This window comes from Pan paniscus, chromosome 10, assembly GCF_029289425.2.
Source record: "Pan paniscus chromosome 10, NHGRI_mPanPan1-v2.0_pri, whole genome shotgun sequence".
Classification (NCBI taxonomy): domain Eukaryota; kingdom Metazoa; phylum Chordata; class Mammalia; order Primates; family Hominidae; genus Pan; species Pan paniscus.
Window position 1 is genome coordinate 74,433,550 of NC_073259.2, and position 260,581 is coordinate 74,694,130.

The 260,581-nt window shown below is 38.5% G+C and overlaps 1 protein-coding gene across 5 annotated transcripts; it reads left to right on the top strand.

The window, feature by feature from the left end:
- Nucleotides 1–950: 950 nt before the first annotated feature.
- Nucleotides 951–185,095, top strand: ST8SIA1 (ST8 alpha-N-acetyl-neuraminide alpha-2,8-sialyltransferase 1). 5 transcript variants are annotated; one of them, XM_055095863.1, is made up of 8 exons: nucleotides 1,092–1,366; nucleotides 21,423–21,534; nucleotides 22,094–22,256; nucleotides 23,816–23,902; nucleotides 90,895–91,039; nucleotides 122,798–122,907; nucleotides 129,083–129,175; nucleotides 176,433–185,095. In XM_055095863.1, exons 4-8 carry the CDS (start codon nucleotides 23,844–23,846, stop codon nucleotides 176,917–176,919), a joined length of 894 nt encoding a protein of 297 aa, XP_054951838.1. In that variant the 5' UTR covers nucleotides 1,092–1,366; nucleotides 21,423–21,534; nucleotides 22,094–22,256; nucleotides 23,816–23,843; the 3' UTR covers nucleotides 176,920–185,095. The 5 variants fall into 5 exon arrangements, with proteins under 5 accessions (XP_054951839.1, XP_054951838.1, XP_034792071.1 ...); XM_055095864.2 differs by lacking the exon at nucleotides 22,094–22,256 and having other exon boundaries at nucleotides 951–1,366; XM_003828889.7 differs by lacking the exons at nucleotides 1,092–1,366; nucleotides 21,423–21,534; nucleotides 22,094–22,256; nucleotides 23,816–23,902 and adding an exon at nucleotides 43,179–44,502.
- Nucleotides 185,096–260,581: the final 75,486 nt, after the last annotated feature.

Genomic DNA, 260,581 nt, shown 5'->3' on the forward strand with positions numbered 1-260,581 from the left:
TATTAATTTCATCCCTTGGATATATCTCTCTCCTTTTATGAAAGAATGCAAAAAAGGAACAACCAAACCTCAGCTTCTTTCCTAAACAATTCAGAAGCCACAGAAGCTGTGGCCTCCAGCCAAGGTCTCAAATGATCCTAAGGCATGTTATTTTTTTTCCATTGCTTAAAATGTTGGTGACATCTAGGTATGATGCCAGATTGCTTCTATCATAGTTAATCAAGACCATCTCTACCTACACAGATTTATGTCTGAAATAGGAAAGTAAGTTATTTAACACTTAGTTGCTTTGTCTCAGTGACATTTTTTAATTTAGTAAAATAGACCTCCCTGCAAATAGTGAGCCTTATAAATGTCTCAAAGACATTTAATCCAAATAAAATTCTATTTTACTTGGCATAGATAATACAGAGGCAGAGCTTTTAAAAATAAATGTTTTGTACGGTTTGGCAATGAAAGTTTTATGAATCTATTGAATATCTAGTTCAACTAGAGAAACATTTTTAAGGCCCTGTCTTTAAACACAGATTTTTCTTTGAATGTAATTTGTTTGTATAAATTTCAGTGATTCAGGCCAGGATTGTCACTAAGAAGAAAGATTTTGGTATGCATTTTAACAGCATTAGTTAAAAATAAGAATTTATGAACCAGTATTGGCACTAAACTATTTTTTTATAATTAGCCCTTTTCTATAACTTTCACATATACAACATGTATTTTTCATTTAATATTTTAAAGTGGAGAGGCTATTTTTTCATGGTAGGAGGAAGTATGCCTTTTTGATCCAGATTGTCTGGTGTGACCTGATGCATTTTCCTCCCCCTCCAGCATGTAGACACCTTGGGGAAGGCTCAGGCATGGCGGGCTGCAGGTCCCAAGCCCTGCCCCGCGGGGAGGCAGCTAAGGCCCGGTGAGAAATCGAGCGCAGCGCCGGTGAGCCGGCACTGCTGGGGGACCCGGAGCACCCTCCGCAGCTGCTGGCCAGGGTGCTAAGCCCCTCACTGCCTGGGGGGCCGGCGGGGCCCGCGGGCCACTCCGAGGGCGGGGCCCGCCAAGCCCACGCCCACCCGGAACTCTAGCTGGCCCGCAAGCGCCGCGCGCAGCCGCGGTTCCCAGCCGTGCCTCTCCTTCCACGCCTCCCCGCAGGCTGAGGGAGCCGGCTCCGGCCTCGGCCATCCCAGGAAGGGGCTCCCACAGTGCAGCGGCGGGCTGAAGGGCTCCTCAAGCGCAGCCAGAGTGGGCGCCGAGGCCGAGGGGGCGCCGAGGCCGAGGAGGCGCCTAGAGCGAGCGAGGGCTGCCAGGGCTGCCAGCATGCTGTCACCTCTCACAAGGATGCTGAGGACCAGTTTGAGCCATCGTATGTCAGGTACTCAGAAGAGTGTGTGGTGTACAGTAAGCATTCCAGCAAATGTCAACCATCCCCACGTCTTTGTCACCATCCCCGTGAAGGTCTCTATGTCTCCTTTATTCTAAATGTTATCTCAGTCTGATTTGTTGAGTGTTTTTAATCAGAACTCAATGATATATCTTAGGTTTTATTTTCAACCCTGTACATTTTTTTTTTGTATTTATGACATGAGTTAACAGAATGCTTTAGTAAAAGTAACTTTATATTTCTGTCACAGTTTGTTGAAGTCAAGGATAAATTTTGAAAGCTTTTCGCTAGTTTCCGTTCTGATTTTCAGGATTGGATATATAACATGTTAAAAAAGTAACAGCCCTGCCTATCATAGGGAATAGGGAGAATGGTTTCAGTGCTAAGAGAGTAATATATAATAATGCTACCCATCTTCCATTTATTATGCCACGTTCTTTAAAAATGTTACCTCATTCAATCCTCATAGCAACCCTATAGGGCAGGTTCTATTGTTATTATCATTTATAAATGAATAAACAGTCAGAGAATGGTTCAACACATTTAATATTTGCCTAAGATGATACCACTATTAAGTGGTAGAACCACAGAAATTAAACCCAGTTAGTCTGGTTCTCAAATATGGACTCTTAAACATGAGTTTTGATGCAGGGGGAGAAGGATTTTATAATGGAGCAATGTGGTCTTCTCTGACCAAGGCGTTCTCTCTGTGGGCTTGCTTTTTTCTTATGACATTATAATTAGAGTGACCTAAATCAGGGGCAGACACCAAATGATACTGTTGTAGGAAAAAAACGGGCTGTTGTCACATGACTAGGAAAGATTAGGCTCGTGGACACACAGAAGGGCGAGGAGTGGAATTTATTGGGTGAAAGGAAAAAAAAAATCAGCAAAGCGAGAGGCGTTCCTCTTAACAGGCCTTCATCTCAGATTGAATCCCAGGGACAGGAGAGGCCGGGATCCTCCCCGCTGCAAACAACGCGAACTTCCCGAGGTCCCGCCCCGTCCCCCCACTGTGCAGGCTGGTGGGAGATTCTTCCAGAACCCGTTTTTACTTGGCTGTCTCTATATTTTGTAAAACTTGTAGTTTTACAGAGGACTTTATCCCCTTACTTTTATTTGTATGTCAAGTAATGTCTGTTTAATCTTTAATCTAGGTATTTCCAAATATTCACAAACTCCTTATGCAACTATAAATAAAAACTTATTAATGTAGCCAATTAAAATTTTGAAATATTTAAACATAGATTTTATTCTTAATATTTCTATAAGTCCAATAGAGTGAATTTTTTTGTTGTTGTAAAGACTCTTAAATATGTCCATAAATGTACCCATAGAAATTTTTTAAAATAAAAAAATTGTAAATGCACATAAAGCAACACAATGATTAATTTTTTCTTCATTATACTTAACCAACACTGGTTTCTAAAGTATTGATAGGATGCCTCAAAAGTTAACCTTATCTTTTGACTCTTACAGAGGAAATTGGAACTTGCAAACTAAAGTTTTCTGCTTCACTCTCATTTATCCCCCATTTGAATGCTTTTGTCAGAGTGACAAAAGCATTTTAATACTTTTTTAGTTTTAAAGAAGACATCAATAATTTTATTGGATTTATTTTATATTATAAATTATCTATCCACTTACCAGGGTGAACTTGTTTTGTACTTCTAGTGCCTTTTAGAGATGAACAATATTACTTGAGCCTAAGGATCCATTTAAGGGTAAATTCAGTTTACTATTATGTTATTAATGTACTATAATGCCAGGTAAAGAAGTAGTAATTATCCAAGTATTTGCAAGTATAATTATGCTGGTATTTCATGCTTAAAGCTTGTTTCCTTTTTTTCTCTCGCTTTTTGGTATTATTTTTTAAGTTTCACAAGAATATTATTATTTCCCTTGTGAAGGGAGGAAGTGAAAACGTTAGAACTGTGGAAGTTTCCACTCTGAAAGAGACAGTGTTCCTCTTCAGAGTTTATGTGGCTACATAAACCAGGGTTCTGCAGCTTGAGTCAGAAACAAGTTCCCAATGCTCAGTATTACTGAAGACATTATTCAAGGTCTCCAGTGAGTCTGCTAATTAATCTGGGTGGTCTCTTAACCAACCAAACATGCTTACCTGAAAACTCCAAACATCCCTAATTACAAAAACTACCAGAAACCCCAAACGACTACTTGGTTTAAAAATAGATACAGATAAAGAGGTAGATGTTGAAATATATATATATAGATCAGTGTTTCCCAACCTTGGCACTACTGATATTTTGAATTAATTAATTCTTTGTTGTGGAAGATCGTCCTGTGTGTTGTAGAATTAAGCAGCATTCCCGGCCTCCACCTATTAGATGCCAGTAGCATCCTTCCCCCAGTAATCATGGCCAAAAATGTCTCTGGACATTGCCAAACCTTGAGAACAACATCTCCTTGGTTGAAAATCACTGACACGCATGTCATAATTCAAATATATGCTGTGGTATGGAGAATCAGACCTAAGCAGAAACTTTTAAAAATGCTTCCCTGACCTTGATATTGCTGATGGAGAGGGAGGAGAGGGGTCCCCTTTTCAACACAAAGCTGAAGGCCTTGAGAGAGACCAAAATGGCACCAAGTGTAGTAGAAAGCAGAAAAGCAGACTGCGCTCAGATTTGCAGACAGGTTGTTCTCTGGTTGTTTGGGATGGATAGGGATTGCGAACTTTTAGAGAGAGGTTCCAGAGAACTGCATATATAAACCTTTTATGTTAAATGCTTACATCAGCAGCATGAGGTGAGTGTACTTTTGTGGAAACTTTATGGTAGTCTTTATCTAGCTTATAAATTGATTTCAATGTTGTTTGCAACTTAACATTTATGGAGAAAGTAGTTTTTCTACATTTGAAGGACGTGAGAACCAGCATCAGAGATACTCTTAAAAGGACATTTAGATAATTTCATTTTCTGAGATAGACAGTGATATTTTATAAGCTAGAACTAAGGAGAAATAATTGGCAATATTTTTGTAATAAGGGAGACTTTTAGTAATTTGTCTCATTGTGTGAGAAACTTAATTTAACTTACCAAAACAAAGTAACACATAGTTCCCAATTGACTTCAGTTTTGCTTTATAGTTACAACCATGAAAAATTATTCCGCATAACAAAGATATAAAAATTTCATACACTCTCTATTTTTTCATATTTTATTCCCCATTTATCTTGTCTTCCCTTTCTAATCCTGTCTCTCCTCTCTGTTTACACTGTATTCTTCTCTTTTACCCTGCCTTGTACTTTCATTTTTTCCTCTGTCTAGTCCCTTGCAGTTGGTTTTCTCTTCTCTTTGTAGTTTATCAAACAGCCTGCAATGGTCTTACCAAGCTTCTACATAGAGGACAGAATTGGCACAATGTTTTTGCTCTGCAACCTGAAAATTTTTAATCTTCACATAATTTTATTTGTGGATCTATATAGAAAGGGTTTGTACTAGAGAATGATTTCATGCAGAATTAAACTTTATATGGTGGAGACTACTGATTATCCATAAAAGTCTGTTTTCCACTTACGCTATACTCATAGAATTGTGGCTAGATATAAGGCAAAAGCACACTGGGTTGATAAAAACTACATGGAGAGAGAATCTAACAAGATTAAAATTTAATTTATTTAGAAATGTATGTCTGATTATATTTTAATTTTATATATAGTAAAATTTACTATTTAGTGTACCATTCTTTGAATTGTGAAACATGCATAGAGTCATAGGATCACCACCACCCAATCAAGATACATAAGAGTTTCATCATGAAAAGAACATTTCTCAATATCCCTTTGGCATCAGATCACTCTCCAGTCCCAACCTCTGACAACCACTGATCTATCCTCTCTCCCTGTAGTTCTGCCTTTTCCAAAATATTGTATAATTGGAATCATACAGCATGTAGCCTATGGTTTTTTTCACCTAACATGATGTATTTGAGATTTATTTTTGCTTGGTATCAAGTTGGGTATTTTTAAAAATTGCTGAATCATATTCCTTTTTATGGATGGACCAGAGTTTGTTTATCATCCACAAGCTAAAGAGCGTTTGTGCTGTTTCCAGTTTCTGGCAGTTTATAAATTAAGCTGCTATAAACATCTATGTACAGGTTTTTGTGTGAATATAAATTTGTATTTGTCTTTGATAAATAACTGGGAATGGAATTGCTGAGTCATATAGTAATTAATGTGTAGCTATATGAGAAACTGTCAAACTGTTGTCTTAAGTAGCTGTGCCATTTTGCATTTCCATCAGTCATGTGTGAGAGTTTTAGCTGTTTTGCATCCTTACCAGCATCTGGTATTGTTAATGGCTTTTAGTAAATGAATAAGTAAATAAATGAATAAATAAAGCTATTCTAATAGGTGTTTAGTGATAACTTCCTGTAGTTTTAAATAATTATTCGTAATGAATAATGATAATGTGCATTTGTTCATGTGCTTATTTTCCATTTGTATAATTATTTTGCTAAACTGTCTTAAAATCTTTTGCCTATTTTTTAAACTGTTTTTAATTGTCTTACTGCTGAGTTTTGAGACTTCTTTACTTTTTTTTAACCTTTTTTTCTTATTATACTTAAAGTTCTGGGATACATGTGCAGAACATGCAGGTTTGTTACACAGGTATATACGTGCCATGGTGGTTTGCTGCACCCATCAACCTGTCATCTACATTAGGTATTTCTCCTAAAGCTATCCCTCCCCTAGCCCCCTCACCCCCCGACAGGCCCCGGTGTGTGATGTTCCCCTCCCTGTGTCCATGTGTTCTCATTGTGCAAGTCCCACTTATGAGTGAGAACATGCGATGTTTGGTTTTCTGCTCCTGTGTTAGTTTGCTGATAATGATGGTTGCCAGTTTCATCCATGTCCCTGCAAAAAACATGTACTCATCTTTTTTATGCTGCATAGTATTCCATGGTGTGTATGTGCCACCTTTTCTTTATCCAGTCTATCACTGATGGACATTTGGGTTGGTTCCAAGTCTTTGCTATTGTGAACAGTGCTGCAGTAAACATAACGTGTGTGCATGTGTCTTTATAGTAGAATGATTTATAATCCTTTGGGTATATACCCAGAAATGTGATTGCCGGGTCAAATGGTATTTCTGGATCTAGATCCTTGAGGAATCGCCATGCTGTCTTCCACAATGGTTGAACTAATTTACACTCCCACCAACAGTGTAAAAGCGTTTCTATTTCTCCACATTCTCTTCAGCATCTGTTTTTTCCTGACTTTTTTATGTCACCATTAAAACTGGCGTGAGATGGTATCTCATTGTGGTTTTGATTTGCATTTCTCTAATGACCAGTGATGATGAGCTTTTTTTCATATGTTTGTTGGCCGCATAAATGTCTTCTTTTGAGAAGTGTCTGTTCATATCCTTTGCACACTTTTTGATGGGGTTGTTTGTTTTTTCTTGTAAGTTGTTTAAGTTCTTTGTAGATTCTGGATATTAGCCCTTTGTCAGATGGATAGATTGCAAAAATTTTCCCATTCTGTAGGTTGTCTGTTCACTCTGATGGTAGCTTCTTTTGCTGAGCAGAAGCTCTTTAGTTGAATTAGATCCCATTTATTAATTTTAGCTTTTGTTGCCCATGCTTTTGGTGTTTTAGTCATGAAATCTTTGCCCATGCCTATGTCCTGAATGGTATTGCCTAGTTTTACTTCTAGGGTTTGTATGGTTTTAGGTCTTATGTTTAAGTCTTTAATTCACCTTGAGTTAATTTTTGTGTAAGGTGTAAGGAAGGGGTCTAGTTTCAGTTTTCTGCATAAGGCTAGCCAGTTTTCCCAACACCATTTATTAAATAGGGAATCCTTTCCCTATTGCTTGTTTTTGTCAGGTTTATCAAAGATCAGATGGTTGTAGATGTGTAGCATTATTTCTGAGGCCTCTGTTCTGTTCCATTGGTCTATATATCTGTTTTGGTAATAATACCATGCTGTTTTGGTTACTGTAGCCTTGTAGTATAATTTGAAGTCAGGTAGCATGATGCCTCCAGCTTTGTTCCTTTTGCTTAGGGTTGTCTTGGCTATACGGGCTCTTTTTGGGTTCCATATGAAATTTAAAGTCGTTTTTTCCTAACTCTGTGAAGAAAGTCAATGGTAGCTTGATGGGGATAGCATTGAATCCATAAATTACTTTAGGCAGTATGGCCATTTTCACGATATTGATTCTTCCTGTCCATGATCATGGAATGTTTTTGCATTTGTTTGTGTCCTCTCTTATTTCCTTGAGCAGTGGTTTGTAATTCTCCTTGAAGAGGTCTTTCACATCCCTTGTAAGTTGGATTCCTAAGTATTTATTTCTCTTTGAAGCAATTGTGAGTGGGAGTTCACTCATGATATGGCTCTCTGTTTGTCTGTTATTGGTGTATAGGAATGCTTGTGATTTTTCCACATTGATTTTGTATCCTGAGACTGCTGAAGTTGCTTATCAGCTTAAGGAGATTTTGGGCTGAGATGATGGGGTTTTCTAAATATACAATCATGTCATCTGCAAACAGGGACAATTTGATTTCCTTTTTCCTAATTGAATACCCTTTATTTCTTTCTCCTGCCTGATTGCCCTGGCCAGAACTTCCAACACTATGTTGAATAGGAGTGGTGAGAGAGGGCATCCTTGTCTTGTGCCAGTTTTCAAAGGGAATGCTTCCAGCTTTTGCCCATTCAGTATGATACTGGCTGTGGGTTTGTCATAAATAACTCTTATTATTTTGAGATATGTTCCATCAGTACCTAGTTTATTGAGAGTTTTTAGCATGAAAGGCTGTTGAATTTTGTCAAAGGCCTTTTCTGCATCTATTGAGATAATCATGTGGTTTTTGTCATTGGTTTTGTTTATATGATGGATTACGTTTATTGATTTGTGTATGTTGAACGAGCCTTGCATCCCAGGGATGAAGCCAAATTGATTGTGGTGGATAAGCTTTTTGATGTGCTGCTGGATTCGGTTTGCCAGTATTTTACTGTGGGTTTTTGCATCCCTGTTCATCTGGGATATTGGCCTGAAATTTTCTTTTTTTGTTGTGTCTCTGCCAGATGTTGGTATTAGGATGATGCTGGCCTCATAAAATGAGTTTATGGAGGGGTTCTCTTTTTCTATTGTCTGGAATAGTTTCAGAAGGAATGGTACCAGCTCCTCTTTGTACCTCTGGTAGAATTCAGCTGTGAATCCATCTGGTCCTGGGCTTTTTTTTCGTTGGTAGGCTGCCTCAATTTCAGAACTTGTTATTGGTCTTTTCAGGGATTCAACTTCTTCCTGGTTTAGTCTTGGGAGGGTGTATGTGTCTAGCAATTTATCCATTTCTTCTAGATTTTCTAGTTTATTTGCGTAAAGGTGTTTATAGTATTCTCTGATGATAGTTTGTATTTCTGTGGGATCAGTGGTGATATGCCGTTTATCAGTTTTTATTGCATCTATTTGATTCTTCTCTCTTTTCTTCTTTATTAGTCTGGCTAGTGGTCTATGTATTTTGTTGATCTTTTCAAAAATCCAGCTCCTGGATTCATTGATTTTTTGAAGGGTTTTTCGTGTCTCTTATCTACTTCATTTCTGCTCTGATCTTAGTTATTTCTTGTCTTCTGCTAGCTTTCGAATGTGTTTGCTCTTGCTTCTCTAGTTCTTTTAATTGTGATGTTAGGAAGTCGATTTTAGATCTTTCCTGCTTTCTCCTGTGGGCAGTTAGTGCTATCAATTTCCCCCTAAACACTGCTTTAGCCGTGTCCCAGAGATTCTGGTATGTTGTGTCTTTGTTCTCACTGGCTTCAAAGAACATCTTTATTTCTGCCTTCATTTCGTTATGTACCCAGTAGTCATTCAGGAGCAGGTTGTTCAGTTTCCATGTAGTTGTCTAGTTTTGAGTGAGTTTCTTAATCTTGAGTTCTAATTTGATTGCACTGTGGTCTGAGAGGCTGTTTGCTATGATTTCTGTTCTTTTGCATTTGCTGAGGAGTGTTTTACTTCAATTATGGGGTCAATTTTATAATTAGTGCAATGTGGTATTGAGAAGAATGTATATTCTGTTGATTTGGGGTGAAGAGTTCTGAAGATGTCTATTAGGTCTGCTTGGTCCAGAGCTAAGTTCAAGTCCTGAAAATTTTCTCTCTTGTTGATCTGTCTAATATGGACAGTGGGGTGTTAAGGTCTTTCACTATTATTGTGTGGGAGTCTAAGTTTCTTTGTAGGTTTCTAAGAACTTGCTTTATGAATCTGGGTGTTCCTGTATTGGGTGCCTATATATTTAGGATAGTTAGCTCTTCTTGTTGAATTGATCCCTTTAGCATTAGGTAATGCCCTTCTTTGTCTGTTTTGATCTTTGTTGGTTTAAAGTCTGTTTTATCAGAGACTAGGATTGCAACCCCCGCTTTTTTTTTCTTTCCATTTGCTCAGTAAATATTCCTTCATCTCTTTATTTTGAGCCTATGTGTGTCTTTGTATGTGAGATGGGTCTCCTGAATACAGCACACCGATGGGTCTTGACTCTATCCAATTTTCCAGTCTGTGTCTTTTAATTGGGGAATTTAGCCCATTTATATTTAAGGTTAATATTATTATGAGTGAATTTGATCTTGTCATTATGATGCTAGCTGCTAATTTTGCCCGTTAGTTGATTCAGTTTCTTCATAGTGTCGATGGTCTTTACAATTTGGTATGTTTTTGTAGTGGCTGGTACCAGTTTTTCCTTTCCATATTTAGTGCTTCCTTCAGGAGCTCTTGTAAGACAGGCCTGATGGTGACAAAATCTCTCTGCATTTGCTTGTCTGTAAAGGATTTTATTTCTCCTTCACCTATGAAGCTTAGTTTGGCTGGATATGAAATTCCGGGTTGAAAATTCTTTTATTTAAAAATGTTGAATATTGACCCCCACTCTCTTCTGGCTTGTAAGGTTTCTGCAGAGAGATCTACTGTTAGTCTGATGGGCTTCCTTCTGTGGGTAACCCGACCTTTCTCTCTGGCTGCCCTTAACATTTTTTTCTTCATTTCAACCTTGGTGAATCTGATAATTATGTGTCTTGGGGTGGCTCTTCTTGAGGCGTACCTTTGTGGTGTTCTTTGTATTTCCTGAATTTGAATGTTCGCCTGTCTTGCTAAGCTGGGCAAGTTTTCCTGGGTGATATCCTGAAGAGTACTTTCTAACTTGGTTCCATCCTGCCCGTCACTTTCAGGTACACCAATCAAATGTAGGTTTGGTCTTTTCACATAGTCCCATATTTCTTGGAGGCTTTGTTCGTTCCTTTTCGTTCTTTTTTCTCTAATCTTGTCTTCATGCTTGATTTCATTAAGTTGATCTTCAATCTCTGGTATCCTTTCTTTTGCTTGATTGATTCAGCTATTGATATTTGTGTATGCTTCACAAAGTTCTGGTGCTGTGTTTTTCAGCTCCATCAGGTCATTTATATTCTTCCCTGAACTGGTTATTCTAGTTGGCAGTTCCTCTAGCCTTTTTTTCAAGATTCTTAGCTTCCTCGCATTGGGTTAGAACACGCTCCTTTAGCTTGAAGGAGTTTGTTGTTACCCACCTTCTGAAGCCTACTGCTGTCAGTTTGTCAGATTCATTCTCTGTCCAGCTTTGTTCTGTTCTCTTGCTGGCAAGGACTTGTGATCCTTTGGAGGAGAAGTGGTGTTCTGCTTTTTGGAATTTTCAGCCTTTTTGCGCTGGTTTTTCCTCATCTTCTTGAATTTATCTACCTTTGGTCTTTGATGTTGGTGAGCTTCAGATATGGTTTCTGTGTGGACATCCTTTTTGTTGATGTTGATGCTATTCCTTTCTGTTGGTTAGTTTTCCTTCTAACAGTCAGGCCCCTCAGCTGCAGGTCTGCTGGAGTTACTAGAGGTTCACTCCAGACCCTGTTTGCCTGGGTATCACCAGCAGAGGCTGCAGAACAGCAATGATTGCTGCCTGTTCCTTCCTCTGGAAGCTTTGTCCCAGAGGGTCACCCACCAGATGCCAGCTGGGGCTCTCTAGTATGAGGTGTCTGTCAACCCCTGCTGGGAGATGTCTCCCAGTCAGGAGGCATGGGGGTCAGGGACCCACTTGAGGAAGCAATCTGTCCCTTAGCAGAGCTCGAGCACTGTGCTGGGGAGACCCACTGCTCTCTTCAGAGCTGGGAGGTAGGAATGTTTAAGTCTGCTGAAGCTGTGCCCACAGCCGCCCCTTCCCCCAGGTGCTCTGTCCTGGGGAGATGGTAGTTTTATCTATAGGCCCCTGACTAGGGCTGCTGCCTTACTTTCAGAGATACCCTGCCCAGAGAGGAGAAATCTAGAGAGGCAGTTTGGCTACAGTGGCTTTATGGAGCTTCAGTGGGCTCCACCCAGTCTGAACTTCTTGGTGGCTTTGTTTACGCTGTGAGGGGAAAACCACCTACTCAAGCATCAGTAATGGTGGACACCCCTCCCCCCACCAAGCTCGAGTGTCCCAGGTCAACTTCAGACTGCTGTGCTTGCAGTGAGAATTTCAAGCCTGTGGATCTTAGCTTGCTGTGCTCTGTGGGCATGGGATCCACTGTGCTAGACCACTTGGCTCCCTGGCTTCAGCTCCCTTTCCAGGGGAGTGAGTGGTTTTGTCTAGTTGGCATTCCAGGCACCTCTGGGGTATGAAAAAAAAACTCCTGCAGCTAGCTTGATGTCTGCCCAAACAGCCACCCAGTTTTGTGCTTGAAACCCAGGGCCCTGGGGGCGTAGGCACCCGAGGGAATCTCCTGGTCTGCGGGTTGTGAAGATCATGGGAAAAGTGTAGTATCTGGGCCAGAATGCACCGTTCCTCATGGCACAGTCCCTCATGGCTTCCCTTGGCTAGGGGAGGGAGTTCTCCAACCCCTTGTGCTTCCTGGATGAGGCAATGCCTCACCCTGCTTTGGCTTGCCCTCTGTGGGCTGCAACCACTGTCTAACCAGTCCTAATGAGATGAGCCGGATACCTCAGTTGGAAATGCAGAAATCACCCACCTTCTGCATTGATCTCACTGGGAGCTGCAGACTGGAGCTGTTCCTATTTGGCTGTCTTGCCTGTGACCCTTCTTTACTCTTTATACAAGCCCTTTGTCAGTAATAAAATTTGTTGTAAACATTTTTTTCTCAGTTTGTGGCTTTCAGTTCATTTTGAAAGTGTTTTTCAGAGGCTGAAATAATTTAATTTTGCTGGTATTGATTTCATCAACTTTTTAAAAAAATGGCTTGTGCTTTTTATATCATATCCAAGGAATCTTTGCCTAACTCAAGGTCACAAAAATTTTCTCCTTTGTTTTCATCCTAAAGTTGTATGCTATTATATTTTACATTTAGGCTTATGATCCATTTGAGTTAACACCATTTGTTGAAATGACTATTTTTGCTCCATTAAACTTCCATTGTGTCTTTGTAAAAAAAATCATTGCCTATATTTTTGTGAATCTATTTATGGGTTCCCTATTCTGCATCATTATTATATTTGTCCTTTCACCAACACCACACAGTTTTCACTATGTAGCTTTATTTTTGGTCTTGAAATTATGTAATTATAATATGAATCCTCCAACTTTGTTCTTCTTTTTCAAGATTGTTTTGGCTATTCTAGGTCCTTTGCCTTTCCATACAAATTTTAGAATAAGTTTGCTAATATCTCTACAAAGTCCTGCTGGGATTTTGTTTAGAATTGCCTTAAATCTATAGATAAATTTTGAGACAAGTGGCACTCAACAATATTGATTAACACAATCTGTGGTCACATTATCTCTTCATTTGTTTTGGTCTCTTTGGCTTTTTTCATCAGTGACTAATATTTCTGAGCATACTTATCTTGCACATATCTTGTTAAATGTGTACATATTTCATTTATTTGTATTTCTGATGCTATTTTAAATGGTGCTACCCACCCCCCACCCAATTTTGGTTTCCACTTGTTTGTTGCTAGAATATAGAAATACAACTAATTTTTATATATTGACCTTGTATCTTGGAACCTTGCTAAATTCATTTATTAGTTTTAGGAGCGTCTTGTTAGATTACTTTAGACTTTCTGTGTAGATGGTCATTTATCTGTAAATAGAGATAATTTTATTTGCTCCTGTCCAATCTGTAGGCCATTTATTCTTTTCTTGCTTTATTGCAGTGGCTAGGACTATCAATATGATATTAAATAGGAGAGGTGAAAACAGACATCCTTGCCTCATCAATGATCTTAGGGGAAAGCCTTACATCTTTAATTGTTAACTATAATGTAGTATATAGGTTATTTTGTTTGTTTGCTTGTTTTTTGTTTCTTTGTAGCTGCCCATTATCAGGGGCAAAGCATTTATTCTTTTATCATTAAGTCTGATGTAGAATGTAGAGATTTTTTAGATGTCCTTGATTAGGCTAATGAAATTTATATTCCTAGTCTATATCAGCGGCTATTAAATTTTATAACGTGCTTTTTTGCATCTATTGAGATGATTATGTAATATTTTCTGTTGATATTGTAAACCATATTGATTGATATTTTAATGTTGAATCAGCTTTGAATTACTGGGAAAATCCCACTTGGTCATGATATATTATCTTTTTAACATATTGCACATGCTGCAAGATTCTATCAGCTAATATTTTGTTGAAAATCTTTGTGTCCATATTTATGAATATTTTTCTATAGTTTTTATTTCTTGCTATATCTATGTCTGGTTTGGGTATTGGGTTATGCTGGTCTCATAAAATGAATTGAGGAATGTTTTCTTCTCTTATATTTTCTGGAAAGACATTGTATAGAGTTTATATTATTTCTTTGAAAGTACACCAGAATTTTTCAGTCAAATACTCTGGGAATCGACTTTTCTTGTGGAAACGTTTGTATGTAAAAACTTAATATTTCTTTAATGGAGATATGATTATTTTGTCTATTTCTTTATCAAATTTATCAGTGAATCTTGGTAGTTTCTGTTATTCAAACAATTATTCTATTTTATCTACATTTTTATATTTGTGGGCATTGAGTACTTGATAGTCTTTTATTAACTTTTCTTTTGGTTGGCTTGTTTTTTTTTTTTTTTTTTTTTGAGATGGAGTCTTGGTCTGTCTCCCAGGCTGGAGTGCAGTGATGTGATCTCGGCTCACTGCAGGCTCCGCCTCCCGGGTTCACACCATTCTCCTGCCTCAGCCTCCTGATTTGCTGGGACTACAGGCGCCCACCACCACACCCATCTAATTTTTTGTATATTTTAAGTAGAGGCAGGGTTTCACCATGTTAGCCAGGATGGTCTCGATTTCCCGACCTCGTGATTTGCCCGCCTCTGCCTCCCAAAGTGATGGGATTACAGGCGTAAGCCACTGCGCCCAGCCTGATTTTTTACATGATGTATTTTATATCATTTTTGGCTTTTTGGCTATCTAGCATGTGTGTGCACCTGTGTGTGTGTTCTAAGGATTGCAATATACCTACTTAACTTTAACAGTCTTCTTTGAGTTAATATTTTGCCATTTCAAGGAAAGCGTAGAAATCTACCCTTTAACTTTTCCTTTTCTGTTACAGTTGTCACATGTTTTACATCTACATAAACTGAAAACCTGCATCAAGAAATGTTACAATTTTTCTTTTTGATGGCTATGTATAAAGAACTTAGGAAGAGAAAAACAATTTTTAAAATATTTACCCAGATACAGACCTACTTATGTTGTTCTTCCTTCCTTCCTGAAGTTCCAGAGATCTCTGGTATCATTTTTCTTAAGCTGGGAAAATGTCTTTTACCATTTGTTTTAGAGCAAGTCTACTGGCAACAAATTCTCTTAGGAACCCTTCATTTGAGAATATGTTTATTTTGTCATTATTCCTGAAGGATATTTTCACTGGACATAGAATTGCGAGTTGACAGTTATTTATTTATTTATTTTTGGTACTTTGAAGATGTTGTCCCACAGTTTTCCGGCCTCCCTAGTTTCTGATGAGAAATCCACAGTCATTCACATTGTTCCTCCCTTATATGTAAAGTGGCATTTTTAATGGCTGCTTTCATGGCTTTTCTTAACCTCTGATTTTTAGCATTTTATTCTCACATGTCTGGGTTTGGTTTTCCTTGGGTTTCCCTGTGTGGAGTGTGCCAAACTACTTAAATCTGTAGATTTATGCCTTTCCTCAAATCTGGGAAGTTTCAGTGTTATTTCTTCTGATATATTTCCCTTTACTAATTGTTTCTCCTCTTCCTCCGTGATGCTAATGGTACGAATATTAGACCATTTAATATTGTCTCACATGTTCCTAAAGCTCTCTTAATTTTATTTTTAATCTCTTTTTCACTTTGTTTTTCAGATTGAATAATCCCTTAACCAGTGGTCCCCAACCTTTTTGGCACCAGGGACCAGCTTCATGGAAGCCAATTTTTCCATGCAAGGGGTGGGTGGGGGATGATTCAAGGGCATTACATTTATTGTGCACTTTATTTCTATTATTACTATATTTTAATATATAATGAAATAATTATACAACTCACCATAATGTAAAATTAGTGGGAGCCCTGAGCTTGTTTTGCTGAAACTAGATGGTCTCATCTGGAGGTGCTAGGACACAGTGACACATCATCAGGCATTAGATTCTCATAAGGAATGTGAAGCCTAGATCCCTCGCATGCTCAGTTCACAATAAGGTTTGCATTCCTGTGAGAATCTAATGCCCTTGCTGGTCTGACAGGAGGCGGAGCTCAGGCGGTAATGCTCGCTCATCCTCAGCTCACCTCCTGTTGTGCAGCCTGGTTCCTAACAGACCACCAGTCTGTGGCCCGGGGCTGGGGACTCCTGCCTTAACCTATCTTCTAATTGTGTCTTCCCTTTTCACCTCCATTCTGCTATTGAACCCATCCACTGATATTTTTATTCCCAATATTGTATTTTTCAATTGTAAGGTTTTGATATCATTTGTTTTTAGTTTCTATTTCTAGCTGAAAGCTTTTATCTTTTGATGCATTTTAAGAATTTTCACCTTTGCCTCACAGGATAGTTATAATGGCTGCTGTAATGTATTTTTCTGATAATTCCAATATCTAAGTCATCTCAGGGTTGTCATCTCTTGATTGTCTTTGCCCTTGGTAATTGAGCACATTTTCGTAGATTTTGATATTTTGAGTAATTTTAGATTGCATACTGAACATTTTGAATATTATGTCATGTTAAAATTTTCTGGAGTCCTGTTAAATTTTCTGGAGTCCTGTTAAAATTTTCTGGAGAAAGTTGATTATTCTGTTTTAAAAGACAATTCAGCTTTCTCTGGTTATAGGATAAGATGAAATAGACAAACTTCTTCCTAGTTCTCCCACCAATTACAGTTAAAAATCCTAAACATTATTTATGAAGCAAACACAGAAGACTTTTGAAGGTAGAGAGATGACAGGCGAGAGACCTGGGACTTGTAGAAACTTTAGCAGAGTTTCTTGTTTCTGTTTTGTTATTGTTGCTATTGATTTACATACCTTGGACTGGGCACTGGAGAAGGGGGCAGTCTGGAAATACCAATGGGCATAGGCCAAAAAATCCCAAAGAAAAGCAATTCTCTCTAGCTAAGGGACCATGAAAGTGGCCGTCTAGAAAGAATGAAATATTTTAGACACTAACTACCCTAATGCAATCATTACAACCCAGAGTAAACTGGCTACATCCCCTTCAGCAAAGGCTGAGTGAGGAAACTGGACTTCCACCCTCATCTGGCTGTAACGAACCCCTTCCTTCCCCTGTGCTGTCAGTAGAGACCACAGCGCGAGCTTGGACTTCCATCCCCATCTAGCAGTAATGAAAAGGTTCCTCTTTTCTCCTCTCCCACACTGGCCTGGTGTCAGAAAAAAATTGTTTGACCAGAAGATTTAAGTAAGTCCTAGAGTCTCACAGCAACACCTGAAATGTCCGGAATACAATAAAAATCACTCATTTTAAGAATCAGAAAATTCTTAACATGAATGAGAAAAGAAAATTAACCAATGCCAACGTTGAGTTGATAGAGATGTTGGAACTATCCAAAAGGAAATTTAAAGCAGTCATCATAAAAACATTTCAATAAGCAATTACAAACATGCTTGAAACAAATGGAAAAAATAGTGTTAAAGAAATACAAAATATAAATAAGGGCGTATTTTTCTGTCCCCTGTCAAGAAAAAGAGGGTTTCTTTTGGAGTTTTTATCTGTGCCTGCTGTGCACTGGGCAAACTTAGATCAAAGTGGGGTGATAAAAGAGGGGAAAAATTAGAAAATTCACTGCTATACTGGTTATTCTTAAGGCTTTGATGTCTCTTCCCACGCTGTCTCCTACTTTTAGAGGTCTCAGGTAGTTGCTCAGTTGCTTTTTGTACCTTGTCCAGAGTTGTAATCAGGTTATAGTAGACTTAATCCTTCCTGGCCAGCATGGAAACATGACAACATTTTGAAGCCAGGGTGGTTGCCTGCCCATCCTAGGTTTGAAGTAGCAGAAGATCTGTGGCAGATTAGCAGGGACAAATATTACTGATGGAGATTGAATGATAAAGCATTGACCTTTGAAGAGTTGGCAAAATGCACTGGGGAGAGAAAATGAGGAAGAAATAGCCAGAAGTACTGGTTACAACAGACTGCTTTAGTGAACATTAAATAACTGATGGGGCTGGAGGAGAGAGGTGGGGGAAGCCAGACCCCTTGAAGTTGAAGCCAGTAAAAAAAAAAAAAGAAAGAAAAACCAGAAAGATGTGTCAACTTTGCACATTGCCAGGTTGCACCTTGTTATTAGTTGGGAGGAAGAAAAATTACTTTAGCCCAGGTGATCACTCTACCTAAAGGGTCTTGGCAAATTTGTCCCATTTTTATCCCAGACTGGATGAACTTAAATCCACTGATGCAGATGGGAAGTGGAAGAATGTGTTAGACCAGGGTTCTGGGTTTACTCCACCTGTTAAATAAAGCAAAGAAGATTGACTTGAATTCCACTGGGGGATCCAAGACTACATGTTATGTCTAAACAGAACAGCCTTGGGTTGATGCAATTATTGGATTCTGGTGAACAATAAACCATAACATCTGCTATATAGTGGGAGGAAAATATCAGGAAACCAAAAATGAGCCTTTTAGGGGCATAGCGATGTTGTCATGGTAAGTCCTAGGGTTATGGTGAAGCCACTGTTTAAAAAGTGAAAAAGAAACAAAACAACAACAAAAACCCAAGACACAAAACATGCATCTGAGTGCATAGTTGGAATAAGTGTCATTGTGAATGGAAGGCTTTGCTGTTGCTGGGACTTCTTCTACCCTTTGCCTGATTTTAATTGAGTATGTTAATTAGGAAATCTTAGAATTGTCCAAACTCTCCTCCATAGTGAATATTAAGCAATACCCAAATCCCAGAAGGATAACAAGAAATTTCCAGCTTTAATTTAAATATATAATAGAGTGGTTTAATCCTATAGTAAGAATGTAGATTGGTGTAGCCTCTATGGATAAACAGTATGGAGATTCCTAAAGAAATTAAAAGTAGAACAACCATATGACCCAGCAATCCCTCTTCTGGTTACATGCCCAAAAGAGATGAAATCACCAACTCATAAAGATATCTGCATTCTTATGTTTATTACAGCATTATTCACAATGCCCATGATAGAGAAACAGTGTGTCTGCTGATGAGCAAATGGATAAAGATAATCTGATATATATGTATCTCAGATATATTTTAAGGCAGAACAGTATTGTATCTCATATATATATATCTCATATACATATATCTCATATATATATCTCATCTACATATATCTCATATATATCTCAACTACATATATCTCATATATATCTCATATATATCTCATCTACATATATCTCATATATATCTCATCTACATATATCTCATATATATCTCATGTACATATATCTCATATATATCTCATATACATATATCTCATATATATATCTCATCTACATATATCTCATATATCTCATCTACATATATCTCATATATCTCATATATATATCTCATCTACATATATCATATATATATCTCATCTACATATATCTCATATATATCTCATATATATCTCATACATATATCTCATATATATCTCATATATATCTCATATATATCTCATATATATCATATATCTCATCTACATATCTCATATATATCTCATCTACATATATCTCATATAGATATCTCATCTACATATATCTCATATATATCTCATCTACATGTATCTCATATATATATCATCTACATGTATCTCATATATATCTCATCTACATATATCTCATATATATCTCATCTACATAGGGATATCTCATATATATCTCATCTACATATATCATATATATCTCATCTACATATATCTCATATATATATCTCATCTACATATATCTCATATATCATTTATGTATATCTCATATATATCTCATCTACATATATCTCATATATATATCTCATCTACATATATCTCATATATATATCTCATCTACATATATCTCATATATATATCTCATCTACATATATCTCATATATATCTCATCTACATATCTCATATATATCTCATCTACATATATCATATATATCTCATCTACATATATCTCATATATCTCATCTACATATATCTCATCTACATATATCATATATATCTCATATATCTCATCTACATATGTCATATATATCTCATCTACATATATCTCATATATATCTCATCTACATATATCTCATATATATCATTTATGTATATCTCATATATATCTCATCTACATATATATCTCATCTACATATATCTCATATATATCTCATCTACCTATATCTCATATATATATCTCATCTACATATATCTCATATATATCTCATATATATCTCATCTACATATCTCATATATATCTCATCTACATATATCTCATATATATCTCATCTACATATATCTCATATATATCATTTATGAATATCTCATATATATATCTCATCTACATATATCTCATATATATATCTCATCTACATATATCTCATATATATCTCATCTACATGTATCTCATATATATATCATCTACATATATCTCATATATATCTCATCTACATATATCTCATATATATCTCATCTACATATATCTCATATATATATCTCATCTACATATATCTCATATATATCTCATCTACATATATCATATGTATATCTCATCTACATATATCTCATCTATATCTCATCTACATATATCTCATATATATATCTCATCTACATATATCTCATATATATCTCATATACATATATCTCATATATATATCTCATCTATATATATCTCATATATATATCTCATCTATATATATCTCATATATATATCTCATCTACATATATCTCATATATATATCTCATATATATATGAGATACAATACTGCTCTGCCTTAAAAAAGGAGATCCTGCCATTTGTCACAACATGGACGGACCTGGAGGACATTATGCTAAGTGAGATAAGCCAGACACAGAAAGAAATGTATTTAATGATCTCACTTACATATGGAATCTTTTAAAAAAATGTCAAATACATAGAGACAGAGAATAAAACAGTGGTTACTGGGGTGGGGGGATGTGAAGGAAATGGGGTGATAAAGGTCAAAGGATACAAAGTAGCAGATATGTAGGATGAACAAGTCTAGAGATCTAATGTACATGAGGACTGCAGTTAATGAAATTATATCGTATTCGGGATTTCATTAAATAAGCACATTTTAGCTGCTCTTGCCACAAAAAGAAAGTGACCATGTGAGATGATAGATATATTAATCTGCTTCACTACAGTAACTATTTTACTATTTAAATGTATCCAATAACATCATATTGTAAACCTCAAATATACACAATAGCATTTATTTTAAAAATAATAAAAATTAAAATTAAAATATAGTAGAACGATACTAATTTCCAACAGCTTGCTTTACAACCGTCCTCTCTTGCTTGTGGGAAGAAAAATGGGTGACTCCTGTAAAGTAACTTGTTTATTGTGGCTTAAACCAAGCAGCTCCATTGATAACCCCCATCATGTCAGACATGGGTGAACCTGTTTAGGAAACCAATAGGGTAATATGACTGGGATGCTATGAAAGTCATGGTGTTTTTTTTTTCTTTTCTGTCCTAGTCTTAGAAGAAATCAGGCAAAATGTCCCTTTTCAGGGGAATGATTGATATACACTCACCATTCTCTGCTACAAGTAGTTGAATTCTCCAGTATATTTTGACGAGTTGGTGAGGTAAGGTTTAGACTTAATCACAGTTAAATGCAAGTTGATATATGCATTAAGGATAACAGGAAAGTTTCCCTGTCAGAGCGGGAAGCCTAGGAGGATCTGAGAACAGTACTGGCATCTATGAGTAGTTGAAGATGGCTAATCTGTGTGGTTAAAATACAGCTCAATCAGTTAAACACTTGAGCGTGGCTTGGAGTGAAGGCCGCAAGAGACAGTCCACTGAAGGCAGAGAATAAATGAATGTGTTTGCTAGACTCTGCTAATAAGAAGGAGACACAAAAATCTGTGGGGCATTTTGGGCTTGGGGGATACCACTCGCTGTTCCTGGGCATCTTGCTAGCTAAAATACATCGAGTGACAAGAAAGAAAAGTATGAATTTGAAAGATATCCCAAAACAAAAACAGGCTTTGAAGACTTACAGAGAGCTGTAACCCAAAACAGCACTATTTGGGTTGGCCTACTGTACAAATTATTTTGGAGGTTTTTACTATCTAGATAGATAACGTGCAGATTGTAGTCTCTTGCCAAAGTTGTTAACACTGTTCTCCTTGCTCTAAGCAGTGACTGCTGGAAGAATATTGAATTTGAAGATACTTGATGTCAAGACAAGATATGGCCCCTTTCAAAGACAATTACTGCCCTTTTACTGGGCTTTAGTGGAGATTGTTCCCACCACTCAGGGATTTCAAATAATTCTGAGATCTAAAGTACCTTGATGTCATAGGTAATGTCAGATTCATTCCGATAAGGAAGGAGCAGCTCAACAGAGCTCAGTGTTAAAATAGAAATGATATATTTATAGGAACGCTGCACTTGCTATGGCCCTGAAGACATTGTATCCATAAATATATTGCTACTTTGCTCTTAGGACCAACAACAGGAGCCCCCAAAACTGCCAGCTGTTGGTGCTGAGTGGTTTTAATCATAGGTTTCTCTCCTTGTTAAAGTAAAGTGAGTTTCCTGGTTTACTGATGGAAGCCCTCAAATCAAGGATGCATTGCAGTCTAGATGTTTGCCCCCATTTGATCAGTAGGTCGTAAAACCTACTGAAGAAGCAAGGGTAACTTGAGCAACACTCAAAATTGAGGGCAGTATACCCATAGAACAGTAAGAGCTTGGACTTGCCAAGGCCTTGATGCATAGTCAGGCAACACATTCTCCCTCCCTCCTTCTCTGCCTCCCTCCCTTCTTCCTTCCTTCCTAGATTGTAATTATGAAATCCCTGTAGGAACTTCAAGGATGAATTAAAATGGCCTATGCATATGCCAACCAGAAAAGTGCAGTTGGTGGCTCAGAGGAGGACTGAGATGTAGAGGCTGTCTTGTCCAGCCTCTGGAAATAGCTACTTAGGTACATAAGCCGAGCAGCATTTCAAGTTATGAAATGTTGGATGGAAAAATGATATATTTATTTGCCTCTCATTGAAGCTGGTAATAAGGTGAATGTCAAGAACAAAAGAATCATCTAAAGATCTAAAGATGGCTTTAGGTAAGATTCCCTGAGTTTAGGAGCTGGCATTTAGCTAGGAAATGAATACCTAGGACCCTCACTAGTAGTCCCAGCTGGCTTCAGATGGGTCCTCCTGGAGTAGACATGTAATCTGCTTTGGTCTCCTCTTACTTAGTCACCCAAGCAATGGCTAAGAATGCCATTTAAGGTATGCAGCACCAAGTTTGGTCCCTCAAACCACATTTCACTGGACTAAGGTATGCGTTTAGCTGCTGGCAATGTAAAAAACTGAACTAAAAAAATAATAATGCATGGACCGGTATCCCTGATCACACACAGTGTAACAGTTTGGATAAGAACTGGGATGAGCAATTAGAATACCTATTAATAAACCTAAGGGGTGATGAGGCATGAAAAGATTGCTGACTCACTTGGGTGAACATGTGTTTCATCCAAGTATATAGGCAGCAAAGGGGAGGAACACCTTTGGACAAGTTTTTGGAATGTGGCATTGGGAAAAAAAGGAATAGGGTTCGATGCCATCACAGCGATTCTGTATTCCTCCTTTCCCACAAAATTTTTTGGTTTTCCTGTATCCAAATGTCTTGGGTATGGGTTGCCCTTGTGTGTGTGGAAGAGAGAGACAGTATTCAGGACATTTTTAAAATTACTCCAAATTTGACTCAGTGTATTCTTAGCACACAGTGAGCTGGATAGTGAGTTTCTGTCGTATGGCTAACTGAGGCCTGACCATATGTGTACTTTATTGTTTAGTAATAGAAGTCCCATTATCCCTAACATTTTTTGTAAACACTACTCTTCTTTCTTGGACAGGGACAAAAGAGGAACCTCTGGCAAGGCTATGCCTGCTACCTGCCTTATGATTGGGCAGAAACTCCCACCCATGGAAGCTGAAACTAGGTAATAAGTGGAAACAAGTGGAAATTGTGGGAGATGGGAATGGGATATTTAACTGGTAACAATGCTAGGAAAGGGAACCATCATTCTTTTCTTGAGACAATATCTCATGGCAGGAAAATAATATTTTTAGCTGTCTCAGATGTGGTGTGGAATCATGGCCAATGCTAGGCAAAGCCCCCGGATTTGTTTTTCCCTGAGAAAAAAGATTGTATTGAATCCATACTATGAGATTCACTCAAATAATGCACTTGGGAAGTTTAGAGAAAATAGGTTAATTAGCATCCCTTGATGACTCTTGAATATGAGCAGGTTGCATTTGCCATTTAGGTTGTGTTTTGTTGGTTGTGTTTATTGTATTTATTCTTTTGTAGTTTTTAGAGAAAATTTTCTTTGAACTGGAGGATACATTGTGATTTTGGCATCTGTAGCTGATACTCTGCATTGCCATGAACCAAGATGACAGCCTGTTAAGGCAACTGTGCATGATGAGAGCTGACTTGCGCATTGCTGCCTGCCTTGTACGTCAGGGTCTACTTTGCTCATTTGACAATACCAGATGTGAATACAGACAGAGTGCTAGACAAGCTCATCTTGATAGGATTGGGCTTGTGCTCCAGATAGTGAATATTGGCTTGATATGCTTATCATATATCACAGATAATTCATCCCTGGGACTTCAAAAAGGATAATTATGGAAATGTTATGACTTACTCAGAACTGTATCTAAGAGTTGCATAGGCTCAAATAACACAATTCTTGAATTTCACCCACACCACAAATACACAGTGGCAACATTTGTTGTCCCTTAACCAGTACTGGCTGCAATGTGCTAAAAGGGGCTTGTGGGTCTTAGTAATTGAGCTTGGTATGTGGAGACAAGTGGAGATAACAGTCCTTTTGAAGCTTCGCCATTGTGATAGACCTGTTAAGTCAGATAACGACAACTAGAAGGACAGCCATGGGCTTGACAGTTGGTCTGGAAAGATGATAAAGAAATATGCTAATGGATATTGCCCATTACCAAACTGATTGAGAATTAGGCTTGCTAACATCTTTGGATGACATGAGCCTTGGCATATTGCTTACAATAGAATGTGATATACTTGCAGGGAAGTGCCAAGGTATAATGAAGCATCAGGCTGGAAGGATACATTTGGGGGTGGGGAACTATGGCAAGCCTAAACTATGGCGAGGTGTCACTAGTCACTAGATGCCTTTATATCAGTTTCATCACACTCACAGTGGCACAAATTAAAAAGGCATTTATATTCTGTGTGGTACAAATTGGTTGGCTTTTGACAAATTAAGGATCATGGTTTATTATTCAGAATGACAGGCCCTCACTCCAAACTTTCTGAATCAGAATCTGAATTTTAACCAGATTCCCCAGGTGAATCATATGCACATCAAAGTTTGAGAAACACTAAAATAGGCTTTATCTGTCCTTCTCGTAATGCAGGATTGCCTCTATTTCTGTCAGTAGAGCTGAAGGAATAATTAGGGACTTTATCTGGTTTTGATATTGTCAAATATACTATATTGTATAAAAGAGATTTTCCAAAAGCCAATTGTCTTAGTCCATTTGCATTGTTATAAAAGAATACCTGAGACTGGGTGATTTATAAAGAAAAAAGGTTTATTTGATTCATGGCTTACAGGCTGTACAAGAAGCATGGCACCAGCAGTTGATTCTTGTGAGGCTTGAGGCTGCTTCCACTCAAGGTGGAAGGTGAAAGGAAGCCAACTGTGTGGAGATCACATGGTGAGAGAGAGGAGTGACAGAGAGAGAGAGAGAGAGAGAGAAGAAGAAGAAGAAGAAGGAGGAGAAGGCCATGCTCTTTTTTAACAATCAGTTCTCCAGACAATGAATATTGGCTGGAGAATATTACCCATATATATGTGGGCATATATGTATAATAATAGAATTATGTATATGTATAATATAATATGTAATTATATACATATATTATTATAGATAATGTATAATTATATACATATACTATTATACATCTATAATAGAAATCTATAACTGGAGGAATCTTCAAGATTATCAACTATAATTCTCTGATTTTAGAAGAGAGAAAATGTAGCACAGAAAGATTAGGTGGCTTTGTAATCCACCATGGGTAGAATTTGGTATAGTGTATATATTGACATTTAGAAAAAAAGGAATATATCATGCCAGAGGGAGTGGGCATTTAGTCTCCACTGGGTCTCATAAAACAGATGACCTTACAAAGTATACAGTGAATTTATTTGAACATGGTCCCCATAATAAAACACCCTAGGTCACTGTTATGATTTGAATATGTGTCTACTCTAAAGTTCATGTTGAAATTTAATCCCCAATGTGGCAGTATAAAGATGTGGAGCCTTTAAGAGGTGATCGGATCATGAGGAATCTGCCCTGCTGAATGGGTTAATTCACTAACAGATTAATGGGTTACTGGCTTAATGGGTTATCATGGGAGTGGGACTGGTGGCTTTATAAGAAGAGGAAGAGAAACCTGAGCCAGCACGCTCACTCCCTCACCATGTGATACCCTGATCCACCTTGGGAAGAGTCTCCACCAACAAGAAGTCCCTCACCAAGGTGGCATCTTAACCTTAGACTTCTCAGCCCTTACAACTGTAAGAAATAAATTTATTTACTATATAGATTGCCCAGTTTCTGGTATTCTGTTATAAGAAAATGGACTAGGACAGCAACTGAAACAAGATTCAATACAAATTTTCTTCTGGATATTTTTACTGATAGGAGAAAAGATATTTGGGTATGGAGAAGGAGGGAATTTCTTTGCATTTTTGGGAAGATAGACTTCTTTTGATAATTTTTTCATGTTCCATGGGCACTTTGTATAACATAAAAAGCCTGATTTATATGCTAGCAGGAGTTATCGGTAAGTGTAGTCACTGAATACAGCTTTATCTCCATTAACACAGAAAAGACTGGCTGGTGCTAGAAAGAATGGAGACAATATGCTTTGTGTGAACTGGGACTCTGTCTGACTTGTCATAGCTGTATCTTTACCCCTACGGTAGTGACTTGGCTTAAAATAGTGGCTTTTTATTTGTATGTGATTGGTGTCTACTCTTGAGTAGCTTAAAATAAAATTGAGATATCAAATCATGTAATTCCAATATGCTGGTAAGAAAACAAAATTAAAATTCAAACCATATTGCAATAGTTTTTGATGCACTGCTAAAAGAGGTTTATAAACAACTGGCATAAAATCACAAGGGGAGAGATGATCAGGACCTGGAAAGTTGCAGGAAAAAACAAACATTCATGAAAAGAATGTGATATTGAAAATGGTTCAGATCTGAATAAGCAGAGAAAGTGGAACAGAATTTCAAATGAAGGAACTTACATGCATGAAGTAAGTCCAAGAAAGCTGAGATGAAGTATAGAATGACTCAGATGGAGGCAACTGGGTGTATGAGGATATAAGGCTGAGAATAAGGGTTGTTGAGATTGTGGTTCATCGTGCCTGCTAGGCTATGGATTTTGACACGTATTTGTAGGCAACTGGTGGTTCTTGTTGAAGTGCAGGATGGCGTGATTAAAGGTGTCTTAGAAAGATAAATATGTCAGTGGTACACAAGAGGGATGAGTTAAAGAACTGCTGGGAAAGATAATGTTAGGAGATAAAAGAAAAACCAGAAGCAGAATTGGAATGGTAGCAAATGGACTAGAAAGGGAAGATTGTCTTCTAAAAACATAACAAAGAAAGAATTGGAAGAACTTAGCAGCACTGATCAGCTGGGAGACATTCACCAATGCTTTATTCTTTCTACCCATAACCTAGGGACCTAGGATTTTCTTAAGGTTAAGACAAATATTTATCATACATAAAATTAATCAATAATATATTCTTTTCCATGTAAAAAGGTCAACACACTTTCATTAAGTAATTTCTGAATGTATGTAGGAAGAATAATACCCTAAGCCAGCAGTCCCCAACCTTTTTAGGATGGATGGTTTCAGGGTGACATTGTTCTACCTCAGATATCAGGCATTGGATTCTCATAAGAAACACGCAACCTAGATCCCTTGCATGCGCAGTTCACAATAGGGCTCGTGCTCCTGTGAGAATCTAACGCAACAGCTCATCTGACAGGAGGCGGAGCTCAGGCAGTAATGCTCACTGCCTGGTGCTGACCTTCTGCTGTGCTGCCGGGTTGCTAACAGGCCATGCATGAACTGGTACTGGTCCACAACCTGGGGGTTGGGGAACCCTGAAGCCCTTTCAGTTCTGTTGCTTAGGGTTACTCCATAAGGAAGCTACCCATTTATAAAAAAGTTTTCTCAAGATATTTCTAGGTAGACCTTAAAAAAGAATAAAATGATGTAAGTTGTTTGACCTCTATATGCCTCAATTGCTCCTTTCAAAAATAGGGATAACAATAAATAGTACATCCTAGGGTTTCATGAGGATTGAATGAGTTTATACAGGTGAAGTGTCAACTTAGTGTCTCAGTAAGTGTTAGCTCCCTCTCCTCCTTCTCTTCTTCCTCTTGTCTTATTTTTAATGTATCTGAAATAGCCTTTTCTGAAGTACTAGAACAATTGCTGTATACTAAAATGGTTGTTTTCTCCTCAAACTATAGTTTGCTAAAAGTAGTTTTGAAATGATTAAATATCAGTACACAAAATTGTCCTTTGATATTCCAACCAGACTCTGACCTTGGATCACCTAAAAAAATGGACCATATGGAAGGAAATATATTTTTTCTTTATACACCATTGATCATGTCTTCTGCCACTCAGTACTCCCTTGCCTTCTATGACACCATACTCTCTGGATTTTCTTTCCCTCTTGGGCCAATTCTTTTCTAACTCTTTTACACACTTATTCTTTTCCATGGGTCCACCTTTATGTTGGGTATTTATAGCTCAATATTAGGTAGTCTTCTTTCCGCCCTGTGTTTTCCTCCACTAACTCAACAATTTTATCAATGTCATTATCTACAGATGTGTCATTTCCAAATATATATCATACCCAAACCTCTTCTCTGAGTTCCAGGTACAAATACTTCCCTGCCTAGAAGATATATCTACCTGGATGCCTCAAAGGTACCTCAAATTCACATGTCCAAAACCAAACTCAAGTCCTGAGACCCAACTTGCTCCCCTTCTGGTGTTTGCTGTCTTTAAGAATAGCATCTTTTATTATTTTGCCAGAAATCTATGAATTACTCTCAACACCTACGTTTCCCTCATGTCTGTTTTCAAATTTGTCTTCAACTCCCATCAATTTTATTTCCTAAATGATTCTCTAATCCACCCTCTTTTCTTCATCTCTACTGCAAACATCTCAGACTCTAAATGATCTCCCTGAATATACTTTGGCTCTCTTCCTGCTTGTTTTTTTCTATTTAAAGTTTATATTTTTTGTTTCACAAAATGAATAAAAGCACATATTTTAAAAAGCCATGTAGTACTATGAGAACTACTAGGCTTTGAATAGTAAATAAATAGACAAATAAACAAACAAACAAATAGTACTACCTGCCCCATCCCTAATTCCCTATTCCTTTTTAGCTGTTTTAGTTATTTCTTTATCCTATCCTTTTTAGCTGTTTTAGTTATTTCTTTAGGCCGTTACTTCAAATTTTGAAATAATGTTCTTATGTTGCCTTTCCTAGATCTTTTTAAAAAATGTGATCTATTATATTGTTTCTAAGGAAGATAGAATTTTGTTGTCTTATACCCTCATATTAACCTACTCTCACCCAATATTATCATATCACATTTTTTGTTAAATTAGTATTTATTGTTTATGTTATTAAGATTATGGATTAAATATATTGAAATGTTTCTTTTCTTTTACAACTTTTTGTTTTATCTGGAGTTAATTATTGCTTTGTTTTTACATTGGCTTAGTTAGTACATAGAAACCTAGCTAACACAGTGTTCATTCTAAACACACTCAAACTTACCAGGTGGTCTCTCAGCTTAATTTTTTCTTCTGGGAGAACTTCTTTCTCAGGGTCTCTATTTTTCTACTTCAAAAAAGATTGCTTGCTCTTTTTCCTCTGCTTTTCCTTGGCTTCTTTTTCAGCCCTCTCTGGTTTTAACTGAGCATTCTATATGACTCCATTTAATCTTTTCTCTTAGTTTCTCTTCCTGAAAACTTGGTGATGAAACAGGAGAGTTCCCTTATTCTCCTCACAGGACATGCAACAGGTGTATGGCTTGCTCCTTTGGTGACCCCGCTACTCAGACTCCTAGGGGGAGCATGCAGATGGGCAGATGCAGAGGCTGTGGGGAGCACTTTTGGTCTTTTGCCCCATGACAGCATCTAGGGATGGGTATCTGCGACTCCCGAAGCCCAAGTGGGCATGTGTTACAGTGTGCTTTTTCAGCTTTGCTGTCTGCAGACGGCTTGTGTTAATCAGCTCAATAGACCCTCTGCCTTATCAGTTATATGATATGAGATTGCAATATATATTTTTTGAGTTTTTTCAACTCTTATTTTCAACATATATTGTTAACTCTTCTAAGTCTAACTTCAAATAACACTATACATCTTCAAGTGTAGTACAGGTATCTTTGATAACAGAGTATTTCCAATTCCTCCCTCCTGATTCTTATGATATTGCTATCATTCACTTCGCTTATCTGTATGCTATGATCATTCTATACGTTGTTATTACTATCACTCTTAAAAATTATTTTTAGTTGAATTAAAAATAAGAAAAATAAAACATTTTATTATGCTGTAATTAATTTAATTTAATTTAATTTTTTGAGACAGGCTCTTGCTCTGTCACCCAGGCTAGAGTTCAATGGCATGATGATGGCTCACTGCAGCCTTGACCTCCTGGGCTCAAGCAATTCTCCTGCCTTAGTCTCCTGAGTAGCTGGGACTACAGGCACATGCCACGAGGCCCAGCCAATTTTTAAAAAATTTTTAGTAGAGATGAGGTCTCATTATGTTGCTCAGGCTTGTCTTGAACTCCTGAGCTCAAGCAATTCTCTCACACTGGCCTCCTAAAGTGCTGGGATTACAGGCATGAGCCACTGAACCTGGCTTGTACCTCAATGTATTCCTTCTCTAATGCTCTTTCTTTTTTTATGCAGCTTGGAGTTTCTCACCTGTATCGCTTCTTTCTTTCTGAAGAACTTTTTTCAATATTTTTTTCAGGGTCAATCTGTTGGTGATGAATCAGTTCAGTTTTTGTTGAAGAAAGTATTTATTTATTTATTTTAGTGTTAGAGTGAAATTTATTATTTTGACTACTGCTTCTCAGTTTAAGAGTCTGGATATGAAGTATGTTTTGATGAGTTTCTTGCAGGATAAAATGAAAGTTAGATATCCTAGCAAACATTATTTTCATTAACTCAGAACCAAATTCGATCCATTTATTACATAATTTAAAAAATTACTAATGGCTCTTGTTCTATATAATTATTCCACCTCTTTTTGAATTCTGTTTTCTTAGGAAACTTTATTATTACTTTCAAATGTGATAGCATTCACTACATTCTCAACCTTGAATTATAATCTCTTCCACATGTATGTTCAAATTTAGTTTCTCATTTGTATTACTATATCTTTGAATTTTCTCTCAGTTCGGATTTTTTCTCTCTGACATTGAAGGACTTTAAAAATATCTATTTCAGTGTTATTTCATACAACAAGGTCTTTGATTTATGCATTAATTATTTTTATTTATTTATTTATTTTAATTTTATTATTATTATACTTTAAGTTTTAGGGTACATGTGCACAACATGCAGGTTTGTTACATATGTATACATGTGCCATGTTGGTGTGCTGCACCCATTAACCCGTCATTTACATTAGGTATATCTCCTAATGCTATCCCTCCCCGCACCCCACAACAGGCCCCAGAGTGTGATGTTCCCCTTCCTGTGTCCATGTGTTCTCATTGTTCAACTCCCACCTATGAGTGAGAACATGCGGTGTTTGGTTTTCTTGTCCTTGCGATAGTTTGCTGAGAATGATGGTTTCCAGTTTCATCCATGTCCCTACAAAGGACATGAACTCATCATTTTTTATGGCTGCATAGTATTCCATGGTGTATATGTGCCACATTTTCTTAATCCAGTCTATCATTGTTGGACATTTGGGTTGGTTCCAAGTCTTTGCTATTGTGAATAGTGCTGCTATAAACATACGTGTGCATGTGTCTTTATAGCAGCACGATTTATAATCCTTTGGGTATATACCCAGTAATGGGATTGCTGGGTCAAATGGTATTTCTAGTTCTAGATCCCTGAGGAATCACCAGACTGACTTCCACAATGGTTGAACTAGTTTACATTCCCACCAACAGTGTAAAAGTGTTCCTATTTCTCCACATCCTCTCCAGCACCTGTTGTTTCCTGACTTTTGAATGATCGCCATTCTAACTGGTGTGAGATGGTATCTCATTGTGGTTTTGATTTGCATTTCTCTGATGGCCAGTGATGATGAGCATTTTTTCATGTGTTTTTTGGCTGCATAAATGTCTTCTTTTGAGAAGTGTCTGTTCATATCCTTCACCCACTTTTTGATGGGGTTGTTTGTTTTTTGCTTGTAAATTTGTTTGAGTTCTTTGTAGATTCTGGATATTAGCCCTTTGTCAGATGAGTAGCTTGCAAACATTTTTTCCCATTCTGTAGGTTGCCTGTTCACTCTGATGGTAGTTTCTTTTGCTGTGCAGAAGCTCTTTAGTTCAATTAGATCCCATTTGTCAATTTTGGCTTTTGTTGCCATTGCTTTTGGTGTTTTAGACATGAAGTCCTTGCCCATGCCTATGTCCTGAATGGTATTGCCTAGATTTTCTTCTAGGGTTTTTATGGTTTTAGGTCTAACATTTAAGTCTTTAATCCATCTTGAATTAATTTTTGTATAAGGTGTAAGGAAGGGATCCAGTTTCAGCTTTCTACATATGGCTAGCCAGTTTTCCCAGCACCATTTATTAAATAGGGAATCCTTTCCCCATTTCTTGTTTTTGTCAGGTTTGTCAAAGATCAGATAGTTGTAGATATGTGGCATTATTTCTGAGGGCTCTGTTCTGTTCCATTGGTCTATATCTCTGTTTTGGTACCAGTACCATGCTGTTTTGGTTACTGTAGCCTTGTAGTATAGTTTGAAGTCAGGTAGCTTGATGCCTCCAGCTTTGTTCTTTTGGCTTAGAATTGACCTGGAGAAGCGGGCTCTTTTTTGGTTCCATATGAGCTTTAAAGTAGTTTTTTTCCAATTCTGTGAAGAAAGTCATTGGTAGCTTGATGGGGATGGCATTGAATCTATAAATTACCTTGGGCAGTATGGCCATTTTCACGATATTGATTCTTCCTACCCATGAGCATGGAATGTTCTTCCATTTGTTTGTATCCTGTTTTATTTCATTGAGCAGTGGTTTGTAGTTCTCCTTGAAGAGTTCCTTCACATCCTTTGTAAGTTGGATTCTTAGGTATTTTATTCTCTTTGAAGCAATTCTGAATGGGAGTTCACTCATGATTTGCCTCTCTGTTTGTCTGTTATTGGTGTATAAGAATGCTTGTGATTTTTGTACATTGATTTTGTATCCTGAGACTTTGCTGAAGTTGCTTATCAGCTTGAGGAGATTTTGGGCTGAGACGATGGGGTTTTCTAGATATACAATCATGTCATCTGCAAACAGGGACAATTTGACTTCCTCTTTTCCTAATTGAATACCCTTTATTTCCTTCTCCTGCCTGATTGCCCTGGCCAGAACTTCCAACACTATGTTGAATAGGAGTGGTGAGAGAGGGCATCCCTGTCTTGTGCCAGTTTTCAAAGGTAATGCTTCCAGTTTTTGTCCATTCAGTATGATATTGGCTGTGGGTTTGTCACAGATAGCTCTTATTATTTTGAGATACATCCCATCAATACCTAATTTATTGAGAGTTTTTAGCATGAAGAGTTGTTGAATTTTGTCAAAGGCCTTTTCTGCATCTATTGAGATAATCTTGTGGTTTTTGTCTTTGGTTCTATTTATATGCAAATCATTTATTGATTTGCTTATGTTGAACCAGCCTTGCATCCCAGGGATGAAGCCCACTTGATCATGGTGGATAAGCTTTTTGATGTGCTGCTGGATTCGGTTTGCCAGTATTTTATTGAGGATTTTTGCATCGATGTTCATCAAGGATATTGGTCTAAAATTCTCTTTTTTTGTTGTGTCTTTGCCAGGCTTTGGTATCAGGATGATGCTGGCCTCATAAAATGAGTTAGGGAGGATTCCTTCTTTTTCTATTGATTGGAATAGTTACAGAAGGAATGGTACCAGCTCCTCTTTGTACCTCTGGTAGAATTCAGCTGTGAATCCATCTGGTCCTGGACTTTTTTTGGTTGGTAAGCTATTGATTATTGCCTCAATTTCAGAGCCTGTTATTGGTGTATTCAGAGATTCAACTTCTTCCTGGTTTAGTCTTGGGAGGATGTATGTGTCGAGGAATTTATCCATTTCTTCTAGATTTTCTAGTTTATTTTCATAGAGGTGTTTGTAGTATTCCCTGATCGTAGTTTGTATTTCTGTGGGATCAGTGGTGATATCCCCTTTATCATTTTTTATTGGGTCTATTTGATTCTTCTCTCTTTTCTTCTTTATTAGTCTTGCTAGTGGTCTATCAATTTTGTTGATCTTTTGGAAAAACCAGCTCCTGGATTCATTAAGTTTTTGAAGGGTTTTTTGTGTCTCTATTTCCTTCAGTTCTGCTCGGATCTTAGTTATTTCTTGCCTTCTGCTAGCTTTTGAATGTGTTTGCTCTTGCTTTTCTAGTTCTTTTAAGTGTGATGTTAGGGTGTCAATTTTAGATCTTTCCTGCTTTCTCTTGTGGGCATTTAGTGCTATAAATTTCCCTCTACACACTGCTTTGAATGTGTCCCAGAGATTCTGGTATGTTGTGTCTTTGTTCTCATTGGTTTCAAAGAACATCTGTATTTCTGCCTTCATTTCATTATGTACCCAGTAGTCATTCAGGAGCAGGTTGTTCAGTTTCCATGCAGTTGAGTGGTTTTGAGTGAGTTTCTTAATCCTGAGTTCTAGTTTGATTGCACTGTGGTCTGAGAGACAGTTTGTTATAATTTCTGTTCTTTTACATTTGCTGAGGGGTGCTTTACTTCCAACTATGTGGTCAATTTTGGAGTAGGTGTGGTGTGGTGCTGAAAAGAATGTATATTCTGTTGATTTGGGGTCTATAATAGTCATAGGTCTACCTAATAGACCTTTGTCTATTAGGTCTGCTTGGTGCAGAGCTGAGTTCAATTCCTGGGTATCCTTGTTAACTTTCTGTCTTGTTGATCTGTCTAATGTTGACAGTGGGGTGTTAAAGTCTCCTACTATTATTGTGTGGGAGTCTAAGTCTCTTTGTAGGTCACTAAGGACTTGCTTTATGAATCTGTGTGCTCCTGTATTGGGTGCATATATATTTAGGATAGTTAGCTCTTCTTGTTGAATTGATCCCTTTACCATTATGTAATGGCCTTCTTTGTCTCTTTTGATCTTTGTTGGTTTAAAGGTTGTCTTATCAGAGACTAGGATTGCAACCCCTGCCTTTTTTTGTTTTCCATTTGTTTGGTAGATCTTCCTCCATCCCTTTATTTTGAGCCTATGTGTGTCTCTGCACGTGAAATGGGTTTCCTGAATACAGCACACTGATGGGTCTTGGCTCTTTATCCAGTTTGCCAGTCTGTGTCTTTTAATTGGAGCATTTAGCCCATTTACATTTAAAGTTAATATTGTTATGTGTGAATTTGATCCTGTCATTATGATGTTAGCTGGTTGTTTAGCTCGTTAGTTGAGGCAGTTTCTTCCTAGCCTTGATGGTCTTTACAATTTGGCATGTTTTTGCAGTGGCTGCTACTGGTTGTTCCTTTCCATGTTTAGTGCCTCCTTCAGGAGCTCTTTTAGGGCAGGCTTGGTGATGACAGAATCTCTCAGCATTTACTTGTCTGTAAAATATTTTATTTCTCCTTCACTTATGAAGCTTAGTTTGGCTGGATATGAAATTCTGGGTTGAAAATTCTTCTCTTTAAGAATGTTAAATATTGGTCCCCACTCTCTTCTGGCTTGTAAAGTTTCTGCTGAGAGATCAGCTGTTCATCTGATGGGCTTCCCTTTGTGGGTAACCCGACCTTTCTCTCCAGCTGCCTTTAACTTTTCCTTCATTTCAACTTTGGTGAATCTGACAATTATGTGTCTTGGAGTTGCTCTTCTCGAGGAGTATCTTTGTGGCGGTCTCTGTATTTCCTGAATTTGAATGTTGGCCTCTCTTGCTAGATTGGGGAAGTTCTCCTGGATAATATCCTGCAGAGTGTTTTCCAACTTGGTTCCATTCTCCCCGTCACTTTCAGGTACACCAATCAGACGTAGATTTGGTCTTTTCACATAGTCCCATATTTCTTGGAGGCTTTGTTCGTTTCTTTTTATTCTTTCTTCTCTAAACTTCCCTTCTCGCTTCATTTCATTCATTTCGTCTTCCATCACTGATACCCTTTCTTCCAGTTGATCGCATCAGCTACTGAGGCTTCTGCATTCATCACATAGCTCTCATGCCTTGGTTTTCAGCTCCATCAGGTCCTTTAAGGACCTCTCTGCATTCGTTATTCTAGTTATCCATTCGTCTAATTTTTTTCAAAGCTTTTAACTTCATTGCCATTGGTTCGAATTTCCTCCTGTAGCTCGGAGTAGTTTGATTGTCTGAAGCCTTCTTCTCTCAACTCGTCAAAGTCATTCTCCGTCCAGCTTTGTTCCGTTGCTGGTGAGGAGCTGCGTTCCTCAGTTGGAAATGCAGAAATCACCTGAAGAAAGTATTTATTTATCTTTCACTTTTGAAAGACAATCTCACTCAATTTAGAATCTTAGGTTGTGATTTTTCCCCTCACAGTTTAAGTATTTCACTCCATTATCTGCTTACTTGTATGGTTTTTGTTGAAAAGTCAGTTGTAATTCTTAACTTTTTCCTCCATGGGTAAGGTGTTTTTTTCCACTCTGGCTTCTTTCAAGATTTTTTTCTTTGTATTTGGTTTTATGTAGTTTGAATATGATATACCCATGTATTTTTTTGTGTGTGATTTATCATGCTTGGTGTTCTCTGAGGTTCCTGAATTTGTGGTTTGGTGTCTGTCATTACTTTTGGAAAATTCTCAGCTGTTATCCCTTTGGATATTTCTTCTGTTCCTTTTTCTTTCTTTTTTTCCCCTGGTATTCCAATTACTTTTATGTTACACCCTTTGAAATTGTCCTGTGGTTCAGCTTGGCAAATTTTTATTGTCTTCAGGCTTACTGATTCTCTCCCCAGCCAGATATAATCACTGATGAGCCCATTAAAGGCATTCTTCATTTCTGTTATAGTGGGTTTGATTTCTAGCATTTTTGTTTGATTCTTTCTTAGAGTTTCCATGTCTCTGCTTACATCAGCCATCTGTTCTTGCATGTTGTCTACTTTTTTATTAAAGCCTTTAACATCTTAATCATAGTGATTTTAAATTCTCTGTCCAATAATTCCAACATGTATGCCTTATGTTTTGTGTGGTGACTGGTTCTGATGCTTGTTTTGTCTCTTCAGAATTTTTTTCTTGCCTTGTAATTATTTGTTGAAAGGCAGATATGATGTATTGGGTAATACAAGCAAAGGTAAACAGGCCTTCAAGTGTGAACTTTTATGTTAATTTGGCTAAGATTTGGGCTGTGTTTAATGTTTGCTATAGCTGTGAGTATCAGTCTTCAAATTTCTCCAATGTTCTAGTTTTTGTTTCTCCTGTCTGGGCTTGTCTAAGTACTTCTCCTCAGAGAGAATCTGTGTCTTGTATCTTTTTTCAGCTGTAATCCGTTGATACTACATCAGAGCCATACTGGTGTGGTGATAAGGTGTGGGAGATGAGAAATGTTCTATAATCTTATTATTACATTTTAGTGTTTAGTGGCCCTGTGTCCTTGGACAATGAACTTTGCAAGTGTTTCTTAGCTTTATTTTCCCAGCTTAGGAGAGATAGAAAGCCTAGAGGGGATTGGAGTGGAAGAAATGCCCTTCCCTGAGATGAGATAATGATATGGTAAGGTTTTCTGCCCTGAAGAGTAGGGCTTTGTTGTAGATAATCTTCTGGGTATATTTCACAGTGGTTACTCTTCTCTACCCATGTAAAACCTTAAGATGATCTTTCTCAGTTTCTCTTCCTGAAAACCTGATGATGAAACAGGAGAGTTCCCTTATTCTCCTCACAGGACATGCAACAGGGGTGTGGCTTGCTCCTTCGGTGGCCCTGCTACTCAAACTCCTAGGGGGAGCATGCAGATGGGCAGGTGCAGAGGCTGTGTGGAGCACTTTTGGGCTTTGGCCCCATGGCAGCATCTAGGGATGGGTGTCTGCGACTCCCGAAGCCCAAGTGGGCATGTGTTACAGTGTGCTTTTTCAGCTTTGCTGTCTGCAGACAGCTTGTGTTAATCAGCTCAATAGACCCTCTGCCTTATTGCAAGGGCAGAGGGCCAGTGTGACAGCTTTCTGTATCCTGAGCTCTTGCCCAGTGTGTTGGAAAAATCGGATCACATGTGGGCTGGAAGGATCAGTGCAAAGTTTTATTGAGTGGTGGGGGTGGCTTTCAGCAAGATGGATGGGGAGCTGGAAGAGGGGGATGGAGTGGAAATGTGGTCTTCCTCAAGAGTTGGGCTGCCCAGCTGCCAGACTCTTCTCTAACCGCCCCAGGCCGAACTCCTCTTGGCATCCAGATGTCCCTGCTCTTCTCTCTTTCTCTGCCATGTCGTTCTGTCATTGCTGGTCTGCCGGTCTGCTGGTGTCTGCTGGTGTGTTCTGCTTCGCTCAACCTTCAGCTGCTTGCGTCTGTGCCTGCTAAGACCTTAGGTTTATATGGGAACAGGATGGGGGGCATGGTAGGCCAGAGCGGTCTTGGAAAATGCAACATTTGGGCACGAAAACAGGAGTGCCTGTTCTCACTTAGGTCTGTGGGCACAGGCCTGAGGGTGGAGCCATCTCCAGGGACACTGTCCTTTTTTACCCAATACTTCCCTGGCCCCCATCCTGTGTCAGTGAGATTCTTGGAGGTAAAACTCATAAAAAGTGTGGAGGCCCACCTGACTATGATCTCCAGGAGTTCCTGATTGTGATCCCCAGGAGTTTCTCCCTTTCACTCTAGTCCACACTCAGCCTCCAGCAATTCCACTATGCCAATTCCAAATGACCACTGAAGCGTTCCTACCAGTTTATGGCTTCAACATCTTCTGCTCCAGATAAACATACCTCAACTCTGGCTCTGGATTTGTCCATTTCTCCATTTTGGAGGAGGGGGGAATTGCCTTGTAACTTTAGTTCTTTGTTGAGCCCAAGTAAAGTTGTTGATTTTCAGCTTTCTTGCTTTAAATAAATCTAATCCCAACATAATTTCCAATCTTTTGCTTGCATTTTCTTCTTTAAACTTCCATTATTTTCTGTTTCTTATTTTCTAAAATTTCAGTGTTATATACCTTTGGTGTAGGTTTAAAAAATTCATTTTATTGAGTCCTTAATGAACCCTTAAATTTTAGGATTCTTTTTAGTATGTCTTTGAAAATCTTCTGCTTTTTGTTTCTTGTTGTTTGGATATTTATTTTTTCTTTGAGCCTATAATTTATTATCTTATTTACCGTCTTTTATATTTTTGGCCTACTTTCTGGGATATTTCCTCAACTTTGTAATTCAACTTTTCTATGAATTCTGTTATATATTTTGTTACCATATTTTAAGTTTCAAAGGACTTTATTTTTAGTCATCTGAACATTCCTTTTGTTCTTGCTTCATTGGATTGTGTCTCAGTCCATGTGAGAATATTAATTATGGTTTTTATTGAAGATTTCTTATGTTTCCTGCATTATCATTTTTTCCTAGAGTTGATTTCTGTGTGTGATTATTTGCTTGTTTTGTCTCTACTTTCATGTTGGAGACTCTCTTCAAATGTCTAGGGATCCTTGACTCTCCCCTCATATTTAAGAAGGAGGCCTGAAAAAGAGGCCACGAAACTCGGTGTAGGCAGAGCTTATCCACTAATGGGTCTCACTAGAGGGAGTTAGACAGGGATTTGGCCATTCGATTGGAGATATCTTAAACATATCAGAATCTGTAGGTCTTCTCTTTTGTGCTGGTCAGTCTCTAGAGATTTAACCTCCTGTTTTAAGCCAGGTTGGGGAATAAGATCTAGATGTTTCAACTGCTCCTTTTTAAAGATTTCCAACAAACCTCTTAGTTTGTTTCATTCATTACCTCCATCTCCAGAGGTCCTAGGTACCTTCGTTTCTGAGCCTTTCAAGAACTCTCTAGTACAAATTAGCTTGATTCTTGTTGGCTTCTCTCTATGCTCCTCAATTTTCTGTGCACGTGGACACACACACACACACACACACACACACACACACACACACACACACAGAGTTACTTGAAGGCCCAGACCTTTCTCTCTCCTGATAAGTCAGTTAACACTTGTTTAATTGCTTTCCTGCTTGTGAACTTTTTGACATCCTTTGTCTGCTTTTGTATTCCTTCTTTTTTTCTTGTTCTTCTGAATCTTTTTCTCTTTTACTCCTTTACTCTTCTTTTAGTGAGGTCACAATAGGGAGTGGAGATAAATAAATGCATTTATTCAGATAAACTATATTTATAACCTTTCTCAATCTACAACCTTATTTACCATGGTGTTGTAATTGGTTGTGAAACAGGCATCATTTTATGCTTTTGACTGGCCATTCCAAGCCATTCTGACAAGAAGAACTTGAGCAGAGACTGAAGATTGACCTTTTACAATTTTATGTCAAATCACTGACAATTCTGTTTAATCTGGACTCCTGCCTTTACATTTTTCTACTACACATTTATAGAGTTTTAAAAGTTGTTTAGTCCCTGAGGAAATCCTGTTTGTGTCCGCTAAGCATACTCAGATGCAGAAGTATAAAAGAATACCTAAGCTACTTACTATAAGTCATACAAACAAGATGGCTAAATATCAATTAAAATATTTTATTTAAAACATTAAAACTTGGGGGTTCATACTTTTCCTTAAACAGTGATGCCTTGGCAATAGACTGAATAAGTTTGAGGATCTCATTATAAAACCAAGCAACAATTATTTGTTGAAGTGCCCGAGTTGATACCTGGAGGAACATGAAGAAAATGTGAAATATTGTTCTTGCTCTTCTCCTAGACACTTAGCCATGCCCTGTGGAGTCCTAATTTGATCAAAAGCACAGGCTTTTCATTTGATACATAAAACTCCCCTTCCTGCCTAGTTGGTGAGACATAGTTATGTATGAAAAATACTAGCAATACAAGACAACACAACACAACACAACACAACACAACTAAGTGTTTAATCATCAGTCAGAGCCAGCAAATACTATGACATCAGAACAGGAGGTCAAAGAGAGTAGAAGCAGATACCACAAATATTTATTGAGTTCTCATAAAGTCTGTGTTTTAGGTGTCCTGGGAACACATTATTGAATGAGAACTTTCTAGATAACTTGGCTTGGTCTTGAATAATGCACTGGATTTATACATGGGGAGAAAAAAAAAACCAAAAACAAACACACATCACATGAGCGGATCACAACACTGTGACAGAACTGAGACCTGTGTGTGATATGGTTTGGCTCTGTGTCCCCACCCAAATCTTATCTTGAATTGTAATCTCCGTAACCCCCCTGTGTCCAGGGTGGGACCTGGTGGGAGGTGATTGGATCGTGGGGGCTGTTTCCCCCAGGCTGTTCTCATGATAGTGAGTTCTCACGAGATCTGATGGTTTTATAAGTGTTTGACAGTTCATCCTACACACACATTCTCCCTCTTGCCTGCCACCAAGTAAGACATGCCACTTTGCCTTCCACCAGGATTGTAAGTTTCCTGAGGCCTCCTCAGCCATGTGGAACTGTGAGTCAATTAAACCTCTTTCCTTTACAAATTACCCAGTCTCAGTGGTATTCTTTATAGTAATGTGAGAACGGACCAATGTAGTGTGACTTGGAAGGGTGAGAGCGATGACCTGATTAGATTTGGTGCTCATGTTAAGAAAAAGTAGGGAATAAGTTTGGATTGTTGGGTGGGCAAAAGCCCACCAAGGTAAGAGAATTCTTAGTTTGCAGAAGAAAGAAAAACAGCACATTGTGTCACACAGATCTTTTGATATAAAGCATGACTTTAATGCATTCTTATGATATTAAATAGGGAAACATTTACATAGCCCCTTCATAACTGTAATATGCCTTAGTTTTGTTTGTCAGTTTATTTCTTTGTTATTTACTCTACAAATACCCCTTGAACTTGAGGAAGAAAAATGGGAATGGTTTGTGTTTTACTTAAATTATAAGATCAAAGATGGCAGATGATTTATCCAAAGCCCAGGCAAGTAGGAAAAGCCCCCCCTTCCCTTCCCCTTTTCCAGGATAGAAGAGAGTTGGCTGGTTACTTTGCAGGACTTAAGATGATCTTCATTTTAAAGAATCTGTATCAGCCTCCACTGTGGTAAGATGTGACTGGGATTTCAAGGTTTCCCCTGTCTCTACTGATTTACCTAAGTAGGACAGAGATTTCTGGGGCATGCCTGCCGGTGGAGGGCAGTAGGTCACTCAACTAAGAGCACAGTATTGTTGAGAAAATGACACTAAAGTGGTCATCTGGGATGCTACTTCGCTTTTCGAAAATTAACTTTGCATCAACTTCTCAAGTTCCACCTCTCAGTGGAGACGGATGCTAGACAAAGATACCAGGCACCGCAGCCTGGTCGGCTGAACAAATGGAGTTATAGCCTTAGATTTTGTTTTCGTGATGACTAAGCTGACCAGGTTTCTTCTTTGTCCTTGCACACTTTATGCTTGACGAGATGCTTAAGCAAATAGAATAGGCGACCGCTAGGAGGTACCCGAGCTATGCGTCGGCCGCCGGGGCGAGCAGAAATGGCTAACAGCGACTCTCTCGGCTCGGTGGGTCAAGGCGGGTGGCGCTTTTCCAAGGTCGGGGTTGCGATAAGCTTATCGCTTATCACAAGCAAGAGGGGCAAGAAGGACGTCTAAGAACCAACGGTCCTTTAATCTAAAAGGCCGCGCGCCTCCAAGGCAATGTGACATCTTGAGGTCTAGTGTTTGGGCACCAGCTGCCTGCACATCTGGATGCAGCACTGCCTTTCCTTTCAGGGAGGAGGCGAGGCGGAGGACCCCGGAGTGCACGCACCTCCTCGTGCGCGCGCTCGCTTGCGCCCGTGAACGTGTGTGTGTGTGTGTGTGTGTGTGTGTGTGTGTGCGCGCGCGCGCGCGCACACACACACGGGCCGCGGCTCCGGGACCGGCTAATGGGGGTGGGGGCCCAGGAAGGAATAAATCTCCGCCAGCCTCCTCGCGCCTGGCTGCGGGTTAATATCCAACCAGTTAGAGAAAGACTAGGGTGACGGCAGCAGGGTGACAGCCTGGGCACACCGGCCGCTTGTCGAAGGATCAGGATATTAGCCAGTCTCCGCCACACTCAGGGACTGATATATTTCTATTGGCGGGGGGCTGTTGTTTTTTATTGTCTGCCGTTATCTCCAAAGAACAAGGGTACGAGTGAGGGGTGCGCGCTCTGGGCGAGTGTCGCGGCTTGGATCGGGTCGAAGGAGGCAATTTTGCGGGTGGGGGAGGGAGGGGGAGACCTTGATTTCCACCAATCCCCGGGCGTTTGTCTGCGAAGTCCGGGGCGCAGCGGAAGGCTGCGGCGCGCCGCTGAATTAACTGATGAGAGCGGGTTCTTTTCTTCTCCGGGAGGGGTGGAGAGCGAGGGTCCCGGCGGGCGAGGCGGAGGAGCCCGGGGCAGGATAGCGGTCCCGGGCCGTCGTGGAAATTTCCAAGGACTTGGTGCGGCGCAGAGAGCGCGTCTCGGGGCGGGTGAAGGGGGGGGGGGGGTTGCCTGGCGGCGCAGCAGCGCGGGAGGCGGCGAAGGGCGCAGGAGCATCGCTCGGAGGGGACAAGGGGACGCCACGGGCCAAATGTCTGGGAGGGAGCCGAGCCTTCTCCCGGACCCTCGCCGAGGGCGACCGTGATGCTGCAGAACCGGCGGGAGCGACTCGCCGCCGCCGCTCTCTGCGCACTCGGAGACCCCAGCGCCCGCCTTCTGCAGGGGAAGCGACCATGGCCATAGATCGTGACTTCACCCCCAGCCACTTCCCCTAGAAAGAAATTCTTGGAAAAGTTGCATTTGAAAAAATCCTTGCGCTGACCTTTGGGGCCGACGGGGCCGAAGAAGCGTGCGTGCGCTTGCAAGTAAGAGAACCAAAGGTGTGTGTGCATGGGGGGCTGGCGGTGGGGGACCCTCCGCTGCCACTTCGCCTAGCTTTGTGCTGAGGCCCCGGCCCCCGCCCCTGGGACGCCGGGGCTGCGATGAGCCCCTGCGGGCGGGCCCGGCGACAAACGTCCAGAGGGGCCATGGCTGTACTGGCGTGGAAGTTCCCGCGGACCCGGCTGCCCATGGGAGCCAGTGCCCTCTGTGTCGTGGTCCTCTGTTGGCTCTACATCTTCCCCGTCTACCGGCTGCCCAACGAGAAAGAGATCGTGCAGGGGGTGCTGCAACAGGGCACGGCGTGGAGGAGGAACCAGACCGCGGCCAGAGCGTTCAGGTACTCCTGCCCTCGCGGCTCCTCCCCTCTAGCGTCCTTTCCTCCCCGAGTGCAGAGGACAGGGTCACCGGCGAGGACCGCCTTGCACCGCCTCGCAGAGGCATCCCTTTCATCCGCTCTTCCATGTCCTTTCCCTCCATTTGTGCCATTCCCAACCTGGAGACTTTAGTCAGGGTTCCTTCCCCACCCCTGATCCCCAGAGATGTGCAGACACCTGCTTTGCGCATGTAAAGACTCGACGCATTTCTTCCCAAAGCGGAGTTTTATTTAACAATTTACGGATAAACAAAACAGAGGGAAGGAGAACCCAGGATAACTTAGTCTCTTGCACTTAATGAGAATTTACCTCTTGGGCTCTGCAGACATTTGAAGCTGTAGGGAACAAGAAGCAGGTAAAAGGCATCTCCCCGAGGTGGAGTGCACAGTCGGTAACATAAGTTCCCAACGTCGGAGTGATGGGCAGTAGAAACATGGACGGATCCCGCAGCTTTGCGCAGTGTGCCCACAGCAAGTGCATAGTACTGACTGACATCCTACTAAGAGACGATACTGTGCAATTTTTGTGTTGAAATCTCGAACAGCTTTCTAGTATTATTATCTCATCTTGTTGACCACAAATTGATTCTTTAGAAGGATGAGTAACTTCCCCAAGGTCATTACTTTTGACCTGTGGGTGCTGGATTTTTCATCACTTAAAGCTCCAAAGCTCCCAGCTCTTTTTATTGGCTTAGGCTGTGGATGCCTCTGGAAGATGGGAGATGTACTTTAAGTAGGCACCTGAAGTCAGAAAACAAACAAAATCCCCAAGCCAGGTTGGAAATCAGAACTCTGAGGATCGCTCAGAGGTTGTAGATCCGCTTCCTTTCTGGGAATTTTAGATTAAATGTCTAAAAATAAGTTACGGCAGCAGGGGTTGTGTAGTTAGATTGGAGGGAAGGCAGAGCTGCTTCCCCTTCCTCTCCACCTCCCCAGGCATGTTGAGGGAACACACGGGTGCTTCCACCACTGCGAGGTGCCCCTTTCACCTTTAGTCTCTGGGGCTGAAGATGCTGCTGTTGGCTTCTTCCTGTGATTGTAGTGGTCTGGGTGGTTGGAAATGATCTCCTCTGCTCTGTAGAGGATCTTTCTAATCAGTGCAAGGGCAGGTGAGTTCTAATGTAAACATTTTTCACTGCAGTTATTTACAAATATTCAGGAGCATCTATACATTTTAAAAAACTTTTTAAACATATGGTTTCCATCTCCTTCTCAGGCCTCCTCCTGGAAAGAGGATTAAAAAGATAACAGAGCCAATTTGTTTAGAGGAAGGCAACTGCATTCTCCTTGGAAGGGAGGACTTTCCTTCTCCCTTTTTAGAACTCTATCATCATTGAATTTAAAAATAACCTCACTCTTCCTAAAAGTATCTAAGGGTTAATTTTTTCTTTCCTTCACAGTATTGATTGTGGGACTCAAAAGCAGGCAAAAGGCATCACATCCAGCAATTATTTTCCCTAAAGACAGAAAGCACTTTCATTTCAAGTGATCTAAGGAAATGAGTTAAGAACTTCCCATTGGTTTGCAATGAAAGAGTCCATTTTTTTAATATAGGAGGAGGAATAATGAAGCCCTCTTAGAGGATAGATTTCTTGTTGGAGGACACAATCAAGTGGAAAATGCTTCAAATTCTGAGACACACAGGCTGATAGTTTCTGAGACACATTTGTTCCTTGCTTTCTGTAGCCTGGAGTAATTTTCAGTGTGTTTGGCTGTTATTTGGTCTGGTCTCTATGTGCAGAGAATTATTTATTAAAATCCACACACTATGAAAACTACCTAAACACATATCCCTCAAAGTTAGTGGCTGTAAAAGCATGTAAAAGGCACCATTGCTTATTGAAATAAGTTTGAGCTTCAGAGTAGAATTCTGAATTTCTACACTGAGTATGCCGTGACTAGATAAACAGCAGAGAATCTTTGGCAAGTTACTATATTTTTTGAGTCCTGGCTTTCTTGTTTATCTACATTGCAGAGTTGTTAGAAGGTTTACATTTTTAATAAAAACTGATGCCAAGTATCTGGTACATTGTGTACCCAGAAAATGGTTGCCTTATAATTGTTATAAATTATATTTCTGGTATATGTTACAACTTAAATAAGGAAATCTGGGCAGCCCATGAGAATTTGGAATGTTTCTCCTGCCAGATTTACAGGTAAACGTTATTGGTCCCTACCCCTCTCCCCAGCCATGTACACTTAACGCTAATGAACAGGGACAAGACATTTTGAAAGGTAGGAGAAGTTTCATGGTTTGAGTTAATTATTTTTTACCTGCACATTTAATGTTCTTTAACATTTGGATTGTCAGTATATGGCAGTAGTGTTTATTTGTTAAATATTAGACCGGTCAGTCAGAAGCCATTATCATGTTAAGGAGACACAACTTTGACAAACAAGCATCTGTTTTTCTCCAGTCTGAAACATCTTCTGCATAAATACAGATATATGCACACAAATGCACAAGGTGCACTTATATGTTGAGATATAGGTGCATTTATTCACAAATCATGGAATGGTGTCATATATGTATAAAAATATAGATGTGTATACATACATAAATACAAACATTTGCAATCAGTCAATTAACCAATATTTCATGAGTGACTACTCTACATCAGATATGTGTTAGGCCCTGGGGGATAGCAGTGAATAGGATGGATAGATTGCCTCCTCTAAGAGCTTACCTCCTAGTAGAGGATGATTGACACACAAATAAATACAATGACTTAACATACGGTTAAATTCTGTGAAGAGAAAAGAGAGTGTTTCACTATGTTTATAAACACCAAAATTTAAGATTTTATTTTGCCCTCTGTGCTTCCATTTACTTTTGTAATTTTCTTCTTCTAGCTCAGTACTTGATATGTACTGAATTCTCAGAGAAGAACCTTGTCAAACTGCGTAGGAGAGGGCAGGAAGAAAGTAAGAAAGCTGTAAGAGTTTTGAATAGAACAGGAAGTTTTCCTAATGTTTATGTGGTGATAGAAAGATAAGGGAATCAATAGATCCTATTATAGAAACTTTCTTAATTCTTGTTGCTTTTGATTAAGTGATACTGTGGGAAATGCCAAACCAAAGCAGTGTTTGTTTCTTCCATCAGATCCTCAGAAATGAACCTGAATTCAGAATTTATGTGCGAGGCTTTATTCGTGGCACCTGACATGGTAACAATAATAGTAACAATTAAGCTAACAAGTTATTAGGTGCTTATTATCTGCCTGACACTATGCTAGTATGTATTGTCTCATTTAATCCTCATAAGAATCTTGTATAAATTGATATATCATTATCCACATTTATGAAAATGAACATGCCCTGGTCTTCAAGGGAGTTGCTATAATCCCATGGAAAAGACAGATAATGTATATAATTAACTAACTGGAAATAGGGCCATCAAAGACAGGAAACATAGCAGAGTGAAAACCTTATGGATTTGGGAGCTGTCAGAACATGGTTGGAATTCTGGCTGTATCCCTTTCTAGTTGTGCAATCATTGGTAAGTCCAATCTCAGAGCTTCAGTTCCTCCATTTGTAAATTGGGGCTTGTAAGAATGTCTTACAAGTTTGTGGTGAAAATTACATGATAGCATATAGACAGCACCTGGAATGATGCTTGCCACATACCTCTGTTTAATACGTGATTGTTATAACAATAGAAACACCAGTGAAGTGCTGGGGACGTTCCCAGAACATGACATTTAATTCTACTGAAGGGAGGGAAATCGGGTTTCAGAGAGGAGGTGGTGTTTGGAGTAAGCCTCCAAGGATGGTAGGGTGGCATAGTGGTAACAGGTGAGGATAGAAGTATATGCCAGGCAGAGAGAACAGCAGAGATCAAGGTGGAGAGATTTGGAAGTGCCTGATGTGTTTACTGTATGGAAAGTTATTAAGTCACCCATGGAGACCACCATAGAAAAGTGGGCTGGGTGGTAAGACGAAGCCAGGAGTCTTTGAATGTATTTAAGGTGTGACTCATTAGAAATGGACAAACATCAAGGATTTAATGGTACTGGCTGCATGTTAGCTATCAGCAGAGGTGGCACATCACTGTTACCAGTGGGTTTGGGAAGTAGAATAGAGGTTAATACAGTGAAGTGGTTGTTTTGAAAATTCTGTCGACTCATTGGGAGGTAACCGTTACTCTAAGCAGTCAAGTCCTTTCTTTTTCAAAATTCTGAACAAACGACTATTTTCAGCAGTTCCACCTTTATGTGGCCTCTTTATTTCCCTATTTTTGAATCCAGGGATGTTAAAAGCTCAATTTCCATAATTGTCCTGGTGGCAGGAAAAGGGCATTGGGAGTGGAGGGGAGGAGCATAGGTGCAGCCATCTGTACAGGTAAAATGTAAGTTTAGTGTTTGTAAGTTGGTGGTTTATGGAATTCACTTTGAAAAGGTAGTTTGGGAAAAAGAGGGTTTAGTAAGTTTTGGTGCTCAAGAAAATATGCTACAGTTATGTTGCAAATTTACAAATGTGGAAAAAAATCTCATCAGCAATAATCACAATAGCAAAAATCAATCACTAACCCTCATTGGATACGTAAAATATACCAGGCCTAGTTCTTAGCACTTATATATGTTTTTTTTTTACCCCAAAGCAACCTTATAAAGTAGGTTTGTGTATGTTCCTTGTTTTATAGATGAGGATATGGAGGTTTAGACAGATCCATGAACAAAATGATGGAGTTTGATTTCCAACCTGGAGCTATTTAATTCTAAACCTCATGCTTGTTCCCTGCTCATTTGGGATAAATGAAGCAGTGCTGTATACATCTCTCTCATGATTTGGCTCTGATTACTTCTCCAATGTCATTTTCATCAGTTTTTCTTTTTATTCTTCGCTAATATTGGAATAATTAAAAATAGGCCAGGCTATATTGGTTTTGCTCGAGCCACCCACTCCACCTGGAATGACTTGACTTGAAGGCCACATCTTCCTGCCTTTTACCTGGCCAGTTCCCTCTCATCTCTTGACAGTGCATTATAGTGGTTAAGAGCAAAGGTTCTGAAGTCAGCTGTGTTCAAATTCTGATTCCATCACTTGCTGTGTTCTTGAGCAAATCAGCCTTCATTGCTCATTTCTCTATCCGTAAAATGGGGCTTCTTATAGGACTGTTGTAAGAATTAGATTAGATAATGTGTTTAAAATGTTTAGAACTATTTCCAGTATATAATTAATGCTCAGTCCTTGTTAGTTCTCCTCAAGGTGGCTTCCCTTACTCCTTCTTCCCTTCCCAGGCTGTGCTTAGAACTCCTCCTCTCTGTTTTCTTTATACCATGCACATATGATTGTAATCCTTTCAGTTATTCAAAATACCTACTACTCTGTGTCTACCACTATTACTGTAGGATAGGAGATGCTGGGTCTGTAGCTGTGAACTGAATAAAATTTTTGCTTTCTTGGAATTTATAGGATAATGATGAGAGACAGAAAATAAACAGAGAAATATACAAATAACTGGTAGCGACAGGTGCATTAGTGATGATGTATTAAAAATATGAGTGCACTTGCCTGCCTTCCCTGCTAAATTTTAAGTTTCTCACAGACAGGAACTGTGCCTCATTCTTAGTTGCATTCCCAGAGCCCAGCATGGTCCCTGGCACACTAAATTTTGCTTAGATATCATGTGAATGAATGTTTAGGAAGGTGTGGAACCAGATAGCCACCCAATTGGTCAACAAATATTTAATGAGACCTACTGTGTGTCCAGCACTCTGGCAGTGTAGCAGATCAGAGGAGTAAGCATCCTTTGTATTCTCAAAGAGCTCTTACTCTAGAGCAGAGGTTCTTAATTTCAACCCTCCTGACATTTTAGGCTGCATACTGCTTTGTTGTGGAGTGCTGTCCGGTACATTGTAGAATGTTCAGCAGCATCCCTGGCCTCTGTCCACTAAATGAGACAACCAAATATGTCTCCAGACTTGGCAAAATACCTCCTGGGGTGAAAATTGCCCCTGACTGAGAACCATTGATTTGCAGAAACAAAACCTGCCCTATCGACAGGATTTAAGAAACCTTGAAAGTATGTGTAATTAAGAACTAAATTTGGAAACTACAATATAAATGCTTTGACTGTTTAGAGAAAGGAGGTGTCTCTGGGCTCAAGTTGTTGGAGAAGGCCTCCTGGAAGACGCCTGAATGAACTGTACTTGATAGACAGGTCTTGGTTAGGGAAGGGTCAGGAGAGGGGAGGCGTTTTAGGATATTTATATAAGCAACCGTCTCTGTTGAAAGTAATGTAACAGCTGTTTAAGATTTTCATTAATGTTCCCCTTAATCCCTGGTGAGAGGGGTCCATGCTCTGTGCCCTATACTTTAAGGGGCCACATCCTTCTTTTTCTCTGGTTTCACCCTTTCTCAATGAGGCAGGGTGTTAATGGGATCTTTCTAGACTCTGGAATTTCCTGCCCAAATGACCCAACTCTACTTCCGCAGCCTGCCTGCCTGCGTGGGGCATTTTCCCCAATCTTCTTCCTGAGAGTGGCTTGCCCCCCTGTTATGTACAATCCTAGGCCACACATCAGAGGGGGCAAGGAACGGCTAAGGGACAGCTCTTTGAGGGAGACATTGTGGAAGGATCTTTGATTTGGGGCTGTGGGGCCCACATATGCAGGTGGTATAGGCTTGCCCTGTGTCCCCAGATTGCAGGACCAAACTTCCTGGAGTTTCAGGAGTCTAAATTTGAATCTGGCATTCCAGATTGTTATGCAGATTTGTTTGTCCAGGGAGGAGAATAGAACATGTTTTATCGGTTTGTTGGTTTGATGATAACTTCTCAATATTAGATACAGTTGTACTTTTGTTCTCTGCCTTGCAAATGGAGGTGGTTGGAGAGTTTTTGGTCTGTACTGTATAATCAATACTCGAGTGAAAAATTATAGTGGGTTTTTTGTAACTTGGGAGTCTATCAGTCTTCTTTGAGAGCAAAGTGTTTTAGGAAACTAGTTGGATCAATTGAATAATTATGTAAGTTAGTATAGAATGTGGTCAGTTAGTCTTTTGACAAAGTTGTGAGTCATCTTGGAAATAATGATACTATGTATCATTAATGCACTCTTCATGATGGATTTGATAGATTTCTGGTAAAATAATCTATTTTAGCTTCTCATTCTGACCTGGCTCTATCAGGAGCTGTGTGACCTTGGGCAAGTTACTTAACATCTCTGTACCTTTGTTGCATCATCTGAAAAATGAGTATAATGTGCTAATCTACTTCATAGGTTTGTGATGATAATTAAATCAGATAAAGAATGTAGACTCCATAACCATCCTCACTTGGCTGGGTGGGATGATAGGAAGTTTGTTCCCACCTGGAAAATGTCTGGACTTTGGAGTCCCAGAGATAAGGATCTAATCCTGGTTCTGTCATTTATCAACTTTGTGACATTGAAAAATTTACTTGGTCTTGCTGAGCCTTAGCCGCAGGTGGCAATAGTTACCTTGAGAGGATTAGTTGCTGGATAAGTGCTAATTATTAGTCCATAATGAGGAGAAAATCCATGTCTTTGGACAAATTCTGTGCCTATTAATTGTACTTTCAGTAAAAGAATATCTGACAATGAAATGTGACCTTGTGACACACGCTCTTTTTTCACAGAGTTAGTGCTGAGGGTGCTGTACTATGGCCGGCAAAATTTTATGGAAGACAGCAGAGCCCAGCAATAAATCAACTGATTTCAATCATTCATTCAACCACATTTGCTGAATGTCTACCATGTACCAGTTAGGTGCTGGCAATACAGTGATGAATACAAGAACGTGGTCCCTGATTTGTTAATCTAATTAACAAATTTTATAATCTAATTAACAGCAGTTCTCCGATATCTGTGGTTTTGTTTTCCATGGCTTCAGTTGTCTATGGTTAATTTGGTCCAAAAATATTAAATGGAAATTCCAGAAATAAACAATTAATAAGTTTTAAATTGTGCTCTGTTTTGAGTAGTGTGATGAGATTTCACTTTGTCCCACTATGTCTTGCCTGGGATGCGAATCTTCCCTTTGTTCAGCGTCTCCACACTGTTGACACTTGCTGCCCATGAGTCACTTAATATCCATCTTGGTCATGGGATCACCGTGCTTGTGTTCAAGGAACATCGATTTTATTTTACCAGTGGCCCCAAAATGCAAGAGTGATGATGCAGGTATACTGTTATAATTGTTCTATTTTATTATTAGTTATTATTGTTCATCTCTTACTGTGCCTAATTTATAAATCAAATTTTATCATAGGCATGTATGTATAGGAAAAAATAGGAAAAAACGGTATATAGGGCTTGGTACCATCTGAAGTTTCAGACATCCACTGGGGGTCTTGGAATGTATCCTCCACAGATAAGAGGAGATTCCTAGTTTCATTCCTTAAATCAGTAAGAAACCAAGTAACATGGGGTTCCAAGGCTTACAGTTTGACTGTTTTGGATAATGATAATGAGTTTTGAAGGAATCGATTTTTATCCCTTTCTGTTGAACTGTCTTCTAGCTGTGGCATTGCATGAGAGGGAAGCAGCCAAGACCGTAAGAGCTGTGTCGCTCTAGTTAGGTGCCAGGAGGAAGTGGAAATGAATTCAGAGCCACACATTCTCCATTTTTCAGATCTTAAACACAGAAGACACTATCAGAGATTTCCAGGTGACCACAATGAGAAAAGGGCCTTTCGTCCCACTACATCTTGCCTGGGATGCAAAATCTTTAGTTTGTTTCCATTATTGATAAAATAAACATATATAGTACATGATTTTATGTCCCCCATGTTCATTTAAACAATTTATAGTGTTTATTATTTGTCTGATTTTGGAAAGAATACATATTTACTATAGAAAACTTTTAAATGTAGTAAAAAAGAAGAAAAAGCCTGCTGAAATTCCCTCACTCGGAAGTACTCATTGTAAACAGTCTGTTTTGTGTATGTTTGTTTGTGTGTATTACTAAATTGTATGTATTTTGTATATTTAATTTTATATCCTCTTTTATTCACTCAAAATTATACCTTTAGTATTTTCTCATATAATTAAATAACTTTTAATTTACAAACTTGTGAAAAAATAGCTTTATAATTTTTTATTTTGGAAAAATAATTATTTATTGTCCAAGTATTACCATAAAAATACTTTAAAAAAAGATTATGCTGCTGACAAATTTAAGTTAGACTTTTTTCTTTAATGATTTCTTCATATGTAGTTGTTGTATAGCTCAGCATAGGAAATTAAAAAGCCTCTTTAAAGATCTGTACTTTCTCAAGGTTGATATTTAAAGGATAAAAGCAACACTATTTTCATTTGTAAAAGTAACTGACATTTAACAAACATCGCTAATATTTTGGTTTATATTCTTCTGGATCATTCAATGCCAATGTGTGTATAAATGAAACAAAAATATAATGAATTCAACAGTACATTGCAAATATTTTTCTAGTAATAGTATATGCAGTCTACATCATCTCTTCTAATGGCTGTAAGATTTTCCATTGTTAGGATAGATACAAATTTATTTAATTAATATACTGTTATTGGATATTTATGTTGTAATTTCTCACTTTTATGAATAAAGATGTGGTGACCATCCTTTTGTATACATCTTAAACACTTACCTGCTTATAAATTTCTAGAATTAATGTTTTCACACTTTTTAGTTTGAAGCGCCAGTTCTTTTTTTAAAATCTTTTTAAAATTTTTGTTCCTTGAGTTTATTAACTTAAAACGAATGCTACTACAAACATTTCTTCCATGCCACTAAACTTTAGCCCAGACATACATTTTAACGCTTGCATAATTTTCTGTCATATGAATATCATTAAATGTATTTAACCAATGATATTTGTTGGAAATTTAGTTTATCTACTATTTTTATGATCATGAATAACACTGTCATTTGATGACTTTAAGTTGACTTAATTCTATATTGGTTTTTTCTTTCTTTTTTTTTCAACTTGTATTTTAAGTTCAGGGGTACATGTGCAGTATATGCAGGTTTGTTTCACAGGTAAACATGTGCCGTAGTGGTTTACTCCACAGATCATCCCATTACCCAGGTATTAAGCCCAGCATTCGTTAGCTATCCTTCCTGATGCTCTTTCTTCCCTCACCCCAACCCTGACAGGTGTGTTGTTGTTCCCCCCAATGTGTCCATGTGTTCTCATCGATCAGCTCTCACTTATAAGTGAGAACATACAGTGTTTGGTTTTCTGTTCCTGGGTTACTTTGCTGAGAATAATGGTTTCCGACTCCATCCATGTCCCTGCAAAGGACACCATCTCATTCCTTTTTATGGCTGCATAGTATTACATGGTGTATATGTACCACATTTTCTTTATCCAGTCTATCACTGATGGGCATTTAGGTTGATTCCATGACTTTGCTATTGTGAATAGTGCTTCAGTGAACATATGTGTGCATATATCTTTATAATAGAATGATTTATATTTCTTTGGGTATATACCCAGTAATGGGATTACTGGGTCAAATGGTATTTCTGCCTCTAGGTCTTTGAGGAATTGTCACACTGTCTTCCACAATGGTTGAACTAGTTTACATTCCCTCCATCAGTAAACACCAGTTCTTATATCTGGCATCTTTGATTGTTCATAGAAAATCTTTGGCTTTGGCTAAGTGCAGATTTGGGGTGTTCCCTCTTTCAGTGTGCAAAGTGATTGCATAAATATATATACTATGATTGTTAGATTAAATGATAAAATTTCCCTTAGGTGGATTTACAATAGGTCAGGCAATGAAAAAAGATCCCCATACAACTGGATATGTACAGTGGCAGGTAAACCCTTCATTTGGGATTGCAGAGACCCAGCTATGAGGAATTTATGTAGTGCAATGGTACATGTGCTTTTGTTTTTCATGGTTATCAGCTCCATTACAGTACAGCTGATAATTAGCATGATGTTTTATCTCCATTTAAAAAGCAATAGCTTTCTTTCTTCTAGGACTTAAGCAATTAAATAAAACTGTGATTTAAAAAGGAAAATGAACTTTTACTTCATGGTAAGGTAGAGATTTCAAGGAAAAAGAAAAGTGTCCTAGATAAAATAGAAATACTATGTTTCACAACTCTAATTTTAAGAGTCATTTTCCTATTTACTAAAATTAAACGTCTTCAGCATGAATCTGCAGCAGATCATACCCACCTGGTGAAGGGTGGAGGTGTCATAAAAAGGCACAAAAATTCCATGATGATATTTTGTTGGGTCAGTGTTTTGGTGGTGAAGTGTTGGTGACTGTGACAACATTGCTCGATATCATCTGTATTGTGTCCTTCTACTCCCTTGCACTTGTGTGAAATGGCTCCACATACTGTTGCTTTGGTGCTTTGGGGCTAGAAATGAAGTCTTGTTGATATATGTCTGTCTCAAGTCCCTGGTCACAGCCTTACTAAATGTCTAATGAGTATTGGATGAATAAAAACATCAGATTGTCTGAAAGGCTGGTAGACAGCTGTCTGCATACCTTTTAGGGACAGTTTCATTTATTGTCTATTATTAAGACTCTAGGCTCTAAATATTCACTGCTAATTCATGTATTCACTCCTTCATTCCTTTATTCAACAAATATATATTCGATGCCTTCTATGTGCCAGGCACAATGCTAATTACTGAGAACAGAGCGATAGGCCAGGAGGACGCGGGCCTTCCCCCGTACAGCAAACAAGCACACAGCACACAATGGGAAAGGAGCAGCAACATTCTCCAGTCTCTCCACTTCTTTATATGGGAGGAAAAACAAACACAGGTTTGCCTTAGCTTTCAGAACTTAGCTGTGTCTGCCTGTATTTGATTCAGTCCATAAAGGGCTCAAATCTCCACTTTGGTCCATTCAGTGTGGTGCCTGAATCGTGATTGCGATGGCAGAGGTCTCCATCTAGTTCAGTGGTATGATATCTTTGGACTCTTGCTAACCTATGCAACATGTGAAATGCTGGAGAGGAAAAGCACTTTAAAACCTTGCTGAAAGATACATGAGCCCATGGGGGAACACAAAGCTCAATTACTGGTAGAATCAAAGAGACAGAGGCAGGCTGGCTTGGAAGGGGATTGCTCACTTTGTAAGCAACTGTTCTCAACTCAACCTGCCACCCTGCAGTAGCAAAGAAGAGGAAGTGGAGGGGCCGGCAGCAAGACTCTGGTGAGCTGAGTCAGTAGGCAGTGAGCTGAGTCTCAATTTGGGGTAAAAACACAGTCACTTTATTGTTTCCTAATAACTGCTCCAACTATGGCATGTGAAATCTACCTCCTGACCTCCACCCCGCACCCCAGTTAGCTGACTCTAATGGGTCTCTGAACAACTTGGCCAGGTTTTATTAATTTTTTATTCACTTTGATTCTTGGGACAGTCTCACTCTGGTATTTAGCTCAGTTTTGTTTATTTTAAAGCACAATGAAAATTCTGGCGTCTACCACCTCCTCCTGCTCAGGCTCTAGAACCTCTAGGCGCTTGCGGCAGAAGGCAAGAAGAGCAATCGCTGAGGTGGAGCCCACTCCACCCTCCTCTAGGAGCTGCTGCTTCAGTTTGGGCAGGGAGGAGGGGAATATTCATAGTCCCTTTCTCTGTTGGGGGTGGCTGCTTCCGCGTGAACCCTGCCTGGCTGCCCAGCCTTCTAATGGCAAAGTGTTCTGGTTCTTTCACCTGGCGGGCAGCCCTCTTAGGTGGGGTCCTGATAAACACTCCATCCACAGGGAGATCCCCTATCCTTGCCACGCCAAAGGGCTCTTTCTCTCCCACCCCTCTCAGCCTCACCATCTATCTTTCCATCTCCCTTTCCGCTTTCTCCATGGTTCAGGGACAGCCAGAGAAAACATCCAGGAGTGCAGTGCCTGGTGTGTCTAGTGCCTGGTGTGTCTGGTGCCTGGTGTGTCTGGTGTCTGGTTGATTCTGCAGACTCTTCCTTTTCTTTTCTTTCTCTTTCTCTTTCTTTCTTCCTTTCTTTCCTTTCTTCTCTCTTTCCTTCTCCTTTCTTTCTTTCTCTTTCTTTCTTTCTTTCTTTTTTTCTTCTCTCTCTCTTTCTTTTCTTTTCTTTTTTTTGGGTCTTTCTCTGCACCCAGGCTGGAGTGCAGTGGTGCAATCATAGCTCACTGCAGCCCTGCTGGGCTCAAGCAAACCTCCTGACTCAGCCTCCCAAGTACCTGGGACTGTAGGCCCAGCAAATTTTTAATTTTTATCTTTGTAGAGAAGGGATCTCCCTATGTTGCCCGGGCTGGTCTCGAACTCCTGGGCTCAAGCGATCCTCCCGCCTCGGCCTCACAAAGTGCTGGGATTACAGGCGTAAGCCACCGCTCCCGGCTTCACTTCTTTACAGGTGATTTGTTTGGAGATTCCTCTACCCCTCTTCTGTGTTGGCAGGGAGGGAAAGCCCTTGTCTCCCCTCTCCGTGGGGGTGGAAAGGCTGTGGCCTCACCACAAAAGCATGCCACTCCCAAGGCAGCTCCTTCCCTAGTATAAATCAGCTGGGTGGTGCCAGGACTGGTCCTCTTAGAAAACCTGTGGAGTGGTAAACATAAAAGATGGGGTACTTAGCCTATTTTGGCCTCAGGGTGGAGCCTTGACTGTAATTCCCAGATAAGAGGGAAAAATCCTCACACTTTGTTATACTTATTCCCCGGATAAGTCTTTGAACCTTCATGAAGCTTAGTTATTGTACACCAGCTAAGTTCCTTTTCTTTCTTTAAATAGATGCATTATAGATGTACATAGCTTTGGGGTACATGTGATAATTTAATACATTCATATAATTTGTAAAGATCCAATCTGTTGTGTACTGTTTCTTAAAGGATCTCTGCAGGTCTATGTCATATGGAAATGCTCAACTGAGTCCATTCTGTTTCCTCTTAAGCAAGAAATCAAGGTTTCCCATTACAAATGAGATGCCCAAGCCCCTCACCTCCTTTTTATGGGGCTTACCATGAATGTCTTGAACTGTTTCTTCACCATTTAGAATCACTCTTCACTGCCTTTTTAAAAATTTCCTTTTCTTCTTGCTTAGGAAACTCGTGGTCAGATCAACACACCTCCTAGCTAAGCAGACTCCAAATGGGGAATGATGAATGATGCCCCTCTGGCTAGGTACCCCCAACTTTGATTCTCTTGGGGCCTCCCTCTTCTTCAGGGGAGGGAAGAATCCCCATTCTCAATAGGTTTTTCTTGCTCCCAATTTTCCCTTCATGTTCGCCAAGGTGAAGGGCAATTATAGTGGGGGCGCTGGATTGCCAGTCAGACTCTTCCCCCAGCCCTGCTGAGGGCCATATGTCCAGGGGCTCTCCCAACTCATGCAGCATACTCAGAAGCTGCATCTCCAGCCTTGGACTGAAACTATAATTCTGGCATAAAATCCCACTGAGCATTCTGTTACAAAAGGAAAGAACCAATAAAGAAGCCAGAAGATTGCTCCTCGTGTATCAGGTGTCAAGGTTTATAACTTATAAGTAGTCCAAAAAATTCCCTTTGGACTTTTAAAACAGAGATGCAATATGGAAAATTAAGTTCAGATTTAATGAACATTTATTGAGTACCAACTGTATGCAAGCACAGTGCTAGATGCTTTAATGCAGATTTTATCAGTCAATTTAACCCTAGATCAGCTCCATTTTTGAGACAATAATGATAGTATTTTCAGTAATAGAGTTGCTATTTATTTATTTTGTGTCTGCCATATGCCAGGCACTATTTTCAGCACTCTACACAGTCTTATCATTTAACATTCGCAAATGCAAAATGAAGAAGATATTATTATACTTATTTTACAAAGAAACAGGCTGTGAACAATTATTTACCTAAGGGCAGTTAGGCAGTCAGTAATGCCCAGAGCTAGCATTTAATGAATGCTTACTATGCGTCAGCTCCTCTTTTAAGGATGTTTGTGGATGTTAAGATCATCATTTTCTTGATGGAGAAACTGAGCCACAAAGAGCTTAAGGACCTTGGTTAGGGTTACATAGTTAGAAAATGGTCTGTCTGGCTCTGGGACTCACAAACTTCCTTACTGTGCTGAACCTTTGCGGTAAGATCCACATTTGTATTCAGGGCTTCAAGTCAAAGCCTGATAGTCCCTTATATTGCAGTGTCTTACTGCAAAGGAATGAATCGCAAATGATAAAATTTCATTTTGTATAGGTGAATTAACACTTTATTCTATTTTGCTATTGTTAAAATCAAAGGCTGTTTGTATCACCCATTCCTCAAGAGCCGTACAAATAAAGCAGTGAGGAAGGAGGATGTCTCTTTTTTTCCTCTCTCTGCCTGACATCTCTGATTCATCCCAGTGGCTTAGCTTGAGAAGGAGGCAGGGAAAAGAGGGGGAAGGAGGATGTCTCTTTTTTTCCTTTTTCTGCCTAACATCTCTGATTCATCCCAGTGGCTTAGCTTTAGGAGTCTTTGCTCTCTTAACTATCTAGCTCTCACAGCCCACTTGCTTAATTCCCCCTTTTATCTGTAAGAGGTGGAAGCCTAGAAAAGATGCCAGCCATACTATAGTCAGGGAGACTATGGCCTGTACAACTGAGAAACAGGAGTGGAGCAATGAATCGTGTGGAGACTTCTGCACACCCAAAAAGGGAAGTGATTCTTTCATTTCTCCCCATTGCTGAAATCTCCATGGACTTTCCTTTCGGCTACAGTCACTGTCTCTGAAGTGGAATCTATGTGATAATGTTTTGAGTTATTGAGAGAGAATCCAATGTGTATTTTTTTTATTAAAATAATTCACTTGTTGCCTTATGCAAGTGTATTAATCAAACATGAAAGTCTTATCAGTTTCATTTCTTAGAGATAAATAATGTTAACATTTTGATGTCTATTCTTCCAGATGTTTTCCTATTTAGAGTATAATTCATTATTTAAACTGGGATACCTGAGATAAAATGCCATAATTATGCCGGGACAACAGGCACAAACTAAGACTATTTCCAACAAACTGAGATATATAATCTCCTTACTGTGTATGAATTTTTACAGCTGTGTCTACAGAAATATCTAGATACACTCAACATGTGTTATACATGGTGGTGCACAACCTCTAAGATGGCTCCCAGTGATCCCCACTCCTGGTATTCATGCCCTTGTGTCATCTGTCTCCGAGTGGAGGCTGCGTTTAGTGACTCACTACTAGAATAGAATAGGATACTATGGAAGAGATGGCACGCCACTTCAGAGATTAGGTTATGAAAAGACCATGGCTTCCACTTTGAGTGCCCTCGTTCTCTCCCTATGGGATCACTCGCTCTGGGGAAAACCAGCTGCCATGCTATGAGGCCACTCAGGCAGTCTATGGAGAGACCCTTGTGCGAAAAAACTGCAGTTCTGGTTGATAGCCATTGAGGAACTGAGGCCACCAACAACCACGTAAGTGAACTAGGAAGCGTATCCTTTCGCTTCCGATGACCGCAGCCCCAGCAGACAGCTTGACTACAACTTCATGAGAGACCTTGAGCTAGAGCCCTGCAGCTGAGATATTCCTGGCTCTCATAAACTGTGTGAGAAAGTAAGTCTTGGCTGTTTTAAGCTGCTAAGTTTGTGGTAATTTGTTATATCATAATAGATAACCCATCCACATTTATTAAATAAAAAAATCAAATCACGTAATAAATTGTTTTTAACAATATCCTCTTTCCCACCCACAACGTCTATCAGTAGATACCCCACTTAGTATGTGTAGGACAAAGCAATACTGTTTTATTTTTTAAGATAGATAAAATGTAAAATGATTTTAGAGTTGACCATAATGTTTCTCCTTTCCTTTTTTTTAAATAAAAAAAATGCCTTAAAAATCCTTGGAAACATGTTTTTTGCTCCTGCAATTATCTCCACAGAGTAGCTTCTTAAAGGAAAGATTTCTGGGTCATGAGACAGCACATTTAGATTTACACTGATATTTATGAATTGTTTTCCAATTGAAGTCATCTGTTTTGTGACCAAGAGTGTATGAGAAAGCCTGTTTTTTTTCCAATACTGAATGTTATCAACTTTAAACAATTTTGCCAATATATAGGTGAAAAATTATAATTGTATTGATGAGTGAGACTCAGCTCTCTTTTACCTGCGAGGGGCACATTCATGTCTCTTAGCCACTTTCTTCTTGGGTGGTTCATCTTTTCTTTTTTGATACTAAGTGTTCTTTATTTGTTAAGGGAATGTAGTAGACATTTTTGTCACATCTGTTGCAAATATTTTTCTCAATTTGTCTTATGAGTGCTTACGTTTATGTTTGAATTTTTTTTCCATAACGACTTTAAAAATTATCAGGCAATCAACCTCATCAGTTTTTTCTTTTATAGCTTTTGAGCCTTCGAGTCATGAATCGTGCAGCCCAAAACATTTTCATCTGGTATTTTTATGATTTAACTTTTTGCATCTAAATTTGAGATCTATCTGTGATTTGTTTTAGTATAGTGAGGTAGAGATCCAACTTTTTCCACAAGATGTTACTGAAACAAAAACAAAAACAAAAATTCACCTCTCCCCACTAATTTGTAATGCCAAGTCCATCCATTCTAGATAATCCAATATGTGTGGGTCTACTTCAGAAGTCCCACTTTTCTTCCATAGTTGTGTCTCACTTGTTCTTTTCTAAAGCCATACCATAGCTTTATAGTACATTTTAATATATGCTGGGCCAATCACTGTTTCTTTGTCAGAATTTTCTGTGCTATTGTGTCATATTTTTCTCTCAGATACAATTAAGATTGTTTTGCAAGTTCAAATGATTCTTGTTGAGATTTTTTATTTGAATTTCACTCATTTATATGTTATTATTAAGAACTGAAAACTTCTCGTTTAAGAATATTTACTCGTATATTTAATTCTTATTTTATTTTCCTAAACAGAGTATTTAGGTTTTTTAGAATTCTATCTTTTTTAAATATTTAATTTAATTTTATTTTAAGTTCTGGGCTACATGTACAGGATGTGCAGGTTTGTTACATAGGTAAACATGTGCCATAGTGGTTTGCTGTACCTATCAACCCATCATCTAAGTTTTAAGCCACTCAGGCATTAGCTGTTTATCCCGATGGATTTTTGACTCTAAGAACAATGATTTCACCATACAGCATTGTCTGTCTGTGAGGGGAATTTTTTATTTTTATTTTTTTACATTAAGGGGTTTGTGAATGTGAATTTATTTGCTTGCCCTAACTACTCTTATCTCTTCTAGATTGTTCAGAGGTATTTAGTTACCTCATTACTTCAAGGTTTGCTGCTGCATATTCTCCTCTTGCCCTTCACTATAGGTTCTCGGTTTGAAAGGAAACACAGCTCACTGTGAGATGCTTAAATCAAAAGAATCCGGTTTCTGGAAATGTCATTATTTTAGGAGGGAGCACGGGAGGTAGAGAAGGAAAATAGTTTAGATTCTTGTGGGGAAATGGAAAGCAAGAGGAAAAATAGATGTTCTGCTCAGAAAGGAAACTTCTCTAGGTTTTAAAAATCAGTACGTGTTAATTTTGCTATATTTTCTCTAGCAGTGGGATTACTGCATGAATCTTACTGGGAGAAAGAACGGTTGCTCTAAACCAAGTCCTCTGTCAGTGAAGCACAGGTCTGTGATGGGTGGTTGGGATGGGGATGAATAAGGAGTAGGAAAAATGACAGAAATAGACGCTTCTTATTTGCAAGTGATAGAATTTACAACTCTGTTTAGCACTTTTTTTTTTTAAATTCAACGAGTCATTATTGAGTTTCTACTATGAGGACAGCTTCAAGGGAGAATATAAAGAAAGTGTAAGGCATAGTCTCTGATCTCCAGGTAATTGTAACTAGTGGGTCAGACAATTAAATGCTGGTACTTGGTAGCAGAGAGGAGTGCTGAACTTAATCCTGAGGGTGAGTGGGATTTGAATTGGCAGAGAAACAGTCATGCATATTCTGAGCCTGAGAAAAATCTGAGAAATGGTTTTTGGTTGAGAGTTAGCTGAATGGTTGGTTTGAGCAGCATTATGTGAGTGGGAGAAATGAAAGAAAACCTTGGGCAGTTAGGATGAGCTTCAGTTGGAGTTTGAGAGTTATCGTCAGCTCTGGAGTATGTAAGTAACATGGTAACTGTGATTAGGAGCATGAATCTGGGAGAAGTACGCCTGGAGCCAGGGATGTGAGTTAAGAAACAGTCATGCCGAGAGCCCAGTCTAGAGTGCAAACAATGGGAATGGCATAGAATGGGCAGATCTAACAGACACAACAGAAAATCCTCCAGAATAAGGAAATGATTTTGTAAAGTTCGTGGAAGAGAAGGAAGACACACAATTCAATACTGGACAGGTTTGACACTACTTGGGTCCTCTTGCTCTATATCATGGAATCTGGACCAGAGTTGATTTTTCTTCTGCTAATTGAGCCAGTTATTCCATTTTTTTCTTTAAATTTTTCTTTAAATTGTTAGATAGGATTCTTGTTGTGTTCCTGTAGGTTTTATCAGTTATGCACTGAATTGTCTTCAAGTGATCCTCCCAGTAGATGCTCTGGTGACTGAAAAGTTAAAGCTATCACCATGATGGCATACGTTGAGGAGGAGGTTAAACACTGTGTTAGGAGGCATACTGGCTGGCTTTCTTCTCTCTGGGTTAACATATTTTGGCCTTGTGGGATAATCATGTTTGAGAGTTCTTTGATGGCTAAAAATGTACCATGAAGGGTAGTACTAGTGAGCATGGAGGAAGGAGGGGGAGAGTGCAGGGTTTCATGTAGCCATGTTGTCAGTTTCTCTGTCCTGTCCCATTTTGCAGCAGCTGTTTGTACATGTGGTGGGATTAAGCTAGCAGGAGTCTGGATGGATGGGGAAAACAGCCTCCTTGACATCCTTAATTGCCTCCTTTATCCCTCCTCAGACAAAGCAACTCACGGTTTTAAGGACCACAAAATGCTTATTCCAAATGCACCCCTTACCCTACAACAAACCCAAACATAGACACACCTACATGGAACAAATGCAACCAAAATATTTTTTAAAGAGATAGACATTTTAAAGAATGAAAATTTCTACATTTGCATTATGAGCAAATACCAGGGCATAAGTTGAACATATCTGCTGGTGTCAGGTATCTGGACACTGATTGGTCAGTCCATATGGCCTGGGGCACCTTCCTGCTGGCAACACATGCTCTTGGCTCCATAGACATTCCTGGCATGTTCCAGATATAGCAGTACCTGTGTGAAAGTTAAAATCATTAGCGTAAAAATTGGTAAATTGGCTTTATGCATAAATTCATCAATATGAGTGCAATTAAGTGTACATTCCAGTGATTCTTTTTTGTTGTTGAACATCGAGGATATCCAGCTTAGTTGTCTAGATTCACTGAAATAGGTGACATTTGTGGACAAATGTTTATCCAGGCCCTTTGGCACAGGCTAGAATCCTCTTGCTTCTCATTTTGAGTGTATTTGGCCATTATCCCATTTTCTATGCCTCATGGTTTCTGTGTGGAGATAACTCCTCCAACATTTGTTCTGTTCCTTTCCTATTTCCTTCATTGGCAAAACTCAAGTGTGTTTATTTGGTAGCTTGACTGCGCTGAGCTTTCTTCCCCTTTTATCTTACCTATTTTTACTGTTGTTGAAAAAAATGAACTTAAATAATACTACTGCTGCTAATGCCTAAGTGGTTGAGAAATGTGACAGTTTCCATGCAAAGGGGTTTATATGTATGAGCTTTATTAGTTCTCTCTATTAATGTATGAGGGAGGTACTATTTAATTTCTATTGTGCAGTTGCGAAAACTAAGGCTTAGAGAGGCTGTGGAACATACTCAAGGTCTCATATGTAGTAGGAGATAGGGCCAGAATTCACATTCGGTATGGCCTGCCTCCATGAGCTCGGACTCTACCAGCGCATTTATAGATGATTCATATTTAAACTGTAAATTATACAGATACGTCTCAAATTTAAAAGTTATTCCAAAATTATAGCATAAAATATCAATGTAAATTATCATCTCTGTATACCAAAGGGTTAGACCAGTAATTCACAAGAAATGAAAGTTTTTTGCTAAGCTAACTAAAAGTTCTGATTAAAACTTTTAGAAGACTTCAGCATTGAAAAGAATATGGTATACTCAGTTTAGTAAAGTTTTGCTTGTGTCCATCGGGACCACTTTAATGCTTTTAGGAATTTAAATACCAAATTATTTTTACAAATTTATTGGTTTTTTTTTTTCATTTCCTTGACGCCCCTACTTGGTTGGCACACCAAATACAAACAATCTGCTTTTGGTTAATCCAGCAATGACTAATTTATATTTACCAACAAGAGCAATAGCAATTGAAAATCGTAGCCAAGTCCCCATAACACTAATGATGCACTGAAAAAACATGTCTTTTCCGACAATTGTGGGAATTTCCAAACCGTGCATGTGTCTGTGCACAAAGGAAGCATTGTTCTATTGCCAACTGCTGCTCAGCAGCCAGGCTTCTTTGGAGAATGTTGAATGAGAATCCTTGGTAAACTCTCACATGTGGCAGTTCTGGTGTTTGAATACTGAATTTTAATAACTCTTAAAATTAACTTAGTAGATTGCTACTAGGTGGTCCTCCATCACAAATAAAAATCAAAGTCTGGGGAAAGATGTGCCATTCATTTATTAGAACCTAAGAAGTGTCTTTTGGTTTTCTTCACTTCATGTCCTATTCTAGGACCCTGGTAGGCAGTGTCCCGGCCAAAGGTGATCCAGGAGAAAGAGCCAGGAGGGGAGATTTTAACAGCTGGTTAGTTTATACGTTTATTTAGAGGAGAGGGAGGGTTTTATTCATGTTAACCCTCTACCTTTGGGGCAACACACTAGAATTTATGGGGAACATCATCAGCTCATCTCAGTTGTGGTTTATGTACCCACAAAGCTTGGTAGGTTGGGTGCTTATCAGCATCAACATTTTAGAAAGGAGCACCAGAGAAAAAGTGTAGGGGACTTGCCCACTGACTAATTCCTCAATTTTGACAGTCACCTTCATCCTTTTTGACTATGGGATGAAGCCTAAATTTCCTAGCCAGCCATTTAAAGTCCTTTGCAATGGAGGTCTTGCCTACTTTATGCAATTAATCTCCTACATAAACTATTATTGTTTATTTGCTTGCTGTGTGTACTCTGCTGATTGATCGTGCCAAGTACTAGTGATTCTGTTGATGCATCATGCACAGTTTCCCAAATTTAGGATTTAATGGGCTAGAGAATTGCCAAATAAATAAAAACATGAATAGTGTTGATGATTTTGTATTACAGCAATAAGGAAATTATAAAATACCACCATTTCATTGAAGCCTTTATATGTTAACATTTTAAAAAGTAGAAAGGACATCATCTCAGAATAAAGACCACTAATTAAAATAAACTATGAAAACCTCACACATTGCCTATATTTTCCTCATTTTGCCAGAGACAATTGAAGAAATAGCTGTGGACTGGCACTGGCCTGTGGTGTTTGGCAATGATGTCGCTTAGCCTTTTGCTTGTCTGAATAAATCCTTCTAGTCCTTCGATTCTCAGTTTACACCTTGACCTTAGAAATTCTTCTATCCCCCTCTACCTGCTGTCTTGCACCCCACCCACCCTTCCAATTATCTCTCTAGGTGGCAGTCTGTGTGTCCTCTTCCAAGTACTGATAAGATGTGCTGGGATAATTTGCTGCTGTCTCTTGCCACAAGACCATGAGATTCTTGTGGACAGAAACTGCATCTTATTCACCTTCATTCCCAAAGTTTAGCACGTAGTCTTTGACACACACTCAGTGCATAATAAGTAGTAGGTGAATGAATGAATGAGTGATTACCTGGATGCCCTGCCTGTTCTTTGTGTTTTGCATGTCTTCTGTGACCTGCAGTTTTGAGCACATGGGATTTATTGAAACAAACACTAATATTCATTAAATTGAATTAATTTATGGGTTTTGACCTCATCAGTTCTTCTATTTTTCTTTGCTGAAGAAAACTAATTATGTTCTCCATTATCAGAGCGTCTGGGAACAGTCTGCAGCTGCTGTCTGAAACACTTACAGGGTCTATAATGCGTGTCTCAGCTCTTCTGGTCAGCTTGTGTTTTTCTTTAGTCAATTCATTTTGGGTTGCCATGTTGATTTATCATATTTTTATTTATTTTTATGGGAAAAGGAATGTACGATATTGTAAGACGTGCTATCTAGTGAGTGTAGAGAAAAGTCAGCATTTTTTGTAGTCTGATTTTTCTAAATCCACCGAGGCGTATATGCTTTGCTTTTATGTTGTTATTGTTTCTTTTTTAAAAACCACACTTGTATTTGCCTTAAACATTTTTTGAAATCAAAACAACATATCCAGAAAGCATAGATGCAGCTTCTCTTAAGATTCAGTGGTGATCTGAGCTGTCTCATTTGGGGACATATGGTCTCTAGGCAATTGAGTTACTGTATTGAGCATTTTCCCAGCTCACAAGATGACTGTGATGAGTTATTGCACTGACTCTTGCTCAGTCACAGGGGGAACCTGCCCCTTTGTCTTTCGCACAGACAGGCCCCTTATAGACACAAGGTTGTGCAGCCACTAGAGACCTGGGCTTCAGCTGGGCTTGGATCTATGCCTTGAAAGAAACAGATCTTCTTTTTGAAACTCTCTTGCCTTCCTTCTCCTAGTGTTGTATTCTTTTGTTAATGAAAATAACCCATATTCATAGAGTCAGAATAACAATTATTGATGGGCACTTCCTATGTACTAGGTATTTTATACACCTTATTTATAAGCCTTTCATTTGTAATCAGCTAATTTTGTCCTTATTTTATAAATGAGAAAACTGAAGACCAGAGAGTTGTATTTGACCGATGCCATAGAGCAGTAAGTGGTAGCATCAAAGCTGTGTAATCTCCAAGCCTCTGTTTTTTCCATCACATCAGTCTGGCTTCCTTCTTTTATAACCTGGATCACAGCTGTGTCATTTTGTGCAGCTGCTTAACTCTTGTAAAGATAAATAAAAGTACCTAATTCATAGGACTGTTTTGAGAATGAAATGAAGGTAATATATATGAAAGGACATGGCATGGCATCTGTGCATAGTAAGAACGAAATATATTTTTTAAATTTCTTCTTCTTTTTCCTGTAGGCCCTCCTTTCTTCACTGATCCAGACCTACCTTTCTACTGCCAACTAAAGAATGATGAGGTTCAAAAATTTGGAAAGGAGAGCTTTATTTCTCATAAAGTGTTGCAGCCTGAAAGTGGCCATTCTGCTAGGCTTGGAAGCATAGCCTCCCACCAGAAGCCAGAAACAGATACTTTGAGAGAGGGGCAAAGGGATCAAGAATTTATACTGAGCAGAGTGGCCAAATCTACATATTCAATAAGCTACAGAAAGACTCATGAATATTAATGAAAGGAGAAACGTGTACATGTACAATTGAGCTTCATGCCCCTTCTTGGGTCTCATGTGCAAAAAGCAGTGGTGTTAGCATGATCTGAGGGTGGAGTGTTTGGCCCTCTGATGTCAAAAGGTGAAGCAGAGGACACAAAGACCCTTACTGTGCATTCTCCATAGACTGGCCAAAAGCACTCTGTAGTCGGTGGTGTCTCATCAGGCAAAAAGGAGGGGCAGCGTCAGATGGATGTTGGACATCAGTGGTGGAGTTCTTTGAAAGGGCCGGTTTCTCTTTAGTCTTTAGGGAAGAAAAGCTAACGGTAGTTAGCGAGGGAGGAGGTCTAGCAAGGTGTGTCCGACTTCCTATCCCTCGTCATGGCCAAGAACTTAGTTTTCAAGATTATCTTGGGGTCCCCTTCGCCAGGAGAGTGTCCATTCAGTTGCTTGGGGGACTTAGGATTTCATTTTTAGTTTACAATACTTTAGACATCTCCTGATGGTCCATCCTAGGTCTGTTCTCTTTTGTATCTCTTTTAGAGATATTAGTTTTCTTGGGATGGATATAAGGAATGTGGCTGTGATTCAATCCTTCATTATGATTAGAATCATAAATGCTGAGGATCAAGGTGTAAGCCTTGGGACAATCATATTTAGGTGATGGGAGGAAAAAGTGCTGTTTTATCAGGGGAGAGAGAAAAAGCACTTAGAGAGGAGTTGATGATATGTAGGATGTGAGACTGCCGTGGATATCAGGGAAGGGAGACTTATAAGAAGGAGAAATTTGGTCAACTGTGTCAAATGCTTCAGGGATCAGGATGAGTAATGAGGAAAGGCCATTTGATTTGATTTGATCATTCAGATATCTTTAAAGACCTTTAAGAGGGCAGTTTCAGTAGAGGTAATGGACTGGAGGAAAGTAATAAGGATGGTGAGGAAATAGAGGCGGTAATTATTTTGAGATATTTGGTTTGTCAAAATCAGAGAGATTTTATCATATCTTGAAGAGATGTCATATTTGAAAGAATTTTTCTTTAATTTAGTTGAGAAATAAGTATTTTTATGGGCAAAAATTAAAGATCTAGTTAAGAAGGAGATTTTGAAGATGTCAGAGAGCAGAGATAATTGATAGGTAAGTGTGTACCGATTTTGAAGAAAGGCTGAGAATCTAATGTCAAGATCACACTGAGAAAACTGTTAATAGTATTTTTCTTTGTATGGTTATGTTCTTTTTTAACTTTTAATTTCTTCTTTGTTATCTTTTATATCTTCTAGATTTTCTATAACAAGCATCTATAACTTTCAAATTTTTAATAGCTCTTAAAAGTTAAGCAGATTTAAAATGATAAAACATGTTCATGACACTAAGAAACTATAAAAACATATAAGATGAAAATTATAACTTCCCACATGCCCTAATATTTTATTTCCATTTCTTTAAAGCAACCACCATCAAAAATTTACTTGGTAATCTGGGTGTGGTGGCACATGCCTGTAGTCCCAGTTACTCAGGAGGCTGAGGCGGGAGTATCACTTGAGCCCAGGAATTTGAGACAAGCCTGGGCAACATATTGTGACCTCTCATCTCAAAATAAATTTTTTTTTCTTGGTAGCCCTTCAGTAATTTTTTATACACATATGTTTTAAAATCAGAAAACAGTATTGAAAACTCATTAGTAAAGAAGTTAAGCTTGAAAAGGATAATACCACCTGGCTTATGATTTTCTGATCCCTCTTGAAAGACTAATAACATGAGAAGAGAAGAATGTAAATAGGCATAAACTTGTAAGAATGAAGATAGTGGAAGAGAAGAAAATAGCAGACAAAAGGCATCAACAAAATATTAGGAGGTGAAAAACAGATGGCCTAGTGATATCTGATTAGGAGAGTACAGAAATCTACAACTTCAGTACTCACAACACGGGAAGCAGTAAAAGGAAGTCAGTTCTGTTGCAAATTCAGTGCTGATGTCACTAAAACCAGGAAGATGGGCTGGAAGTGTGTCTGCTCTCCCCCTACCCACAGGTGCAAGGAGTTGCCCTTTCCCATCTGTTAGAAGACTGGAGATGAAACAGGGAGGCACTGGACTTGGGACATTAGCTGAAGACAGGAAAGGTCGTATCCTGAAGAGAGAGACCTCGGACCATCTTATCACCCGGCTGGCAGAATGTTAGCAACTAGGCTTAAACCATACCAAGATATTGGAGGGTTTCTTTCTGGGGAGATTGACTAGGCCAAGAGAAAAGACTGCTGTTATGTGGAGACTGACATTTGTGAAATGGCTGAGTCCCCGTGGATCAACCTATGATGAAGCCCAGCGCTTGGTAGTTACCACCCAAGCATAAAGATCTTTCAGTCAGCTGTGTACTGCCTCATTCTCAAATGTAAATGGGCAGCTATGGATCAGTAAATATTTCTAGAAAGCCGCTCACATAAAAAAACAGAGACCAAACAAAGCATTAGAAAAAACACAGAAAACAGACAAGCAGGAGGCAGAAGAATACACAACAAATGATATAGTTATGATCCTTCCAAAGAAAATATACTGCTTTCACAAAGGGTAGGAATCTATGCAAATAGAACCTTTTGAAGCCAAGAAAGAATTTTTGTTCTTAAAAAATGTGATAGTAGAAATTAAAACATCAACAAATGGATTAGCAAAATAATGTTTAGGAAATCACTCCTGAAAGGACAGAAAGGAAAAAAAGTGATAAAAATGTGAGAAGTATGGATAATAGGAGTTCCAGGGAGAGAAATATAAAAGAGAGGGCAGAAGTTATTAAAGAAACAATAAAAGGCTGTTTCCAGAGCTGAAGGACCTGTTTTCTGGTTGCAAGGGAACACCAAGTGTCCAGCACAATGAATATAAAAAGACATATCCAAGGCATATTAGTGACATTTCAGAATCCTTAAGTTAACATCTTACAAACATTTAAAGAAGAAAAATCATTATAATAAAATGGTTACTTCTAAGAATGATGTCAGATTACTGAATAGAAACACTGAAAGTCAGAAAACAATGAATAATGCCTTCAAAATCTAAGGGAAATTATTTCTAAACATTCTGGAATTTTGTTACCCAGCCAAACTAGGTAGTGGTTTCAACATCCAAAGCCTCAAAAATTGTACTTTGCTTGTACCCTTTCTCAAGAAAGAAATAGATTGTAAGCTATTCCAAAATGAGGGCATACTAAAAAAAAGAAAGAAAGAATAAGGTGTGAACCCTGAATATGTGAGACAGGTCTCAGTTAACTTAGAAAGTTGATTTTGCCAAGATTGAGGACGTGCCCATGACACAGCCTCAGGAGGTCCTGACGACATGTGCCCAAGGTGGTCAGAGCACAGCTTGGTTTTATACATTTTAGGGAGACATAAGACATCAATCATCATATGTAAGATGTACATTGGTTCCATCCAGAAAGGCAGGAGAACTCAAGCAGGGAAGGGGCTTCCAGGTCACAGGTAGGTGAAAGACAGTGAAAAGGATATGACCTAACTGATTCCATCTTGCTTCTAACCTCCAAGCTGTCTTTGTTCATTCCTGGACTTTCGGAGGAACTTAGTTTATAGTTTAGTTTTGAAACAAAGATGATGATAGTCCTTTCCCAAAACAAACCTTCTTACTGCCTGTGGACTAGACTGCCCAAAACCACAAGATTAGAAGTTATGGTAATTTTACTAAATAATTCAAGATGTAGCTATTTTCATTAAACCAATATTAATGTCTTATTTATTAAAAATTACCCAAGCAAAGATCATTCTGTTTTGGGCTGGGTTTATAGTTAGGTAACCCCAATGCCAAATTTTGACACCTTATAGAATTTGCCAGGGATAAGTATGAGATTGCTTGGTCAATAAATGCAAACAAAAAGATATGCTTGGCTGGGCATGGTGGCTCACGCCTGTAATCCCAGCACTTTGGGAGGCCGAGGCAGGTGGGTCACCTGAGGTCAGGAGATCGAGGACAGCCTGACCAACATGGTGAAACCCCGTCTGTATAAAAATACAAAAATTATCTGGGCATAGTAGTGGGCGCCTGTGATCCCAGCTACTTGGGAGGCTGAGGCAGGAGAATAGCTTGAAGCCGGGAAGTGGAGGTTGCAGTGAGCCGAGAGCACGCCATTGCACTCCAGCCTGGGAGACAGAGCAAAACTCCATCTCAAAAAAAAAAAAAAAAAATTATGCTGGAAATTCTTAAGACAATTCTAATATTACTGTACCTGTAATTTTAAAGCTAGCTTATTTATTAAAGATTCTACTTAAGTCATGTACACTTGAAAAAGCATTTGACTAGTCTTTCCTTTTTTCTGATAAAATGTTTGATTTAAGCACTTTTATTTTTCTTTAAGCCCATTCATTAGAGCTCTTTTATATATTTTTAGCAGTGAAACATTGTGTACACAGCACATAAATAAAGAGATATATTAGGCATACCGATAGAAGTACATTTATAGATTCCTAAGACCTCTTCTTTTGTGTTTTTCCTGTCTTAGACTTGCAAACTCTTGATAATCTGTTTCATCACTCTGGCAGTTGTCAGCTAAATAGCCCTAAATCTGCATATTGAAGGAAACAACTCTTAGTGAAAAATCAGATAGCAAAATTTACATCTCAAGGTACTGAAAGAAAAAGTCTGGTAGAGCTGGAGGGAGATTAAAGATGGATGTCAAGCACAAAATTATACAAATCTACCATAGGACTGTAAGAGGAGACCAGTTTTATTTAGATAGGGACTACTTGTCTTTTAACTGGATCTGAGCTCTGGGCAGAGCCCACATTGAATCCTGGGTCTCCAAAAAAGGAGAATTATTATGAGGCTAGACCATGTGATGCTTTTACAGTGCACTTTAAAAAAGGTTTTTTTAAACAAAGACTTTTCTGAGTGTCTAAACTACACTCTCCCTAAAAACCCGAGAGTAGCCTCTGTTGCAATAATTATTTTAGTCAATAAATCAGATAACAAAATACAAAAGCAAATAGTTTAAGAGTTGAGATGAACTGGTCTGTTTATGCTCTTGGGATTCCATAAGGAAAAACCGGTTTCTCCCCCAAAGGGAGTCTGGCACTTTCTCTGTTTTCTTTAAGGCTGTTATAAACTATTTTAGGTTCCTCATTCAGCAGAGGGTGCAAGAGAAAGGAGAGACAGAAGAAGTAAATGAAGAAAACAGAATTCAGTCAACTGAGAAGAAAAAAACTTTTGCTCAAAAAAAAAAAAAAAAAAGAAAAAGAAAAAGACAAGGTCCTAGGAGAAAAAAAAGGCCAACATGAAGGCCTTTTAAATACAAACACATAGACACACATGCATACATTTTTGGATGTTAGCTTGTAATTAAGCTGACTTTTAACCATTGAGCTCCTTAAAAAAAAATCTTTTTAAATCTTATGACCGTAGTTCAGCTGGAACAAATTGCTGCTATTTTAGAAGTACCAAGTATCAAACCAGAAAGGGCTTGATTTAGGAAACAAACCCAGGCTATTGTGGTGGAAAAAAAGATGGCAGAACCCTTAGCTATGGAACAGCAGCGTGAGGCGACAGCCATTGCTCTTTTGGTTGGCCTGACTAGCAGAAAGGTGGCCTTGTTATGTAAATAAAGCCTTTTAAGTAGCAAAAATGAAAGTCTTTCCTGTTTTTTGCTGTTCATTTTTCTCCCTGTACCACACCACTTTTGTGTGTGTGTGTGTGTGTGTGTGTGTGTGTGTGTGTGTGTGGGGCAGGGTGGTGGTAGTGGTGGGGGGGCGGATTTAGCCACTTCAGAGGCCTTTTCCCCCATAATTTGGAACTTTCCTTCTAATTTGATTAAGTCGGATGGAGTTGATCAAACCCAATGGGAAAAAGACGGAAACAACCTCAAAAACAGAAACAAACAACAAAAACAACAACAACAAAAAAGTTAAGCAAAACAAACAAAAAACAGTTAAGCAAAACAAAACAAACAGTTAAGCAAAACAACTTATACAACTATTGAGCATTCTAATGATAAGGAGCAATTAAAACCAGCTGGTTGTTAATCTTAACTTTAGCCAAAAACAAACCCCGATTCAGTTACTTACCTAGGAATGGGTCTCAGGCTGAAGACTGCTCTCTACCATCCTAGAAGCAGGAAAAATCTCAAATTCATCTTCCCTGTTGGAAGAGAGTTCAGACTTCATAAAATAGTTACCTCTGCCTTCCATTGCCATGGAAGCAGGAAACCTGCCTTCCCTGTGTGGGAAGCAAGCCAAATTCCAAAAAAAAAAAAAGGAGTTGTATGGCAATATAAACTTCAGATCTTGACCAAATTTTGGGAGATCAGGGATTCTCTGGAGGGGGCTCTTTCAGGCTTCAGCAAATTGTCCTAATGGCCTGAGCCTTAAAGATACCTCTAGCTGGTACCAAGCACCAATAGAAGATTTGGCAAAGGTCAGAGGCACCTCCACTTAGAATCTCTTTGTGGTTACCAAAATGTGAACCCTGAATATCTGAGACAGGTTTCATTTAATTCAGAAAGTTTATTTTGTCAAAGTTGAGCACGTGTGTCCATGACACAGCCTCAGGAATTCCTGACAACATGTGCCCAAGGTGGTTGGGGCACAGCTTGGTTTTATACACATTTTAGGGAGATATAAGACATCCATTGATATATGTAAGATGTACATTGGTTCCATCAAGAAAGGTGGGACAGCTCAAGCAGGGAGGGGGCTTCAGGTCACAGGTAGGTGAGAGACAAATGGTTGCACCCTTTTTGAGTTCTGATTAGCCTTTCCAAGGGTGTCAATCAGACATGCATTTATCTCAGTGAGGGGAGGGATGACTTTGAATAGAATGGGAGGCAGCTTTGCCCTAAGCAATTCCCAGCTTGACTTTTCCCTTTAGCTTAGTAATTTTTAGGGCCCCAGGATTTATTTTCCTTTGACATTTTCCCCCTTTTCTTTTCTAAAATTTTTGGAGAAAACATTTTACAAGAAAATTAGCCTTTGGTCTCAGGTTTTATCTGATCTCTCATGTCTGGGATGGTTTATTCCTATATAGGTAGGTCCCGAGTTATTAGGAAAGCTCATTTTTAGCAGGTTGAGAAGTCTCATGCTCTATGAAGAGAAAATAGGGGAGGAAGGGAGAAAAACAATAACAAAAGAATAATCCTGGAAAATTGGTATAGGCCACATCACTCTGAAGTCCATACATCAGTAGGCAGGTATGAAAGTGGCTTATGTGTGTAAATAGGTTGCCGTTATTTTCTTCTGAAGTTTATTTAAGTTGTCTAAATTCAGTTAGCAGGGCTTTAAGAAAGCAAAGGTTAGTTTTTAGTGATTTCAAATTAGGAAAATTGGGGGGAAAAAGGAAAAGAAAGAAGAAAAAAATTGAAAACATTGTTTTTGGATACTTGCAGCCAGGAAAAATTAGAATTCAGTCTAAACTTAGAAAATAATAAAAATTGAAAAACCTTAGGCAAAACTGGAATCTAACATCAGGTGTACTATAGTTTTTGAAACATAATTTTTCTGTCTCCAGTTTCCTATTTTTACTAAAGACAAATCATGGTAGGACTGATTTGCTTTATTATATTGCCCAGATTATTTGTATAAAGTACAGCAAGAATAATTATCTTTCACATAGGCTTTTTATATTGGCTTTGATGGAACTTTGTTCCATAAAAGGAATCTCAGATAAGATTTTTTTAAAGCTGAGCCCAGCCATGGATTTGTACCATCAAATACCTATGAGTTGGATGAATTACTCTCTTCTTGAGGTTCCAAGGTATTAAAAGGTTGGGGCTCCTGAGCCTGCCAGAAAGTGACATTCTTTGCTTACCACAGGTCAGGAACCCTGTACAGGAACTGCGTAGACAAGGTATGAGGCCAGCTTTCCCAAAAGGCTTTTATTGGCTTTCTAAGCCAACTTCGATTCCTTAAAGGAAAGCACACCATGCCAGTCAAAGCCGTGGTAAAATAACCAGTTTCTCCAACTGTGTCCTGTTACAAATGAAAACATATTCTTATTGAACTTATGCAAATAACTATATTGCCATAAGTTAAGAATATTCACAAATAGTTTCTGAATTCTGGAGAAATCAGGTGGAGAGAAATAAATATGCTCCAAATTTTATTTATAGGAGTATACTTAATTGTTAAAAGCTGTCAATAGCTCAAAAAAAAAGTTTCCTTTACTCTGAAAAACAAAACAAAGGATCAGCAACATTTTAAGCAAAAAGTCAAAAATATTACTCCAGTCTTCTATTAGTTTAGTCTGTGCAGTTAATACCTATTCTGCTTGATATTCATAAACATTTCAGCTCTCCATGAGTCCTGAAAGTTTTACCACTATTCTGATGTCACAATCTCCAGAGTTATCAGACACCTTCATTCATGAGCACTTGTTAGAGTTTTACAGCTGATTATAAAACCACTTTCTAAAGAGGATCAAAACAAGACAATAATTGTCCATGGATGACAAAAAGTTTTAGGGCAGCGATAGTCAAAGACACAATTGACAAAGAAATTTATTACCTCTGTGGCACACAATAATTTATTATAACAATTATAATTATTACTGAAAATGTACACTAAGTCATATCAGAATGATAGGAGTGTCTCATAATTTTGGAACACATACCAATAACATATTTATACAAATACAACCCAAAGAAAACCAAACACCATTTCAGATTTGACGATGCTTCCTATATAATTTTTATACCAAATACGTCAAATATGTCAACTTTGGACTTTAGGAAGCCTAACATCTTAAAGGATTAATTAAGTCAGAAAAAGACAAAATTTATAATTTGATTTTGAGAAGTTTGTCAAATATCAAAGGTTAAGACATTTGCTATCACAAAATTGGATCCCAAGTCATTGTAAAATAAGTCATTCACTTAAACAAAATGATAACTCAAGGATTTCAAAAAAAGGCAAAAACCTTCAGTCTTCGAGAGAGGAGACTTAGTTTTCCAAACAATAAGCCCTAATAAAAACAGCACGAAGCCAATGAAACTTGTTTTTCAAAATTTTATAAACAATCTATAAAATTGTAATCTTGACCATGAGATATAACTTCAATAATCCTTTTATAACCTTTCTAAATTTTATTAAAGAGTCAGTTAATGCTTCAAGAAAACCTTGCTAATCTGATACAGGGGCCCATATGTTGGTCTTGCATTAGTGTGCCTTTGACATTAATGGTTAATTTACTGAGGAATTGAACTTATTTCATCTCTCAATATTGGCCTTACAATCTCACATACCCACCTCTTCTGCAATAGTCCCTGGACCTTGAGGAGTTGAATAGCTTTAATTTCTGGCCTTGTGTCTCAGGAATGCAGTTTATTTTGGATTGGCATTTTATAGTGGGCCTGGAGATGAGGCTTTAATTGCTTTCAGTTTTTAAGATTTAGCAGGACTTGGTGTCCTTTTTAGACCCAGGAGTCAAAGCCCTGTAACTCAATTTCACGAGGACTTTAAAAGCACATAAAGATACACAGATGTAATAACCTTAATTAAAAATAATTCTTTTAAATCTTAGTTTTATTTCTAAGCAAACCAAAACTTAATAATAATGGCATAGGAATAATTTTGATAAAACGTAAAATCTGTTAGGCCTGTTACCAAAAGGCAAAAGAAAAGACTTTCTGTAGTGCACAGAATATATTATGTTGGAAGAAATCATTTCCTTCAGACCTTTAAGAAAACATTGTTAGCATCAGGCCACAACAAACAGAACTTGAGGGGAAAAACCTTATATGAGCTGAAAATGAGTTGAAGGAGAGTGTCAGTATTTTGTGGCTTTTAAAAGGGGAGAGAAAACTGAAAATGGCCAGATGCAATAAAAGTTGAACTTTGGGTTAAAAAAATTAAAATCTCCTATAATTTGTTAAGAGTAAGTCAATCCCTTAAGAAAATTTTATTGTTCTAATCAATTTTTTAGTGTATTAGTGTTCTTTTACATCAAACCCAATCTCTAGAAAGACCATTATAATTTCCCTTTAATTATAGACAACTTGATCATATAAAAATTTTTTTAATAGATCATCTTATTGGATTTATACTCTATACATTTTTTAATACAGCCTCTTATTGGACTTACACAGACTATTCACGACATGCTTGGACTTTCTGGTTTGTCCTGAACATCCCTCTTTCATAAACAACCAGACCTTTTATTCTAAGACTAAATTTACTATATAAGATTGCTTCTCATATAAAATGATTTCTCTTTAAGCTTTCTTACCAGAAAATACCTCTTTATTTCTATAACTTTCTTTATATCTGTCTTATTTCCTGGTTCTTTTTACCTTGTTTTATATACAACAGTTAAATAAGCTTTGAATTAGACAAAAATTGTTCACCTCTTTAAAAAGGACACTTTTTTTAGAAAGAATGTTTTCCTACAATATATTTTTATTGGAAAATACCCAAATAATGAAATATCTATTATTTAATCTAATATACCTTCAGATTCTAAATTATGACAAGTTTGTCTACAAGTATTTATCCCATTACATTTACCTCATTATCTTCTCAGCAAACTAAAAAAAATACTCCATTTCGTTTCTCATTTTCCTTCCCTTTTGCCAGTTGTCGCTTCTTTATTCACTCCTTGTCAAATGATTCATTCCATCTACATTTGTAATATCCTTTATTTTCTCAATGCTTCCAAGTTTAAAAAAAAATCTCTACTTTTGTTTTTGTTTCTAAGCCTATGCTTCTCCTTAACTGTTGCTTTCAAGTCTCTCAATACCTTTGCACTTTTCTATCAAGATGGCCAGTGATATTCACAAAACAATATTAAGTACAAATGCAGTGAACACAGCAACAAGTTGAGGGATAATGGGTGGATGAGGTGGCAGTGCCTGCCTGACTGTTTTCACAATATGTTGGTGAGGAGCTGAGTTGACCCACTGGAAGTAGAAAATAGCTTTGTTTATGTCTATGATCATTTATAGGGCTGATGTTTAAAAAGAATTACCTTTATGTGATATAAATAGCTTACTTCCTCATGATTTGACTTGATATAGAGAAAGAATATTGAGAGTAGGAAAAAACCATGCACAAACTCCACTCAACAACAATCAACACAGACTTCTGTGACCAAATGTGTGGGGATTTCTCCCTACCAATAAGAAAGCAATTGATTCTGTGGTGGGCCCAGCTGGGTGTCTTCCAATTCAATTTCAACACTGTCTACCTAGAGATAGAGTCATATCCCACAGGATGAGGGTTTAGTCCCTGAGACTGCCCCCGACTTTAGATGCCAGTGACAAGCCCCAGGTTGTTTTACCAGTGCATCTGACTGACTGGCTATAAATTGGGGATTCCACAACCTCTTCCTTGGGTTCAATTAATTTGCTAGAGCAGTTCACGGAACTCAGGGAAACACATTTACTGTTTATTATACAGGATATTATGAAGGATGCAGATGAAGAGATGCATGCAGTGAGATATGGAGGAAGGGGTGCAGAATTTCCATGCCCTCATGAGGCACATCACCCTTCAGGAACCTCCAGGTGTTCAGCTATACAGAAGCTATTCAAATCCTGCCAATTTGGGTTTTTATGGAGGCTCCATTATGTAGGCATGATTGATTAAACCATTAGCCACTGGTGATCAACTTAAACTTCAGCCACCCTTTCCTCCCCACAGTTTGGGGAATGTGGCTTAAAGTTCTAATCCTGTAATCCCGCTTTGGCCTTTTAAATGATCAGCCCCCATCCTGAATCTACCTAGGGGTCTCTAGCCACCAGTCAACTCATTAGCATACAAAAAGACATCATTTTTGAGTTTCCGAGGATTTTAAGACTTGTATGCCAGGAAACGGGGTCAAAGAGCAAATTTATATTTCATAATTTCACAAATATAAAGATTCTAGCTCCCAGAATAAGATTCAGCTAGCACGTTCCTTAATGGAAACTGGATGACAGTCAGTTAAAGGTTGTTGACAACCTGAAATGCTGATATTCTGTGCTGAGTAAAGAGAGACTCATATGTTTTAGACAAGCAGGTGGCACAGTTAATACTCTGTAAAGAAAGTTGGGAATCTTTGACTTGTGTTTACACAGAATTCCATTCTGTGAAAATGGTTCATAGCACAAAGCCAAAGTTTTTCTCAGAAAATAATTTTGAATCTTACTCAAAGAAATACCAGAAGTGTATGCCATGAATCATGAAAGAGACAATTAGGATCTGGAAAAATTTCAGGACAGACGCTACTGTCCAGTCCTGTATCTAGTAGGCAGTGCAGCTGGGATGAGTCCATGGAGCTGACTCCAGGGTCTTACCCTCTGAAATATGTCACTTCCCTTATCATCTTAATGTTTCCTGGTTCAGTTCCCTGACTTAAAAAATCTGTATAATTCAGAAATTTATAATGCTGTTTCTGTATCTTTTTTCTCTTCCTTTAATTTGCTTTGCCTTTCAAAAACTTCTCCCCATCTTTCACAGACATAATCTCAGATCTAGGTGTCATTACAACAAGAAAGAAAAAGTGTTTCTGAATGGAGTTCTTATATCTATTATATAATGTCTGGCCTCCCCAGTGCTATTCAGGAGCACCGTGGGCCATGATTGGATAAAGACATCCCCGATGCATCCCACCCTGCTGTGTAAACACGTATATTCGAGAAATGGTTCAATTATATGTCACTGCCTGCAGTTTGGAGCATCTGCTACTTGCGCACATGTCTAAAAGCCCAGTGGAGTATAGGTGTTCATGTGGTGACTGGTACTTGTGATCTGGACCGTATTTTCAGCTGTTCTTACGATGACTGCCCAACTACTGCCTCTCTCTGAGTGGATGGACCTGCCCACCCCTATGCTCCTGCTCAAGCCTCCAGAAGTGAATTCATTGCATCTCTCCAAACATATGTTTTAAACTTCAGACCACTGAAACACACTCTCCAGATGTGATAGATACCCACTTCCCTGTTTTTCTGTGATGCCATTAGCAGACGAACAGAATTTTATTCATAAAGATATGAATTCATGTATAACAGAAATATTTTCTTGGGTGGGTTTTCTCATATCTAAGCATGGTGTTAAATGATTATGAGGGGAATCAAAATTGAAGAGTCTAATAGAGGGATACCTTGCTGTGGATAGGACAGAGATAAGAGTGAGAGAGGGTGGGCTTGACGGGGCTGGTTAGAGAAAATGTTAGAAATATGTCCAGGAGAGAAACAGGCATCCACTGGAAGATTTTATGAAGTTTCTGCTGTGCAGTGGCCCCACACCCTCCATTGCAACTTCTAGTCAAATTCAAATGTCTTGCTGTGCTTTTGGAGTTGGATTTATTCTTGAGGATCTGTAAGGGAGGGCAGATTCTTCTCCTTTTCACTTAGAGTAAGTGCCGCATGCACCCAACCCTGTGTGAGCCTCTCCCCCAACACACCAGTCCGTCCCATGCTCACTTTATTCTAGATTCGCTGGTTTCCTTGATGGCCTTTCAGCATACCAGGCATGCTCCTCTTTAAGGCCTCTGCACTTGTTCTTTGCTCTATCTGGAATGATTTTGAAGGACAGCAGATTATGCCCCCCAAAACATACCACTATCACACGGGGATGACTTCAAGCTAAAGACACTTGAAGAACAGCAGATGTGAGAAGGACATTCTTATCTTCCCTTTTTCTTCCTGAAGGCAGGAGATTAAAAACTCCCAGGTGAAAGCTGCCCTCCATATGCTAGGAAGAAAGAAACATTCTTTGATGGGGAGTCATAGCCAAGAGAATTCTGTACAAGCAGACTTCGTTAAAATAAATCGTCTTCCTTTAGCCTTGCCATAGTTTAGTTACTTTTCCACAAATGGGTCTCTTTGTTCAGCCTTATACAAAATCAAGTAGGTTCTTTTTGTTGGTTGATTCTGAAACAGGGTCTCACTTTGTTGCCCAGGCTGGAGTGCAGTAGTGTGATCATGGCTTACTGCAACCTTGAACTCCTGGGCTCAAGCAGTCCTCCAAACAGCTTCCCAAGTAGCTGGAACCACAGGCATGCATCGCCACATCAGGCTAATTAAAAATTTTTTTTGTAGAAACAGGGTTTCACCATGTTGCCCAGGCTGGTCTCAAACTCCTGGGCTCAAGCTGTCTTCCCGCCTTGGCCTCCTAAAGTGCTGGGATTACAGGTGTGAACCACAGTGCCTGGCCTGCATGTAGGTTTTGCCATGTCTTTGAGTCCTACTTTTCTTATGAGGGCTCCCATATCCTGTAAAACTTACATTAAATAAATTTTAAAACTTTTCTCCTGTTAATCTATCATGTATCAATTTAATTCTCAGACCCAGCCAGGACCCTACGAGGAGACAGAGAGTTTTGACTCCACTATACTCTTCTTTCAGATATTCACATGGCTTTCTTCTTCACCTCCTTCAGGTCTTTACTCAAATATCACCTGGTGAGGACTGACTTAGCCACCCTGTTAAAAATTGCATCTTTCCCAATTCACCCAAGTAAATTATTTATTTTGTTTTCCTGATTTCTCCATTAGAATTAGGAGGCAAGGTGTCCCCCTCTACCTCTGCCCCTGGTTTATTCACTGCCTTATCCTCAGTGCCTAGAAGAGCACTAGGCACATAGAAGCTGCTCAGCAAATGTTTGTTGATTGACTGAATGAGTGAGGTCTGAATGGGTCCAGTCACTTCCAGCTACTAAAATAACAAATAAGTGGTTCTCAAAAGATAATAGTAGAAGCTTTCTAGCTGTATAGATCAGTAAGCCTGAGTAGGAAGACTGAAAATAAGTATTCATTGAAATCCTTCCTAGAAACATTGATATTCTTTAATCCACATAATTTTGTGTACTTGTTCAATAAATTATAAAACAAATATGTATTAGAAAAAACAAATCCTCCTTAAAATATTTATATTTCAAAAGTTCCTTCTTTCAATTTTCTCTGCCCTTACTAGAGAAACACAAATTACACATGGCACTAATCTGCCTTTCTTTGGAACACATTTCCTTTATCATGCAGTCATTTCAAATGTGAAAAATAAAATACTGCTAAATACAAGATTACTTTCTGGCTTAAGTAGTGGATAAGAGTTGTTTTTCTCTGTGTTTGTAGTTCTGGCAAATTGTCCAGAAGATTAATCTTTGAAAAGACTTTTTATTATATCTGTAGAAAACATTACTTTGAAGCAATAATCTAATGAAAGTACTTCTCCTTCATACAATTTAAGAGATTTTGATAGAAAAATAAGACGAATACAAATCTCTACTCTATATGGAGTGTGTATTTCGGCCTATTAGGTCAATGATGTAAGCTACTGCAGGGAACCAATACAGTTGCCCCAATACCTGGGGCAAAGGTATTGTCTTTGCCCCAGAGGCAGTATTATCACCACTTGCCTCCATTCCCCATCCATGAGCAAGACCCTGCTGCTTGATTCTCAAAACATAACATTAGAATCTTTCTAGCTACATAGACCAGTAGGTATAAACAGGTTTATTTTCAGAACCGCTTAGTTTTTAGAATAAGAAACTTCTCTGATTTCTATGTAGGCTACTAGGTTCTTCACTTAAAGAAAAGCCCTCTTTTGTTAGATGCTTAACTTTTCAGCTTCTACTCTTTATATGGTGAACGTACAACTTATTATTCAAAAAGGGACATGTTTGAGAATAGAAGGAGTAACTATTAAAAATTATGGCCAGAAAAAATTTATAAACTGATATTGTGTGAAGCAAACAAAGTTGTATTGTCTCTAACTATTAAGAAGGAGAATGAAATTACTTACTGAGGCTATACAATGTGCTAAGTGATTTATATCTTTTACCTCAATTTCAAAACCATCCTCTAATAGAGGCTTGGGAACATTTTCAGTCATGAATCAGGCTCTGTGACATTAACCCAAGGAGTCAACAATATTGTAGTCTAAAAGAAATTTTAGGAACTCAGCTCAGGACACTTTACAATAAGGACTATTGATTTAGCTGTCTGCAGGAAATGCATTAGATACACATTTTGGCTGAAAGCCAAATGTTAAAATCAATAATTGACAAGTCAGATATCACTAGAATAGGAAGAACTTTGGGGAGACAAGATTAAATTTGAAACCTTACCAAACATTTTCAAAGTCAACATTTGGATGTTTGACAATATAGTGAAGGAAAAATAATTTCTCAGCACCATCCACTGGTGGATTATTCCTGTAGTCTCTGTGCTGCGTGTCTGCAGTCCTACAGACATGCCTACTTTAACCAGACTAACATTTAGCACACAGTGGCAGGAAATGGGATTCACTGCTCAGCAAATACTCCAAATCCTGGATCTTCTACTACTGAAAATGTTTGCCAGTCTAAAGCAATTATTTTGACAAGTGTTTGTTTCTTAGTCTCGAAACAGACAACACAGAAGAAAACTATAAGGAATTGACTTCTTAAATTTGAATTTTGATTGTGGAAGCAAAATGCACATTGCAATTCTCTGCTTTCTCTAACACTGCCTTTTTTCTTCCTATTTGTTATTGATTCATTCATTCAGATTTATTCATTTATTTTAATTATGGCTTTTAGATTCAGAGGGTACACGTGCAGGTTTGGATATATTGTGCGATGCTGAGGTTTGGGGTACAAATGATTCAATTATTCAGGTAGTGAGCATAGTACCCAATAGGTCGTTTTTCAGTTCTTTTCTCCCATTCTCTCTCCCGCTGCTAGTGCTCCCCAATGTGTATTGTTCTCATCTTTATGTCCCTGTGTACCCAGTGTTTAGCTTCCACTTATAAGTGAGAACATGCAGTATTTGTTTTCTGTTCATCCATTAACTCACCTGGGATAATGGCCTCCAGCTGCATCCATGTTGCAAAGGACATGATTTCGTCCTTTTTTATGGCTGCATAATATTCCATTCATATATATGCCACATTTTGTTTATCCAATCCACTGTTGATGAGCATCTAGGTTTTCAATAAATATTTATTAAGCACCTTTATAATGTCTCAGTCAGCATTTCAGGAAATGGGGATACAACAGTGAACAGAAGATAGAAGTCTCTGCCTTTATGGAGTTTATATTCTGGGCCTTAGGGATGTAGACAATAAACAAGACTATAAATTAAATATATAGCATATAAATAGTTTTAAGTGCTAGAGAGAAGAATAAAGCAGGGAAGAGGGATATGAGGAATTCTCTATTGTGATTGGATCAAAGATGATTTCTCATGATATTATTTTTGGAGTATTTATTCCTCATGGAACTTTTTGAGGGCAGATTTAACATTTAACTTTCAGTTCTTCATAACAAGATGTGAAGAGTTCCAATTTAGCATTTTTTTTCCTTGAAAATCTCATTGTCTAAATGGAATTAAATAACTGAAAATTAAATATAGTTCTTCAAGGTTATTTTGTCTAATGTTTTGAGTGTCAGTATGTAAAATAATTCTATGAAGACCTGACTTATTTAATCTCAACTCTGTTATCCTGCTTTATATTATTTAAAATTTTATAAATATTCGTTGGCAGAATAATTATGTGGTATTTTTCCTAAGGTTATATTCCAGACACGCTCTGACTTAATATTTCCTTTAACTGACAATTTACTCTCCTAGGTAGTAAATAATTCCTCATAATTTTTTTGTACATAAAACTAACAGCTTTCATAATAAATTTATTATTGCAGCATTTTCTTCTTGCAATATTAAATATTCACTTACACTTCACCTGACTGATAGAATTTCAACATAGAAAGCACATAAAGAGATTGTCACTGTTTACCCCTATATTGCGTATAAGAATTTTAGATTGCATACTCGGTTACAAACAGTAAACTCTGATGACACTCCCTGTTTGTGCTGCTCACATTGATACCCTGATTAGATATGAAGGGGACATGCAAGATCAAATGATCATTTGTCACATGCATGTTCAGGGATGCCAGCACTGGCATTGATTTGGATGTTTGTATATCTGACTATTTAACCTTCCAAAAGCTAAGTCTAAATAGCTACAGTGTAACAGTAGATTTTGGCCAGATACTGAAACTGAGGTAAATTCTTGCCCACCCCTCCTGTCTCAAATTCAGTCATCTCTTGGAAGGGACACAAAAGTATCAGTCATTGGAGTGGCAGCCTCCCAACCTTCTTCCTGCCTGGTGACCAAAGTGTTGAACATGGCATCTGAAAGCGTCATAACAAGGTTCACTCTGATCCTAGGCATAATTAATTGAGTGGTTGGATTTTCATCCTTATTTGCCTGTTAAGTGTCCTCAGTATCTGTCTTCCTAGTCGGTAGGCACAGTCAACAGATGAGGGCTTCTCGGCTTAATTGATCTTATGAATTCCATTAGGAGGGATAAGAACCTGAGTGATGTTCTAGCAAGTGGCTCCCAGGCTTCGTAAGTATTTACCTTTATGTTGCAGTTATAGCGTCATTAGCTACAACTATTACTGAAGCTTGAATTCAAATAAAAAGCAATTAGATGTAATTCCAGTACTCAACTCACACGCAACTGAAACTTAATGATCTGGCAATTTGAACATGAATATGAAAAAGGAATTCCTTTAGCTTTTTTGATCCTCTGATTTTATTGTCTGCCACCAAAGAAAAGCAAATAATACACAGCATCAGCGCAAAGCATGAAAAAGGAGATAGGAGCCAAATTCGCTAAAAATTCTAAAAACTGGTCTATAGCTGTGCTCCAGAATTACCTGAAGGTTAGACGGACGTGAAGTCCATTATTTAATCTGACAATTTCCTAGACATCAAAAACAACAGGCTGCAAATCTCAGATCAGGAAACCCTTCCTGCAACCCTGGATATGACTTAATGTCCTCCTTTTTCCAAACAACCACAGACGTCTGTGCACATCTCTGCTGTGACTTTGGTCACATCTCCCTGCATACACAGGAAGTCACTTGCTTGTTGGTGCCCCTTTTCTTGATTATGTTTTCAGAAGGAAGATCTGGTTTTAAATTCAATTTTATATCCCAAGAACCTAGCACAGCTTTAGGTAAGAACTCAGTAAAAATCACTACTACTACTTCTAATATGACTACTACTATTAGTACTGCAGCTGATAGTACTACAGTACTAGTACTATTCCTGTTTTTGCTGCTGCTGCCATATCCAGTGTAGCTGGTGAGCTAATGAGGACCCCACTCAGGCACATGGGATATGCATACACATTTCCACATTATGGTTTCTTTTTAGCCACCCTCCAGAGATGGTTATGGCAGAGGGAAGATGTGGAGGCATTCTGGATGAAGGGAAAAGTTTAAGAGTTTATGACAGAAAAACCACTCATATTGCAAATAGTAGTATGATCGCTGTGAATTTGCTATACCTCTTGGATTTAAAAATATTTCTACACATGAGAAACTTTGTATTTTCTATGGCGTATTTGTTTTCCCCCACTAAAGGTATGAGTGCCCTAGCATGGTGATGCTGTAGGAGGAGATATGAATTTGATTCAACATAATCTAATACATATTTTATCAATAATTAAGAAAACATTTGCTAACCTAATGAACTTAAACAAGTCTCTGGGTCTCAGCGTCAGTTTCACTATCCATAAATTCAGAATAATGTAACCTGTCTTCTTAGGCTATTTTGAGGATGCAAAGAGGAAACAAATATGAAAGCGATTTGCAAGTTGCCAGGTACTAGGCAACGTAAGGTGCTATATGGCTGTGACAAATTTTCCTTCTGAACCTCCTGTAGCACTTTGTACGGAATGGCAAGTTCAGCTTGGTTGGAGGCCAGAGCCATGGTCTTGTTGGAAATAAGTACCTGATGTGAGGTACAAAGACCTGGAAGCAAAGCCCTGCCCCACCATTTCACTAGTTACGTGACCTGAGATAAATTACTTGAGAAAAGAATATTAAAGTCATCCAGCTCATGGGTTACTGTGAGAATTCAGTAGAAAAATACCTATGAAGGCACCTGGTGTACTGCAGGCAGTTGGCCAGTGTTTACACAGCATTTTTTTTAGGGCAGAGAAAGATACAAATGAATCAAAATGGTTCTGAGCAGGTAGCCCGCAAAGAGGAGAAAGCTTGGACTCTGCGGACCTGGCTTCCTGTTCTGCCCTGTGTGGCCTGAGCAAGTCCTGGAACCGCTCTAAGCCTGTTTCCTCAGATGAGAATTGGGAGGAATAATGATGATAATAATAATAATAACCATACCCTTAATTATCTCTTAGGGTTGCTCTGAGGACTAAAAAATATAAGATATCAGCAGACATGGGATAGGAACTAAAAATTTAGCCTATCCTCCCCCCAAATTTAGCATCATGCTAGTGATAATTCTCCTTATTTTTAAAGATAGTCTTAAACCATGTCCAGGTGTTTTATGTTGACTCAATAAGAGCCTAGGATGCGCTTTTGACAAAATGTTTGCAGTCCAGTATAAAACTTTACCTTAGCCAGGCGTGGTGGCACATGCCTGTTATCCCAACCATTTGAGAGGCTGAGGCAGGAGGATCGCTTGAGCCCAGGAGTTTGAGGTTGCAGTGACTGCATTCCAGCCTGGGCAATAGAGTGAGACCCTGTTTCAAAAAACAAGGACAACAACAACAACAAACAACAAAGAAAACCTTTACCATCTCTGGAAGCCACCTTTTGGGTGGCAAAACACCAATAAAAATGAATGAGGGTGGAGAAGAAGAGGAAAGAGAAGCAGCTGATGAGAAACGGAGGGCCAGCGTAGGAGCAAGAAGAGACACTCGGTCTAGCAACTTTGATAAGATGAAAGCTTTCTTCCCGAGCTCTTCTCCCCTTGTCTGCCTTGAGCCCTTCTCTTCTGTCCTTCTTTCCACTGAAACCTTCATGAAGGCAAAGCCAACGAAGATCTCAGAGAGTGCAAGGGGAGGCACAGTGTGGCGGGAAGAACACCTCCCCCGCAGGCAGAGGAAGCCTGCCCACACCGCGGGGCTCCTGCAGCTGCAGCCTTACTGACTAGGCTGATTCCTGGCAACAATGAGCTGGGACGGTGTGACAATAAGAAGGAGAACACCTACCACTTATTGAACTTTCACTGTGTGCTCTACCAGTACGTTCCCAGTGAACTCTCAACGAAAGTCTCATAGGGCAGTTCTGCAGCCCCTTCTCTTTGCCCAGTCATGGAGTTAGTAAGCTGCAGAGGCAGGACTTGAAGTCAAGTCTCCCACTCCACCGTCCCCTTTCAGCTAAAGATGTCTGAGCAAGCATTTCTGGGTGAGGTCATTCAGAAGTGGTTTATGCCAGCAATTTGTTTTATTCATCTTCCTAGAGGAGGAAGTGGTGAATAAGCTCTTTTACTCATGAGTAAGTGGAATTTATTTCTGACAGATTGTTAATTGGAGGGTCGTATAAAGATTTCCCCATAGAACAAACATAGCTTAGACTTGAGGGGCTAGCTGGGGAGTAGACTGCAAGCCAGCCCAGAAGGGTGAGGTTACCCCAGTGATGCTGGTGCTTCAGACACTGAGGTTGCTGGGAGAAACTTCTGTCAAAGTCATAGAGCTCATCACGGTGTCAAACACTTCTGAGAGGCCAAAGTGAGAACCAAAAAGGCCCATGAGATTCAGCAGTGAGAAGGTAGGTTGCTCTCCAGTGTCTGAGATCACATCATTCATTTCATTCTATTTCTACTCAAAAGATTTTCAAGGGATTGTTCTCTATCTTGTCACCAGTTTTGGGGAGTGCACTCTCTTTAGGGTCACTCTGTGTATTCCCTTGCCATACAGCTTGCTGGAAGTCTCTTTTCACTGAATTTAACCACCTGATTGTTAATGAAGATAGAGATGCACCTCTGCTGTAGCTGAATAGCTCAACAGTCTCCAAAGTTAGCTATCCAAGTCTTTTCTGGACCTGGATGTTCGAATCAATCATCTGCAATTGTAATGGTTATTTTTATCTTTTGACATATCTCACCTGAATCTGAATACAATCTAATGAATCTGATGTATTTTTCTTAAACTTTTTTTTTTTTTTGCTGTGAAATAGTCTAGTCACGCATTTTGGTGGCTAGAAGAGTGAATTAATAGTAGTCTAATCACCCTGGAGATGCTATGCTTCTGTGAGCTGGCACTGAGGTAAGGCGGCACATCTCTGTGGGAATGACAAGTGAATGAATCTGCTCCTCATTTAACCTGCTGTTCTTTTCTCTCTCTCTGTTTTCTCTCCTAGGAAACAAATGGAAGACTGCTGCGACCCTGCCCATCTCTTTGCTATGACTAAAATGAATTCCCCTATGGGGAAGAGCATGTGGTATGATGGGGAGTTTTTATACTCATTCACCATTGACAATTCAACTTATTCTCTCTTCCCACAGGTTAGTATAGAGTTGGTTGCCTTCAGTATGGTTTCTTAAATTTCTTGCTGTCATGGAAAAGGGATAATTGAGTTTGCCTTACTCATCAGATTGACTTTTTGTTTTCTTTCTTCTCTCTTTAAATGTTTTTCTTTATATCTGTCATCTGTGTGTGTGAATAAATCACAGTGTTTTGATGCAAGGGTGGAAGCAGGATGTTACAGAGTTACAGTTTTCCTAGCCTTTCTGATTTGAGTCCTATGAGACTGAAGGAAGCAAGAAATGAATGATCAGGGACTTGTGGAATTCTAGTGTTCTGAGGTTGGCTGTGGAATGACCATGAGGATTTGTGTGATACTGCAATGTTTTCTTAGGACTGATGTTGCTCAGGGAGTGGGGACCATATGGTGAGAAGTTTGCTTCTTAGAGCTCTTGAATGTTAACCCTGTGGTTAGATTACCACTGTGAAATGGAGGAGTGGTGGATATGGAGAGGAATAATTCAACTTGACCACTTTTGAAGTGGTCTAAATCAAGCTTTGCTTACTTAATATTTCTTCTTGGTTTTCTGGGCATTGAAATAAAATGTTTTTCTAATATACATGTAGGCAGCAAGAGGGGGGAAAAGGGAAATTTTATTTTAGGGAACCCTAGTTTTGGGGAGGGGAGATCTTAGGCAAAATTGCAATTAGGGAAAAATTCAGAAATGAATCATGGCCTCCCCAAGACATCTTTTAGCCACCCTTGGTTTGCTCAGATGATTGTACAGAAAGAGAATTTTTGAGCCTTAGAAAGTGGGACTGAATCTTTCATGTGTCTCTGTTAATAGCCCATGAGACTTTAAAGGAGGAATCCCACAAAGCTGAGGCACAGGTTCTACCAGATCCAAAGTCACACTCTCTATAAAACAGCCATGCTGACTAGCTCATCCTTAGATATTTTAGTCTAGTTTGATGGTTTTAAAATGCAGTGATAAGGTTTTTCTTTTAATTTTTGAAATAAGAAGTAGAAGCTTTAGTTTATTGCCAGCATCTACATGTTTTCTCTCTTCATCTGCCCTTGGGAGGCTTCCAAGTGTCAAAGGAAATAACTAAGAGCTATGATATATGGAACTGAATTTTGTCTCCATCTCTTACTAACTAAATTCCTTGGATGATTACCTAAGTCGTCTGAGATTTAGCTGTCTTGTCTCTATGATGGGTAGAGCAGCACTTGCCCTATTTACCTTACAGAGCTGTGGAAAAGATCAACTTAGATAATGCATGGAAATGTCCTTTTTTTTTTTTTTTTTTTTTGACAGAGTCTCACTCACTCTGTTGCCTGGGCTTGAGTGCAGTAGCATGATCTTGGGTCACTGCAGCCTCCACCTTTCAGGTTCAAGCAGTTCTCCTGCCTCAGCCTCCTGAGTAGCTGGGATCACAGACATGTGCCACCATACCCAGCTGTTTTGTATTTTTAGTAGAGACCATGTTTCACCATGCTGGCCAGGCTGGTCTCGAACTCCAGACCTCAAGTGATCTGCCCACCTCGGCCTCCCAAAGTGCTGGGATTACAGGCGTGAGCCACCGCGCCCGACTGTAAAACATAATAAATGTACTTTATAAATACAAAGCATTATATGTTTGGTATTAATGTGCTGATTCATACTTAGTATCTTGAGGCTGAGGCATGAAAAGTAGAATTGTATTGGTGAGGGTTTAGGCAAGGTACAGAAATCTCTTTAGGTACTTTTAGCGGAAAGATATTTCATATAGGGAATTTGGCATTTAAAAAAATCATTGGAAGAATGGAGAAATGGGAGCCAAAGGGTGGTTCCTAGAATTACTGAGTTCAAGAACCTACTACTGTAACTGTGGTCTAGGGACTGGGAAGCCCCAACTTGGCATTGCTGTTAGCGTGGCCACAACTGCTTCTGTTAGAAATAGGGGAAAGAAGATGAGTTCCAATTCTCCTCCTCATTTCAAATCTTCCTCAAATGCTTCTAATGGAGAAATGATTTGCATGCAGAACACTAGTTGCGAAGAAGTCCAGGAAAGGCAGTTTTTAACTGTCATGCTTCAGCAGGAAGCTGGAAAGAGAGTGGTACAGAGGTTAAGCAAGCCAATCCACAGGATATTCTATGTATGAAAACTGCTACCAACTAGTTGTGGCATGAGGAAGAGATAAGGAAGCAATCTCCTTTAACAGCTCCTCACATAGAAACATTTTAAATGAAATCCAAAGTAGCTTTTTTTATAGATGAGGACTTTTAGTTTTACCAAATGAATTCTAACTTTGTATTAGAAAATAGATTTAAAAGGATGATTAAAGAAATATAAACTAGCCTCCTATATTATCTATCGGTTGCAGCAATAGGGTTATAAGAAACATTTACTTTGTAAAGTCTGTGCAAATGAATTCTGTGCCTCTTTGTGCCAGTTGCAAGACCAAGGAAACATCCTTGAATAATAAAGGAAGAATACTTTTTTCTTGGGAATCAGAAGTCATTACATCATTGTGTATGGGCACAGCCATTGCAAAAGGCAGAACCAATTCAATGAGTAGATTTTTTTTAATTGCATATGTATGTATTTTCCTGCTAAGAATCTGAAATGACTAATTAATTCATAGAAATCTTGGTAAACCAGTTTGCATCACTGGAAAAAATGGTATTTTCCCTCTGCTCTCATCCATTATTATTTCTTAGCAAAATGTTTCTAGTTTGTTATCAGCCAAAAAGGGTTGCCAGTTAATTGATACGCTTCATTTATGTTCCCAGTGGGAAGAAAATAGCGTGTGCAGGTGAGGTAGAAATGCAGGTGAGTGGGCCAGGCTCAGCGTTTTCAGCATGAACAAAGCTTCACTCCTTTCCCAGAGTTTCAGTGAAATAATGCTAAGTCACTCATTTCTAACTTCGATTCCATGTCTGTACCTTTACACTTGCCCCTTAAATACTCCGTATATGTTAGCCATCATTATCAATGTTATTCGTTTGCCTACTTCTGTTTTTTTTGTCGTTGGTACAAAGATGCAGTGTAAGAAGGGAGATGCTCTGGTACATTAGGGAATAGCAACAGGTCCTATAATGGCTGGGGCAGTGTATCCTCAGGAGGTAACTATTGAAATGTCTGTGAATTGAGATGCCACATCAAACTCCTTTTAGTTAGTTAGTTCTATGCTATTTGAACCTTCCACAACTTTCTGTAACTTTCTGTTCAAATTTATTCAATTCTGCCACATAATGCGGTGTACATAACTTCATATCTCCATATGACAGTGTTCTGTGTTCTAAAAATCCTTATCTGCTATCTCAGTACCATCTTGTGAGCTCTTGAGAACAAGAGGGTTTTCCCTTTTGTGCCCACTGCAGTGCTTCCCACTCAGTATAAATAGTCATTCCCAACCACTCATGTCTGTCAAAGGCATTCCTGTCTGTGTCTCACTTGGGCTGGACCCCTGCAGTGCCCTTGCTTGAACTATAGGAAACCAAGCAGGAAATTCAGAGGTAGCTGTTTCCAAAGGGCTCTATAAATGTATTTTGGTGAAATATTTGTTGAATATTATTAGGCATGAAGGGCAGAATTTTTAACCTTCACACAGGATTTTTAAAACATGTGATGTATGTGTGTGTGTTTGTATTTGGGGAGGACGGTGTGATGGTATCAGCCTTCCCACTTTGAGAATAGCTGCTCCCAATCCCCTGGGTTGGGACCAGCTCTTTCCTGCTTAGCCAGGAACTGCCCCTTTTAAGCCTGCATGGTCCAGTGTTTACAGGCATTATTGAATGAACCCTATTTTGGCCTAAGATATCTTGCCAAGGAAGGACACAAATTTCCATGGAAATGAGTGAGGCAGTAGCAGGAATGTTAGAAACCACAACTGTGCTGATACAATCTGAAAAATATTTCCTTTTGGTATTATAAAAACACGGTTGGCTGTCCATTCTCTTACATTGTGATATAAATTACATTTCTCCTCAGCACGTTCACCCAGGGCCATATGTAAAGCATCACAAAACATCCTTAATGCACCCCACATAGACACTCATTTCCAGCTTCCTAGGTTGGCCGTAGGCTCCTGTCATGTTCCACTGAGCCTGGACCTGCAGCGTTCTTGGCCTGTGGGAAACCCAGCAGGATATTTTGGAGTAGTTTGTCAAAATAGGCTTGTTAAAATGAAAATACACATTTTTTTTCCTTCACAGTAGTGTGCTTAATAGAATTCTCTGAGCTCCCGGATATCCCTGAGTTTCACAGCAATTTTTTTTTCTTTTAATAAAATTTGGACTATACTACATAATCTACAGAATTTGGTAGTTTTTTCCACTTATTCATATTATTGTAATCATTTCCCATGACATATATCTTTTTGGCTGGAAGGAAACTAAGGGGTCTAATGTCTGGTGGGGATGGATCTTTGCTGGACTTTTGTTAGGTTCTATTGTTAGGCTTCCATCTGGCTGCTTTACAACAGAAACCTGATGGGGGGCAGAACCAAATAATTGCTTATTTATCTCAAGCAATAAAGAATTAGAGGGTAGGTAGTTTAGGACTCAGTGATGGCTACATAGTGTGCCATCAAGCTCCCAGACCCCTGTCTTCCTACTCAAACCTCCTTAGCTGATGGCCAAGGAACTTCGCAGTTTCGGTTCAGGATCCCAGCAAAAAGAGGGAGTAAACAGAAGAGGAAAGCTGGACAGATTCCTGCTCATGTATCATTAATCAGGACTGAGTCACATGGGCATGTCTAACTGCAAGAAAGCCCGGGAAGTTCAGTTTTCCAGCTTTAGGCAAATGCCTTGCGTTTGTCAACTATACGGGCTGCCTCAGTTTCTTCACATGTTATCTCGCTCAGCCCTTACAGCGACTCTGTGTGGCTGTTATTATTGTCTCCATTTCATGGATGAAGCTAAGACTGAGAGGGGTTAAATACCTTATTGAGGGTCCCAGAGCTGGTAGGTGGAAGGGCTGGGATGTGAAACCTGGCCTGTCTGATTTCAAAGGTGTTAGTGTTTACTCTATGGTTTATTTCCTTAGAAGACATGGGTTCTAGTGGGTTAGTTCATTCTTATCACTCAGTCACCTTGAAACTGTTTTAAGGTTTTTCACTTCTAAGAATACCTTTATAAGAAATGGAGAAATTTCATTTTTTAAATTTATTTTTATTTTATTTTATTTTGAGACAGGGTCTTGCTCTGTTTGATAAACTAAAAGTGCAGTGGCACGATCATGGCTCACTGCAAGCCTCCACCTCCTGGGCTCAAGTGATCCTCCCACCTCCACCTCCCAAGTAGCTGGGATTACAGGCATGTGCTACCACACCCGGCTAATCTTTGTTTTTTTTTTTTTTTTTTTTTTTTTGTAGAGACAAGGTTTTGTTATGTTGACCAGGCTGGTCTAGGAATGCTGGGCTCAACTATTCCACCCATCTTGGCCTCCTAAAATGCTGAAATTGCAGGCGTGAACCACTACACCTGGCCAAGAAATTTCTTTTGCAGCTTTTTGGGAGAAAAAGTAGAGTGTAGCTATACAGGATATGGAATCCTATACAACACCATAGTTTCCCATACAATACTCTAGTCTCTTTTTGGTTTTGAGCTCTCCGGTATCCCCTGTTGAAAGGAGAAATAAGAGCATTTACATTATTTTGAGTTTTATAAAGGGGAAACCTTGCATTGCTTCTTTGTTATAGGAATCTAGAACATGGTTCCACTACTATTGAATAATTAAGGTAATTGGCCCTGCCATTCTTGGCCTAATGCTAACACTAGAGTACTGTTTAGGGTATGCAGTCTAAAAATCTGGATCCTAAGCCTGGCCTTTCTATGATGATGCTTATGATCCCAGACAAGTCATGGAACCATTCTCAGCATGAATTTTATAATTTGCACATTGGGACAAATAATACCTGGTCTTTATATTTTCAGTATCATTATTATGAGTAACAAAGTTAAAATGAGATAATGGGTTTAAAAGTGCTTTGTAATGAATGCACCATAAAAACATATGATAATATTATTACTGTTATTTTCTCTCAAAGTGTTTATGGACTTTAGCATTGCCTTGGCATTTGGGTAATGCCAGGAATCCATGAAGCAAAACAAAAACTAAAACACCACTAAAAAAAGGGGTGAAATCAATTTTACAGGACAGTGAAAAGAAATAAAGATGTTGAAGCTGAGATTTCAGAAAACATAAAGTAGTAACAGAGAATGTTACAGTCTTTGTTTCATTATATTTGGATAATAATTACAGTAAAGTAAAAGAGCAAGGTGAAATAAATCATTAACTTCCAGTGAATTAAGATTGTGATCTGAACAATGAATTGATATCCACTGTTCTTCAAATTGCTCTGTAACTGAGAAGAGCAGGAAAATGAATCATCACTGGATGTCCAAATATCTGTTATCTTCATAGGGAAAGGAAAACAATTGATTAGAAGTGAGGTAGTGCAATGGAGTTGCTCAGAAGACTAGCTGACGGGAACTTTAAGATGTCTTGTTTTTCAAATTTAGAAATAATTGAAAATTAAGACCTTTCTTTAATGAAAATTTGCAGGTTGTCTATGGTTGAGAACAAAATGAAAAATAAAGGAATGCTCTATCTTGCCATGGTGTAGATCTTTCTAAATTACTTGACAATGTGTGAAATTTCATACAAAGACCGATTATGGCTCAGGATTCTAGCTTCCTGGGAATAATTGAAAAGAATTCATGACACCAATTACCACTGAGTCACATCTCATCCCCTAGGCCTGACGGGAGTGATAGCTTTTCTTAGGAGGTGTTACTGTTCCATATAACATTTTCTTCTTAGGTGTGGTGACATGACAGGGTGTTTCCCTGCAGGAGAACCTGGTATACCTTTATTTTTTTTTCTTTGATTAGTTTCTTAATCTTGGTTGCTCTTACAAAGGTCCAAGTGTAGAAAGGAATTTGCATCCGATTTTAATTTAGTTTTGAGCATTTGTTTGGATACTAGGAAGCCTCTGTTTCATTTCTATTAATATGCTCATTTGTACTTTTAAACTCTATTAGGAGTCGCTTAAATGCATAGACATATTTGATTAACTTATAGAGAGGTATCATTTCAACCCTGAATTTTCTCTGGCTTAATTAATTTGGTCAAATAATCAAGAGGTATGACTATGCACAGAGAACGTTTTCAGAGTGTTTGTCTATGTTCAGATCAATTCACTATCTTCCTTCTAATTCACTGTCTTCCTTCCATTGATGGCCAAACATTCTTAGATCACAGGTGAGCTAGCACAACATTTTTTAATCACTTATGGCCTGACTAGCTCTACCCTGTTATCTTCAGTGTTCAGAACTTCTGAGTAGATTGAAGAGACCGACCCTGAAGCTTGACTTGCCCAACTCAATGGGGAAAGGGGTTGGCTAGGGATAGGATAGGGAGTGAACATAGCTTTGGGGGCTAAAAGGAAGTCCAGCCAGTAGCCAGAAAGGGGTATTGCAGTTCTTACTGTGGAACACTGTTGGCAATAACCAGAAGATAATAAGGAGTAACATGATGTGCTGCTAGTATGCAGGATGCAGAGATGAAAATGGGGTGGATGGGGCTATACCCAGAGATCCGGTTAAAACAATTGACTTCAAGTTCCCAGTCTCTACGCTGGAGGTTTTGACAACTGGCAGCTTCCAAGGGTACTGGTCAGAAGAAGCCAGAGCCTCTGACTTCTAGAGGTTTGGGAACTGATCATTTATCACAGCAGGAACACAAGTGAACCAGGTGAGCGTCCTAGCACTGGGGCCAAAATTAGGGACTGTTTTTGTAAGCAAGGCTGAAGCACAGTTACTGAAACTTGGTATGGGCTGGGAGGCAGGGACCTGGAAGGGCAACCTGGGGTTATGTTTTGAAATTAAGTCATAAACCAAGTTACTAGAGCCATACCTCAAAGCCAGGGCCAGAACACAAGTGTAACTTGGTAGTGATTCCCATAGCTTCAGGTGACCATCCCCAATCATTCCCCTAAAGGCCAAGATTGACCCACATTGCTCAGGGCTCAGTCTGAACCCCAGCTGTAGGTTCAGGTGTATATAGAGATTGAGAAGTAGGCTGGATAAATGAGTAGAATTTTTCCGACAAAAACATTTAGGTTCTTACTGTCTTCAATGTCTAGCTCTGTGGAGGCTGACAATACAGAGCGAGCAAAAACTAAGTGTAAGGAGAGGATTTGGGAAAATTGTTAGGTAATTAAGAAATTATATTAGCAGTTTGTCAGAAAAATAGGTAAGTGGATAAGTGTGGTGAGAAAATTTAGGATAGATGGGCATGGGTCAACATCTGCTGATTGTAAAGGAAACAAAAGTGCTTTTTGAGGGTAAGACAACATTTTATACTCTGAAAATTATTATGCATAGGTTTTTTTTCTTGCTAAGTTTTATTTTTCCTGTCTATTCAGACTCTATTCTTGAGATTTCAGAATTTTAACTCTTTGCTAAGAAAAAGAAAATAAGTGCTGAGAGAAATGCAATTGTAAATTAATTTGATAATCACTTCACCTGGGGTGTCTGCAGTTAATGAAGCACTGGCTAACAGCCCCATATACAATATGTATCATCTGATTATTTTGTTTACATTTTTCTGTTTCTAGAGTTCAATCCACTCTGATTTTATATACATCTTGGGTCTAATATACTATTCAGAGTATAGTATATTCACAAAGTATGGTTAATTCTGTAGCCATAATTTATAAATTTCCTGATTGTCTTTTCTTGTTATACTCTTACATAGTCTTTGACTATGACACCCAAGGTCAGTAAGAACTGAAGTTGCTACAGTTTGTAGGTGCTTCCAGATGCCTGACATGGAGATTGTTTGAGGATATTTTAAAATCCAAAAAAGTTCAGTGATATTTCTGGACTCAAGAAAAAAACACAGTATTTCTATACAAACTATAAAATTTAAGGTAAATCAAAAATCTACAAAATAACATCAAGGTTAGAATTAAATTTAAAGCAAGGATTTGATGCATAGAAGATTGCCTTACACATTGATTGGACTTGTCACCTAAATAAATATGCCCTGCTGCCAGCACAACTATGCTTTCCTGAAATTTTCATGATTCTATGTAAGTAAAATAAGTGTTCAACCACTCATTCATGAAGTACTTATTGAGCAACTACTGCTGTGTGGTAGGGACTGTGCTAGTTCCTGGGGAAATAATAGTGAGTAAAAATAGATCCGGTTCTGCACCTATTGGATACTGTCCTCAATGTTCCATAGGTTCCTTACCTTTTACATGCTCACAATTCTGTCCCTTTCTCTTGCTTCTTTTCTTCTATTCCTGATCTCAGGTAATGACACTATCATCTACTCAGTCACTTGAGCTGGACACCAGGGTCTTATGTTTGAATTTCACTGTCCAAATCCAAGTTTATTTCATAAATATTTCCTGAATCAATCCCCTCTTTTCTTACCTCACTGCCACTGGGTTAAGTCAAGGTTTATCATCTATTATCTATACTAATTCAAGAACTTTCAAAAAAGTTTCACAGACAGACGCGGTGGCTCATGCCTGTAATCCCAGCACTTTAGGAGACTGAGGCAGGCAGATCATTTGAGGTCTGGAGTTTGAGACCAGCCTGGCCAACATGATGACACCCTGTCTCTACTAAAAATACAAAAATTAGCTGGGCATAGTGGCAGGCACCTGTAATCCCTGCTATTCAGGAGGCTGGGGCAGGAGAATTGCTTGAACCCAGGAGGCAGAGGTTGCAGTGAGCCAAAATCACACCACTGCACTCCAGCCTGGGCAAGAGTGAGACTCCATCTCAAAAAAAAAAAAAAAAAGTTCACTATTATGAATTTGCCTTCCTGTGACATCCTCCACCCTCTGCCAATTTTGTTGTTATAAAATGTAAACTGGTGTGCGTGACATCTCTTAACTCACTCTTCACTACTTGCCATGCAGATGAGCAAGTGGCTAAACGGCAGACTAAGTCAGCTGGAGCAGCATTCACGGAGAAAACTCATGAAGGACAAGGAGCAGCTAGTAGATATGCTGTTGCGTTTTATTATTAAAAATAAGGAAATTCTACCCTCTAAGAAAGGGAACCTGAAACTACACTGGGCTTTGTAGTTCTGTAATTAGGGATGCACCAACCATTCCCCTGGGGTGATTGAGAGACTGAGATATAACATACTTACTAAGATAGGGCAGAACCCTGGCTTTGGCCTCTTTTATCAACTTAGTGTTTGTAGGGAATGGAAAGCCAGTGTAGCTATGATGGGTGACTCAGGTACAAGTCTTGCAGATACAGTTGAATGACATAGATGGCCAGAAACGGTGGCCTTTTTTTTTTCCATTTTATTTTATTTTGTCATGTGTTCAACAGCATCTCTTTTTCTCTCTCTCTCCCCTCTTCCTGGCAGGTCACAGACATAAATTAAAAATAAAATCTACAAGAAAAATAATTTATAAAAGCACTCCCAAGCTCACACCTTCTATCCCTACTGCTCAGTTAGGAACACCCCAACTGAGAATCAGTGCTTTCCCCCCTCCACTTCACTCCTGCTTGTCTGGGGAAGACAGTACTCCAGAGTCGGGCAGGGGTGGGGGTGGCAGTGGCAAACAGTTAAAAATAAAGACATTGTGGTCCTGGAACCATCTGGCCACCTTGGCACTTCCATGACTGCCTCCCCCAGGCAGCCCTCCAGGAGCTTGTGCTAAGCTGGGGCTGTGGAGAAGCTGCCCATGGCTGAGAGCTTGCGTGTTTGGGGGGTGCTCTCAGCCCCTGTCACTTGCACTTCTCCATCTTCTAGAAAGAAACCCAAAAAAGAAAGCAGACGACAACCTCGGGACAGAGGAGAAAAATCTCGAGTGTTCACACAGTTAGTTACATGGAGTCTTTATGGCAAAGAGGACTTTTAGCTGCTTTGAATATTAGGACATCTCCTTTTTACTCAATACAAGCATTCTAGACTCTACAAGTGAAACAGGGCACAAGCCCTAAAAAAATCAAAGCGCATGAAATTCTAAGAGGACTAGTTTTTTTGTTGTTTCTGGGTTGTGTAATGTTTTGTGTTTTCCCAGTGACAAGCCCAGTCCTTGGTAGGCAGAGGCCCGAGGGAAAGATCACTCCCCAGTGTTGTGCTGAATCCTGCCTGGAGGCTGCTGCGCTAGATCCTCCCTCCATATCATTCCCCTGACTCACAGCAGTACTGGAATAGGAAGGCTGCAGGCCCAGTTCCCGGAGCACTGCCAGCACCTCACCCCAGCTACAGAAGAGCTCAGGCAGTGGGTGAGGGATGGGGAACACAAACGGGATTTATTGCATCAGCTTATAGTTGCAGAAGAGCTAGTCTCTTCCTTGGCTTGCTGAGAGTAGTGGGAATCCAAGCCTTGCTACTGATCAGGATTGAGGGCCTTGGGTGCTGAGCCCCATCTGGTTTCCATGCAGCTCTACAGGAGGCCACATCTTTTTCCTGTTGACAGGGGATCAATCTTGAGCAGGTTCATCCTTCCTGGTTACAACCTGTATGATAAAATTCAAATCCCTTAGAGTGTCACACAAGGTCTTCACGATATGAACTCTCTGAGAATGTCAGCTAATATAAGCTTACCAATTGCCATCCATCTGCTTCCTCCAGCTCCTCATTGCTTTTTTTTTTTGAGACGGATTCTCACTCTGTCATCCAGGCTGGAGTGCAGTGGTGTGACCTCTGCTCACTGCAACCTCTGCCCCCAGGGCTCAAGTGATTCTCCTGCCTCAGCCTCCGAGTAGCTGGGACTACAGGTGTGCACCACCATGCCTGGCTAATTTTTGTATTTCTCATAGAGATGGGGTTTCACCATGTTGGCCAGGCTGGTCTTGAACTCCTGACCTCAAGTGATACACCCCCCCTTGGCCTCTCAAATTGCTGGGATTACAGGCGTGAGCCACCATGCCCAGCCCCAGCCCCTCATTACTTTTTACTTTTACTAAGTGACTTGCATTTCCCAGAACAATTCGTTTTTTTGTTTTGTCTTCACATTTGTACATGTTATTCCTTCTGCCCAAACTACCCTTCCTATCCTTATCTGATGAATTCTTGTTTATTTTTCAAGATCCAGCCAAAGCATCATTTCTGCAAACCTTCCCAGTTCCCTCTCCCAAGTCTCAACCACCCGGCAATGTTGATTAAAAATCTATTTTCTCCCCCCCAAATTTGTATATATCTCTCTTAATACAATTGAATAACAATTATTGTATAACAATTCAATAACTGAATTGTCAACATTGTTATTGAATAACAATTACTGGCTCACATGCTTTCTGCTGACCACACTGTGAGCCCTTTGAAGGCAGCACATAGACAGGGTCTGGCACATAACATAGCAGGTGGTAAATTTAAAATGTGCTGAATGAATGATGAAATGGATGGCTGCTTTTCCCAAAACCTTTGCACCCACATGGCATCAAGTTACGTCAACCTAGGTCAATCCAGGCAACAGCGATGGAAGAAGGAAAGGTCCTGGATGCTCATGATAGAGCGTGGCGTGTGTGATGGTGTGTGGACAGTCACCCTCTAAGTGTGCAGGACTTCATCCTAATCTTGAAATAACAAGATTGTACATTTTAAAAGCAAGCCACAATATTGGTTCTGGGCATGTAATTATTTTGTTTTTATTTCTTTTCGCTATTCTTATTCTCTTTTAAGACATATATTATTCTTAAGAAATTGTTATTGGATGGAGCTGATGGACCTTTTGATACTTGTGAAGATAATTTCTTTTTCTCACATCCACTTCTTATTTTCTCTCATTGTCTTTACCATCTCATTTCAAATGACAATGGCCTCTTGCCTAGAATTCTGCAAAAGTTATCTTCTGGGCTTTTTGTATCTAATCTGGCCTCTTCTCCAGTTCATTACCACATTGTAGCTTGAGTTAGCTTTTTAAAATGCAAATCAGATCATGCCATTATTTTGCTTAAAACCCTTGATTGTCTTCCCATTGATTTTTAGGATAAAGATAAACCCCTTAAGGCCTGATCTCTTCCTGTGGCTCCAGCATCAATTTCCACAATGTTGCTTCTCATCCTCATACCTTGCTTTACTGGCCTTCTTTCATATCCTCACAAACACTGTGCTGTCTTCTGTAGAGGTTTTCCACATGCTATCCATTTTCCTGGAAGACTGTTGCCTCCTCTTACCTAATTAACTTACATTGATCCCTTACATCTTGTTTGAGAACCATTTCCTGGGGAGGAGGGGGCTGGTCCCCAGAGCACCAGGTACCTTTCATTTGCAACTTCATATTCAATTCTATAAGTATTTGATGGAAGTTGCCTTCTCTCACCAGCTGGAAACCTCTCCAGGGATAGTGTTTAATTCTGGATGATAGGGAGTTATGTATCTCAGTTTGTAGCATAGTGCTTGAGACATGGTAGAGATTCAATAAATTTTAGTGGAATGATGAATGAATGAATGAGTTCAGCTGCTTAGTTTTGGTGGATACAATCACCAAGTGTATCCTGGTGTACCTAGAGCCTATGTTTTGGTATAAATATAAAGAGACTTGGAGTTCATTAATAGAGAGTGGAGGGGAAAATCCTCACATTGGAAGCAGTCAACATAATGATGAGGGATTTTTTTGCTCGTTAGCTCAGCTAGGTCTGTGTTCTTGTCTCATGACCAGGAAGAAGTAGGCACACAGAAATTTGAAGAGTGAGCAAGGCAGGGAGTTTCATTGAAGGATGAAACAGCTTTTAGCAGGGATGGTCCCCCTACCCAAAGGCAGTAAAGTTCTCAATATGGCTGAGCCTGGGGCTCTTTATGGGCTCAGAATAGGTAGTTTGTATTGATTGATTTGTGACTATGCAAAAAGGTCAAAGCAAAGATGCCACTCAAAGGTGGACATGACGGTGTAGAAAGCCAATTAGGAAAGTGTGGGTATATGAAAAATAGGTGAACGGTGGGGATCAATCAGAGGAAAGTGTGCCAAACGGGCAGGTGGGGTCTCAATCCAGTCCGAGGATTTAACTTGTAGCTTGGCTTTCAGGCTTTAAACTGTCTGCAACTTGGAGGTGGGGTTTCTCCAGGACCTGCCCATATCTAGGCATTTGTCTGCCTCCTGTCATTATCGGTAAGAAACCTCAGAATAACTGTCCCAGACTGAAGCCTTTAAGGCTAACTGTGAAGGTAGTCAAACAGGGTGACCCCGAGCCCTTTTGTTACCATGTCACCCTTGTGTCATTAGATAATACAAGTCTCAGATGTTGCAATGAAATCAATCTTAAAGGACACCATAATGGAGAAATTGCTGCTGTTTTTGAAGATGTAAAAATCACAGTCAGAGATGTCAGCTCAGTCAGTCTCTGCCTTCTCCCCAACCAGAACTAAATGGCAGAGTGCAGTGACAGAGCAAAAAGCTGAACTGGTTCCGAGGTCTCTTCCCTGCCAGGAGCTGGCATCTCCAGACTCTCGGCTCTTATGTTGGAGCCTTGGTGCTCTTCAGTCTTTTAGCCATCAAATATTCTTGTACCAATTTTCCCACAAAGCGAATGACTGGGATTTGTATTTTAAAACCACAGCTATTATAATACCAGTATCTTTGAAATTGACATACTGTCTCCCTGTTAGTTTTCAATTTATCTTGGCCCAGCTGCTGGAGGAAAATACTTTTCAGTCTTTGTAGCGCCGTGGAGCCAATATGTTTAGGAAACAAGCCAGTCAATATAGTTCCCAAACAACCTCTTGCCAGAGACAGTAATAATTTTTTAACCCCTTGAACTCTAAACAAGAAAATGGTTTCATCCAGATTATGAACACTAAACCTTGGTTGGTGTGGGCAGTTTGAACAATCATCCTTCGAGTTGAAAACTTTTTGACTGTCCTTGGAATTAGTAAAGGACATACATTAAGTAATCCCCTAGGACTGCTTTTTCAGCTTGTAATTACATTTCAAGGAAATGGCCCTGGAAAACAAGTAGCAAAGTGCTCTCTGCAATATTTGAAAGTAAGACCATAGCAGGTCAAAAATTATAAAGTAAATTATAGTCATTCACTTAAAACGTTCACTTAAGGCATTTTGTAATTTCATTGGTGACCTTTTATTGCATCATGAAAAAATAGGGGCAAGAAAGGATTTAGAAGATAAAGATTTGGGCTTAGGAAAATAAGCATTCAGTGGTAAGGATTTATAAGATGTAAGATAGATTAAGTAAGGGCCAGGAAACCTTTGGGGAAAAAGGCAAAGTGTTATCATATGAATAAAAATAATGGTAATAAAATGTCATAGATTATGTCATGTCTTTAAAAAGAGAGTACCTGAAGGAAATTTAAATTTCATGTTTTAGGTTATGTCATACCATGGGGATCTTGATATGTAGAAATTTCCTTTCACTTTTGCAGATGGTTGAGAGATCTAAGAACAGTGGAGGGATGCAGAGAACAAGGAGACAGGAAAGGCTGATGTAGGACACAGAACATCAGAATGACTACTTGGAGCAGGGAAGCCACCAGAGCAATGTGATGATTGGCGCTCTCGTATTTTACAGCTATTAGTAGGTCATATTGACTGAATGATTTCTAAGTTCCAGACCTGGCACTTTTTATAATTATCATTTTATTTAATTCTTTCAATAACTGTAGAGGTAATTTCTTATGTTTCCCTTCACCCCATTTTATAGATGAGGAAGCTGAGGCTAAGAAAGGTTCAGTACCCATCACAAAGTACATTGGAAGTGGCAGAATCCTCTGATGCTGTAATTGTGTAAATAACCATTTTATTCTCCATGACCTGGGCACTTAGAAGATGACTGAGGAATGATTTAGATATGTTATGTATATTCATATAGAGTTTATATATGCTATCGTTCCATCTGTCTGTGAAGTTTTCCTCAATTAAGTTGTGCTTGAGAAGCATTGAGGATTAAATTGGCCAACTCCGAACTTTCTGTTGCCAGTGCTTCCTGTGGGCTTGGCATTCTGTTTAGTACACTTATAAGAAAGTCATTCCAGCCTTGAAACTCATCCTGTTAATGCAGATGTTTTCTTACTGAGTCAGTTAATGGATATGTGAGCCAAAAGGTTCATCAAAGCCACTGCTGATGAAACAACCAAAGCTTCATTTTCTTGAGGCTCCTATTGGAAAGAAAAAGGAAATCTATGTGCCTGTGGGAACTGCAGACGTAAACTACCTACCTCATGTAAAAGGCTGCCACAATTGCAAGTGACATGGTAGGTGCAAGTATGGCCAAATACATAGGAAAAAAGGCACAATGAACTTTTTAGTGTATTTCCATTTACTAATTATGAATCTGTGACCACCTGTACAAATAAAGCAATTAACGTCAACTGTTTACGACTCCTACAAAAGTTTCTTCTTTTAAAATTTCAATTTTCTTTTTGTTCCTATTTTTAAAATTTGTGTAAATTTATGGGGTACAAGTATAATTTTGTTCCATGGATATACTGCATAGCAGTGAAGTCAGGGCTTTTAGTGTATCCATCACCAGAATCACATACAGCGTCCTTATTAAATAATTTCTCATTATCCAGCCCCCTTTCACCCCTTTACCTTTCTGAGTCTCCATTGTCTATCATTCCACACTCTAGGTTCACGTAAAAGTTTCTTATTTGAAATAGATTTAGAGGAAAAATTATATTGAACGTATTTTTGTTTTAATTCAGTATTTTAATTTTAAATTGGAAATAATTAGTAAGTTAATTTAAATAAATAAACTCAATTCCCCAAAATGTGACACTTTAAGGAAAGTGCATAGGAAACATTAATGAAACTCAAATGTATTAGAGAAAACCTACCAAAAAGTAGGTTGGTTATATTTTCTCAATTTGATTCAATTTTGTGGCTACACTCTACAACTATAGTTTGTTGAAGACTAACTATGTGCTAGACTCTTTGCTAAATGTTTTGCATGCATTATCTGATAATCCCAACATATGATGCTGATATTATTGTCTCCATTTTACATGTAGAAATTGAGGCTGAGCCAAAAGTGTCCTGCCTGGAATTTCCTAGTTAGACACTGGTTCCATGCTGTGATTCCAAGTCAAGATTCAAACTGAGGCCTGTTGAAGCTAACATCTACAAATTTAGCCCTTTAAACTGCCTTGCATTTCCTTTCAAATTAGGTAATATGCTACAAAATGATTACAACCTAATGAAGTCTCTCTCCTGATATGTCTGAAATACCTATAATAGTGTATAAGGAGATTCCCATTTTGTTTTCCTTGGAAATGGATGGACACTTACTCAGTTGCTAATTTCTGTAATGTGGTCCAAATTGTTTAAACCTAACAATTCCATATTTAAGGATTTATCTTAAAGAATTAACTATACAACTGCTCCAGGCTATATGTATCAGATAAGTAACAGCAGGAGGACCTCTATATGGAATGGGTTAGTGATGGTGAACTTGTTAAAAGAGGGTTCTGTCTCTTCAAGACCTCTTTTATGTGAGGTGTTTTACATACAATTAAGCAAACTTTATTGTCCATGTAAAAGAAGAGAATACAGTGGGCTGATACTCCCATTTCTCAGCTACTTTCTTAGCTCTGCCACAATTCAAAGATGTTTATAACAGTATTGTTTATCATAGTGAAAAAGTGGGAATAACCTAAGATATTCAACATTAAGGGATTGGTTAAATTATGAATCACCTCTACAGTTAAATACCATGTTGATATTACAATCATGAAAGGAAGGTATCCATAATATCTTGTTAAATAAACATACACATTACAATAGTATTGTATGATCCCATCTGATCTGATCCCGTTTTGGTTAGAAAACAAGCCATTTAGGATGGGAAGTCCACCCAACAGAGGGCTGAGAAATCACTGCAGGTAATATACAAATATTACTTAATGTTATTTTGAAAAGAAGCAAGGGAGACTTTTAGAAACTTTTGAACTTCTCTTTGTCAGTTAGAATCCTGAATTTTTTACTAACTGCTTTATATAAAAAAAAAAAAACCCTGTATTTCATTTAAATCTGGCACAGAGAAAAGAGTCTTTCCCAATCGTTGGCTAAAATTCCCTAAAGCATGTATTTTCCTACTGTGTCTTTTGGAATAATTTAAGATATGCACTCTTCTCTAACTGCCTACTCTTGGAATAAATTTATTTATTAAGTCTGCTAGGGCCCTGCCTGGGTCTATAGTAGGATATGCAAATTGGCTAGCAGTTAAGACAAATCTGGCCTTCAAATTTTGGCTTTACTTTAAAAAAGAAATCGTTTGAACTATATGCCAACTTTTAAAAACGAGGAGCTTTTACATTAACACCTGGATTTTTAGTATCACTTGAAAAAAAAATCAGAATATCTGGCAGTCCTGGCTTCTATGCCCATGAGTAGGGCATGAGCAGCTCCTTATCCTGTTGCTTTGGTGATATGGTTTTGGTTTGGCTGTGTCCCCACCCAGCTCCCGTCTTGAATTGTAGTTCCCGTAATCCCCACATGTAAGGGAGGGACCAGGTGGAATGTAATTTAATCATGGGGGCGGTTACCCTCATGCTGTTCTCATGATAGTGAGTGAGTTCTCACGATAGTGAGTGAGTTCTCACGAGATCTGATGGGTTTATAACGGGCTTCCCCCCTCCCCTCAACTTCGCTCTGCACTTCTCCTCGCTGCTGCCACGTGAGAAAGGATGTGTTTGCTTCCCCTTCTGCCGTGATTGTTTCCTGAGGCCTCCCCCGCCATGCTGAACTGTGAGTCAGTTAAACCTCTTTCTTTATAAATTACCCACTCTCAGGTATGTCTTTATTAGTAGTGTGAAAACAGACTAATACATTTGGCCATGTGCCCTTTGTTTGCCACAGTCTCTAGCACTTCCTGTTGCCTTCCTTCCACTCGTTTATGTTACCTGCTTGAATTGTGTAGGCATTTCATTTTGCACCTCTGGTGTGCTAGACTTTAAAATAATCTAAAAAGCTCATCTGTGGATCATTTAGCAATTTCCTTAACCTTTCTGTCAGTGGTCTGAAAAAGGGAACAGGTTTGCTCCATTTGCTTAGATAGATTCTTGGCATTTCTCCAGAAAGTCTGGGGCTGGATTAAATCAATTAATTAATGAAAACATCTGTATACCTATGTGGTAGGCTCTGGAGACACTAAGAGTTACAAAGACGTGGTTTATACCCTTGAGGGGCTTATTCGCTGTTGTGGAAGACGGGTGTACACAACAGTAGCTAGTCAAGTGTTACCCAGTGCTAAGGGCCTAGAATGTCTGCTTAGTGAGACGGACGGTAAGTGCAGTAGGTGTTTCTGTGGGAATGGGCAGGATGTGCATGCCAATCCTGGAAGATGACATAGGTCAGGGAAAGTTCTAGGGAAGGAAGACCTCAGGTCATATCTGAGAGTTGGCAGATCAGGTGGATCACAAACATCACTGTGCAGGTGAATTGTATCGTGTAGGGCAACTTCAGATTCCTAGCTCTACCCAGAGATCCTATTTCTAGAGGGCTGAAGTAGACCAAGAATATGCATCTTTAATATGAATTCCATGTGTCTCTGAAATATGTGAGTTACACTGTGAAAAAAGGGTAGACGATAAGCCAAGCAGGTCAGGAGAAATAAGTAAAGGTAGGAATGTGTGAAGGTAATTTACAGGCTGCAAAACTAAGCTGATTGGATGCTTGTATGCGGAGTCCTGAGAGATAATTAAGGCAGGAATACTGGGAAGAGAAGGATGCTCTGGAAATCACTTATTTTCCTTTTTATCAGTAAGAAAGGATGGCAGATACATTTTATTAAATTGGGGAAATAAAGCATCAGCAGCAGCCAGTTATTCCCAAAAGGAATATTCTCTGCTTGGCTTATTTATCTTTTAATGGAATAAAATAGTTATATATGAGACAGTCAATCATGGACATGCTTTTTTTAAAATGAAAATAATAGTTAATTCGCAGGCAATTGATCCTGGTGCTGATAGTTCAGGTGCCTAATCAGTTAAATTGGATTAACAGTTTAGCAGTCTGCTGCATTACTTACTAAGTAATTGCACACTATTTATAGTTGAAAACAAAATGGATGCCCTAATTGATACCACCTTTTAGTGTAGCAAATACTGAACTGAAGCTCACAGTTTCTGACCCAGCATCTCATACAGTGACTGGTATATGGTTAGTTGGCACTCAATAAATACTTGCCAAATGTTCTTAACTGAAACTTGCTTGGTATTTGTAGTTCTTCATTTCCGAAAAAATGGAGTTGGATTTTATTCATGGTTTTCTACACCATCAAATTCCTTGGGGTGTCTAAGTGTCACTTCCAGAAATAGAGAGACCAAGAAATTGGGGAAGGGTGTCCACTTTACCTCGTCTTCTCTTTTGTGTATATGTAGGGGTGTGTGTGTGTGTGTGTGTATATATATATATATATATATATACTTTTGTGTATATGTGTGGGTGTGAGTATGTGTACACACATTTTTTCAAGAGACAGGGTATCACTCGGTCACCCAGGCTGCAATGCAGTGGCACAATCATAGCTCACTGCAGCCTTCAACTCCTAGGTTCAACAGATCCTCCCACCTCAGCCTCCCAAGTAGCTGGGACTACACGTCCATGCCATGATGCTAGGCTAATTAAAAAATATATATTTTTAGTAGAGACAGAGTTTTACTAGGCTGGTCTCAAACTCCTGGCCTCAAGCAATCCTCCTGCCATAGCCTTCTGAAGTTCTGGGATTATAGATGTGAGCCACCATGCCTGGCCTATATATATATATTTTTTTTAAAATAGGGGTTTTCTGGTATAACCTTGTCTGAGAAACAATAAAGCCTTCGATTTTGAAGCAGAGAAAATAACAGTAGCAACAGTAATAAGGTTGGAAGTCTCTGAAGTATTGAATAAATGATTTGTTTCAATTCCACGTGCATTTACGGGCCACTGTGCACAGCTTTAATACATAATCTCATGACTCATGGGGCATAAATGAATTCCGGTGTGCCTCTTGTCTGCTTGAGTTTTTTTTAGCATTCCTTGCACTTGTAGGGAATTTTATTGGACACTATACCTGCAGACCCTTCATAGATCTTAAGGTTGAAAAATAATTTGGAAGGCAGGTAATAGAGTAGAGAAAGTAAGGAGAAGGGGTGAGGGCGAGCCATTGAAGCAGCTTTAACAGAGGTAGGGAGACAAGAAATTCAGGCTGTGTCTGAGGAAACACAGGTGGGTAAAATGGTGTGGAGGGAATATTGGGTGTATGCATAGATAACCAGCTGGTAGAAAAGAATGAACAGGAAGTTTAGGGTGTTGAGAGGTCCTGGGTGGGTGCTTCAATGAAGATCCGAAGTGTTTTTGTCTGTGGGCAAGGGAAAACATGGTACTTTTTTTTTTATTAGAAAATGGATTTGCACTAGCTTTTGTTTTAGAAGAATTAGGATATGAGAGTGAAGGATTGATGATAGGCAAGAACTAGAGGCCAATTTACAGCATTAAACCATTTTAAACAGTAGTTACAGTGAGAGTGGAAAGAGGAGAAGAACAGAAGAGCCTCTGCAGAGGGAGATGTTACGTAGATATTAAGAGAGAGGTGAGCAAAAATGGCTCTGAGATTTCTAGCCTGTGTTGCTGAGAAAATGTTGATCTCTTAAAGATAAAAATAACAATTATTGATCATTTACCTTGTGCCAGACATAAGTCATTTAATTCTCACAACAACTGTAAGAAGTCAGTACAATTGTTACAAGTGAGACAACTAAGGCCCTAAGGTTAAATAACTTGCCAATTGTCATAGGGGAACATTAACAGCAGGGACTGGATGCAGGCAGGTGGGCTACAAGATGATGCTCATCAACATGAAGATGTGCTTTCTGTATTCGGAGAAAATGAATCTTTCAGTGGTATTTCCAATGAGGGGATTGCAAGTATGACGTCTAGCAATGGCATGAAGCTTAGTTCTTCCTGCTGCTGCTTCTTCCATGTTTAGCTCCACTACTAAGATGATTGGCCCTACCTTTGAAATGTTGGGCCTGCCCTTCGTATTTCCTTCCCTTTCCATCATGAAAAGAAAACAGTTTTGAGGACTTTTAAAATGTGGTCAACCTCTGCCCTGAAGTATAGACACAATCTTTGTCACCTTATGGTTCAGAAACAACATCAGTAAAAAATTTCAATTCATTGGGACTTGACTATGAAATGTTTAATAAATCTGCTGCATGGGCACATGAACTGATGCCACATGAGTTGTATCCAGAATAACAGATCATATGTGAAACATACAAAACACTTTTTGGAATGCTTTTGTGTTATTTTTTATAATGGATTGAGTAAGAAATTTTAATAGGCAAATAGCATCCACTATATAAATATTCACATCATTCAATTTCCAAAGAAGCATCCTGTGTAGAAAGCATAACACTGAAGTTATCCTTTTAAAATCACAATTTTATTAATAGAATGGGGAATACAAATCTTAGCAGCTTTCTGGAAATTTGTTTTCATATAATTGAAGAACAGTTAAAAGTCCTTGAGTGGTAGGAAACTACAAATATTCTATAATTAGCATGTACAAATATGTATCTTAAGGGAAATTTTTGTGTAATGTTTTTTAAAGGGTTTAATAATTAAGTACCTATAATGAGAAGTTTTTTTTCTCTGAAATAATTGAACTAATTACCAGATATTTTCATCATAAAATGCTTACGTATGCAAAGTAAGAAAACAACTGAAATTTTAATTTGGACTTCCAAGGGGCTAGTTAAATAATTGAAAAAGCCAATACTTGTTAGTTTACTTACTGGAAAGAACCAAAACTGCTTTTGATTCAGCTGCATCTTGTTATTATTTTGTTTGTTTAGCTGGGCACCATGCTCGCTAGGAATTCGCTTGTGAGAATTTGCCAGTCCTTAGTTGAAGTAATAAAGTCACTGGGGTACAGGGATAAAGAGATGTTCATGTGAGGAGTATTGTTGGAGAGTTGGGGGCTTGATTGGTGCACTGGTTAGAATGTAATTAGGTCCTGGAGCAGGGCAGTGCAATTAAATATGTTAAGGAGGGCATAATTAGGTGGGAGGCTGAATGATGTAATTACATTCATAAGAGAGGGCTATAATTAAATATGAGGCAGGGGTGTGTATTTAGATGCCTAAGTTGAGGATATAATTAACATATGGGCAAGAAATTAAATTATGTGTGTGGATGAAGCATAATTGTGTGTGGGAGTCCTGGAGGATACGTGGGTGCGGGTATATAGAAAGAAAAGGGTCGGAATGCAATTAGATGTGTGAGTTGAGTTCTTATGGTCAAAAACTTGAGATTTTCATTAAGAAGGGCAAACATATGTTTTGACATCGTGACTGATAGCAGGTGGCATGTAGTGACAGCCTTTCAGACCACTCTGAAGGCTTGCAAAGCAAACTCTGTGCTTTTCCAATATGGTTTGAGACCTGCAGCTAACACTGCTATTGATTCTTCTTGATTGTGGCACTTGGTGCCACAATTCCAAATACTGAGTGTCTGGATAATTTTTCTAGCTTTAAAACACAATTACATGACAAGGAAGACCTGCTTCCCCTTCCTGTCAAAGAGAAAAGAGTTTGGCGGGGATTACTAGGGCAAATAAACACACAAACAAGAACAACAAAAGCTTCTTGCCACCAACAACCAAAACACCAATTTTTCTTTATATTGCCAAGTGTGAAAGTAAGCATCACTCTTTTAGCTAAAAGAGTATCACATAAACATAAATGTGTAACAAAATCAACAAAACTTAGTTATGGTAGCCTCATTATTTTAAATTTCTAAAACAATACACTTTCATAAATAATTTTGGCATCCTCCCAACATATAAAAGCAACAAAGCAACAAATGTAGGCTGCAGATAAAAGAGGAACTAGGGAGTGGCAGAAGGGAGCCAGGAGAAGAATGATCACAAGCAAAGTAGGTGAAAAATTACTCAGCACATCTCAGAAACTAAGCAGTGAAGTATGGTAAGAGTGATCATAATAATCTGATATATCCTATATTAAACTTTAAACACGGAGACTCCTGTTGTCGTCTTCAAAAGCTAGAGAACATTTCGAATATCTGTTCGTTGCTTAGATAATTGTTGAAATTAAACATATTTAATTGGCCAGTAGTCTGCTTAAATTGATTCAATCTAGCACTCAATTCTCATAAATCCCAGAGCCTCAGAGCCTCCTCATATCTGTTCAGGCCTTAGGTCAGTTCTGAGAGAACTCCACTATTGATAAGATTCCTGGTGAGCTGGTTGCTTCGGGGATTCTGAAGTTTTTAGATTCAAAAAGAATCCGAAAAGGATTCAAGAAATCTATATTTAAGGTTAGTTATTTTTTATAACGTGGATGTAAGGACATTGCAGCCTGCCCGCAATCTCTTGTTCTGCCCTTTAGTGGTTTTAAAGAACTTCTTTTTAATTCTTAGATTTTGATTTCATATCAATGCATGATGCTGATTTTTAAAATTGTAGACATGCCTCAAAGGCAGCCTCTCACAAAGGCTCTTGTAACTTAATTTGTAATCAGAAGTGCTCTTAATAAAATGTTGTGTGTTCCTGTGAAAATTACTGTTGCATCCAATTCTCTATCCACTAAGTGGTTTACATTTTCTTTTTCTCCATGCACTTCCTACTTTTTGCCCTGCCTCCCAGACCAGCTCAGACTCTGCAACAATGAATGATTTATGGTGGTTAACTCATGTGCTTCTGGAGGTCACACAATTATCATTCAAGACATCTAGTTATGTCTGTGGGTTGGAAGATGAGTAGGTGTAAAGTCTCCTTGTGCCAGTGGTGGAGGTCAGTGCTGGCTCTGCTGTTCGGGGTTGGAGGTGGAGTCCCAGCTGGCCAGCTCTTTGTTGCTTTGTGTGGATTGCACAAGGAGAGGAGGAAGAGGTGGGCTTCGGGCTTTGAAAGTGACTCTGGTAAATGATGCTTTGTTAACTTAATTATAAAAACCATTCTGAGATGCTCCAGTACTATTTACATAAGGCACAACAAACGGGGTTTAAATTCTTCAGATTTGAATAGCATTTTTCCATAAGTCATTTTGTCAGCTAGGAATATGTTTGCAGCTGGCACTTAACAAGTCTTTTCACTCTCATGCATGCTATAAAACACCAAAGATCCTAATTTTTGTTTGTCTTTTTTTCACCTTCCTAATATTATCTAATAGACCAGAAATCTCAACTACTTTCATATGCTTAAAGCTATGGATCTCAGCTTAAATGTTAATTCCTCAGAGAAATTTTTCCTAACCTTATAGCACTCTGCATTTTGCTGTCATGTTTGTTAAATTCTGTTTTTCTATTTAGCGTGTAAGCTGCATGAGCGGAGTATATGTCTATTTTGTCCACCATCACATTTTCAGCATCCATAACAGCTCCTGGCTCATACTAGGTGCTCAATGAAAAGTTGATGAATGAACAGGGAAGTTAGGTATTAGGGCTGTTTGAGAAGAGGCACGAGTGAGGCAGACTGTGGAAAATGAGGATAAGGGGTATCTCAGAAGCAACACACTGGATGGCCTTACTGACAGGTTCATATTTAGAGTGATGGGGCTCACAGTTGTTCTTCAAATTTGGAGATTAATTTATATATTCATTACAATATAAGGAAATGCCATTTTAGGTCCGGAAACTGCTGAGAATGGATTAGATGCTCCAGGAAAATTTTGTGATTAAATAACTAATTGTTGAACAATTTGTTGATCATCTCATCTGTACTTAGTCCAGACATGAGGTGTTGAAAAAAAAGATATGATACCTGCAATGATTTCTACAAAAATATGTTATTAAAACTCATGGCTTGATAGAAGTTGTATTAATAAATACATCCTTGGCTGGGCATGGTGGCTCACGCCTGTAATCCCAGCACTTTGGGAGGCCGAGGCAGGCAGATCACCTGAGGTCTGGCCAACATGGTGAAACCCCGTCTCGACTAAAAATACAAAAAAAAGACCCGAGTGTGGTGGCGGGCACCTGTAATCCCAGCTACACGGAAGGCTGAGGCAGGAGAATTGCTTGAACCCAGGAGGCTGAGGTTGCAGTGAGCCAAGATTGCGGCACTGCACTCCAGCCTGGGTGACAGAACAAGACTGTCTCAAAACAAATACACCCTCAAAGGACCAATGACAAAAAATATTGATTTGTTCAAAATATATATAAATTAGCTTGGGTAACATGGTGAAACCTTGTGTCTACAAACAAAAAACAAAAATTAGCCAGGCATGGTGGTACATGCCTGTAGCCCCAGCTATTCTGGTGGCTGAGGCAGGAGGATTGCTTGAGCCCAGGAGGTTGAAGCTGCTGTGAGCCGTGATTGGACCACTGCACTCCAGCCTGGGGGACAGAGTGAAACTGTGTCTCAAAAAAAAAAAAAAAAAAAAAAAAACAACTATATAAATCTTTGAAATTGAAAATATCTCACACAAATATAGACTAAATATTACAGTGGTCTAGCAAAATACTAACTTTCCCCTAAGGAATGCAATTTTGTTAGTACATAATAATGAATTAATATAATATATTTATATGGGACTTCAGAGGTTACCGATAATGGTAAATGCCTCACCTTTTTTTAACTCTCGTAATAGTCCTGGAAGATGGAACAGATGGTTTTTTATCATGCCTTGTTTCCAGTGAGGCACTGAGGGGTTGAAGGGCCTGACAAATCTGAATCCAGATGATTAATATAATATGGTCACTAATAAGATGGCCATTAACAGATGGAACAGTTACAGATAAAAAACCCTGGACAAAGATCCGTAGGATGGTTAGTGGCTGAGCAAGAATAGAAAATCTGTGAGGCTGGGCGCAGTGGCTCATGCCTTATCTCAACACTTTAAGAGGCTGAGGCGAGCAGACTGCTTGAACCTGAGTTTGAGACCAGCCTGGGCAGCATGGCGAAATCTCGTCTCTACAAAAAATACAAAAAATAGCTGTGTGTGGTGGCATGCACCTATAGTTCCAGCTACTTGGGAAGCTGAGGCAGGAGGATTGCTTGGGCCTGGGAGATCAAGGCTGCAGTGAGCCGTGATGACACCATTGTACTTCAGCATGGGTGACACAGAACTAGACCCTTTCTAAAAAAAAAAAAAGGAAGAGAAAAGAAAAAAACCCTTGAGCTCATTACTATAGTTAATCTGTCTAATTTATCCTTGCATTTAGAGTAGATTTTTTTAAGGTTAGCAAGAGTGTTATAGTATATTATATTCTCAAATCCAGTAGATTATTTTCTGGCATAGGTACAAGGAGACACATTTGAAAAGACAGTATGCAATGCCTTAATAAAAATATTCTCTGTTAAAATAGTAATATTCATGTGGCAATGGATGACCAAACTTCTTTCTATATAAGTATACTCATAAAGGAAAACATCTTGTTCATACATCATTCTGGAAAACATGGACCATTGCCAAACTGAGAAATTGAGGAGGTATTCTGTGAGTATTAATGAGAGTATTATCTCAATTACTTTAAAAAATCCATAGTATTTTTGGCCGGGCGCGGTGGCTCATGCCTGTAATCCCAGCACTTTGGGAGGCCGAGGCAGGCGGATCACAAGGTCAGGAGATCGAGACCATCCTGGCTAACATGGTGAAACCCCGTCTCTACTAAAAATACAAAAAAATTAGCCGGGCATGGTAGCGGGTGCCTGTAGTCCCAGCTACTCGGGAGGCCGAGGCAGGAGAATGGCGTGAACCTGGGAGGCGGAGCTTGCAGTGATCCCAGATCGTGCCACTGCATTCTGGCCTGGGCGAGAGGGAGACTCTGTCTCAAAAAAAAAAAAGAAAAAAAAATCCATAGTATTTTCTCAATTAAGTTTTTTTGTCTGTAAAGCTTTGGTGTGCTGTTATTGTTCATTGACGTATTATAAGTGCCCAGAGAGTGCACTCAGGCACTCAAGAAATATTTATTGAAATGAAATGAAATTGCTTGTCAATAAAAAGTCAAAATGGCTTTTTTTTAAAAAAACCCCTGGACTTTTGTTTGAGGGCTTTGGGGGGTGGTATTTACTAGTGCATGGATATAATAGCTAAGTTTTCTGTTAATAAAAATTATTACTAATTGTTAAGGTAGTGTGTTAAATTACTGTTTTACCATGTTCTACAGAAACCATGAAATCTAGGCATTTCATGGCTTGAACAAGCCAGGGAGACTCTGCTAGAAGGAGGAAAGAAATGAAAAAGGGAAGGAAGATGAGTGGACTTCCATGCCAGTGGCTTGGTTAGATGCTTGACATCCACAAACTCATAGAATTTCATGAAAGCCTGTGTGAGGTTAGACCCCTTCCAGGACAGGAAGCAGAATACAGAGGGGTTTGACAGCCCACCTTCCAATTCCATAGTCCCACAGTTTGGAAGTTAGGAGGTAATGTTTATAACTAGGACTATGTTGCTGCTTCCAAGATCTGTTTGTTTTGCGGCCAGATTCCTGACAGAAAACCTGGAATTGCCAGTCTAATAGGCTCAAGCAAGAACCACTCTTTGACAACAATTAAAGGGATTTTTAGTTGGCTTTTATAGAGCAAACTAAATATTAGTTGAACATGAGTGAACCCAGATTTTTCAAATAAGCTATATGAAAAGAAATATGCAAATGTGCATGTATAACTTAGATCAGGTTTTTGTTCTTATCGCTGAACTAAATCTACCTTTTTCAAGGTCACCAGTGACCTTCCTGTTGCTAAGTTCAGTGGCAATTTTCAGCTGTTGTCTTACTTAATCTATCAATAGCATTTGATGTAATTTTTTTCTTTTCTTCTTGAGACACTATTTTTTTTTTAACTTGGACAATTCTTAGACCTCTTCTCTTTTCCATCTGCACTCATTCACCATCCAGTCTCCTGACTTTAAATACCCATGCTGATCACTCTCTATTTTCTATCTCCAGGAAAGACCAACTCCCTGACTGCATAGTCATATATTCACTTGCCTACTTGATATTGCCACCTGGGTATCTAAAGGACATCATGCACTTGACATATTTAAGATTGAACTCCAAATCATTCCCCAGAAACCTGCTCCTCCTGTAGTCTTCCATATGTTGGTAAATGGCAAGTCTATCTCTACAGTTGTTCAAGGCAGAACTCTTGGCATCATCGCTGATTTCTGTCTTTTTCTCTTGCCCTGTTTTCATTGTATCAGCAAATCCAGGCAGCTCTTTCTCCAGAATATATCCAGCTTCTGGCTACTTCTCACTACCCCTAGTGATGGTGATAGGGGTAGTGAGAAGTAGCCAGATTCTGGACATATTCTGGAGTCACCAAAGTGACCAAGAGTCACCAAAATCTCTTATAAAAGACTCCTATCTGCTCTCTCTTTCTGCCCATGACATTCTACAGCCTGTTCTCATAGCAGTATAGTGATTGCTCCAAAATATGTCATAATGTCACTCCTTTGCACACCCAACATTGACTTGATTCTCATCTTAGAATAAAAACCTATGTCTTTACAATACCCTATAAGGCCCTGCAGAATGTATTTCCCAACCTCCCTAATAGTCTACTCTCTGATATCCTTCCTACTTCTCCCTCCCTCTTCTGCTTCGCTTCTTCATCTCCAGACACAACAGGCTCTTTGCTCCCCCTTTCCCATCCCAGGAATGTTTTCTCCTTAGGGTCTCTGCACCAGGGGTTCCCACAGAGATCTGTGAGGCTCACTACCTCATCTCCTGCAGGAATTTGCTCACAAATTGAACTCCTCCCTGATCACCCTATTAAAATTGCAGTTCCTGGGGCCAGGTGCGGTGGCTCGCTCCTGTAATCCCAGCACTTTGGGAGGAAGAGGTAAGCTGATCACCTGAAGTCAGGAGTTTGAGATTAGCCTAGCCAACATGGTGAAACCCCATCTCTACTAAAAAAAAAAAAAAAAAAAAAAAAATTAGCTGGGCATGGTAACGTGTACCTGTAATCCTAGCTACTCAAGGGGCTGAGGCAGGAGAATCGCTTGAATCCCGGAGGTGGGAGTTGCAGTGAGCCGAGATCATGCCACTGTACTCCAGCCTGGGTGACTAAGTGAGACTGTGTCTCAAAAGACAATAATAATAATAATAATTGCAGTTCCTCTCTGAAAGCATCTCCTAATCCTTTCATGGCAATGCTTTCTTTCTTTCCAAAGCTCGTGTCACCATCTGACCCACTGCTCATGTTACTCATTTATCTTTACTTATCATCTGTTTTCCACACTAGAATATAACCTCTGGGAACAGAAATTTTTACTTATGTCCCTGTCACCCAGGGCAGTGCCTGACGCATAGTAGGCACTTTGTAAATACTTGTGGAATAAACAAACAGCTACTTTGAATGTAAGTATTTAAATCTTCATCTGACAAATTATAGCTCTAACTGATGTTTTTCTAGTGTTGATTCCAAGCCCTCTGTTTCTTGCCCGTCTCTTCTCTCTGGATCTGCTCTGATGTTTGTTGGGCTGGTCTCTGGTGTAGTAATGCAGGAAATTCTTAACTCTCTGCTGGCAAATGCTTAGACATTACACTTTAAGTACTGTATTTTTATCAACAATATTTCCATAGCTCTGGCTGTTCCTTTGACAACTAGAAATCAAAGGAATAAAATCCTCTTCTTATGCTGCATTAAGTGGCCACCTCAGTTACCAATGAATACAGAAACTCCTGGAATTTTATTTCTGGTTTAACTACTTCCTGCCTATATGAGGCCCTTACAGTGTATATTCATATACTTATTGGATTTGTTCTTTTGGTATTCCATATTATTTGCTTGAGATTCATGTAGGGTGGTTATTTTTGATGTCAGTTGTGTTTATGAAAGGTCTTCCCCTAAAGAACTCCAGCTGCTCTGCGTCGTTTCAGCAAGCAGGAAATTCTGTACCTGGCAGTTCTTGCTGACCCAGCTAGAAGTGGCCGAATGACGCATTTCACTTTCAGGGGCTATTGCTGGGTTTTCATATTCATACTATAAATAGCACTTCAGGGAACACTCAGATACACTGAACATTTTCTTTGCAGTCCAGTTCAGTATTGGCAGAAAGAAAGTCACATGCTGTGTGGTTCTACACAAGTCACTTGCCCCTTAGTGGGTCCTAAGCTCTAGACAGACCCACCTAGAGTGTTCATTTGCTCATAAACACAGCATTACTCTCAGCAAATACTTCTGTGTCGTTGTTTACGCTGCTTTCTGTGCCTGGAGGAATCCTACGTATTCTTTAAGGTTCATCCCAAGTGAGAAAGCTTTCCCCGAGTTGGCTCAGCAGAAATGCCTTCTTCCTCCTTGTGGATTGCCCCATAGCATTCGGTGTGCATCTCTTTGGCAGCAACTTCAGCATTATAATAGAGTTTGTTACCTAGGTATATGTTTTCACACTCTCATCATCCCTTTCTTTCCTCACATCCCAAATTGTGAACCCTCAGGCCTGTGACTTCTGTCCACATGTATCTCTCCCAACAGTTAGCAAAGGAAATGTTCAGAAACATTTATCAAGTGAATGGCTGATTGTATGAATGAATGAGATTGCAATCACATAGGAGAATGGAGCTCATTTGTTTCCAGCTTAATGGCTTTAAAAATAATCCTGTGTTTACTTCGTATTTTTTTTTTAATTTTCCCTAGCAAACACCTTCTACTATGTGCATGGCCAATTGGAGAGGAAAAAAATAAATGTTGTTATATTTAAATACACTTCAGGGAGGCTTTTTAAAAATTTTGCTTTTTAAATTTCAAGGCAACAGACTAGTTTGTTCCTTACAAACTTCTTGGCATCTTTCTTTTCACATGCTCTTTTTTGCTGGACCCAGTCTTCAGTCAAATTCCTCCAAAGGGTCTGCTGTAAACAATGATTTTGTGAGCGGTTGTGTGTTCTTTGCAGTGAAAACCCGCCTTGTTTTCTGTTGCTAGGCAACCCCATTCCAGCTGCCATTGAAGAAATGCGCGGTGGTGGGAAATGGTGGGATTCTGAAGAAGAGTGGCTGTGGCCGTCAAATAGATGAAGCAAATTTTGTCATGCGGTAAGAGAGAGCACCCACAGCGCGGCCTCTGCCTTCTCTCCTTTTCCCCACCCCTCCCATGAGCCCTGGGGCTTTTCAAAACTAGTCACTTGTGATTAATCAGTTGTAGCACGCTCCTTAGCTTCACTTCCAGCTCATAGACAAGCGAGTTTAGGAGAGGGGTAAGGGGAGCAAGGGAACATGCCCCGAGAAAGTACAAAGCCAAGAAGGCTCAGGTGGAGCAGAGATACCCACTCTGCTGTGAATAAAGGGAGCAGGGGAAAGTGGAAAATCTCACATCTCATTTTAGATTGTACAGTCAGGTGATTCTGGCTTTTTAAATTGTTCTTTTCCTTAAGGACCACTCTCTATGAATAAATGCTTTAATGGATTCATTTTATTCTATACCTTATTCTTCTTAGTTTTTGATCAAATCATGTGTAAGTAGCAAGTGGGATCTGAAGACAGATTAAATCTTTGAGTGAGTGGGAAAACTGGAACAAAGGAGCAGGGGTAAATTTCAAACAAGGAGGACGCTTGGTAAAGGGACTGAGCAGAGTGGTGATGTGCACGTCAGTTCCAGGAAAAACAGGAGGCCCCTGCGGGAGCATGAAAAGGAATTGCTGAGACATATTCAGCCAGGGACAGAGACTGCCAAATTGTAGGGGCAGCAGCCTGCACTGCTGGGTGATTCTGCCCAGACATGCTTACCAGCCACGTATAGAAGGAAAGACAGCAAGTGATTGGATAAGGACAGGTTTGGGATTATCTGGGTGAGAGGGAAGAAGGACAAAGAGTGACAACTTGGAGGGCTCTGGCTAGAGAGGGTGTAAAGTAACACACCTTGAAATCAGGGCTGGGCAGGAAGAGCGCTCTGAGATGAGTGAAGGAGAGAGGATGGGGTCAGATGATGGGGTCATTCAGAGCAGGGGTGAGGGAAGTTGTGGCTCCTGGCTATGAATGAAGGAGACGTGGAATAAGAAGAAGCTAAAGTCAAAGAATGGCTTTCTGGAGGACAAGATTTCAGAGCTCAGGGTATCTCGGGGATGAGTGGATATGTTGTAGAAAAAGAAAACATTTGTTATGGAGCAAATAAAGGAGCCTTGAGGATAGACTCTGAGGGACCTTTCAGGTGGACCCTCAAGCCTCACTGAGGTGGAAATGACTATGAACCAAGTGCCAGCAGACTCTGTGGCCAGGAAGGGTGAAGACTGCAGCAACATCAAGGACAGAATGCTGAGCGAGATTTTGTATTCCTGTTTATTTTTAAGTATAAACGAGTAACAGTCTAGGAGTGGAAAAAAGGTAGCCAAGAAGATGCTAAGCCACCTCTGAGCCCTGAGCTAAGTGGGAGAGGGAAGAGTAAAAACTTTATTTGAGAGAGTTTCAAGAGAAGCCATGTACTTGTGGGGGCTAAGTTCCCTCTCAGAGTTGGTCTCCTTGAAGGACATTTTTTTTTTTTCACTTGGTGAAGCCTGCAGGAGAGTCTAGATCCTTCTATACCCACCTTTCCTTCATGCAGGTACCCTCAGCATAGTTTTTCCTCTGTATTGCAGTTTTTCTTTTCAACATGAACAAACAACAGAAAAGTGGAAAAAGCACAAATGTAGTTCTTTTAGTTCCAGTCAATGCAACACCTGCTCATTGAGCACCCATGACATATGGGCCTTGAGCTGGCTCTGGGAATGGTGCGTTGAACAATTCTATAGTGGATTTATATCCTAGAGATGTGTTTGCTACCGTGGGGAGTTCAGACACACGGGAGCTTCTCAAGAGAAGTGGCGTGTGAGCTGAGTCTTCTCTTCGTTTCACCCTAAGCAGAGAAACAACCTTTCCCAAGAGTCCAAGGTGGGAAAGATAGCAAGTGCTGTTGCAGTGTCATGAACAGTGGGGAAAATGGCTTGAGATGGAGCCAGAGAGCTATTTAAGGCATTGGAGTGGAGAAAATTACCTAGAGAGCATGAATAGGTGAGAGGAGCAGGGAGTCCTGAACCACCTTCAGGCACCCTCTCCAGTATTTTGGCATTAGGTGAGGCTGAGGAGCCAGCAAAGAACACAGTGAGATAGGAGACAAGTCCTTGCTGTTGTTGACTAGGTCTGTGACCTACAGTGCATTATTTTACCCTTGCTGGGGCCCAGCTTTCTAATTTGTAGGAGGAAGCGGGAGTAGGCAATTCCTCAGGCCCTTCCCATTGTGGCAACTCTTATTCTATCTATTACTGTATGAATACCGTATCATTGTGACACCGTTTATGTAGTTTAGTTTAAATTTTCAAATTGCTCTTGAGTATTATTAGTTTTTGTGCTCTTCCCAAAAATTATGTAAGGAAGAAGGAATACATAGTATTCAACTCACAGATTCAAAGAAGTTAAGTGATTTCAAGTGGCCTTGATACACGTAGAAATGTAAATGCACTTCGTGCAGTACAATAAGTGTATTTTTGTATTCATGAGTGTGTATGTGTGTGTGTCATCCATTTGTGAAGATGGACGTTTACTAATGTGTAGAAGACTAGGCTTAGGCACCATAGAATGTTATCTGTTGTTTCCAGTGGGCCATATTTATCACAAGTAAACAAGACTTTTTTGGCCTTATATGCAATCTGGTGTTAATATAGTCAAGTTCAGAATTAATGAGCGCTTCTGATTAGAGTGCCTGGCACAGTATTAAGCATAAAGTTTCTAAAATATGGGGAGATGAGGGTTGAAAGAACTCAAAGAAGGTAGCACCATAACTAGAACTATGTATTCAGATGCCTTTGATTTAATTTCAAGAATAGTGCTGTTTTATGACACATTTTAATGTTTAAAAGCCTTATGTATGTTTTAAATTATAGGAGTAATAAAAGTTGATAAATTATTTTAAAATTGTTTGACCATTTGCAGATCTATTAATAAGTCATTGCTTAATATGCATTTTGGGGCATGCTTAATGTATCGAGATATTATATATTCAAAATTAAACATTTAATGAATAAACGTAGATTAGAAAGCATGTCGTATGTCTGGTCCTAGACTGTAGGGTGTGTAATGGACAGATACAGTGAGAGAGAACATCCAAAAATAGCGCTGCCTGTACACAGTGATATACCAGATTACAGTTCAAAGTGTCTTCTAGGACTAGGATATAACAATTTCATAATTTTCTTTGCTTAAATGTTTTCAAACACATCTTCTAGTGCTGAAAATCAATTTCCCATTTCTCAAAGTAAACATTTGCTCTGTAGCCAAAAGCAGTACTTTAAAAAATAATATCGTTGAATTCAATTTATTGGGAAGATTTGCCAGACAAAAGTTAACAGGGATTGCATCCTCAAAAGGAACTGGTTGGCTTGGGGACATCAATGAGGGAACATAATTTTGGTGCCTTTTGAATTATGCTCAAATGTATGTTTTGCGTACTCACATATACAAAAAAAATTAAAGTAATTTTGTGATTTTTCTGCTTTAAGATTTCTATCAAGCCCATTTCCCACTTACTTCCACATCCCAATTCAAAGAATATTCATTTCTCATTAATTCTCTGATCAGATCTCTTTTAGGATCATGAGCACAGTTGCTAAGACACTTTAGTCATTAATATTTGTTAATTGTGCCAACAGCGATAATGCAAACTTTGAAACATTTTACACCACAATTATGCCTTATTAAAACAATTTGACTGTATTAAATGTGCCTTTTGTGTACATCTTTGTAATTATCAATTTATGAGTTGAGGAACTAAAATTATTGGTGTGCTTTTCCTGCGAGAAGAGATACAGGAAAGTGTCACAGATATTTGCACTTAGAGAAAAAGTTTACCCAAAAGAACTTACACCAAAATGTATTGTCATTATTTTCTGGAAATACATCAAAATTCATATAAAATGTTATCTTTATGGTTTTAAGCATTCACCTCTGTTCTAGAAGATAATAAATACCTGCAAGTTTTTATTGGGCTATTACTCTGTGGCAGTAAATATGAAAAGACCCAGACACATGAGCCATGGAACACACAGGAAAACAAAGTATTTACTCATGAAAACCAGTTTGTTTAATAATGACAAAACATGTTGACAGTACTCTCCAGCAATACTCAGAATTTACAGTTTTAGCGTAACATAGCTGATTCTCACATGCTTCCAAGGGCAATTAAGATCAAAGCTTCTTTAAGAGATAAGTATCCAAATTTTAGTCTGTGTTTTATCCTGGAAGTCATCTTCCTCTTTGCAGAGATCAATTAAATCACAAGACCACAATCAGTTACCACAGCCGGATGAGCCTGGCTCTTAATGCATAAACTCACTCCCTCATGAGAATCCTCAGGAAACCACATGGGATATGGGGCAACCACTTGACTGTGGATACTTCAAGAGTAGGTTCTCTGACTTGGGCTCCACCCCCAAGGCCCCCATAATGCCCGCTGTGTTTGCTTTCAGTGGGCATTCAGCAAAAGCCACTGACTGGTTAACTGACCTGTTGGTAGCTACCAGAAAAACCAGTATCTTATCACCAAAGAGCAGATAAAAAGAAGATTCTAAATCAACTGAGACAAGTTTCTGCCTAGGATGCCTTGATGTGTTGATACTCACAGGGTAAATAAGAGACAAAATCAGAGAACTTGAGCTGATCAGCTGAGTGGGTGCCTGGATACTGAGGGTAATTTGTAGGGAAAATTTAGTAGTTGGGGAACTAGCAGAGACTGCAATATTTGTAAGATATCTTTACCTACAAGTAAATGATGCTTTGGTTTACTGAAGTAATAAAAAGTTACAGATGCCCTAATGTGGTAGGAATCAAGTTAGACATACGGTTGAAGAGGAGAAATGAGGACTCAGTAGTAAAAGAAAGCATAATGGAAACTATAGGCCCATTTGGCATTTTCATAGATAATACATACATATTTAATTATTTTTGTATGCTATTTCTGACCTGTGATATTTTTGAATATTTACTAAGTGTACACATCAAGGTTAGGGAATTTTTATATTACATACCTTTTTTAGTCCTTAACAACAATTCAAGAAAAGAGGAAAAATCATTATCCTCATTTTGTATAATGGAGAAACTGAAGTTAGGCAAATGAATTAACTTGCCTAATGTTCCACAGGCAGAAAGCCATGGGATTTGAATTCGCAGTGGTCGTATTTCCCATTGTAAGCATTCATAAGACATGGTGGCCAAGGAGAGCAACTGGGGCAGGGTGGGGTTTTGGGAGTGGGAGTGGGGTGGCTGTTCCCATCACCAGGGAAACATCACCTGTACTCTTTCCTTTGGCTGAACTGGGATGGTGGATCACTGCATTTCTTTGGATGATGAGCCATTATACCTTCACCAGTAATCAGCCTACCCATTGGCCACACACACACAAGTCAGACATGCTGTGATTTAAGTGAATAGTACATGGCCCTGAATGCACTCTTATAATTTTGATTTTGGAAAAAGAAAGAAAAACACAAGGAAATATATTAATTCCTCCTTGTCTTTTGAGATTTATGGGTGTGCAGAGGTACTGTAGGTCCCATGTCCTCTAGTGTACCACACTGTCCTGAGCTTTAATTCAGGTCTAAGAATGTCTGTCCTACCCTCTCAAAAATATTTTGAATGGAATAAATACCTCCTAGTTAGTGTCTCTTTCTTTTTGTAGATAATTTGCCCCTTTGGCTGACATTATCTTTCTTACTAACAGGAGTAGTTTTTATGACAGCATTTGGAAGATGCTGATAGTTAATTATTCATCCAATGTCTATTAAAAGGGAGAGGTGGTAAAAAAAAAAAAAAAAAAAAACAGTTACTGGCTGGGCGCGGTGGCTCACGCCTGTAATCCCAGTACTTTGGGAGGCCAAGGCAGGCAGATCACAAGGTCAGGAGATCGAGACCATCCTGGATAACACGGTGAAACTCCGTCTCTACTAAAAATACAAAAAAAATTAGCCGGGTGTGGTGGCAGGTGCCTGTAGTCCCAGCTACTCGGGAGGCTGAGGCAGGAGAATGGCGTGAACCCGGCAGGTGGAGCTTGCGGTGAGTGGAGATCACACCACTGTACTCCAGCCTGGGCGACAGAGCGAGACTCCATCTCAAAAAAAAACAAAAAACAAAAAACAAAACAGTTACTCGTGAATTCAGCTAGAATTAATAACATTTCTATTTGTATTATTCTAACTGATGATTTAAAACTATGCAAATTGTTCCAAAATGTTTGTTCTTGTTTCTCTAGATGCAATCTCCCTCCTTTGTCAAGTGAATACACTAAGGATGTTGGATCCAAAAGTCAGTTAGTGACAGCTAATCCCAGCATAATTCGGCAAAGGTAAGAGTTTATGACTTCTGTTTGTGACGAACGAAGATGAAGTCTTCTCAAGTACTTAGCATCTCAAAGGCAGCGAGCATAATTCAGTTTGGGAAATCAAGAGGAAAACCATCTGGACAGGCAGGAAGGATGAAGAAGGGAATTGTAAATAAAGAAAACGGGATTATGGGAATCCAAACAATATTTTATGCTTCCTCTGGGATTCTGTTTCTTGCCTTTAGAGATGATAGAAATAACAAGAAGATCAATTGTTTTGCTCAAAGAACAGCACAATACTCTGTTTACTCATTACTGCTACTTTTCAATTTGTTGGCTTCAGTCCCAATTTATTGATTGGCAACTGTGAACTGAATTAATATCAAAAATAAAAACAAAGCAATGGCCAATCCATTACATTGCTTTGGCCAATTCATACATGCATTAAAATAGCAATATTGTCAGAATGGACAAGAATATGTGGTTATAGTATACTGTATTACATTACATTATATTATATTCAATCATATTTGGGAGAGCAGATGTAAAATTCTTGTTCTAGGATCAATTCCAGAAATCTTGAAATTGCCTGGAATCTTGGAAGCTGCTGTGGGAGCTTCGGGGGCGGGGGAGGGGGTCAGTCTCTGATTGATGAAGTACATCAGCGAGCTATCAGCTGTTTCTCCAAGGACTGTTCATTGTAGAGAAGGAGTCCGTCTCCAAGGAAAGAGGAATCAAGCATTGCTTTAGGTCCTCCTGTGTCCCTGGCAATTAGGAGGGAAACATCCAGATGTTCTGGGCCCAGGCACTTGTCATCTAAGTCCCGTCCAAGTGAACAGCATGTGTTCACTTATTCACAACGTGGCACTACTTGTTTTGGTTCATAAGTATTCCCATAAAATAGATATCTAGAAATGCAATCAGCTTTTAATTTTGGGAGATATTGTTAAATTACCCTCCCCAAATGTACCATTTATCTTCAATAATGGATAAGACTGCTTGTTACCCATATGTAAAACAATACTATTTGTGGAAAAAAAGGATACATTATATTCTACTTAATTTGCATTTTTCTGAATATAATAAGAGCTGAGTGGTATTGACTATTAGTATTTTTCTTCTGCTCCTTTGTATTTTTTGCCTACTTTCGACTTGCTTTAAAAAATATTTTTCTATTGATTTATAGGAACTCTATATTATGGATATTAAGTCTTTGTATCAAATATTTTATTCTAGCCTGTCACATATATTTTAATTTATATTCTATTGCAATTTAAAATTTTTTATGCGATGAGACTTGTTAGTATTTTCCTTTATGGCTTCTTTTATAAAAACAATCTTTCTTTGGATGATCTTTCTTACTCTGATGAAGAGTAAGTCTCCTTCCCTCCCTTCCCTGAAAAAAATATCCTGAATGTTTCTAATGCATTCATAGTTTATATTTAAAAATGTAATCCATGTAAATGTATTTATTTTTGTTCTTATAAGAGTAATTTTATTATTTTTCAACACAAATGTATGTTCATTATAATAACTCAAACAGAAAAGTACAAAGAAGAAATAAGAGAACACTTACAAGAAATTTTTTTATTAAAACAATTTATTTTTAAATACCTATAGATTCACAGAAAATTGCAAAAAACAATTTACAAGAAGGCTCTTCATAATCTTTACCCAGTTTCCCCCAAAGGTGACATCTTTGACTATTATTTTGATTTAGGAATAAAATAACTTTTAAGAAGGAACACATGTTCCTTTGGAGGGAAATGAAACATTCAATGTATTGTATCGAGGACCAGAAGATTCTGTTTTTCTACCTGAATATGTGGAGCTGATGTAAGATTTAAAAAGGAATGTGAAAAAGAATGTTCAGAGCAAGATTTAGAACAAGCTGAGGGAGAGAGGGAGGGAAGGAAATGAGGGAGGGAGGGAAAGAGACGAGGGAGGGAGGGAAGGAGATGAGGGAGGGAGGGAGGGAAGGAGATGAGGGAGGGAGGGAGGGAAGGAGATGAGGGAGGGAGGGAGGGAAGGAGATGAGGGAGAGAGGGAGGGAAGGAGATGAGGGAGGGAAGGAGATGAGGGAGGGAGGGAAAGAGACGAGGGAGGGAGGGAAGGAGATGAGGGAGGGAGGGAGGGAAGGAGATGAGGGAGGGAGGGAGGGAAGGAGATGAGGGAGGGAGGGAAGGAGATGAGGGAGAGAGGGAGGGAAGGAGATGAGGGAGGGAAGGAGATGAGGGAGGGAGGGAGAGACTGTTTTGGGGGAAAAATATAAATACAAATGGAGGAAGGACAGGGTCAAAAATTAAATTTTGAAGAGGAAAGTAGAACTGTTGGTTAAGACTTAAGCTCACTATGAAGAAAACACGCATGGACAAGCAAGAATCATTATTACTAACATTGGTAAGTATTTAGTTCACATTGCTGTGTGCCAGGTTCTGTGCCCTTATAGGCAGTTCCTCACTTCATCCTTGAAACAATCCTAATAGACAGAAGCTATTTTAATTTATGCATTTGACAGAAGAAGAAACCTGTGATGTGGTGAATCTAGGAACCTGCTCATGTGCACAGCTGCTAATAATTGCCTGGGACTTCACCAGGCCTCTCTTATTCCAAAGCCCGTGCTCTCAACCAGTGACCATCTCTGAGAGAAAAAAAACCCAAACTGCTTTTTCCTCTGTTCTCACACTACAACACAGAAGACTGTGACAAAGAACCAGGGTTGGGGGGTCTGGCTCTTTCCAGTGACCGGCCCCCGGCCCCCACCCTGAAGCTGCATAGGGCCTCAATCAACTCATTAACATGCGAAAAGATAGCACTGTGGAGTTTCTAAAGATTTTAGGCATTGTACGCTACGGAATGAGATCAAAGATCTCAAATATCTATTTCATAATATTGCACCATCACACCCTCTGATCTTTTTCCAAAATCCATGTGTCACACAAGGAGACAATATAGTTTTCCCAGAATAATCAACATAGAAAACTTCTGCCACCAAATGTGTTTGTGTTTTTCCCCCACACACCAAGCAAGCAATCAATTCTGCAGCAGACACCAGCGGGGTATCTCCAACTCAATTCCAACACTATCTACAGATAGTGTCAGATCCCACAGATTGAGGGCTCAGTCCCACAAGACTACCCCCCACCCCCACCAGTCACAAGTCTAGGCCTCTGGAGCTTCTGACTGACTGGCTTCAAGTTGGGGTTCCCCCAACTCTCTTTATGGGTTTGATTAATTTGCTAGGGCAGCTCACAGAACTCAAGGAAACGCTTATTTACGTTTACTGGTTTATTATGTTACAAAGGATTCAGATGAAGGAGTGCATAGGATGAGGGATGGGGGAAGGGACATGGAGCTTCCATGCCCTCCCTGGGCACACCACCCCCCAGAAACCTCCACCTTCTTATCTGGAAGCTCTCCAAGCCCTGTCCTTTCGGATATTTATGGAGGCTTCATTAGCAGGCATGGTTGATGAAACCATTAACCACTGGTGATCAACTTAACCTGTAACCCTTTTCTCCTCCCCAGAGGTCAGGGAGTGGGGCTGAAGTCCCAGTCCTAGAATCCTGCCTTGATTCTTTCCAGTGACCAGCCCCCCACTCTGAAGCTGCATAGGGCTGCCAGCCGTCAGTCAACTCCTTAAGATGCAAAAAGGTATCACTTGGAGTTGCTAAAGATTTTAGGAGTTACGAAGTCGAAGATCAAATATATATTTCACAACATTACACTATCACACCTTCTGATCTTTCTCCATGATTCATGTGTTGCACAAGGAGACAGTAGCATTTTCACAGGTTATAAATAATTTTGTAAAAGTGAATGAAAGTTTCTTCATTTTAAAAAATGTATTCAATGTAACAAGGTTTCTGTTCAAATCAATATGTGTACACCAATTCCATTTTGTGACATTAAGAAAAAATTACATTTACAATAGCATCAAATAATGTGATACACTTAATTAAACAAGAAAGCAAGTCCTCTTTGGAAAAAATATGAAATTTTATTGAGAGACTCTTTAGACAACCTGATTAGATGTACTGATAATACCATGTGCATGATTGAAAGACTCAGTATTTAAAGGCACCAGGTCTACCCAAATCTATCTACAGATTCATTGAAATTCCAATAGAAATCCTAATGATGCATGCATGTGTATGTGTGTGTTAAACTTAAAAAGTTATGTAGAAATATGCCGAGAATAGCAAAGAAGCTTTTGAAGAAAAAATGATGGGCAGAGTTGCTCTATAAGATGTTAAGACTTATTAAAAAGCTAGTGTAATTAAGACAATGTGGCTCTCGTGCAAGGATAAACCAACTGAGCAGTGAAAGAGAATAGGATACTCCCAAATATTTCCACATAGATATAAACCAGTATATATGACAGATGTCATATTTATATGAGTGATATAAATATGAAGAGCCGAGAATAGCAAAGAAGTATAAACTTTTCAAAATGATGTTGGGATAATTAGATTACACATGGGAAAAAAATAAATTAAACCTCTACCTCATAACTTATACCAAAAATTATTTTCAGGTGGTTAAGACCTAAAAATGAAGTTGCTGGGCCTGGTGGCTCATGCCTGTAATCTCAGCACTTTGGGAGGCCGAGGCTGGTGGACTGGCTGAGGAGTTGAGACCAGTCCGGACAACATGGCAAAACCTCGTCTCTACCAAAAAATACAAAAGTTAGCCAGGTATGGTGGCACGTGGCTGTAGTCCCAGCTACTTGGGAGGCTGAGGCAGGAGAATTGCTTGAGTACAGGAGGTCGAGGCTGCAGTGAGCCATGTTTGTGCCACTGAACCGAAGTCTGTCGAGTGAGACAGTAAAATAATAATAATTATTTAAAATAAAAAATAAAACCAACTAACAATATGGCTAGGGACAAAGATGTAGCAAGTAAAACTATAAGGAACAATAAGTAGTCACTTCTCAGAGTAGGAAGAGTATTGGTTCAGGTGTGGAATAATGGGACCTCTGGATTGCTAGAAGTGTTCTTTTTCTTGGCCAGGCTGGTGTAACATGGATATACACTTTATAATGATTGCTTAGGCTGCACATGTATGTTAGATGAACTCTTCAATAGATATACTTTACTAAAAACATAAGAAAAAAGTATGCTAAGTGATGGAGGACTATACAACTTATAGTTAATTTTAAAGGTTCTCAGTTTGCTTTTTTGACAAAATTGAGTTCCAGAGACGTATACTAGAGTGTAAGTTCTATATAAAAAGGATCTCAGTGTCTTGAACATAAGGATTGATAAAAACATTTTTTTTTTTTTTGAGACAAAATTTCCCTCTTTTTGCCCGGGCTGGAGTACAGTGGTGCGATCTTGGCTCACTGCAACCTTTGCCTCCCGGTTCAAGAGATTCTCCTGCTTCAACCTCCCAAGTAGCTGGGATTACAGGCGTGTGCCACCACACCCGGCTGATTTTGTTTTTTTTGTAGAGACGGGGTTTCACCATGTTGGCCAGGCTGGTCTTGAACTCCTGACCTCAGGTGATCCACCTGCCTCATCCTCCCAAAGTGCTGGCATTCCAGGTGTGAGCCACCGCACCCGGCCAATACAAATATTTGAATAGAAATATAGTTAAAGCCTTATCAGCACCACTGTCAGTGTTGTGAAGCTCTGTGCTCAAATTGGAATACAATGTTTTAAGCCATCAATTATCAACTTTCCGTTTTATAGAAGGGATCAAACAGGTAGCAAGTGCTGGAAACTTTTGGTTAAATACAGCTGAGACTGCATTCATAGCATCTTGTTCATGTGGCTAGCAGTATATGCAAACAGGGTGGTAAACAAAGTGCAAACACTTGTATATAGGGATTAAAATATAGATGATGCTATACTCTCATGGCACAGTAAAATGGAGGAAATAATATTGAAGTGAGAAAGGCAGTATGTATTTCTATATTAGAAGATTATCCTATTTATATTAGATATTTTATTCATATCTCGTAGTCTTCTCTCAAAGCTGTGCAAATCCAAGACATCAGTAGTTATCTTGTACTTTCATGTGATGAAAAATTAAACTCGTTGGGCAAAGATGTGCAGTGGAAATGCTAATTTTCATAGCTGTCTCCAAAACCTTGATTCTCCTAAAAATATTCTATCAGAAGTTATAAGCATTAAGGGTTTTCACTATAAAATTCTGTTAGAAAATATCAGTAACAAGATAAAACAGGTTTTAGAAAAATTAAGCATACATATGTGAGAGGCACTCATAATTATAGTGAAAAAAAGAAAGTTAGAGAAGGCAATACTTATTACTCTATCTAAAAGAAATTCTCAGTAAGAAGGAGCTTTGCTACAGTAAGAAGGAGCTTTGCTACAGCCTTTGTTAGGATATCTTGTTTGGAGTGCATTCTTCTTGACAGTACCCAGAACAAAAAGATTAGTTAGGGTGCCTGAGACATAAGATTAGAAAGGGCTTTGCAGTCACATTCATCCTCTGATTGAATTTTTATGGGCAGAAGAGAGGTGGTTTTAATCTGGCAGCTGGATGTTTAAACTCCTTACTATTATCCTTTTTCTTCCTTTGCTGGCCTTTGCAGGTGGAAGGCAGAGGATTCATACATATCATTACCCTTCATCAATGCACCATCTGTAGCCCTTGTTCTTAAAACATTTTGGTTCAAATACTCTTTTTTTTATTTGTATGAATTTAAGGGATATAGTGCCATTTTGTTACATGGCTATATTGTGTAGTGGTGAAGTTAGTGTTCAAATATCCTTTAAAAGATTTTTTAAATCCATCATTCCCTTGATTATTTTTAATTAACCTAATTTTTGTGGCATAGGTTAAATTGTTGCCAAGTATGGACTTTTCAGGGCATTATATACATATGCTTTAAATATATATATTGTCAGAATTTCAGAAGTGCAGATCTAGTTCTTCCAATGTTACATGTCCTCGTGGCAAAATCAGTCTCTTTGTCAAATTAATTTATTAACTTTTTGTCAGAAAAGATGGACGATGGACTACTTTAATTCAAATAAGTGTTACAGTATAACCCAATATAATGATTGGGTTTAATTATATTGGATTTAATATAAACCCACTTCTCAGGTTTAATTATTCAACATATACAGTATGGGGAACTGTCAAGAGTTTGTCCCCTGGATAAAATAAGACACAGCTCCTTTCTATTTCTTCTAAATACATTTTTGCTTTTGTTCAGGGGATATTCCCTCAGAAGGTATGTATTTTGGAAATGTTTCTTTGTTTGGTGGCCTAGTGGCTTTTATCCTTTGGGGCAATGAATCATTATAATATTTGGGATAATAGGAGGCATGACTTTCTTTTATGAAATAGAAAAAGAAAAATTATGGAAATAGAATTTGGAAAAGAGAGTTCTTTAGACTATCAGATTGGTCTTGAGCAAATATATTTGAGAAAAGTATACATATGGAGTTTGAAGGTCTGGAAGTTTATGGGGGGGAGGAGGAATAAAATGAGAGCCAACAAATATTTCTTGAAATCTACTCTGGGACATGACATACAAAGTTGAATGAGATGGCCTCAAACCCTGAAGTTGCTCACAGAAGCAGACATGTCCATGGTTGTAGTGTCCATGGAAGGGATTTTATAAATTTGAGGGAATCCTTCTATATTAGTCCATTCCCACATTGCTTGCAGTGAGCAGAGATCGCGTCACTGCACTCCAGCCTGGGTGACAGAGCGAGACTCCATCTCAAAAAAAAAAAAAAAGAAAAGAAAAGAAATGCCAGAGACTGGATAATTCTTAAAGAAAAGAGGTTTAATTGGCTCATGGTTCTGCAGACTTTACAGGAAGCATGATGTCGGCATCTGCCCAGCAACTGGGGAGGCCTCTGTATACTCACAATCATGGCAGAAGGCAAAGGGGGAGCAGGCATGTCACATGGCCTGAGCAGGAGCAGGAGCAAGAGACAGCGAGCGAGCTGCCACACTTAAACAGCCAGGTATCATGATAAGTCACTTACTATTGCAAGGACAGCACCAAGGGGATGGTACGAAGCCACTGATGAGAAATCGTCCCCATAATCCAATCACCTCCCATTAGGCCCCACCTCCAACATTGGGGATTACAATTCAATATGAGATTTGGGTGTGGACACAGATACAAAACATATTACCTTCTGAAATTATACAAAATGTTCTCTACAGAAAATAATAAAAACTTGGCTGGGCATGGTGGCGTGTTCTTGTAGTCCCAGGTACTCAGGAGGCTGAGGTGAGAGGATTGCTTGAGCCCAGAAGGTTGCGTTAGGGTTAGGGTTAGGGTTAGGCTTAGGGTTAAGGTTAGCCATGATTGCACTCTTGCCTGGGCAACAGAGCAAGACCCTGTCTCAAAAAAAAAAAAAAAAAAAAAAGAGTTGGCATGAACTAGGAAACAGAAATGTATTTAGAACAAATGTAGTAAAAATCATGGTGGAGTTAAACTTTTAAAATTTGTAAATGCGTAACTTTTAATTCAATAAGGGGACTTGATATGAGACCTCAATATTTATTTTGAGGTATAACCTGAGGAATATCTTCCCATACAAGTAGAAGAGATTTTATCCAATGGTTAGTGCCTCTAAGTTTAATAAAGGGAATTGAGAATGTAGAGATAATCGCAGGGGGAATAATTGTTTATGTTATTAATGTGCTTTTTAAATAATAACTTGAGCTTTGAGGAAAATAACTTGGGTCCAAGATTACAGCAATTTATCTTTAAAATTGTGTACAACTCAATGTACACAAACTGTACATGCATGTTTCAAACTGTGTTCCTAAAACTTCCATATCTCTTTTGCTGTCTGACTTCTTTTTTTTTGTTTCCTCCAAACTCAGAGCAGCTTATCATTGTTTGTATCAAGGCTTCAAAGTCATTAATAGCTATTTATTCTAACATCTGTTCTGAAATAAGGGAATTAGAAGGCAGATAATAAAACTGAAACTAGAGATAGCAAGTAGGAGATAGAAAAGAAAAGCCCCTAAAAATATGAATACATGGAGTTGGTATCTGAGAGGCAATATTATATAGCAGTGAAGAACACAAGTTTTGATTAGAACGGATTTGTTTTCAAATTATAGTGCTAGTGCTAGTAAGTGTTTCTGCCTACTAGCTATGTAACCTTAGTTACTTAATGTACCATATGTCAATTGAGTATAAATATTATTTACCTTGGGGACTGTTGAGAGATATAAATGAGACAATGTAACTGCATCTAGTAGAAGCTATTCTGACTGATATCCAAATTAGCTACTCAAGAGGACTCTCCAGTTGCAATACATTTTGTTCTTGGATAAAACATATTATTTAATACATTATTGTACTCATCAGATTTAGAGAAATCTCCAAGAATATCTGCATGCCCACCTTCCCCACAAAAAAACAAAAACAGAAAATGAGGGAACAAAAACCAGACCAAATGGTGTGAATTATAAAAGTCAGGTACCAAAACTTAGAAAAGAGACAAATCTCTGGACTCACCATGTTGATGGGTGTCCCATATTAAGTCCTGAGAAGGAGCCTATTGTGGTTCCAGGTCAGTAGCAGCCCCTGGCTTCCAACAGAAGCAAACAAATTTCTTCTGGAAGAAAGCTCATAGAATTCTCATATACTATGTTCAAACAAATGATAGCTCAAAAGCAAACACTCAAAATGCACACAAGCCATCAATAGTGTAAATTCTCAGAGACAAAAATCAAACAAAAAGTACCAGATGAATTTAATGCCTGAGAACTTATTGGAATTTTCAGATGCAGTAGATTACTAAATATGTAATCTTTATAGAAAATAAAAAGAATGAGAAGCAAATAAGAGAATATCCAAATTAAATAGGTAGACTTGAAAAAGAACTAAATTGAACTTTTAGAAATGAGAAATATAATTGTTGAAATGGAAAGACATCAAATTAGACATAACTGAAGAGAGAATTTGTGAACTGGAAGACAGAGCAAATAATTTTCCAGATAATGAGGCTATGGAAAATATAAAGGCAAGACAAAGAAACATGGAGGATAGAATGAGAAGGAGTATGTTAAAGTGGAATTGTGGAAGTGTAAAATAGGGATAAGAACTCTTTTTCAGAATTCATGATTAATGTGATCCATAAGTAAAAAGTAATGTGATCCAAAACACAAAGTATCAAGCAGATCAATTAAAATTTTTAAAAATGCAAACAGACAATTTTAGTGAAACAGAGCTAAAGATAATAAGAAGCTTATAAAAGCAGACAGAAAGAAAAGACAGATCACCTGCAAAAGAATAATTATACTAAAAACGAACTTCCTCTAACAGTAAAAATGGACGTCAGGAAGCAGTGAAAGAGTATCTTCAAAGTGCTGAGAGAGAAACTATCAACATAGAAATGTATATTCTGCAATCTATTTCTTCAATAGTTGTTTCAATAGAAAATGTTTTCTGAAAAACAGACACAGATTTTTTACCTCCAAAGATCCTTCATTGAGAGAAAATCTGAAGAATATACCTCAGAAAAAGAGTATGTTACTACAGAAAAAAACCTTGGATGCAAATGAATTGCTAAACATATCAATAAATCTAAACAATTTTATCTGTATAAAACAATAATTATTATCATACATTATTTTTGCAGATGATTTGTGTGATCAAAACAAAAGACAACTAAAATACTGGAAAATGACATTGCATAAGTTAGGAGGGGGAGATTGAAGTGTTTTTAGCTCTTCTTTTAGTTTTTTACTCTTAGTGACAGGTCATCCTTTTGTCTTAAGCAGCAACAGCAATAATTTTAGTATCTTTCACGTTTCTGTGGGTCAGGAATTCAGGAAGAACTAGGCTGAACAGATCTGTCTCATGATCTCTCACATGGTGGCTGGAGTTGAAATAGCAAAGGCTTGGAGCAGCCGGGGCTGGCCAAACATCTCCCTTCCTGTAGTCTCAGGGCTTTCTGTGTGGTTTCTCCTTGTGAATTAGTGTGGGCACCCTCACAGCATGATTGACTCCAGAAATTTGGACTGTTTACATGGCAGCTGGCTTTCCCCAAAGCTAGTGTCCATAGAGAACAATTGGAATTGCGTGACGTTTTAATAGCCTTACATGGGAAGTGTGCTAGCATCACTTTCATCATACTCTATTGGTTGAAGCGATCACAAAGTCCCACCCAGGTACAAGAGAGAAGAGTTCTAGCACAGATCCACCTCTTGTTGGGGGGAGTTTTCAAGTCACATTATTAGAGTATGCATGGTAGGAGAGTTTTTGTGGCCATCTCTGGAAAATATAATCTGCCACAGTCTGCCCTTGGGTCACAACAATTTATATCCCTCACATATGCAAAATAAACTCATTGCCTTCCTGAAGATCCTCAAGATCTATTCCATTACAGCATCAATTTAAAATCCAGGATCTCCAAAAGGTTGAAAGAGGAACAGCAACAACAACAAAAACCAGAAAAGAATAAACTGAAAACAAAAATACAACAGAGTGGGTCCAAAAAGCCAAAGTTGATACTTTGAAAAGTCTACCACAATTAACGAACCTTCAGTAAAGTTGATAAATAAATAATAATTATTTTAAAATAGACTTTTCATGATTTTTCTACAAATCCATACTAAAAAAACAAGAAAAAACTCTATTGTACACAAATATATTACGTACATAATAAATGGATAATGAGAACAAAATGGTATCTCCAAACCTAAAAAAAAAGCCAGTGATTTTGTAACTTATGATATATCCATATTGATGGTATACTATACAAGGATATTATGGATTAATATACATAAATGGTTTCAATAAATGGTGAAATGCTCATGTTCTAATATTAAGTAAAAAAATAAATATGTAAATGTGTAAATATATAAAATTATATATATAGTTATGTTCAGAGAAAATCTCTAAGGAAAAAAAATCAACATTTTCCAAAGTTGCAAAATTTTATAATGGGGAAAAAAATTATTTAAAAAGCAGACCTTGGCTGGGCACAGTGGCTCACACCTGCAATCCCAGCTCTTTGGGAGGTAGGAGGCTGAGGTGGGAGGACTGCTTGAGGCCAGGGGTTTGAGACCAGCCTGGGCCATATAGTGAGACCTTATCACTACAAATATAAAAAATAAAACATTAGCCAGACATGGTGTCTATAGTGCTAGTTGCTTAGGAAGCTGACACAGGAGGATTACTTGAGCCTAGGAGTTCAAGGCTGCAGTGAGCTGTGATCATGCCACTGTACTCCAGCCTGGATGACAGAGTGAGGCCCCATCTCTTTAAAAAAAGGCCTTGTTATTTTATAATTTTTCCTAATGTTAACTTATTTTGACAATACCACAGCCCTGTGAGTTGGAGGGGCAAACAATATGAATAAAGCCCTGATTTTGTGTGTGGGTTCCTGCCCTTCCAGATTTAAGTGAGATTAACTTGAACTCCAAATTTTATATACTTAATTCAGAGTCAGAACGTTCTCCACATCTTTCTGGTAACCTTGTCCTGAGAGCAGCTAAGGTGAGCATAGCACCAAGAACACAGGACCTGACACACAGGAGTTACTGCGTAAATGTCCATTTATCTTCTTTCTTTCTTTCCCTCTGTGAAGCTCTAGTCTTCAGTGTTAATAGCAGATCAGATCAAACATTACTCTAAAAGCAAAATTAGCACATAATTAGTAAATAAATATTTGAATAGCCCAAGTTCTCATGGCATTTTCATGCAGGCCCACTGAGAGTGGGTTGCACCCAGTGGAGAAACATTAGGGGAGGACCCAGCAAGGGTACCAGGTGGAGAATCTTTACCCAGGATTTATATTGATATGCCACTGGGCCAATTTGTACCAGCTTTCTCCCATCCACCCCTCCTCAGCCCTCTTTTTAAAGTGTGCTTCAGTTAAATATTTTTTCAAATCAGTAAAATGTCAGTGAGTTGCAATTTCAGTGAAAGAATGTGCGGAGGGGTTTCTGTCAGCTAATAGAACAGCATTGGCTGTGTGATGAAAGATGAGTTGTTCAACCACTCTCTGCATGGAATGTGGCAGAAAACATTTAAGTCAGCACCAGAATTTTGTTTTGAAGGTGTGCTGTCTGTATATGGAACTGTTTCTTGCTGAATTCTAGGGATCAGGGAGAAACTCAAGGGCCTGTGTTGGTTCGGGAGTGGAATCTGAGTAATAGGTGAGTGTGGAATTGTTGGGATAAGCAAAAGAGAGGGGTTGAGGAAGAAAGAAGGTCTAGAGAAGGGAGACGTGGTGAAGGAGCAGGAGAGAAATCTTTGGGAAACTTAGGCATGTTGGCTAGAAACAAACTGAAATGTCTAAAATCAATTGTAAAGTGTGTGTCCTGAAATTATTTCCCCTTAATTCTCTCTTAAGTTCTATGACTCTTCAGATTTCTGATGTAGGCATGCATTTTTGTCAGTTTTGTATGTGACATTAGCGTGTGTATGTGCACGTGTGTGTGTGTGTGTGTGTGTGTGTGTGTGTGTGTGGTGAAGGGAATGTGCTTCATTCATTTGGGATCAACATGGTTTGTCCTCCTGGGTAATGGCACTGAGGGGACAGAGAGGACCTGGAGAATATAACCCTCCTAGGGATGTTCAGATGCAAATCCTGGGAAACGCCACTTTAGTAGTTGACTGCATACCCCTTTTGGAACGTACAGAAAACCTTTTGACTTACAAAGCTATTTCATTACAGCCAAGGCATTTGTGCCCCAGCTTAACTGTGGAAGGCAAACTTTAAGTGTAAAGTGTGAAACTGGCTAATTATCTTACCAATTCCATATATGCCAAGAGCCTCTTTGAGCAAGATGGTAGGGGTCCATCTGTGAACAATTCATTGCACAGAGTTGATTATGTATTCGGTGATTTCAGATTGTCCAGCTACTAATGAACTTTCTTCATTATCCTCATGAAAACGGATGACAGTAACATTTATTAGTATGTGAATATTTCTATTACTTTATTAAAATAAAAATGACTTTATTGCTAAATTTATATTTGTAATTCATTTTATTGGAGAATAGAAACCCTGTAGATTAAATAGAATATAGTCTCAATGATTACTAATTGTATTGCATTGGATTATATATTGTTTAAAACAATATTTTTATTTTAAAAAAGTTTTCTTTCCAACTGGAATTATAAGAACATATCTGTATAAGTTTCTGTTACTAAGTTGCTTTAATTTGTTTAATAGAATTTTAAAAATCAGAGCTTTAGTGTTATTGCATTTATAAATCATGATATGCATTTTTAACCGAAGTTTCCACTGTAGCTTTCATATCTGAATCTCTTTGGACACATACACCCTGCGCACACACACAATACATGCGCTCACACACGTGCACATACACACACTAATGAGACAAAGGAGAATCAGAATCACAATGCAAATTGTTGACAAGGGCAGAATATAAATTAGTGGGACAGATATCATATTTGTTAAATATTATTGCAAATACAAATGAAGGGAAAGGCAGAAAAAGGAAGTGCTACCCACATGGTTAAATTACCATATTTTATTGATTGTGAGATGCACAGTTTTTAATATTTTAACATCTGTGAAACAGCTGCTTCTTACAGCCTCTGTTGTCCAGTTGGAAGCTGAGGCATAGTTGGCACTGGGAGTACATAGTTGTCACCTTGCTCATAGCTGCTCCTATGCTGTCCTCCTAATTAAATTATGCACATTGTTGTACTGCACATGTTGAGTTTGATTGGCATTTAAAATATCTCCAAAAAGATTGAATATCTATTGTGTATAAAGACGGAAACAAAGCCTGGGATGTAAATTTGATTTGTAAGCAAATTACTTCAGAGAAATAATGGAAGCAATTTTATATTTTCTTGTAAAGCAACATAAAAAAGGAAGAAGAAAATAACCACCAGCGGATGATGGTTTATTTTAAGTAGTTACTAAGATGTGTGCAAAATGATTGTCTAGACAATGCAGATGAAAGTAGGAAAAATTGTTATGTTCCTTAGAATGGATGAAAAATGCCAACGCAAGAAGAGACTAGTACAGGACTATTCACAATACTATTATAGAAACACTGAGGCATGGTTTTATTGGCAGTGTTTTTTTCTTTATAGTTGGTAAATAATATCATTTTTTTTTTTTTTTGAGACAGAGTCTTGATCTGTCACTCAGGCTGGAGTGCAGTGGTGCGATCTCAGCTCACTGTAACCTCTGCCTCCTGGGTTCAAGTGATTCTCCTACCTCAGCCTCCCGAGTAGCTGGAATTACAGGCACCCACCACCACGCCTGGCTAATTTTTGCATTTTTAGTAGAGACAGGGTTTCACCATGTTGGCCAGACTGGTGTCGAACTCCTGACCTGAAGTGATCTGCCCACCTTGGCCTCTCAAAGTGTTGGGATTAAAGGCGTGAGCCACTGCACCCAGCCAAATAATATATTATATTTGATAAAATATAATTTGTTTTAAACAAAAAATATCTGCCAATTCCTCTGAAATACAAATGATTAGATAGAAAATAAAACAGGGAATATTTGGAGGAAGCATGGCACATAAAAGAAAATACCAAGCACCGCACAACCATGAGGCACATAGAACTGATATGCTGAGAGGTAAGTAATGCATGTATTAGCATTATCCTGATTTTTCAGTGAAAACTTTTGTGACAGACAAGTTAGGTGATTTGCTTCAATCAGCTATTAAGTGGCAGATTAGGCACTTGAACCTAGGTCTTTGGACCCTTTGTTTTTTTTTTGAGAAGTAATTCAAGAGATACTGTGGAGGGGTTTATGGTTGGCATCGCAGCTTACCCGTGTTTTACTGGGAGAGAAGAGAAAACAAGAAAATTTCAAGAGGTCAATAATGAGTTTACCATTTAAAAGAGAAAAGGAGGATTTATTGACTTGAGATACTTGAGTGAAACTCCTGGGGAGACAAAAGAGGGTGATTTATGATTCTGTACTCTGTATTTCAAAGATTCTGACAGTAACAGAATTTATGAAAGGTGAAAGAATGCATGCTCAGTAAATGTTAAAAAAAAAATACACCACCACAGTACTCTACTCTTAAACTTGATTGATATTTTTGCTGGGATTTTATTTCTACTTTGGAAATCCTTTTAGCATTTCGAAGATGTTCCTCCAATGTTTATTCCTAGATTCAGTGTTGCTTCTGAGAAAACTGATGTCATTGTGATTCCTGATCTTTTGTGTATGACCTGTACGTCTACTTACCCCTGCATTCTAATCTGGTCTTCTTCCTCGCCTCATATTTTGAAATTTCACAGTGATACGCCTAGTGATTGGCTTAATTTCATTCATTGTGCTGGCACGCAGTGGACCTTTTCAATCTGCAAGGTTATGTCCTTTCATTTTGGATATTTTTCTTGAGTTATTGCCTTAATTCTGCTTTGCCAATTGCAGTAGTCAGTTGTTAGTTCTCTTATTTGACCCACCGGGAACATGTGACACATTGATTTTTCTCTCCTTAAACCACTTACTTCACTTAGTTTCCAAGTCAATGCTGTTTAGATTCTCTTGCCATTTTATTTTTTATTTATTTTTATTTTTATTTTTTTGAGGCAGAGTCTCTGTCACCTGGCTGGAGTGCAGTGGCGAGATCTTGGCTCACTGCAACCTCCGCCTCCCAGGTTCAAACCATTCTCCTGCCTCAGCCTCCTGAGTAGCTGGGATTACAGGCATGCACCACCATGTCCGGCCTATTTTATTCACTTTCTACAGGATTTTATCCAGTCTCAGAGCTTAAATACTATATGTATATCCTCTGATGACTCTTAAATTTGTACTCTGAGACCTATTCTTTCATCTCCAGACTCATATACCTAACTCCCAGCTTGGCTAATCTATTTGGATATGTAATATGAATATCAAACTTAAAATAACCAGTACAGAACTCCTAATTCCCCCTTTTCTGCAAACCTGTGTATTCTGTCATTTTCCCCATCTCAAAGAAATGGAAACTCCATTTTTCATTTGCTCAGCTCAAAAACCTTGAATTGGAGTCCCCCTTGGCTTATTTTATTAAATCCACTGCTAAATTACGGTGGCTCTACTTTCATATTTTATGACCATTATTCACCTCCTCCACTGTCATGACCTTGGTCCATGTGTCTCCCGAATAATTGCAGTCATCTCCCAATAAGTTTTTATGCTTCCAGCCTCACCACTGTGCTATTTAGTAACTTATTGCCTCTCAGCTGCAAAACCACTTTCGTATACCCTGGTTTGTGTTGCTGAAACCATGATTTTACAAATCACGTTTCCCCCTTGCCAGCTAGTTTCCAGTTGGGGGCACTAGAGGGACACTATGGGAGGCTGAAAGGGGAAAGAGATTTGTTCCTTCCTGCTGGTGTCCTTTGGGTCTCCTGTCTCCTTGTGGTTCCTATGAGAATAACCCTAGCAACCATTCTTTTCCATAGCAGTAGCTAAATTCAAGTGGCAGCATTTCTCAGCAGTTTAAACTTAGTCAACACACATGTAAGAGATTCTTATTCTTGTCTTTTAAACTTTGACATTTGTAAAACCACAACAACCCAGTCTAAGAATAAAGCAATTCTTTGGGAGGCTGAGGCGGGCGGATCACGAGGTCAGGAGATCGAGACCATCCTGGCTAACACGGTGAAACCCCGTCTGTACTAAAAAATACAAAAAATTAGCCGGGCGTGGTGGTGGGTGCCTGTAGTCCCAGCTACTCGGGAGGCTGAGGCAGGAGAATGGCGTGAACCCAGGAGGCGGAGCTTGCAGTGAGCCAAGATCGCACAACTGCACTCTAGCCTGGGTGACAGAGCAAGACTCCATCTCAAAAAAAAAAAAAATAAACAAAAATAAAAATAAAAATAAAAGCTTATTGCATTAGCACAAAGTAGAAGAATTAGTTTATCCTTGGCCATCCCAAACTCTTATGCTTCTTTATTCTAGCCAGGCATTTTCTTCCCACATGGGCTGGTTTTTCTACTTTAAATTATCATTTCATCTTACAATTGTATCCTGTGGTACTCTTCACAGCTCAGAAAAAAAAAAGCTTATTCTAATTAATTTGATAAAATTATTAGTCTCTTACCTGTTTTGGAGTGAAGGTGTTAGTGATAGGGTGGTGATCGTGGAACAGTTGGAATGTCAAGTCAGGATTTCCAGCAGGACATGGGTCTTTGGAAAATCACGTGCAACATTGTTCATTTAATTCATTTGGAAATTCATTAAATTTTCCAAATACGAGTATTTAAATATATAATATTATATATGTATTATTATGTACATTATATATTTATATATGTATAATTATATCTATAAAGTATATAATTATATATTTAAATACTCATGCTCACTTATTTTCACAACTCAACTTACAAAACATCAAGCTCACCAACATATTTCTAGTTGTTTGGGATATGCAGAGATGTGATTCTTAGAAGAGGCCTCACTTTCCCTGGGAAGTGCATCAGAATCGGCAGAGGCAGTGGCCCAAGAGATCTTAATGTTTATTAAAGATAAATGTGGGTTAGAAACAACAGCCTGGGGACTGCTGCTTTCCATTACCCCCTCCCCAGTTGTGGTATCCTTGCTCCCATTCCCAGTGATGTGGTGTTCCTTGGTTCCAAGAGCCCCGTCCCCCAGCAATGCCCTGTGATTCAGATCTTCTCAACTCAATGTCTAGTCTCTACTCTATTCAAGATGATAGTGAGTCATTTGATAAACATATCTTTGTTGAAATGTTAGTAGTTTATAAGGGGTAATGTTTTACTTCTCTCTGTGGTTTTACATTTTAACTGGAGCCACCCTGAGGAAACTAAATGCTTTAAAGAAATAGAATAATTCTTTAACTGGAGAAACTGCAGACACTTTGACTGTCTTGGGAGTGGGGGCTGGGCAGGGGATTTTAGACGGGGGATTGGAAAGGAATCCTTCATGTTCTTTACATCATTCCATTTATACAGCTAGTTATTCCTAGGGCTGACCTTGCTACCACAAGATTAATGATGGCTTTTGGAGAACTAATGGGAAACAGACTCTACTCTTTTGTATTACAGAGCCCCAGAGAGGGCAGGATTCAGAGTCTATAGCTGTGCTCTAAGACTAGAGGCTCTTAGAAGGTTGCCTTTTTCATGGTTTACATCTCATGGCAACAAATTCTGTGAAAAAAGAGATTTCATTCCTCAGATATATGCTAGATCATAACATGTGCCTAATATCACTAAAACCCCAGAAGGCAAAGATTTCATAACCTTTAGATGGAAAGGTTTTCTGATTTTTGTGTAAGAGCATTATTTTGTAAGAGCTTGACACTATTTGTTTGAACAATTGTTAAATAAATATTTTGAAACAGAGATTTAAAGTCCTGGACGAATGAAACTAGTGGTTACCGGTACTTACATTACTTGATCTCTGCTGCACTTAACACATGTTTCTGCATTCTTGATATTCTTTCCACCCTATGTCCCAACACAGCTCTCTTTACTGTTTCTTGTTAGCTTCCTTTGTTGGTTTTCCTTTCATCTGCTACCTTAATGTTGGTGTTCCCAAGTGTTGAACTACCACTAGTTCAGACCTGTCCCAGGCCTTGAATCTCTTCTGTGCTTCAGACAGCTATGTGTCTACTGGCCAACTCCACTTAGAAATCCCCAAGTACCTCATGTTTCATATGTCCTTAAAGTGAATAATTTTTCTCCCATCAAACCATCCTTGATCCTGTAGTTATCATCACAGTTATTGGCACCATCTTTCAAGCCATCATGGTGGATAACCTTGAAGTTATTCTTTTTTTTTTTTTTTTTTTTGAAACCCGGTCTTGCTCTGTTACTCAGGCTGGAGTGCAGTGGTGCCATCACAGCTGACTGCAGACTCGACCGCCTGGGCTCAAGCAATCCTCCCACTTTGGCCTCTCAAGTAGCTGGGACTACAGGTGCATGCCACCATGCCCAGTGAATTTTTTAATTTTTGTAGAGACAAGTTCTCCCTATGTTGCCCAGGCTGGTCTCAAATCCCTGGCCTGGAGTGATCCTCCCACCTCAGCCTCCCAAAGTTTTGGGATTACAGGCATGAGCCACCATGCTCAGCCATTGAAGTCATTCTTGTACATCCTCGCTGTCATCATCCCTATCTATTAATCTACAAACACTGTTAATATCACTTTTACATTATCCATGAACTCTGTTGCTGTCTCATTATTTCCACTGCCATTGTCTTTGTTCAGGCTGTTCTAATCCCTTGCTGAAAATAGTGTCCTAAGATCTTCCTTCAACACCCCTCCCCTGTTTTTTTACAGTATAGATTTGTCTTTAAAATCCAGAGTCAATATTCTTCACTGGCTCCCCATTACTTTTTTTTTTTTTTTTTTTTTTGGAGATGGAGTCTTGCTCTGTCACCCAGGCTGGAGTGCAGTGGTGCGATCTCAGCTTACTGCAACCTCCGCCTCCCGGGTTCAAATGATTCTCCTGCCTCATCCTCCTGAGTAGCTGGGATTACAAATGCCCACCACCATGCCCAGCTAATTTTTGTATTTTTAGATGAGATGGGGTTTCACCATGTTGGCCAGGCTGGTCTTGAACTCCTGACCTCATGATCCACCCGCCTTGGCCTCCCAAAGTGCCAGGATTACAGGCATGAGCCACCTTGCCCAGCCCCCATTAATTTTTAAATGGAATCTCGGGTCATCATCCCCACCACTGTCTCCTACTTTCTTCAGATGCCAGTATCACTTGTCACTCTCCAGGGACCACACTCACCAGTAGCTCTGCACACATGCAATGTCCTCTGCCTAGAGAGTCTTTCTTTGTATTGTCCCTTACAAGGATTAGCTCTCCAATGGCAATGACTCTGTCTCTTTTTATCTTTTTATTCTCAGTATCTAGCAGAGTGTTTAACACAGTGAGTCATTAGCAAGTATCTGGGTTAGTATGTGCCATTCTGGTGAAATGTTATATTCCAACTTTTAAATTAAATTAGCATAAATAAACACATAGACAAAAAAATCTACAAGAGAACTGAAAAATAGGGATAAGAGAAAAATAAAATGCTAGAATCTGCAGGGAATTTCCACTAACTGCAGCAAGGAGAGGGTTGAGTTGAGAGTCATAATCCTAAACTAAGCCTGCTGAACCAGAATAGCACAGAAATCTGGGAAGAAGATGGGAAAAGACTGTGACTCAACCCCACTCTATCCACTGGCAAAGAAACACAGAAAATCCCAAAGCTGTGTGAATTCTTTTCTTAGCTGGCTAGGGCCATGCCCTTTCTGCTGTTAATCAGTTCTTCTCTTTCCTCATCCACTTGACAACCATACTTCACAATACACAAAACTGCCATGGGTAGAGAGGGAAAAGTAGAGGCAGTATCACTTTGCAGGCTGAGCTGTGTAAAGACTTTAGGAAACCATTCAAGGAGGGAAGATGAGAAGAAGAGCCCTTAGAACAGTGCAGCTGGAGGTGCAATTTTTATCTCTATCACTAAAGGAAGAATTAAATTCTGCGTATGACTCCCTAACCATCATCAGACAACCTGTCAGTTGGAGTAGAAGATCTTCCCTCAGTTTAGCAAAAATTTTAGATGATTGTTTGCTAGACATGAGAAACCAGGCTCAGGACTTGGCACTGTGGCATTCTTTGTATGTCTAGGTCTAAGAAAGAAAATGCACAAATACTCAAATGATTAGTGCCTGAAGATAAAAGGATACCATATATACCGTTTTGAAACAAATATGGTTCTGGAATAAGTTTCTTGCTTTATGTTTGTTTTTCTACTATTTAAGAGAAATAATAGAAAAAAAAATTTGGTATAGAACACCTCAAAACATTTTTTTTGTGTGTTTTTGTTTTGTTTTGTTTTTTGAGATGGAGTCTTGCTCTGTCGTCCAGGCTGGAGTGCAATGGCACGATCTCGGCTCACTGCAACCTCAACCTCCCGGGTTCAGCGATTCTCCTGCCTCAGCCTCCCGAGCAGCTGGGATTACAGGCGCCTGCCACCATGCCTGGCTGATTTTTATATTTTTAGTAGAGATGGGGTTTCACCGAGTTGGCCAGGCTGGTCTCGAACTGATGACCTCGTGATCTGCCTGCCTCAGCCTTCCAATAGTGCTGGGATTACAGGTATGAGCCACCACACCTGGCCTCAAAACATTTTGTAACACAGAAAATGTGACTTAAAGACTCAGAGGAAAGGTCAGGTGCGGTGGCTCACACCAGTAATCCCAGCACTTTAAGAGGCCGAGGCAGGTGGATCATAAGGTCAAGAGATCTAGACCATTCTGGCCAACATAGTGAAACCCCGTCTCTACTAAAAATACAAAAATTAGCCAGGTGTGGTGGTGGGCGCCTGTAATCCCAGTTACTTGGGAGGCCGAGACAGGAGAATCATTGAACCCGGGAGGCAGAGATTGCAGTTAGCCAAGATCATGCCACTGCACTCCAGCCTGGCAACAGAGCCAGACTCCATCTCAAAACAACAACAACAAACAAACAAACAAACAAACAAAAAAGACTCAGAGGAAAAACACGCATATAAACATGCTTTCCCAGAGGAAATAGAAAAAATTTCAAAGCCTTAGCTTGGTGACTTAATAAGAATTGACCCATTAGGTGCACAGAGTGGTTAGGAGAACAAAGGATGAGCTGAAAGTTGAGATGAAAAGAGAGATGGCTGAGAGCAGGCAGAATTGCAAAGAAAGCAATAAAGTTCATGTTGGATGTTGCAAAGAGCAGAGTTACAGTGCAGAAAGTAAACCCCATAATATTTCCATTTTAAGAATGTCGAGGAAAAAAACTCAGAGAGATGAATATAATGAGAAAAAAAAGATGAAGGAAAGGGAAAGGAGATTCATCCTAAAGATGACAAGTTTTCTGAAGAAGAATGAAGAAAGAATTAAAAAAAGTAATCATCAGACCCAACAAGGGAAAAAAAAAAAGTTTTAACAGCCAAAAGGCTTTCCAGAGCTGAAACAGGACTGGTTCCACAGACAGAAGTACTTAGTTACATTCCAGGTAAAATTAATGCAAAAAGACCCACATTTAGACATATTGTGATGAATTTTTACACTTCAAAGATAAAGAGAAAAACTCTACAAGCATCCAATCAGAAAAATGTGATTTACCTACAATGGAGTTAAGGGTCAAGGTAGCTTCAAACTTTTCCCTATCACTAAATTTCAGGACAGATGTCATGGTAAGTACCAAGATGTGAATGATTCTTTAAAAAGTCTAGCCAAGTTGTCATACATATAATACGAGGGCTCAGAAAGGTTATTTCTCGAATACTCTTCTTGAATGTTTTGAATATCAAATATGTACTATATACATATGTATTATGAATATGCACTACAGCTGAGAGCCAAATATTCAAGAATAAGAAATTTGCAGTATAAGATACTGATAGTAATTCAAAAGCAATTAAAAGTATACAGATTGAAACGGTGTGCTGGTAAATGTTCCAAAACCAGCTCTGGGGTGGGGAAGAAAGCCTTCATGTTTAGTGTTTGCTGATATACATGGTGTAAGTGCCGCCCCCACGGCCAATTCAAGCTGCCATTGTGATGTTAATGTGGAGTTGGGGAATGATAAAAGGTAAATTGAGGTACACTAAAATTTTAAAGAGTTTATTTGAGCAAACAGTGGTTCTTGTTTCACAAAGCACCAAACCAAAGGTGGTTTCAGGCTTTGCAGAGGGAATGCAAGGAGAAGGCTTTTTATGGGGTGAACGCTGAAATAAAGCAAGAAAACATTTGATTGGTAACAGTTATAGATTTGCCTTATTTGGTCTGTCCTGTGGAAAAGTGTTTAGTTACATAACCATAAGTTTGTTCGTTGGTGGCTTCTGATAAATTGAGCTTAAAAAGTTTCATTTTTCTTTAACATAGGTGTTTAGAAGAAATATTAATAGCTCAAGTTTTGTTTCACTTACGTTTGCAAATCAAGCAAGGTTAAGGCCACTTATGAGCTCTGACTGGCTTTGTCTGCTCAGGAATTCCTCAGCCCTGGTCTCCATTTTAATTTACTTTAATAGGAGAAATGTGAGCAATTGGTCCTCACATGCCTACTAGGATCCAGCTACTAGTAGGATCCAGATCCTAATAATTAGGATCTGGACCTATTAGTTCACTCTTTGAGCACAAAATAACTTAAATCTTCATCAGAGGCCATATATCAAAATTAACTGTATAATCATTTTATTAGTTTCTTAGGGCTGCTACCACAAATTACCACAAACCACAAAAACAACAGAAATTTGTTTTCTCAGAATTTTGGAGGCTAGAATTTTGAAATCAAGGTGTCAGCAAGGTCACGCTCTCTGTGAAGTTTCCGGGGCTCTAGAGGAGGGTCCTTCCTTACATCGTCCTAGCTTCTGGTGCTGTCTAACAATCTGTAGCTTTCCTGGCTGATAGACTCAGCACTCCATCTCTGCCTCTGTCCTCACACAGCATTCTTCCTATGTATGATCTATGTCACTGTTTTTTCTTTTTATAAGGCTGCCAGTCATTGGATCAGGGCTCACCCTAATGTGCTATGGCCTCATTTTAACTTAACTATTACATCTACAAAGATCCTATTTCTAAATAAAGTCACATTCTGAAGTTCTGAGTGGGTGTGAACTTTCTGGGGATCAGTACAAGGATTTGACCCAAGAGAAAGATTCACACATTAAATGTAAGAAACAGACTACAAAAATTAAAAGCATTAGTGTGAATACTTATTTGTCTTGAGGGTAGAGTACTTTCTGCTGACAGAAATCAAAGAAAAATGATTTATACATTTGACTCCAAAAATTTAAAATTTGTTCTTGTCAAAAACATAAAATCTAAAAACCAACAATTATTTGGGAAAAAATTGCATCAGAGATACCAAGATAAAGTATAAATAGGCCAGGCGCAGTGGCTCATGCTTATAATCCCAGCACTTTGAGTGGCCAAGGTGGGCAAAACCCTGTCTCTACTAAAAAATACAAAAATGAGCCAGGCCTGGTGGTGTGCATCTGTAATCCCAGCTACTCAGGAGGCTGAGGCAGGATAATCGCTTGAACCCAAGAGGAGGAAGTTGCAGTGACCAGAGATTGTGCCATTGCACTCCAGCCTGGGCGCAGAGTAAGACTCCATGTAAAAAAAAAAAGTATAAATATATTTTTATATATTTATAAAGATGATATGTAAACAGGTATGAAAAATATTGTAGTCTCAGGAGATAATTGGATGTAGAGGTAGAAAAGTCACAAAGGAGTAAATACAGATGGCTTGTAAAATAAGTATTCAGTCATATTAATAAATATATCACATTAGAGCTGGAAGCAAATTATCTATTTTTAACAACCAAAGTAGAAAAATAAAGAGAAATGATAACAATGCTGCTGTATATTCTCATGCACTGCTAGTGGGAGTATAAATTAGTACAACCTTTCTTTTAGGAAAACAAAAGAATTGACATGTATCAAGAATCTTGAAAATGTTCCTACCTTTTGAATTCATAATAACACTTCTAAAAAAGTCAGAAAGTAATAATCTAGCAATGTATAAAGGATAAAGATGTAGAAAGCAAAAGAAGATACAACAGAATTAAGTATTGTTTTGCACAATTAGAAACATTCTATTGTTAAGGATATTGCAGGGAATAGAATTCATTCTAACTAGCCTAAGCATAAATGGGTTTATTTAAAGGGATTTTACAGCTGTCGAGAGGGTGAAGAAATAGATTCTTGATTAAGGAAATGGAAAACAGCTCCAAAAGCCAAATGACAGAACGTCTCCAGCAATCAATAGACTGCAGAATCAGAATCAGAATCCCTGCCACGTTGAGAAGCCACAACTTCAGCTGCTCACTCCAGACTCATGCTGCTTGAATCAGAATCTGGCTTGAAAAATGGGCCCCTGTCTCCTCATTTAACCCAGTTCAGAAGTCAGGACTCACACAGGTACATGACATTGGCTGCGCCAGCATCACAGCTGGAATCCCGGCTATAAAGAAGTCTGAGAAAGGCAGTTCTTAGCTTTTCCACTTTGGACTACAGGAAGATACAGAAGGAGGTTGAAATGATTATTTTGTGATCCAGTCCATATATGCACCACACTCTAAACATTCAAATTATAAGAAATGTATTCAATGGCTTTAAATGACTCTGAAATACTTTTGATTAAACATTTTTTAAAAAGCATGAAATAGAAGCATATATAATGCATGATCTCATCTATGTAAAATATAGAGGACAAAACACCTGAGAAATATGTCAGTGCATTAAACACTTGCATGAAACTGTAGGAGTTGTTCTTTTTCTTAATTATACCTTTTCTGTTTCCTAAAATGAACATAAATTAATTTTATAATTCTCATTTCCCATCAAAACAAGCAAACATATGTTTGTTAAATAAATGAAGGAAGTATTGAGGACATGAATGAAAAGAAAATAAATATATCCATGGCTGTTTCTTTCGCTGTTTTAGGGTTTGAAGAGATCCCAAAAAGGCTTGTTAATTTCCCTCTAAATTTGGCTCTTTCACATCAGGCATGAGTTGTAGCTGCTGATGAAATACTAGAGGTAGCACAGGCTAGTCATTTAGACTTGAATTTAGGGGTATTTGTGTATTTATGTGTTTCTCTTGGGTAATATATAAATATATGTGTGTATATATAATATTTGGGTTAAAGTATATGACTATTTAGAATCTTAATATTAAAATGTAAAGAAACTTTTATTTATCAATCATAAATAAATCAATGAGTACAGTGATTGCTTCCAAAGAAAACAAAAACCTAGAGATACAGTATATATAAGTATATGTATATATGTATATGTGTATATATATATATATATATATATATGGTCTTTTTCTAGTTAACTGTCAATAAGATTACTTACACTTCTTTCACATAGAGTGCTACTTTTAATTAAAATATTATTGGTATTTTGAATGAATACTTTTTACTGCTTGTTAACTGTGATAAAAATAATAAGATCTTCAATGTCTTTTCTCTCACTTCTTTAAGTATTAGAGATTTTCTTTCTGGAAAATTAGAGATTTTCTAATGTAAATCCACTACCAAAATAAAAATACTCGAGTAGAGCAAAAAGTTACTGTCTACAGTTTTTCCCTCGTGAGGCAGCTTCTCTTGCTGAACATGTTTGGACCAAGCTTTCCAACTTAGCATGTGATCTAGCACAACGATTCCCTTGGAGATTCTGAGGGATGATTTGACTGCCCTACCTCATTACAAGGAATTCCTTCAGTGTGATGTTAAAAGGTGTGGACTAATGTGTTAAAATTAACCCAATAATAAAACAAGTTAAATAAGTTTGTTTACTTAAGTTTGTTAAATGTTAATAAACTTTTTTTGAAATTTATTCTTAATATAAATATATTTGGTTTCTTATCCTAATACATTGCAATTATAAGATGTACTATTAAGAAGATTCCAAAGTTCACTGTATTGTGCAGTTTTTTTAACTTTCTTTTCCATTTTTGAAAATGGGTGAAGAATGGTGGTATTAGCCATATTTTAGAGACAGAGGAGAATGACTGCTGTATATACATGTAACATATGCAATTCGTTATTCAAAATACTTTTTAGGCTAGGCAGACAGTAACTGAGGACACGTAGAAATGGAAGAAATTACTATTTGCCCTAAATCTAATATAGGTATAAGCAAGGAAAAGGTTTATTTTTTAAAAGCTAATCCACTAACACTTGAATCACAACGTGAAATGAAAATAGATGTTCTGTTTTCAACAACTGTAATATAATTAACTCTTAGGCTCTGCTTTTACTTAGCCACTGAATCAACTGTTTTGCAGTCTACTGTGGTTTGTTTGGGGCTGTTTGCAGCACATGATTTAAAGAATTGGAGGTGAAATGAAATGAGTGTATAATTTAGTCCTTGAAATTGAAGAGAGCAAGTGAGACATTTCTTCTCACCTCCTCTTCTTTGTTATTTTCTACACTTTGCTATTTCTCTCTTCGTCTTTATTCATTGTGGCAGATAAATAATGGGATGAGTGATAGGAAGGAAAATGATTTTTGTTCTTTTTCTCTTTTTGCATCTCAACCTCTTTAATCATACAAGTTTTTGATTGCCTATTTTATCTTTGCTGTTGTTTTTGGTAATACCTCTTTATTTACCTCCTCTTCCTCTTGTCCTTTTGCTTCCCATTCTTCTGTTCTCTTTTTTCCTTTTCTTCTCCATCTGTCTCCACTCATCATTTTTTTTCTTTCCAGGTGATGATGTAAATTGGAAAGTTAGGGTAGTGGTATTGCTGGTGGGCAAGGTAGGTGTCTGAAATAACTGCATGCTTCTCCAAGGAGACTGGTGGCCTAGGAGGGAGCCATCTTGGCGCTAGGAGAGAATGAAAAATGGCTGAAGGGAATGCCCAGGGATGGACTTGAGATGCTACCTCCAGTTCTCCATAGCCTGCATGTGATATTTTGGGAATCATGACATTTCCACACTGCCAATATGTAGAAAAGCACTAAAAGTACTGATGGAGCAAAAAGGGCTGAAGGCAGAGAAAAGGCAGGCACGGATTACTGGGACAGCAGAGAAGGTTAGAGACTTGAGTTCTGGTTGTCAGCTTGGTGTCCAGAAAAACCAGACATACCAGCCATGCAGACACCACCAGTGCCAGGTCCCAAGGACAAGCTCAGATCAACTTCACCACATTGGAGACAGCATAAGGATCTACTATTTCCGTGAGGATCCTGGGACGGAAAAATTAGCTCTGAAGGAGTTTTGCGTTTTAAATGAATGAAATATTTGCCCCCAACACTATTTTTACTTTGAAAGACACTTAATTGCTTTTAATTGGCAAATTTAAGGGTTTTTCTTCCACCGTCAGTGAGAATGGGAACATCAGAGTAAGATGAAGGCAATTGCAGGGGGAAAAAAGTTAGACTTTTGCACATGTGAGTTGTGCATAAATTTTCAATTCTGCTATTAGGGGTGTATATGAAAGACAAAAATCAGTATGTTAATTGAGGTCAACTCTGAATGGTAGAATTGTTAGGTGGTTATTGTTTTCCTTCTCTCTCTCTCTCATTCAATATGCATTTATTAAACACTGTCCCTCTGCCAAACATACTCCTTTGTGCTTATCTTTATTTCTAAATTTCTCTACAAATAAAATATTTCTGTTTTACTTTTGTGAAGAGGAAGACATAATTCACTATTATTTAAAAATAAACCTATCCAATTCACTCACTGTAGTATTTGAGTGCTCGTGTCTCATCATGTGAGTTGAAAACAAGGCCTTGGAGTTGACTGTTCTGTTCCTCAGTATATGTTTTTGAGGTTAGTTAAATATAAGTTCCAAGGTTTGCAGGAATCATTTTGCTGGGCTTATATAGAGTTTAATTCCCATGCAAACCTTTTCATTCACTATTTTAGGCTATGTTGTGATTACATACAAACTAGAACTCTGTTTTGATCTTCAGAAGTGGAGGAAGTTTGTAGAGTGTTATGATACTCTGGTACTCAAGTGATCTTACTGAAAATGGATTAAAAAGGTTCATGTGAAAGTCAAATCTGGTAGTTGGTTCTTTTTTAAATATAATGATTCCTCTATGTGGGTCAAGTTTTTATCACACCATATACAATGGAAATTCATTGCAGATGGGTCATGCATACTCTGGCATGATGTCTTATAGCAGCCTCCTAACATAGTCATTGCAAGGTGTAGATGGCAGACACGTACCAGTGAGAAATTTCCATTTGCTTTCCCAGAACTAGCAAATACACTGTCTAGCAGCTTTAAAGATCCTGTAAATGATTTGTTCATGATAATTTCATTTTTAAAAATCCTCCATAACAAGGTTCCCCAAATTAATTATCTTGTGGTTTGTGGTAGACAACAATCAACCTGCCAGGTCACCTAACCAAAGGCAAGGTGTGTGGAATATTAAGTCCTCTCTTGCTTCTTCAGATGTAGTCTGAGGCCTGGGAAATGGTTTCAAGTGCCCTCGCCTCCACCCTATCCTGGCTCTGAAGTGCAGCTGATGCTCCCTTCCACTGCTGCATCCCAAGAGAAGGATCCCTGTCTTCACACCCTTCTCAGATTTTCAGTTTGAGTTTATGACACAAAGGGAAATTCCAAATTACTTCTTAACTTTTAAATTGAAGGATAATCAAAGAGATTATACAGATATCCTGTCCATGTAACTATAGAAATATAATAAAATTAAAACACAGTGTAATTTACATTTGTGGTATGTTATTGGCAAGAACTTTTAATAAAATAATAATTGAATAATGAAATTCATCATTAAATAAATGTGATACCTATAATAAATGTGTAATATATTAAAGCTTTCAATGCTAATGCAAATAGTTCTATCAGTTGTTTTAAATTAGAGTATAGAGAGGGCATAGCCAAGTTCTTTGTCATAAAATAAAGATGATACATTTTATAATATTTTGGTGGGATTCCATTCTCTTATAAAACTTTGCTTACATTTAGCTTGTTTCTTTTGGATTATAGAAAAGAGATTCTTTGGTATTCCCTTTCTGCTCTGACAAAGAACATGAAATTCACCATTTTCACTGATCCCTGCACTTATTATTCCTTGCTATTTCTTTTTTATTTTATTTTATTTATTTATTTTTTTGAGACCAAGTCTCACTCTGTTGCCCAGGCTAGGGTGCAGTGGCTCAATCTCAGCTCACTGCAACCTCCGCCTCCCAGGTTCAAGCAATTCTTTTGTCTCAGCCTCCCGAGTAGATTCTCCTGCCTCGGCCTCTTGAGTAGCTGGGATTATAGGCGCCTGCCACCAGGCCTGGCTACTTTTTGTATTTATTTATTTATTTATTTATTTTGAGTCTCGCTCTGTCACCCAGACTGGAGTGCAATGGCATGATCTCGGCCCACTGCAACCTCTGCCTCCCAGGTTCAAGCGATTCTTGTGTCTCAGCTTCCCGAGTAGCTGGGATTATGGGTGCCTGCCACCATGCCTGGCTAATTTTTGTATTTTTTGTAGAGACGGGGTTTTGCCATGTTGGTCAGGCTTGTCTGGAACTCCTGACCTCAAGTGATCCTCCCATCTTGGCCTCCCAAAGTGCTGAGTTTACAGGCATGAGCCACTGTGCCTGGTCTATTTTATTTTTTTGAGAGAGTCTCGCTCTGTTGCCCAGACTGGAGTGCTATGGCATAATCTCGGCCCACTGCAACCTCTGCCTCCCAGGTTCAAGCAATTCTTGTGTCTCAGCCTCCTGAGTAGCTGGGATTACAGGCACCCACCACCACACCTGGCTAATGTTTGTATTTTTTGTAGAGATGGGGTTTTGCCATGTTGGCCAGGCTGGTCTCGAACTCCTGGCCTCAAGTGATCTGCCCCCCTCAGACTCCCAAAGTCCTGGGATTACAGGCATGAATCACCGGGCCTATTTCTTGTTATTTCTAAGTGTTCACTGACAGTTTGGAATGTCAGTCACATGTTTAAATTTTATTTCACAAAACAATGAGACATGAGAAATGAACAGTTATTTACATTCATCTCATTATTCTGATAATGCCTATATAAACAAATGCACAGCCATACCAAGGCTAGGAAGTGGTTTCCTATTAATTTATAACTTGTGTCCTTGGAGATAATGCTTATTTCTTCGGAAGAGTTCTTTTAAGATTCAAATTTTCATCACTTGCTTTTGCAAAGAGGAGAGTAATGATGATGATGATAATGATGATGTGATGATGATGATGAAAGCTAGTAAGACTTATTATGTGCCAGGCACTATTCTAAGTGTGTTATACATATGAACTCATCTAGTCCTCACAACAGCCCTATGAAATACACGCTATTATTATTTTTTTCAAATGAGAAAATTGAGGCATAAAGAAATGAAGTAACCAGCTTAAGGTTGTGCAGTTTGCCTGTGGAAAAGGTGGAACGTACAGGCTTCTCAAAATACCTTCCCTAAAATTAGAAACCACATTTGAGACCATCATCTATATTAGACACAGATATGAACATGAAAATCAATGGGTTTTCCAAGATACAGTCTATTTTTAAAATATAAGGTGTTGCTTTACGCCATCATCTCCATTTTTTTACTTAACTGGTGATGGTCTATAGATTAGAATATACTTCACTTAATATTATGTCTCAAAATAAATTAATATCTGTTTTTAAAGTTTAGTATGGCCTTAATTTCATATAAAGAAACTTAAACAAATAAATTGCTCTTCTGAGAAGTTCAAAAGTGAGAGACCATAAGAGATGAACACCTATGGTCAAAACAACAGCAAGTACAATTTTATTTGTCCTGGAAAAAAAATGAGATTTTTCTAAAAGATTCCTGATATTAAAAATGGTTGTGTGATTTGTGGAAAGGTTGATGTTTCTCAGAAATTACCATATTCTGTTTACAAGAAAATGAACTAGTGCCTAATGAGAGATTTGTATTTAAGGGTGCTATTCAGTTCCTAATTACCCATTTTCTGGCTTCAGGCAGGAAAATAGCTTGCATAAAAGCCAGTGATAGAAAATGTTGCATGACAAATGTGAAGGCAATCAAAGTATCTCTTATGTTATCTTGGTATTCCTTAAAAAAGAAATAGCATATTTTGCTTTTTGTATAGCATATTTTGGTAAGAATTAAATGCACTTTGCGACAAAGATACAAAAATGCTTAGAAATTCACTCATTTCATTATGCATTTATTTGTTCAACAAATATTTATTAGATACTGCATTATGTCAGGCATAGCGTTAGCCTTAGGGAACAGCACGATAAAGGACATTAGTCTTTTCTGAAGGAATTCCATAAAGGAGATCTAAAAATTAAGATATAAAGACATGGCAAGGTGACAAGTACCTTGATAAAAATAAAGTGATAAGAGAACACAAAGTTAGATACCTAATCCAGGCTCAGGGTCATGGAAAACTTTTTATAGTAGATACCATGAGTTGAGTTCTGAAAGATTAGTAGGAATTAGCAGGGCAAAGGGGGCATTCACTTTAGACAGAACAAGTAGCACGTGCAACAGCTTAGAGGCTTCAGCGAGCATGACCCTTTTGATGAACACCAAGTAATTGGGCAGGGCAAGGGTAGGGAGTGCTGACAAGCAGTGGCAAGAAAAGAGGCTGAAGGTGTAGGCAGGGGTTATATCACGCTTAGACTATCTGAAGACGAGGAGAAGCCCTTGAAGAATGCCCCCTTGACAGGAAGTGACATGGTCAAATTGGACTTGGGACAATTACTTGGGGAGGATTGAGAATTATGCGTTAGAGACCGATCTGTTAAAATAAGAAGAAGGAGGCTTGAAGGTAACCTGAAATTAAACTGTGGTACTGAGGATATGCATTAGTTAGGGTTGGCCAACTGCCATGATAAACTACCCCAAACTTTCATGACGTAATACAGCAAAGCGTTCTTTCTCATCCAGACACAATTTGAGGGTGCACAGAAAAGGGGAATGGTTCTATTCTACACTGTCATTTATGGACCCCAAATTATTCCATCTCTGGTTCCACCATTCCCTTAGGGCTATAGAGTCCTTGAGTAGATCCTGTTGTTGCTGAAAGGATTCTATTGTTGCTGGCAGAGGAAACAACTGTCTTTGACCTGCATAATGGCCATTTTATGTGGCTCAGCCTGTAACACTGTAATAGATAGAGAGATGGAAAGGTAAACTTAAGAGATGCTATGAAAATGGAACTTAGTGACCAACTGGATGTAGAAGTTACAGAAAAGGGAAGAATATATGTTTTTAGTTTGGTTGAGTCACTGGTGGATGGTTGTGCAATCTTTTCATGCAAGGAATATGGTTGTCACAATAGATATTGGAGGAATGATGTGAGTTTGAGATGCTTCCCACAGATCTCCACAGGGCTGACTCCCTAACTTTCTTTGAACTTGTGTTAAAATGTCACCCTAAACAAAACAGCAACACTCTCACTCTCTCTTTTCTTATTATCCCACTTTATTCTCTTCATAGCTCTTCCCAAATATTGTTCATTTTTTGGTTTACTGGTTGTCTCTTCTTACTTGAATGAAAGCTCCATGACAGCAGAGACTTTGTTAGCATTGTTCATTGCTACATCCCTCAGTGCATAGAACAGCACCTGGTACATGATAGGTACTCAATAAATAATTGCTAGGAGTGTGAATGAATCCAAATGGAAATGGTCAGTGGAATGAGGCTTTCCAGAGAGTATGGGTGACACAAGAGAAGAAATCAGTCATTGAGAGAAGGAAACAGATTGGGAAGTACCTAGAGAAAGATGCACTTTTGAGCAAATTTTTGTTTGTTACGTTAGTTTTCAGTTGGGGGAGACTTGGAAAAGAGTCTATATGGAGGAAGGGGCCAATGACGTGGAGTAGGCAAAGAGAATGATGTGGACCAGGTCCTGCAGAAGGTGAGAAGGAACCCAGACTACTGGGGAATGAATTCACAGGACAGGAGGGCTATGTCTTCTACTCAGGGAAAAGCTACACAATATAATTCAGAGCATAGAATCAAGTGTCAGGCTGATCTGAGTTGGAAGCCAGAGTCCACTACATTCTTGCTATGAAATTTTGCTAGAATACTTAACTGCCCCGATCCTTAATTTTCTCAACAGCAGAAAAGGGATAATGCCTTCCTCATAGAGTTACTGCAAGGCTTAAATGACATGACATGCATTAAGCAAGAATCTTGTGATGGAATTTGTTGATTATTTCTGTAATTTAATTATAGATCTTTTGATTTTTATCTCAAATTATTACTAGTGTCAGAAATAAACGAGGCCCTATCTATTATATGTTTTTTTTGTTTCATTTGCTCCAAAAGGATTTGGGATTTCATGTCCTTTGGAATTTTGAATAAGTTTTGAGGGTTAACATCAAACTTGTTGCCAACAAGCCAAATCCGGCCTGCAGAGTTATTTCACTTGGCTATAACATTTTTTTTTTCTTTTTAACTTGAAATCCTTAAATGGGACATGCAACAATCCATTTCCATGTCTACTCCCTCTTGTCTTTTGCCTAGGCTTTTCATATATTTTCCTAATTTACTTGGCCTTTGTAGACAACCCATGATCTAGACTGATTTCTACTATGAAATCAATTTCATAGTAATTTCTACTATTGATTTCTACTATAAAATATCTCATACCTTTAATGACTCTCATATTGCAAAATCCCCACAGACCACTTTCTGTCTTTATTTTATTGATCTCGCCTCAGCATTTGCCACTGTTGATAAACTTTTGAAACTCTTTTTTCCTCTATTTTCTGTCACCTTCCTTTTTTGTCTACTCTTTGCTGCAGCTCTGTCTCCTTTGCCCACCATTTAAGTGCGATAATTTGTCAGTGTTTTTATTTTAGCTCACTGTTCTTCTTGTTGGCTCATGTCTGTGGCTCAGCATGTTCAAATTTGGATAATAGTCTTTCTCTTCAAACCATTTTCTCCTATTGTGTTACATATCACAATGAAAGCAGTCGCCGGAAATCCAAGCCATTCAATCCCCCAAACTGAAACCACTTTCACATCTAGAAATAATAAATATTCAACAACTGGCACAGTGTAGACATTAAATAAGACTGGACAGTGCCCTGTACACCTCACTGTTGCTTCCTAGCTAAAGATCAGCCCTCCACACTCAGTTACCCAAGCCAGCTCCTACTGCCTCTATGGTAACATCATTTTACCATGGACTATTCACATGCTAATGTGTTTTCATTTTCCTTGTAGGTAAAATCTCAACCTTGAGTGGAATAGATCCTTCCTTTTTTCTGTCCTGTGCATCAAGCTAGCTACACCTCTAGCTGCTCCCAAGGCTCTCAACTTTACCATATTAAATTGTTTGCATTTCCCCAGGTACTACTCGCTCTTACCACATGCCCTTGCCCATGCTGGTCTTTCAGCAAAGAGTGCTCTTCTCCTTCAACTCCGTTTGCATAGCTACTTTTTACTCATTCTTCAAAATTCTTTTCAGATATATGCATATCTGAAAGGCCTGCCCTAACTTTCTTCTCTCTTAGCAACATCGCCAGTCTAGGTTTGGAACCCCCATGCTGCAAGTATTTTAAAAGCTTGCATTTGTAAGTCATATTTTATTATTGTTATAGCCCAACAAATTCTTCTTGCCTGCTGCACAGAAAAAGCAAATACATGGAAACATCAGGTATTATAGTAGAGAAAGAATTTAATCATTGTGGGGTGTGAAGCAAGTAGGATGGGAGATATTTCTCAAATTCACTTCCTTGAGAACTGAGAGGCTGGGGTTTTTAAGGATAATTTGGTGGGCAGGGGGCCAGGGAATGGGTGTGGCTGATTGGTTGGGAATGAAATCATAGGGATGTTGAAACTATCTTCATGTCCTGAGTCAGTTTCTGGCTGGCAGGGGTGGGTAACAGGACCTGTGGACCTGTCGAGTCAGTTCTTTGGTATGGGTCATGGATTCAGGTGGCATGAGTTGGTCTACCTGAATGCAAAAGTTTGAAAATGATCTCAAAGACCAGTCTTAGGTTTTACAATAGTGATGAATATACAGGAGCAATTGAGAAAGTTACAAATCTTGTGACTTCTGGCTATATGATTCCTGAGCAGTGAGCAGTTATAGAAAAGCAATCTAGGGAACAATGGCTGGTTAGTGTTTAACTATGCCTACCTCTTAGCAGAATTGAGGCCCCACTGTAGTCTTACAAAGATGGTGTCAGTCCCCAGGGATCAGTTTGGGAAAGGGACTATTATCATCCTTGCTTCAAAGTTAAACTGTAAGCTAAATTCTTCCTTTAGTTAGCTTAACCTGTGCTCAGGCATGAGCAAGGGCAGTTAGCTTGCGAGGTGAAGAGCAAGATGGAGTCAGTTTATGTTAGATTTCTCTCACTGTTAACAATTTTTTTTAAAGGCAGTTCATGTCTTATCTATCAATGGAATAGCTTGACCTAGAATGTTCATTGCAATCTGGCAAAGTACTTTCCTGTGGAAGAAACACACCCATAAAATGAGAAGGTACGGAGGAGGAAAGTATTGTAAATCAACATAAAATTAACATTCATTGACAGAAGGAAAGGAAGTAACAGCTGGGTAAACAAACAGCTGCTCAGAGACAGAAAAATGACAGTAAGCAGCCATGAACATGGAAAATGGTCCCCAAATATTAGAAAAGCAAGTAAATAATATGAGGAAATGAATTAACCCATTGGAAAATTGCTGAAGCATTTGAAGAAGAAGTAAATAAAGGAAGTGTTCAAATTAAAGTTATTATACAGAGAAAAAGTAGAATAAATATTGTGTGTAAAAGAAGTGGACTTTTAAAATGCAATATGCTCAGGAGATAAATTAACTTGAACATTTATATGAGTTACTTTTTATAAATGTGTTTTATACTGCACAGACAACATTATAAGAATATTAAAAAAATCAAAAGAATAAAAGTACGCCATAATCCTCACTTATCATTGTGTTGAAAATAGTTAAGTTAGGGCCGGGCGCAGTGGCTCATGCCTGTAATCCCAGTACTTTGGGAGGCCGAGGTGCGTGGATCACCTGTGGTCAGGAGTTCGAGATCAGCCTGGCCAACTTGGCGAAACCCTGTCTCTACTAAAAATACAAAATTAGCTGGGCATGGTGGCAGGCACCTGAAGTCCCAGCTACTCGGGAGGCTGATGCAGGAGAATCACTTGCACCCAGGAGATGGAGGTTGCAGTGAACCGACATCGCACCACTGCACTCCAGTCTGGGCGACAGAGTGAGTGAGACGCCATCTCAAAAAAAAGAAAATAGTAAATTAGAAAATCACAACTGGTTTACTTTGCATTTATAGGATTACTAAAGAGCCTAACCTTTTAAAAGGACATATTTAATAACACAAGTAACATACATATATTCACCTTCTAAAAAATTAAAAGCATTACAGATAAGGCTTTGACCTTGTGAAATACATATTTGATCTTCAACCTATTTCATCACATACAACCCCTAAAATCCTTAGAATCTCCACAAGGTGATGTATTTTGTATGCTAATGATTAGCCAATCGTTAGCATGCAATCATGGTTGACAGCCCCTAGGTAGCTTCAGGCTGGGAGCTGATCACAGGAAAGACCAAGGCATGATTAGAGGATTGAGACTTTTAGCCCCGCCCCCCAGTCTCCAGGGAGGAGAGAGGGGCTGAAGGTTGAGGTGATCACCAGTGGCCAGCGGTTCAATCAATCATGGCTATGTAATGAAGCTTCCATAAAAACCTAACAGGACAGGGTTTGGAGAGCTTCTGGATAGCTGAACATGTGAAAGTTCCTGGAGGGTTGCACATTCCTTCCTCCATACATTGCCCTATGCATCTCTCCCTCTGTATCCTTTGTAATATTAAAAGGAAAACTTTAGACAAATTAAATTTAACAGAGTTTAATTGAGCAAAGACTCATGAATCAGGCAGCCCCTAGAATCAGAAGTGGTTCAGAGAAACTCCAAGCTGCTGTGTTTTCTGAGAGAATTTATGGACAGAAAAAAGAAAATGACATGCAGAAAGTGGAACTGAGGTACAGAAACAGCACGATTGGTTACAGCTTGGTGTTTGTCTTACTTGAACACAGCTGGAACAGTTGGCCACCTTTGGCTGAAACTTGGTGATTGGTACAAGAGTAGGTTATGGTCTTTTTACACATCCTGTTAAGTTACAGTTCACTGTGTATAGAGAAAACTTTAGGCTGAACCTAAAATATGTAAAGAGGCAGCTTTAGACTAAACTTAACAGTAATATTCTTTATAATAAACCAGTAAATGTGAACGTTTGCCTGAGATTTGTGAGTTACTGTAGCAAATTAATCCAACATGAAGAAGGGATTGCAGGAACCCCAGCGTGCAGCCAGCTGGTCAGAAGTTCTGGAGGCCCAGACTTGCAACTGATGTCTAAGGGGTTGAAGGGTGTCTTGTGGGGTCTGACGCTATCTCTAGGTAGATAGTGTTGGAATTGAAGTGGAGGACCCCCAGCTGGTGTCTGCTGTAAAACTGATTGCTTGTTTGATGTGTGGGGGAAAAAACCCACATATAGGTCACAGAATTTTTCTGTGTTGATTAGTGTTGAGTGAGCGAACAGAAAAATCACTTTGAATTTGTTTTTTCTACACAGAGACCCTTACCGCTTCCTCCATACCACTGCTATCCCTGGAGGTAACCATTTTTTTTTCAGCTTTATGTGTATCCTTTCAACATTTTCCCATGCACTTACATATGTATATGTAACTATAGAAAATTTCTATCTTTATCTTTTATGATATGTATATATGATAATCCACTATACAAACTGCAGTCGTAATTCTGCAACTTCTTCATGTTTCTATATAACATTTGTCTTGGAAATATTTCCATTTCAATGTAAATTAGAGTTATGTCATTTAAAAAAATTGCCATGTATCATAATATGGATATAACATAATTTATTTGGCATTCTGTTAGTGATGGCATTTAGGTGGTTTCTAATTTCCTGCATCCTCCAGCAGACATTCATGGATATTTACTTAGTGCCACGTGCCAGGCACCCTTCCTGGTTTGGAGGATTTAATAGTAAACAAAATAATACTTCTTATGGGCATGTAAGAGGAGACAAATATAAATGAAGACATGTATATGTAATAAAATATTATGTTGTATGATAGAAGAAATACAACAGAGACAGTAAAGATGTATATTAAAATACATCTGAGAAAGAAAATATAAAAAGAATACAACAAAGATGTTGTAAAAAAACATACAGAAAGAAAACAAAGATGAGAGAGTAGGTGGCAGTAAAGGCTTCTATGAGGAGCTTTCATTTGAGCCAAGACCTAAAAGAAGTGATGGATGGTGCCCTGCAAATATCAAAGGCACCAGCTGAGAACTGGAAATGCAGGGTCAATAGGTGTGCATATTTGAAATGCAAAATCACTTTCCAAGCTGTCATTGGCAATTCATACTCCCATTTGAAGCATAAAAGTGTACTGTTTCTCACAGATTTCTTTGTTATTATCAATTTCCTTAATTTGCACCAGTCAGATGTGTGGAAGACTGTTAGTTTGCTATAGTTTTGTTATAACTTGAATGTGAGTGAGGTCGTGCTTATTTTAATATGCATATTGGCCCTTTGAATTTCCTCATCTCGGATTTGGCAGTTCTACATCGTTGTTCATTTACCCATTGTGATATTTGCATGTTTGTTATTAATTTTTATTGTTTGTGTTCTGGATACTACTGTTTTGTTATGTTGTGCTATTTGCTGTATTTGTTATTGATTTTTATCATTTGTATCCTTGATACTAATCCCTTGTCATGTATGTTGTAAATATTTTCATCCCAATCTGCTGCTTGTCTCTTTAAAAATATGTTTGTAGAAGACTTTCATTTTAAAGCAGTCATGTTTAACAATTTTTTATGGATTTTGCTAAGGAATTGCCTCATGTTTACATTGTCTTTTGTGTCCTAAAGGTCTTAAAGATATTTTCTCATATTTTCTTTTAATTTTATGGTATATGATTATTCCATCTGGAGCTTAATTTTTGGGACAATGTGAGGTAGGAATTTATCTTATTTTCTATTACTGGCTAGCCAGTAGACCCAGTACAATGTATGGAATAGTAGATTTTTATGAATTGGTTTGAAATGTTACTTTTGGCATAAAGGAAATCTCCAAAAATGCTTAGGTACATTTTTAGACTCATTCTCCTGTTTCATCATACATGGTTTATTCTTGTGTGAGTTCCATAGTGTTTTTATTACTATAGTTTTATAATCAGTTTTGACATTGGTAAGTTAAGTTTTCTCTGTTATTCTTTTGTCCAAAATTATTGTCAGTATACATACTAATTTATACCTCTCATATGATGTTTAGAATTATCTTATCAAATTTTACTTTAAAATAATGTTGGGATTTTTGTTGAGATTGCATTTGAACCTACAAATTTATCTGGGGAGGCATCTTTCAATATTCCTTATTGTCCACATAAAAATGTTGTATTTATTTTTAGGCTTATTTCAAAGTGTTTGGGGGCTTTGTTGCTATTAACAATGAAATTTTTGTTTTATTGTATTATTTTAATATATGATTCCTGCTGTATAGGGAAGCTAAGACTCTATTGGTTCCAATAAATATTTTTTTCAGTTGATTATTTTGTATATTCTAGATAGGTAATTATAACATCTTCAAATATTGACAGATTTCCACTTATATACATAATTGAAATATGTTTAAAAATTTTTTCTAATGCAGTGTGTGTGTATTTTTATGTTGTTGACTTCTCATTTTTTTACATTTTCGATCAGACAGTGTGAACCGTATGATGATAATTGTTTTATTATTGATTTTGCTTCTTTTTTTTTTTTTTTTTTTTGTGAGACAGACACTGTCACCCAGGCTGGAGTGCAGTGGCACGATTTTGGCTCACTGCAACCTCCACCTCCTGGGTTCAAGCAATTCTTCTGCCTCAGCCTCCTGAGCTGAGATTACAGGCACCTGCCACCACACCCAGCTAATTTTTGTATTTTTAGTAGAAATGGGGTTTCGCTATATTGGCCAGGCTGGTCTCGAACTCCTGACCTCATGATCTGTCCACATTGGCCTCCCAAAGTGCTGGGATTACAGGCGTGAGCCACCGTGCCTGGCTAGAAATTTTCTATTTTATGTGTTTTAAATAATATATTTTAAAATTGAAAACTCATTATGATTGTGGACTTGTGAATTTACTGTAGTTTTTATTGGTTTATGCTATATATTTTTCAGAAGCTATCATGTTAGGTATTTAACGTTTCTTGACTATTATTATTTTGGTAGTCTTGTGAACTTGGTCAATATAAATTGTTTTATCTTTTTTATAATTTTAAACATTAAATTTCTGTTTTTACCAAAATAATACACGTACGTGGAAAAATTAACTTGTATGACAGAGCTCAAACTGAAAAGCAGCAATCTCCTGTCTCAGACCGCCTCCCACTCCCCCAAGTTATGCTCCAAGAAATCTATACCTTTCAACTTCCTCAGCTGATTTTTTTGTCACATGTGAAAACAACATGCTTAATTACAGTTCTTAAAATTTCAACTTGTCTATTGATTTCTTATGGAAAAATATACTGAGTTCTCTGCATGTGCTCCTCACAGCACGGCTGTCTACCCTATACACTTATACTTTCTTGACCTCTCAATCCAGACATATCACAATCAAATTGATAGTCAGTGTCTACCTAAGTGTAGTTCACATCTGAGATAAAAAGTTTATTACAGGAATTGATATCCTGTCCACATTTAAATTTTCTCCCAGAGTGCATAAAGCCCTTCCATGCAGCAGTCGCGAATCCATCTCTGGAATCCTTTGAAAGTGCAGCTCTTCCATCCCTGCTGCACATTGGCCTATCTGGGACACTGTTTGTTTCTGTGGAGACATTCATCTGGAGCTGTATTTTTCTCTTACTTGAACCTGATTGATGGCTTTCTAGGCCTACTGTATAGCTATTTTTCTGGAGCTTTCCTTTACCCAAATCCATCATTTGTTATATTTTTTAAATTGCCAGCAGCACTTTCTTATTACCTAAATGCCTTTTCTTTTTATATCATCCTAGCCCAGATGTGGTAGCCATGAACATGAGTAAACAAACTAATTATAGATGTTTAAGAGGTTTCCTCTGCCCCTTGAATGATTTTGGTTTCCTCTGAGTCCCTCTGCTCTGACTCTTGTGTTGGACACTATCCATCAGTGTCTTCTGAGCTTGGCTGTGTGTTCTTGTTTGGTGACTGGAAGCTCTGTGCAGAGACTGCACCTGTCAACAGGTGGGTTTTACTCTGGGTTGAGATGGTGGCAACGTTGCTTTCTCTTGGGCAGTTCCCAAATGTTACTGCTTGTAGGTCTTCTCCTTGGGCTACTCAGTGTCAGTATTCCACTTGGGAACTACAAGCCTGACTGCTGATATCGTATGAGTCGAGAATTCCATTTCCCTGGGCTGAACCAGCTTTCTGGACACATACCCACTCTTCCTACCTGGAAACTGACGCGTCCTTCCACATACACGGTGATAATTGATCGGTGCAGGATTTTAGGGTTCAGCCCACGTGGGTGTCTCTGCTACCCCATAATCTGAACAATAACCTTGCTGATTGCTGTTAGACACCACTTTCCCTAGTATCTCCTGCCTCCAGGTATAGGGCACTGCTACTGCTGCCTTTCAGAGGAATGCTCAACAAGTTCCTTCATGCTCTGGTTTCCTTTGGTAGACTGTCTGTTTTTTTGAGGTAACCTAGATTCAGGATCCACTGAGGTTTGCTTTCTTTTTTATTTTCGGAATGGAGATAGATTTTTAAAAACTTATTTTCTCCTGTTTCTAGAGATTTGTCATAGGAGGTGAGAGCTTTATTCACCCTTTATTGTGTTCCTTTCTATTCTATTAATATTCCTTTTTGTATTAATTTGCGTCTTGTAACTGTAACTGAATGCTTTAACATTTTTAATTGAAATTCCTTCAAGATTAATTGTCCATTTTCATATCAATGTATCCATATATTCAGACTCTACAATTTATCAATACCAATTTATGTTTGTTATATTTGCTGTAAATATTTCTCGGAGTAATTCCCTTTTTACTTTAGTTATCTTATTCTTCATGGTAATGAAATTTTACAACATGACATAATCAATTTTGTTAATATTTTCCTTTGTTGAAGTATATTTTGCAAATGTCTGATAAGTTCATGATTTTTTTTTTAGTTTTTGTAACATAGATTTTATTTATTTATTTATTGAGATGGTTGCCCAGGCTGGTCTCGAACTCCTGGCCTCAAGTGATCCTCCCACCTCAGCTGCCTAAAGTGCTAGGATTGTAGACTTGGGTCACTGTGCCAGCTAGATTTTAAATATCTATCTTACTTATCTTAAAATTATTTGGTAATTGTCTCGTGAAGTATGAATCTGTTCCCTCTCAGATTTCCAAATTGTTAGCTAACTATCTCAATATTGTTTATTAAGTAATTTTAAAAATCTTATTGGTTTTGTCCCCATTATCATGTATTCTATTCCTTTATAAAATGTGCTATACTTTTGTCCTTTCCACTCTGTTTTTGTTTTTCCTTTTATGCTCATATTGATTATAAATTAATCATTTCTATTTTAATAATTCATGGGCTGATCTTCATTTTTATTTTTAATTCATAGGCTGGTCTGATTTCTTTTTTTATTTTTAAAAATTGCTGTTTAGTAGTTTTTTATTCATATACTACACAAATATTCTGAGCTACGTTATAAAAATTAAAGGATGAATAGAACTTGTCCTTTGTTTTCAAGGAGTACATAGTCTTAGAGAGTATGAGCAATTATTATTCAGGAATTCAAAGAAGACTTTTGAAAGCTTAAGTTGGAAGGAAGGAATAAGCCTAATAAAGGAAAGCTTAAGTTGAGTTTTGATTTATAGGCACAACTTCACCAGGGCAATGACTAGATCAGCAAAAATGAATATATGCAATAAAAATTGTGGACAGGTACACACACAGGGATGGCTGGAGCATAGGGTGAGGACATAAGGAGTAGTTGAGTATGAGGCTGGAGAGACAAACTGGAGCACCCCTCTTTTCTAATTCCAGCTTAATTTTGTAATAATGTAATAAAATTCAATACCAACCCCATTAAACTCTTGATCAGGATAATATTAAACATATTCAGTATACCGTAACAATTATTGAATTGAATCTAATTCTTAAATAATAATGTCATTTGTCGCAGAATGGGAGAGGTAAAAATAATAACTGTCAATAAAATTAGGACTATAGTAAATTCAAGCTGTGTGCTCCTTTTCAAAGTGAAAACACAGAAAGGGAAAACTACTCCCTTCAAGACTAATCAGTTGGCTTTAAGACAGGAAACACAAAATCAATCATCTTGACTTTATTGAAGCAGTGTGTAATTCTCCGCTAGTATGTAGTCCACAGAGACAGAGATCAGTTCCATCAGCCAGCAGGGCCCTGTGAAATGGGAGCCATTCTGTACAGGAATAAGGAGGAATGGAAGGAAGCAAGGAAAGCAATAGAGGTATCCTAACTGCTCTAGAAGGTTGATGGTGAAATGACAGAACGAGAATGTAGCACTGGGAACGGTGTGAGCATATTAAGAAGAGTTTTTTAAAGTTTTAACCTGCTTGTTGTAATCATTTCACAATGTATGTGCGTATCAAAACACCACATTACACACCTTAAATATACACGATTTTTATTTGTAAAATACACCTTAGTAGAGTTGAAGGGGAAAGTTCTAACCGTATTTAGAAGACAGAGGAAATAATTCAGTTGAGATGGAGAGGTTGATTTTTTTTTTTAAAGAGGAGAGATCCACTTTGGAACATGAGTTCTTTAGGATATGTGAAACAGCTTGTCTCAAGATACAGAGGGGAAGATGGAGCACTTCTTAGAATGGCAGCAAGGATGTGATTAGAAGATGTAAAGAAAAAGATGGTGAGGGATGGATGCAGAAAGACAGACAGCTTACACTGATGCTTTGATCTTCTAAATAAGTATGTCCCACCTGTGTCAGATTACCCAGGAGTACTGGGTAAAAATTCAGCCCCTGGATCACTCTCATCAGAACCCAGGAAGCTGTGATATTAGTGAACTCTCTGGGTTATTCTAACTAAAGTGTGAGAACCAATGGCTCAAATGGAGTAGCAGGTTATCTATACAGTGTGTCTATATGATTGGGAAAGCATTAGTGCCACCCATATTAGAAGATATGGGTGGGCAATGGAAGAAAGGAATTGCTAAGCAGAGCCCATTTGGAAGTTGGGAAGCAGGAATTTGTATTGGAGAGGCTGGCCCAGCTCCAGATATGGTTGAATGTGCTTCCATGGCTTCTTCTAAGTTAAAGTGAATCTACCTAAAGACCCTGTTATTACTTCTGTATCAGGACCCAGGGAAAAATTGATAAAGCAGGCTACTGGATCAAGAAAGCAGGCTACTGGATCAAGGACATGAAGACAACTTGAGAGATTTCCCTTCCTTCTGGCCTTGAGAAACATACCTTTCTGGGCAGGCAGAGTCAATAACGCTGATTGCTACATACAATCCTGTGGATTTGTGTATTCAGAACTTTAATTTCACATAATTATGATGAGCCTGCCAACAGGTCAGGCCAGACTTTCCTCTGCTAGTTGTGGCTCAGTTTATTCTTTGATGCTGCTGCTCCACCTGCATATAACCCAAGATGGGCAGCTCCCATGGTGAAGGGAATTAAAAGTTGCAAGACCCTAATCTAGTTCATTGCTTTTCTCTCTCTCTACCCTTCTCTCTCCCTCTCTTTCTCTCTCTCTCTTTTTTTTAACTTGAATGTATTAGCAGCCTCTTACCTTGTCTCCAGGCTACCAGCCTCTTCCTTCCAAGGTAATCTTCTATTCTATTAGAGTACCTTTTTTTTACACAGACTGACAGTTGCCATAAGTGCTGTAAGCAGTCACTGCTGTGAAGATTTCCTGTCACTACAGAGTGATGTTCTAACAAACAAAACAGATATAAGACGTTTTTCGAAGAATGCCTTGTCTTCAGCCACTGCTGCCGCCATTAGCACCTCTTACATTCTAGGGACAGGGAATCCTTGTCATTGCCTCAGTATATTGCGTACTCTTGCCTATAACCAAAGTATCCCTTCGAGTTTAGTTGCTGTTCTTTCTGTTGTTTCCCTATAAGAAGTGTATTTAAATGTTATTCCCACTCTGTAGCTTTCTTGGACCACGCTCCCTCTTTCCAGGCAGAATTATTTTTTTCATCTGTATTCCTTAGTACTTTATACAAGTATCAACATTGTATTTAGAACATTCTATTGTACTTATTTGTATCTTTGTTTCTACAACTGCACTAGAATTTCATGTAATCCAAACTGAAGGAACATAGGAAAGTAGAGTTCTTTGGAGCAAGCAATATGGGCAACTCCCTGCATCATTTTGTAATAGTAACAAGCTTTCCTTTTTCCATGTAATATTATAGTTGTAACATTGATGAATCTGAATATTTATAGAATCATAGAATTTCAGTGGAGAGAGGTATCTTAGAAGCGATTCCTTTGATTTGCAGATGAAGAAACCAGTCTTGTGGTTATGTTAGACCACCTAAGTACCTTTCATCAAAATCCCAGCCAACAACCTTTAGGAATTTATGAGAATTAAACCGTTTTCCATTTCAGGCAAAAACGTTCTGGAAGAGAACAAATGTATAATGCATTTTAGTTCAGAGGGAGCCCCATTAACAAATGTTAACTGCGTTTTAAGAAGTTGGGGTCAGGGAAAAAGTCAGGCTATTTGATGAGAGATAATTGATAAGTTCAAGGAGGATTTTAAATACAAATAAAGTGTTTTTCATGTGTTTCATTGAGATGATTTGAGGTATCAGGGCCACCAGAAGACAACAGAGTGGGTTTTGGTGAGTTTCTTTTTCTCTAGGTTTAATTGAACAGTTTTTTTTTTCTTTAATAGGTTTCAGAACCTTCTGTGGTCCAGAAAGACATTTGTGGACAACATGAAAATCTATAACCACAGTTACATCTACATGCCTGCCTTTTCTATGAAGACAGGAACAGAGCCATCTTTGAGGGTTTATTATACACTGTCAGATGTTGGTGCCAATCAAACAGTGCTGTTTGCCAACCCCAACTTTCTGCGTAGCATTGGAAAGTTCTGGAAAAGTAGAGGAATCCATGCCAAGCGCCTGTCCACAGGACTTTTTCTGGTGAGCGCAGCTCTGGGTCTCTGTGAAGAGGTGGCCATCTATGGCTTCTGGCCCTTCTCTGTGAATATGCATGAGCAGCCCATCAGCCACCACTACTATGACAACGTCTTACCCTTTTCTGGCTTCCATGCCATGCCCGAGGAATTTCTCCAACTCTGGTATCTTCATAAAATCGGTGCACTGAGAATGCAGCTGGACCCATGTGAAGATACCTCACTCCAGCCCACTTCCTAGGGACAATGGAAGAAGAAAGGACTGAACCAGGGTATTTTTGTTAGGTTTTCTATGTGACTCCAAGAGGGAATGGTCAAGTTGTTTCATGAGTTTGCATGGGCCCTTGGAAAAACAGGAAAGGAGCAATGAAGATCCAAGCAAAACTTTACTTTCAGCGTTGGCTTGGAGGACAAATAAGAAATGAAACATCCTATGAAATACTTTATAGCACATGGCAGATTTGCAACTAGTAAAATGCTGGTGAAATGCTGTTGGTAAAGCACATGGTTCAAATCTAGAAGATGCAGTTCAAAAACAAGACAGACTCGAGTTGTTAGGGCTGAGGAACCAATCAAGGTAGAACAAAGAAAATGTTGGGGTAAAAGTGTTGCTGATTGTCAACACAAACTGGCTTAATAATATTAATAAGAACCTGTCTTATTAAGACTGGCTTTAGAACCGTAGGTTTTTTAAAAATTATTATTTATTTTTGCCCTCTTTGGGGAAGTGGGTGGGTAGATTTAAAAAATCCCTTCCTGAGTAATAAAGATACAAAATGTTACTGCTGATAATTGTGATTTGGTGAGCCACGTCTATATTAACTATAGCTCCCCTCTATTTTTAAAATTTTACATAAGAATTGCTTCTTCCTCTTTTGTCAAGTCCACAGAGACAATGTGAAGCATTATTGAATTTAGACTGTGTTGCTTCATAGTCTGGATAACAGGAGCCACTTTCCTTCCTCAGAATTTAGGACATAAACCCAATTTTAGGTCTGCATTATGTAAGCCTGTTTGCATTGTCATTTTTATTTTAGTGCAAAAGACTACCAATATGAGTGAATTATTTGTTTGCAAATTGGCATAATTGTCTTCGTAATTTAATGTTCAGAAATGCAGGAAAGCACATTGATGAAAAGCTTAGTCTCTGTGGAAGACAGACCAGAAGACAAATCCCTTTTCTATCTACTGTGGCATATTCACTGCAAGGTAAAGGACATGTATGCATACATGCAAGAATGAATTGAGCGAAACTTTGAATATGTTTCCTCTTTTGAGCTGTTGTTATTTAGTAGTTACCTAAAAAAGAATACATTTTTACTAGTATACCATTAAAAATGTAAAAGGCTTAACATGTATGCATACATGTAGACACACATACACACACACAAAGTTAAACAAAGCTCATTACTGTGCAACTATGAAAGCTGAACTCATATGACCTGGTATGGCAAAAATTTGTAACCAGTGTTGGAGAATCACAAATGTGTTATGCACTATCCATTACATGTTGATATAAGACAACCGAGCTCACTGGTTGCTGCACATAATACCCATAACAGCACAAGATGCAAGTCTTACCCCCAAATGCTTACCCGGAATGAGCAGAATTGTTTTACTTATCCTGATTTTACCCAAAATCTCATGAATGGGCTTGCTGTTGAGCGTGGTCACACAAGGTATAGTTTGTACAAGTAAAGAAATGTGAATTCGTAGCTATTTATTTCCTTAGTAGCAGGTAGGACTACTTAGCTTGTTACAACAGCTTTGATACACAGTAAGAAAACTCTACTGACAGATTACAAGCAGCCAAATGTGTTTACATTTCAGAGAAGGGTAAGGGAAGCCTCTCGTTGTCTTCATACTTTGGAATGTCTTAAGCTAAAATGAGACACTAGAGTTCAATTTCTTTTTTATTTTAAATGTCACTAAATTGTAGGTAAACTGTACCAAAAAGTTCTAGTTTAATTTTAACAGTAAAAACTTAGCATACCATGTTACCATGTAAACAATAATGGCTGGTATCTTCTGTGGGTTAATTTAACATGACATAAACATAGGAAAGCCCTTGGCAAAATTCTACATCATTGAAGTAGACCATTTCTAAATGCAATTAAATAGTGAGGTTATTATAAAAATTAGAATTTAAAATATGACTTGTTGATAATGCAGATTATATTGTTACTTAGAAAGTTAGGAATTCGAGAGTAATGATTCTATTGGAGAACTGGTTTGCTATACGGCAGCAAAAACATAATGAGAATGTACCATGAAGAAATTGTGTTAAATATTCACTTTGAGTGAAACTTTAAATATGTTTCCTCTTTTGAGCTATTGTTATTTAGCAGTTACCTAAAAAAGAATACATTTTTACTAGTATACCATTAAAAATATAAAAGGCTTAACAAAAACGCATATAAAAGTTAATAAAATGTTACTCAGATTAGTACTTTAATTGTTAAAATGTAATTAATGAGCTCCATAGAGCCCATACATCACAGTTCCATTGAAAATATCATCTGGACTAGAATCTCTTAAACCCAGGAAGTGGAGGTTGCAGTGAGCCAAGATGGTGCCACTGCACTCCAGCCTGGGTGACAGGGCAAGACCCTGTCTCAAAAAAAAAAAAAAAGAAAAAGAAAGAAAATATTATGTGGAAATTTTTCATCTTTTTATGATGCCTGGGATAGATTTATGCAGTAGATTTATATATAATGTTTAGTTTACAAACTTGTGAAACTATTTCATGTGGGTTCTGAAAGGCAAAACAGAAATGGCCAGTGCTGGTGATGTTTGATTAGACCAGTTCTTCTCAGCTGGGGTGATTCATTATCCCTCTCTGGTGACATTTGGCAATGTCTGGAGACCAGAGACATTTTTTATTTTCATGACTCAAGGGTGCTAATAGCATGTACTTAGTAGAGGTTAGGGATCCTGCTAAAGATCTTACAATGCACAAGTCAGCCTCTCACAGCAAAATAATTATCCAGGCTGAGATGTCAGTAGTATCAAGGTTGACATCTCAGACCTGGATTAGACCTGGATTAGACCAAAATGAAATTTTGATTGTTCCACCTTGTCTTCACTTAAAGATAGATATACATGCTCACAGCATTCAAAATATGACTACAATTTAATGAAAATATTTTCTTATGGTAGATTACAACTCACTAGATACACCATACATATGCCTTTTGGACATAATTGGTTAGATAGGAGTGTGTGTGCGTGTGTGTGTGTGTGTGTAGCATGAAGTTAGGCATCTCTATCCTTAACTGTGCTATGTGTTCCTAAGTAAGGACCTCGCTAGAATCATCCTGTAGAGTGCTCTGGAATACTGTATTATTAAGATCTTCAATTCTAAGCTCCCATTATCTTTCTTTGTTTATCTGAAATTAAGACCTTCAGAATTAGGCCTGGTACTTTTCCAGATTTGATCAGTTACATTTTGATATAACTGACTCTTAAAATTCAGCTTAGAAGACATTCAATAAGAAAATCTTTAATCACTTTTGGTGATGCACCTGCCAAGAGGGGGCATCACTTTGTACCATCAGACTAATTAAAAAAATTGTTGTGTAGTCATAAAAATTAGGCTGATCCATAGGGGCAAAAGGAAGGGTGAAGAGACTAAAAACTAGTACCCTGATAGAATTTTAGTTTTTATTAGCCTCGATTTGAGAACTGCATTGATTCCAAAGATCATGACTAAGGATGCCCTCTGTTTAATTTTAATCACACTTCAGTAAAATTAAGGTAGGTGAAGGATTAAGTCATTCCATAATTAAGAAAAGTAATGTTTATTTGAAAGATTTTTATATGGACAATGACTCACAGACACATATGCTTTGTATAGAGGATTTTGCCAAAAGTTTATACAAAATTGCACATCTAAACTGCATAATTCTCATACAAGAAGTTAAGGAAGTGCTCACTGGATTTTGCTTCTGTACAGTTCACTTTTATCTGTCTTCACAAGGGTAGGAAGTAAATGATCTCAAATGGCACATGTTCAGACAATACTGTGTTTGGCTTTGTGATGTCTCATGTCTTTCTCTTGGCTAAAAAAAATTGTTTAGGCTATATATAACTTGCACCTGAAGCAATCTGGACAACATGGCTTAAAATGGAAAATAACTGAAAAAATCCTGGGATTTTAAATTTGCCAAAAATACCCTTGGATTAGTCAAAGGCTTTACAAGAGTGTTATAGATGATCCAAAATGGAAACAATATTGATAACATTTCTTTTCGTCAGCAGCTACATATTCCAGTTTTATAACTTTATTATATACATTTTTTGATTATTAATAGAAAGTCAGCCATCCAGAGTTTTAACTTCTGTGTTTGAAATACTGACTTTGTGAAATTTTTCACTGACAAATACTTGTTAGGAGGGACCTAAGGGGGAGGGGAATATTACCAGTCCACTGAAAACTTTAGGAAATGTTCATTGTGTTGTGTAAATACTTTCCCACCAGCACCAGGTAATATATTCTCTATGTTTGTAGAATTCCAAAGATCAAAAGCTATAAGGACATTTATGTGAACTTGACGGCAAGCTTGTGGAGGAATAAGGACTGAGAGTAATGTTGTGCTTTTTCTTTCTTTATCTTCCCATCGTATAGGTCGACTCTCAGGTTATATGACTTTTATTGGGCACACATCAGGGGTGGAAGTGATAGAAGTGGGTTAACAATTTCAAGGCCTGGCAACCTAGGTCAAAACCTCTAATAAAGTCAGCAGTAAACATAACTAGCAACTTCATTCCACTATGTGCTAGGAGGAGGGTGAGGCAAGTTGAAAGGAGATGACCCTATCCCCACACTCTCAGGATGTAAAAGGGCAGAGTGCTCTCTACCCTTAACCTTGGCTTTTTAGCATCGTCAGTCTCTGTCCTCTCCCAGGAGAGCTGCCTTGGCTCCAGAGTTGAGCTAGTAACATTGTGACTAGAGAGGTAATGTGGAAATTCGCTGAGGACCTCAAAATTTTACACTGCCTTAAACTGTTTTGTTTTTGCTTGAACTCGTGCTGTCTAAATTTGGGTGTTTTGTGGCAGAGTCTGATCACCCCGACCTAGTTATAGCCCTGCCAGTGATTCTAAAGTGGAACTTTCCCCCCTCATTCGTATGGATAGTCTGAGTCCTTGAAGCTAGGGAGATATCAAATATTCTACCAGTTCCTACATAGCTTCTTTAAAAGTCCTAGAGACTAACTCACAGGAATTCTGAAGCCCAGAGCGTCTGTTTATAAACTCCTAAATATGAGGCCACAATATTTAGGTTGAGCACTAGAAAATTTCTATTTTGCAAGTGGAAGGAGACTTGAATCTATAATTGCTGTAGCTTTTTTTCCCTTCTATCATAAGAAAATGGATACCATCTGCTTTACCCTCAGCCCAGACTTGTCTTTTGAATTTTTTACATACATCTTAGGGGTGAGAGATTGAAACAAGTGCATGAATGAAAAGCTTATTGAAACATAACACAGCCCCTGCTCACCATTTCAATAAGGGAAAATACATGTTTCTGTTTCCCTCTAATTTGTTTTCTCTGGTGCCAACATTTCTGATTTCTTCTGTCTCTAATACATAAGGAATAAATACCATATTTTAAATTGACTTACATGCCTGCGAGCATTTGCCAGATAGTCAAAGCCTATGACTCTAAGTTTTTAAAGCACAGAAGAGGAATTATATTTTATGGTCACTCCTCTGTGTTTCTATTGATCTCTATATTGTGCTAAAATTCTTTCAGATAATTTTTTTCTTGTTGAAGCTGTGGGATATAATCAATGATGCCAAGCTGTCTGAGAATTTTATGGAATAATATCCAAATATATTGATCCTGCCTCTTTCTGCTTCTATGTAATTAAACTTTCTTTTGATGTTTATTTTTAAAATGTATGCTTCACACAACACCAATAAACATCTAAGAGATGTGATATAATCCAAGGCAAACAAAAGTAAGAATCAGTTAATGTCTATTTTATCTGCACAGTATCACGAACAGAAAATTGTAATAAAAAAAGGTTTAACCAAACTGAAAAAAAGAGAGACAAAATCTTGGTTTTAATTTGAAAAGATGATTGGGAGTGATCTCAGAAGAGAGTTCAGCAGGAAGCAAGGAAGAGGCTGTTGACCTTGAGTGCAGCCTCAAGAATGGAACCTTTTTGAAATATTTTAAAGGAAATATCTTGTCATCCAGCTGTTATGGTTAATAATGAATAGTTTTCTCTGGGTGAAGCTTATCCATTGCACACCTGATGTGCTGGCCCCTGCGATTCCCCCAAATGTTGGAATGTTGCCTGCATAATTTGTGGTAATGGGGGACTGTGTTCCTGCTTTTACCTGGTTACAAAAAACAAAACAAAACAACAAACAGAAAAAAAAAGAGAGAAAAGATGCTAGAGGAAGCAGTGTGACAGACAGATCATGAGATGCTGACGGAGAGAACAGAGTGGTACCTGTTTACCCACTTGGACCATGACAGTCTCAAGGCTCCACCCCTTGCTGTCCCTTCCCAAGAGGTGCTCTCCTGGGAGTTTGATCGCAGTGAAACAACACTCCCGTTTTCTTTTTTCTTTCTTTCTTTCTTTCTTTTTTTTTTTTTTTTTTGTTGAGACAGAGTTTTTTGCTCTTGTTGCCCAGGCTGGAGTGCAATGGCATGATCTCGGCTCACCACAACCTCCGCCTCCCAGGTTCAAGCGATTCTCCTGCCTCAGCCTCTGGAGTAGCTGGGATTACAGGCATGCGCCACCACACCCGGCTAATTTTGTACTTTTAGTAGAGATGGGGTTTCTCCATATTGGTTAGGCTGGTCCCGAACTCCTGACCTCAGGTGATCTGCCCGCCTCAGTCTCCCAAAGTGCTGGGATTACAGGCATAAGCCACCGAGCCCAGCCCCACACTCCTGTTTTCATAGCCCTTTTTTGTCTGTACTTTGGTACATATTCCCCAAATAAGATTATTATTTACATCTGTCATGATGAGGCAGTGATAGCAGGAAGTGTCACTTTGACCCTCACCCTTGGAAAGTGGGCTATGCATAGCTAGAGTTAGAACAGGAGGTTCTAACCCTGCTTCTACAATTACTTCAGTAACAGGCTTTTGTATCCATGATTACTTAAGCTGACTTAGATGCATTTTCTACCCTGTATTCTAGTGTACACAACACAAACACACATAAGCCCTTTACCTGTGGAGAAGAGGGAGATGGTTGATTCAGTGGGAGTGGGGAGTGGCAGAGGGTGCCTTAACTTTTTCTGGCTTGACCCCTACTTCCTTATATGTTTCCTTCATATACCTCTGTCACTTTAGAGATGTAATCATGTCTGTTCCAAGTTGTATCGTTATTATCAAGAAGTCCTATAAATGTAGCAAATGTGACTATTTTATAGAAATGCACAATAGTTTATAGGCCTTGGAGAAGTCTGATAATAGTATGTAAATATCCTTCATTGAAGTCATAGAACCTTCTAGTAGGAAGCTCCATAGGTGATAACTGCAAGAGGATTAATGTTTGTTTCTCCAGTAAACACCGGAAGCAAGGAATCAATCTGTCACTGTTTTTCATTCAGTCTTGAGCACCGTTGGGTGTTGATAGGTTACTATAGACACTCCCCTTATAATTAATATACAGGACTCACAATTTAGGATGTCTGATGGCCACTAGGGTATATCATAGAGACACTAGAGAGAAGAGAACAAATATAGCTCCATCAAAAAGCCTGCTTAATCTTTAACAAGTCTGAAATATTACTAGAATTCCAGTTACCGTGCAGCATAGTCAGTCTAAAAAGCACTGGGGAAAAAGGTGTCTTTTTGGTCTCTTTAATTCTATTATGGCACATTTTAATATTGTTCCACATGTGTGCAAACTATTTCTCAAGAGCAAAGTTTGAGGCTGGAGATAAGAAAATAGAAAAATTAAAACATTATTTTTTCTCATATAATATAATCTGACTACTAGTTCATGGATATAATAATTCTGGGAAAAAATTTTAGATTAAACTATAAAATTGAAATCACCTTTGAAGAGTATATGGAATTGCTTCTTTCTATTAAAGCCAACCTACATTGGCAAAAAGTGTGGAGAAAATCAGTGTGCTCAATTGTTTTTGTAGAGTTTCATCTAAAATGTTGCAGGTAAAAAAGAAAACTTTAATTGGTACTTTCTACGGTGTGATTAGAAAAATTAGTATCTATCTCTGTTGGTTCTGCTGACTTGCTTCTTTCCACCGAATCTAAATGCAATGTCATAGGAGGAGTTTTGCTGTAAAAACATGTCTTTTTCTTTGGTGTATTCATTGTAATTAAGGCTGGTAGTGAGAAGGTTCAGTAAGTCTCAATTTCTCTACCTCCCTTACTTGGAGAAAATTTGTAAATGTACCCTGTGAATAAAATGATTTTTTATAGCTTGTGAAGTCTTTTCATTTTCCAGAATTAAATGGGTGATGCTCTTTCATCTTCTATTCCTGCTTTGTTTTGTATCCATATCAGCTACACTGATATTTTTTTCTTACAGATGAAAAGTCATGAGACTTAGTGAGGAAATCATTTTAGAAATCCTGAATTATAATTGCTAGAATATAAGAACACTATTGGTACTTCTTATGTGGATGAAGGGACTATCTATAGGGCAAACTAGAAAGAAAACTGAGCATTTATTTAATATGATTAATGTAGACAAGCCTAGTTTTTCCAGTGATAAAACTTCTCCTTTTCGTCAATATCAGTATGTGTGTCCAAGAGATACTTTAATACATTCCTAACAAGATGCAATACATTTAGATTCCCCTTCTGCACATATGGGTGACTTTCAAAACCCAAGTGTGCCTTTTTGTCTGAATTATTTAGATAATTGCTTCAAACTCCAATTCCCCTTGGGCGCTGTTGGCCCAGTTCTGCCAAACTCTTCCTCAGAGGGAGTGACATCAGGAAAAGTGACCTTGATTCATCCTTTATTATACATTTCTCCTCAGAAATTGATCAAGGTACTCTGTACAGATCTCCTTATTAATTCTCTGACTGCATTCTCACACGACATAGCTTTTTGGGCTACAGCTATTTTAAGAAAGGACATTCTATTACCTAATAGAAAATCTACATGGTGTTTAGCTGAATCACTTGGAAACAAATGCAATACTCTAGTATAAATGTGGGTTACCCTAACCTATTCTCAGACAATATAAGGAAAACAGACTTAACTTGTTTTCACCAACTATCATTAAGTCCCCAAATCTAGATTTGACAGAGTCCTGCTCTTCTACTTTGTTTTAATTTGAGCATTCAAAAACAGATATTAAGACCCCAAAGGCATTAATTACTCAAGAATTCCCCCTAAACCTAAAAGGAGGATAATTATAAATCATAGACTATATTTTTACTTGAAAACTTATTATTTTGGATATACAGTTAGATTCCTGATGATATGAACAATTATAGATGTAGGAGGATTGACTTCATTTATAATTTATATTATTCCATTTTATGAGCTTTTAAAAGTATAAGAAAACAAGTTCTTTGTTTCATTTATATAGATAGAGTAAAAGTTATTTCTTTCCTTCTCAATAGTCATGAATTCTGGGCCAGAATTAAAAAGTCAGCCTCAATACTTGGGAACTTTTTCATGGTAAACAGTGCAATCAAATGTTAGGTTAAAAGGCAATCAAGAATTTGTGAGTCTCATGATAGATGCCAATTGAGATTCCAACCTTTGCATATGGAGGCAAGGGAGACAGTAGGAATAAGGTACAAGTGTTCATTGGGTGGGACCACTATAATCAATTTCCTACCAGGCAGATTACTGATCTCTACAAAGAGAATGCTTTTCTACCAAGGGTTTAACATTAGCCTTTGCTATTGTTGGTTGGGCACTTGGCAGTGGTGGAAGCCAGATTATCATTAGTCTTTGATATTAATTCCATGCATAACCTCCATGCCTGTTACCAAAACCACTTTGTATAGAAGTCCATTGAGAAAGTAGTGGAGTAATTGAGAAAAGAGACCAGCTGTTACCCACTCAACACATTGTTTAGTCTGGGCCTCTTATAAAGGTTATGACTGCAGTAGTGAGGTTAATTTCTGGAGTGGTTATCAATGTGTTCTATCCTGGAGCACATAACAATTTATTCTAACTGAACTAGACATGTATTCCAGATTTGCCTTTCCTGTCCTCAATGCTTCTGCCAGCATGGCTATCTATGAACTTACAGAGTGACTCATTTACCGTATTGACATCATGTACAACATATAACATCCTTTTGACCAAGGGACACACACTTTATGGCTAAAGAAATGTAGCAAGGAACTAATTCTCATGGAACTAGCTTGTATTAGTATTACTCTTTACCATATCATATAGAACATACATTATCAACAGGAGAGATACTGCCCCCTAAAGAGGAAAAAATTGGTTTTAGGGGGTGTGATCTGAGAGACCAAGTTAGACCAAGTTAGATGCCTTTTTATCAATCAGAACAGGCCTAAAGATTAAGGAAACAAAGTTAACCTATGGGTGGAGGATTCAGGGTCTGGCTGGCATGACACATTTCTAAATCCCTACAAGACAAACCACACTCTCACCAACCTCCTTAACAATAAGAGCTTTCAGGCAAGTTATCCTAACTCTGATTTACAACCCAGCCACTGCAACTCTGATTGGATAGGGAATCAGCCTTATAAACATTCTCTTCTGATAAACTACTGCAGACCTTAAGCCATTTTCAGCAGCTTATATAGGCTACACACAAACACTTTGCATCCTATACTTCAACTTCTGATGTAAAGAGCCAAATTCCACCTCATTTTAATGCTAAAACTCAGCCCAAAAGTGAACATGGCTCTATGTTATGTGGATGTTTGTCCATCGTGCATGCACTCTGCTCCCCTCATAAATATGTATAGCTTTCCCTTCAAACCTGCTGAATATTTATGACTTCACAAACCTTGCCAGGCATATAACCCAACCTGTCTTTCCCCTCTACAAAGACAGAGCACCTTTGGTCTATGCTGGAGACATTCTTTTCCTGGCTTGCAAACCAATATTGCTAATAAAACTCTCCTTTCTACTATCTAGCCATCCGGGTATCTTTTGAATGACAGAGGTAAAAAAAAAATTAGGTACTATAATGGTTAGGAAAAAATATCTTAAAAGTTTGTTTAGGGGATAATTAAAAAAAGTTTGAGGAACACTGATCTAGAAGTGTCTGCCTTACACAAAGTTGGCATGGCCTAATAAAGACTCATTTCGAGGACCATCTGAGAGACAATGTTGGGAGTATGGGGTATCATCTTATAGGATGTGGTATATGTTTTGCACAGTGACTAGTTTCTCCCATTATATGTTTGGGCTCTATTAAGAATATCTGGATCTGGGAACCAAGGGATGGAAGTAGAAGTTGCTCCACAAGTTGTGATGCATTGTGCTTTTGTCAGTTTTTAAATCAGAATATTATCTAATTGTCTTGTGATTTTTCTTTAAATCAACTGTCACTTAGTATATTTTAAATTTCCAAATATATGGAAGATTTCCTAGTATCTTTTTGTTATCTCTTTGTCATTTAATTCTGGCACGACCAGAGAATATATTATGTGTGATTTTATTTTCTAAAATTTATTAAGAATTATTTTACGGCACAGGCTCCATGAGTACTTTAAAGGAACATCCATTCTGCAGTTGTTGGCAATAGTGTACTGAAAGCATTTATTAGGTCAAGTAGAGATGATCCTTGAACAATGTAAAGGTTAGGGGTGCCGACCCCAATGCATTTGAAAATCTGCATGTATCTTTTGATTCCCCCAAAATTTAACTACTGATAGCCTACTGTTGACCAGAGACCTTACCAATAACATAAACAGTTGATTAACAAATATTTTGCATGATATATATATAAATAATATGCTGTATTCCTACAATAAAGTAAGCTAGAGAATAGGAAATGTTATTAAGAAAATTATAAAAAAGAGAAAACATATTTACTATCCATTAAGTGGATTGTCATAAAGGTCTTCCTCCTCATCACCTTAATGTTGGGTAGAATGAGGAGGACAAGGAAAAGGAAGGATTGATCTTGCTGTTTCCAGGTTGCAAAGATGGAAGAAAATCCTCATATAAGTGGATCTGTGCTGTTCAAACTTCTGTTGTTCAAGGGTAACTGTACACTCTTACTGATATATTTTATCTATTCTATCAACTATAGCAAAAAAGTATATTAAAGTCTCTAAGTATGATGTGCCAATTTCTCCTTTTAGTTCCATACATTTTAGCTTTATTGAATTTACTTTGAAATTTATTATAAGTTTCATTCATTGAGGAGTCTGACTTCCAGACCAAAGTCCTATCTGTAATTCTTCCTGTCTGACCACAGGCAATTATAAGGCTTTGTCTGGCAGGCCTAATGGAGAGAAGCTGCTCTCCTGTATTATTTTGTTCTTGAATCACTATAAAGAAATATCTGAGGCTGGGTCATTTATTGAGAAAAGAAGTTTAATTGGCTCATTGTTCTGCAAACTGTACAAGCAGGGCACCAACATCTGCTTGGCTTCTGGTGAAGGCCTCAGGAAGCTTATAATCATGTTGAAAGGCAAAGCACAAAGCAGGAGCAAGCCCATCACATGGCAAGAGTGGGAGCAGGGTGGGAGGTACCACACACTTTTAAACAACCAGATGTGGTGTGAACTTGGAGTGAGAACTCACTTATTACCAAGGGGACGGTGCCAAATAATTCATGTGAGTTTTGCCCCCATCAAACAATCACCACCCACCAGGCCCCACCTCCAAAATTGGGAGTTACATTTCAACATGAGATTTGGAGGTGACAAACATCCAAACCATATCACCTCCTCACACCTTGGTGCATAGCCAATTATCAGTTTTCTAGAATGAGTTGCAGTCAAGGACTTAGGACTCTTAGGAGAGCCATGTTCATATGCATATTGGCATTCCTAACTCAACACCTTCATGTAGAGGCCTTTTTATCAGGGGCCTTTGTTGAGACACTTTTCCACTTTGACTCAGTATCTTTCCACTGCTAGAAGACCTGCCCTCTCTTCTTCCCCCTGGCCCATAGGTCCACAGAGAGAGAAAGAGCCTTTTGTTTAGGATTCCTTGTCATTGAGACAATTCTCCCATCGACACTGCATTCAGTTAACTCTCGCCCAGTATCGTTCCATGGGGAAAAACTACACCCTAGGAAACTGGTGCCTCCTCCTTGCAGTGTCATAGTAAGTAAATAAAGGCTTGATTGTTGCTTTCAGTTGGCTTATTGTCCTAATTGACCAACACCTGATTGCTTGAAATACACATTGAAGACTGTGATATTTTCTTTATGAATTGACCCTTTTATTCTTAACTTTTATAACAATATAAGTATTACAATATGAATAAGTATCAAAATAATTACATAAATTTTTCTTTTTTCTTTTTTTGTAATACCCTGTTTTGAAATCTACATCGACATTAATGAAAACTTACAAAATTTTTTACGGTTAATATTTACCTGGTATATCTTTTTCTATCCTTTTACTTTCAGCTTATTGTAGTTATTATATCTTTGCAATGTGTCTCTCGTAAACAACATACTTAGGTCTCATTTTGCTTTTTTATCTATTTCAACAATCTTTGCCCTTTAACGGAGGCATTTATCACTATTATATTTAATGCAGTTGTTGATATCGATGGGTTTAAGTCTATCATCTTATTACAGTCATGTGTCTCTTAATGGTGGGATACATTCTGAGAAATGAGTTATGTGATTTCATCATTGTGCAAGCATCATAGCGTGTACTTATGCAAACCTAGATGCTATAGCCGACTACACACCTGTGCTATAATGGTATAGCCGATTGCTCCTTGGCTACAAACCTACACAGAATGATACTGTATTAAATACTGTAGGCAATGGGAAGATAATGGTAAGTATTTGTGTATCTACACATAGAAAAGATACAGTAAATATATGGTATAAAAGGTTAAAAAATGGTATATCTATATAGGGCATTTACCATGTGAAACTTACAGGAACGGAAGTTGCTCTGGGTGCATCAATAAGTGAATGTGAAGGCCTAGGACATTATTGTCCACTGCTGTAGACTTTATAAACAATGTACACTTAGGCTGTACTAAATTTACAATTTTATGGGACCAATGTCATATATGCAGTTCATCATTGATAGAAATATTGTTGTATGGTGCAGAACTTTGTTTTTTATTGGTTTTCTCTGTTCTTTTTGCCTTTCATGCTGCTTTCTTGCCTTTTTTAGATTAATCATTTTTTTACTATACTTTTATCTGTTGCTCTAGGGATTATAATATGCATCTTCAATCACAGTATAACTTGAATTAATATTATACTACTTCACAAATAAGAAGGTTATATTAGTATGTCACATTACTCTGTCTCCCGATCCTTTTTCCTATTGCCATGTGTATTACTACTGTATATTTGATTAATTCCATAATACAACATTGTTGTTTTTTGTTTTAAAAACATAGATGACTTTCAAAGAAATTAGAATATGAAAATACACTTTTGTTTATATACCCCTTTATGTACAGATCTATTGCTTTTAATCCTTTCTGTAGAAATGATACCATTTCTCAATAGCCTAAGAATTTCCTTTAGCTTTTCTTGTAGTGCTAGTAACAAGTTCTCTCTGCTTTCATTCTTTTCTTTTTTTTTTTTTTGAGACAGGGTTTCCCTATGTTGTCTAGGCTGGTCTCAAACTCCTGGGTGCAAGTGATCCTCCCACCTTAGCCTCCCATATTGCATGGATTACAGGCATGAGCTCCCACACCTGGCCTCTCTCAGCTTTTATTTACCTGAAAATGTCTATAGTTCACTTTCATTTTGGAAGTATATTTTTATTGGCTATAGAATTCTAGCTTGACAGATTTTCTTTCAGCTTTTTAAATATATCATCCCATTGTTTTCCAGTTTACCATGTTTCTGAAGATTTTGCTAGAATTATCACCATTGAATTACAGGTGATGTTTGCTTTTCCTTTCACCCTCTAACTTCTTTTAAGGATTTTTCCCCCCAGCAGACTAGAGCCCCTGCTTTATTGAAGTAAATACAAAATAGTTAAAGCATGGTCTTTTTCAGATGAACTCACTGTAGCCACCAATAATGTCATTTTGTCTCTTTCTCTTTTCTTTGGGTAGAAGGGAAAGAGTTCTGAAATGCTCAGTGAGCCAACTAATGCTGCTGATGTATTCAATTAGATTTGAAGTAAGGACAAAACACTAGAAACATAAAACCTATGATTCTTTGCAAATTCATAGAGATTCAAAGGAAAAGAAACACTGCCATTTGCTTTTGAACAAAACCAAGGGTTATTTCAGAGATGATCTGATCAAAACATTCTACATTACAGATGAGTCAATTTCAAATCACAGAGGCACAAGTGACTTCTGAAGTACAGTCGCCAGATTCATATTTTAAAAAGAAAACGTTTAGTTTTGCAGATGAAAAATGTGTGCATAGATAATTTAATAAAAGAAAATTTATAAATCATTAGAGGAAATTGCTTTACTATTATTATTCCTAGTTTATTAATAATTTTTTTGTAGTACTGAACTATACAGATTGAGGCCCTGTATTTTAGGGTGCTTTTTTTCATTTAGGTTTCAGCACTTTGATAAAGATTTAACAATAGCATCCGCAGTTCCAGGTATCACTAGAATGTGCAAAACCATGTAATTCCTTTGTGTGTGTGGGTGGGCGGGGGGAGGTGATACCCTATTTTTTAGAGCCGTTTTAGGTTCACAAAAAAATTGAGGAGAAAGTACAGAGATTTCCCAAATACTCTCTGTCCCCACACATGCAGACCTTCCCCCATTATCAACATCTCCCACCAGAGTTGTACATTTGTTACAAGTAGCGAGCCTACATTGACTAAGTTATCACCCAACATCCATAGTTTACATTATGGTTCACTCTTAGTGTTGTAAAATTCTTTGGGTTTGGACAAATGTATAAGGACATGTTTCCACCATTGTCATTACCCTTTATCATATGTTACTCTGTGTCATAAAGAGTAGGTTCACTGCCCTATACGATTTTTGTGTTCTGTCTATTCTTTCCTCCCTCCCACCTACTCTCTGGCAACCACTGATCTTTTTACTATCTCAGTAGTTTTGACTTCTCCAGAATGTCATATAGTGAATCATAGCGTATATCCTTTTCAGACTGGCTTTCGTCACTCAGCAATATGCATTTAAGGTTGCCTCCGTGTCTTTTAATGGCTTGATCACTCATTTCTTTTTAGTACTTAATAGTATTCTATTGTCTGAATATACCACAGTTTATTTATTCATTTACCTACTGAAGGACATCTTTGTTGCTTCTAAGTTTTGGTAATGAATTAATAATAAACACTTAAATATAAATAAAGCTGGTATAAACATCTGAGTTCAGGTTTTTGTGTAGACATAAGTTTTCAACTATTTTGGATAAATATCAAGGAGCACAATGACTATATTGTATGGTAAGAGTATATTTAATTTTGTAAGAAACTGGAAAATTGTATTCCAAAGTGGCTGTACTATTTTATAGTCATTTCCACCAGCACTGAATGAAAGCTCCTGTTGCTCCACATCCTCACCAGCATTAATGTTAGTGCTTTAGATTTTGGCCATTCTATAAGTGTGTAGTGATATCTCATTGTTATTTTAATTTGCACTTCTCTGATGAAAAATGATGTGGAGCATCTTTTCACGTGCTGCTTGTCATCTGTATATTCTATTTGGTGAAATGTCTGTTAAGGTCTTTGGTCCATTTTTTAACTGGGCTATTGGTGTTATTGTTGAGTTTTAAGATTTTGTACATTTTGAATAACACTCCTTTATTGGGTATGTCTTTTTGCAATTATTTTCTCTCAAGCTCTTTCAAGTTTCCTATGGGGGAAGCTTAACTCATTGATTTTAGATCTTTCTTCTTTCCTTTTCCTTTCCATTTCTTTTTTTTTTTTTTAAGACAGGGTTTCCCTTTGTCACCCCGTTTGGAGGACAGTGGCGCAGTCTTCACTCACTGCACCCTCCGCCTCCCAAGCTCAAGTGATCCTCCCACCTCAGCCTCCCAAGCAGCTGGGAGTACAGGTTTGCGCCACTATGCCGGGCTAATTTTTGTATTTTTTGTAGAGATGGAGTTTCGCCTTGTTGCTCAGGATGGTCTCGAACTCCTGAGCTCAAGCCATCTGCTCACCTTGGTCTCCCAAAGTGCTAGGATTACAAGTGTGAGCCACTGCACCTGGCCCTTCTCTTCTAATGTATGCATTCAATGCTATAAATATCCTTCTAAGCACTACTTTTACTTCATCCCATAAATTTTGATACATTGTGTTTTCATTTCCATTTAGCTTAAAATATTTTTGAATTTCCCCTTGCAATTTCTTCTTTGACCCATGTGTTATTTAAAAGTATGCACCTAACAATATAGCATCAAAATAAGTGAGGCAAAAATGAGTAGAGCAGTCCAGACATTTTAATCTGCAAGTATTTGGGTGATTTCTCAGCTAGCTTTCTATTATTGATTTCTAGTTTAATTCCACTGTGGTCTGAGAGAAGACATTGTATAATTTCTGTGCTTTTAAAATTTGTTAAGGTATGATTTATGGCCCAAAATGTAGTATATCTTGGTGAATCTTCCATAGGAACTTGAGAGAATGTGTATTCTGCTGTTAGATGAAGCAATCTGTAAATACCTATATATCCAGGTGATTGATTGTGTTGAGTTCAACTGTGTCCTTACTTGATTTCTGCCTGCTAGATCTGCCATTTCTGATACAGGAATATTGAAATCTTTAACTAAAATAATAGATTCATCTATTTTTCCTTGCTGTTTGATTAGCTTTTAAAAAATTATTTATTTATCTCTTTAGAGACAGGGTCTTGCTCTGTCACCCAAGCTGGAGTGCAGTAGTACAATCATAGTTCACTGCAGCCTCTATCTCTTGGGCTCCAGTGATCCTCCTGCCTCAACCTCCTGAGTAGCTGGTACTACAGGCACACACTACCATGCCCAACTAATTAAAAAAACTTTTTTGTATAGATGGCATCTTATGTTTGCCCAGCCTGGCCTCAAACTCCTGACCCCAAGTGACCCTTCCGCCTTGGTCTCCCAAAGTGCTAGGATTAGGGGCGTGAGCCACCATATCTGGACTGCTCTATTAATTTTTGCCTCACTTATTTTGATGCCATATTGTTAGGTGCATACACATTAAAGATTACCATGTCTTCTTGAATAATTGACCTATTTTTTCATTATGTAATGCCCTTCTTTATCCGTGATAACTTTCCTTGCACTGAACTCTGCCTTGTCTGAAATTAATATAGTTATTCCTGCTTTCTTTTGATTAGTGTTAGGACAATAAATCTTTCTCCACCCATTTACTTTTATCTATATGTCTTTAAAGTAAATTTCTTATAGACAACATACAATTGGGTTTTATTTTTGATCCTTTCTTACATTCTCTGTATTTTAATTGGTGTATCAACATTCAAAGAGATTACTGATATGGGTCAGATTAATATCTACCACATTTTCTAGTGTTTTCCATTGTTGTCCCTGTTCTTTGTTCCTATTTTTGTCTTCCATTATTTTTCTGCCTTTTATGGCTTTGATTGAACATTTCACGTTATTCCATTTTCTCTTTTCTTCTTAGTATATCAGTTGTATTTTTTAATTTTTTTAATGGTTGCTCTAGAGTTTGCAATATACAGTTACAACTAATTCAACTCCACTTTCAAATAAAACTATACTTACTTCACAAATAGTGCCTTATAATAAAATATTCCTAATTCCTTCCTCACATCACTTGTATTATTTCTGCCATTTATTTCACATATACATAGCGTATATATGCAAATAATAAAATACATTGTTGCTATCATAATTTTGAACAAACTTTATTAGGTCGATTAAGAATAAGAAACAAAATAATTTTTATTTTGCTTTCATCTATTTCTTCTTTGATGTTTTTCCTTTCTTTATGTAGGTCTGAGTTTCTGACGGATATGGTTGGCTGCACACCCACCCAAATCTCGTCTTGAATTGTAGTTCCCATAATCCCCACATACCATGGGAGGGACCTGGCGGGAGGTAATTGAATCATGAGGGCAGTGACCTCCATGCTGTTCTCGTGATCGTGAGTTCTCATGAGATCTGATGGTTTTATAAAGGGCTTTTCCCTCTTTACTGGGCACTTCGTCCTGCCTCAATGTGAAGAAGGTGCCTCGTTCTCCTTGCCTTCTTCCGTGATTGTAAGTTTCCTGAGGCCTCCCCAGCCCTGAGGAACCATGGGTCAGTTGAACCTCTTTGCTTTATAGAGGCCAGTCTTGGGTATTTCTTCATAGCAGAGTGCGAATGGACTAACACACTGACCTATATAACCCTTATCTCTGAATAGCTTATTTTAATTTTTATTACAAAATAGGTCTACTAGCAACAAATACCCTCAATTTTTATTTGTCTGGGAAAGTCTTTATTTCTTCTTAACTTTTGAGGAATGATTTTCTAGAAAACAGAGTTCCAGATTGGTGGGTTGTTTTCCTCATGACATTTCAAATATTTCATTTCACTTTCCTTGCTTGCATAGTTTGTGAGAAAACAGATGAAATTGCTTCTCTATAGATAAGGATTTTTTTCTCTCCGGCTTTTTTCAAATTTTTTTTATCCTTGATTTTCTGCAGTTTGAATATTATATGTCTAGATATAGTTTTTTTTCTGGCATTTATTCTGCTTATTGGTTTATGAGTTTCCTGAGTCTGTAGTTCGTTATTAGACATTCATTTGGGGGAAATTTTCAGTCATTATTGTTTTAAATATTTCTCTGTCCCTTTCTCTCCTTTCTACTTCTGATATTTCCATTATGTATTATATATATGTTACAACTTTTGTAGTCATCCCACAGTTCTTGGATATTCTATTCTGTTTTTTTCCCCCAGTCTCTTTTCTGTTTGCTTTTTCAGTTTTGGAGGTTTCCACTGACATATCCTCAAGCTCAGAGATTCTTTCCTCAGCCGTGTCCTGTGTACTTATAAGCACGTCAAAGACATTCTGCATTTCTATTGCACTGTTTTGATACCTAGCACTTCTTTTTGATTCTTTCTTAGTATTTTCATATCTCTGCCTTCATGGCCCATTTATTATTGTACACTGTCTGCTTTATCCATTATTCATGTCTACTTTAGCATATTAGTTATCGTTGTTTTAAATTCCTGGTCTGATAATCTCAACATCTCTGCCATATCTGAATCTGGTTCTGAGGCTTGCTTTGTCTCCTCAATCTGTGCTTTTTGCCTCTAGCACATCTTGTAATTTTTTTCTTAATAGCCAGACTGAGCAAATTATTTTATTCAGTCTAATGTAAATTAGTATATTATTTTCTTGATAATGTACTGAGTAAAAGGAACTTCTGTAAATAATCCTTTATTCGTGTGGTTGTAAGGTGGTAGGGGAGGGGAATATCTTACAGTTCTATGGTTAGGTCTCAGTCCTCAGAAAGCCTGTGCCTCTGGACTGTCACAAATGCTTCCCATTTTTTCTCCCTAAAAGCAACAACAACAACAAAAGCAACTGGAACAGAATTGGTTAAGTGGGTTGGAGTTAGGCATTTCTCTTCTCCCATGTGGAAGACTACAGCTGCCTACAGTTAAGATTTCTCTTCCCCCAGGTCATTAAGGCTCAGATAAAACCCCAGTAGGTTAGGCTCTGGTTAGTTTCTCCTGAGGGCAGACCTTGTTAAGAAGAATGAAGTGCTCTGGCCTATTTCAAAATAGTTCCTTTTTGCCTTTCCTTGCCAGAAGTACATGGGGATTTTTCTCTGATAGTCACTGTGAGGACCCAGTTGATTTCCTGGAGGTAAAACTCACGAAAGTGTTGGGGGCTTTCCTATGACTGGGTCTCCCTGAAGTTTTTAACTCTCAGAATTCTCCACACTGAGCTCCCCACAATTCATTCATTACCATTTAAAGAGCTGTTGAATGTTCACTTTGTTTAGATTTTTACCTGTTGTTAGAACAGTGGTGATTTCCAAGTTTCTTCTGAGCCAGACTAAAAACCATTCTTCTCTGTGTTTTTCAGGTCTAACTTAACTAACCTTTTCATATCAAAATGGTTGGTGGTGTTGGTTTGGTAGAGAAGGAGATGTCAGGTCAAGGCAATCATTGTTGCATCTGAGATTTTCCCAGACTCCAGTCAGCCCTTTCTGCTCCAAGTACCAATAGCTTGATTGGCTTATGATTGTTATTATTATTGTGTAACAGACAAACTACCCAAGATGTGTGTGAAAGATGAATATTATATTTTACTTAAAACTAAATTGGGTTTCTAATAAATTTTTAACAACTTTATTTAGGGATAGTTTATATACCATACAATTTACATTATAAATGTACAGTTTGATTATTTTTAGTAAAATTTATAGTTGTTCAACCATTACCACAGTTCAGTTTTATAACACTTCTGTCCCCCGCAAAAGTTTTCTAGTTACAGTTTGGAGTCAATCCCTGCTCCCAGCTCTGACCCCAGACAACCATGGATATTCTTTTGGTCTCTACATCTTTGTCTTTTCTGGAAACTTCATATACACGGAATAAGACAATATGCATTATATACGTAGTCATCTGTGTCTGGCTTCTTCACTTAGCATAATGTTTTCAAGGTTCATCTATGTTGCATATATCAGTGGTTTGTTGCTTCTGATTGCAGAATAATATTACATCGTATGCATTTACCACATTTTATTCATCCACTCATTGGCTGATATACATTTGGATTTGTTTTCAGTCCCTGGCTGTTTTGAATAATGCTGCTGCAAACGTTTGTATACAGATTGCTGGTTCTCATGGTAAAATTTTCATCTTAAGAAACTTCTAAACTGTTTTCCAAAGTAGCTCTACCATTTTACACCAGCCAACATCAATCTATGATTGTTTTGGTTTCCTCACATACTCAGCAACGCTTGTTATTGGTGGTCTTTTTAAAAATAACTACTATTGGAGATTGTGTGATGATATCATTTGTAGTTTTAACTTTCATTTCCCTAATGACTAATGATGTTGAGCGAGTATTTATAAAAACAAACAAATGAAAACAAAGAAAAAAACCTTTAATAAAGCTAGTTGTATATCTGCTTTGTTGAAGTATTAAAATCTTTTACATTGAACATTTGGGGGAAATGGTTGTAAGATTATAAAAATATATAATCTGTATACAAGTCCTTTTTCAGATATAACATTTGCATTTTTTGTCTGTAAATTATTTATTCTTTTTCTTAATTGTGTCTCAAGATCAGAGGTCTTTCTTTTTTAAAAATGTCATTTTTAATTTTTGTGGGTACATAGGTGTATATATTTATGGGGTACACAAGACATTTTGATACAGGCATGCAATATGAAGTAATCACATCATGGGCAAATGGGGTATCCATCCCCTCAAGCATTTATCCCTTGAGTTACAAACAATCCAATTACACTCTTTTAGTTATTTTATTTTATTTTTTTATTTTTTAAAAAATTTTATTATTATTATACTTTAAGTTTTAGGGTACATGTGCACAATGTGCAGGTTTGTTACATATGTATACATGTGCCATGTTGGTGTGCTGCACCCATTAACTCATCATTTAGCATTAGGTATATATCCTAATGGTATCCCTCCCCCCTCCCCCCACCCCACAACAGTCCCCAGAGTGTGATGTTCCCCTTCCTGTGTCCATGTGTTCTCATTGTTCAATTCCCACCTATGAGTGAGAACATGCGGTGTTTGGTTTTTTGCCCTTGCGATAGTTTGCTGAGAATGATGGTTTCCAGTTTCATCCATGTTGCTACCAAGGACATGAACTCATCCTTTTTTATGGCTGCATAGTATTCCATGGTGTATATGTGCCACATTTTCTTAATTCAGTCTATCATTGTTGGACATTTGGGTTGGTTCCAAGTCTTTGCTATTGTGAATAGTGCCGCAATAAACATACGTGTGCATGTGTCTTTATAGCAGCATGATTTATAATCCTTGGGGTATATACCCAGTAATGGGATTGCTGGGTCAAATGGTATTTCTAGTTCTAGATCCCTGAGGAATCGCCACACTGACTTCCACAATGGTTGAACTAGTTTACAGTCCCACCAACAGTGTAAAAGCATCCCTATTTCTCCACATCTTCTCCAGCACCTGTTGTTTCCTGACTTTTTAATGATCGCCATTCTAACTGGTGTGAGATGGTATCTCATTGTGGTTTTGGATTTGTATTTCTCTGGTGGCCAGTGACGATGAGCATTTTTTCATGTGTTTTTTGGCTGCATAAATGTCTTCTTTTGAGAAGTGTCTGTTCATATCCTTGGCCCACTGTTTGATGGGGTTGTTTGTTTTTTTCTTGTAAATTTGTTTGAGTTCATTGTAGATTCTGGATATTAGCCCTTTGTCAGATGAGTAGCTTGCAAAAATTTTCTCCCATTTTGTAGGTTGCCTGTTCACTCTGATGGTAGTTTCTTTTGCTGTGCAGAAGCTCTTTAGTTTAATTAGATCCCATTTGTCAATTTTGTCTTTTGTTGCCATTGCTTTTGGTGTTTTAGACATGAAGTCCTTGCCCATGCCTATGTCCTGAATAGTATTGCCTAGGTTTTCTTCTAGGGTTTTTATGGTTTTAGGTCTAACATGTAAGTCTTTAATCCATCTTGAATTAAGTTTTGTATAAGGTGTAAGGAAGGGATCCAGTTTCAGCTTTCTACATATGGCTAGCCAGTTTTCCCATCAGCATTTATTAAATAGGGAATCCTTTCCCCATTTCTTGTTTTTCTCAGGTTTGTCAAAGATCAGATGGTTGTAGACGTGCGGCATTATTTATGAGTTATTTTAAAATGTACAATTAAGTTGTTGTTGACTATAGTCACCCTGTTGTGCTATCAAATAGTAGATCTTATTCATTTTTTCTAACCATTTTTTTTGTGCCCATTAACCATGCCACCATTCTTCCCAGGGATTTTCATTTTGATGAAGACCATTTTGTATTTTTGCATAAAGAGAGTGCCTTTGGTGTCTTCTGCAAATAAAGACACATTTCTGTCTTTTCATTATACATGCATTTAGCTTTTTATTCTTGGTTTAATAAACTAGCTAAAACTGCAAACACAATGTTGAATACAAATCCTGAAAATGGACATATTTGCCTCGCTCCTGATATTAGGTGAAGTTTCATCTTTCAAGATTAATAGCATACCAACTGAAGTTTTTTAAAGAGATGCCCTTTATCAGAATGAGGAATTTGATTTCTCTTCCTATTTTCTTGAGAATTATTATGATTAATGATTCTTTACTACTTACAAATGTATTTTTGTATATCTATTGAGATGATTGTTCTTGTTTTCTTTATTCTATCACTGTGGTGTATTAAATTAATCAGTTAATATGTTAAGCCAATCTTGCATTTCTGTGATAAACTCCACGTTCTCATGGTGTATAAAGATTTTGTGTGTTTCAGGATTTGGTTTGCTAATATTTTAATAAGGATTTTGTGTGCTATGAGGTGTATTGGTCTATATTTTTCTTTTCTTGTGATGTCTTTCTCTGGCTTTGGCATCAGGTTAAAACTGACTCTAGAAAATAAATTGGGGAGTGTTTCTCTTCTTTCTGAAAGTTTGCATGGGATTTGTGTTATTTCTTCATTACATTGTTGATAGAATCATAGTAAAACCAGCTAGGGATTGGCTTTCCTTTATGGGAAGAATTTTAATTGCTAATTCAAATATCTTCCCTGTATATAGATCTATTTTGAATTCCCATAAGTCAGTATTACTAATTTGTGTAGTTTGTCTAATCTCTTGGCATAAAATTATTAATAATATTGTTATTTTGTTTGTTTGTTTTTTGAGATGGAGTCCTCTTCTGTCGTCTAGGCTGGAGTGCAGTGGTGTGATCTTGGCCTTCCAGATTCAAGGGATTCTCATACCTCAGCCTCCCAAGTAGCTGGAACTACAGGCATGCATCACCACATTGGCTAATTTTTACTTTTAAAAATTTTTTTAGTAGAGTTAGGGTTTCACCATGTTGGCCTGGCTGGTCTCAAACTCCTGCCCTCAAATGATCCACTTGCCTCAGCCTCCCAAAGTACTGGGATTACCAGTATGAGCCCCCGTGCCTGGCCATTATTATTTTAATTTCTCTAAGATCTGCAATGATGTCTCCTATTTTATTTCTGAATTGTAGTTTGTGTCTTTCTATTTTATTCACAGTAATTCTCACTAAAGATTTATCAGTTGTTTTGCTTTCGCAAAAAAACAAAACAAACCCCAAAACACCAACTTTTGGGGTCATCGTACATTTTCTTTTTTGTTTTTCATGTCATTGATTTCTGCTATGAGCTTTATTATTTCTTTTCTTCTACTTCCTTTCAGTTTGCTTTGCTCCTGGAGAGGTAACGATAATGTATTATAGGAGTTTAAAGAATGATTACTCCCCATTCTTGAATCAGGAAATTCTTTGAGGATAATGAGCCTTGAAGAGTAGATTGTGATGGAGTGAGAAAGATAAGAGATAGTAGGGAAGACCTTCCCAGAAGAGGGAATAAGACAAGCAAAGGCAAGCAAGTACAGAGCGTATGGGACACAACGAATTGATCACTTTGTTAACTAGAGACCAAATACATCAGCAAGCACAATTAATTTAAATATACTCAAGTCTCCAATTGAAAGACAAATGTTCTACCTTTATGGTGGATTTGTCAAATTGGACTTTTGTCTAATTTTGTTTAATATATTTTAAAGTTATGCTATTAGGTACAGTTTTAAGACTTTCATCTTTCTGGTTATTGAATAGGTTAGATTTATCTCAGAATAGAAGGAGGCTTCAACATTAGAGAACATATTAACATAGTTAGCCATATTAACCAGGTTAAAAAAATCTTATGTTCATATCAATAGATAAGGAAGGTCATGAGAAAAAAATTAAGTTATTTTCGATTTTAAAAAATCTTAGATAACTTTCCTAACTTTATAATAATATGTACCTGAAAAATGTATAGTAAACATCATTCTTAGCAGTGAAACATTAGAATATACCCTTAAAAATAAAGGATAAGAGGGCCGGTCGCTGTGGCTCATGCCTGTAATCCCAGCACTTTGGGAGGTCAAGGCGGGTGGATCTTGAGGTCAGGAGATCGAGACCATCCTGGCTAACACGGTGAAACCCAGTCTCTACTAAATATACAAAAAATTAGCCGGGCGTGGCGGCGGGTGCCTGTAGTCTCAGCTACTTGGGAGGCTGAGGCAGGAGAATGGCGTGAACCCGGGAGGCATAGCTTGCAGTGAGCCGAGATCGTGCCACTGCACTCCAGCTTGGGCAACAGAGCAAAACTCCGTCAAGAAAGAAAGAAAGAAAGAATGCGAGAGAGAGAGAGAGGAAGGAAGGAAGGAAGGAAAAGAGTAGGATATCTTATCATTCAACATTTTCTCTGGGCGCCTAGATGACACATACCCAAAAATAGAAAGAAATAAAAACATGAAAATTTGAAGGAAAAACACAACTCTTCTTTTTAAAAGATAGAAAAACCAAAATTATCTATAATTTCACCTATCAAAATTTGAAAAGTTTGTAATATTAATGCACAAATTTGATAAGGTTACCAAATACAAGATCAGCATATAAAAGTAAATTTCATTTTTACAGTGCTAGTAATAAACAGCTAGAAAATGCAATTTGAATAATGAAACTATTTACTATGGCAGCAATAATAATGAAATGCTAAGACCTAATAAACACAACAAAAAGTGTACATGTCTCTTAGGGAATAATTATGAAATTTATTGAAAGACAATGAAAAAGACCTGAATTAATTGAGAAATATTCATAGACAGAAAGACTCAACATTTTAAAGATGTCTTTGCTGCTAAAATTGATCTAGACCCATAGAATTTGTTGTAAAACTTAATTTATAATTTATATAGAAAAGCAAGGATTTATAATTGCCAAGACACTCCACTTCGATATAGATTTTGGTAAGCATTTTCTTTAACTGTTAAGATACATGGAACATGAAATGAATTGAAAACCAAACTTTTGTATGTGTTGCATGAAGCTCTTAGGTATCAATTCCAAATGACTTTTAGCCAGTCTATCATTAGTTCATCCATCCAATTATTTTGAAATTTATAGGCACTGGCATACTTGGAGCTCTCATTCTTAGATTTCATGCTGTGCCTTAAAATGAAATATGTGAAAATAATTTTTGATCTTCAGTAATTATGCATATTATCAGCAATATACTGATTTTTATAGCTTGTGGTCACCATCTTGGTCTCCTTAATAACTTTAACATTGTCCATATGACTTTGAGGAATGTTTCCACCTTAGGATTTCACTAGGATGTCTAATTTACCATTTTCACGTTTTCCCTGAATGAATCATGTATCACTAAAGTAATCAGCTTCTATTCAAAATTATCAGGCAGATGCTCAAAAATTGACATTTTATTGATAGTCTTGCATAACGAATGAATAGTTCACATCAGTATCTCATTCTTTTGAAGTTTAATCTATTTGGAGTTACCATTGCAAAGTTTTCTGCCTTTAGTTGGATTGCATGGCACACAATAAGCAATATTTTTGCATGAATCTCAGCAATAAAATATAATCCAGCTTTATTCATTTCTGAGTATCTTTCCTTCTTAGGTCTTATAGAAAGCTTGGTTGTTGTGTTGCAGCATAATCTGGAAATGTAGTCATTCTTCCAAAAAATAGTCAACTTACAGTAATCAATTTACATCTCACTACATAATTTTCCTGCCATTTTACACATACTATAGCTTTGTGTCTTAATGCCCAATTATGACTCATTCTATAGACTACATGTATATGTATACGTAATTGTTGGTTCATCATATCTTTTTAAAGATATTTAACTGGCAGTTAAATTAAACAAAAATGACACAAACAATGCCCATTAGTCAACTAATGTGAGATTGAGAAGTGCTGTAACAGAGTTTGTATATGCATAGGAAATGACGGTTATGTCATCAGACTGCATACCTAACAGTAATAGTGACAGCATCAATTGTAAGATACAGTTTGATCTCAGAAATGTTAAAATGTGAAAAAAGTGTATCTTAGAATCAACAAATACTTTTATCTTCCATCATTGGGATGAAAGAAAAGGCATATTGGAAGGAGGATGAAGCACAAGTCAGGGATGCAGTCATGGAGAATGGAAGTGTTATAACATTCTAAAACTGGCCGTTCCCCTCAGAAGAATAAATCAGGCTGATAAGAAAACAAAGGAATCTTGAATTAAAGGAGTGAATCAGAGATCATTCCCTTGGCAATTTGTTCAAATTCCAGTTAATTCAGGCTCCTCTAGACAGATGTTTCTGTACACTAGGGGGCTGTAACACACAACATGTTAAAAAAATTATTGATAGCTTGTTTGTTTTTAAATTTTGTTTCCTCAACAAACATTTATTGAACATGAATTGTTAGGCATTATGCTGAACATTGTAAGGAATATTAAATGACTACATTCTGTACTCAGCCTATAAGAGATTTATAATTTGGTAAGGGAGACAAAGCATGGATAAAAGTTAAAATAAAGTGAGGCATAAAACTGGACCAAAGAATTACAAAAATTCAAAAGAGTAGTGAATCTTTGTCTAGATAAGCTTGTCCAACCCACAGCCCACGGGATGCAGGCAGCCAAGGATGGCTTTGAATGTGGCCCAACACAAATTCATAAACTTTCTCAAAACATTATGAGATTTATTTTGTGTGTGTGTGTTTTTGTTTGTTTGTTTGTTTTTAGCTTATCAGCTATCTCTAGTGTTAGTGTATTTTACTTGTGGCCCAAGACAATTCTTCTTCTTCCAGTGTGGCCCAGGGAAGCCAAAAGATTGGACACCCCTGGCCTAGGTCATCAGTTGACATTCGTTTGAGTTGGAAAAAATTTAACCGTATCCTTAATGACTGACCAGACTGTGTATTTCAGGGGATCCTCCTGACCACAGTTTGTGGGCAGCGTAAGAACAGAAGCAGCTGCCTCTTGCAAATATCCTTGAGGGGCAGCTGGGTAATACCGGGGCACATGCTTATTCCACATCTTAGTCACTATGTTCCTCCTCTTGTCCTCCTCTCCTTCCTTCCTGTTTTCCGACTTCCCTCCTTTGGCTTCTTCCTTGGGGTACTCCAGACCATAATCACCTGGCAGTGACTGTAAGATATAGTTGTAATCTTTCAGGTGGCATTCTGGACTAAAGAAGTTGCTCACCCCAGCTCCCAGGTAAATTCTGGGACATCTTTTTTCCTCAAAAATTACTGTGGCCACAAACACCGTTTGCTGATATAATGGTTTGTGCATTTTCAAATGTTGCCAGGATTGCAAGAGAATGTTTATAGCCCTTTGAATTAGGGAGGCAAAGTGGCAGAGCAGGTGCAGGAGCAGAGCTGTGGCCCTCCTTCCTTTACCATCATGCACACACCCTCTTGCCCACTTTCTAACCAGGCTATACAAGTGAAGTTATAAATCCATTATGAATTCTTTACAAGAACCAAGGTCTACACTGTTCAGGAGCCCATGGCAAAAAAATACCCTGCTTTCTCACTTTGGCTTTCCGTCGTATGTTTGGTAGTTGAGAAAGATCTATTTAAATATTTGTTTCATTTATTTTTTAAATGTTTAATTTAAAAGAACTATCAGGCTGGGTGTAGAGGCTCACACCTGTAATCCCAGCACTTTGGGAGGCCAAGACGGGAAGATCACTTGAGCGTAGGAGTTCAAGTCCAGCCTGAGCAACATGGTGAAATCCCGTCTCTACGAAAAATACAAAAATTAGCTGGGCATGATGGCACACACCTGTAGTCCTAGCTACCGGAAAGGCTGAGGTGGGAGGAGCACTTGAACCTGTGAGGCCGAGGTTGCAGCGAGCTGTGATTTTGCTGCTGCATTCCATTCTGAGTAACAGAGTAAAACTACGTCAAAAAAAAACAAACCATCAATTTTAAAAGTTGCAAATATAGTACACCCATATAATCTTTACTCATTACAATCATTAATGTTTTTGCCATATTTGCTTTTTAAAATCTAATTATTATTCTTATTCTTGTTGCTGAAAATTAGAAAGTAAGTTGCAGATACCATAATCCTTTACTTCCAAACTATTTCAATGTATATACCCTAACAAGGACATTTTCCTAGATAACAAAAGTATAATAATAAGGTAAGAAATTTGATGCTGATATAATATTGTCTAATATACAGTTCCTATTCAGATTTTACCAATTTTCTCATTAATGTCCTTTTTGGTGATTTTTTTTTTCCCATTCCAGGATCGGATCTAGAATCACACATTGCATCATTGTCATGTTTCTTTAGTCTCCTTTCATCTGGAACTATTCTTCTATCTTTCATCATCTTTAACATTGATTTTTATTTATTATTATTATTATTATTATTATTATTATTATTTTGAGACAGAGTCTCGCTCTGTCGCCCAGGCTGGAGAGCAGTGGCGCGATCTCGGCTCACTGCAAGCTCCGCCTCCTGGGTTCACGCCATTCTCCTGCCTCAGCCTCCCAAGTAGCTGGGACTACAGGCGCCCACCACCACGCCCGGCTAATTTTTTTGTATTTTTAGTAGAGAAGGGGTTTCACCGTGTTAGCCAGGATGGTCTCGATCTCCTGACCTCGTGATCCGCCTGCCTTGGCTTCTCAAAGTGCTGGGATTACCGGCGTGCGCCACTGCTCCCGGCCCCAGCATTGATTTTTTTAGAAATTCAAGCCAATTACATGTCTCTGAATTTGGGTTTGTCTGATGTCTTCACATGATTTCATTCCATTAATACATTTTTGGCAGGAATTTAGCATATTTTGAGACTATTATATTAGGAGGTCTGAGATTCCCCTTGTTAGGGGTTAAACCATTTTTTTTAAATTCCCCAAGCAATGTAAGAGTACTGATTTCCCCACAGCCTCACCAACAGAGTGTGTTGTCAAGTTTTGCATTAACTGCCAATATGATTGATGAATAATATGATATATTGATGCAGTTTTTAAGAAATAAACTTCATGGAAGTAGAATTAGAAAGCAATAAAATGGATCCATTTTAAGCACACAATGTGATGAATTTCAACAACACTTACAAGATACAGACTATGTTCATCACTTTAAAAAGTTTCTCATTGGCTGGGCGCGGTGGCTCACGCTTGTAATCCCAGCACTTTGGGAGGCTGAGGCGGGCGGATTCTCTACTAAAAATACAAAAAATTAGCCGGGCGTGGTGGCGGGCGCCTGTAGTCCTAGCTACTCAGAGAGGCTGAGGCAGGAGAATGGCATGAACCCGGGAGGCCGAGCTTGCAGTGAGCTGAGATCACACCACTGCACTCCATCCTGGGTGACAGAGCGAGACTTCGTCTCAAAAAAAAAGTTTATCATTTTGTTTCAGTTAAATCCCCCCAAATTCTTGCCCCAAAAAAACACTGATCTGCTTTCTGACACTATTGATTATATTTGTGGAGGCTAGAATTTCATATAAATGGAATCATAAGGCGCTATAGTTTTTCTTTTTCCTATTTTATTTATTTATTTATTTATTTATTTATTTATTTATTTATTTATTTGAGATGGAGTCTCGCTCTGTCACCTAGGCTGGAGTGCAGTGCTGTGATCTCGGTTCACTGTAACCTCTGTCTCCCGGGTTCAAGTGATTTTCCCTCCTCAGCCTCCTGAGTAGCTGGGGTTATAGGGCGCGCCACCATGCCCAGCTAATTTTTGTATTTTTAGTAGAGACAAGATTTCACCATGTTGGCCAGGCTGGTCTTGAACTCCTGACCTCAAGTGATCCATCTGCCTCAGCCTCCCAAAGTGCTGGGATTACAGGCGTGAGCCATTGCGCCCGGCCAATGCTATAGTTTAGATGTTTGTCTCCTCAAACCTCATGTTAAAGTCTGATTCCAATGTTGGTGGTGGGGCCTAATATGAGGTGTTAGGTCATGCTCTATGGCTGAACTACTCCATCCTATTCATATCCCTCATGAATACACTAATGCCTGCAAGAGTGAGTTCTCACTCTTACTAGTTCCTGAGAGATCTGGTTGTTAAAAAAAAAAAAAAACAGCCTGGCACCTGCCTCTCCTCTCTCTTGCTTCCTCTCTCACCATGTGATCTCTAACACATCAGCTCTCCTTCACCTTCTGCCATGTGTGGAAGCAGCCTGAGGCACTCAGACTGCAGAACCACAAGACCAATAATCCTCCTTTCTTTATAAATTACCCAGCCTCAGGTATTCCTTTATAGCAACACAAACAAGCTAAGACATAAGGCATGCACACATTGTGTCTGCCCTGGCTTCTGTTTCTCTGCATAACACTTTTGCAACCCACCCACATTGCTGCATATACCAGCAAATTACTTTTCTTATTACTGAGTAGTATCCCATTGTGTGACTATGCCACAATTTATTTATCCATTGTCTTTTTTATGGTGTTTTGTTTCCAATTCGTGGCTGTTATAAATAATTTATGAGCATTTATGAACAAGTCTTTGTGTTGACTTATGATTTTATTTCTTTTAGGTAAATATGTAGGAATGAGGTTATCAGGTCCTATTGTAGGTGTCTATCTAACTTGATAAGAACTTTCCAAACTGCTTTCCATAGAGGTTGTACCATTTTACATTCCTGCTAGCAATGTTTGAGAGTTCCAATTTCTTTGCATTCTCACCAACAGCTGGTATGATTATTTTTAATTTAGAATTAGTGGGTGTGTAATGGTATCCCATTGTGGTTTAAATTGCATGTTTATGTTAACTAATGATTTTGAGCATCTTTTTATGTGCTATTTGTATATCTTGTATTGTGAAGTCTCTTTTCAAATGTTTTGCCTGTTTATTATTTGGTTGTTTGTCTATTACTGAGTTTAAGAAATACTTAGATGTACACATCGCAAATATTTTCTCCGTTTGTGCCTGTCTTTTCATTTTCTTAAGTATATTTTGAAGAGAAGTTTTAATTTTGACAAAATGAAACCTATCATTTTTCTTCTTTTATGGTGTGCATTTTGTGTGATATCTAAGAAAACATGCCATAAGCGTGGGTTGATTTTCTCATGTTTTCTTCTAGAATATTTATAGTTTTATCACAATGTAGACATATATCAAAACTTCACATTGTGCCCCATAAACATATATAATTTTTATTTGTCAATTAAAAACAAGAACAAAGAATAATAGAATAAAAATTAAAAAATAAATTACATTGAGATTTAAAAAATATGTGTGTATGTTTATAGTATATATGTATGTATATAGTTTTAGCTTTACATTTAGGTCTGTGATCTATTTTGAGAATCTCAAATCTTTTGTCACTCTAGCTTCATGAAAATCTCTTTTTTTCCTCCCACCACTTTGTTTCTCAAGAAAATTTTTCTCTCAGGGGACAAGCCTGATTTTTTTCACCCTGGCAGTGCCCAGAATCAGCAAATGCCTTTATGAATAGTTGCAGATCTTCTACTTCCTTCTGAAGGATTTTCCTTCTTTGAAATTTTTCTCCAAGTCATTGTTGCTTTCACCCCTCTCTGATGCTCTTAAATATATGACTGATGTAATTTACCTGGATTTTCTGTTTATTTGTTTGGTGTCCCTGGCCTGTTGTGAACTACTTTATCCTGTTAGAAGTGGGTCACCTTTTCTGACTGCTTTTAATATTTTTTAAAAATTTGTCCCTAATTTTTAACAGTGTGCCTATGTGTAGTTTTCTTTGTATTTATCTTGCTTGTCGCTGTAGCCCTTCTTAAATTGGAAGCTTGATGTCATTCATAAACTTTGAAAAATTATTGCCTATTAGCTCTTCAAAATGCTCTGCCCATCTTTTCTAACCTTTTCTCCTGAGATTTGAATTTTACATACTTTAGATCTTTTCACTCTATGGCATATATCTCTTATGTTCTTTCCTGTGTATTTCCATCCTTTGGTTTCTGTGATTTAGTTTGTATAATTTCTTCTGCCCTTTCTCCCAATTTATTAATTCTTTCTTTAGCTCTGTGTGATTTGACTTTAAATGTATTCACTGAGGTCTGAATTCCATTTAAAAAATTTTAAGCTCTAAAATTTCTCTTTTTTTTTTTCTTTTGGCAGAGTTTCGCTTTTGTTGCCCAGGCTGGAGTGCAATGGTGCAATCTCGGCTCACTGCAACCTCTGCCTCCTGGGTTCAAGAAATTCTACCTCAGCCTCCCAAGTAGCTGGGTTTACAGGCATGCGCCACCACGCCTGACTAATTTTTTGTTTTTAGTAGAGACGGGGTTTCCCCATGTTCATCAGGCTGGTTTCGAAGTCCTGACCTCAGGTGATCCACCTGCCTCAGCCTCCCAAAGTGCTGTGATTACAGGTGTGAGCCACCACACCTGGCCTGGTTTTTTATATAAATTATATTCAATTTTTGTTGAAATTCTTCATTCTTTCATTTATTTTCTTGAATATATTGTCATACTTATTTAAATTATGTGTCTGGCAGCTTTAATGTTTAGGTCACCTATATATCTGATTCTTTTGTCTGCTTTTTCTCTGGCATTTGACTCAAAATTTTTAATATGTCAATTTTGGATTGAGTGCAGGAAATTGCATATTAAAAACCTTCAAGATAACTGGGTGCTCTTAATTATTGTATCTTCCTTCCTGAATAATTTATTTTGCTTTGACAGAAGGTTAGGATAGAGGTGGGTCACCTTAAATTTTTTAAAGACTTAGTTGATATAAAGACTTCAGTCTCTGTGAGTATATTCCACTTCCAGGTCACCCTTATTTCTATGTCAGGGATCTTTACCAAAAGCCCCTCCTCCTTGAAGAGTCCTAACCTGCCATTTTTGTTCTTTAACTCTCCTGAGACTGCAGAAGTTCTGCCTAATTTTTAGGTTTTCAGCTATGCCTTTTGCTTTTGAAATTACCAAGTAAATTGAAGTAAAATTTCAACTCAAATGCTCTGTTCATCTCTTATTCTCTCTTCTTCTAGACTTTCACCTTTAAAATTCTCACCATTTCTTATGTCTTCAAATGGATTTTTTAAAAATTTGTCTATTTTTTATTGTTTTCAATAGGGAAGTTGGTCTAAGGCAACCTAGTCATCAATACTAGGGATGAAAACTATGAGTATCGTATTTAATTTCCATGTGTATCATTCAGTACTTGCTAATAATCTTCCCACATCATGCTAAGCCAAAAGAGTAGCTTTTACAGTATTGTAGGGAACTGGGTGGAGAGGCAGGTTGGGTGAATGAGAATTTTCCCCAAGCTGTCCTCTGTCACATCTGTGGCCTCAGAACAATCATCTGTAGTGGTAATTGCAAAGTGTATTGCAGGGCATACACGTGGCTGGTGAGGGAAAATTGGACTGCCCATGAAATGATGTATCTGGTAGACTTTGGATGGTAGGTGAGCTGAATTAGTCATGACTGCTTGGGATCATGCCATGGAAACCCTCAGAAACTATCAAAAGGAGGTTATTTGTATCCTCAGTTTAGGTGGCCTGAATACACAGACTATATTTAAAATGGAATTCCTCTAATTTAAATAAAAATACAGTCTTCATTCTGAATTTTCTTATGCATCTTGTTACTGTGTCAATTCACTAAGCCTTCAAAGGATGGCAGAAGTATAATATCTGTGGAAATCTCAAGAGGTCATTTTTATGAGTTCTAACTTTATTATCAAATAATGTTTTATAAACCTTCTGTGATAGGATTTTGTATCTTCCAAAGACATTATTCTCCATTGTAGAGAAATCTTCTTTTTCATTTAGAAAACTGTATACTGGGATCAGTGGTTAGGTCTTAAGAAGAAAGGGACTGAGCTAAAAGTTTAATTCTACCCCTGTAAATTGTTCACTGGAACCTTTCCAATTCATTCGGAACAATCAAGTATTGTAAGGGTTATGGGTGGAGGGAAGAGGAAAGAAATTGCTCTTATTGATTAAATTTTCTTTTCTTTCTGAGTTCTTGATTTGTCAGAGTCCTCTGAGTTCTTGTTTGCACCAACCTTTGAGTTCTTGTTTGCACCAACCTCTGAGTTCTTGTTTGCACCAACCTTTGAGTTCTTGTTTGCACCAACCTCTGAGTTCTTGTTTGCACCAACCTTTGAGTTCTTGTTTGCACCAACCTCTGAGTTCTTGTTTGCACCAACCTTTGAGTTCTTGTTTGTTTGCACCAATGATTTTTTCCGATAGTTGATCCCAAATCATCTTAACTTTTCATAGGTCACCCTTCCAAGGTTCATGAGAAAAAAGTGAAAGTTTGCCTCTTTGGTACTTCAATTAACACTGACTTCACTTGGTATTAGTGCTACTTTTAGCAACTGTATTAGTGTATCCTCACACTGCTTATAAAGAAATACCAAAGACTGGGTAATTTATAAAGGGAAGAGGTGTAATTGACTCACAGTTCAGCATGGCTTGGGAGGCCTCAGGAAACTTAAAATCATGGCAGAAGGGGAAGCAAACGCATTCTTTTTTACACAGCGGCAGCAAGGAGAAGTGCCTGGCAAAAGGGAGAAAAGCCCTTTGTAAAACCATCAGCTCTCCTGAGAACTCACTTATTATTACCAGAACAGAAGCAGGGGAATAACCACCCCCATGATTCAATTACCTTCCACCAGGCCTCTCCCACAACTTGTAGGAATAATGGGAATAACAATTCAAGATGATATTTGGGTGGGGACAGAGCCAAACCATATCATTTCATCCCTGTCCCCTCCCAAATCGCATGTGCTCACATTTCAAAACACGACGATGCCTTTCCAGCAGTCCCCCAAGATCTTAACTCATTACAGCATTAACCTGAAAGTCCAAGTCCAAAGTATCATAAATTGACACTCAATATTAACCATTGGCCAGATGTGGTGGGTCACACCTATAATCCCAGCACTTTGGGAGGCCGAGGCAGGAGGATCACTTGAGTTCAGGAATTCGAGACCAGCCTGGCCAATATGGCAAAACCCCAGCTCTACTAAAAATACAAAAATTAGCTGGGTGTGTTGGTGGGCACCTGTGATCCTAGCTACTTGGGACGCTGAGACAGGAGAATAGCTTTAACCCAGGAGGCAGAGGCTGCAGTGAGCTGAGATCGCACCACTGCACTCCGGCCTGGGCGTCAGAGTGAGACTTTGTCTCAAAAAAAAAAAAAAAAATTAACCATCACAGCAACCTTTCAGAATTCATATGTACCTGTGAGCATGGTGTATAAACTGAGCTGAATCAATAAACAAGACCTACTTGATGGAAAAACCCTAATAACTCCTCCCATAACAATCTCTACAGTACACCTATTTATTCATCGCTAAGCTCCTTGGTAACTATGGATCAAAACCTGTGTGAAACTTAAAAGAAGAAAAGCAATTAATCTTCTGAACTACAGAAAAACAGCCACAATCCAGGTATAAGATAGTTCCCCAATCTGAGCCTCATCTGCATAAAGTGTGTCGGAATCAGCAGCTAAATGAGGAAATAAAGCCCTGATATTTAAAGTCTGTAATGCTTTGGTTCATTTGCCTTTTGATGTAGTATATTTTTATGGCTGAGAGGTAACACACTGAAAAGGACAGAGGAGAGGAGGAGGAAGTGGCAGGCAGTGAGGGTGGAGAAAATAAGGGCAGAGCCACTGAGAAGAAAAACATTAAAAAGCAATAACTTTAGCGAGAAAGACACCAAAATGATTACATGATATCTCCAATAGATTTTACATTAATAAAAAAACTACTGATCGCATTTCTAATGAAAAAGACTTCGAACAGTTGATAAAAAATGATTTATCAGATAATTTCAGTAATAAATTTCAAGACCCACTTTATAGTGAACACATGACACACATCACATGGAGTGTTACGGCCATCTTCTGATTGTTGGGCTTTAATTATGTAAATATTTTCTTCAATCATTTAATTGCTTCATTCAGGTATAATTAGTATGCAACAAACTACATATTTAAAGTGTGCAACTGACATATGTACACACTTGTGAAGCCATCACCACAATCAACATATTGAGCAGATCAATCACACCCAAAAGATTTCTCATGCCTCATGCCCCTTTGTGTCCCTGCCTCCTGCCTCTGCCCACTTCCTTCCTACCCTGAGGAACCAGTGATCTGCATTCTTTTATTACAGACAAGTTTGCAGTTTTCGGATTTTTTTTTTGTTTTCGACAGTGTTTCGCTCTGTCACCCAGGCTGGAGTGCAGTGGCACGATCTTGGCTTACTGCAGCCTTCACCTCCTGGGTTCAAGTGATTCTCCTGCCTCAGCCTCCTGAGTAGCTGGGATTACAGGCACCTACCACCACACCTAGCTAATTTTTGTATTTTTAATGGAGATGGGGTTAGGCCATCTTGGCCAGGCTGGTCTCAAACTCCTGACTTCAAGTGATTTGCCTGCCTCAGCTTCCCAAAGTGCTGGGATTACAGGCATGAGCCACCATGCCTGGCAGTTTTCAGATTTTTATATCAATAAAATCACGCTACATGTACCCTTTGTCTGGCTTTTCTTAACCCAGCAAAATTATTTTGAGATGCATCCATGTAGAGCACATATCAACTGTTTCTTTCTTGTTATTGGTGAATATGATATATATCATACATTGTTTTTTCATTCACTTGCTGATGGACCTTTTTGTTTGTTGCTATTGCAAATCAAATTGCTGTGAGCGTTTATGTACAGGTCTTTTTGTGGAGGTTTGTTCTTATTTCTGTTAGGTAAATACCTAAGAGTAGAATGGCTAAATCATGCAGCAGAAATATGTTTAACATCTCAAGAAATTCTCAAACTGTTTTACAAAGTAGGGAGTTCTAGTTCTTCCATGTTCTCACCAAAACTTGGTGTGGTCAGTCTTTCTAATTTTAGCTCTTTTTATTTCATACAACAAGACATGCTTAAGATTCTAGAGGATCACCCTTTGAATACAGAAAATAAAGACCAGCCCCTCATCAGAGAAGCTTTCCATGACCACCCAAATTAAAGTAGCATCCCCCAATTATTCCATACTGTATCACCCTCGTTTTGTTTTTTGTATTGTACTCATTGCTACTTGATATTTTCTTGTTAATTTGTCAATTAAAAATAATTCTCTATCCTGTGAGCTAAAATTCTCTCCATAAAAACATACACCTTTAAATCTCATTCAGGGCATATTTCCCATAGCCAGAATAATATCTGGCACATTTTAAGTGCTGAAATGCTGAAAGAGTATTTTCCAGCTCTGGCCTGACAGCGTTGCTCCAATGGAAAGAATTTCAAATGAAAAATCAACTTGTCTTAAAAAGTGGAAGACAGTGTGGTGATTCCTCAAGGATCTAGAACTAGAAATACTATTTGACCCAGCAATCCTATTCCCAGGTATATATCCAAAGGATTATAAATCATGCTGCTATAAAGACACATGCACACGTATGTTTATTGCAGCACTATTCACAATAGCAAAGACTTGGAACCAACCCAAATGTCCAACAATGATAGACTGAATTAAGAAAATGTGGCACATATACACCATGGAATACTATACAGCCATAAAAAAGGATGAGTTCATGTCCTTTGTAGGGACATGGATGAAGCTGGAAACCATCATTCTCAGCAAACTATCACAAGGACAAAAAACCAAACACCGCATGTTCTCACTCATAGGTGGGAAGTGAACAATGAGAACACTCCGGACACAGGAAGGGGAACATCACACACCGGGGCCTGTTGTGGGGTAGGGGAAGGGGGGAGGGATAGCATTAGGAGATATACCTAATGTAAATGACGAGTTAACGGGTGCAGCACATCAACATGGCACATGTATACATATGTAACAAACCTGCATGTTATGCACATGTACCCTAGAACTTAAAGTATAATAAAAATATATATATATATAAAGAAAAAAAATAGCACCACAATGAAGCTCCAAGCTCACTGACATCTACACTCCATCTCTACTTATGACTTCTTTGTTCATGTCACCAGTGATTTCGTTCTACCAGTTGTGATTCCTGTTGCTTAACATTTCCTGTTCTGGAATCTGTTTTATCCTGACCTCAAAGTCATCATCATACCTATCTCTGGTGCCAAAGCAATGGGAGAAAGAAAAATAACTTCCTTCCTGAGTTTATTATTTCTGTAAGCAATCACTCCACTTTTTTTGGTGTTTGTTGCTGTTTGTTTGTTTTATATACCCTCCATCCTGCTGCCGCATCCCAGACTTTCTTTCTTCATAGTCCTACACCTGAAAATACCTTTCATTTCCTTGGCTACCTAGTCAGTTCAAGCCAAGATTTTTGCCTATCCTGACTGAGTTGCCTGCTTCCAATTTCCCCTTTTGCTTTCATTCGCTTTACACACAGCATCTAGATAACATTCCCAAAGTAAATTCTCACCTTTTATTCTATCAAAAAAAAGCCTGAATGACGTTCTAGGCAAAGGTTGCAAATGAGCCACCTATGGTTCTAATTTCGATGGAATATATGTTTTGTTTGTTTGGGTTTCTCAGTTTTAAAACAAAATTTTTACCCATTTGTTAAATAGTTAAGGGATTTTATATATAAATCTGATTTCTCATAAAAACTAAAAGTTCTGCAAACAGTGACCTAGGCTCTCATGAGACAGTAAACAGCTGAGTATTGGCTGCTCCCTATAAACAAAGTAAATACTCTCCAGTTTGCCAGAGTCCCCAACACTCCCTGTTATCTCCCTGCTGGAGCCAAGCATAAGTTGTTATTTATGTTACTGTTGTGCTGTTGTTTTTCTTAGAGTGGAGAAATATTTCTCTAACCTTGTCTGTTTTTCAAACATAAGAAAATGAAAACCTGAGAAGGCTACATATTTGCTTATGGGAATGCAGACCATTTCTAAGTATATAATATGGAAAAACTTGAATATGTCTTCATCATACATTTAGCACTATTTACTCTCTTCCACTTCCTACCCAGCCTCTGTGGAGAAGAGAATTTGTGACCCCATGTGATTATACCCCAGAATGGGAGCAGATCCCTCACTCAGACATTCAGCACTTTCCACGGCAGAGGCCCAGGTGGACTTTTTAACCTCACTACTGCTGCACCTATTCTATCTTCAACCAAGATTGTTGTGGCTGAAACTTCTTTTGCACTGTCCTGCAGGCCTAAACTCTTTCTCCTATAGCCCCACTCTTTTCAGACTTCACAGCCTACCCACACTTTTCCTGTGAAAAGCCTTTCCATCTTCAAATTGGCCCTTGTCAAAGGCGACTGTCCCTAGTAATCGTTACTGATCTGTCTACCAGATGTGGCTTCCTTCCTCTCAGCTTCCATAGCTTTGTTCTTCTACTGCACTTATGGGGCCTATATTCTGCTTTAAGTTTTAATATCTCACTAGGTATTATGTCTAGGGTTCTGGAAAGCTCCAAAGACGCAAAGAATATTTTTAGATCTGGAAGAGAATAAAAAAAGCTTAGGACAATAAACAGCAGATATAAACATCTGACATTTAAAGATTTATTACTCAGGACATTTTACTTATACATGCATACACACACATTCTTGCACAAACACTTCTAGGAAGAATATCACAGTGATTTGGAGAATGGGTTTTCAGGTTAGTCATATGTACCAATAGCAGTGATATTCTAGCTAAATTTATTCTGCGGTGAAGTACTTAATCCCACTGAATCTGTTATCACTAAAAAACTACAGGTTTAATATTTCTTTCATAGTGTTGTTAAAAAGATTAAATGAACATAAAACACTTATCACAATGCTTGGTGTGATACAATAAGCACATTATAAATGGTACCTGTTGTGACAATGGTAATAATTTTAAAATAATTAATGTACTTTCCTCTTGTGACTTTTCAGGTGTAAAAACTTTACCCCAGTACTACTAGAGATGGGCAAAGGAAATTAGCAGTGTTACAAAAGAAAAATAATGAAAATATTATCTTTCATATTTGACACTGAAAGTCGAATTTATGCATCAAGACAATAGCCTAGGCCAGGCATGGTGGCTCATGCCTGTAATCTCAGTACTTTGGGAGACTGAGGCGGGTAGATCGCTTGAGGTCAGGAGTTCAAGACCAGCCTGGCCAACATGGTGAAACCCTGTCTCTACTAAAAATACAAAAGTTAGCCATTGTGCACCTATAGTCCCAGCTACTCGGGTGGCTGAGGCAAGAGAATCACTTAAACCTGGGAAGCAAAGGTTGCAGTGAGCTGAGATCGCACCGCTGCACTCCAGCCTGGGCAATGAAGTGAGATTCTATCTCTAGAAAAAAAAAAAAAAAGACAATAGCCTGGTAAAACAGATTATCATTTTGAGAGAAGATTTTAAAATTTCCTTAATATTCTCCCCAACTCTTATTTTTTAGCATATCAAGATAAGCATATTTAGCCTCATAACTAGATTCTTGAGGTTAGAGTTTTCCGTAAGGAGTCCCAGACAGCAAGATTCAAGTAGAGAGCCTGCACTTTTCTGGCCGCCAGGGGTTACAGGAGGAGAGAGAGGGAGGGAGAGAACCACACAGGTGTTGCTCTTGCTAGTTGTCCGCTAGCACACACCTCCATCACCCACACTGATGCTCTTTCTCTCATTCCAAGACTGCTATTGGCTCAGTCACCACACCCAGGAGGATACGGAACCCTTTCTCAGAAAAGAAGGAAGCACTCCTGTGAATATGATGCTGGAAGGGGTTTTCCTGCCCATACAATTAGAGCTATCTTGGCTTTTTTTGCAGGATCACCCAGGGTTGCATCTAAACACATTTCTTGCTCATGATCAACCAGTCATCCCTTCATTCCTCTTCTATATCCAGGCGTGTTTGCTCCAAAAGTTTATCTAGCCCTCATCTGTCCTCTTCCTTTTAATTTAAAATGAAAACAATTTCACTTCTTGAGAAGTTGGATAATATATGCTCCCTGTAAAAAACTACAAACAATATATGAAGAAGAAATAAACTGATTCTTGAAATCCACTTATCCTGTGATAACCACCGTTAATATGTAGTGACTCTCCTTTTATATATCTCATCATGCAAATAGACAAATATTATGTGTATATATTTTCACATAGTTTATATCATATGCTTGCTGTTCTTGTCAGAAACAATGTTCTAGTTCTTTAAAAAATTACGTCTTTCCTCATATGCATTTTCATAAGACTATAATATCTATGTATTGTAAATTTTCATATCTTTCTACTGCTCACATCATTATATATACACAAATACAAAGGAAAGAAGGAAGATAAGTAGGAAGGAAAGTTACCTGGTAAACATTCAGATGAGCTCCCAAATGATAGCCAGCATGAACTCCTTGCCATGTAGGTGAGCCATCTGCATGACCAGGTCAGCCTTCAGGTGACTTCAGTCCCAGCTACCATGAAAGACTCCAGATGAGAATTGCCCTGCTGAGCCTAGTAACACCATAAAGCCATGAAAGATAATAAACTGTTGTTCTAAGGCACCACATTTGGGGGTGGTTTGTTACATAGCAAATAGATAATGGAACAGAAATTGGTACCTGTATGTGAGGTGTTTTTGTAACAAACAGCTAAAACATGTAATATTGACTTTGGGATTGAACAGTTGAGTGGAACCTTAGCAGTTGGGGAAAATGTTGGCAAACTCTTGAAGAACAATAAGGAAGTTATTATTAGTTGCTGGATGGAAAAGGCTGGGAGTTATATATAGCAGAACAATTAGCAACACTATCTCCTGAGTTCCTGTGGAATACAAAAAGGGTACTTAACAAACACTTGGCTTTGCAAAGAAAATATCCAGGCAGAATGTTGAAAGTGCTGACTGGCTTCTTCTAGTGTCTATGATGAAATAGAAGAAAGGTTAAAATAAAGATGAAACTGCCCAGTTTTTATTAAAATTTATTGGAAAATAGGATCCATGCCAGTCTTTCTAGCTAGCAAAATCTTCTCAAAGTAAGAAATTGGCTCAGAGCAAAGATTATACCCATGGCACTACCAGCGACACATAGTTTCAGGGTACAGATTAAATAAAAAATATGGCCCTTATAGATATCTCAGAAAAGTTAAAATTAATGTCCTCATAGACCTCTGAGGTAGACAAGAAAGCATTTAGCAATCTTAAGGGCGTATCACTCAGTCCTAATCTGCTGGGCAAAAAGTTTCTGAGAACCTTGGCATCATCTCAAAGCACCTGATGCTCATTACAAAGGAGAATGTGGCCTATCCTGAAGATATTCATGTGTGTGGATTTGTCTCATGGAAATAGCACCAGTAATATTCATTGGGAACCTTAAAGAGCACTGTGTTGGAGAAACATACAAACACACATACAACTCACCTACTTGGACTTAAAGGAACACAGGCAATTCAAAAGGAAAAGAGCTCACAGAGGCCCCAACCGTCTTCGGTCCTGAATAAATCTATGAAATCAGCTCAGCTGTTAACAGTGCTATCTCTTATGGAAAGGAAAGATGTCCTGGAGTGCAGAATCAAGAGCTCAAAAGACAGAGCCTAGAACCACAGAGAATTGGCATGGTGCAGTGGCTCACGCCTGTAATCCCAGCACTCTGGGAGGCTGAGGCTGGTGGATCAACTGAGGTCAGAATTTCTAGACCAGCCTGGCCAACATGGTGAAACACTGTCTCTACTGAAAATACAAAAAATTAGCTGGGCGTGGTGGAGTGTGCCAGAAATCCCAGTTATTTGGGAGGCTGAGACAAGAGAATCACTTGAACCCAGGAGGCAGAGGTTGCAGTGAGCTGAGATTACGCCATTGCACTCCAGCCTGGGTTACAGAGCAAGACTCTGTCTCAAAAAAAAAATCCCACAGAGAATTACCTGTAGGGTGGAGAATGGACTCAGCACTATTTCTACAGTCCACCGACAGTGATGTGCCTCCTGATCTTCCCCCTTTTTAAGTGGAAGTGTTTCATACAGTTCTCTCATCCCTGTCTCACCGTTGTACTTGGGTGTGTAAGGGCAGATAACTTGTTTCTTGAATTCACAAGTCTTCAGATTGAGAGGGATCATACTCCAAGAGTGCATTCAAGGTGCTTCAGCAAAGAACTGGCCCCAAGGAGCCCCATTCATACCTGGACCTGCTTTAGGTGAAATCACAGACTTACAACCTGACCCTCGTGACTTAATACAGTGAGACTTTCGGGGTTTGAGAAGGCTGTGAGAGCAATTTGCTGGTAGAATGAAAATAAATCATTAGAAGTAAAAGGAAGACTTCAAGACCTAGTTTCCCATGATGGCCCCAGTGAACTACACTTCCCTTTATTCGTGCCTTTGTGTAGTTCCTGCACACACTGAATCTGGACTAGCCCTGTATAACCAATAACATATGACTGATGTGATGCTGTGTGACTCCCCGGGCTAGGTCATAAGAAGGCTTGAAGTTTCTGCTTAAGTCTCCTGGCATATTTACCCTTGGAACATTCCCTTTCAAAATCCAGCTGCCATACTGTAAAAAGCCCAAACCACATGGAAAAGCTACATATAAGGACCCAGCTAAACTCACAGTCAGCAGCCATAATCAACTGTAAGCTACATGAGTGAGCCATCTTCTATGTCACGTCCAATCAAATTTTCAGATGAATATGGTACTTACTGCCACCTGCCATCAGCTGCTTGAGAGATCTGAAGCAAGAGCTACTCAGCTAAAGTACCCAGAGAACAGTGAAAGATAACACATTGTTGTATTTAAGTCACTAAACTTTATGGTGGTTAGTAGCAATAGAAAAATAGGATACTGCCAAATACTTTTCCAAAATATTGTAGCCAATTTACACTCCTGTCAGTAAAGTATGACAATATCATATGTTGGTAAGGATTTGAATCAACTAGAATTCTTATATTTTGTTGGTGAGAGATTCTGGTGGATGTATAGTGTTAGATGGTTGATTTTTTTTAATATGACAGATTTATTTTATGTATCACATACTATGCAATTCAATCATTTAAATAGAATATTCAATGGTTTTTAGCATATATTTACAGAGTTATGAAAGAATCAGCACAATCAATTTTGGAACATTTAATCACCTTGAACACAAGAAACTCCATACCCATTAGCAGTTACTGTGAATTTTCCTTCAACTCCTCGGACAGTAGGCAACCACTACCCTGCTTTCTGGCTTCATAGGTTTGCATATTCTGGACATTTAATATAAATTGAATCTTAAAATATGTGGTTTTTTGTGACTAGCTTCTTTCACTTAGCATAATGTTGTCAATGTTTGTCCATGTTGAAATATCTACCGGTAATTCGTTCCTTTTTATTGCTGAATAAGTTTCCATTTTATGGTGTGGTAGACAGAATAATAGCTCCCCAGAAGATGTCAATATACTAATTCTCAGAACCTGTGAATATGTTACCTTATATAGCAAAAGAGGCTTTGAAGATCTGATTAAGTTAATAGTGTAGAGATGGGGAGACTATCCTAAAGTGTTTGGGTGGGCTCAGTGTAATCACAGGGGCTTTATAAGAGGGACACAAGACAGTCAAAGTTAAGGAGAAGGTGATGTGACTACAGAAACAGAGAGGAAAAAAGAGGCTATGTCTTGCAGAACCATGAAACAATGAATGAGGGAAGCCTTTAGAAGCTGAAGAAGTCAAGAAAATAATTCCCAGAACGAACCTCCAGAAGGAACATAGCCCTGCAAACACTCATTTTAAAATCTCTGACTTCTAGGATTATAATATAGTAAACTAGCATTGCTTTATGCCATCAAATTGTGGTAATTTGTTACAGAAGCAATAGGAAATTAAGACATATTGATGTGCCACATCATATATGTGTGTGTGTGTATGTATATATGCGTGTATATATACACACACATGTGCTCCAGTTAATGGATATTTAAGTTGTTTTTACTTTTTTACTATTATGAATAATGCTTCTGTGAACATTTGTGTGTAATTTTTTGTGTAAACCTGTGTTTTCATTTCTCTTGGGCATAGGGCTAGGAGAAAGATTGCTGCATCAGATGGTAACTATGTTTAACCTTTTGTGGAAATACCAGAGTGTTTTCCAAAGCAATTCTGCCATTTTATAATCCCACCAGCAGTGTCTGAGGGTTCAACTTTCTCCACAACTTGTCATCATTTTTTATCTGTCTTGTTATTACAGCCATCCTAGTGGTGTGAAAGCTCTCTGATTGTGGTTTTGATTTGCATTTCACTGCTGGTTAACGTTGCTGAGCCACTTTTCATGTGTTTATTGGTCATTTGAATATCTTCTTTGGAGAAATGTCTGTTCAGATACTTTGAACATTTTTCTAATTGGATTTTATTTTATTACTGAATTATAAGTGTTTCCTACATATTCTGGGCACAAGTTCCTTATCAGGTATATAATTTGCGAATATTTTCTCCCATTCCACGGGTTGTATTTTCACTCTCTTGATGGTATCTTGAAGGAGAAGTTTTAATTTTAATGAGGTCCAATATATATTTCTTTCTTTCTTTTTTTTTCATGTGCCTTTGGTATCAGATCTGAGACAACGTTGTCTAGTCCAAGGCTGTGAAGATTTCCTTAGATGTTTTCTCAAAAAATTTTACAGTTTTAGCTCTTATATTTAGGACTACAGTGCATTTTAGTTAATTTTTAGATACAGCTTGAGAAAGAGATCTAACTTTATCCTTTTATATGTGGATACTCACTCATCCCAACAATATTTATTAAAAACACTATTCTTTTGCCCTTGAATAGTCTTGAGATCCTTATAAAGAATCAATTGACCATTAACATGAGGGTTTATTTCCAGATTCTATATGTTTGTCCTTATACCAGTACCATACTATCTTGATGATTTTGCTTTATTGTGTGTCTTGAAATCCAGAAGTGTGCGTCCTGCATCTCTTTTCCTTTTCAAGAATCATCTGGCTATTTTAGGTCACTTGTATTTCCATATGAATTACAGGATCAACTTCTCAATTTCTTTACAGAAATCAGCTGGAAATTTAATACAGATTTCATGGAATCTCTGCATCAATTTGGAGAGTATTGCCATTTAAAAAGATTAGTTCTTCCAAATCATGAACATATGGAATGTGTTTCCACTGTTTTAGATCTTCTTTAGTTTTTTTCAACAATATGTTATAGTATTCAGGATGTAAACTTTGTTAAATTTATTCTGAAATAATTTATTCTTTTCATGCTATTATAAGTAGAATTTTCTCAATTTCATTTTTGAGTTATTCTTTGTTAATGTATAGAAACAGAATTGTTTTCATATGTTGATCTTTTTCATGCAACTTGCTGGATTAGTTTATTAGTTCTCCTACATTTTAGTGGATTCTTCAAGATTTTCTACATACAAGATTGTGTCATCTGTATATATAAATAGTTTTACTTCTTCCTTTTCAATATAGATAGCTTTTTACCCCCCATTTTCTTACCCGATTACTCTGGCAAGAAACTCAGTACAAAATTGAATAGAAGTGATGAGAGCAGATATTCTTGTTTTGTTGCTTACTGGAAAAGCATTAAGTCTTTTATCATTATCTATGATGTCAGCTGTTGGTTTTTTGTAGATGACCTTTATTAGTTCTGTTCTATTCTTGGTTTATTGAATGTTTCTGTCTTGAAGGGCTGTTTAAATTTTCAAGTTTATTTCTGTATCTATTGCAATGATTATTTGATTTTTGTCATTACTTTTAAGTAGTGTATTACATTAGTTTATTTTCAGTTAAAATTGTTTTGTCATGGTACACAATCCTTTGTATATGTTGCTGGATTTAGTTTTAGCATTCCACTGAACATTTGTGCCAAAGATATTAGTATGTAGTTTTCTTGTAACCTTTGTCTGGCTTTAGTATCACCCTGATACCAAGGCCAGAATAAAATTTTGATTATGTTGAGGAGTGTTCTCCCCTCTTCTATTCTTTAGAAGAGTTTGTGAAGAATTGTTAACTCTTCTTTCAATGTTTGGTAGAGTTTACCACTGAAGCCATTTGGACCTGGACTTTTACTTCTGAAATAATTTTGATTACAAATTTAATCTATTAACTTTTTAAAGTTTGTTCAGTTTTTCTATTACTTCTTAAGTCGGTTTTGATGATTTGTATCTTCCCAGGGTTAGTTCATTTTATCTAAGTTATCTAATTTGATTTAATATAATTGTTCACAGTATTCACCTATAATCTTTTTAAATTTTTTTTATTATTATACTTTAAGTTCTGGGGTACATGTGCAGAATGTGCAGGTTTGTTACATAGGTATACACGTACCATGGTGGTTTGCTGCACTCAGCAACCCATCATCAACATTAGGTATTTCTCCTAATCCTATCCCTCCACTAGCCCCTCATCCCCTCAACAGGCCCAGGTATGTGATGTTTCCCTTCCTGTGTCCATGTGTTCTCATTGTTCAACTCCCACTTGTGAGTGAGAACATACGGTGTTTAGTTTTCTGTTCTTGTGTTAGTTTGCTGAGAATGATGGTTTCCAGCTTCATCCATGTCCCTGCAAAGGACGAGACTCATCCTTTTTTACGGCTGCATAGTATTCCATGGTGTATATTGGCCACATTTTCTTTATCCAGTCTAACATTGATGGGCATTTGGGTTGGTTCCAAGTCTTTGCTATTGTGTACAGTGCCACAATAAACAAACATGTTTATGTGTCTTTATAGTAAAATGATTTAGAATCCTTTGGGTATATACCAAGTAATGGGATTGCTGGGTCAAATGGTATTTCTGGTTCGAGATCCTTGAGGAATCGCCACACTGTCTTCCACAATGGTTGAACTAATTTACACTCCCATGAACAGTGTAAAAGCATTCCTGTTTCTCCACATCCTCTCCAGCATCTGTTGTTTCCTGATTTTTTAATGATAGTCGTTCTAACTGGTGTGAGATGGTATCTCATTGTGGTTTTGATTTCATTTCTCTAATGACCAGTGATGATGAGCTTTTTTTCATGTTTGTTGGCTGCATAAATGTCTTTTTTAGAGAAGTGTCTCTTGATATCCTTTGCCCAGTTTTTGATGGGGTTGTTTTTTTCTTGTAAATTTGTTTAAGTTCTTTGTAGATTCTGGCTATTAGACCTTTGTCAGATGGATAGATTGCACAATTTTTCTCCCATTCTGTAGGTTGCCTGTTCACTCTAATGATAATTTATTTTGCTGTATAGATTTTTTTTAGTTTAATTAGATACCATTTGTCAATTTCGGCTTTTGTTGCCATTGCTTTTGGTGTTTTAGTCATGAAGTCTTAGTGCATGCCTATGTCCTGAATGGTATTGCCTAGGTTTTCTTCTAGGGTTTTATGGTTTTAGGTCTTATGTTTAAGTCTTTAATTCATCTTGAGTTAATTTTTGTATAAGGTGTAAGGAAGGGGTCCAGTTTCAGTTTTCTGCATATGGCTAGCCAGTTTTCCCAGCACCATTTATTAAATAGGGAATCCTTTTCCCCATTGCTTGTTTTTGTCAGGTTTGTCAAAGATCAGATGGTTGTAGATGTGTGGTGTTATTTCTGAGGCCTCTGTTCTCTTCCATTGGTCTAGAGATCTGCTTTTGTACCAATACCATGCTGTTTTGGTTACTGTGGCTTTGTAGTATAGTTTGAAGTCAAGTAGCATGATGCCTCCTGATTTGTTCTTTTTACTTAGGATTGTCTTGGCTATGTGGGCTCTTTTTTGGTTCCATATAAAATTTAAAGTAGTTTTTTTCTAATTCTGTGGAAGAAAGTCAATGGTAGCTTGATGGGGATAGCATTGAATCTATAAATTACTTCAGGCAGTATGGCCATTTTCATGATATTGATTTTTCCTATCAATGAGCATGGAATGTTTTTGCATTTCTTTGTGTCTTCTCTTATTTCCTTGAGTAGTGGTTTGTAGTTCTCCTTGAAGAGGTCTTTCATACCCTTTGTAAGTTGTATTCCTAAGTATTTAATTATCTTTGTAGTAATTGTGAATGGGAGTTCACTCACAAATTGGCTGTTTGTCTGTTATTGGTGTATAGGAATGCTTGCGATTTTTGCACATTGATTTTGTATTCTGAGACTTTGCTGAAGTTGCTTATCAGCTTAAGGAGATTTGGGGCTGAGACAATGGGGTTTTCTAAATATACAATCATGTCATCTGCAAACAGGGGCAATTTGAATACCCTTTATTTGAATACCCTTTGAATACCCTTTATTTGTTTCTCTTGCCTGATTGCCCTGGCCAGAACTTCCAATACTATGTTGAATAGGAGTGGTGAGAGAGGGCATCTTGTGCCAGTTTTCAAAAGGAATGGTTCCAGCTTTTGCCTATTCAGTATGGTATTGGCTGTGGGTTTGTCATAAATAGCTTTTATTATTTTGAGATATATTCCATCAATATCGAGTTTGTTGAGAGTTTTTAGCATGAAGCAGTGTTGAATTTTATCTAAGGCTTTTTCTGCATCTATTGAGATAATCATGTGGTTTTTGTCATGGGTTCTGTTTATGTGATGGATTACATTTTTAAATTTGCATGTGCTGAACCACCCTTGCATCCCAGGGATGAAACAGACTTGGTCATGGTGGATAAACATTTTGATGTGCTGCTGGATTCAGTTTGCCAGTATTTTATTGAGGATTTTCGCATCGATGTTCGTCAGGGATATTGACCTGAAATTTTCTTTTTTTGTTGTGTCTTTGCCAGGTTTTGGTATCAGGATGATGCTGGCCTCATAAAATGAATAAGTAAGGAAGGAGTCCTTCTTTTTCTATTGTTTGGAATAGTTTCAGAAGAAATGGTACCAGCTCCTTTTTGTACCTCTGGTAGAATTCGGCTGTGAATCTATCTGGTTCTGGACTTTTTTTGGTTGGTAGGCCATTAATTATGGCCTCAATTTCAGAATTATTTATTGGTCTATTCAGGGATTCAAATTATTCCTTGTTTAGACTTGGGAGGGTGTATGTGTCCAGGAATTTATCCATTTCTTCTAGATTTTCTAGTTCATTTGCATAGAGGTGTTTATAATATTCTCTGATGGTAGTTTTTATTTCTGTGGGATCGGTGATGACATACGCTTTATCATTTTGTATTGTGTCTATTTGATTCTTCTCTCTTTTCTTCTTTATTAGTCTGGCTAGCAGTCTATCTATTTTGTTGACCTTTTCAAAAAAACAGCTGCTGGATCATTGATTTTTTGAAGAGTTTTTGGTGTTTCTATCTCCTTCAGTTCTGCTCTGCTCTTAGTTATTTGCTGACTTCTGCTAGCTTTTGAATTCGTTTGCTCTTGCTTCTCTAGTTCTTTTATTTGTGAAGCTAGAGTGTCGATTTTAGATCTTTCCTGCTTTCTCTTCTGGGCATTTAGTGCTATAAATTTCCCTCTACACACTGCTTTAATGTGTCCCGGAGATTCTGGTACACAGTGTCTTTGTTCTCCTTGGTTTCAAAGAACTTCTTTATTTCTGCCTTCATTTCGTTATTTACCCAGTAGTCATTCAGGACCAGGTTGTTCAGTTTCCATGTAGTCCTTCATTTCGTTATTTACCCAGTAGTCATTCAAGAACAGGTTGTTCAGTTTCCATGTAGTTGTGCCGTTTCTTAATCCTGAGTTCTAATTTGATTACACTGTAGTAAGAGAGACTGTTTGTTATGATCTCTGTTCTTTTGCATTTGCTGAGAAGTGTTTTACTTCCAATTACGTGGTCAATTTTAGAATAAGTGTGATGTGGTGCTGAGAAGAATGTATAGTCTGTTGATTTGTGGTGGAGAGTTCTGTAGATGTCTATTAGGTTCACTTGGTTCAGAGCTGAGTTCAAGTCCTGAATATCTTTGTTAATATTCTGTCTCATTGATATTTCTAATATCGACAGTGGGGTGTTAAAGCCTCCCACTATTATTGTGTGGGAGTCTAAGTCTCTTTGTAGGTTTCTAAGAACTTGCTTTATGAATCTGGGTGCTCCTGTATTGGGTGCATACATATTTAGGATAGGTAGCTCTTCTTGTTGCATTGATCCCTTTACCATTATGTAACGCCCTACTTTGTTTCTTTTGATCTTTGTTGGTTTAAAGTCTGTTTTATCAGAAACTAGGATTGCAACCCCTGCTTTCTTTTGTTTCTTTCCATTTGCTTGGTAGATCTTCCTCCATCCCTTTATTTTGAGCCTATGTGTGTCTTTGAACATGAGATGGGTCTCCTGAATACAGAACACCGATGGGTCTTAACTCCTTATCCAATTTGTCACTCTGTGTCTTTTAATTGGGTCATTTCGCCCATTTACATTTAAGGTTAATATTATTATGTGTGAATTTGATCCTGTCATTATGATGCTAGCTGTTTATTTTGTTCGTTAGTTGATGTAGCTTCTTCATAGTGTCGATGGTCTTATAATTTGGTATGTTTTTGCAGTGACTGGTACCAATTGTTCCTTTCCATGTTTAGTGCTTCCTTCAGGAGTTCTTGTAAGGCAGGCCTGATGGTGACAAAATCTCTCAACATTTGCTTGTCTGTAAAGGATTTTATTTCTCCTTCGCTTATGAAGCTTAGTTTGGATGGATATGAAATTCTGGGTTGAAAATTATTTTCTTTAAGAATGTTGAATATTGGCCCCCACTCTCTTCTGGCTTGTAGGGTTTCTGCAGGGAGATATGCTGTTTGTCTGATGGGCTTCCCTTTGTGGGTAACCTGACTTTTCTCTCTGGCTGCCCTTAACATTTTTTCATTCATTTCAATCTTGGTGAATCTGACGAATATGTGTCTTGGGGTTGCTCTTCTCAAGGAGTATCTTTGTGGTTTTCTCTGTATTTTCTGAATTTGCATGCTGGCCTGTCTTGCTAGGTTGGGGAAATTCTCCTGGATAATATCCTGAAGAGTGTTTTCCAACTTGGTTTTATTCTCCCCGTCACTTTCAGGTACACCAGTCAAACGTCGGTTTGGTCTATTCACATAGTCCCATATTTCTTGGAGTCTTTGTTCGTTCCTTTTTATTCTCTTTTTCTCTAATCTTGTCTTCTCACTTTATTTCATTAAGTTCTGCAATCTCTAATATCCTTTCTTCCACTTGTTCAATTCGGGTATTGATATTTGTGTATGGTTAACAAAGTTCTCGTGCTGTGTTTTTCAGCTCCCTCAGGTCATTTATGTTCTTCTCTAAACTGGTTATTCTAGTTACCAATTTCTCTGGCCTTTTTTCAAGGTTCTTAGCTTCCTTGCATTGGGTTAGAATATGCTCTTTTAGCTCGGAGGAGGTTGTTATTACCCAGCTTCTGAAGGCTACTTCTGTCAATTTGTCAAAACTCATTCCCTGTCCAGTTTCATTCTCTTGCTGGTGAGGAGTTGTGATCCTTTGGAGGAGAAGAGGCATTCTGGTTTTGGGAATTTTCAGCCTTTTTGCACTAGCTTCTCCCCATCTTCATGGATTTATCTACCTTTGGTTTTTGATGTTGGTGACTTTCAGATGGGGTTTCTGAGTATACATCCTTCTTGTTGATGTTGATGTTGATGTTGATGCTATTCCTTTCTGTTTGTTAGTTTTCCTTCTAACAGTCAAGCCCTTTTGCTGCAGATCTGCTGGAGTTTGCTGGAGGTGCACTCCAGACCCTGTTTGCTGGGGTATCACCCATGAAGGCTAAAAAACCACAAAGATTGCTACCTATTCCTTCCTCTGGAAGCTTTGTCCCAGAGGGGTATCCACCAGATGCCAGCCAGAGCTCTCCTGTATGAGGTGTCTGTTGGCCCCTACTTGGAGGAGGTGTCTCCCAGTCTGGAGACATGGGGGTCAGGGACCCACTTGAGGAGGCAGTCTGACCCATAGCAGAGCTTGAATGCTGTGCTGGGAGATCCGCTGCACAGAGTCGGCAGGCAGGGACATTTAACTCTGCTGAAGCTGTGCCCACAGCCTCCCCTTCCCCCAGGTGGTCTGTCCCAGGGAGATGCGAGTTTTATCTATAAGCCCTTGGCTGGGGCTGCTGCCTTTTTTTCAGAGATGCCCTGCCCAGAGAGGAGGATTCTAGACAGGCACTCTGGCTGCAGTGGCTTTGATGATCTGTGGAGGGCTCCGCCCTGTTGGAACTTCCCCACAGCTTTGTTTACACTGTGAGGGGAAAACCACCTACTCAAGCCTCAGTAATGGCAGACGCCCCTTCCCCAACCAAGCTCGAGTGTCCCAGGTTGACTTTAGACTGCCGTGCTGGCAGAGAGAATTTCAAGCCAGTGGATCTTAGCTTGCTGGGCTCTGTGGGGGTGGGATCCACTGAGCCCCACCACTTGGCTTCCTGGCTTTAGTCCCCTTTCCAGGGGAATGAACAGTTCTGTCTCACTGGTGTTCCAGGCACCACTGGGATATGGAAAAACTCCTGCAGCTAGCTCGGTGTCTGCAGAAATGCCTGCCCAATTTTGTGCTTGAAATCCAGGGCCCTGGTGGCATAGGCACCCGAGGGGAACTCCTGGTCTGTGGGTTGTGAAGACCATGAGGAAAGCCGACTATCTGGGCCAGGATGCACTGTTCCTCATGGCACAGTCCCTCATAGCTTTCCTTGACTAGGGGAGGGAGTTCCCTGACCCCTTGCACTTCCCAGGTGAGGCAATGCGGCATCCTGCTTTGGCTTGCCCTCTGTGGGCTGCACCCACTGTCTAACCAGTCCCAATGAGATGAGCTGGGTACGTCAATTGGGAATGCAGCAATCACCTGCCTTCTGCATAGATCTCATTGGGAGTGGCAGACCAGAGCTGTTCCTATTCGGCCATCTTGCTAGGTCTCTCTGTTTCTATTTATATCTTACTGTACTGTCTGTGTCTTGAAGATTTGTTATTATTATTAATTAATTAATTAATTTTGAGATGGAATCGTGCTCTGTCACCCAGGCTGGAGTGGATTGGCACAATCTTGGCTCACTGCCACTTTGCCTACCCATTTTAAAGCAACTCTCCTGCCTCAGCCTCCCAAGTAGCTGGGACTACAGGCATGTGCCACCATGCCTGGCTAATTTTTGTATTTTTAGTAGAGACAGGGTTTCACCATGTTGGTCAGGCTGGTCTCGAATTCCTGAGCTCAGGTGATCTGCCTGCCTCAGCTTCCCAAAGTGCTAGGATTACAGGCATGAGCCATTGTGCCCGGCCTTTATTATTTTTGATTAGTTCATCTTTTACTCTTTCTGCTTAAGATATAAGTAGTTAACAAACCACAATTAAATGATAATCATATTCTGTGTTTTCTTTTTTTTTCTTTTGTTTTTTTGAGACGGTGTCTCACTGTCACCCAGGCTGGAGTGCAGTGGCGCGATCTTGGCTCACTGCAGGCTCTGCCCCCCAGGTTCACACCATTCTCCTGCCTCAGCCTCCCGAGTAGCTGGGACTACAGGCGCTCGCCACCTCGCCCGGCTAATTTTTTGTATTTTTAGTAGAGATGGGGTTTCACCGTGTTAGCCAGGATGGTCTCAATCTCCTGACCTCGTGATCTGCCTGCCTCGGTCTCCCAAAGTGCTGGGATTACAGGCATAAGCCACTGCGCCCGGCCATATTCTGTGTTTTCTGTGTACTTACCATTACCAGTGAGTTTTGTACCTTCAGATGATTTCTTATAGCTCATTAATATGTCCTTTTCTTTCAGATTGAAGAACTTCCTTTAGCACTTCTTGTAGGGCAAGTCTAGTGTTGATGAAATCCCTCTGCTTTTCTTTTTAATCTGTGAAAGCCTTTATTTCTCCTGCATGTTTAAAGAAAATTTTTGCCAAATATACTATTCTAGGGTAAAAACGTTTTCTTCCTTCGGCACCTTAAATATCATGCTAATCACTCATGGTTTCCACTGAAAAGTCTGCCGCCAAAGGTATTGGCGCTCCATTGTATGTTATTTGTTTCTTTTCTCTTGCTGCTTTTAGTGTCCTTTCTTCTATCCCTGACTTTTGGGAGTTTGATTATTAAATGTCTTGAGGTAGTCTTCTTTGGGTTAAATCTTCTTGGTGTTCTATAACCTTCTAGTACTTGAATACTGGTATATTTCTCTAGGTTGGGAAAGTTTCCTGTTATTTGCCCTTTGAATAAACTTTCCACTTTTATCTTTCTCTCCACCTCCTCTTTAAGGCCAGTAACTCTTAGATTTGTCCTTTCGAGGCTATTTTTCTAGATCTTCACTGTTTTTTATTTTTTTCTTTTGTCTCTTCTATGTATTTTCAAATAGCCTGTCTTCAAGCTCACTAATTCTTTCTTCTGCTTGATCAATTCTGCTATTAAGAGACTCTGACACATTCTTCAGTATGTCAATTGCATTCTTCAACTCCAGAATTTCTGCTTGATTCTTTTATGTCATTCTAATGTCTTCTTTAAAGATATCTGATAAATTCTGAATTCTTTCTTTGTGTTATTTGGAATTTCATTGACTTCACTCAGAACAGATATTTGGCCAGCTGCAGTGGCTCACATCTGTAATCCCAGCACTTTGGGAAGCCGAGGCTAGTGGATCACCTGAGGTCAGGAGTTTGAGACCAGCCTGACCAATATGGTGAAACCGTATCTCTACTAAAAATACAAAAAAATTAGCTGGGTGTGGTGGCAGGCACCCTTAATCCCAGCTACTAGGGAGGCTGAGGCAGGAGAAGCGCTTGAACCTGGGAGGTGGAGGTTGCAGTGAGCCGAGATCATGCCATTGCACTCCAGCTTGGGTGACAGAGCGAGACTCCATCTCAAAAAACAAACAAACAAACAAAAAAGCAAAAAAACACAGCTATTGACTTCTCTGTTTGAAAGGTCACATACCTCTGTCTTTCTAGGATGGGTCTCTGGTGCCTTATTTAGTTCATTTGGTGAGGACTTCTCCTCAAGCAGAAGGAAGGAGGGCTCTTTTGGAGCTGTGAGCTATGCTGCCTGGGATTGAGGGAGGGGTGGTGCAACACTCCCTTGTCTGCCCTGGCTGGCGTTTCAGTAGGTCATGTGCCCACCAAGTCCCCTAGCTCTGAGCCCAGCACAGCAGTAGAACTTGCCTAGGAGTTGCAAGTTTTGTACCCTAGACTGCCTGACAAGGTAATTTAGGACCTCAAAGCACTTTAGCCCATGGAGGCAAGGCTTGCTGGAACTGAAATTACAACCTCTGGATAAACAATTCCCCTCTGCCTATGCCTGGTCTAAATGCTCCCTCTGCGGGTGTCAGCAGAGTTCTGTCCAGTCTGGAAAGCACTGTAGGCCATACAAACTCCTACTGGCTGTGCCCTCCCTCCCTCAAGTGCACAGATTCTCTGTGCTACATGACACTGCCAGGGTATGAGGGAGGGGTGGCATCAGCAAGTGAAGACTGTCTTTCTTACCCTCTTCATTGCCTCTTTCAGTGATATAAAGTTAAAACCAGTTATTGTGATTGTTCACCTGATTTTTGGTGATTTTCTTGAAAGGTCCTTTTTGTGTGTGTAGATAGCTGTTAAATTTGGTGTTTCTGCTAGGCGGTGGATGATTGATAGGGGCTTCTATTTGGCCTCTTGTTCCACCTCCTCCAGCTAGTTTTTATTTAATGACAAATAATGTTAAATACCTTTTCGAAGGCTTATTTATGTCTTTTGCTCTTTTTAGTTGTTGAGATTTTTTATTTTTAAATTATTGATTGGTAAGAGTTTATTAAAGGGTCTGGAAATGCATACAGTATTGAATATATTAATATGTATTACCCTATTTTCTTCTAGACTGTGGTTTATTTTTCACTCTCTAAATGATGACTTTTAGTCAACAGAGGTTCTCAATTTAATGAAATTTAATTGTAATTTCTTTCCTTAATGCTTAGGGCTTTCGTGTATCCTGTTTAAGCAATCTTTACCTTTCCAAGGATTATAAAAATATTCTCCCATGTTTTCATCTAGAAGCTTTTTATTTTTTAAATTTAATTATCTGATCCATTTTTATTTTTTCTTTGTATATAGTATAAAGTAGAATTCATTTTACTTCCCAGATGGATCAAAAAAATAAGTGCCACTCATTTTATTTTATTTTTATTATTTTATTTAATATACTTTAAGTTCTAGGGTACATGTGCACAACGTGCACGTTTGTTACATATGTATACATGTGCCATGTTGGTGTGCTACACCCATTAACTCGTCATTTACATTAGGTATATCTTCTACTGCTATCACTCCCCCCTCCCCCACCCCACGACAGGCCCCAGTGTGTGATGTTCCCCTTGCTGTGTCCAAGTGCTCTCATTGTTCAATTCCCACCTATGAGTGAGAACATGTGGTGCTTGGTTTTTTGTCCTTGTGATAGTTTGCTGATAATGATGGTTTCCAGCTTCATCCATGTCCCTACAAAGGACATGAACTCATCCCTTTTTATGGCTGCATAGTATTCCATGGTGTATATGTGCCACATTTTCTTAATCCAGTCTATCATTGTTGGACATTTGGGTTGGTTCCAAGTCTTTGCTATTGTGAATAGTGCCGCAATAAACATACGTGTGCAGGTGTCTTTATAGCAGCATGATTTATAGTCCTTTGGGTATATACCCAGTAATGAGATGGCTGGCTCAAATGGTATTTCTAGTTCTAGATCCCTGAGGAATCGCCACACTGACTTCCACAATGGTTGAACTAGTTTACAGTCCCACCAACAGTGTAAAAGTGTTCCTATTTCTCCACATCCTCTCCAGCACCTGTTGTTTCCTGACTTTTTAATGATTGCCATTCTAACTGGTGTGAGATGGTATCTCATTGTGGTTTTGATTTGCATTTCTCTGATGGCCAGTGATGATGAGCATTTTTTCATGTGTTTTTTGGCTGCATAAATGTCTTCTTTTGAGAAGTGTCTGTTCATGTCCTTTGCCCACTTTTTGATGGGGTTGTTTGTTTTTCTCTTGTAAATTTGTTTGAGTTCATTGTAGATTCTTGATATTAGCCCTTTGTCAGATGAGGAGGTTGTGAAAATTTTCTCCCATTTTGTAGGTTGCCTGTTTACTCTGATGGTAGTTTCTTTTGCTGTACAGAAGCTCTTTAGTTTAATTAGATCCCATTTGTCAATTTTGTCTTTTGTTGCCATTGCTTTTGGTGTTTTAGACATGAAGTCCTTGCCCATGCCTATGTCCTGAATGGTATTGCCTAGGTTTTCTTCTAGGGTTTTTATGGTTTTAGGTCTAACGTTTAAGTCTTTAATCCATCTTGAATTGATTTTTGTATAAGGTGTAAGGAAGGGATCCAGTTTCAGCTTTCTACATATGGCTAGCCAGTTTTCCCAGCACCATTTATTAAATAGGGAATCCTTTCCTCATTGCTTGTTTTTGTCAGGTTTGTCAAAGATCAGATAGTTGTAGATATGTGGCGTTATTTCTGAGGGCTCTGTTCTGTTCCATTGATCTATATCTCTGTTTTGGTACCAGTACCATGCTGTTTTGGTTACTGTAGCCTTGTAGTATAGTTTGAAGTCAGGTAGTGTGATGCCTCCGGCTTTGTTCTTTTGGCTTAGGATTGACTTGGCGATGCGGGCTCTTTTTTGGTTCCATATGAACTTTAAAGTAGTTTTTTCCAATTCTGTGAAGAAAGGCATTGGTAGCTTGATGGGGATGGCATTGAATCTGTAAATTACCTTGGGCAGTATGGCCATTTTCATGATATTGATTCTTCCTACCCATGAGCATGGAATGTTCTTCCATTTGTTTGTATCCTCTTTTATTTCCTTGAGCAGTGGTTTGTAGTTCTCCTTGAAGAGGTCCTTCACATCCCTTGTAAGTTGGATTCCTAGGTATTTTATTCTCTTTGAAGCAATTGTGAATTGGAGTTCATGCATGATTTGGCTCTTTGTTTGTCTGTTATTGGTGTATAAGAATGCTTGTGATTTTTGTACATTGATTTTGTATCCTGAGACTTTGCTGAAGTTGCTTATCAGCTTAAGGAGATTTTGGGCTGAGACAATGGGGTTTTCTAGATATACAATCATGTCGTCTGCAAAGAGGGACAATTTGACTTCCTCTTTTCCTAACTGAATACCCTTTATTTCCTTCTCCTGCCTAATTGCCCTGGCCAGAACTTCCAACACTATGTTGAATAGGAGTGGTGAGAGAGGGCATCCCTGTCTTGTGCCAGTTTTCAAAGGGAATGCTTCCAGTTTTTGCCCATTCAGTATGATATTGGCTGTGGGTTTGTCATAGATAGCTCTTATTATTTTGAAATATGTCCCATCAATACCTAATTTATTGAGAGTTTTTAGCATGAAGGGTTGTTGAATTTTGTCAAAGGCCTTTTCTGCATCTATTGAGATAATCATGTGGTTTTTGTCTTTGGCTCTGTTTATATGCTGGATTACATTTCTTGATTTGCATATATTGAACCAGCCTTGCATCCCAGGGATGAAGCCCACTTGATCATGGTGGATAAGCTTTTTGATGTGCTGCTGGATTCGTTTTGCCAGTATTTTATTGAGGATTTTTGCATCAATGTTCATCAAGGATATTGGTCTAAAATTCTCCTTTTTGGTTGTGTCTCTGCCAGGCTTTGGTATCAGAATGATGCTGGCCTCATAAAATGAGTTAGGGAGGATTCCCTCTTTTTCTATTGATTGGAATTGTTTCAGAAGGAGCGTACCAGTTCCTCCTTGTACCTCTGGTAGAATTCGGCTGTGAAACTATCTGGTCCTGGACTCTTTTTCGTTGGTAAGCTATTGGTTATTGCCACAATTTCAGATCCTGTTATTGGTCTATTCAGAGATTCAACTTATTCCTGGTTTAGTCTTGGGAGAGTGTATGTGTCCAGGAATTTATCCATTTCTTCTAGATTTTCTAGTTTATTTGTGTAGAGGTGTTTGTAGTATTCTGTGATGGTAGTTTGTATTTCTGTGGGATCGGTGGTGATATCCCCTTTATCATTTTTTATTGCGTCTATTTGATTCTTCTCTCTTTTTTTCTTTATTAGTCTTGCTAGCGGTCTATCAATTTTGTTGATCCTTTCAAAAAACCAGCTCCTGGATTCATTAATTTTTTGAAGGGTTTTTTGTGTCTCTATTTCCTTCAGTTCTGCTCTGATTTTAGTTATTTCTTGCCTTCTGCTAGCTTTTGAATGTGTTTGCTCTTGCTTTTCTAGTTCTTTTAATTGTGATGTTAGGGTGTCAGTTTTGGATCTTTCCTGCTTTCTCTTGTGGGCATTTAGTGCCATAAATTTCCCTCTACACACTGCTTTTAATGCGTCCCAGAGATTCTGGTATGTTGTGTCTTTGTTCTTGTTGGTTTCAAAGAACATCTTTATTTCTGCCTTCATTTCATTATGTACCCAGTAGTCATTCAGGAGCAGGTTGTTCAGTTTCCATGTAGTTGAGTGGTTTTGAGTGAGTTTCTTAATCCTGGGTTCTAGTTTGATTGCACTGTGGTCTGAGAGATAGTTTGTTATAATTTCTGTTCTTTTACATTTGCTGAGGAGAGCTTTACTTCCAAGTATGTGGTCAGTTTTGGAATAGGTGTGGTGTGGTGCTGAAAAAAATGTATATTCTGTTGATTTGGGGTGGAGAGTTCTGTAGATGTCTATTAGGTCTACTTGGTGCAGAGCTGAGTTCAATTCCTGGGTATCCTTGTTGACTTTCTGTCTCGTTGATCTGTCTAATGTTGACAGTGGGGTGTTAAAATCTCCCATTATTAATGTGTGGGAGTCTAAGTCTCTTTGTAGGTCACTCAGGACTTGCTTTATGAATCTGGGTGCTCTTGTATTGGGTGCATATATATTTAGGATAGTTAGCTCTTCTTGTTGAATTGATCCCTTTAGCATTATGTAATGGCCTTCTTTGTCTCTTTTGATCTTTGTTGGTTTAAAGTCTGTTTTATCAGAGACTAGGATTGCAACCCCTGCCTTTTTTTGTTTTCCATTTGCTTGGTAGATCTTCCTCCATCCTTTTATTTTGAGCCTATGTGTGTCTCTGCACGTGAGATGGGTTTCCTGAATACAGCACACTGATGGGTCTTGACTCTTTATCCAATTTGCCACTCTGTGTCTTTTAATTGGAGCATTTAGCACATTTACATTTAAAGTTAATATTGTTATGTGTGAATTTGATCCTGTCATTATGATGTTAGCTGGTTATTTTACTCATTAGTTGATGCAGTTTCTTCCTAGTCTCGATGGTCTTTACATTTTGGCATGATTTTGCAGCGGCTGGTACCAGTTGTTCCTTTCCATGTTTAGCGCTTCCTTCAGGAGCTCTTTTTGGGCAGGTCTGGTGGTGACAAAATCTCTCAGCATTTGCTTATCTGTAAAGTATTTTATTTCTCCTTCACTATTGAAGCTTAGTTTGGCTGGATATGAAATTCTGGGTTGAAAATTCTTTTCTTTAAGAATGTTGAATATTGGCCCCCACTCTCTTCTGGCTTGTGGGGTTTCTGCTGAGAGATCTGCTGTTAGTCTGATGGGCTTCCCTTTGAGGGTAACCCGACCTTTCTCTCTGGCTGCCCTTAACATTTTTTCCTTCATTTCAACTTTGGTGAATCTGACAATTATGTGTCTTGGAGTTGCTCTTCTCGAGGAGTATCTTTGTGGCGGTCTCTGTATTTCCTGAATCTGAACGTTGGCCTGCCTTGTTAGATTGGGGAAGTTCTCCTGGATAATATCCTGCAGAGTGTTTTCCAACTTGGTTCCATTCTCCCCGTCACTTTCAGGTACACCAATCAGACGTAGATTTGGTCTTTTCACATAGTCCCATATTTCTTGGAGGCTTTGCTCATTTCTTTTTATTCTTTTTTCTCTAAACTTCCCTTCTCGCTTCATTTCATTCATTTCATCTTCCGTTGCTGATACCCTTTCTTCCAGTTGATCGCATCAGCTCCTGAGGCTTCTGCATTCTTCACGTAGTTCTCGAGCCTTGGCTTTCAGCTCCATCAGCTCCTTTAAGTACTTCTCTGTATTGGTTATTCTAGTTATACATTCTTCTAAATTTTTTTCAAAGTTTTCAACTTCTTTGCCTTTGGTTTGAATGTCCTCCCGTAGCTCAGAGTAATTTGATCGTCTGAAGCCTTCTTCTCTCAGCTCGTCAAAGTCGTTCTCCGTCCAGCTTTGTTCCGTTGCTGGTGAGGAACTGCGTTCCTTTGGAGGAGGAGAGGCGCTCTGCTTTTTAGAGTTTCCAGTTTTTCGGTTCTGTTTTTTCCCCATCTTTGTGGTTTTTTCTACTTTTGGTCTGTGATGATGGTGATGTACAGATGGGTTTTTGGTGTGGATGTCCTTTCTGTTTGTTAGTTTTCCTTCTAACAGACAGGACCCTCAGCTGCAAGTCTGTTGGAGTACCCTGCCATGTGAGGTGTCAGTGTGCCCCTGCTGGGGGGTGCCTCCCAGTTAGGCTGCTCGGGGGTCAGGGGTCAGGGACCCACTTGAGGAGGCAGTCTGCCCGTTCTCAGATCTCCAGCTGCGTACTGGGAGAACCACTGCTCTCTTCAAAGCTGTCAGACAGGGACATTTAAGTCTGCAGAGGTTACTGCTGTCTTTTTGTTTGTCTGTGCCCTGCCCCCAGAGGTGGAGCCTACAGAGGCAGGCAGGCCTCCTTGAGCTGTGGTGGGCTCCACCCAGTTCGAGCTTCCAGGCTGCTTTGTTTACCTAAGCAAGCCTGGGCAATGGCGGGCGCCCCTCCCCCAGCCTCGCTGCCGCCTTGCAGTTTGATCTCAGACTGCTGTGCTAGCAATCAGGGAGACTCCGTGGGCCTAGGACCCTCCGAGCCAGTTGCGGGATATAATCTCGTGCTGCGCCGTTTTTTAAGCCCGTCGGAAAAGCGCAGTATTTGGGTGGGAGTGACCCGATTTTCCAGGTGCCCTCGGTCACCCCTTTCTTTGACTAGGACAGGGAACTCCCTGACCCCTTGCGCTTCCCGAGTGAGGCAATGCCTCACCCTGCTTCAGCTCGCACACGGTGTGTGCACCCACTGACCTGTGCCCACTGTCTGGCACTCCCTAGTGAGATGAACCCGGTACCTCAGACAGAAATGCAGAAATCACCCGTCTTCTGCGTCGCTCACACTGGGAGCTGTACACTGGAGCTGTTCCTATTCGGCCATCTTGGCTCCTCCCCACCATGTGCCACTCATTTTAAAAGACAACTTTCTTCACTAAAGTTTACCTTTGCCATGAATCAAATGACCATTTCTGTGTGTGTCTTTCTCTACACTCTTTATTCTGTTCCGTCATTCTATATGTGTAGCCTTGAGCTCAGGTCATGCTATCTTAACTACATTTGCTTTGTGGTAAATCTTGAAATCTGATAGTATAAGTCATACAGAATTTTTTCTTCTTTCAGATTTTCTTGGCCTTTTCATTTTCATATAAATGATTGCTTGTCAATTTACACACACACACGCATGCACATGTTGAGATTCTGACCAAGTTAAATTGACTTTTATAAATCAGTAAGGTGAATTTTGTCATTTTAATAATATTAACTCATCTGGTACGTGGACATAGTATATGTTTCTCTTTATTTATTTCTATTTCTTCATTTAACTAGTCTTAGTAATACTTTCTGGTTTTCAGTGTCTTTCAGTAGCAGATTTATTTTCAGAAAATTTATTTTTTATATTATTGTAAATAGTATCATTTTTCAAATTTTATTTTTCAGTTGATTGTTGCCAGAACACAGAAATACAATTTATTTTCATGTATTGACTCATAATCTAACAGTCATGTTCAATTTATATTTCATTCTAATTGAGATTCTTTGGATTTTCTGTATACATGATGATTCTGAACTTTATTTTTGCCACTGGTGTGAATATTTCTCTTCATTTCTCCCACAGTAGACCTTTATATTTTTTTTTTGCTCAATTAAAATGTTGGTCAGTCCTTTGTTGGTCTACAATCATTTTAAGGGTTTGACCAGCAAAGATTCAACTCTGGTTCACTGAAATAATTGGGCACTTTGTTGCCATATCTAACCGAATCCAGAATGTCACAATATTAGTGACAAAAGCTACAGATGACTCAGACAAGGGTTTATACACATTAGCCTAAAAATTTATGTCTACAGGAAAGCTCAAGATATTTATTTTCTGGCTTAGGTGTCCTGATTCCCGTGTTAGCTAAAGTACTGCTTGTAAGGTTTGTATTTAGTCATAGATTTATTTGCCAATTTCCAGAAAAAATTATATTTATCTTTTCTCATTCTATGATTCTGTTTTTGTGAAATGCAATACTAGCTACTTCCTCATCTCTGTGTTAATATGAATAAGAAGAAATCTAATTTTTCGAATCATTTCCACAGTGACAGAAGCCATTACAGCCACTAATAGCCTTTCCTTATCTAGGCCAAAGAATTTGATTAATTTTGTTCCTTAATATAATGATTACATTGTGATAGTTTGGTAGCTTTTTATGCAAACCATCCTGAGTGTCCAGTTAGAGGAAATATTTTGTAATGTGTATTATCAAAATTCAGATATCATTTTCACAGTAGACCTTGGTTTGGTTATGGTTTAAAAACTACTTGCGAAGAATTGCAAAGGGTTCCCCGGTTCGAATGTTAGCTTAGTTATTCTAAGGTTACTTTCACATTGAGCTAGGGCTAAGATTAAAGACCATACTTGCTCTATGTCTTGTGTAATATCAGTGTTTAGTAAGTACTTTTTGATAGATTTGATGAAAGGTGCCATCCCAGGACCAGTTAAGTATTCTTCATAACTTCAAGGAGGTCCTCTTTTCCACCATGTCTTCGGAAGAACTTCTAAATTCCCTGGTTTTGTTTGTTTTGTTTTGTTTTGTTTTGTTTGTGCAGAAGAAAATGATGTCTTTCTGGTTTCCTATCCAAACTCTGGTACATTTGTTTTAATGCATTTTAAAAAATATAGAAATGCTGTTTTGGTTACTGTAGCCTTGTAGTATAGTTTGAAGTCAAGTAGCGTGATGCTTCCAGCTTTGTTCTTTTTGCTTAGAGTTGTCTTGGCTATGGAGGGCTCTTTTTTGGTTCCATATAAAATTTAAAGTAGTTTTCTTCTAATTCTGTGAAGTAAGTCAATGGTAGCTTGATGGGGATAGCATTGAATCGATAAATTGCTTTGGGCAGTATGGCCATTTTCACGATATTGATTCCTCCTATCCATGAGCGTGGAATGTTTTTGCAGTTGTTTGTGTCTTCTCTTATTTCCTTGAGCAGTGGTTTGTAGTTCTCCTTGAAGAGGTCTTTCACATCCCTTGTAAATTGGATTTCTAGGTATTTTATTCTCTTTGTAGCAATTGTGAATGGGAGTTCACTCATGATTTGTCTCTCTGTTTGTCTATTATTGATATATAGGAATGCTTGTAATTTTTGCACATTGATTTTGTATCCTGAGACTTTGCTGAAGTTGCTTATCAGCTTAAGGAGATTTTGGGCTGAGACGATGGGATTCTCTAAATATACAATCATTTCATCTGCAAACAGGGACAACTTGACTTCCTCTCTTCCTATTTGAATACCCTTTATTTGTTTCTCGTGCCTGATTGCTCTGGCCAGAACTTCCAATAATATGTTGAATAGGAGTGATGAGGGAGGGCATCCTTGTCTTGTGCCAGTTTTCAAAGGGAATGCTTCCAGCTTTTGCCCATTCAGTATGACACTGACTGTGGGTTTGTCATAAATGCCTCTTATTATTTTGAGATACATTCCATCAATACCAAAACACATATATAGACCAATGGAACAGAACAGAGGCCTCAGAAATAATGCCACACATCTCCAACCACCTGATCTTTGACAAACCTGACAAAAACAAGCAATGGGGAAAGGATTCCCTATTTAATCAATGGTGTTGGAAAAATTGGCTAGCCATATGCAGAAAACTGAAAGAAAACCCTTACTTACACCTTGTACAAAAATTAACTCAGATGGATTAAAGACTTAAATGTAAGACCTAACGTCATAAAAACCCTAGAAGAAAACCTAGGCAATACCATTCAGGACATAGGCATGGGCAAAGACTTCATGATTAAAACACAAAAGCAATGGCAACAAAAGCCAAAATTGACAAATGGGATCTAATTAAACTAAAGAGCTTCTGCACAGCAAAAGAAAGTATCATCAGAGTGGACAGGCAACCTACAGAATGGGAGAACATTTTTGCAATCTACCCATCTGACAAAGGGCTAGTATCCAGAATCTACAAATAACTTAAACAAATTTACAAGAAAAAAACAAACAAACCCATTAAAAAGTGGGTGAAGGATATGAACAGACACTTCTCAAAAGAAGACATTTATGCATCCAAACAACCTATGAAAACAAGCTCATCATCACTGATCATTAGAGAAATGCAAATCAAAACCACAGTAAGATACCATCTCATGCCAGTTAGAATGGTGATCATTAAAAAGTCAGGAAATAACAGATGCTGGAGAGGATGTGGAGAAATAGGAATGCTTTTACACCGTTGGTGGGAGTGTAAATTAGTTCAACCTTTGTGGAAGACAGTGTGGTGCTTCCTCAAGGATCTCGAACCAGAAATACCATTTGACCCAGCAATCCCATTACTGGGTATATAGCCAAAGGATTATAAATCATCCTACTACAAAGACACATGCGCACATGTGTTTATTGCAGCACTATTCAAATAGCAAAGACTTGGAACCAACCCAAATGCCCATCAATGATAGACTGAATAAAGAAAATGTGGCATATATACACCATGGAATACTATGTAGCCATAAAAAAGGATGAGTTCATGTCCTTTGCAGGGACATGGATGAAGCTGGAAACCATTATTCTCAGCAAACTAACACAGGATCAGAAAACCAAACACCACATGTTCTCACTCATAAATGGGAGCTGAACAATGGGAACACATGGACACAGGGAGGGGAACATCACACACAGGGGCCTGTCAGGGGGTGGGGGGTTAGGGGAGGGATAGCATTAGGAGAAATACCTAATGTAGATGACGGGTTGTTGGGTGCAGCAAACCACCATGGCACATGTATACCTGTGTAACAAACCTGCACGTTCTCCACATGTATCCCAGAACTTAAAGTATAATAATAAAAAAAAGAAATGCAATACAAAGAAATATAATAATTTTTATAAAACATTGATTTTAAAAATGTTCCCACTGCTGATTCTAATTTACAACCTTGATATTAGAGAGATAAACAGTGTGCCTTGTTGAAAATTTAACTGGAAAAATTCAAGCTTACTATACTCTTGTTTCTATTTTATTCATGAAGACATACAGACAATATACAATAAGCATAATAGCTATAACATTATAGAGTTCTCATCATGCTTTGTACAAGTCATAATGATAACTAAATAGTGTTTGTTCAATTCACACTTATTAATTGATGTATAAATAATTTTTTTCTTCTGGGTGAATACAAACCATGTATATTCTTATTGTCAAAGTTTGTTCTTTCATATAGGTATATGCCCATGAAGGGAAAGAATAATTATTTTGAATAATATCATTTCAGAGAGAATCAAAATTAGTTCTATGTTACTTTTGTTTTAGAGAAATGACCAAGTTATGTAATATCCTGTTTGCTCTTTCCAGAAGAGCAGGCATAGGGGATGGGCATGTAACTGCTGGCATGAGTAACTAAGAGCCAAGCTCCCTTTGAGTTGATGTGCATTATAGTTTCTTTATCTGAGGACCAAGAGAACCTACCTAAGGAAAGATGCAGGGCTCACATTGGGCCAGATCTACCAGATGCTTTTTGAGAATAAATGTAAACCGTATAACTATGTTTGTTGATAAATATGAAAATGTTGTTGCAAATGGATATTAAATGATTGCCCTTAAAATACTTTAAGGTAAAGTTGAAACATATTAGTGTGCTCTGTGAATAAATATATCTTACCTAAAATTGATCTGTTAGTTTAGAAAGTAACTTATGATACTTTAAATGTTCCTAGAGAAGGTGGCTAACTTATACCATATGAAAGCAACCAATATAGGTTTTCACTGTATAATTTCACTGACTATAATTTAACATCTTCTGCCGTCTAAAGCATCAAGTACCAGGAGGTCCTCATTAATAGCACAAAGCCATGTATATTCTCTCTCCCTCATCAAAATAAATCAATATGTTTTATTAGAATAATGCAGCTATCACTATTAGTCACATTTGTATGAATATTACAATTATAAATACTTAAGACTTATTAACGTAATTTAAAATAGTCTTAATATTAAAACATAACAGGCAAATGAGTACCTTGTTTAAACTCTAAATATTTGTTTAACTGTAAGTTTGTTAATATTGTATCTCATTGAAAATACAATGAGATAAATGAAGGCTAGGCCTGATTTAAAGTCTTTGAGAACATTGCTTTCATATTAGTAAGACATCTGCCCTACTTCCTGCAAACTTCTATTTCCCTGCCCCAATTTACTGTTGTCTACCACACTGGAGCATATCCACCATTTGCTTCGTGTAAATATAAAGTTGAATTCCTTCCAGGTCCCATGGTAGCAGGCTTGTACGTCAATGATGTTTGAATATAGCATACGTTCTTTGTTCAGATGCTTTTTAGCACAACTGCTATGTATCTACGCACAAACAAAACCAAGATACAATGGCTATCTTCAAGTGGAGAGTGGGAAGATAGGCAAGGACATGAGCTATGCAACTATCCTCTGGTGTGTGCTCCAGTGGAGAGAGGAGCTGGGTACACTGTGGGAAGACAAAGAGGCATGAGCAACGCTGCCCAGGGGTGGGGACTCAGGAGACAGTTTATACAAGAGGAAGATGCCTGAGCTTGTAGGACCAGTAGGAATCCTACATGGAAAGATCTGTGTGAACTTGTGATATGAAGGGCCTAGGGATGAGTCATAGCATAGAAGAGTATTTCAAGCTGAGGAAACAGCATGCGGTTTTCATACCTTTTCACACTCTTTAGAATGTGATTCCACCTATAAAATGAGTTAGCATCTCAAGTGTTTCCGCAGGTTTTGACGGGTTTCAGGAGGTAATAATAACTATTTACAATAAAACTAATGTATGAATCACTTTTATAATATGCTAATTTTCTACATCCATTTCGTCAGGAGTGACATGTCATGAAAATTGTTTTATTTTTGCATGAAGGCATTCACTGGGATGCAGACGTCATTGCGAACATTCCCAACATAGAATTACTCTAACATCTCCTATTGAATTGGGAGACATTTCTAAATTTGAAGAGCTAAAATTGTATTGTAACAGAAGAATAATTCCAATGCCTTTGAGCTATGACATATGCCACCCAGGAATATTAAACAAATGGAATGCAAGGTAAGTTCTATGGGATAAAGACAGAGGTTTGGAGATCTGACAAAACCGGGCTTGGATGCTTGGTCTGTTATGCAGCTTGAAAGGCAGAGCAAATGCCATTTAAATTTTAATAATTTTATCTGTCATCCTTGCATGGGATTATATAGGAAAATAAATAAATAAATTGTAATAAAAATGCAAAGAATAGTTACCTCTAGCCATTTTAAAAATGAACGTTATTATTTTTATTTTTTATTTTTGAGACAGGATCTCGCTCCTTCACCCAGGCTGGAGTGCAGTGGCACAATCTTGGCTCACTGTAACCTCTGCCTCCCGGGCTCAAGCAATTCTCCCACAGCAGCCTCCCAAGTAGCTGGGACCACAGGTGTGTGCCACCATGCCTGGCTAATATTTTGTATTTTTTTTTCTTTTGTAGAGATGGGGTTTCACTGTGTTGCCCAGGCTGGTCTCAAAATCTTGGGCTCAAATGACCCTCCCACCTCAGCCTCTCAAAGTGTCTGGGATTGCAGGTGTGAGCCACTGCATCCAGTTAAAGTGCACACATTATTATTTTAAAAGTGAATTGTAATTTAAAAGAATGCTTTCTATTTTCAAAACTTTCTTATTCCAATTTAAGTTTTCATGGAGAAATGCATATGGGTTAAGGTTAAGTAGAAACTATGTTTTAAAATTCATATATATAAAATAATTTCAATTTAGTTAAAATATACACATACATGCATTAAAAAAGAGTAGATATAAGTATATCAATGTGCCAAGTGACTTTCTACAGTATGGCATTAGCGTTGAATTTTATTTTCTTTAGAGATATATGTACGAGGAATATTTTAAAATTCTATTTTGATCAGAAAAAAAAGAATATTTGAAAAGCAAAATCAGGATACATTGCAAGTTCCCAGTAATAAAGCCTCTTTCAAACGATGTCAGCCATAATCTAAACATAAAAACAGAAACAATCTACCAGTCATATATGTAACTGATTGTAACTCTGTGACCACAGTGCCTCTGCCCACACCATCTACTCTTGAGCCCCAAAGAAAGTAAACACAATCAACCAGAGGCGAAATGTCAGAGAGTTTGCCTTTGTCCCCAGTGAATCTGTCAGAACAGGGAAGATGTATTAACTGGATTACAGTTTCATTGAATAAATCATTTTCGTTTCCAGCAGATGATTTCTCAGATGGGTGGGAAGGAGGGAGAGAGAGAGACAGAGAAGAGAGAGAGATTTGAGGAGAAAAGAAGTCCGGTAAGCTAAGAAACACTTAGGGTAATGCAATAACGTTGAAAACAAATGGCTGCCAGAAAGTAAGCTATGTGTTTTGTATACATTACAACAATGACAAGTGTATGTATTTCTCCTTTTATGAGTAAAGAAACTGAAGCTCAGAAGGATTGGAGTACTTTTAAACTATCACAGTGAAAGAAGGTACAGCCTTAAGATACAGTACTTTCAGTGTGTCCCATACTGGGAACTGAGACCTTCCAGTTCTCTCTCCTGAGAAGATAACCTGTCCACTGTTACTGATGGCTTGGTCCCTGAGAGCTCCCAAATTGGACAAGCTTCTTTTGCCCTAAAAGGACCTGCCAAATAGGAGCTTCCTCCCCTAGTCTTTCCCTCCCCGTTCTCAACCCTACTTTGCCTTCTATATTTTCTTCCTAATCCTTGTTTTTCCTTTTTTATGTTTCTAAACTCTCTGATGTGAAAGGTATGCTTCCCAGCACATTTCATAATGTTTTGTTTAATATTTGATCCCCTGTCACTTCCAGAGTCCTGTTCCACCTTCCCTGTATGTCCCCTAACCTCCTCCAATAATTCTTCTGATTTCATAGAATACAGTCTTTGGCAAAATAGGCATTAATGGGTTGCATTGTCTTTCCCAGAAGATAATACAGACATGTAACTTTGGGTGTTCTCCAAAGGCCCTAAAATCTCTCTTCTTTGTCAAAACAAATACATCTAACTAAATGGATGAGGCTTAAAGTTCTGCCATTTTATTCCTTTTTATTAAGAAGTAGATTTTTAAAATTGTGCTCCCTGAGCCTTGGGGTTCTGTGAGTCTGCTGAGAAAATCTAGAGCAGTTAGAGAAAGCATGACATGTTGGCTCACTCCACAATTCCTTCCTGGGATAAAGAGAGGATATTGTGGTATTGGAGATGAGTGAGGGGGTCGGTGACTATTTATTCTTGTACACAGTGGCCTTTATACATCTCTCAATTAAAAATAAGCAGGTGCTATTCATGTGGACTCACACAATACCTGGACTATAATTGAAACTACCTTTAGAAAATTATTACAGCAAGACAAATCTGACACAGTTGACTCCATGTTGCTTCTAACCTCTAAGCTGTCTTTGGTCATTTCTGGGTGTAGACCAAGTTGACTTTGGCAGAAATGTAGTTTATACTTTAACCTTAAAGCAAGGGTAAAAATAGCCCTTCCCAAAACTAAACCACCTTTGTAAAACTAATGTAACACCATCATATGGTTTGGCTGTGTCCCCACCCAAATCTCATCTTGAATTGTAACTTCCACAATCCCTACATGCCATGGGAGGAACCTGGTGGGAGGTAACTGAATCACAGGGGCAGATCTTTCTCATGCTATTCTCGTAATACTTAATAAGTCTCATGAGATCTAATGGTTTTAAAAATGGGAGTTTCCCTGCACAAGCTCTCTCTCTTTGCCTGCTGCCATCCACATAAGATGTCACTTGCTCCTCCTTGCCTTCTGCCATGATTGTGAGGCCTCCCTAGCCGTGTGGAACTGTAAGTCCATTAAACCTCTTTCTTTTGTAAATTGGCCAGTCTCTGGTATGTCTTTATCAGCAGCATGAAAATGGACTAATACACACCACAATGTTAGGATTATGAGAGGGGCCTAAATTCTGATAAGATGTAGGTATAGTTTCCATAATCCCTTACTGCTCAGGAGTCATGTGGCCAAATGTCATAAGATTTGTGTCTTCCCCAATTACTCCTATAAATAACATCACTATTATAGAACCTAAGATTGGATTTTTGAGATATTTTTCAGGCTGACTCCACCGAGACACTTAACTCATGACTCAACTGATCCCGTGGTCCCACCCAGAGGTGGACTTAGTGCACAAGGACTGTTTTCCACACTCCTATGATTCCATCTGTAAACAATCAATATTCCCCATTCCCTAGTCCCCTGCTCACCAAACTTCCTGGAAAACTCCTAGCCTTTGAGCCTTTGAGATTGATTTGAGGCTTGTCTCACATCAATTAAACCATTTCTCTACTGCAATGCCATGGTCTCAGTCAATTGATTTTGCCTGTGCAGCAAGGAGAAAAAACCCATCAGGTGATGATATAAACATGACACAGAAAGAGAGTTATGTATTAAAAGTGACTCAGCAAATGCTTTCTTACCTAAGTAAAATGTGCCTGTTCTGATTGTCAATTAAAAACCAAGTACAGCATGCAATGTTGAGCATGATTGAAAATATTACTATCACATCCACCTTCTAATACTGTGTTTAATCATCAGCTGAAGCTGCCCAAAACAACTGTGACTTACACAGGTGAATTTAAATGCTACTTTCTTATAGAAATGTTTTGTACTGGGGTTATTTGCATCCAAGAATAAATGAATCTAACAGATTTTCTACATCATTAGGAATCCAAAAGACACAGCTCTTTATTTATGCCACTACTACAGAGATAACCCTAATCTCACCTGCATTAAAACATGGGCTACAATTCTAAAGCCATTCCTAAGAGGAAATAGTAAGTATAACAATAATTTTTATTTTTAATTTACATGAACTTTCTCACTCAAAATGTAAGCATTTTCCAAAAGTTTAAGTGGATCATAACCATTTTTAGAAATACACTGAATATATTATTCTTATATTCTTTCTAAGCAAATTATTTTTCAGTTTGCTTCTTCACAGTTGTGTTAATCCATTTTCACACTGCTATAAAGACATAACCAAGACTGGGAAGAAAAATAGGTTTAATGGACTCACAGTTTCACATGGCTGGGGAGGCCTCACAATAATGGCAGAAATGAAAGGCACTTCTTACTTGGTGGCAGCAAGAGAGAATAAGAGCCAAGCAAGAGGGGTTTCCCCTTATAAAACCATCAGATTTCATGAGACTTACTCACTATCATGAGAACAGCATAGGGGAAACTGCCCCTATGATTCAAATTATCTCCCACTGGGTCCCTCCCACAACACGTGGGAATTATGGGAACTACAATTCAAGATGAGATTTGGATGAGGACACAGCCAACTCATATTATTCCCTGGCCCCTCCCAAATCTCATATTCTCACATTTCAAAACCAATCATGCCTTCCCAACAGTCCCCCAAAGTCTTAACTTATTTCAGCATTAACTCAAAAGTCCACAATCCAAAGTCTCACCTGAGACAAGGCAAGTCCCTTTCACCTATGAGCCTGTAAAATCAAAAGCAAGTTATTCACTTCATAGATACAATGGGTATACAGGCATTGGGTAATACAGCTGTTCCAAGTGGGAGAAATTGGCCAAAACAAAGGGGCTACCAGCCCCATGCAAGTCCAAAATCTAGTGGGGTGGTCAAATCTTAAAGCTCCAAAATAATCTCCTTTGACTCCATGTCTCACATCCAGGTCATGCTGATGCAAGAGGTAGGTTCCCATGGTCTTGGGCAGCTCCACTCCTGTGGCTTTGCAGAGTACAGCTCCCCTCCAGGGTGTGTTCACAGGCTGGCATTGAGTATCTATGGCTTTTCCAGGTGCATGGTGCAAGCTGTCGGTGGATCTACCATTCTAGGGTCTGGAGGATGGTGGCCCTATTCTCACAGTTCCACTGGGTGGCGCCCCAGTAGGGACTCTGTGTGAGGGCTCCAACCCCACATTTCCCTTCTCCACTGCCCTAGTTCTCCACGAGGGCCCCGCACCTGCAGCAAACTTCTGTCTGGGCATCTGGACGTTTCCATACATCCTCTGAAATCTAGGCGGAGGTTCCCAAATCCCAGTTCTTGACTTCTGTGCACTCACAGGCTCAACACCATATGGAAGCTGCCAAGTCTTGGGGCTTGCACTCTCTGAAGCCATGGCTTGAGCCCTATGTTGACCCCTTTCAGCCATAGGAGTGCCTGGGAGGCAGGGCACCAAGTCCCTAGGCTGCACACAGCACGGGGACCCTGGGCTCAGCCCACAAGACCATTTTTCCTCCTAAGCCTCCGGGCCTGTGATGGGAGGGGCTGCCGTGAAGACAGCCCAAATGTCAAGTTCCTCATCTCCATCTGAGTCTATCTCAGCCTGCACTTTATTGTCCATATCACTATCAGCATTTTGGACAAAGCCATTCAATAAGTCTCTAGGAAGTTCCAAACTTTCTGACATTTTTCTGTCTTCTTCCAAACCTTCCAAACTGTACCAACCTCTTCCTGTTACCCAGTTCCAAAGTTGCTTCCACATTTTTGCATATTTTTCCAGCAGTGCCCCACTCTACTGGTATCAGTTTACTGTATTAGTTTATTTTCATGCTGCTAATAAAGACATATGAGCCAAGTGAGAGGGATTTCCCCTTATAAAACCATCAGATCTTGTGAGACTTATTCACTACCATGAGAATATTATGGGGGAAATCCACCCCCCTGATTCAATTATCTCCCACTGGGTCCTCTCACAACACTTGGGAATTATGGGAGCTACAATTCAAGATGAGATTTGGGTAGGGACACAGCCAAACCATATCAACAATCTTTCTTATAACATGTGGGTAGCACATATTAGTGATTACCTATTGAGCTAGTGTGTTCAAAACAAAGATTAATTCTGTACAAGCACCTTTTGTTTTCATATACCACCAACCTTTTTAGTGAAATAATTATGCACTGATTGAAGTACATAGACATATAGCTGAAACCTGAAGAGGTAGTCTGAAATGTGCCCTATATATATACCTGCCTAGAAAATAAAACAACACAAATAAAAAAATACATACACTCACACAAGTAAGTTCCTCAAACAAACAGTGAGAGAATTGGTTTTATAAAAACTAATAAAAGCCAGGTGCAGTAGCTCACACCTGTAATCCCAACACTTTGGGAGGCCATTGCAGACGGATCACATGAGCCCAGGAGTTTGAGGTCAGGTTGGGCAACATGGAGAAAACCTGTCTCCATTATTTAAAAATGTATTTGTTTAAAAAAAAAACTAACGGAAAGTAATTTATCCTGAAAACATCACAATGAAATGTGATTTGATTAAGCTGTACAGCACACATTGGTCCTGCCACTGTGCACTACCCTTGACCCCAACCCTTTCTCCTTGACTCATTGGTGTCTGAAGCACTTAAAAAAACTATTCTGAATTCCCAAGGCTTTCACTGAACAAAAATAAATATACCAAGATGATACAGAATTTGGAAAACAAATCATTTAGGAATGCTGCACACCCAAAGAATCCTGTCTCTTATTGGACTTAGAGTAGATCTTTTTAATTGTTATATGTTGTTATTTTGCTTGAAAATTGTTATACTTTTATATTTTCATTTCAGGAAAGTCACAGCAAGTGTAGCTTTAACATAAGGACATTGGTAACTCACCAGCAAATAGGTTTGCTATTCCCTATAGAAGAATATGCAATGCTCACACTATTTCAACTCCTGTTTTTCATCATCTATTTTCCTCTTTAACTAATGGCACACACTTAGTGGAATCATAAAGTTTCAGGAAGGACAGGTACCTTAATGTTTATCTGGTCAAAACATCCACCCAATGTTTGAATTACCCTTACAAAGCAACACATTCTATGTGGGAACTGCTGAGATGTTTTAAAAAAAATCTCTTGGCCAGGCACGGTGCCTCACACCTGTAATCCCAGCACTTTGGGAGGCCGAGGCAGGTGGATCACCTGAGGTCAGGAGTTTGAGACCAGCCTGGCCAATATGGTGAAACCCTGTCTCAACTAAAAATATAAAAATTAGCTGCGTGTGGTGGTGCATGCCTGTAATTCCAGCTACTCTGGAGGCTGAGGCAGGAGAATCACTTGAACCCAGGGGCAGATGTTGCAGTGAGCCGAGATTGTGCCACTGCACTCCAGCCTGGGCCACAGAATGAGATTCCATCTCGAAAAAAAAAAAATTAGCCAGGCTTGGTGGCATACACCTGAAATCCCAGCTACTCAGGAGGCTGAGGCAGGAGGATCACTTGAACCTGGGAGATGGACGTTGCAGTGAGTCGAGATCATGCCACTGCACTCCAGCCTGGGTGACAGAGTGAGACTCCAACTCAAAAAAAAAAATCTTAACAATTTACTGTTTGCTAACCATGTGCTACAGACACTTATCTAAGTGTCATGCTATCATTATCTCATGTCTTCCTTATTAGAACACTATGAAGTAGATGTCCTTATCCTTATTTTACAGAGGAGGAAAATGCAAACCTTTGGAGGCCAAATAACTTGTCCACAGATGTGTAACTAATAAGGAAAACAGTCAAGATATAAATTCAAGTAGCAGCTCGAAAATCTTTGCCCTTACCACAGTGTCATAATTTGTCCTAAAACAAAACAAAACAAAAAGCCAGTCCTCCTCGTTATTAATTCCTCCTCCACATGAAAGGCTTCTAAATATTTGAAGATAGTTTGCATGCCTCACTCCACCTCAATTCCATTTTTGGATTAAGCAGTGCTGAAATACATATATTTTAAAAAAAAGATTGGGTCTGCTATTCCTCAAGAAAAGAAATACTGTTTTTGTCTACTGTCATTACACACTGCGGTTCACCACCTCTCTCTCCTGGCTGCATGAGCTCTGATTTGGTCACATCTCTATTATAGTGCAGTGCTTAGAAGGAAACGCACACCGTAGATATGGTCTGACTAGGGCAGGGTAGAGCAGACCTAGCACTGCTTCTGTTCTAGAGATTATTTTTCTGTGACTGCAGCTACAAAAATGCCAGCCCAGACCAGAACTCAGTGAAGCTCACTTGCTTTCAGGGAACATCTGCCTTTGTTGTCACCACGTTAATCAGGACTCATAGCAGAATATCTAGGAGGGGCAGAGTGTGGTTGGAAAAATATTCCACATGATTCTTTTACACCTTCTTAGGTGTGAAGAGATTTTACTTGTAAGTATTCTACATCAGGATGTTCCAGCCTGTGCAAACCCTGTCACCACCAGGAATAGTCACTGAATCACTAGAGCTTTTAAAAGAAATCTGTATGAATGGAAGCAGTAGCTTCACTTTTCTTTACTTATAATGATATGGGGGCGGGGGGGCGTTAGGGAAGTGCTGGGTAGAGAAGGGTGGGATCCCTGGCGAGGGCTTCACCCTCGGGCCTGTGCCCGCGGACCTAAGTGAGAATGAGCACTCCTGTTTTCACACCTGAGTATTGCATTTTCCAAGACCACTCTGGCCCACCATGCCCCCATCCTGCGCCCATATATTCCTGAGATTTTAGCAGGCACACACGCAAGTGGCTGAATGTCGAGACCAGCAGACCAGAGATGGTGGAATGACACACAGCAGAGAAAGAGGGAAGATGGGGGATGTCTGGAAGCTGAGGGGAGTTTGGCGGGGAGTGGTCAGAGAAGAATCCGGCCGCTGGGCAGCCCAACTCCAGGGGAATACCACCTTCCCACTCCACCCCCACTTCTAGCTCTCCATCCATCTCAATGAGAGCCACCTCTACCACTTGATAAAACCTTGAACTTATCCTTTGAGCCCATGTGTGATCTGATTCTTCCAGGATACTGGGCAAGAGCTTAGAGTCCAGAAGGCTCTCACACTGGCCCTCTGCCCTTGCAATAAGGAAGAGGGTCGATTGAGCTGATTAACACACAAGCCATCTGCAGGTGGCAAATTTGAAAGACCTTTGTAACACACGCCCACTTGGGCTTTGGGAGTCACGGACACCCACACCTAGATGCTGCTGTGGGGCCAGAGCCCAAAAGTGCACAGGTGGCCTCCGCACCTGCCCATCTGCCTGCTCCCCCTAGGGGTTTGAGCTTTGGGGTGACCAAGCAGATGAGCCACACCCTGGCACATGTCCTGTGAGGGGAACTGGGGAACTCTCCCATTTCAATAAGATAGGGCTGTTTGTCTTTCTGAGTGTATGCATGTATGGATGTATTATATGTATGTGACTGTGTTTCAGGGATGTTCTTCAATGACTTTCCTTTATTTTTCTTTTGTTTTTGAGACAGGGTTTCCCTCTGTCACCCGGGCTGGAGTGCAGTGGTGCGACCACAGCTCACCACACCCTTGATCTCCTGTCCCCAAGCAATCCTCCCACCTCAACCTCCTGAGTAGCTGGGACTACAGGTACACAGCAACATGCCCAGATAATTTTTGTATTTTTTATACAGATGGGGTTTCTCCATATGGCTCAGGCTGGTCTTGAACTCCTGAGCTCAAGCGATCCACCTGCCTCAGCCTCTCAAAGTGCTGGGATTATAGGCATGAGCCACTGCACCTGGCCTTCAATGGCTTTTTGAGGGGAGGCTTATTCTCTTGCAAATGAAAACATAATGTAGTAGAAAGAAAAGGCGATGGACGTAGAAGACTTGGCATCAAGTTCTGACTATAATTTATTCCCTGTATGACTTTGGATGAGCAGAGTAGCCATTCTGAGTTCTACATTTCTAATATAAAATAAGACCAATAAATCTATTCTGTAGGATTATTTAGAGATTCAAATTAAGTAATGGCTAAAATATGCTATAGAAATCTATTCATTATTCTACTAGACACAGAAGACTTTTAAGTAGTTTTATATCAACATGAAAATATTGCAGGTAGGTATTTTTCTAAAGAGATTGTTTTACAACTGAGGCATCATGATATTCTGTATTCATCTTCAAATGTAGTCATAGACATGAGTTATATGACAAGACAGTATAATAAAGAGACAGCAGGTTGGGCACGGTGGCTCACTCCTGTAATCCCAGTGCTTTGGGAGGCCGAGGCTAATGAAACACCTGAGGTCAGGAGTTTGAGACCAGCATGGCCAACATGGCAAAATCCCATCTCTACTAAAAAAAATACAAAAATTAGCTGGGCATGTGCCTGTAATCCCAGCTGCTTGGGAGTCTGAGGCAGGAGAATCACTTGAACCCAGGAGGCGGAGGTTGCAGTGAGCTGAGATTGCACCACTGCACTCCAGCCCGGGTGACAGAGCAAGGCTCTGTCTTAAAAAAAAAAAAAGACAGCTACATTTATCTAATCTTGTAATTTACCTTTTAGATAGTATATAAATATGCTTTATTTTTTCAAGTTAAACAATAACTGTAAATTGTGTTCTAGTAATATTTTGACAGGTTAGTATTTTGATGAAATTAATATATTAGCATTTTTTTTCCTTGTAGCTCTATCTCCAGTCTTACATTATTACTCTATATTTCCTAGGCCAATTCATCCTAGAGAATTTATATTTTCTGTACGATTATCTTATCCTCAAAGTACTTTCTAGAAATTCAAGACTAAGATGCTCATTATAATGAGATATAAGTGTGGGGCAGAAGGTTTGCAGAAAGTGTGGAAGGTTTGAAATAGCTGATGTAAAGAATAGAATGTGTTAATGTAGGACAAGTAGGTTTGGTAGGTGGCCTTGGTGTGAATAGAGTTGTGTAAATTTCTCCAGCAGCACTCTGTAGCAATGGAGAGAAGAAAAGATGGTAAAGTGTTTTGATTCAATACTGGGCACATTTTTAGGTGATTGAAATAAGCAATAAGGGGCAAGGAAGTTGAAGGTTTTGGAAAGAAAACTGTTGAGAGGATGAACAAGGGAAAGAAAGTGAAGATAGAAAGGGACAAAAGTGGTCAGAGTAGGGATTGTAGAAACTATTTATTAAAGTCACTCCAGCTGATGGTGAGACTTGAGATGACACAGAAAATGTTCTAAAGTCAGAATCTTCTGTGAATGTAGGGGAGAGACCAGGAGGTCAACTTATGGCTGAAATACTGAAGGAAAGAGTGGCAGATTCCCATGACTCTCAAAGAAGCCTGGTTTCTATAGGAGGAGGGAGTTCTGGAAGTTTCTAGGAAGCAGTGAGATTGTTGACTCACTCTTCAGACCCTAAGACATAGGTTGGGTGAGAGTGAGCAACCTCTATTCAGGAGCACACAGGGGTAGGAGCCATTTGGACCACAGAGAAAGGGCAGTCCAGGTATATGTTAAGGCCAAGAGGTGGTAGGATAATTCTGTAATTAACCAAAGAAAAGTATTTCCTGGAAAAAGATTTCAAATCTCTATTTTGGAAGCTACATTTTCTTTAAAGCCACAGATCTATTAATAACCTGCACAATGAGGATTCTGATTTAAAAATTATCTAAAATGCTTTTTTAAAAATTCTAACTTTTGGCAGGGTGTGGTGGCTCACACCTGTAATCTCAGCATTTGGGAGGCCTAGGCAGGTGGACTGCTTGAGCCCAAGAGTTCGAGACCAGCTTGGCCAACATGGTGAAACCCTGTCTCTACCGAAAATACAAAAATTAGCCAGACGTGGTGGCGTGCACCTGTGATCTCAGCTACTCAGGAGGCTGAGGCACGAGAATAGCTTGAACCTGGGAGGCGGAGGTTGCAATGAGCAGAGATTACACCATTGTACTCCAGTCTGGGTGACAAAATGAGACTCAAAAAAGTTAAAAATAAAAAAATAAAATATTAACTCTTTAGAAAAAGGCTTTAAATATATTAATACATTCACTTTCCTATAGTAGTAAGGAAGACACAGGCAGCCAATTCTTTGCATTCTTTTGGCTGACTTAAGTCTTTTTGGAACAAGGTGGGGTATAAATTAATTAGTAACAGAACAGCTTGTTGTCAAATTGCAATCAGGCTATGCTCCAAAAGTTCTTTTTTAAATCTATTTTGAGGCATGTTGCAATATATTTTCAACTGAAAAAACATAATGGGCAGAGTCAATTACACCTGACCTTGGAGTGTGACACTGAGTCTCTAACCCTGCACAGCCTCCTGGGCATGAGAGCTTGAGCTTCACTGACAGTCTCAAGGGCTTCTGCAACCTCAGCAACCCTGGGCAGTGACATCATCCAGGAGGCCTGGGCTGTGGCTGTTGGTGCGAGGTGGGGAGGCAGGTAATATTTTTGAACATTGTTTGGGTGCTAGGGACTAGTTAATTTCCCAAATGTGCATCAGAGATCAGTTTTTCTATCATCCAGTTTTTGTGTCTGGGGAAAGATTGGCTATTCTTAGAGGGCAAACCCCTTATCGCTGACATGGTAATTTGAGTAATTCTAAGATAATGTTTTTTGTAAGTCATTGGAGCCTGAGATTGCTAATAACTAAAGACTGTATCAGGACAGCTTTTTCTAAGCACCAATTCTTATTACATATATAACCTTGTGGGTCCCAGGGACAGAAAATGGTACTGATTTTTTAATGACACTACAGTCATCCTGGAAATTCTTGTTCTAAAAATACATTATGGTTATTTTCTTGCCTTTAATTTCCTCAAGAACTGAAAACATGAAAAACTGCATTTAGTTTGGAGTTAATTATACTTCAATTTAATCAAAGCTTTAATGTTCAGAATGTCTAGCACAATGTCTGGCAGACACTAATGGCTTTAATAAATGTTTATTCAATGAATCAAAAGTCAGCAGATCTTCAGGAAATCACTAGCAGAGTAGCTCTTTTATGCTTGGGCATTAGCTAGAATTTAAACTTTGGATGATGAGTGCACGGAATGATGGATTATAGTACTTTCAATTACTATGTTTTGTGCTTGAGATTTTCATACTATTTGGCTTCTTGTAAGGACAAGAAGTTGCTCACATTTTGTTTTTAATCATCACTGCTGAAGAGATTATTTTGCACGACAATATTTTACTTTTAAACCCTAGAGGTTTTTTAAGGCTGTCCTTTACCAACAAGAAAGAGATAAA

Coding starts and splice junctions, on each gene's coding strand:
- ST8SIA1 (XM_003828889.7), top strand. CDS start 44,267: ATGAGCCCCTGCGGGCGGGCCCGGCGACAAACGTCCAGAGGGGCCATG. Junction 44,503..90,894: donor ACCGCGGCCAGAGCGTTCAG/GTACTCCTGCCC, acceptor TTTCTCTCCTAG/GAAACAAATGGAAGACTGCT. Junction 91,040..122,797: donor CTTATTCTCTCTTCCCACAG/GTTAGTATAGAG, acceptor TTCTGTTGCTAG/GCAACCCCATTCCAGCTGCC.